Source organism: Microcaecilia unicolor, chromosome 13 (assembly GCF_901765095.1).
Source record: "Microcaecilia unicolor chromosome 13, aMicUni1.1, whole genome shotgun sequence".
Classification (NCBI taxonomy): domain Eukaryota; kingdom Metazoa; phylum Chordata; class Amphibia; order Gymnophiona; family Siphonopidae; genus Microcaecilia; species Microcaecilia unicolor.
In genome coordinates, this window is record NC_044043.1 from 79,683,304 (window position 1) to 79,959,175 (window position 275,872).

General features: G+C 42.7%; 1 protein-coding gene across 1 annotated transcript; it reads left to right on the forward strand.

Moving 5' to 3' along the window:
- The first annotated feature begins 22,739 nt into the window (after positions 1 to 22,739).
- LOC115482407 (adherens junction-associated protein 1-like) lies at positions 22,740 to 220,655 on the forward strand. Its single transcript, XM_030222154.1, has 5 exons — positions 22,740 to 22,798; positions 123,909 to 124,714; positions 181,755 to 181,842; positions 218,033 to 218,275; positions 220,586 to 220,655. Exons 1-5 carry the CDS (start codon positions 22,770 to 22,772, stop codon positions 220,653 to 220,655), a joined length of 1,236 nt encoding a protein of 411 aa, XP_030078014.1. The 5' UTR covers positions 22,740 to 22,769.
- The last annotated feature ends 55,217 nt before the right edge of the window (positions 220,656 to 275,872 follow it).

Genomic DNA, 275,872 nt, shown 5'->3' on the forward strand with positions numbered 1-275,872 from the left:
GGGCAGACTAGACTTTATCTGCCGTCATGTTTCTATTTTTCTTTGTTTCTATGTTTCTCTGTCCAGAATCTTTATTTCTACACAATTGAATGACAATGTTTGTAAGTTGAGGCATGCAGGCAAAAAAAAAAATCACTTTGGGTTGGATTCTATAAATTGTGCTGGAAAAGATTGGCACTAAGCATGACTCTATAAAAGATGTGCATCCTTTATAGAATCACACCTAGTGCCGATTCTCATGCCCAAGTTTTAAGCATCAGAATGAAACCAGGTGCAAATACTGGTGCCCTAGCTGGTTGCATTTGGGGACAGTATTTTATAAGTGTGTGTTCAACTTTTTGGAATGCTTCTGACATGCCCATGGTCACACCCTCTTTTGAGATCCACACTACGGGAGCTAAGTACACTGCCTTACAGAATAACATGTAGCCAAATGCACGTGCAAATCTTAGTGGGTGCCAATTAACATCAGTTATTGGTTGATAACACCAATACGTCAATGACAATACGTCGTAGAAAGGTGACACCTCAGTAGTGGGTGGTTGTTATGGCCGCCTTTCGCTGACTTGCATCTATAACAAACAAATCTTATCCTAAAAAAATTATCCCCATGGTTTAAAGAAGATCTTCTCCAAATGAAACGTAAATGTAGGAAACAAGAAAGGATTTGGCCAAAAATAAATCCACTGAACAATGGATTAATTGGAAAAAGCTCCTAAAAATATACAAAACATGATTACTAAAGCAAAATCCTATTATTACTCCAAGCTCATAGGTGATATAAAAGTCAATCCTAGGAAACTTTACTCCTTAGTAATTAGTTTATTGAACACTCAGCCTGTAACAACTAGAAATGAACCCACTCCAACTGCCGACCACTTGGCAACATATTTTGAACAGAAAATAACTAAAATCAGACAAGAACTAAACAACTCTTTTACATCAGTTGACTACTTCCTCAATTTACAAGATCAATTACCATCTTGTTCTCAAGCAGATATATTTTGGTCTGCTTTTCACTTAATTACTATTGATCAGGTCAATCATACCCTACACAAATATGCAAAATCATAATGTCTACTTGACTCTTGGCCCAGTTACTTACTCAAATCAGCTCCTAATCTATTCATCCATTATTTACACTCAAATATTACTCAGATGCTATCTCAGGGTCTATTCCCCTTTCATAATGGCAATATTATTCGACTCCCATACCTATGGATACCCGAAATAGTCAGTCTCCAATTATAGGCCAGTGGCTTCAATTCCTTTACTGGTAAAAATTATGGAAGGACTTGTCATGCAATGGAATACCTCCTCCTCCATTCCATCTTGCACAGCTCAGAATCTGTTTTCAGTCCCTACTGAAACGTTCTTACTACCCTCTTAGCCAACTTTAGATTAGAACTAAGTATTGGCAACAAAATATTAATGCTTCAGTTTGATATGTCTAGTGCCTTTTTGACACTGTTGACCATAATAATATTCTTCTAAATATCCTCAACTATTATGGGATCTGTGGAGCTGTCCTGAATTGTTTTTCTGGCTTTCTAAGATCTAGGTCATATCAAGTCAATCAGGTGTAATTTCTTAAAAATGGTCTCCTGATTGTGGGGTACCTCAAGGTTCTCTGCTCCCTCTCCCTTTCAATATCATGATGATCCCCCTAGGGAATCTACTAGAAATAAATGGTCTTTTGTCATTGATATATGCCAATGATATCACCATTTATTTCCCATACACTAAAGAATTTTATGAAATAACGAACACGATCAAATTAGGCTTCAAATTAATGGAATCTTGGGCATCTAATTTTAAATTAAAACTCAATACTGAAAAAACTAAGTTTTTAATAGTAGATAACCCTTACCACCCTATAAATCTTTAAAATTTTACAATACAGACTATCACTTATCCCCTTGATTTCTCAATGAAATTGAGATTGATCAATTCCTTGCCCTTGAAAGGCAAGTTTCTAAGGTGGTCTCAAGTGTCTTTAATTCACTTTGGAAACTAAAGAGCTTGAGGCCTTTTTTCACTAAATTAGTCTTTCGTACTTTGGTTCAGTCCCCAGGACTAACTAAATTTGACTCCTGTAACTCTACTTATGCAGGACTTAAAGGCATTTTTCTCAAAAAAATTACAAACTGCTCAAAATACCTCTGCCCGCCCCGTATGTAGATCACCTCGCTTCACCAAAGAAACTTCTCTTCTATATAACACTGGTTACCAATAAAAGAATATCTTTCAAGTTCTGTGTTTTGTTTCACCAAATTCTATATGGTTCTGCTCCATCATATATGAACAATCTCAACAAATTACCCCCATGTAATGCTGTATCCAGAGAATATATCATTCTGCATTTCCCTAATTGCAAGAATGTAATTTATAAAACAATTCATAATGACAATTTATCAATCAAAGTAATCAAATTTGGAATTTTTACCAAGATCAATTAAATACACCAGTCTTTTAGAAACCTACTGAAAACTCATTTTTTTTCAATTCAGCCTTTCAGATAACAAAGAATTCTATTTGAATAGAATTCATTTATGCAATTAATTCCACTTCTTTTTCCTCCCTAATCCTTTCTAGCCCTAATCAATTGTACCTGTATCCTTTTACCTTCGCTTATTTATTGACGTCATTATGGTTTAATCTTCTTCTTTATCCATCTACTCTTATGAAAACTTGCATCTGGGTTAATTAACCACATATGTTAACTCTGATTTAGTAAGCCAATGTTATAGTATTATATGTTGAACTTTTCACTATATGTTTATAAATTCTTACAATGTATCTTTCATTTAGTTGTTTGCTATGTAAGCCACATTGAAGCTGAGTTACTCGGGCTAATGTGAGGTAAAAATATCATAATAAATAAATAATTGATGATTAAGAACTTATTAGGCAATTAATTTTTTTGCACGTTTCAGGAGCACGCACAGATTTGGGCACTTAAATATGGGCGCCATATATAAAATCCATGGGTTTGTTTTGTAACCTCTTTTTCTATTTCCATATCATTTCATTCCATTTTTTTTCATTAGTATATATAATCTGGTGCTCAGAATTACATAAGTATTGCCATACTGGGAAAGACCAAAGGCCCATTGAGCTCAGCATCCTGTTTCCAACAGTGGCCAATCCAGGTCACAAATACCAGACAAGATCCCAAAAATGTACAAAACATTTTATACTGCTTATCCCAGAAATAGTGGATTTTCCCCAAGTCCATTTAATAACGGTCTATGGACTTTTCCTTTAGGAAGCAGTCCAAACCTTTTTTAAACTCCGCTAAGCTAACTGCCTTTACCACATTCTCTGACAACGAATTCCAGAGTTTAATTCCAAATTTGGGGATCTATAAATAGACAGGAGAGAAAAAGGGGAAAACCAAATGGGTCAATATTCAGCCAGCAGCAGTGACGGGATGGATAAGGGTGCACAGGGAAGATGGATGGTGGACGTTTAGAGAGAAGAAATGTCAAATGGACTGGAGACCCTGTAAAGAGTACTCTCTCCCCCCTTCCATTGCTTGTCTTGTATATTTCACTATGTTTTGTTTGCCTTTCTGCACTGATGATGTATAAATAATACAAACATTCATTTAAGGGCCCTTTTACTAAAGGGAGTTAAGCCCTTATGTGGCATTAGCACCTGTTTTTGTGGGCTAAGCACATACTAACACCCCTGTTACAAAGTCGCACTATTGGCTGCTGTGTGGTAATGCGAACACAGCTCATTCATTTTGAATGGGCTGTGTCAGCACTGCTGCATGGCAGTGCTTGCGCAGCTTTGAAAAAAAAAGGGGGGGTAACTTTTAATAATATTTTTGTAGAGGCGCATGTCATCAGCGGGCAGTGGACGTTCCTGTGCTATCCAGCTAGCACATTCAGATGAGCACATACTAACAGGTTTATGCAGAGTTCAAAGAAAAGGTACCCAACAATATTTATCTGTGGCATGAAAATACTGATATCTGTACCCTCAGAGAACCCCTAGTTATGTAGAAAATGAGCACCTAAAAGCCAAATATTAAAAAGCTTTTATCTGTATAACGACCATCACGATGGGGGTAGTTTTATGTGTCTATATATAGGTGCTCAGAGGGAGCCTGACAGGCACATATTCTATAAAAGATACTATACACGTACCTTTATTTATAGAATACTAGCCGTGCTATAGGCGAGTTAGCATTTTTAGCGCATGCTAATGCTAGAAACACCCACATATTCCTATGGATGTCTTTAGCATCAGCATGCATGAATTTTTAGCATGCATTAGAAATGCTAGCACATCTTAATAAACAGGGCCCTCAGCACCAAAATTTGGGCACCAGAAAAATCAGTGCACAATGTTATTCTTTAAAAAGCACTCCGGGTTTATTTGGATTTTGCTCACACTGGATATTTCTCTGTCCCAGGAGGACTCACGATCTAAGTTTGTACCTGAGGCAATGGAGGGTTAAGTGATTTGCCCAAGATCACAAAAATAGCAGCAGCAGGATTTGAACCAGCCACCTCTGGATTGCAAGACCGGTGCTCTAACCACTAAGCCACTCTGTAGGTTGACTACTCTTTATAGAATAGCACATACCACTGATTCCCGCATCCAAATTTGGGAGCCAGGACTTATGCCTGCTGAAACCAGGTGTAATTCCTGGTGCCCATCCACAGTATGCTATAACACTGCACATAGAATTCCAGAACGCCCCTGATCCACCCATGCCTCGCCCATGGCCATGCCCTCAAGAAGATGCGCATGGCAGAAATTGAACGTGCAACTTCTAGAACAGCAACTGAGGGCAGTTGCATGCACAACCTCCAGTTGACACCAATTACCATAACACCAATTTAAGCCAATATTTAGCTGTTAAGTCCATATAAAAGCTAATTATTAAATTAAGTAGTGCACACAACTGACATTATTTTATAAATCCGGTGCCCAACTTTGCATGCTAAGCATAAAGTTGGGTGCCCAATTTTATAGAATCAGGAGGTAAATGACTTTGCTCTCGTAACAGACAAATGACCAAATGAAAACAATCAAAATAAATGTTTCTGGAAACAACATAAACCGAACATTTTCTGACTGCCCATCCTTAGGACATAAGTACATAAGTAATGCCACACTGGGAAAAGACCAAGGGTCCATCGAGCCCAGCATCCTATCCATGACTACTAGTACTACTACTACTATTTAGCATTTTTATAGCGCTACAAGGCGTACGCAGTGCTGCACAAACATAGAAGACAGTCCCTGCTCAAAGAGCTTACAATCTAATAGACAAAAAATAAAGTAAGCAAATCAAATCAATTAATGTGTACAGGAAGGAGGGTAGTAGGGTAGGTGGACAGCGGCCAATCCAGGCCAAGGGCACTTGGCGAGCTTCCCAAACACAAACATTCTAAGCATTTTATTCCTGGAATTGTGGATTTTTCCCCAGTCCATTTAGTAGTGGTTTATCGACTTGTCCTTTAGGAAACCGTCTAACCCCTTTTTAAACTCTGCCAAGCTAACCGCCTTCACCACGTTCTCCGGCAACGAATTCCAGAGTTTAATTACACGTTGGGTGAAGAAAAATTTTCTCCGATTTGTTTTAAATTTACTACACTGTAGTTTCATCGCATGACCCTTAGTCCTAGTATTTTTGGAAAGCGTGAACAGACACTTCACATCCACCTGTTCCACTCCACTCATTATTTTATATACCTCTATCGTGTCTCCCCTCAGCCATCTCTTCTCCAAGCTGAAAAGCCCTAGCCTCTTTAGTCTTTCTTCATAGGGAAGTCGTCCCATCCCCGCTATCATTTTAGTCGCCCTTCGCTGCACCATCTCACCATCTCAGTAGAGTACTTTGGAACTATTAAGGCAGTGCCAGGGTCATCCAGAAATGTTGTGTGGGCATAGCAGGGCGTTATCTGGGTAACACCAAGATACAGCTGAGGTACCCAGATGGCTATCTGGTTAATTAAGAACAGAAAGAAAGTATTGCCAAAGTTAACTGGCTAGCTATCTACATGGCGAGACAAAAAAAAAAAAAGTAACCCCCTAGAGTTCTTAGCCATTTTCTCAGCAACTGCTTTGAATTTCAATGAGAAATTTTATGTGCTTATTTAGTCATCATACTAAGATATTACTGTTAAACAACATTTAATTATCTTAAACTATGTTGATGTTACTGACATTTTAGTATTACTACCTAGTGATTTTTGTGCATTAAAAATGTTCAAGATAAAACACAATACAATAACGTCATTCAAACAATACAATTAAGAATGTGTCAGAATTTCATAGTCACTGTGAATGCTCAAAGTGTCCACCCCCAGCTTTAACTCAGCCTTGTTGATCAGTCCCTGTGGCAGGCTTGTTCTAAATCATCTGCAGTGCTTCCTTCAGCTCAGTGATTGTTTGAGGCTTTGGGTGGAGGTTGTAAAAGGCCTCCAGCATTGCTCCCTAAACAAAAGTCTACATCACTGGGCATCAATAACAGTACTACTACTACTTATCACTTCTATAGCGCTAACAAGGCATACACAGCGCTGTACACCATACATGAAAAGACAGTCCCTGCTCAAAGAGCTCACAATCTAAAAATGGAATGTTGCTAGTGGAATAGCAACATTCCATGTAGAATCTCAAATAGTAGCAACAGAATCTCCAATAGTAGCAACATTCCATGTAGAATCTCAAATAGTAGCAACAGAATCTCCAATAGTAGCAACATTCCATATAGATTCTCAAGTAATAGCAACATTCCAGAATCTCAAATAGTAGCAACATTCCATGTTCCACTGCACTAACCACTAGGCTACTCCTCCACTAGCAACATTCCATTTAGAAGCCTGCCCTTGCAGATCAGCAATGCGGCCGTGCAGGCTTCTGTTTCTGTGAGTCTGACGTCCTGCACGTACATGCAGGATGTCAGAGTCACAGAAACAGAAGCCTGCGCAGCCGCGTTGCTGATCTGCAAGGGCAGGCTTCTAAATTACTACTACTACTACTTATCACTTCTATAGCGCTACAAGGCATACGCATTGCTGTACACCATACATGAAAAGACAGTCCCTGCTCAAAGAGCTCACAATCTAAACAGGACAGACAGACAGAACAACTAAGAGATAAGGGAATTAAAGAGGTGGGGATAAAAGGGGTACAGGGCAAGTGAGTAGTGGTTAGGAGTCAAATGCAGCGTTAAAGAGGTGGGCTTTTAGCCTGGGTTTGAAAACGGCCAAAGACGGGGCAAGACGTACAGGCTCAGGAAGTCTATTCCAGGCGTGAGGTGCAGTGAGATAAAAGGAACGGAGTCTAGAATTAGCAGTAGAGGAGAAGGGGGCAGACAAGAGAGATTTAGCCACAGAACAGCGTACCCGAGGGGGGGCAAAGGGAGAGACAAGAGTGGAGAGGTACTGGGGAACGGTAGAGTGAATGCACCTATAGGTCAGTAAGATAAGTTTGAATTAAATGTGAAAACGGATAGGGAGCCAATGAAGTGACTTGAGGAGAGGGCTAATGTGAGCATAGCGATTTTGGCGGAAAATGAGTCGCACAGCAGAGTTTTGGACTGATTGAAGAGGCGAGAGATGGCTAAGTGGGAGGCCGGTGAGAAGCAGGTTGCAATAATCCAGGCGAGAGGTGATAAGAGTGTGGACGAGGGTTCTGGTAGAGTGCTCAGAGAGGAAGGGACGGATTTTGCTGATGTTATAGAGAAAGAAACAACAGGTTTTGGCAATCTGCTGAATGTGGTACAGTAAGCTGGTACGGTTTTGCTGTGCAAACATTTTGAACACATGATAATCACTGGGTGGTCACACTAAAAAGTCTGTAACTTTTCCATGTTTAAAGATAATCTCATTCCACTCAGCACATAAATTTAGGGGCCCTTTTACTACGCTGTGTAAGCATCTACATGCGCCCAACATGTGCCAAAATGGAGTTACCGCCTGGCTACCGTGCGGCTCTTACGGTAATTTCATTTTCGATGCGCGTCCGATACGTGCATCTGAAAAAAGATTTTTATTTTCGGACACGCGTATTGGCTGTGTGCGCCAAGAGGCATTTGACATGCGTAGGTCATTACCACCCGGTTACCACATGAATCTTTACCACTAGGTCAACGGCTCAGACCCAAAATGGACATGCGCCAATTTTGATTTTGCCGCACGTCCATTTTCAGCAAAAATGTTAAAAAAGGCATTTTTTCGCAGGCGCGCTGAAAAATGGATCTGTGCGCGTACAAAACACGCGCCTACACTAATGCAGGCCATTTTTCAGTGCACCTTAGTAAAAGGACCCCTTAGATAGTAACAACAAGTAAAGTTGTAAAATTTCATGTTGAAATTCCAAGCAATTGCTGAGAAAACAGCAAAAAAACTCTAGGGGGGGGGGGGGGGTTACCTTTTTTTTTTTTTTTGCTTCACCCTGTAGATGCTGCTACTGGATATCATCAATGCTGTGTAGCTCTTCAGAGCTGATATTCAGGTATGGCCTGGAGCAGAATATCTGGGTATAGAAAAGCCTGGGGCAGCTGGCATTTAAAAAAAAAAATTGCTGAGAGTCATGGGCTGAATATTGCTCCTAATTTATAAACAACAAAGAACAGAAGCCCTGCTTATTTTCCAGAACTTTCAGTAGTAGAGTTCTAGCAACATAGCACACTTAAGTGCAAATGTCACTACGGCCTATAAGAATGATAAGTTCCTACTTGCTCATTTTCAAATAAATATCACAGAATACTGTACAACATTGTTCAGGGCCGTGCCAAGGGTCTGTGACGCCCCCCTGCAAGGGATCGGGTGCCCCCCCCCGCAGAAAAGCGGTTGGAGCACGCCCCCCCCCCGTGAAGATGATTGCTGTCCTGTCTCCCCTGCCCTCCCGCTCCCATGTCCCAACTGCCTGTCCTCTTCTCCCCCCAACAAAATCTCTTTTAAATTTACCTCCGTCCGGCTGGCAAGGCAGTGAACGGCGCAGCGTCAGTGAAAGAGGCGGCTCCCGACGTCTCTACTAGTCTTCTCTTCGCTCAATGTCCCGCCTTCTTCTGACGTCATTGCCAGCCGGATGGAGGTAAATTTAAAAGAGATTTTGTTGGGGGGAGAAGAGGGCGGGCAGTTGGGACATGGGAGTGGGAGGGCGAGGCAAGCATGGCGCGGCTGGGCGCCCCCCAGAGGACGGCGCCCCACTGCCACGCTTACCTCGCTTACCGCGTTGGCACGGCCCTGACATTGTTCATAAACTCAGTTACCTTCTGTATATTTAAACATGGAGCCAGTTACTTTACTATTTTATTTTTTATTTTTTTCTCTGTGCTAAATACTTCCTTGCAGCAATTCTAAGTCAATTACGATGCTTGACATTTCCAAATTAATTACCGCACACCTCTGACACTGGCTAAGAATTAAAGTTCCAATTCCACAGCATTTTATTTAGTGTGTGAATAGGTTACGCAGGTACCCTTGGTGAGATGAAGAGGAAATGCAGCCCCTGGAGCTGTTACCGGTGAGAATGGAAGACACAAGAGGGATTAGAATTGAGAAATTCATGCGTAAAAGTGCAGGCCTGCCACGAAGACAAATAGGCATGACCTGGACCTTCTCCTGAGTGCAAGGAGCCAGGATGCAAATGTTTCTTCAGCTTCAGAAGCAGATGGCATGGGTTCACTTCAAAGGGCAGCGGGATAAATGCATTGAACTCGACCATCTCTACCCTAGAGGACAGCAGGACTGGTTAAGGCAGTGCATTTCATCGCAGTCCTTGGGGTAAGAGGCTCCAGTCTAGTTAAACCCCGCTGAGATGGCCGGGCACTGATATTCAGTGGCACATAACCAGATAGTGCACACTGAATATCGCCTCTAACTGGCCATTCCCTAACCAGGTAGGTTAGGGGTGTTCTGACTTGGAAACTGGGCAGAGCAGGTTAACAGCAATATTTGGTCTGCCAACCAGCTAAACAGGCACCAAAATAACCAAGCACTGGCCTGAATATTGGCTGGTGTCCGGTTAACTTCCAGCCACCTGCGCCTGTCTCAGGGGTCAACAACCAATGTTAAGAAAAAAAACAGGTATTTTAAAAAGCCTTTATACACGATCATGAATACACAGTTTTGCAGGACTGACTGACCACCATCCCTCTGTGAAATCTCACCCTTCCAGGAAGCAGGCATTTCAGAGAGATTCTAGCTCTGAGCAAGTGTTCTTTGCATAATTAACATTTCACTATTAGTTATTGCCAAAGACAAACTGGCTTTCTGTTGTACTGCATAGCTAGAAAGCTCTGTAATTTCTTATCTACTTTAACAACAGGAATCTATTTTAGCTCAGTAAATTGCTGAGGACAAACAACTTGTCCTCTGACATGCCATAGAGCGAGAGAGCCCTGGGATTCCACATCTACCTTAAGGACGAAAATGGTCTTTGGCCCAGTAAACCAAAGATCCTCATATATTCCAGTAATCTTGTGAAGCATTAACTGTTGCCTTCCCCAACCTCCAAGAGGAGACAAAATAAGCAAAATAGTTCTCTAACTATACCCCCATCACTACTACTACTACTTATCATTTCTATAGCGCTACAAGGCATATGCAGCGCTGTACACCATACACAAAAAGACAGTCCCTGCTCAAAGAGCTTACAATCTAGATAAGACAGGTAAACAGACAGAACAATAAGGGTAAGGGAATAAAGAGGTGAGGATAAAGGACAGGGCAAGTGAGAAGTTTGGACGGGGCTAGACGTATCACTACTTGTACACCATCTTGTTACCCCCATCATTAATCAGACCACTACTTGCAAACTTCAACCTAGTGAATGCCAGACCAGCCAATAAAAAAATTTCCTATGATTCTTAATATCATCAGTGAATACTACCTAGACATTCTGGGAATAACTGGGACCTGGCTGGACAAAAGCAGAGGAGTTCCACTGACTGAACTATACCCAACAGGGTTCACCAACATTCAGATTCAACCAAACTGGTGAAATGGGGTGGAGGGATAACTGTCCTTATGCAAGAGACAATCAAAGAGTCACCATCCCTCACCTGTCTGAGTCAGAATACATCTTGATTCATGTAGGAAATAAGGAACCTATATGGCTGCTTGTGATCTATAAAGCACCTAACAACACGTCATCTATGCAAGAATGTCTGGATCAAGTGATAGAGGTAACTCTAATCTTCCTTAGATCAGTGTTCATAGGAGACTTGAACCTACATATTGAATCTCCAGACTCCACCACTGCTGCTTCCCTTAATACAATGACAGCTCTAGGATTCATGCCAGTGATCAAATCTCCAATGCATGAAAAAAGCAAAATGATAGATTTGGTGTTCTGGAAAGGGGTCAACATCTTTGAACACAAAAAATATAGGGACAGGCTTATGAACCTCAACGTGTATATGCTGGAAGAGAGGAGGGAGAGAGGAGATATGATAGAGATGTTTAAACATCTCAAGGGCAATAATGTACAGAAAGTGAGCCTTTTTCAACTGAAGGAAAGCCCTGGAATGAGGAGTCATATGATGAAGTTAAGAGGGAATAGGCTTAGGAGTAATCTAAGAAAGTATTATTTCACAGAAAGGGTTGTGGAAGCATGGAATGGTCTCCCAGTAGAGGTTATAGAGTCGAGGACTGTGTCAGAAATTAAAAAGACATGGGAAAAGCATGTGGGCTCACTTAGGAAAAGGAAGAGTTAAGGGTTGCAGAGGATGGGCAGACTGGATGGGCCATTTGACCTTTATCTGCCATCATGTTTCTCTATTTCTACAAGGCTGCTGTTGTCAAGATAACACCCCTATCATGAACAGATCATTTTTCTAATAAAAATTTCTATAAACAACAACCAAAAACAAGAGTTTGATAGAACATTTGAGATATGAGATATCTGATTGCTGAGAGTTTCCTGGAGGCGTTGCCTGCCTCTGTGTGAATGAAAAGATGGCTATGGTGTCAGAACAGATTGACATCTGAAATGCACATTTTGCAATGACCTTAGAAAAAAATGGCCCACACAAAAGAAAGTCCTATGCTGTAAGCACAAACGCTCCCCTTTTTTCTCCCCAGAACTGCGAGTCCTTAAGCACCATAGATGTAAAGTGGAAAGAAAATGGCTTAAATCTCACCTAGACTACCAGTAATAGACAAAGACAAGATCTACTGCAGGTAACACATGGTAATAAAATACAAGGGCTTAACTGTAACTAAAAACAATATTTCTCTCAATGCAATGAATAGGCTGCAAATTCAACCAAATAGCTATTCAAAATAGTAAATGTTTGCTGCAACTCCCGCAACAGAAGCAGCCTTCCCAGTCACAACTAACCAGTAAAGACCTCCATCAGGACCTAGAAGCAGTTCCCACCAGCTAACGTGGAGAACAATTCCCTAGGCACAGCCATCAGGGGTGTGGAAATGGGAGGGTGATGGGCAGAACGGGGCGTGATGTTATAGAATAATGGGGATATGCATTTAATGTAGATGTGTACGTTTGCACTACATTTCAGTTGGTGCAAATGCCTGTTCCTAAAGTTAGTTATGATTCCTGGGTGCCTAAGTGCAGCTTATAGAATAGTGTTTTTTTTTTGTGTGCCATATATAGAATCTAACCCTCAGTCCATCTTTGGACAAGCATGCCATGCATCTTGTAACTAAATCCAGTTCCACATGCCTTATTCCACCGTTTGTTTTCATATTTTGCTCATACCTTTTGCACTTGTACCTCAAGGTGAGTTACATTCAGGTACACTGGGTATTTCCCTGTTCCTGGAGGGCTTACAATCTAACTTTGCAAATAAGGCAATGGAGGGTTAGGTGACTTGCCCAAGATCAGAAGGGACAGCAGTGGGATTTCAACCTGGCATCTCTGGTTGTCAAGGCTGGTACTCTAACCACTAGGCTACTCCTCCACTCCCTGTGATTTATCTTCAACTTAGCCATCAGTTTGTTTATCGCTGTGCTTTTATCTTACCCATCTTGTGTCAATATAGTGGAAGAGTGGCCTAGTGGTTAGGGTGGTGGACTCTGGTCCTGGGGAACTGAGTTCAATTCCCACTTCAGGCACAGCTCCTTGTGGCTCTGGGCAAGTCACTTAACGCTCCATTGCCCCAGGTACAAATAAGTACCTATATATAATATGTAAGCTGCATTGAGCCTGCTATGAGTGGGAAAGTGCGGGGTACAAATGTAACAACAACATGGAATGTTGCTACTATTGGAGATTCTACATGGAATGTTAATGTTGCTATTCCACTAGCAACATTCCATGTAGAAGCCTGCCCTTGCAGCCGTGCAGGCTTCTGTTTCTGTGAGTCTGACGTCCTGCACGTACGTGCAGGACGTCAGACTCACAGAAACAGAAGCCTGCACGGCTGCATTGCTGATCTGCAAGGGCAGGCTTCTACATGGAATGTTGCTAGTGGAGGAGTAGCCTAGTGGTTAGTGCAGTGGACTTTGATCCTGAGGAACTGAGTTCAATTCCCACTGCAGCTCCTTGTGACTCTGGGCAAGTCACTTAACCCTCCATTGCCCCAGGTACAAATAAGTACCTGTATACAATATGTAAGCTGCATTGAGCCTGCCATGAGTGGGAAAGTGCGGGGTACAAATGTAACTAAAATAAAATATCTCAACTGCAGTTTGCTGCTTGTTAAGATGTTTTATAGCAGTTGTATTGCTATTTGAATGTTTTAATGTGTGCCACTTAAGATATTTCATTTGTATCATGCTGGCGTGATGAGTATCATATCCATATTACATGAATGCTGTTCCATGCTGCCTATTATGGTATATCATTTGTATTATGCTTATATATATCATATTTCTGTTAAATGAATGTTCTACTGTGGTATTTTAGTATGTATATTTCTGATACTGTACCATGACATTGCTATTACTTGATTGCATTTGGTGATTTTACTTTTGTTACACTGTTAATACGATTAAGTTGTTCATGTCAAGCTATGCCTGATGTTACATTGCCTTGCATGAATCTCTTTATAAATATCCTATATAATAAAACGCACCTCCAACATTCTGAAGCTGACTGCATGGCTGAGGCATTCCTGCTCTCTGTATCCATCTCCTGAATTGACATCACGTACTTCCGGGTTCGTCACAAGCAGAAGTGAGCAACCACACGAGGTTTCTCGGCTTCAGAATGTTGGAGGTGCATTCTATTAAATAGGATTGGTCAGTTCCTTGAAGCACAGCCAGAGCTCAGCGTCCTGCACAGTAACACTCAGACACCAGAGAGAGAGGGGGGGGGGGGGTGGCTGACACCAGAGAGAGGGAGGGAGGGGGGCCTGACACCAGAGAGGGGGGGGAGGTATCTCTGTCACACACACACTCTCTCACACACACTCTCTCTCACAGTCAATGTCTTTCTCACTCTCACACACTGTCTCTCAGACACTCTATGTCTCACACTGTATCACATTCACTCTCTATGTGTCACAGAGTCACTCACACACTCTCTTGGTCTCATACACTCAGTCTCACAGAGAGTCTGTGTCTCACACACACTCTCTCTCGCACACACTGCATCTGTGTGAAACACTGTCTCTCTCACACTGTCTCACATATGCATTTGCACGCACTCTCATTCTCACAGACACACTCGCGCCCAGACTCACTCTCTCTCTCACACACACACTCGCACATTCACTCTCTCTCTCTCACACACAGTCACTCTCACATACACTCTCTCAAACATACACACTCCGAGGAGAACCTTGCTAGCGCCCGTTTCATTTGTGTCAGAAACGGGCCTTTTTTTTACTAGTGATTAATAAATCCTAATAAATAAAATATTTCAAAACCATTGATTTACCACGAGTATTTTTTGTGTGCTACCTGGTGAATATGACTGCTTGCCATATGTACTTTTAGAAATACTGCAGTGTACCCAAGGGGGAATTGTCTTCTTTTAAATGGTCTTTTTGAAATTGTGCTGTAAAAGTTGCACCATTATGCGAATGCTGAGCATCACAAAAGGAAGGTCGTTTTGCAGAGATCTTAGCATCCCGCTTTGGCCCCCTAGGGGCTCCTAATAACAGAATGACTGCAGCCAACGTTAGCTATCTTGCTCAGTTAATTATAAATGTTTAGATATTAATTGTAGTGGAATTAATGTTCTACTCATTTAGCAACTCTGAGATTCAAGCTGCTGAGATGCTACTTACATTCCCTTGCAATAGTAAGCACTAAAAAGTACATTATTTGTTCTACGTGAGATAACTAATCTTGTGAAAGATAAGGAATGCATACCTTAACTCATGTATTACAGGTTCAGTGTTATATATCCTTTTCTGCGTACTATTAAAATAATTTTTACATAAGGATATTGGGGGGGAGAAGAGATTCTATATATGGCACCTAAAACATCGGTTCAGAAATTAGTGCCGACTAAGTATATTCTATAAGCAGGGCCTAGATTTAGAAACAGAGAAACATGATGGCAGATAAAGGCCATATGACCCATCCAGTCTGCCCATCCTCTATAACCCCTAATTCTTCCTGTACCTAAGCGATCCCACATGGTTATTCCATGTCTTTTTAAATTCTGACACAGTCCTCGACTCCACAGCCTCCACCGGGAGGCTATTCCATTCATAAGTACATAAGTATTGCCATATTGGGAAAGACCAAAGATCCATCGAGTCCAGCATCCTCTTTCCAACAGTGGCCAATCCAGGTCACAAATACCCGGCAAGATCCCAAAAATGTACAAAACATTTTATACTGCTTATCCCAGAAATAGTGGATTTTCCCCAAGTCCATTCAATAATGGTCTATGGACTTTTCCTTTAGGAAGCAGTCCAAACCTTTTTTAAACTCTGCTAAGCTAACCGCCTTTACCACATTCTCTGGCAACGAATTCCAGAGTTTAATTACACGTTGAGTGAAGAAAACTTTTCTCTGATTCGTTTTAAATTTACTATATTGTAGCTTCATCGCATGCCCCCTAGTCCTAGTATTTTTGGAAAGCCTGAACAGATGCTTCACATCTACCCGTTCAGCTCCACTCTTTAGAAATCTCCGGAAGGCTGTCAGATCGTGTATTGTTTTTACAGCTTTTGGTAATGCATTCCATAGTTGCGTGCAGATGTAGGAAAAGCTAGAAGCATAGATTGATTTGTATTTAAGTCCTCTACACACCATAAGTTTATAATCCGCTCACACCTATCAAAGGTTTGGAATGGATTACATTAACAAGAAAACCAGTCCAATCAAACTGGGAGCTTACAAATCCAAGAAAGATATAATCATTAGTTACAACAAAAATAAACTTGTCACAACTTACCACTAACATGTACTTTCCTAGTTGGCACAGTGGAGGGGCATAATCGAATGGGGGCGGCCATCTCTAATGACGGCCCCGTAAAGCAGCGTACCTGACCGAATTATCGAAACAAGATGGATGGCCATCTTTCATTTCGATAATATGGTCGGGGCCGGCCAAATCTCAATATTTGGGCCGCCCTTAGAGATGGCCGACATTGGTTTTCGCCGATAATGGAAACTAATGGAGGCCATCTCAAAACCGGCCAAATCCAATCCATTTGGTTGTGGGAGGAGCCAGCATTTGTAGTGCACTGGTCCCCCTCACATGCCAGGATACCAACCGGGCACCCTAGGGGGCACTGAAGTGGACTTCACAAATTGCTCCCGGGTGCATAACTCCCTTACCTTGTGTGCTGAGCCCCCCCCCCCCAAAACCCCAAAACCCATTCCCCACAACTGTACACCACTACCTTAGGAGAAGGCCGGCCATCTCCCGAATTGTGTCAGAAGATGGCCGCCCTTCTCCTTCGAAAATAAGCAGGATAGTCACCTACATTTATTTGTGTATTATGCACATAAATGTTAAGAACACTAACATGTATGTACATATTTGCATATATGCACAAATGCAAATATTCTACAGTACTATTCTGAAAATACCACTTAAGTTACATGGAGGTCAATTCAGTATAGGTTGCCGAAAAATAAGCCACAATATGTGGATAAAATGCTGGGTGCTAAATTCTATTCTGTAACAGCATATGGACACTGAGATGCTGATATAAAATAGAGTGTAAGTCGGCATTTAGACAGGGGCACTTTCATCTGGTCAATGGTAGGCATAAATGTTGACGTGTAAATGTTGCACCTTGAATACTGTGTGCAATTCTACTTGCCGCATCTCAAAAAAGATATTGTGGAATTAGAAAAGGTACAGAGAAGGATGACGAAAATGATAAAGGGGATGGGATGGCTTGGGCTCTACAGCTTGGAAAAAAGACAGCTGAGGAGAGGTATGATAGAGGTATATACAGCGGCGTAGCAAGGGCGGGGTGGTGGGGGCGGTCCGCCCCGGGTGCACGCCGCTGGAGGGGTGCAGAGAGCAGCTGCACGCCTGTCAGCTCTGCTGTTTTCCTGCTCCCTCTGCCCTGGAACAGGTTACTTCCTGTTCCGGGGCAGAGGGAGCAGGGAGCCGGCGGAGCCGGCAGAGCCGACAGCCACATGGCTGCTCCCAGCAGCCAAGAATGCACCCGGGGGGGGGGGGGGGGGGTCGTGCTGCACCCGGGGGGGGGGGGGGGTGCGCATCGATGATCCGCCCCGGGTGGCAGCCGACCTAGGATCGTCACTGGGTATATAAAATAATGAGTGGAGTGAAACAGGTAGATGTTAATCGCTTGTTTACTCTTTCCAAAAATACTATGATTAGGGGGCACGCAATGAAGCTACAAAGTAGTAAATTTAAAATAAATCGGAGAAAATATTTCTTCACTCAACGTGTAATTAAACTGTGGAATTCATGGCAGATAATGTAGTAAAATCAGTTAGCTTAGCAGAGTTTAAAAAAAGGTTTGGATAGCTTCCTAAAAGAAAAGTCCATAAGCTATTATTAAAATGGACTTGGGGAAAATCCACTGTTTATTTCTTGGATAAGCAGCATAAAATGTATTGTACTGTTTTGGGATCTTGCCAGGTACCTGTAACCTGGATTGGCCACTGTTGGAAACAGGATGCTGGGCTTGATGGACCTTTGGTCTGTCCCAGTATGGCAACACTTATGTACTTGGGATTCTGAATGGAATCTTGCTACTCTTTGAGGTTCTAAATGGAATGTTGCTACACTTTGAAATTCTGCATGGAATCTTGTTATTCTTTAGAATTCTAGAATCTTGCTACTCTTTGGGGTTCTAGTGGAATGTTGCTACTATTTGGGTTTCTGCCAGGTACTTATGACCTGGATTGGCCACTGTTGGAAACAGGATGCTGGGCTTGATGGACCTTTGGTCTGTCCCAGTATGGCAATACTTATGTACTTATTGTAAGTGTGGATCCCGCCCATGCCCTGCCCAGATCCTGCCCAGATGTACACCCCTTTGCAGATATACAGTATCCCCCAGATTCTATGTATGGCCTGCAAATTACGAGGTCCATTTACTGAGGCACACTAACAGATTTAGCACATGTTAAATGATAATAAGCCTATAGGATTATAATGTGTGTCTTATTCAGTGCAGACTAATCGTTAACGCACCTTTGTAAAAGGACCACTAAATGTACAACATGCCCTTAAACACCAATAATTGAGTGCTAGCAACAAATTATTGAAGTTAATTGGCAGCATCTCTGGGAAAATGTGACTAAAGTCTCGGATCTAAAATGTTGAAAATGGCTAATTTTTCATATCATGGGTCCATAAGAAATCCGAAAAAAGTTATGTTTGAACTTCTGTAACTTGTTTATTTTTTTCACATAAAATGATGGGGTTTGGACTGTTGTCTGCACTTGAAAAAAGAAAGATGACAACTGCCAGCTGAATATTGATGCATAAGAGTTTACATCAGACATGGACGTTGTTTAAAAATATCATCTTGGAAGTCTAGACTAGATATATTCCTAACCCCCCAAAAAGGTGGAAAGAACACCAATAAGTGAGGTGAAAGAAGCTATTACAAACACATTCCAAAAAAATGGAAAATTGATCTATATGGATAAAATAAAGACAAGCTTTATTAGTGACAAGTTAGATTAAAACAAAAACTCATAATAAAATCATTCCAGATTCATTCGACCCGAGAAGCATATGAGTTAGTCAACTGCACCAGTAGATGATCAAAGGGCAAAAGGGGCACTCAAGGAGAGCAAGCTATAGTGAGGATTAGTCTTTATTGTGGAAGATGTGAGGGAACTACCCAAACTGGAAATGGTATTTAATGGTGACAGTTCAGAGGAACTCAAATCTCAGTGAATCTGGAAGATATAATAGGGAAACCTGACAAACTAAAGAGTAGCAAATCCCCTGGACATGATGGTATACACCCCAGAGTACTGAAATAACTCAAGAGAAATTTCACACCTACTATTAATAATTTGTAACCTACCATTAGAATAATCTATGGTACCAGAAGATTGGAGGGTGGTAAATGTAGTGCCAAATTTTACAAAAGTTCCAAGGGTGATCTAGGAAACTACAAGCTGGTGACTCTGACCCTGAACAATCAGTATTGTCTGTAATGTGGTATATAAGTTTTTTTTTAGTAATGATAAAGGCAATGGGGACATATGACAATAGCCAGGTTTAAAAAAGGTTAGCCACGTTCCTGGACGTAAAGTCCATAAAATTTATTTATTTATTTATTTGTTACATTTGTATCCCATATTTCCCCACCTTTTTGCAGGCTCAATGTGGCTTACATATAACCGTTAACGGCGTTAGTTGATTCCGGTCTGAACAAATACATAGTATGAATGAATACAAAGTGATATTGTGGTAGAATGAGGTACATGTAAGGTAGGTACAGTTGGGGGGAACTTAGAGAGGGAAAGGGGGAAGAAGAGTCAGGTAATGTCCGTCACGGTCTTTGGTTGCATTGTGTCACAGGTGACCAGGTATTTTTATGTTGGGACGGAGGGGTATGCTCTTCTGAAAAGGTCTGTCTTTACTGCTTGCTGAAAATTTAGGTGGGGTTAAAACATAAGGTAGATTTGGGGAAATCCGCTGGGGGTAGCCAGCATGAACTGTAGGTACTTTTTCAGAGTATTGCAGGTATTTGTGACCTGGATGGGCCACGTTTGCAAACAGGATATTGCCCTCGATAGACCTGTGGCCCTGTATGGCAGTTCCGATGTTCTTTTGACAAGTGCAGCTCGTCTTCAAGCTTAAGAAAAGAGCAAGGTAACCTGTTTAAACAAACGCTTTGCTTTCAATACGTCTTTCTATAATCTCAGTATTTTATAATTTCTTTCCAATATTCATCCATCTGCATGATGTATGATGTTGACAGATCTTCCATTCCGGGACGACACTCATTGGAAGTCAGTATACTCATCTACCCTCATGATTTGTCTCAATAGACCTGCTTGGGCATTTCCTCCACTAAAACTAAAGTAGAGGAGTGTGGTAGCCATGTTAGTCCATTCTTAAGGTTATCAATAGAAATCAAACAAAATAAAACATGGAAAAGAAAATAAGATGATACCTTTTTTTTTATTGGACATAACTTAATACATTTCTTGATTAGCTTTCGAAGGTTGCCCTTCTTCGTCAGATCGGAAATAAGCAAATGACGAAGAAGGGCAACCTTCGAAAGCTAATCAAGAAATGTATTAAGTTATGTCCAATAAAAAAGGTATCATCTTATTTTCTTTTCCATGTTTTATTTTGTTTGATTTCTATTGATAACTCCACTAAAACTGAAATTAGCTTGTCAAAGCTAGAACAGGTTACACAACAGAATCACCCTTTTAAGTATAAAAGTGCCAGAGGGTGAACACCAAAAAAACTGGAAGGTTTGTCTAACTCATTAACAGAACAGGACCACAGCATGAAAAGCTTCCAGATTGCCGATTCACTAAGAAAGATCCGCAACTTTTTTTTTCTTCTCTTAGGAAAGTACAAACCCGTTAGTTTAGGTCTGAAGCACAAATTCTCCCAATCTGAAACCACCTGCATTAATGCATTCCCCAGGTACTAGATTGCGAACCCATTACGACCAGTACCTGAAAAATTGTAAACCGCTTAGATGCCAGCATGAGGGAGACGAGGGACTTACACTATTAGTTCCTGACAAAAAACGATTTCAAGAATATTCACTACGAACAGTCAGATACCTTTGCAAATATTTGGTCCCAGAACAGTTCACGTACCGGATCTTGCCCCCCCCCCCCCCACCCACCCCTTGAACACCAGAGCCCTCGTTAGATGATTTCACATTTCCAAAATGAGGTTGAATGATACATTTCTAAAAACGTATCAATTAAAAAAAAAAATCAGGTACCCTAAACTCTTCGAGTCTCACTCAGGCACTTTCTCTTTCCCTGCCCCCTACTCCAGGGAGGACTTTTCCTAGCAGGTTTGTTATATTTACAGATTTTTTTGGGGGGGGGGGAGGGGGGGTGTTTTCACCGAGGGGCAGGTTAGGACTTTGGGTTCATTAAAATTCTCCCTCGTTACTGTGGAAACCCATCACATGCATGATGCCTCACCCCCCCTCCCCCGCTATTCGGGGGCTTCCAATCAGCCAGGAATTGTTTAAACGGGGTACCGACCAGCGATTGACAGCCTGGGTTTTAAAACACCGCCGGACGCAGTGCAAATGACAGCAAACCTATGATTTTACCCCACTGGCTCGCGTCTCTGTGATTTTTTTTTTTTTTAAATCAATGAAAAGGTTAATATCACGTTCGTGCAATTATTTGGTTTCCTGTGACGTCGATCTGGGCTGGACCGGTGGGGGGGGGGGGGGGGGGTTCGGCGGTGGAGGGTGGGGGTGCACAGACAGTGAGCTCAGATAGGCTGATTGCTTTTAAGAGCTAACGGTATTGTGTTAGCTTCGTTGCTGCAACCCACTGATTTTCCATCACCACATTTATACCCTGCCCCCCCCCCCTTCGTGTTTGCTTCCTATCACTCCCTTAGTAACTATTGAATCCAGCAGTGACCCTTCCATTTCTCTGCCAATGTAACTTCGCAATTTTTTTTTTTTGCAACACCAATTTCTCAGGAGGACTAGAAAACTTCCGATCGATTCCTGGGCTCGTATTTCACTTGCTGATACCAGATCTACCTACTTCTCTTGCTGTGCTGCTTTTGACTTGTCGGGCAAACAACCCATCTGCTCTTTTTATTTTTCTCTCTCTCTGTCTGTCTCTCTCTATATATCATTTTCTATTGCAGAACAGAAGGACCAAATCGACAGCACTTGAAAAACCTAGACTCCCAGATCTTGCACAAAGAGAGAGACCTGAATCCAGGAACCAGCATAGTGCACGATGCTTCTATGCTATCTGCTTTTCCCCCTACGACTGGCTTCCAGTCCCTAGTCTGGGCTGAAGGAAACTCGGTTATCTCCTGGTCCACCCACCCCCTCGTTTTTTTTTTTTTTTTTGCAAGACTAAGGCATTATACATCTGAAGCTAAAGCCTCTTATCTCGTTCTCTCTGAGGCGAAATATTTCTGTTCCTGGTTTTTTTTTTCATGCATTAATTGATCTGATTGGTGCCATTAAAGAATATTTTAAATGTTAATGTAATAATAACCCCCCCCCCCCCCCCCCGAAAAAACCTATGCAGACATGTCTTCGCTTTTGGGAGCTTATGTGAGTTCCTTACTTCCAAACAGCTGAAATGAACAAAGTCTAGCATGGAATATTTTCATTTGTGAACTGCATTTTTTTTTCTTTTTTTACATTTTTATTGTATACTGTTTTGCTTTGGGGACGGGGCAGTGCAGAAGGATGGGCGCATGAAGACCTGATCCTAATTTTTCGAAACGTTACAATGTGGATAAAACAGCTTTTAGGAATCAGGTAAGAACCCCTATGGATACCTTTTCTAAAGACATTTAGCAACTGCAGCGCCTTCGGGAGTTTTATGTAAGGAAATTCCATTTTCAGCAAGACTGTGTCGTTAACTAAAGTGAGATACGCCGGGTCTGTACGACCTAGAGAATTCGAGTTCATTATTCAGACGCAAGAATTTCTATTATGCATTAAACTGTCACGTTTCGCTTTCAAACCTAGAAACAGGTGGCGATGTGATTCGTCTTTTTGCATTTGGCTTTTTAAAGGAGCCAGTCTGCTCAGAATGAGGTTATTAAGGAAGAACAAGACTTATAGGCTCCGTTAATTATACCACCTATATTTTCATGCAGAAAAAGATGTACGTATGCGCCATATGGAAAGTAAATCGCACATTTTCAGTTTACTGCTTTAATACAATCCAATTAAGACATTTTTTTGAAATAGGGATCTGTTTCAGACAATAACGGAATCACTCGCCTGGTAACAGAGAAATACAGATCATATATTATTTACTTATTTGTCGATCTATGCTGCTAGGTACATTTAATATCTTTCCTTCATTTTAAAAGAAAGTAGTGAAAAATTAAACATTTTGGTTTGCTTGCAAAGTTTGAAAATGGTTGTAGGAAAATCCTACAGATGAAAAGTAGGACGCTTTATTTTACGAATCTGCAGAACATGTGTGAGCATGATGCATGTGTACCAGTATGGCTGTGCATGGCAATATGAACACACGTGCAAGACTGGTATAGAATGTGAGAAGTTAAACGTGCATATGTGACAGAATTTGTTTTTATTTGATGACTGAAAACATTTAGGTGTTTAGGAGCCATAGGAACAGGAGAGAGTGAAAGCAAAAGTGTTTTTCTTTCATTTGTCCACTAGGGTGCGTTAGATTCCAGCTTTGGGAAAACCCCAGCGTGGAAGCAAGAAAGTCCCTAACGAGCTAACACGGCTCCTAATAAAATATTTTATAAATCTTAACTCCCTTCAAAAGAGATGTGATTTTTAAAATTCCGCATCTTAGAGAAACAGCTAGAGCTACTTAATAAAGTAATCAGTTACAAACGCTCAGACGTTCCAGTACAAAATAACTTTTGAACAGCATTTCAAAGTAAGGAATTGGGGAAAGGGTGCTTAGAGTAAAATACCCAAGTTAAGTTACTCTATCATGTTTAGTGAATTTGCAGTTCATTCCCTGCCTGATAAAGTGCAGTTTGTGATGCTGTTCTCTGCAAAGCATTAAGGAGCCTAGGAATCAGCTACTGCAGCTCATGTGACTCTGGGCAAAGCCACTTAACCCTCCGTTGCCCCAAATACAAATAAGTACCTGTCTATAATATGTAAACCACTTTGATTGTAACCACAGAAAGGCATGTCAAATCCCATCTCCTTTCCTATTAATCCACAGTAGCACAACTTTTTAACCAAGTTTAATATATTTGAATAGGTGTTAAAATTCCTTTTCTACCATGGAAGGACTACACATTAATCTCTCTTTTTTTTTTTTTTGTCCTACATCAGCATTGATTCTATGAATAAAAGTGACTTACTGCAGGATATCTACTTTTTTAAAATGGGTTTGAAAATCAGATATTTTTCAAGCTTGATGAAAGGGAATTGATACACTTACTGCCTTTCTATGGTTTTTGCAAATACATTCAAGGCAGTTTACATGGAGGTACTTATTTGTACCTGGGGCAATGGAGGGTTAAGTGACTTGCCCCAAATCATGAGGAGCTGTAGTGGGAATTGAACCCAGTTCTCCAGGGTCAAGATCTACTGCACTAACCACTGGGCTACTCCTCCACTAGCAACAGTCCATCTAGAATTTCAAATAGGGAAATGGAAATGGGACTTGATATACTGCCTTTCTGTGATTTTTGCAACTACATTCAAAGCAGTTTACATAGTATATACAGGTACTTATTTGTATCTGGGGCAATGGAGGGGGAGGGTTAAGTGATTTGCCCAAGGTCACAAGCAGCTGCAGGGAGGATCAAATCTAGTTCCCCAGAATCGAAGGCTACTGCACTAGCCACTAGGCTACTCCTCTACTGCCAACTACATCCATATTCACATGACAGGGCTGATCCAATCCTGGGTTTACCCGGTTGCATGCAGAGATTTGTAGTCTTGCTTTTCTTAGAACTACAAATGCCTGAATGCAATTGGGTAAACCCAGGACCGGGTTAACTTTGTCATGAAAATTTGGAACCAGTTGTCAACCTTCAGCACAGACTCTTGGGAACGTGGCTTCTGACTACTAGATTGCTCCACCTACATTTCCAGGCAGAATGCTTCATTCAGGATGACCATTGTTACTTTTGACTGTTGGATTCCATAACCTCCAACTTAGGAGCCATCATACAAGCAAGGGAGGCTGCTTACCCACACAGAAATGTGCTGCTGCAGTTGTTTCAAACCTAGGCATTGCCTGTGGTTATTGTTATATTATCCATGGGGAGGGCTTTGGTGCAAAGCTAAAAGAGCAAATTCTCTTATGCTATGTCTAACTTAGGAGTAGCCTAGTGTTTAGTGCAGTGGACTTTGATCCTGGGGAACTGAGTTTGATTCCCATAGCAGCTTCTTGTGACTCTGGGCAAGTCATTTAACCCTCCATTGCCCCAGGTACAAAATAAGTACCTGAATATACGTAAACCGCTTTGAATGTAGTTGCAAAAACCTCAAAAAGGAGGTCAGCAACGCGGCTGTGCAGGATTCTGTTTCTGTGAGTCTGACGTCCTACGACGTCCGCGTTGCTGATCTGCAAGGGCAGGCTTCTACATGGAATGTTGCTAGTGGAGGAATAGCCTAGTGGTTAGTGCAGTGGACTTTGATCCTGGGGAACTGAGTTCAATTCCCACTGCAGCTCCTTGTGACTCTGGGCAAGTCATTTAACCCTCCATTGCCCCAGGTACAAAATAAGTACCTGAATATATGTAAATCGCTTTGAATGTAGTTGCAAAAACCTCAGAAAGGCAGTATATCAAGTCCCATTTCGCTTTCCCCCTGTCCCTTATGACATCACAATATCAGAAGTGAGCCAAGTATCGGGCAATCAAGCCATTGTGACATCACTGATGAGGTTGGTTCTTATTGGTGGAATGAGTGGAGGAGTAGCCTAGTGGTTAGTGCAGTGGACTTTGATCCTGGGAAACTGAGTTCAACTCCCACTGCAGCTCCTTGTGACTCTGGGCAAGTCATTTAACCCTCCATTGCCCCAGGTACAAAATAAGTACCTGAATATATGTAAACCACTTTGAATGTAGTTGCAAAAAACCTCAGAAAGGCAGTATATCAAGTCCCATTTCCCTCCCCTTTATTTTTAAATGAAAACGTTTGTTTGTTTATTTATGTATTCTAAGAATGCACTTTATAAATTGTTTTAGTTCTGCTGTGCTGTCCCTCTGTCCCTTGTGCAGCAGCTGCTGCATAAGCCATGCCACCATTTTGAAATACTGTACACGTACTGTATGAAGGTCGATTCAAAATTATCCAAAATGTCAGATTCTCCTTGCCTGCAACTTTGGATTTTTACAGGAAACAAGGAGGGTTTCATTTTTAATTAGGAGTTTGACATTTCAACCAGGCAACCACATTTGTTATGCATATACGGAAGGTTGCATCACCTAAAATCTTAGTACAGACAACAGAAAGGAACCTCTAGTTATTTCTACAACTCTCATAGAATCATATGGCACTATGCAAGGTATCTGTATATTTAAACTTGGCTTTCAGAATCTGTGTGTTAGAATACAGATATCACCAATAAATGCATTTCACGTCTTCCTCTTTTATAGGATTTAATCAAAACAGCTTAATTAAAGAAAAATGAATAAAGCACATAAAAAAAATGAAAACCAAAAACTTTTCATAACAATTTACAAGACACATACAATATTAAAAACATACAAAGGACATAAAAGAGATTCTGACAATAGACTAGGTGTGGGTCCTGGGCCAACAATCCCCTTACAGAACCAACCATTCAAGCATATTGAGACTGTGCACAGACTGTAAAACAACAATTCTCCCAATCCCTACTTTAATCCCAGCTCCCACCCAGCTCCCAGCTTCCCTCCCCTGTTAATTGATTATCCCTGAACCTCCTTATACAACGCCTCTCCTAGTCATTCTGATGAAAACAAAATCTTCCCACTTTATTCCTAACTTGGACATAATTTTGTTCTCCCCTCACATCTGTATGAAGAAGGAGAATAAACTACATCAAGTGGATATTGGTATGCAAAGTACTTAATGACAAACATAAGTCCTGTTCAATTACACGTCTATATCTATTTTATCTTGTAAGTTTGACTTTTCTGGGAAAATTCAGCCAGTGGCACATTAAATGCAAGATGAATGCATGATTGTTCAGATGTTACATGTATCACCAGCTTTCTAAAGATATATCTGAAGATGGTTCATTGAAACCTTAATTGCACAGAATGCATTGAGGTACATAGTTGGCAGGAAACTATTTAGATCTGCAAACTACTTTTTATTAGTCAAACTAATAATGATTAAGACAGATCACTTCCATGAATACAGTTGTAAGGGTTTTTGCTGGTACTGATTGGACTAAATTCAGCTAAAACTCATATGGTATCTCTAACCGAAACTTATTAGCCACAATAATAGCATAAAGCTTAACTGTGCCTTTTTACAACCATTCAAAACTAGTAATTTCATAGCTGGAAATATAGATCTTCTGGTGTTATATAATAACGTTACTTTGTAGACACTGGAAAGTCTTCTCACGTATGTATTTTGCTGTAGCTGCCATACTGTATTGCTTGCCAATTTAAACTGTTTATACAAGTGAAGAGGTATTTGGATAGCTCCTGGCTTTTTTATTTTTGGACTGAAAAATATGGAAAGCATAACGAACTGACCCTTTGTGTTTCTGGAAGGCGCTGGTGGCAGTGGAAAAATTCTGGCACTCTGTTTCTTTCTCAACAGGTGTGTGAGAAGCGGAAACAGGCATTCAAACTGGTTATGACTGAAATGAAAATTATGCTATTTACTAAACTCTGTGTTGACTGTTAATCCCCAACAATTTACACACGTGATAACTTGTAATGCCTCTTTGGGGAGGGGAGGAGGCAGGGGGTTGTTGGTGGTGGGTAGGTGTGTGTGTTGGGGAGGGGGCTGCAAGCATGCATAGCAAGAGAAAATAAATGGTGATATTAAATACCTTTGACATCCAAATGCTTCACAGGATAAATTTTACTCATGTACATTGCACTTCCCATTGATTTCACGGCCCAGGAACCAAGGGAGGGAAGGGAACATTCATATTTCTTCAGAGTTAAATACAAAATCTCTAACAATATTTAGTCATTTCTTTCCCTTTTCTTTTAACTATGATACCAGATCTAGGGAACAAGTTACATTCACAGCACATCACATGTCACATGTAGGGAAACGTGGAGGGGCATAATCGAACGGGGCGCCCAAGTTTTCCTGAGGGCGTCCTCGCAGGATATCCCTGCGAAGGGGCGGGGAAACCCGTATTTTCAAAACAAGATGGGTGTCCATCTTTTGTTTCGATAATACGGTCGGGGATGCCCAAATCTCAACATTTAGGTCGACCTTCGAGATGGTCGTCCTTAGAGATGGTCATCCCCGGTTTTCGCCAATAACGGAAACCAAGGACGCCTATCTCAGAAACGACCAAATCAAAGCCATTTAGTGATGGGAGGAGCCAACATTCATAGTGCACTGGTCCCCATGACATGCCAGGACACCAACCGGGCACCCTAGGGGGCACTGCTGTGGACTTCATAAATTGCTCCCAGGAACATAGCTCCCTTACCTTGTGTGCTGAGCCCCCAACCCCCCCAAAACCCACTTCCCACAACTGTACACCACTACCGTAGCCCTTAGAGATGAAGGGGGGCACCTAGATGTGGGTACAGTGGGTTTCTGGTGGGTTTTGGAGGGCTCGCTGTTTCCTCCACAAGTGTAACAGGTAGGGGGGTGGGCCTGGGTCCGCCTGCCTGAAGTGCACTGCAGTACCCACTAAAACTGCTCCAGGGACCTGCATACTGCTGTCAGGGAGCTGGGCATGATATTTGAGCCTGGCATAGAGGCTGGAAAAAAATATATTTTTTAGGGTGGATGGGTGTTAGTGACCACTCGGGGAGTAAGGGGAGGTCATCACCGATTCCCTTTGGTGGTCATCTGGACATTTAGGGCACATTTTTGTGGCTTTCTCATAAAAAAAAAGGACCAAGTAAAGTCGGCCAAGTGTTCCTCAGAGACGCCCTTCTGTTTTCCATTATCGCCCATGTGTTAAGCATGCCCCAGTCCCGCCTTTGCTATGCTTCCGACATGCCCCCGTGAACTTTGGTCATCCCCGCGATGGAAAGCAGTTGAGGATGCCCAAAATCAGCTTTCGATTATACCAACTTGGGCGACCCTGTGAGAAGGACACCCATCTTCCAATTTGTGTCGAAAGATAGGCGCCCTTCTCTTTTAAAAATAAGCCTGTTAGACGTCCAGGTTCCATTATAGAATGCCAGCATAACTCAGTACTGGCATACCTAACATTTAGTCACCCACAATTACACCAGCCATAGACTTGGCAAAAATGCAGGCTAAATGCAGCATGGGCATGTATAACATCAAGTATTCTGTAAGTTAAGGGCTAGATTCTCTATATGGTGCCTAAACAATCGGCACCAAAAAAAATACCTGCTTAAATGGTATTCTGTAAGCCACGTTGAATGTTCAGCATAGGTTATAGAATAATAATTTAATCAGAGAGATCCCACATAACTTTAGTCATGGCCATTTCCACCTCAAAACCACATTCTCGATTCTTCCTGAAATGCCCATCATCCTCCCATTTCCACGCCTCCTTTTTGGGACCACCTAACTTTATGCATGTTAGTCCCAATTAAGTCTGACTAGTGCCAATAATTGCCTTTTCAAAACCAATTATTGGCACTAATTGGCTTATTATTCAATTAAATTGTGCACACAAATCCGGAGCACACTTAAGTTTGCACGTGTAATTTTTGGTGACCTTTATAGAATCAGGGGGTAAGCGTGAAACTGGGAGCACTGCCCATGCTCCGCCCATATGTACACCTCTTTGCAAATATGTGGTATGTAAAATTATGTGAATATTTACAGAATAGTGTTTAGGCTCCTTGCTGTCACTTATGCACGTAAGTTCTAGTTTCCTAGTATTTTTGCACTCAAGAGGCACACAAATAAAGGTGTCTAGGTTATAGAATTGTCCTTAAAGTTTATTCTGCTTCACACTTGCGAAGGGGGCTAAAACAATGAACAGACAAGAGGAAGCTCACATTGAAACCCAAAAGGGATGAGGATGAATGGAGAGGCAGATGAGAAAATGGGGCCAATGCCAAAATCCATGATAGTAGAGTTACGCATCAATGGCTGAGTGCATGGCTTCTATTGCAAACATGAACGAGAAAGTAAACCGCAGCAATGCAGTAAGCTAATGGAAATTTCAAATGTATAGAATTTGTGTGCTCATTGGGGAAGCTTGTCAGAGGGGCTGTGGGCATGACCGATGAAAAAGAAAGCATGGGTACATGTCTGCAGATGACCCAGAATGTTGTTCTTGCACGTAAAAGTTTTGTGAGGTTAATATATATATGCACAAAATAACATTCCAGTTCGTACGAAGATGAGGTCTCGCACTTTCATTTTTGTTAGGGTTTGCGCACAGAGCTGTTATCTCCCATTCTGTCTCTTGAAGTTGCAGGAACTTGTTCTGTTGGTAGAAAAAAAGACAAAACTGACATGTAAAATCCCCAAACTGGAATTAAATCCTCTCAACTAACCCTTCTGTGCTGCCCTGAGCCTGGTGATAAATATCTCACGTTATGCACAAGTTAAGAACCACTGTTTACTTCTCTGCACTCCATAGGGATATCTAATAGCCTCATTACAGTTCATTTTAATATAGTGTGTGCTCAGCTGTACTGTGTGAGTTAACTTCTCTGCCGACCCCCTTTCTGCATTGTGTGCTAGAGACTGGCATGTGGACAGAAATTTACCATCCCCACCCATAACTGCTAAGATCCATTCCCACCCATCCTCTCAATTAATCTTCTCCATCCCCACCTATACCTACAGGAGTTGACTATTATTTACTTGCTCACAGCCCTCTGTTTCCTCCCAACCCCAAAAGCCTCCTGTGGATTTTTGGATGGCATTCACTATTCAACCAGTGAGTGTTCCAAGCCTCAATCTGGTGTACCATCTGCCTTTCTCAATGCACTCCAAGCCTCATTCTGGAGTCACCAGAGATTTTGACTATGCAGGAATCCCATGTTAACGTCTTCCATACCTGTGGGAATCCCTTGTGTACTGCGGGATTCCTGCAATCCCTATTCTTGTGTAGCTATTGTGCACTCAGTAATGCGAGCATACAACTCACAATAACCATGTGCTTTTACTCAAAGCATTTGCATCGGCTCCATTGCGCTTTAGGAAGTGCCAAGGGCGTGAAGAATGAAGGGATTAGGGGCAAAAACTCTGATGTGTTGTTGCTTTTCAAACCAATCGTAGAGGTGTATTTATCGACATGGGCTACTGCTAAGACGTGTTATTTTTATCACTAACTTATTCTATTTAAGCACAGGTCCCATTTTATGTAATGAGACCTGGTTACTAATAACCCGGGTCAACAGCAACACAATAGGTCAACTCACGTAGCTCACATTGACAACTTCTTTCCTTAAAGAAATAGATTTCAGCATCCTTGAAGCATAAATATTTACTGCCATACTGGGTCAGATCAAAGGTTCATCAAGCCCAGCACTCTGTTTCCATTAGTGGCCAATCCAGGTCACAAGTACCTGGCAGGATCCCCTGCTTTTTTTGCCTAGGGTTAAGCAATGACTTCTCCCCCCCAGTATATCTGGTTAATAATGGTTTATGAAATTTTCCTCCAGGAAGTTGTCCAAGTATGCAACCTTCTTTTACCACATCCTCCAGCAACATATTCCAGAGATTAATGATACATTGAGTGAAAAAATATTCTCTCCTATCAGTTTTAAATAAACTACTTAGTTTGCTATGTTTATTAAATGTTAGCACACGCTAAAATATTAGTATGTGCTTGCTGCCATTGCACCCATGTTGTTCCTGTGGGTACATAGCAGTTAGCACATGCCACCTGCTGTTTAGCAAAACTCATATTTAGTAAACATGGCCCTAATAGTTGTTTACATTCATATTAGATATCTTACTGGTTTGAATTATATTGTTTACTGTTGAATTATTTTTAGTATCCTTTTATCATGCATTCATATTCAATTTAATTGAACTTATAGATTTAGTAACCATTAGTATCTTTATATGAACTGCTGAGATTTTGGAACCTTTTGGGGGGGGGGGGGGGGTTGTTTCCTATGTGTCCTATTTGTCTTGTCCTACCCTTATCCCTTATTTGTCCTGTCTGACTGGCCTGGTTTAGATTGTAAGCTCTTATGGGCAGGGACTGTCTTTTCTTCATTTTCAATTGTGAAGCGCTGTGTACAACTGGTAGCGCTGTAGAAATGATTTGATGTAGTAGTATCTCAATTGCCCAAGGAAGTTTAGAGTCATTTTTAAAATAAAAGCAATTACATATATACTTGGGAAAATTTTTAAATCATATTCAGTCATACATAATTGAGCAAATTACTCACAACATCCTCAACTAACACCATCCATACTAATTTTTTTTATCCAAACCACACATGATCTCTATACACAAATTACCTACCAACAAAAACTATGGAGGGAAGTTATCAATATGGACTACCATTAAGATGGTTTATTTTACCACTAACTTGTTATTTTAGCACAAGTCCAATTTTATGCAATGAGACCTAGTTACTCAACGCTTCTTAACAGTAGTCCATGTTGATAACTCCCCCCTTAATTAAAGAAAAAATAGAAATGTCTCTAAAAATTAGTCACTGCTATATGTAATAAATGTGAGCAATTAAGCCATTGTGACATCAGTGATGAGGTTGGCTCGTAGGCATTGGTGGAATGAGGCATTATGACATTACAACATCAGCTCTGGTTACCAGAGACAAACTCTTCACACTAAGGGGGGGGGGGGGGGGAGTTATCAATGTGGGCTACTGTTAAGATGGCTTATTGTACCTCAAACTCATGCTATTTTAGCATCGGTTCCATTTATGCAATGAGACCTAGTTACTAATAACTGAGGTTTACTGTAAAATAATGCATCTTAACAGTAGCCCACATTGATAACTCACCCCCCCCCCACACTTAATTAAAGAGAAAAGAAATGTCTCTAGAAATTAAAATCACTGCTATATGTAATAAAAGTGAGCCAAGTATAGGGCAATCAAGCCATTGTGACATCACTGTTGAGGTTGACTCTTAGGCAGTGGTGGAATGAGGCATTATGACATCACAGTATCAGCTCTGGTTAAAGCACTGCTATATGTAATAAAAGTGAGCCAAGTATAGAGCAATCAAGCCATTGTGACATCACTGATGGTTGGCTCTTAGGCACTGGTGGAATGAGGCATTATGACATCACAATATCAGCTCTGGTTACCACAGAGACTGAAACTCTTCACACTAAGTGGAGAAGTTATCAATATGGGCTACTGTTAAGATGAGTTATTTTACCTCAAACTCATGCTATTTTGGTAGAGATGCCATTTTATGCTATATCTAGTTACTAATAACCCTAGTTAATAGTAAAATAACATGACTTAATGGTAGCCCATGTTGACAAATTCCCCCTAAAAAATAACATTAAAATCCTAACAGTATTCTTCGTAGCTTTCATTACTATCACAGGTCATGAAGGCTAACCCAAACTAACCAAGAATTCCTAAGCAACCCATTGTCAGTTTCATATTGCCATTTTATAAACATTAGATCAAGAACCTTGGACTGTGCAGATTCATGTGGAGGGTAATTCTTTTACAGGGCACCTATGAAGTATGGATTATGGTAAACCCTTTCTTTAAAGATTATTAGTGCAAATGAAATTGTGCTTACATTTCAGGCACAAGCACCTACACCAGCCCTATAGCTGGTATAAATGTTCATGCTTGGATGTGTGCTAGAACATGTGTAAATTGTAGTAGGCTATAACTTATAATTTATAACATTTTTAACTCACACTATCCACAGTTCTAGTTGGGCTACAGGGTTACATACATAATTTAATCCAAAACAAATAAAACAACATAACCAATTTGTAATTATAAAAATTATAAACATAAAAGCTTTCTCCTATTAATGATATAAATATTAAACATTAAAAGCTTGAGTAAGTAAAGATGTTTTTAATTACTTCCTAGTGCCACTTTATTCTATTCAAGTGGACCAGACAATACCTTGTTTATGTCTCCACAAGATATTACTAAGACGAAGATAATTGTAAACTTTTTAGTATTTTTAGACCATAACTATCATAAAGTAACCATATGATAACTTGTGTATTACAGTGTGCCCCACTCCACACTGTTCAAACCCCGCCTATTCTCAAACTGCACTGCTGCCAGTAGGGGGCAGAACTTCAATATTGTGTTTTCATTTGCTAGGGACAGTTGGTTCCCTGAAGTCTTGCAGAGCTTGCCTGTAAATCACTATTGAAAACGTGATCAGCACCCCCCACTGGCAGGACTGCAGGTGGAAGACTCCCACTCACCTTAGGGAGAACAGTGCCACCCATGTCCATGCCCACCAGCAAAGTATGTACCCTGAAATCATGGTGCACACTTTTCCACTAGTCAGTATATATCATAGTAACATTAGTAACATAGTAGATGATGACAGAGAAAGACCTGTATGGTCCATCCAGTCTGCCCAACATTTGGCAGGCATAGGTCATTACTGCTTGAGTCTTTACCGCTAGGTCAATGGCTGGTGGCAAGGTTTCATACCCAAAATGGACCTCAACAATTTTTATTTTGCCGCACGTCCACTTTCGGCAAAAATTTTAAAAAGGCCTTTTTTACAGGCGCGCTAAAAATGGATCAGCGCATATCCAAAACCCATACCTATACTACCGCAAGCCATTTCTCAGCACGCCTTTGTAAAAGGACCCCTTAATGCACATTAAAGTGTTTTAAGGCCATAATGCTGCTTGATGAATTCCCCCCTTAATGTGAACACATTGCTGCAGTATAAGAGTCTCTTCTGAAAGAGAATGGCCAACTGTTCAAGTCAAGCCACTGTATGGTGAAAGAAAATATATCACTCGATAGCATCATAACAGGGCCAGATGACTCACCCTACCTGTGCAGTTGTTCCCACCTATACTCCTCTGGATAAGGATAAATCCTGTTGCTTTACCACCTGCAGAATATTGCTTCTTATCGAAATCTGTTTTGTCATCTTTTGTCGTTGATATTTTGCTCTGTTGGATAGATGAGCATGCATATCACCATCCTTCTACCAACATTAGGTTCCTCTTTGTCTCCATTTTTTCACCAAGTCTCTCAACCCTGTTTGTACCACTGCCTTCTTATTATTGCTCTCAAACCACGTTTTCCAGATATCCATGATGAATACATATAAATACATACATAGATAGATTTGTATATATCGAGTCTCTAATATAGACAAATATATTTCATTCATATTCATTGTGGATTTCCTAAAAGCCTTACTGGTTATGGGATAAACAACAGATTTGGGAGTCTCTATTCTGTACACATTCCTAGCATGTTTAAATTCTATACTTTTCAATCCCAATCATATGGTCTTGGGCAAACCAAACCTTGGCAAAAACAAAATAGTTTGAATATATTTGTGTTCTCTGATCAGTGATTTGCAGACTATGCTTGAGTTGTCTATTTAAATTGTCATCTTTCTGAAGCAGTCAGACTAGTGCATGACCTCTGCTTTCTTTTTCATGAGGATCTGGCTTCATTCAACTGCATATTTGCATTAGATTTTCCTAGTATTTCAAGTTTTTACTATATGAGACTTCTTTGAACAGATCTTATATTCTTACCAGGTAAATTGGAGAGTATTACGAGGGGTGGACAACTGTATGTACAGAGGCCCTGTTTTTCGTGAATAATACTTCCTTTTAGCTACCAAATATCATTTCTGAGTTTGGATACTAGTCTAGCCAAGAACTTTATGGTATAATTTGTCATGCTAGCAATCCAAAAATTGGCAAAAATAATAAACAGAAAACAAGAGCAGGAATCAAATAAGCATAAACTTCTTTTTTTGAAGTTTACAATTTGTCATGCTACCATATACAAGTAGGTTCTCAATATAAGGTGATAGACCACAGTCACAAAAAGAAAGTGTCAAAAAAGAAGGAACAGGAAACATTTTTTGAAAATATCATTAGATCATTGATCATTGCAAAGAAAAGCAAAACTACTAGATGTTGGTAAATTTCAGGATTTAATAAAGACTTGGACATATTAATGCGAATAAATGTGCTCAGCTAGATTGCTAAGACGAATGCGTAACATAGAAATATGGGTGAGTGGTAGCAAGGGAAGCTTCCCAGGAGTCTTTGGCGTTCTCTGAGGTTTAACAATAACCCCTGGCCTGTTTAAAGAGACTGAAAGCTGAAGAGTGTGTCTCTCAAGACAGCACTTTCGTCTGAAGCACAGTAGCAGGCTTGGCATAAACTACATCATTGCCATTGACGGAACTGCACTGTGCTGAACTGCACGTTGAGGAATGTTGATTAAATTTGGACTACTGGGAGGTTTAAACTCAATTTTCTTTCTCTGAACCTAACTATGGGTGACTTATGTACCTTTAGCATTCAACTTTAATTTCAATTTCAATAGAATTCTGTCTTAAATGAGATCAGAGTGCCTCCTTTCTCTATCAATCTTTTTCTCTCAGTTACATAATTTCCTCATTTGTACTGTTAGAAGATTATTTCAAGTATTATCTCCATGCAACGAGATTCTTAATAGACTATGGTAACTTTTCTTTGGAACATAACAACCAAAAAACAGTGGAAATCTTATGACGATTGTGAATAAATAACAGAGGGGAGAGGACCTCAGACCAGTGACACTTTTTTAATCAATTAAGATTATAATCATGTGGTCACAGATGTATAATCACTGGTCCTCTACCAACCTCCTCCCTCGATATTGGTTAGTACGCTTTTGATATTTTAATATTTGTTAATGCTGAATTTCTCAAACATATTCGGTAACCATTGAACACCACAGCTACTTAGCTTAGCTTATTACTGTTCCAACCAAGGGCTCTCCAACGGTCCCGTTTCGCCACATAGGGCTTCGTCAGGGGAAGAGCACCCTGCAATGTTGTACTGTGGTGAAAATCCAGCAAGCCAATACAGCCGCTGCCAAAATGTGCGGAACCATAGTAGAGAAATTCAAAAATATATAGTATACAAGCTTCCTGTACAACAAAAAATCTTTTCTTCAGGGCTAGGGTTATAGTTAGGGCTGCGACTGCTGACGTCGGAAGAAGGGAACTTGAATAGACTCAAAAGCTCATATCCTATGACATTTTTGGATTACTTTTATAATAGACTCTTGACTATTCCATGCTTCAACGACCCTTGGTGCTTTTTTGTTTCTTCTTTATGGATTATTTTCATATACAGCCATAAAATAAATATATATACGCTATCTTTAAAAATGTACTGCTTTCTCAGCAGTTTGTACAGTACCAGAAAATTGCTGCCTTTTGAAGTTTATATGGGATGCAGGATCACTTTCTTCTTTCATACAGTAGGGACTTACATGTATAAGAACACCTGAAACGAGTGGTTTTGAAAAGTGGGCGATCTGATAGCTATTATTCCTAATTAGGCTATTGTACCACTGCAACTATATATAAATGAGTTCATAAGTCTTACAGTAAGAAAATAGCGTTCTCACATTTAATTCAGAAATAGAATCTAAGTCTGTGCCTTTCGGAAACAGGTCAGAAAATAAGATCCATTTAGCCAGGCCAATCAAGAAGTAACAGCCATGCATGCAACAATTAATCCATATAAGAAGATTTCTCTATTGAGATTCTTTTCCAGATCACACTGATTTTCACCAGGCAAATTCCAGTAGCTCTGCCTTTAAGGGTATAATTTTTTTTTAAATTTTTGTTGATATACAGGCAAATTTCATGGTGGAGTTTGGACAGCGCTCAGGTGGAATCACAAAATACACCTGTTCATTATAGAAATGTGCATATGAAACTGCGTTATGCCAGGTGCGTAGCTGTGGGTAGGCCCGATAGGGCTTGGGCCTGTTTACTTTTGGCTCAGGCCTACCACAGGAGTGGCACACACTTTGTGTAGCTGGCAGGGATCCCCAAGCCCAACAAGTTGAAGACATCCAGAGTTTGGCATAGCTCCCATTAGACTTCCTGTAAACCCTCCTTGGTATGCATATCTTTCTCATTCATATTCGCTGTGGATATCCTGAAAAACCCAACTTGCTGGATCTGCCCCGAGAAATGGGTTAAGAAGCACAGCCTTAGATGAACTCGGCAGTCAGCGGCAGTGCGCCTGAGCCACCGACACTGACACCCTTGCACATGCTCAGTTCTCGAGCATGCTCAGTTCAGATGCAAGAAGAGATAAATCTCACAAGTTTGCTATTGTTTTCAATAGCGTCTGTGAATGTTTGAGGTCACACAATATGGAGCTGCACGGGGGAGACGGCTTCAACATTTTGATGTCATGCCATCTGCTGTCATAAAACCTCCTTGATATCAGTGATGCTACAATAGCTTCCAGATCTGCCCTGACTCTGCCCTCAGACCTCCCCAGCACTAAACAAAAATTGTTGTGACAGACAGAGAAGATATTCAGCAGCAGTTTCTGGTTAAGGGCCACTGAATATTTCCCTAGGGCCAGTCAATGTGATTTTATCAGGCAAGAGCCTCTTCTGCCCGGTTAATATCTTTAAATACTGGACCCTGATTTAAATTAGAGGGCACTTGCAGTGGCGTAGGAAGAGGGGGCAGTGGGGTGGTCCACCCCGGGTGCACGCCGCTGAGGGGGTGTCGGCTCCGCTGGTTCACTGCTTTCTCTGCCCCGGGGCAGAGAGAGCAGGGAACCAGCGGAGCTGATGCAGCTCCCAGCGACATGCAATCGGGGCGGAGCGGCCCTCCCGCCCACCCTCTTTGGAAAGAATGCACTCCGGGGGGGGGGGGGGGTGCGCCGTGCTGCACCCAGGTGTCAGCCGCCCTCACTACGGCACTGGGCACTTGTAACACTGTGCACACTGTTGTAAAGTCCATGGCTACCTTTTACCTGCAAATGTTTACTTTCATTTTGAAAACTGCCTGAGGGGAAAACCTCCCAAAGACAGCGCCACCTTCTTTTCCTATGGGTGGCTTTGTGCAACTGAAAGAATTCACGTACTTTTGAAAATACAGAGCTATGTACTTTGTGTCAATATTCAAAGCGATTTAAGGGGCCAGGAGAAGCTCCTTAAACTTAACTGGTTAGTACCGCTGAATATCACCACAGACTGGTAAACTGAAAGCCAGCTATTTTGTGGGTGGTCCATGGGCGGAGTCTACACTTATGTGGTTTTGTGCCAATATTCAGCACTTAGGGGGTCTTTTACTAAGGCGCGCTGGTGTTTTTAGTGCTTGCTAAAAGTAGGTTCACCCTAAATGCTAAAGATGCCCATAGAAATACCTTCACACATATATGCCATATATAGTGATATATGGAGGGTCATAATCGAAAGGGACGTCCTCACAAAACATCCCCATCCAGGGGCGGGGAAACCCGTATTTTCGAAACAAGATGGGTGTCCATCTTTTATTTCGATAATATGGTCAAGGACGCCGAAATCCTGAAATTTGGTCATCCTTAGAGATGGTCGTCCCTAGACTTGGTCGTTTCTGATTTCCAGCGATAATGGAAACCAAGGACGTCCATCTCAGAAACGACCAAATACAAGCCATTTGGTCGTAGGAGGAGCCAGCATTTCTAGTGCACTGGTCCCCCTGACATGCCAGGATACCAACCGGGCACCCTAGGGGGCACTGCAGTGGACTTCATAAATTCCTCCCAGGTACATAGCTCCCTTACCTTGTGTGCTGAGCCCCCCAAAAAACCTAAAACCACTACCCACAACTGTACACCACTACAATAGCCCTTACGGGTGAAGGGGGGCACCTTGATGTGGGTACAGTGGGTTTGTGGTGGGTTTTGGAGGGCTCACTGTTTCCTCCACAAACGTAATTGGTAGGGGGGATGGGCCTGAGTCCACCTGCCTGAAGTGCACTGCACCCACCAAAACTGCTCCAGGGACCTGCATACTGCTGTGATGGACCTGAGCATGACATCTGAGGCTGGCATAGAGGCTGGCAATCAATATTTTGAAAGATGTTTTTTGAGGGTGGGAGGGGGTTAGTGACCACTGGAGGAGTAAGGGGAGGTGATCCCCAATTCTCTCCAGTGGTCATCTGGTCATTTCGGACACCTTTTTGTGTCTTGGTTGTAAGAAAAACACACACACACATTCAAAATAAAGGGTTCTTTGAAGTAACTGTGAGCACACTAATTGTTAAAGGAGGAAATGCCTTGAGAAGCTCCTACCCTTTTAAGGTTGTCTTCAAGGAACAGGACTTCCTCATGATCAGCAAAAACCTCCATGTAGCGTCGTGCTTACTACACTGGTGATAGTCTCAATAAGGGGCTTAGTATAATAAACTTAGCTTATTCTAATGGACTTCACTTCAGTCGGTTGATCTCTGTGTGATCTCTAAATCTTGACCGTGATCAACGATGGCCAGTATTTCGAACCTCTGCTTCTGCTTCAGGATCACGGGTCATAAAGATCTGCAACTGGAGGAGAGACACAGAAATTAACTTTATCATACCGGCTCAGCTTACTGTTTACTTGCTCGCTTTTGTGTGCTTAAATCCATTCAACAAAGCCGACGGCAGCATCAGAGACACCCGCCCCAGAAAATGGCGACTCTTTTAAGGACTTGCTGACGTCACAATGATATCTTGTGGCTTGGCTGTATATAATGGATTTTTTTTTTTGTATGTGAAGGGTGGAAGCTGGAGTTGTGGAGGTAAAACTGTGCATACTGGGGTCAATTCTGTGATATAGGTGCTATCATTTACTTGCTCTTTTCACACTTATATTTTAAACACTTATGTGCATAAGGGCAAGTATATGCAGCGCCTGTGTTAGAGAAGTGGAGGGGTAGCCCAATGGTTAGTGTAGTAGCTTCAGAACCACAGAAACCAGGTTCAAGTCCACTGTAGCTCCTTGTCCCCACTGCAAAAAATTTAAGACTGAGAAAGTACCTGTGCATAATCAGAGAAATTCTATAAATTGTGTTAAAACTGTGCCTAAATTTTGGCATGTGAGAAATTTAATTGTGTAACAAGCCTATTAGCACCAATAATTAGGTGCTAACAATCAATTTTTGACATTCATTGGCAACAATTTGGATTAACTTAGACACAATGTACACTCTTCATTCTCGCCCTGCCCCATAGCTATTTTGAAATTAAGAATTTGGACACACAAAACATTCTTAGTGGTAAAACAATGGCTGCAGCTCTATTATAGCACATTAACAAAGAAATATAAATTATTAGTATAACACTGCGAAATACAACAAAAGCAAATGTAAAACCAACCAATCAAAAACCCCTTTCCCAAGTCCAACTAGATAGTATCGAACTAATTGTGAAAGTTCTCACCACCCTAGGGCCCATGGTGTCACTGAGCCCAAACCCCTCCAATCACTTGAGGCAGTGACACACTCAAGTGTACCAAATATCATTTCTTGCCAAAATACCACCCCCACAGTGACTCCATATCACCCTCCATTCCCACCACAAGTGATGATTGCTTAATGCTTGTCTCCGCTCCCCCCCAAAAAGCTGCAACCCCATTGCTACTACAACAATCCTGTAAGGTACTAAAGAAAATAACTAGCCCAATATCTGATAAATGCATCCTTCAGGTCTGTAAAGACCAGGACAATCAGCCGTTAAGAGTTTATGGGAAATCACCAAACCCCTCAACATTAAGATAAACTTAGTAATCTCAGCGTTAACTCTCCTTCACAAGCGTTCAATCACTTTAGGAGACCTGGTACCCTTCCAGATCAAAGGAGAAATCACTTGTGACCAAAGTAACCGAGCATGAGAGACATAACAGGCTGCAACAATAAGAGCTTTTTTTCATAAGTCTAATTAGTTCCACTGCTTTTACTTGACATAGATCTTTACCCCCCCCCCCCTCCCACCCATATGAATGATGATGATTTGAGATGATGATAAATGTTTTACTTGGAGCAGGGTTAACAGGAACTGATCCCACAGCATACCATGGATGCCCATCCATCAAATATAAATCCCTAACACTGACAGCCCCAGGTTCACACCCCAGTGAGACTCAGCAGCCCTCTTCTGAGTCCAAAATATGACGGAGTATCCGATCATCCAGACACATACCTCAGGAGGTAAAGCTGCCAAAGGAGAAACTAAGAAAATACAAGAGAAAATAATATTAATCAGACATTCCCAGGAACAGGATGCATATAACACAAATTTCGGCTAGATTTCTATCGACCCAAATCTTTAGGAACCCAGGTGATGTACCTCTAGCAGCAACCATAGACGCGACACCGATCCTAAAAGAATGGGTTCCAAAAGCCAAAGGGTCCAATCCCACAAAAGTTAGACATTTAAAAAAAATTGCAGCCAATTGAAAACAGGTAAGGGGAGAACCATCCTAATGAATGAGCAAGTAAACAACCCAGAGGGACGTTGGTGGTTAAATGCATGCACACAACCCACTGGGCAAGTCCTGTGACCCTAAAGTGCACCAACCGAATGCAACAACCCCCACCCACTTATCAGTTTTGAGCGGCCAATGCAATACAGCAACTTGGGTGGATACAGATACACATTGGCCTATAAAAGGCCCGATTCACCTAAAGCCTTTTTAATAGGCGTCACCAACTCCCCTACCTGTCAAGCTTCAATAAAGGCCAACAAGAATGCCAACAGTACCTTGAAGGATGACACACAAATTGAGGATAATGCTCCAAATAATAAACACACCATCAAGTAAAATAGGGTGGCAAGACTTGGGAAGCTCCACCCGCCTGATGAGCAAATCCTTTACGTAAATATCTAATTACAGTGACTAAATGGGGTCAGCAAAGTCCTGCAACTTAGATAAAAAGGCCACACTGGCCAATGACAAGGTCACTGATGCCAGACACGAACCTAAATGCTTAGCATACACTGTAAAATTCATTACCTCTCATTCATCTACCGGCAATTGGCCCAATAAATTGCACTATAACAGGAAACTTTGGAAATGCCACCAGCCCATTCTTAAGCAGCCTCTGGAAAAATCTTCCTATCATCCACAAGGAAGGTGGCATCACTGTCCACTCATTGTCTGCATTGGGCGCCAATACATGGAAATGGGACCAGTGCATAAAGGAAAGAGCATCAGCAATTTCATTAATATGACCTGCTACAAGAGTGATATTTAAAGACAAGCAACACAGAACCACTAATCTCAATAGTTCCATTAAAAGAAGGCAGAATGCTTATTCAGTGACTGAACCACAGCCATGTTTTCAGAATGAAGAACCACTTGCTTATCCCACAAAGCATTGCCCCACAAAACCAGCGACATCCAAGAAAATAACTAGCACAATATCTGATAAATGCATCCTTCAGGTCTGTAATGACCAGGACAATCAGCTGTTAAGAGTTTATAGGAAATCACCAAACCCCTCAACATTAAGATAAACGTAGTAATCTCAGCGCCGTTAACTCTTCTACACAAGCGCTCAATCACTTTAGGAGACCTGGAGGGGCATAATGGAACGGCGCCGGCCTCCCAAAGCACCTGTAAATGAATCTAAAACCCAACTGGATACCAGAAGAGCCTGCTAGACATGGATGTCATTAACAGACTGCAAAAATAAACCCCAAAGGCGGAGATCCAGCTTAAAGACCGTAAGACGAGAGTTGTAATGTGGTTTTGCCAAGCCCCAGGATAAGAGGGCCAAACGTTGGGAAAACACCCAGTCCTGTAGAATTACCCAGGATGCAAAATTGAAATGACAGATCAACAATTGAATCTGCCGTAATGTGTGAGCTTCTTGAGCTGGCAAGCCTCTGTAATTGCACCCCGCAGCACCTCAGCCTTAATAATTTAGTACACAGGTCTTCAGACGTCTTTTCAGTCAATGGACTGCACAAAGTGCTGGCCATACCATGAAAATCTGCAGGAAGCTGATCACACTGAGACGAGTTCACCCAAACCCGAAACAAAAAAATCATCCAAATAGTGTACGCTCATGTCTGATCCTGAAACCTGCAGCACCACTCAACGTACAAAGGTTAAAAAAGGCTTCAAAAGTACAAACAGGCTACAGAACAACCCATAGGCATGCAGTGATCGAAATGAAACTGCCCCTCAAAAATGAAAACCCAACAAATGAAAAGAGCTTTGATGAACCAGTAATAAACGGGATGCAGACTCAATATCTGCCTTAGCCATCAAGGCCCAGAGAATGCATATGGCAGCAAACAGAACTCCTTATCAATAAACGAATTAACACTTCTGCCAAGCGGGAATGACAGATTATGAATTGAATGAAATTTCACAGCCTCTTTTTTTAAGGAACAACACCCAAAGGGGATACAACAAAATTCACAAAAGGAGGTGCCGAAAAGGGACCCACTACATGCCCCAACTGCAGCTCTTTTGCCAATTTTTCCTCAACTACAGCCTTATGCATTTGCACTGAAGAATTATTTATACAAGAATGAGAAAGTAAAGGACCAGAAAAGGAGATCACAAAACCCCCAGAAAATCCATCCCATAACAATTGGGCAGACTCTCTATTAGGATAATACTGAAGCCAGAATTGAAAAATAGTCAACTTAACAGGGACAGGAGACCTGACTAAACAGGGCTCTAGTAGCTCATGAAGCTGGTTGGATGAACTGGTTGACATACCTCCCTTGGGGCAATGGGATCCTGGATGGGGACCCACCACAGCTGTATTGAAAACAGCAGGTGGGACAGTCACAATGTTGTAAGCTCCTTCGAGCAGGGACTGTCCTTCTTTGTTAAACTGTACAGCGCTGCGTAACCCTAGTAGCGCTCTAGAAATGTTAAGTAGTAGTAGTAAGTTAAATTCAAAGGAATTACTAGACTTGGCTCCCAACATGTACCACATAGCACCCTCCCTCTCCCAAAACACCCAATTGCTGGCAATCCAGATCGCTTAGATCCATAGGCACTGAGATAAAAATTATTTTATCTGTGAAATGGCTTTGAAAATTGCTGTCCCCATAATTTGAGTTGAATACTGTATAATGCATTTAATTTGATTTTATGTGCATGAGGATTATTGGTCAAAACTAGTGGGACACTAGTGAAGTGCACTTATCAAACATTTTTGGATGTTTGGCTTTTTTTATTTTCCTTTTTCAGGCATTTAGTTAGTACACTGAAAGGGGCATTTTTGATATGACGTGTAAGTCCAACTTTGGCCGATTTGCTAAAAATGTCCAAACTTCAAGTGGGGAATATAGCCATTATCAAAAGAGAAAAACCTCTCTTTCTTTAACAAAAAAAAAAATGGTTATTTACTAGATGTTTTTGTGCACTGTGTGTTTATCTTTTTGGTCCATTTTCGAAAAAAAAAAAAAAAAAGTCCAAGTGAAAAATGCACAAAATCAAGCTATTGGGATGTAGGAGGAGCTAGCATTTTTAGTAGACTAGCCACACAGACATCCCAGGAGAGCAGTGGGGTACCCTAGGGGGCACTGCAAGTGGGTTTCAAATAAATGCTCCCAGGTACACATCTCACCTTTGCTCCCTTATCTTGTCTGCTGAGCCCTCCAAAACCCACTACTCCCAACTGTACACCCAACTGTACACCACTACCCTTAATGGGTGAAAGGGGCACCTATATGTGGGTACAGTGGGCTTCTGGTGAGTTTTGGAGGGCTCACGGTTTCCACCACATGTGGTACAAGTAGGGGGAGGTATGGGCCTGGGTCCACCAGTCTGCAGTGGACTTCACCCACCACTAGACTACTCCAGGGACCTGCATACTGGGACCTCAGTATAACATCTGAGGCTGGGATAGAGGCTGGTATGTAGTGATCACATTTTATGGGGGTGGGGAGTGGGAGGGAGTCATTGACCACTGGGGGAGTAAGGGGAGGTCATCCTTGATTCCCTCCAGTGATCATGTGATCACTTTTAAACCCATCCTGATGACTGTTTATTCCTTTTACTATATCTCCCAATCTCCCTTATGCACTTCCCTCTATTTTTCCTTATCATCCTTCCTACTCCTTACCCTTCCCTATCTCTTTTCCTTTGTTATCCCATCTTCGCTTGCATCTATATTCAACTCACATTTTCTCTAACCTCACAACTACTACGTTTATCACAATTTGTAATATTTTCCTCTAGACTTTGTAATTGTATTTACTACGTAAGCCGCATTGAGCCTGCAATATGTGGGAAAGCGCGGGATACAAACGTAATAATAATAATAATAATAATAATTTAGAGCACATTTTTGTGCCTTATTCATTCTAAAAACAGATCTAGCTCAAAACGTCTTAAAATGTCCAAGTCTTAGAAACACTCAAATCCCACCCTTAACACGCCCCCCCAACATGCCCCCTTGAGATTCGGATGCACTGCAGACGAACAGCATAGAGAAACATCTGAAAAAATAGGTTTCAAAAATACCAATTTGGACATTTTTGTGAGAAAAACATCCACATGCTGCTTTTATGCCACATTTCAGACATTTTTCTCTTTCAAAAATGAGCCCCTGAGTATTTAAGATTACTGTAAGCCCTATTAACTAAGTGGGAAGTGACAACTTTGAGCTCTGTCAAGGAAGAAAGTTCTAATCATTAAAAATTTTTTAATGCATTTGGGAGGTACAGATTCTTGCAATCTCCATATTCTCTTAGCAATATGCATGGAGACTAATTGATTTCAGTGGGACTTGATCTTTGACTGATGGATATTATTACATTGATACCGCAAGCCCATGGAAGGGTTTGTCTGTCTTCTCCCAGAAAAGTTTCAACTGCAGTAAATATAATGCTAATTCATTCTAGGGACTCATGGTAAATTACCTTGAAAGACCAACCCTTAGCTCTTTTTCATGCTAAGCAGTAGTGTGCTGGAGCAGGCTCTCACAGGCTCTCGAGAGCCGTTTGTTAAGTTTTTAAGAATTTTGGGAGCCGGTTCTCCATGGCTACTTTAACAAATGGATCCCAAAATGTGGGCTTGGGCCCCTCCTGAATTCTCTTTTACTTTGCTGGCGAGAGAGAGCCCCCTCTTAACAATTTACCAGCACACTTCTGATGCTAAGTGACAATCCTGGACAATTCAAGCTCAAGGCCTTTTACTAAAGGGAGGGAAACATTTGCAGCTATTGCATTTTAGTTATAAAATAACACACAGTAAAAGAAATCCCACTCACTCTTTCCCCTTGCAGCTGCCACATCTCTTGCTGCAGCTCATGATAATTGCGCGGTACTGCGAGCTGCTGTGAGAATTTGCAGCATTGAATTTCTGGGTATAACTAGGGTTACCATACGTCCAGTTTTACCCGGACATGTCCTCTTTTTGAGGACACTGCAGGGCATCTGGGTGAGTTTTGCCAGCCTGCTCGTTTGTCCGGGTTTGAGAACGAATGGGCAGGCTGGTGGGCAGACGGGCAAGTGGGCCTCATGGTTTCCTATCCTCCCCTCTACCTTATCATGTCCTGGTGGTCTAGTGGCCTCTTCAGGGCAGGAAAGAGCCCCCCCTCTTTCCTGCCAGCTGCGGCTGCTGACCTGTCTTGCTCCCAGCACCGCTTCAAAATGGCTGCCGAGACTGCTTGAACTCTTGGCAGCCATTTGGAAGCGGCGCCGGAAGCAAGACAGGTCAGCAGCTGCACCAAAGAGGCCATTAGACCACCAGGGTATGAAAATAAGGTACAGAAGGGGGGGTAGTGAATGGAGTCATGTGGGTGGAGGGAGGCTGGAAAATTGGGGAGGGGATATACATGGGGAGAGAGAGAGAGAGAGGGAATCTGGCTTTCTTGGGGGGGGGTCAAAGTGACAGGGGGTGGGGTGGGGGTGTGACAGGGGACGGGACATGTGTGACAGGGCGGGGCAGGGTAATATTTTGTATCCTCTTTTTTCCTAGGGCAAATATGGTAACCCTAGGTATAACGCCAGCATCAGTCAGCAAAACACTGATTGCCACCGGCTGAATATCGGGCCCTATCTTGCTAACCAGATTTAAACAAATGAATCCCAAAACACTAAACTCCCACTTCTTAAGCCTCAGACTTGTTATTGCTGTTGTATAGCATTATATGTCACCTTGATTGACTAAAAAAGTGACATTAAAATGTTCTAAATAAATTACATAAATATTGTGAATCCCAAAAGCTGAATCAGTTGATCTGTAATTAAGATATATGCATGTTACAGGCATAAGAGCCTTTTAGATCAAAGCAGTCGGTCTCTATTGAAAGGCTTTGTAAGGAAGGGAAAAATTCTTGAAGAAAGCAGATTAGGAGCAGCTGCTTTCTAGGCCTTTGTTTACTGTATAGAATTATTTTAATTCTGTTTCGAAGGAATTTATATTTCCTGCCACAGGATACAAGTTAATGTCTGCCTCAAAGCCATTACAATTCAAGAAATGTAAGTGCATTGCTTGCAGAGATCCCAAAGATAAGGCCTTAGAAAATTTTGTCTTTGGTGATGCCTGAACTTCATACAGGGTTGAAGCAGTAATTCCTTTTCCATAGTCACAAATCTACATGCTGCCAAAGTGTGTTGACAAGCGGTTGTGATATCCTCAATTAGCTTTCATTTGTACCATGTAGAAATGCTTTTAGGCTCTTTGAAAACCTGATTGTAGATTACCAATCTTCTGTGTTTTACTGGTCTTTATGGCAGACATTTTCTTGGAACCAACCTTCTGTTTGTTGATCCCTCCAACCTCTCTGTTTTTTTTTTTCAGTTCTTAAATTAAATTGGGTTTTGAAAAGTATGTAGAATAAAACTACAAATATCCTGAAAGAACATTTTTGGTTAACATTTATATATATATATATATATATATATCTGAGGAGCTATAAAGGAAACAATAAGAAATCAAGGGGTCCCTTTACCAAGCTGTGGGAAAGAAGGCCCTGCGCTGGCGGCGGGGGCTGTTTTTCCCGCTCGCCAGGGCCCTTTTTACCGCAGCAGGTACAAAAAACCCCCGCACACATGGCCATGCGGTAAGATTACTCTTACCGCATGGCCATGTGATCAGGATCTCTTACCACCACCCTTTGAGGTGGCGATAAGGACTCCCGCGCTAACCCGACGGTAACCGGTCAGCGCGAGGCGATGCCCGGTTACTGCTGGGTTACCACCACGCAAAGGTAAAAAATATTATTTAGGTTCTCGGGGCCTTTTCCTCCTAAGTCACTAACACGAGTACTTGCTTGAATAAATATTTGTTTGAGAACCTAAATAATATTTTTACCTTTATCTGATTGATCTAGGTACGTCAACCCTATTCTCATTGTTTAGTGTTACCAGCACGCAAGCCATTTCTGGGGGTTTTCTTTTTCCTCCGGAAATGGCGGGCGCTAGGGGCGGGACTACCACTGGGGGAGTAAGGGGAGGTCATCCTTGATTCCCTCCAGTGATCATATGGTCATTTAGGGCACATTTTTGTGCCTTATTCATTCTAAAAGCTCAAAACGTCTTAGTCCTAGACGGTGGTAGTCCCGAAGAGTGAGCAGTAAGCCCATGTTGGGCTTACTGCTGCTCTGCAAAAGGGCCGCCTAGTCAGTGACAAGTAGGGAGATGAATGCAGTCTGAAAACATTATTTCACCGGTAAGTGTTGACAGCAGTGAGGTCTCCCCTAGGTGTGAGCCATTTAGTAGTTTTCCAGCCCTAGGTCTCAGGGGGTGGGGTCCTAGTTTCTCCCCAACACCCCTCAATTGGAAAAAAAATAGCAACTATTATGACCTCTTTTATTAAACGTACTTGCTGAAACCAGGACAACTGCTACCAAAGCTAATATTTGTTAATATCCCAATGCAAAACTATTTAAGAATATTTTTTGAAAGAGTACCCTCAGAATTCTCCATAATCTTTGGCAATTAGTAATGACTTTCCCCGGTGGTATAGCACTTCATTCATAAGGCTACTCTTCTTTTAACGCCATATTATGTTCTATTAGTGTCATTTAGTGATAATGCATTTACAAAACCTTCACCAGCTATAATCAATAACCATTTCTTTAAAATAGCATAGTCATTCATAGAAACTGGACTTATATTTGTTATCCAGTGTCCTCACTATCTCTGTGCTCAAAACTGTCAAACAGCAGAAGTCAAGATCGGGAGGCGGGGCTGGTGGATGGGAGGCGAGGATAGAGCTGGGCAGACTTATACGGTCTGTGCCAGAGCCAGTGGTTGGGAGGCGGGGCTGGTGGTTGGGAGGCGGGGATAGTGCTGGGCAGACTTGTACGGTCTGTGCCAGAGCCAGTGGTTGGGAGGAGGGGCTGGTGGTTGGGAGGCGGGGATAGTGCTGGGCAGACTTATACGGTCTGTGCCCTGAAGAGCACAGGTACAAATCAAAGTAGGGTATACACAGGAAGTAGCACATATGAGTTATCTTGTTGGGCAGACTGGATGGACCGTGCAGGTCTTTTTCTGCCATCATCTACTATGTTACTATGTAAGTAGGTAACTGACTGCCTTCCCCTGGTGCTATACCGCCAGGCAACAGTCATTACTAATTGCCAACGATTGTGGAGAATTCTGAGGGTAGTCTTTCAAAAAACATTTTCAAAAAATATATTCTTAAATAGTTTTGTATTGGGATAACTCATCTATATGTTACAACTTTGCCTTACCCTTCACTACCAATTATAATGTTCTAGTACATAGTGAGGGGCATAATCGAACGGAAACGTCTATCTCCATGGGCGTTTATCTCCGAGAACGGGTCCATGAAGGGGCGGACCGAACCGTATTTTCGCAAAAAATAGATGTCCATGTTTTATTCGACAATTTGTGAGCTGGGCGTTTTTGTTTTTCAGCGATAATGGAAACCGAAAGCGCCCAGCTCAAAAACGAATAACGCCAAGGCATTTGTTCGTGGGAGGGGCCAGGATTCGTAGTGCACTGGTCCCCCTCACATGCCAGGACACCAACCGGGCACCCTAGGGGGCACTTTTACAAAAACAAAAAAAAAGGTAAAAGAGCTCCCAGGTGCATAGCACCCTTCCCTTGGGTGTTGAGCCCCCCAAATCCCCCTCAAAACCCACTGCCCACAAGTCTACACCATTACTATAGCCCTAAGGGGTGAAGGGGGGCACCTACATATGGGTACAGTGGGTTTGGGGGGGTTGGACGACTAAGCATTAAGCAGCACAATTGTAACAGGTAGGGGGGTTTGGGGCTGGGTCCACCTGCCTGAAGTCCACTGCACCCCCTAACAACTGCTCCAGGGACCTGCATACTGCTGCCAGGGAGGTGGGTATGGCATTTGAGGGTGAAAATAAAAAGTTGTGAAACATCATTTTTTGTGGTGGGAGGGGGTTAGTGACCACTGGGGGAGTCAGGGGAGGTCATCCCCGATTCCCTCTGGGGGTAATCTAGTCATTTAGGGCACTTTTTGGGGCCTTATTCGTGGAAAAAACAGGGTCCAGGAAAAGTGCCCTAAATTCTAGCTACAAACGCATACTTTTTTTCCATTATCAGCGAAAGGCGTCCATCTCTCCTCGGCCGATAACCACGCCCCAGTTCCACCTTCGCCACGCCTTCGACACGCCCCCGTCAACTTTGTACGCTTCCGCGATGGAGTGCAGTTGAAAACGTCCAAAATCGGCTTTCCATTATACCGATTTATTCGTTTTTGTGAGATAAACGTCTATCTCCCGATTTGGGTCGAAATCTAGGCGTTTTTCTCTTTCAATTATAAGGTGGATTGTGTTGTCATTGCAAGTAGTATACCATGTCGTAGCTTCAGTCTGTAAAATGTTTGTTCTCTTCCTTTGCTTATCAGGTTGTTTCTCTTTATGGAACTCCTTTCCGTTTGAAATGAGGACAAATAGAAATGATCTAGATTTCAGAAGGATGCTTAAGACTTTCCTGTTTCGTAAATATATTGTACTCGACGGAAAATGAGTTTTAGAGGATCATTATGTTAACCATAGGAGCCGACTCTGTGGGTGCTGTGGGTGCTTGAGCACCCCCAATATTGAAAAAAGTCCTTGTATGTGTCCAAGGTAGGGTTATTTCCACTGGGCTTAGCACCCCCAATAATTCTAAAAAGTTGGCTCCTATGATGTTAACTATATAATGTTTTATTTGTAAGTTCATTTGAACAAATGGCTCAATTATCAATGGCTATGTAACCTGCCATGAACTATATCAGTATCTGTGGGCTATAAGCTCTGTATAATGTAAAGGTAAAGAAATACAGCAGAATGTGTATCAATTCCTGCATTATATTTCTGATCTTGCCACATTGCCTATGACCGCTTTTCTAACGATTATAAGTAAATGCGACATTCGGTTAAAGGGCCATTAAACAGTAACTTTTTTTGTTGCTGCCTTGTAAGCAGAAAAGACATGGGGGAGCTCTGTAGAGAGTTAAGTTATTACAGATCATAGGGGGAATGAAGAGAATCATTTAATGTGTAATGAGCATCAGCAAGAAAGCAACAATCAAAGCAATGAACATTAGCAACAGATCTGGGGAGATTAACACGGAGCAACTGCACTGCAGGTTTCCAGCTTCTGTACTCTGCACTCTGTAGGAAACAGACAGGCTGCAGCTTCTGGGGAGCTCTGCGGGTGCCTGGATGAAATGTCACCGCTCTCCGTGAAGCTCCATGAATTACTCAAACCTCTAGGCTGTATCATCCAGAAAGGAGCAGGTTTCCACCAGGGAGAAGGACCATGTATTCCAAAGACATGATCAAATTTCACGTGTTCCCACAAATACAGGGGAGGTATGAATTACTGTAAGCCGGCAGATTTTAACCTGACCTTCGAGGACCACCCAGTCAGCCTAGTTTTCAGGAGAGCCACAAGGAATTTGCATAAAAGTGGCTTGGCAAGAGGCAGACTATGCAAGTATGTGTCATATGCATACATGGAGGCTCTGCTGTAAACCAGATTGGCTGGATAGCCCTTAAGGACCAGGATGAACCACACTGCAGTAGACCACTACATCACTAAGGGGCCCCTTTACGAAGCAGCGGTAAACTCAATGTGGGCTTACCGCATGCTATTCCGGGACTACTACCGTCCCAACATGGCTGCCGGCGGTAGCTCTGGGTTGGCGGTAGTTCTGGGTCAACAATGTGCATTTCCATGGAAAAACTTTAAAAAAAACAGAAATGGTAATCGGGCATCACCACGTGCTGCCAGGTTACCACTGGGTTACCGTGAGAGCCCTTACCGCCACCTCAGTTGGTGGTATTATATGCTGCCTGCTGCATGGCCATGCGGTAAGAGTTATCTTACTGCATGACCATTTGGGGGGGGGGAGGGGGCTTTTTACACACTACGGTAAAAGGGGCTCTGGTGCATGGGAAAAATGGCCCCTGCTGCTACTGGCTACAGACTGGTTAAAGGACCCGTAAAGTAGTGAGAGTTGGGCACCATTTATAGAATAGTGTTTGGTGCCGGAATCTACGCCCAATTTTGGGCACGAGGATTTACACCAAGTAAAACCTGGTGGAAATTCTCATGCATAAGCTACACATGGATTTCCCTTATTCTATAAAACTAAGTGTAAATTCCAGGAACATCCCCAATCTGCCCACGAACCTCCTATGGCTGCGCTCCCTTTATGGATCCATGCATAAATCCCGGCGTCTAAAGATGCATGTGTAAATTTCAATTAAAGCCAATAATTGATCATTAGTGGCTTGCTCAATTACATTGTGTGTGCAGATGGGGAATGTGCACATATTTGCGTGTGCAATTTTGAGCGCCATATATTGAATTAGGGTGAAAATCCCCATCTCCAAAATGAATAGGCTACAACCATTTATGTGCCTTCTTGCCACCAATAGGCAGCTCCTTATAGGACTAATTATGATCTTGGCAGGGAGAGACTGAGATTAAGGTGCTCATTTTCAAAGCACATGGACTTACAGCTCATTTTCAAAAGAGAAAAACATCCAAAAAGTGGCATAAATCTGCATTCGGACATTTTTCTCACAAAAGCTTCCAAATTGGTATTTTCAAAATACATTTGTAGACATTTTTTTCCTATGAAGTCCATCAGAAATGTGTTCAAGTCACAAGGGGGCATGCCAAGGGCATGTTAAGGGTGGGATCTGTGTGTTCCTAACACTTGGATTTTTCTGCAATAATGGAACAAAACAAAAACATCCAGGGCTTTAAGTTGGATGTTTTGGTCTAGACCTGTTTTAGTAACACACAAAAAAGTACCCTAAATTACCAGATGACCACTGCAGGACTAAAGGAATAACAACCCCTTACACCTTCAGTGGTCACTGACCCCCTCCCACCCCACAAAGATATAAATGAAACAGTACATACATATGACAGCTTCAGATATTATGGCCAGTCCTATTAGAACAGCAAACAGGTTTCTGGAATAGCCTAGTGGTGGGTGCAGGCAGTGATGATCCTAGGTCGATCCTGGGGCAGATGGCCGATGCGCACCCCCCCCCCCCCCCCCGGGTGCAGCACAACACCTCCCCTGGCGCAATGACCCCCCCCCCCAGCGCATCAAACCCCCTCCCTCCGGGTGCATTCTTGGCTGCTAGGAGCAGCTGTGCGGCTCTCAGCTCCACTGGCTCCCTGCTCCCTCTGCCTCGGAACAGGAAGTAACCAGAGGGAGCAGGGAAAAAGCGGAGCCGACAGGCATGTGGCTGCTCTCTGTACCCCTCTAGCCGCGTGCACCCGGGGTGGACCGCCCCCACCGCCCCGCTCTTGCTACGCCGCTGGGTGCAGGACACTATAGAGAAGGTCCCAACCCATAATCCACTCTAATTATTACACTTGTGGTGGAAAGTGTCAGCCCCCAAAACTAATGGACCCACATATAGGTGACACCTGCAGCCTTAATGGTTATTGTAGTGTTGTATAGTTGGGTACAGTATGCTTTTTATAGGTTTTGTGTATCACCACACAATATAAAGGGGTAATGGTGAGATGTGTACCTAGGACCTTTTAAGTGAAGTCCACTGCAGTGCTCCCCAGGGTCCCCCACTGCTCTGCTGGGATGCTTGTGTGGCCAGTCTATTAGGAAAGCTGGCTCCTCTTATGTCCCAATGGCTTGATTTTGTGCATTTTTTGCTTGGACATTTTTTTTTAATGGTCCAAAAAGATAGACGTACTAAGCACAACAACATCTAGGAAATGGTCATTTTCAAAGAGTAAAGATAGACATTTTTCTGGTTTGAAAATGGTCAAAATGTCCAAAGTCAGATTTAGACGTCATATCAAAAATGCCCGTCAATGTAACTTTGTGTAAGACTAAGTGTTTTGAAAATACGCCTCTATGTAACTTTGTAAGTCTATGTGCTTTGAAAATGAGCCTCTACGTATACTAATGTTTAATCATGAAAGAGTAGAACCAGTGCAGAGTGCCAGAACTCTGGCCACTTTGTTGGGCAGACTGGATGGGCCAGGCAATTTTGATGTCTCTGTTTGTTTTTTTTAATGTGCTTTTAAACTGTAAAATAATTTTACAGCTGTTGGACAAAATTTCCTCACTTCGAAGATGTGAGAAAGGAAAAGATGAACTAATAATCCCAGATATAACTCTTTCTATGAAACAAGATATTGCCAAATATTACAACATGTGTTAATGTTAAGTGGGATCATGTCTAGGAAAAATTTCACAGAATGTCGGATCTATCTATCTATCTATATGGAATGCTAAGGCCATTTTTCCCTCAGACAGAAAATGGCCGATTTTCCATTTTTGGAATTAATGTCCATGTGCTAATATTCAGACCAAACTAGACAAAATCTTCAGCAAACTTCCTTGTAAATAACTGAGCTGAGAATCTAATGGCCTTGTTGGAATATTCGGCATAAGAAACAGGTTGTGGCACAAGAATAAGATTAGAAAGTGCATAGTTCCCTGACGAAGCCTGATGCAAGAGTGAAACAGAGAGCCCCGTTGGGCAGAGAGCCAAGCTAAGTGCCTTCAAACATTTAAACTATTTTTGGATAATAAGTGAAGCTAAGTGCACTGAAATGTTTAAATCATTTCTTGAATAAGTATTGAAGAAGGAAGATGAAAATATGCACTGAAAATTAATCAAAAGTCACAAATATTTTTTAAAAAATGGAGGTTTTTGACCAATGATAATACTGGAGTCTAGGAAGAACCGGTACTCAGAAATTTTGTCTGCTGCCGGGCGAGGACTTTTGAGGTCTTTTCCTCCATTAAATAATTAAATAAATTAAATTTTAATAAGCCTCACGGTGAGAAATATTGTAAGAATATTAGATTCTCAGGTCAGTACTTAGTCATGTGCTAATGTTGCCATTAGCACATGACCGTTAACAAAAATTATTGTATGAGCACTTACCACCACCCATTTTGTAGGCAGTAAAGACTCACACACTAATCCTACGCTAATCAGTTAGCACACAGTAATGTAGATGCGTTGATTAGCGCAAGAATGCTCACTCTTATCCCCCTGATATGCCCATCCACGGAAAATCTAAAAAAAAAGTTTTGCATGCAGATTGGGATCTTACTGCAGGATGCCTGAGCGCATCTCATGGTAAGTACTTTTAAGCTGCTGTAAGCGTGTGCTATTGCTTACTGCAACTTAATAGTTCCTCACTTGGAAGAAAATATCAAAGTTAGATGCCATAAATTTCATTAGTGAAGAGTCCTCCTTAGTTACTTTTAGATCTTAAAAGTTGGTCAAACTAATGAACGTCTTAATTTTGCATCCTTAATTTTACACAAGTACTTAAGTATTGCCATACTGGGAAAGACCAAAGTTCCATCGAGCCCAGCATCCTGTTTCCAATAGTGGCCAATCCAGCTCACAGATACCCGGCAAGATCCCCAAAATGTACAAAACATTTTATACTGCTTATCCCAGAAATAGTGGATTTTCCCCAAGTCCATTTAATAACGGTCTATGGACTTTTCCTTTAGGAAGCCGCCCAAACCTTTTTTAAACTCTGCTAAGCTAACCGCCTGTACCACATTCTCTGGCAACGAATTCCAGAGTTTAATTACACGTTGAGTGAAGAAAACTTTTCTCCGATTTGTTTTAAATTTACTACATTGTAGCTTCATTGCATGCCCCCTAGTCTTAGTATTTTTGGAAAGCGTGAATAGACGCTTCACATCTACCCGTTCAACTCCACTCATTATTTTATAGACCTCTGTCATATCTCCCCTCAGCTGCCTTTTCTCCAAGCTGAAGAGCCCTAGCCGCTTTAGCCTTTCCTCATAGTGGTCATCCCATCCCCTTTATCATTTTTGTCGCCCTTCTCTGCACCTTTAGTGAAAACAGTGACAATTTGGTTCATTTCCAGTGCCGTATGTTTTAATAGCTCAGTGCGTAGCAGCAATCAAAACACAAATAGAATGTTAGGAATGAATAGGAATGGAGAATATTGTGGGAAGTGGAGGAGTAGCTTAATGGTTACTGCAGTATTCTGAGAACCTGGAGAGCTGGGTTTGATTCCCACTGCAGTTCCTTGTGGCTCTAGGCAAGTCACTTTGGGGCCCTTTTCCTATGAAGAAAGGTTAAACAAGTTAAGGTTCTTTAGCTTGGACGTGAGAAGGCTAAGAGGAGAGGAACATGCACAGGAAAGCTTTTTGGTTTGATTCATTTTTGGATCCAGCACCATTTTGGTTCATTTTTAGAATATGAATTATTTGGCTCATTCATTTACATTTGTGCCACGAGTCAAGTAATTCTGCACTCTGACAATGGTTTCCCATCCATTTTTAATCAAACTTACTTAATACTTGCTGGTATGTGTCAAAGAGGCAATAACAAGACATCAAGAATGCCAAGAGGAACTCATGGCACCAAAACAGGGGCAAATGAAATTCACAGTGGCGTGAAGACTCAAAATCATTATGAGAGGTGCAAAGCGGCCTTAATAATAGCAGGAAGACCTCAAGACATCAAGAGATGGGTAAAGTGGCACCAACCCTGGCAGGAATATCCCAAAGCACAGGGAGAGAAGTAAAACAGCACCAGCCTTTGGCATAAAGATACTATCCTTTCAGCATTGGGCCAAGAAACACCAAATATGGTTCAGTTAGAGTTGCAGTTTCATGGGAAAATAAGCCCATTACAAGAATACATGAAGGAGTATCCAACTGTCTCCATAGACAGATTTGCCTGGGAAAATGTTGTGGCAAGATCCTACTTTCTGTCATACAGCCACGGAGATCACATGACGTGACAAAGTGATCCTACTTTGAAAGGATATTTGGAATGCAGCATCAATGTTCATCATTCTGTACTGTCACAAAGACAATGATATTGACCAGCGTGAAACACAGGACTCTGTCATGTGAAACTAATAAATAAAATGGTGAAGACCCCATGAAGACCCCAAAGTACAAGGAAAGAGTTAAAACAGCACCAAGGAACAATTCTACCTACATCTATTTGGGGCATTTAAAACAGGCCCTCTATGATTGTGTCCATTGCCTATCTTCAGAATACTCAAACAAACCAGTCTATTGTACTTATATGGAAATACAACACTCTTACAGTAATTCAGAATATTTTGCAGTATGTGTGTACCCTCTGGCATACATAATAAGGATGCTGAAACTGTGACACTTTACAGATAAAGATCTGCACGGTCCATCCAGTCTACCCAACAAGATATGCTTGATCCTGATCTTTTCCCGCCACTCCCAGGGCACATACCATAGAAGTCTTCCTAGTACTGGCCTTGATCTCCAACCATTGAAGTTGTCATGAAAGCCCCACTCCAGCTCATCCAAATCTGTCCAGCCATGATCAGGGCACAGACCATAGGAGTCTGCCCAGCACTGGGTTTGCTTCTCAATTACTGGTGGTGACATCTAATTACCACATTCTTTTCCCACTGTAGCTCTTTATGACTCTGGGCAACTTAACCCTCCACTGCCCCAGGCACACAATAATATGTAAACTTCTTTGATTGTAACCACAGAAAGGCAGTATATCAAACCCCATCCCCTTTCCCTTATACTCAACAAATCAGTCCAGGGGAAAAGTCTGTAAAAAATTATTAGCCATATTTTTGGAAAGCCGTGTTTGAGCAATAAGGAACGGACCTACTCCTTGGGATCTTGCCTGGTACTTGTGATCTGCATTGGACAAAGTCAGAGACAGGATATTGGGCCTAGTAGCCTTTGGGTCTGATACTGTGATGATCCTAGGTCAGCTGCCACCCAGGGCGGATCCCCCCCCCCCCCGCGCACCAACCCCCCCCCCTCCCCGGGTGCATTTTTAGCTGCTGGGAGCAGCCACGTGGCTCTCGGCTCTGCTGGCTCCCTGCTCCCTCTGCCCCGGAACAGGAAGTAACCTGTTCCGGGGCAGAGGGAGCAGGGAACCAGCAGAGCCGACAGGCGTGCAGCTGCTCTCTGCACCCCCCAGCAGCGTGCACGCAGGGCGGACCGCACCCACCGTCCCGCCCTTGGTATGCCACTGGTCTGATATAATATGGCATATCATATGTCCTTCTGCTCCTTTTCATTTAATAACATGCAACGACATGGGCTCTGTCACTGACAATTTGCAAAATAATGCTTCCTCTTTGCAATTAGTTCATGCTCTTTGTGAAAAGGGTACAGTCGTAGCAACATTGCCCCCAAAATGAAAATGAAGACCTGCACTGGAAAATATGTGTGCCCATGGGTGGAGAATGGGTATGCTTGCCCTAATCGGGTAACTTAGGCTCTTTACTGCATGCCACTCGAATAGCGTGGGAGCCCTTAGCTCTTCCTAAATAGGTGATGGTGAAGGCTCCCGCCGCAATGGTCAAGCATTAATGGGGAAATTAGCGCGTGGCCATTACAAAAAAAAATGTCACGGCAGCCATTTTACTGCAGTGCTAAAATTGGCCACAGCACATTGAAAGCCCATGTACTGACACCAGCGCCAGTCACTTTTTAGCAGGGTTCGGTAAAAGGACTCCAAAATGAATAATGCACATGTGAAATAAAACAACATTTTTTGGGCTGCCCATACCTAATTATGGGGTCCTTTACTAAGTCAGGTAAGGGTCTCCGCGTGCCCAACATGCGCCAATTCTGAGTTACCGCCCAGCTACCGCGTATGCTGGGAGGCAATTTCATTTTTGGCGCGCGTCCCCTATGCGCGCCAGAAAATAATGTTTATATTCTGGCACATGGCACTACCGGGCGGTAAAAGGTATTTGACGTACATAGACCCTTACCGTTAAGACAATGGGTGGCGTAAGGTCTCAGACTCGCAACCTAGGAGTCATCTTTGATTCCTCCCTCGCAGCCTAGGAGTCATCTTTGATTCCTCCCTCTCCTTCTCTGCTCATATCCAGCAGGCAGCCAAAACCTGTCACTTCTTTCTCTTTAACATCAACAAAATTCGCCCTTTCCTCTCAGAGCACACCACACACTCCTTCATCCACACTCTTATTACCTCTCACCTAGATTACTGCAACCTGCTCCTCACTGGCCTCCCACTTAGCCATCTATCCCCCCTTCAATCTGTTCAGAATTCCGCGGCACGTCTTATTTTCCGCCAGAGCCGATATGCTCACATCAGCCCTCTCCTGAAGTCACTTCACTGGCATCCGATCCGTTACCGCATATAATTCAAGCTTCTCCTACTAACCTACAAATGCTCTCACTCTGCTGCCCCTCCTTACCTCTCCACCCTCATCTCCCCCTACATTCCTACCCGGATCCTCCGCTCACTGGACAAATCCCTCCTTTCTGCTCCCTTCTCCACCTCTGCTAACTCCAGACTCCGCCCTTTCTGCCTCGCTTCACCCTTTGCCTGGAATAGACTTCCTGAACTGATACGACAGGCCCCATCCCTACCCATCTTCAAATCCTTGCTCAAAGCCCATCTTTTCGACTCTGCTTTTGGCACTTAACCTTACCATTACTCCTCTATTCAATACCGCTACCAATCTGTCTGTATTATGCATTTGCATACTTTAATTGTCTTTAGCTGTTTAGATCTATTAGTCTGTCCCTATGAACTATTGCGTAATCAGATGTACTATGCTGTCCTAATTTGATTGTCTCTGTTGTTATGTCCTTTAGATTTTAAGCTTTTTTGAGCAGGGACTGTCTCTCTCTTCATGTTTGGCTGTACAGCGCTGCGTAATTCTGGTAGCGCTTTAGAAATGTTGAGTAGTAGTAGTAGTAGACTCAAAATGGACACGTACCAATTTTCATTTTGCTGCACATCCATTTCTGGTCAAAATTTTTAAAAAAGGCATTTTTACAGGTGTGCCGTAAAATGATTCTGCGCGTGCCCAAAACCCATGCCTACACTACCGCAGGCCATTTTTCGGCGCAGCTTAGTAAAAGGACCCCTGTAATTAAATGCTGAGCTGGACCAACATTATCAACCTGTAAGTGAATAGATCCTTTTGAGTCTTACTCAATAAGGATTTCTTCCATATCCAGTAGAGGAGTGTGGTAGCCGTGTTAGTCCACTCTTAAGGTTATCAATAGAAATCAAACAAAATAAAACATGGAAAAGAAAATAAGATGATACCTTTTTTATTGGACATAACTTAATACATTTCTTGATTAGCTTTCGAAGGTTGCCCTTCTTCGTCAGATCGGAAATAAGCAAATGTGCTAGCTCACAGTGTATATAAGTGAAAACATTCAAGCATTACTATGACAGTCTGACAGGGTGGGAGGATGGGAGGATGGGGGTGGGTCGGAGGTATGCATGGGGACATCAAAGCATATCATTGATATTCTAACAGGATGGGTATGGATAGGTGAGGGGTGGGGTCTCTGTTGATCACCCCACCCCTCACCTATCCACACCCATCATGTTAGAATATCAATGATATGCTTTGATGTCCCCATGCATACCTCCGACCCACCCCCATCCTCCCACCCTGTCAGACTGTCATAGTAATGCTTGAATGTTTTCACTTATATACACTGTCAGCTAGCACATTTGCTTATTTCCGATCTGACGAAGAAGGGGGACCTTGGAAAGCTAATCAAGAAATGTATTAAGTTATGTCCAATAAAAAAGGTATCATCTTATTTTCTTTTCCATGTTTTATTTTGTTTGATTTCTATAGATTCTACATGGAATGTTGCTATTCCACTAGCAACATTCCATATAGAAGTCGGCCCTTGCGGATCACCAATGTGGCCGCGCAGGCTTCTGCTTCTGTGAGTCTGACGTCCTGCACGTACGTGCAGGACGTCAGACTCACAGAAACAGAAGCCTGCGCAGCCTTCTACATGGAATGTTGCTAGTGGAATAGCAACATTCCATGTAGAATCTCCAATAGTAGCAACATTCCATGTAGAATCTCCAATGGTATCTATTTTACTGTCATAGTAATGCTTGAATGTTTTCACTTATATACACTGTCAGCTAGCACATTTGCTTATTTCCGATCTGAGGAAGAAGGGCAACCTTCGAAAGCTAATCAAGAAATGTATTAAGTTATGTCCAATATAAAAGGTATCATCTTATTTTCTTTTCCATGTTTTATTTTGTTTGATTCCTTATGCAGAGAATGGGAAAAAATTACTTTTTGAATGAGACCTTTTTATGTTCCTGTGACTGTAGGATCTAGCTGAACAAAAGACACTCTTTATAATCTAGTCTTCCAGGTCGACCAATTCAGATTTTACAGTTATTAATGCTTCATTTCATAATGATAAAATAATTAAACATTCTGCATAAAGAGTTTTAAAAGACTTTTTTTTTTTTGTGTTCAAGAGCAAAATGTACAAGAGCCCTAAATGGTGGTAATTGTTAGTGAGATGAACAACAGCATTTTGATTTGCATTATAATTAGTTATTAAATATAGATGACCTTTAATTTCCCAGTACGCTCTGGAGTTTTGCATTCTATGGCTGGATGTCTACATGTTGCTATAACTGCTGAAGCTGATGCCAATACACTATTTTCTTTTTTCCAAAATGAAAAATTACTGCTATTAAAAAGCATGAAAAAGAAACATTGAGGCAAAAGGTGCTCCACTGTACAGCCGGGGAGAGACTAGGACACAGAAAGGATAGTTCAATGTAGGGGAAATGTGGAAGGTCACAATTCAGATGAAGGCATGTCCAGAAAAGCACAATTTGGAAGTAAGGTGCTCCTTTAAAAAAAAAAAAAAATCAAGTGAATTTATTTAGATTTTGCTCACACCTTTTTCAGTAGTGGCTCAAGGTGAGTTACATTCAGGTACTCTGGATATTTCTCTGTCCCTGGAGGGCTCACGATCTAAGTTTGTACCTAAGGTAATGGAGGGTTAAGTGACTTGCCTGAGATCACAAGGAGCAGTAGTGGGATTTGAACTGGCCACCTCTGGATTGCAAGACTGGTGCGCTAACCACTAGGCCGCTCCTCCACTCAACATTCCATCTAGAATCTCAAATAGTAGCAACATTCCAGAATCTCAAAAAGTGGCAACATTCCATTTAGCATCTTCAATAGTAGCAACATTCCATATATTTATTTGGATTTTGCTCACACCTTTTTCAATAGTAGCTCAAGGTGAGTTACATTCAGGTACTCTGGATATTTCTCTGTCCCAGGAGGGCTCACAATCTAAGTTTGTACCTGAGGCAATGGACAAAATGAAGATTCCCACATGTCCATTTTGAGTCTGAGATCTTACCGTCAGCCATTGACCTAGCGTAAAGTCTCACACGGTAACTGGGCGATAATGACCTAGGCACGCCAAATTATTTTTTGGACACGGGTACGTGACATGCGGCAAAAATGCAAATTACCGCAAGAGCCATGCAGTAGCTGTGCGGTAGCTCCATTTCGGCATGTGTTTGGCACATGTAGACGATTACGCGGTTTAGTAAAAGGGCCCCTTAATTACTGAAATTTGTTTTAGAAAGGTAAAACCAGGGCTTTTTTTGAGGGGGTACTTGGGGGTACTGAGTACCGGCACCTTTTCCATTGTCTGCTAAAATTGGCCCAAGGACCCCAAGTTTTAATGAAAGAGCTCAGGGTCTACACACTAATTCTGCCTTGTCATAGATTCTGTGACTGGTTGCAGGGGGCCTGGCTACTGTGGGGTGGATCCCTCAGTGATCACCCCACCCCTGAAGGGTGGCCTAGCATTTGAGTACCAACACCTTTTTTGCTAGAAAGAACACACTGGGTAAAACGAAGGACTTGCTTTTACCTGGGTCCTGGAGTGGAAGGATACATGGAACATGTTAAATGTAGAACGGCGGAACAATTCCATCAGAGCAATTACATTTGCAGGTAATCAAAGCACTTACAAACGTGTTCCAGTTATCAGTTATTTTAATGGATTTAATAGAGCACAGCAGGGAAGGAGCATGCCAGTCCTTGACCTTGGCCAACAGGATTGGGTTCCAGGGTAGGCAAATTCTACAAATAAAAACAGATTCTTAAATCATATGCTACATATGGAAGTATACCCCATGCATATTCATGAGGGGGCCACCCATGAAAACCCATCCTGCTAACAATATTCATAATCTGGAGTCCCGAGTCTGTCTGAATGTGGGACACATTAGTAATAATCAAAATAATACAAATGTTATTTTTAAATTATCATCCCTCATGATACTCTCTTTTTTTTTTTTTTTTTAAATCTAGGGGTCCTTTTACCAAGCTGCAGTAAAAGGACCCTGTGGTGGCGTCAGCATGCCTGTTTGCCATGCACTGAGGCCCCCTTTTACCACAGCGGGTAAAAAGATTTTTAAAAAATAGAAATGACCGTTTGGTAAGGTAAGTGCTTGCCGCACGACCATTTCCTAGGGGATTCCTTACCACCTCCTATTTAGGAGGCAGTAAGGGCTCGTGTGCTAAACCAGTGCTAACTGGGCAACCATGGTGCTGCCCGATTACTGCTGGGTAAACCCCTGGCACTGAAAAAATACAATTATTTTGTGAGCGCCAGAAATGGCATGCAGCACACACCGGTGTTAGGGTCAACTTGCCCCATGCCCAGGGCCGGCCCAAGGCAAGATGCCACCTGAGGCGGAGCTTACATGATGCCAGCCCCTGGGCTGAGATGCCACTCCCCCCCCCGGTTGTTTTACCTCGTCATGGTGACTTTCCAAACCCGGCAGTGGCAGCGATTCCCATACGCTGCCTTGCTGCAGCCGGCACCCGCCTCTTCCCTTTACTGTGGCTGCCTGAGCGAAACAGAAAGTTACTTCAGGCGGCGTCAGTAAAGAGGTGGCAGCAGGGCAGCATATGGGAATCGCTGCTGCTGCTGTCGCCGGGTTTGGAAAGTCACCATGATGAGGTAAAACGCTGCAAAGCCCCCCCCCCTCTGAGATGCCACTCCTGAGGAGTGCCGCCTGAGGCTCCTGCTTCAGGTGGCCTAATGGTCTGGCCGCCCCTGCCCATGCCATTGCCTCGGTAGCTAAACCACAGCTTTGTAAAAAGGCCCCTTAGTTCACAGATGTTAGGTAGTACCTCAAAGATATTTCTCTGCCCCAGAGAGCTTACAGTTTAGGGAGCTCTTTTATTAAAGTGTGTAAGAGTGGAGGAGTGGCCTGGTGGTTAGGGTGCTGGACTCTGGTCCTGGGGAACTGAGGAACTGAGTTCCATTCCCACTTCAGGCACAGGCAGCTCCTTGTGACTCTGGGCAAGCCACTTAACCCTCCATTGCCCCATGTAAGCTGCATTGAGCCTGCCATGAGTGGGAAAGCGCAGGGTACAACTGTAACAAAAATAAAATAGATACTATTGGAGATTCTACATGGAATGTTGCTATTCCACTAGCAACATTCCATGTAGAAGGCTGCGCAGGCTTCTGTTTCTGTGAGTCTGACGTCCTGCACGTATGTGCAGGATGTCAGACTCACAGAAGCAGAAGCCTGCATGGCCACATTGGTGATCTGCAAGGGCCGACTTCTACATGGAATGTTGCTAGTGGAATAGCAACATTCCATGTAGAATCTCAAATAGTAGCAACAGTGGAGGAGTGGCCTAGTGGTTAGGGTGGTGGACTTTGGTCCTGAGGAACTGAGTTCAATTCCCACTTCAGGCACAGGCAGCTCCTTGTGACTCTGGGCAAGTCACTTAACCCTCCATTGCCCCAGATACAAATAAGTACCTGTATATGTAAGCTGCATTGAGCCTGCCATGAGTGGGAAAGTGTGGGGTACAAATGTAACTAAAATAAAATAAGTCCTAACCTAGGCTTAGTGCACTGTGAAAGGCTTACTGCAGGGTGTATTAAAGTGTCCTATAGTATTTTCCCAGTTTGCATGGGCTAATCTTGCACTATATATTTGTTTACCTTATTTATTTATTTATTGCATTTGTATCCCACATTTTCCCACCTATTTGCGGGCTCAGTGTGGCTTACAATAAGACTTGAATAATAGAAATACATTTGTTACGACTAGGTTATGGATTACATTGAACAGAGTTGTGCGAGACATTCGAATATCATTGGGAGTATAACAATGGGACATCAACATAGAAACATTAGAAGGAGACAATGGGAAAAAAGGGCATTATTAGACACCTAGACATATAGTGTACATAGTTCCGTGGATAAATGTATGATTGACTGGATAAAGGGATGATGGATCAGATGTGGATGTGTATTGCATTGGTGAACAGTGAGTGTGGTCTCTATGTGTTTTCGCTCTTTCCGTAAGTTTGTTCAAACAGGTGTGTCTTCAGTAGTTTACGGAAGGAGGCTTGTTCGTTAATCATTCTTAGGTTGCGCGGTAATGTATTCCAAGACTTCGTGCTCTTGAAGGAAAAAGTTGACGCGTGTATCGTCTTGTACTTCAAGCCCTTGCAAGTTGGGTAGTGAAGGTTGAGGTGAGTTCGGGATGATCTTTTGGCGTTTCTAGGTGGTAGGTCTATTAAATCAGACATGTACGCTGGGGCTTCACCGTAAATGATCTTATGGACTAGTGTGCAAGTTTTAAAAGTAACGCGGTCCTTGAGTGGAAGCCAATGTAGTTTCTCTCGTAGTGGTTTTGCCCTTTCATATTTAGGTTTTCCGAAGATGAGCCTGGCTGCTGTGTTCTGGGCTGTTTGAAGTTTCCTCAGTTGTTGGGAGGGGGTGTATATTGGGTGAGGAATGAACGTGGAAGCATGGATAATGCAGGGTGAACACGAGAGCCCTTAGGTCTAGATTCTATATAGAGTGCCCCAAAAAATCAGTGCCGAAAAAAACGCTATTCTGTAAGTCATGCTTAAAGTTAGGTGTGATTTATAGAATAAAGCTTATTCTCGGGAATTACGCCTAACTTTAGGTGCGTCCATTTACACTAACTGAAGCGTGCTGCTATATTATGCATGTAACCCCATTATTTATTTATTTATTATTTATTTATTTAAGCATTTATATCCCACACTTTCCCGCTCATGGGCAGGCTCAATGTGGCTTACATTAGTTCAAAAAGGCTAACAGCAGTATAAAAGGACACTTCAATCTAGTAATAAACAGACACAGGAAGGGCGAGGTAGTTGGTGGGGAGAGACAGAGGGAGAGAAGTGAGAGAGGAGGTAAGGAATGCAGTATGGTCGCACAACATAATGGGTCAGAAAACATTAAGGCAGTGCTGAGCTGCAGGGTAAGCTGTCCTGAATAAAGCGGTCTTCAGGGAGATTCTGAAAGCCTGGTGTTCAGAGGTAGCTTTTACTGAGTTGGGCAAACCATTCCACAAACGTGCACTGATGTAGGGAAAGGTAGATGCGTGGCTGGTTTTATACTTGAGGCCATTGCACGAGGGGTAGTGGAGACGTAGATAGGATCGGGAAGATTTGCTCAAGTTCCTTGGTGGCAAGATGATAAGATTATCCATATAAGCTGGAGCTTCGCCGTGAAGGATTTTGTGCACCAGGGCACAAATTTTGAATGTTATACGTTCCTTGACAGGTAGCCAGTTCAGTTTTTCTCGCAGTGGCCTGGAGCTGACGAACTTCGATTTACCGTAGATCAATCTTGCAGCGGTATTTTGGGCAGTCTGTAATTTTTTTAAGAAGCAGTTCCATGCACCCTGCATAGATACCATTGCAGTAATCAAGATGACTCAAAACAAGAGACCACACTAAATTGCAAAAACACTTCTCTAGGGAAGAAAGTTTTTATACGCTTCAGTTTCCAAAGAGAGAAGAATGCTTTTTTTCACGGCTGCATTAGTGTGATCAACTAGAGTTAGATTTCTGTCAAGTATTACTCCTAGAATTTTCAGAGACGTAGAGATTGGCAGGTCAAGCCCAGGTGCAGTTAAGGTGGTAGAATTGTACTTGTTGTAAGGTGATGTGAGTAGAAGGCAATGAGTTTTCTCTGTGTTGAGCTTCAATTTAAAGGAAATGCAGTATGGTCGCACAACATAATGGGTCAGAAAACATTAAGGCAGTGCCGAGTGTGTTAATTTTAGGAATACCCCTGTTCCGCATATGACCCTGCCATTTCCGCACCCCCTTTTCCAAATCACACATAAATTTTGGGCACGGATCCCGTGCTTAAATTTATGCACGTAAAGTTCAATTAAATTTAATTAGTGCCAATAATTGCTTGTTAAAAAGCCAATTATTGACGCTAATTAGCTTGCTATTTGCCTGCGTAATTTTTGGCGGCTTGTACAGGATTAGGGGGTTAACACCTCCTAAATAGGAGATAATAAGTGCTCCTGTGTTAAATTATTTTCATGGCCTGCAAATAGAACACGCCTTATTTTCTTCTGCGGTATAAAATGAGTTTAGCACACTGGAATCTTCCACATTGGGATGTGTTAAGTCCATTTTTTAAAATCATGGCTTAGCTAAAGGGCCCATAAGGTTGTACTTCAGGCAATAGAGGGTTAAGTGCATTACCTAAGATTACAAGAAGGGTCAGTGGGATTTGAATCCTGGGTTCCCTGACTCTCAGCGATGCTGTTAACCACTAAGAATACACTTATGGCTTGTTGTAAGCAGCTAAGGAGGGGATTAGTCTGGCTCTTCATGTAAGAGTTTAGTTGGATTTGAGAAACAGAGTGAGTTCCCTTAAATGTGCAGTTGCCCCTTCCACTCTTTGTTGTGGCCATCATTGATTTCAAGTCCTGAGAGAAGAGTTAAATCAGGAGAGACAGGTGCAGGTTTTAGTATTAATAGCCAAACTCGAACAAAATCCCTCTGTCTGGAATGGACAAACACGCAGTGTTATTCAGATAGTTTCATAAAGTGTCCTAGTGTTCATATCCCCAAATCCCCTTCCACAGTGTAAAATGCTGCGTCCTGCAAAGGTCTATGCTGCAGAATTACCAAAAAAATGGGGGGGAAATGAGGTTGCCTGTTGTACTTTTTAAGGAATTGCAACTTACAAGGAAACAGATACTGTGTCCTTCACTAGAGGGCGCGATCTGGAAAGGTGGGAAGCACACCAGACAGAAATGATGAATTTGGTTCACCAGCATATAGCGAAGAGATAAAATAATGAATCCTAAATGGCAAAACTGACATATATCATCTTTTTCACAATTAAAAGTGTACACCGTATTTTACACCTGCAAAAAAAAAAATCCTGCATGAAATTACATCTGAAACATGGATTTCGATGTTAGATTGATTTGTACAGTATGCCTCGGGTGTATCCGCTTTACTACCCCTCTCCTCAAGACCCTTCACTGGCTCCCTATCCGTTTTCGCATCCTGTTCAAACTTCTTCTACTAACCTATAAATGTACTCACTCTGCTGCTCCCCAGTATCTCTCCACACTCGTCCTTCCCTACACCCCTTCCCGTGCACTCCGCTCCATGGATAAATCCTTCTTATCTGTTCCCTTCTCCACTACTGCCAACTCCAGACTTCGCGCCTTCTGTCTGGCTGCACCCTACGCCTGGAATAAACTTCCTGAGCCCCTACGTCTTGCCCCATCCTTTGCCACCTTTAAATCTAGACTGAAAGCCCACCTCTTTAACATTGCTTTTCACTCGTAACCACTTGTAACCACTCGCCTCCACCTACTCTCCTCTCTTCCTTCCCGTTCACATTAATTGATTTGATTTGCTTACTTTTGTTACTTTTTGTCTATTAGATTGTAAGCTCTTTGAGCAGGGACTGTCTTTCTTCTATGTTTGCGCAGCGCTGCGTATGCCTTGTAGCGCTATAGAAATGCTAAATAGTAGTAGTAGTAGTAGTAGTAGTATCCGCTTTAGCCTTTCCTCATAGGGAAGTCATCCCGTCCCCTTTATTATTTTTGTTGCCCTTCTCTGTACCTTTTCTAATTCCACTATATCTTATTTGAGATGCGGTGACCAAAATTGAACACAATATTTGAGGTGCGGTCGCACCAAGGAGCGATACAAAGGCATTATAACGTCCTCACTTTTGTTTTCCATTCCTTTCCTAATAATACCTAACATTCTATTTGCTTTATTAGCCGCCGCTGCACACTGAGCAGAAGGTTTCAACGTATCATCAACGATGACGCCTAGATCCCTTTCCTGGTCGGTGACTCCTAACGTGGAACCTTGCATGTCGTAGCTATAATTCGGGTTCCTCTTTCCCACATGCATCACTTTGCACTTGCTCTCTCCAGTGCACTGGGAATAGTCACAGGAATAGGTGAGGTTTCCCAGGTCCCACTAGCTAAATTGCTCCAGAGCCTCTCTGTGTATACTCATATGTACTTACTCGAAATATAGCCGTGGCATAGAAAGACTTAGCGTTAACGAGAGCAATGTCTAGTCAAAGCTAAGATAAGTGCGAGTTTTGACTTTGAACTGACATTTTAGTCAGCCGATAAATAACAGGGAGGAGGAGGGATTTTTAAGCCTGTGATGACAGTTAGAGCTCCTATGAATTGATAGTCTCAGGAGTCTGTTGAGGCTTTTTCCTCCTTTATAATAGCATATCGAAGTTTATAGCTTAGGAAAATTTAGAGATATACTCATATGTAGACAGCACCATGAGCACGTCAGGACCTGTGAGATAAAACTACTGTAAGGACTCAATGTAACTTAATCGATGTTTCAATCGACAGGGGCTGGGTATTGTCAACTAATTCATTCAACGATTGCCCAGCACCTTCAGCTCACATAACAATGTAGTATCTTCCCTTATATGTTTTCCAATCCACGCATACACACATCCAATCGTTTTAGATTTAAATAGATGTACTTTAGCTAACTTAGCTAAAGGACTTCAGTAGCACGATGAGTGCAACAGCGGCGATTCATTTATCAAGAGACCCGATTGCTCTCAACTCTTGACACGTCATTGGCTCCTCATGGGTCCACTCATAATTTCCTTCAATAATATTTATTCATTCGTACATAAAGTATTACTCCTTTAAGAATCACTACATTAATTGGAACCTAGCTTTTTAGTAGTTATTTGTTATTGTTTAACGGGACCAGTGGTAAACAAGACTGACATGCGGACCTTGCGGCATGTTAGCTGCGTCAGGGTCAGGTCCATGTCAGGGATGCCAACCTCAAATCTTTACTTGGATGTGTGTATGCGTGGATTGGAAAAGATATAAGGGAAGATACTACATTGTTATGTGAGCGGAAGGCGCTGGGCAGTCGTTGAATGAATTAGAGGACCTGTGAGATGACATGTCCCATTCATGATCTCGTGAGATCGTGGCCTGCAAGGTTTCAGTGTGCCAGCGTACATTAGGGGAGGAAAGTGGAGGGGTGAACCGTGAAATGGCAGGCTCTCACAGCAAATGGATGCCCTCATGGATGAGTGATATGTGGCAGCATGTGGAGGAAGGGAGATGAGGACAGGCCTAGTGTCATCCCCTCAAGTTAACCTTGTACCCCCCTCAAAAAAAGAGCTCTGGTTATGACATGAGCATGCTTTTCTAAATCTAAGCTCAAGGTAAGTTACAGTCAAGCACAGTGGGCATTTCCTTGCCCCGAATGACTTGTAAACTAAAAGACATATCCATAAGAAGAACCACCATCAAAGGTCATTCTGAGGCTCATTTTCAAAGCACTTAGGCTTACAATATGGAACTTTGTAAGCCTCTCTATATTCCAAAGTGGAGAAAAAGGACCTCAGTGATTTAATGTAGTGTATATATGGGCTCCCCCTCAAATCAAGATATCCCTTACATCACATCACTGGCCCTAAGAAAAACTCCACAGATTCTAAACGCCAATAGCCTGAGTGGAGATGGGGACTATTTTTATTACCATGTCACTCTCTACTCCAGAGACAGAAACCAGTCCCAAAGTGCCATTGCTCCTTCTTGCTAACCTTTTCCCTCCCCTGCTCCATTTACCATTTTTTTTCAGGAGTGAGAAGTTTTAGAGTTTCCTTTTCTATGTCAAATATATACTGAAATCCTTCCTTTTAGGATGTGCAATTCAGTTCGTTAGTGGGTTTTAAAAAATTGATGAGTGATAAATCAATTGAATGTCCATTATTGGGGTAGAATTCTGCATAGGTTACCCAAAGTTAGGTGACATATGATCCATGCTAAATGCAAATTCCATAAAGGCTGTTCCATGACCTATATAGAATACTAGCTAAGCATGCATTTTGCACCTAACTTTGATTCATGGTTTGAACAGTGGTGTATCGCACTCAAATAAACATAAAGTTTTGGCACAAGCATTTATACCTTGAAAAGGCTGGTGTAAATGCTTGCACCCAACTAATGGCTGTTGGGGGGGGGGGGGGGGGGAGTAAATGACAGCATTTTATAACTGTGTGCAACCAATTGCTTGGCATGCCCCTGACCTGCCCTTCCCCTCCCATGGCCACACTCAGGGGCGGACTGACCCTTTGGGCAACTAGGTAGTATGCAAGGGCCCAGAGGCTCTTCCCTCCCCTGCCACTGCCTCCCCCTGAGCCTCAGTAGGCCCTCCCCGGTCCCACTTTGAAAAGCCATGTGATCTGGTGGCCTCTGCAGGGGCAGAAAAGAACAACACTCTTTCCTGTCCGCCGCCGCTTTCTGTACGGCATCTCCATGTTTTAAAAATGGCTGCCGAGATTCCCTGCAGCAGTTTTGTAAGACTTTCCAGATCCGCAAGACTACCATGGAAAGTCTCGGGACCCATTTTGAAAACACAGTGGTGTGGCTGGTGCTGGGCAGAATAGTAGTAGTGGGCAGGAAAGAGTGGGGGTTCTTTTAAGTCCCCAAAGAAGCTATTTTACCATCAAGGTCCTTCTAAGTAAGACCTGGAAGGGCCCACTGAAGCTTGGAGGACTGTAGTTTCCAGGAAGGGGTGGCAGCTGCAGTATTAGGGGGCTTTAGTGTGTAGGAAGGGGCAGCAGTGGCAGCGACAGCGTGGCTGTGGGTGGGGCACAGCAGGGGGGTCCAGGTCACTGTCAGTCTGCCTCTGTCCACACCCCCTTTGGAATTGCACAATATAGAAATGAATCATGCATGTTATAGAATAGGCAGAGGGCAGATTTATATGTAACTCGTAATAGAGGCCGGGCAAAACTGCTGTTTTCAGTTTCAGCTGAAAATGAGCATGTGTTTTTTGAGGGAAGCTGATAATTTGTGCTTTGGCACTGAAACTGTCTGAAAGCTTTCAGCCCAAACTGAAGCTGCTGCCAAAACTCATCACCCGGTTTGGGCTGAAGCCGAAACCAAAAACTCAAGTTTGGTTGTGTGAATGTGAATCAGTGAGGGCTGCTGGGGATTGTCGGAACTTGCCGTTTGCATCCCTCTGCTAAAGCCACAGTACCCAAGCCAGAATATGACTTAAATAATGTAAGACCATATTTTACCTTGTGACAAAGCTAGCAATCGAGGCTCCACACAGAAGCAGCTAATCCCCAAACTACGGTTCCCAGAAGCCCTTGCAAGCAGGAGAGAGGAGGGTAGCCCCAAAAGGGTGGAACGGGTTTCCAACCCCAGCAGGGGGAGCAGTGGCTCAGTGCTAGGGGAGCCATTTACTCCCTTCCCCACTAGAGGGAGAAGGGGAGGTAAAGCTCAGTCCCTTAGTTGCATCGCCGGTATATAATTCCCTCCAGCTGTGAGAGGGGGAGAGATTTCTGGGTGGCTCCCAGCCACCAGGAGGGAGAGGAAACTGAGTGAGAGAGAAGCTGCCATGGAGTAGGTGGAGGACGGGAAGGGACTGCCACTGGAGCTTCCCTGAGGAGGGAAGAGTAAGCTGTCATGGAGTGGGAGAACGTAAATGTAGCCCCGTCCAGCACATGAAGGCAGTGTGAGAGGCCACAGGGGTGTGGTGCTGTGAGGTAGGAGAAAAGCTGCCAGCCCTGTTTGGTACAGGGTCCTCCTGGGTGCTGTGAAGAGGACAGGGCCATTAAGGTAGTGGTTTCCTTTGAAGAGACTATTTGTGAAAGGGTTGAATTATTGGCATGTAAAGAACAGCAGGGTGAACTTTGACTGAGCCCTTCTGAGGGAGAGGGGAAGGTAGTGCAAAGGAAGTGGGCCTGAACTGTTAAGGAACTGAATGTTGGCTGGAATTGTGAACCTGGCCTGAACCCTGTTTGTGAACTGGATTTCAATTTTGAGAGTGGAACTGAATTGAGAATAAAGCGCTTTAGTCCTAAGTCTGTATGGCAGTCTGGTTCTTTGCTGGAAACCTGTGAGCCTAACCGGGCTGCCGGCCCCAACCCAGAGCGGAGGAAGTGGACCCCTTTACAACCTACAAACAAAATAGCCTCCACACACATAAACCAAAGACAAAGAAAACTGAAATTAAAATCAGAGCTTCTACAGAGACTAAGGCCTCGTTCCAAAGCAAATGTAGGTGTTAGAGGTCATTAGTTGCCAAACTAGTGCCCACATTTGTACTGCGGGATGATTGGAAGCCTTTAGCACGGGGAACAGCGGCCAGAGGATAGCGCAAGCAGCATGCAAATCATATTTTAATAAGATAATTATCAATTCGCCCCGATGCTGAAAGAAAAGTACCCTGAACAAGGGAACTCTTACCACCAGGAACCTTAAACCAGGTCATAAGAACATAAGAGTAGCAATACTGGATCAGACTAATGGTCCATCTAGCCCAGTACTATTCTGTTTCCAACAGTGGCCAGAAACCCAAATCATGGCAACATTCCATGGAAGTGATTGATTCTTGAAAAAAAAGGGAGTGGGGGTGATAATTCTTGGTTTTTATAGTCAAGAAACATGGACGGGGTCTATTCTAATATAAACCTGATGCAAATTTATTCTAAATACTAATTCAATATGATACAATACAATATCTTATATTATGCGAAATACCTGTCAGGTTTTAATTTTTTTATTTTTGCAGAATATGAAAGAATATAACTAGTTAAATAACAAGAATGTTACAGTCAAAGTACAGTCACAATCATAATAAGACATTCAGCAAAATTAAAAATTAGACATTGTTTAACCCAAATCAGATCTTCAAAGAGTTTCCAAAGATATATATATATGATGGAAAAGGCATATAATTAGATTGAAATTTATGCTGGCCTCTAATAAATCTTAGGATGAGAAATCCCTACTGATAGCTTCATGATTGAGGACATGAAAAGAGACGCAGAAAATTGCGCATTGGGATACTAGAATCAGCAAATACGACAACAGAGGACAACACGCTCCCTGCTGTAGCACCATAGACCCCATTCGATCTCAGGATTCACTTTAGTTCTTTGGAAATGTGATTGTGTGAGAGCCTTTGGGTTACATGTCATTTTTTTTCTGGTTGTACCCTAGGGCAGAATCTAGATACAAACACTTTGCAGACTTTCCTTAATAAAAGCCACTTGTGAAATCGATTTTTTTGAAGCTTTAGCTGCAAAAGTGCTCAGTCAGTGCTACTAAACTGTAATGCTTCTAAACGCTACTAACCATAAGGTCAAGGGATATCTATTTGTTTTCTTGCTCTGATGGGGGTTCTTTTAAGAAAGACCTGAGATTTTTTATGGTTTGCTTATTTAAATGCAAATTCAGGCAGCCCTACAGATAACTGAAGAAAGGCTTAGTGTGCAGAACGGCTGGGCCGAATTGAATTAAAAAGATTTGATTAAATTAACCAATGGGGAATGGCTATTTTCACTGTTTACCATTTTTTCTTCAGCTAGAATTTTTTTCTTATTTACTTAACTTGCTGCTTAATCACGTACCGTTTGGGGAAAATAAACATTTCCTCCATTTCTGGATCCAAAACAAAAAAGCACCAAGAGCCTTCAAGACCAGAACATGTCCTTTAATTGATAGAAGTGGAAATAGTGTTGTACATCAGTGACCTGACACGAACCGTGTTTCGGCACACAGTGCCTGCATCAGGGGTCATAAGTCAGTGCCTTCAAAAATGAGAATACTGAAAGGTAACTTTAAAACCATACAAGAACGTAAGACCTTTGAAGTCAGAATGATTGAATATTTTAACACCCAACAGAAAGGACTTAACAAGGATCTGGGGTTCCTAACCCATTATAAACCATAAAGCTGTATGTCTTTGTTGATCACCCTCCCCTCACCCATCCACACCCATCCTGTTAGAATATCAATGATATGCTTTGATGTCCCCATGCATACCTCCGACCCACCCCCATCCTCCCACCCTGTCAGACTGTCATAGTAATGCTTGAATGTTTTCAATTATATACACTGTCAGCTAGCACATTTGCTTATTTCCGATCTGACGAAGAAGGGCAGCCTTCGAAAGCTAATCAAGAAATGTATTAAGTTATGTCCAATAAAAAAGGTATCATCTTATTTTCTTTTCCATGTTTTATTTTGTTTGATTTCTATTGATAACCTTAAGAGTGGACTAACACGGCTACCACACTCCTCTATTCAAAAATGAGGAAAGGCTAGCCCACCACTGGAGCTGCAGTGGTAATAGTTGACCTTCAAAGCAGTCAAAACGCTGGCGTTCCAGTGTCTGTGAAACAGACTTTGTATCCCTTTCTGCTTGGTCTTGCTCCATTTCTTGATAACACCAAATCAGATCAGTATGCAAATTTACTGTCATGCAGTACCACAAGATTGGGATTGCCTGGAACTTTTCTGGTTTGAAGGCTGTGAGTGCCAATCGCTGGATTATAAAGCAAAGCAAACTTCCTGCTCTATCTCTGCAATTCCTTTGGGTCTGATATTCTAAAAGGTTAAACCATAATGAGCAGGCTGGGAGGGGATATTCAGTGACACTTAACCATCACATCACTGTCTGGGCAGTGCCAGGCTGAATCCCAGATTTAGTAAATTAGGTGATATTCAGTTCACTAAAGACCGGATTCTATATAAGGCAAGGTGAGCAGTGCAGGTTAAACCAAATATAAAACAATTCATACCACTGGATTCTCCTATCAATGTACCAAGAGATAGAATTCGGAGCCGGCGAAACATCAAGGGGGCGTGTCGGTAGGGTAGTGAAGGCGGGATGGGGGCGGGACTGGGGCGTGCTCACGAGATGGCCGACTTCGCCTGATAATGGAAAAAAAAAGCCAGGCTTGACGAGCATTTTGCCGGCTGTACTTGGTCCCTTTTTTTCACGACCAAGCTTCAAAAAGGTGCCACAACTGACCAAAAGACCACCAGAGGGAATCGGGGATGACCTCCCCTTACTCCCCCAGTGGTCACCAACCCCCTCCCACCAAAAAAAAAAACAAATTAAAAACATTTTTTGCCAGCCTGTATGCCAGCCTCAAATGTCATACCCAGCTCCATGAAAGCAGTATGCAGGTCCCTGGAGCAGTTTTCAGTGGATGCAGTGCACTTCAGACAGGTGGACCCAGGCCCATCCCCCCTACCTGTTACACTTGTGGTGGTAAATGGGAGCCCTCCAAAACCTACCCAAAACCTACCCAAAACCCACTGTACCCACATGTAGCTGCCCCCCTTTACCCATAAGGGCTATGGTAATGGTGTAGAGTAGTGGGTTTGGGGGGGGGGATTTGGGGGGCTCAGCACCCAAGTTAAGGGAGCTATGCACCTGGGAGTTATTTTAATGTTTTTAAAAAATTTTTTAAAGTGCTCGCTAGGGTGCTCGGTTGGTGTCCTGGCATGTGAGGGGGACCAGAGCACTACAAATGCTGGCTCCTCCCATGACCAAATGCCTTGGATTTCGCCGGGTTTGAGATCGCCGGCATTATTTTCCATTATGGCCAAAAAATCCAATGCCGGCCATCTCAAACCCGGCGAAATCTGACATTTGGCCGGGTCTAACCGTATTAGCAAAGGAAAAGATGGCCGGCCATCATTTTCGAAAATACGGTTGGCTCCGCCCACTTGCAGCACAGGCCCCAAAGATGGCCGGCCAGCTATTTCGCTGGCGCAGTTCGATTATGCCCCTCAATGGGACCCATTTACTAAGCCATGGCAAAATCTGGGCTTAATGTATGCTAACGCAGGACTTTCCCATGCACAAAGTCCAGATTTACTGCAGCAGTATATTGAGGATATCTTTTTTTTTTTTTTGCACTAATTTCTTCCATTAGCACACGGGACTTGAATAATAATAATGTGGGAGTACTTACCGCCTCCTATTTAAGAGGTGTTAAACGTTCCCGCATTAATGTTATTGCATTAAGGCCAAGTTAATCAGTGCATACGAATCAGAATACAGCAGCTAGATAACACTTCCATGCACTTTCCCTACCCTTGGCACGACCCCTTTAAAAAAATTAAAAATAAATAAATAGTGTGTAATTAGTATCACTAAGAGGCAAACTAGTGCAAACGCCCAGATTCTATGTAGCACGCTTAGAGGTATGTGCTGAAATTGTCGTGGATTCTATAACAATGCATGCGACTTAAGCTTAACAAGCTAATGAGTTCTAACAGCACTTAACAAGCAATAATGAACATTAATTGGCACTGATTAGAATTTAGGTGCACAACTCACTAAACGCAATCTGTATTGATGTGCATCGAACTTCTAACGTGTGCAGGCAAAAAGGTGCATGGTTATAGGCGAGGAAATGTGCATTTCACGAGCGTTCTGAAATTTACACACCTAGTTATAGAATATAACTCCACTGCTAACTCCAGACTCCGTTCCTTTTATCTTGCTGCTCCATATGCCTGGAATAGACTTCCTGAGCCGGTCAAGCTCCATCTCTGGCCGTCTTCAAATCTAAGCTAAAAGCCCACCTTTTTGATGCTGCTTTTAACTCCTAACCCTTATTTTATCACCCTCACTTTAATATTCCCTTATCTCTTATTTGTCCTGTTTCTCTGTCCTAATTAGATTGTAAGCTCTGTCGAGCAGGGACTGTCTCTTCATGTTCAAGTGTACAGCGCTGCGTACGTCTAGTAGCGCTTTAGAAATGATAAGTAGTAGTAGTAAACCTATCTCATGCATAGTTATTGTGGATATCCTAAAGTCCTCTTCTCTAGCACGGCCGCGTTGCTGATCTGCAAGGGCAGGCTTCTGTTTCTGTGAGTCTGACATCCTGCACGTACGTGCAGGACGTCAGACTCACAGAAACAGAAGCCCTTGCGAGCCCACCTTTTTGATGTTGCTTTTAACTCCTAACCCTTATTCACTTGTTCAGAACCCTTATTTTATCACCCTCACTTTAATATTCCCTTATCTCTTATTTGTCCTGTTTGTCTGTCCTAATTAGATTGTAAGCTCTGTCGAGCAGGGACTGTCTCTTCATGTTCAAGTGTACAGCGCTGCGCAAGTCTAGCAGCGCTTTAGAAATGATAAGTAGTAACATGGCTCGGTGTGCCTAAATCTACATGCCAGAATGTACACCACGTTTCCATTGGTGTAAACGGATGCACGTAGATTTAGGTGCTGAAATATCAAGTAAGCGTATTCTATAATTGGCGCCTAAATCTAAGCCCCGATTATAGAATACGCTTAGAGGCTCATTTTCAAAGCACTTAGCCTCCCAAAGTTCCATAGAAACCTATGGAACTTAGCCTCCCAAAGTGCTTTGAAAATATGCCTCTTAGTCTGCACTGATTTCAGTGCCGATTTTTTAGGCGCCATATATATATAGAATGTCCCCCAAAATGCTTTAATGCATTTTATGGTAGGCCTTTTTTCCACGGTTTAGAGAGAGAGCCCCAATAATAATTATTTTCCAGTATAGTTGTTGCTGGCATTAAGCTACTCAACATTCATAGAATTTCTTATCTCAGTCTTTGGAAATAAAAGATACCTGCATTTCTTAAAACATGAGAAAACAACCTTTATACCTTTATGCCATATCAGTACAGTACCTAATGCGATCATGAATTACCAGTAGACGAACAATTGTATTTATATCATTTTTATTCTTCCAACCCAACGGAAGATTGGAAATAAATTTTAGATAAGGGGTTGAAACAATGTCTATCTGTTTGTCTGCCAGGGGACAAAGTAACTAAGAAAATTCAATGAAATGAGAACAAAATATTGAGATAAAACAGTGAAAAATAAATAAAGTCCCCCCCCCCCCCCCCCAAATGGCTAAATGCATTTTTATGAGAGAAACAGTTCCAGCAGCTGCGGCATACAGACATTGATACACTGTAACACAGCGGTTAGGGAATTGTACCTTTTAGACAGTTTTCCCCTCTCGTTCCTCCTCATTCACCGAGAAGTAAAACAGATACACAAACACCTGGGGTCCTGTTTATTAAGCCGCACTGTAGGCGTGTTAAATTGGTTAGCGCACCTACAGCGTGGCTTAGTAAACAGGGCCCCTAGAGTCATAGGACCCCTTTTGCCAAGCTGCAGCAAAACGGGGTCTGCGCTGGCATCGGCGCAGGTTTTTGACACCCACCGAGGCCCCCTTTTACCGCAGCGGTTAAAAGGTAGGTCTTTCTTTTCGGCAGGAAATAACCGTTCGTCAAGTAAAGCACTTGCTGCGTGGCCATTTCAGGGGGTTAGCCCTTATTTATTTATTTATTTATGTATCAATGTATTTATACCCCACATTATCCCCACAAACATGCAGGCTCAATGTGGCTTACAAAACCAGAGAGAGAGAGAGAGAGAGAGAGAGAGATCTCTGGGTGATATCAGATACAAATTAGAATTAAAGAGCAAAAGTGCAAGAAAGAAAAGACTCTTTACATAGAACGTTTCAAAACAATGGGTCCAACCAGAATCCACGTTTGCATGCTTGCAGCCAGTGGAGTGGCTTTAAGGGCTCCCGTGCTAACCCAGCGGTAACCGGGCAGTGATGACCACCAGGTACACCCCTGCAGTGCAAAAATAAATATATTTTTGTATCGCCAGATATGATTGAGCATTGGGGGTGGGAAGTACCGCCAGGCTGCTGTGGTAGCTTGGCGGTACTTCCTTTTTAGCGAGCCCACATTGGGCTTACCACTGCTTTGTAAAAGGGGCCCATAAACACACAAAAATGGCCATGCATGCTTAGTCACAGAATGACACGCATATACAGACCCACAGGTGCATATAGGGGTTAGAAATAATTCCAGTAGGCATGAATTCCTTACTACCACCCTTCCTTCTGTTGCCACACACCTGGCACTGTTAGGCTGGTTTAGGGGCTTTTTTACCAAGCTGCAGCCAAAAGTGGCCTTAGTATGCTCTTGCATGGGTTTTGTCCTGTGTGCTAAGGCCATTTTTCTAAATATCAAACACTATCACAGATACTCTACAATCAATACAGATAATCTCAATGTGTATAAAGCAGAGTTGTTTGTCTATGAGGGAAAAAGTCTCAACCGCTACAGCTATATTGTATACACCTAAGTGTTCATTTTATAGCCTGTAGAAAAAGTCATCATAGACTTGAAAAAACCCTCAATTTTTTACTTATATAGAATTTTTATTTGCTTTGTTTTATCAAAAAAGTAAAATCATCACTTATCTTGCCAAATGTTTCTTTTGAAAAGGCGCTTAGTCCAATTAAATAATGAAAATGCAATGGTTCCTACGGTCCCGTTTCGAGTGTCTTCGTCAGGGAACCTCCTTGCACCTAAAAATATTGCGCCAAAATAATTAAGTCAAAAAGCAGAAAAAATTCAAATTCAAACAGTGTAAACTAATATTATAGTAATAATGCCTCACAGACAAATCATGTCATCGTACCTTTGTTCAAAATCTTTGTTCAACATCTGAATTAGTTTTTCTCTAAGGAAGATCGTGTCTTCTGTGAAGAAATTTGTTGGCGTCCTCACCTGACTCGGATGGGCAATTAAAAGAGAGTTTTACCCAATCGAGCGTTAGAGCGTCATATGCTGCACTGCTGACTCAGTCCAATCACGGACTGACGCGTCACAGCTCAACCGAATGTCCAATTCATGGAAGACTGGCTTTAGTTTTTCTTCAGAGTCAGTGACCTCCTTGTTGGGTGACAATACGTTCTTTGGATCCTCACCATTAGGAGTAGGGACCGGAGATTGGGATGCCCTACTTTCTAAATTCAAGACCGCCATCAAACTTGAATTAAACAGTACTGCATTAATTGAGTATTGCAAAAATGAGCGTATTCCACGGGGTTTAAGGGTACAAAAAGCGCCACAAGCATTCAAGTCAGATATAAACTTTGTCAATAAATGGAATATGATTCTAAACAAATGCTCCTTGGACTTGATGGTGTTAATTATTGAAAAAAGTAAAGAAGTTCTAGAAGTTGAAAAAATCGCTTTGGATGCGGACCTCAAAAAACTTAAAGAAAATAGTCAGACAGTTGACTTTGATCATCAACATGATAAATTAAAAGAAAGTTTAAAAACATTTAGGGAGAACATAAGAGCTCAGAAAATCAAGAAATTTGAAAGGGATGCAAAAGATTATTCCAACAACAATGTATATATATGGATGCGCAAAGATGTCCACACAATCAATAGAAGGGATGATATACAAGCTGAATCTTTAGATAACATCTTAAGTGACAGTTCATCTTCAGGAAATGAATATGGTGATTTTTTAGGAGGGCGCCAATACAGAGGGAGAGGAAGAAGCGCCCGAAGAAGAAGGGGTGGAAGCGAAATGTCTTGCCCACATACCAGATCTCAGAGACAATTCCATCAAGCTCCACAGTGGTGACAAATTTATCTAAACGCACTTTATCTGAGTCAGAACTGAGTTTATTACAAAAAGGGTTATCGTTTGTACCCATGAGAAAATTTGACATGTTCCAATTCAGAATAGATTTAGAAAGGTTTCTTCGACAGCTACAATTGAGGATACATTTTGGGAATTCTGAAAAATATTCTGACAATTCCAGAATACAGACAAAATCCTCCTGGACTCCCCCTGGACCTCTAGATCCAATTGTGAAAATATTTAAAGATGTCCAGATATGGTCTGGTATTGAATATTGGAGCCTAATTCAGCCAATAACGATCAACATTAAAAAAAAAAAAGTTTGACCGCTGCCGGCTAAATATTGGGTGGTATGGTTATAACACATGAAGGGCAAGGACGATGAGCGACAGCTCTAAGTTATATGATGGTCCCCTTTAAAACCATTTTGTGGATTGAATGTATCTATTTGAAAAGTTTTATGAGGTTTAAAATGATAATCATTCATGTAAATAGTAATTTTAAGGTAGAGTATGTGGCGTGATTGTTCATAGTAACATAGTAACATAGTAGATGACGGCAGAAAAAGACCTGCACGGTCCATCCAGTCTGCCCAACAAGACAACTCATGTGTGCTACATTTGTGTATACCCTACTTTGATTTGTACCTGTGCTCTTCAGGGCACAGACCGTATAAGTCTGCCCAGTACTAGCCCCGCCTCCCAACCACCGGCTCTGGCATAGACCGTATAAGTCTGCCCAGCACTATCCCCGCCTCCCACCACCGGCTCTGGCACAGACCGTATAAGTCTGCCCAGCGCTATCCCTGCCTCCCAACCTCCAGTCCTGCCTCCCACCACTGGCTCTGGCACAGACCGTATAAGTCTGCCCCGCACTATCCCCGCCTCCCAACCTCCAGCCCCGCCTCCCACTACCGGCTCTACTATCCAATCTCGGTTAAGCTCCTGAGGATCCTTTCCTTCTGAACAGGATTCCTTTATGTTTATCCCACGCATGTTTGAATTCCGTTACCGTTTTCCTCTCCACCACCTCCCGCGGGAGGGCATTCCAAGCATCCACCACTCTCTCCGTGAAGAAATACTTCCTGACATTTTTCTTAAGTCTGCCCCCCTTCAATCTCATTTCATGTCCTCTCGTTCTACCGCCTTCGTATCTCCGGAAAAGGTTCGTTTGCGGATTAATACCTTTCAAATATTTGAACGTCTGTATCATATCACCCCTGTTTCTCCTTTCCTCCAGGGTATACATGTTCAGGTCAGCAAGTCTCTCCTCATACGTCTTGTTACGCAAATCCCATACCATTCTTGTAGCTTTTCTTTGCACCGCTTCGATTCTTTTTACATCCTTAGCAAGATACGGCCTCCAAAACTGAACACAATACTCTAGATGGGGCCTCACCAACGACTTATACAGAGGCATCAACACCCCCTTTCTTCTGCTGGTCACACCTCTCTCTATACAGCCCAACAACCTTCTAGATACAGCCACCGCCGTATCTAGAAGGTTGTTGGGCTGTATAGAGAGAGGTGTGACCAGCAGAAGAAAGGGGGTGTTGATGCCTCTGTATAAGTCGTGCTCACAGTTTGGATATGTTCATCCTGATTTGTTCTATTCGAGAGGTCCATTTTAATGAATTAAACAGAAATCCCTCTAATACTGAAGCATTGATTATCTTACCCAAAAAAAAATCAGAGGCTGCAGCCTCAGTGGCCTTGAGCGTCACAACAGAATACAGACAAGATACATAGCTGATATTAGAGATACACGATAACATTTTACAGATGTCTGAAATCGGGCACCTGGTACTCATCACTCACCCAAGCAAGCCCACTTTGCCAATACCATGAGAGACTGTTAATTATTTTGAAAAAGAATGGTTTTATTAAGGCTGCAGCAATGAAACGCACAATACAAACTTCGGTTAAAACTTTCTATCCTTATAGCAAGCTATTCCAACTTAACTGGACTCCCCCTGGCTACACAGCACTTTCTTCATGTTTTTCGTTGATGGGGGTACCTAGCTAGTCTCCCCCTTTCCTTTGCCTCAATGGTAATCCCTTCTGGGGCTGCCATCCAAGCATGCCCCGGGTATCACTCGTACTGATGTAATGCTATCTCTTGTCCCATCCCATAAAAGGATGGGCCTCCAAAGAACTGCCAATAACTGACCACGTCAATGCCTTCCAACAGTTTACGTTGGGAGACATCGCCCACTAGTGGTCATTCCAAGTCATGCAAATGATGGCAGTTGGTAATAACTTTCTTTTACTGATTGTCAAATGTTTAATAGGACCATGTAACTATTGACTGTCAAGGTGCTGTGTACCCGGCCCAGACAGAAAACCACCGTTGCTCATAACAGCACTTTATAATGAAACACAGATAGTTCCAGTTTTAGCTGATGTGGATTTACAAGTGCTATCTCAAGGCTCAGTTAGCTCTGTTAAATTATGAAGAGCGACACATATTTTCTTTTTTGTGATAACACTTAAGTTGGGATTGAATCTTTAAATGTGAAGACAGAGCAAAACCATTTTCCTACAGGTAATAAAATGCAGTAGAATGTATTGATCTTAGAAAATTAGCATACATAAATTATAATTATTATAGTTATAAGTATGGATATTCAGTCCACGGTGCTCAGCGTTTAATTAAACACCAGCTGCTGCTATGGGTTTTTTATACCGAGAAATTTTGCACCAGTATCCAGGTACTGGTTGATACTGAATATGTTGGACAATTTGGCCACTGCTACTGATCTGTATACCAGTAATATTCAGACTGGTAACCAGTTAAGTTAGGATACCCTTTTCACTCTCCTAACTTAGAAACAGAGAAAAATGTAGACAGATAAAGACCATATGGCCTATCCAGTCCGCCCATCCACACCATTTACTCTCCCTATCACTCCATAAGAGATCCTATGTACTTGTCCCCAGCTCTCTTGAATTCAGATACTGTTTTCATCTCTATTGTTAGCATGTGCTAATTTTTAGCACACACTAAAACGTTAGCGTGCCTACAGCGCAGCTTAGTAAACAGGGCACAGAATGGGAAAAATGCCTTAGTAAATTAGATCCATAGACCCTGTATATTTCACTGGGCTGTGTTTGCCAGTTTGGATACTTTGAGGCAATTTGCGGTGTTCTGACTACATATTGGGCTAGATTCTATATACCGCGCCTCGATTTCTACATGGAAATCAAAACATGTTCCATAAGGTACGCTTTATTTTAGGCATATGTTATAGAACAAATCAAGTGTTGCTCTGTGTGACTAAATTTAGTCGCAGTCAATTATGCCAACTAAAACCTGGTGTAAATACCGACGCATAAATTATTTATTTATTTGTTACATTTGTATCCCACATTTTCCCACCTATTTACAGACTCAATGTGGCTTACATAGTACCGTAAAGGCATAGGGTTGGATGGGAGGAGGGATCATGCACTTTCTGCTTATATGGGTCCCAGTCAATATTCAGCCGGTACCTGCACAAGTATCTTATGTGGGTCTGTCTGAATCCAGTAAGAAACCAATATTCTGAATCCAGTAAGAAACAAGGAGGAGTGGCCTAGTGGTTAGGGTGGTGGACTCTGGTCCTGGGGAACTGAGTTCAATTCCCACTTCAGGCACAGGCAGCTCCTTGTGACTCTGGGCAAGTCACTTAACCCTCCATTGCCCCATGTAAGCCGCATTGAGCCTGCCATGAGTGGGAAAGCGCAGGGTACAAATGTAACAAAAATAAAATAGATACTATTGGAGATTCTACATGGAATGTTGCTATTCCACTAGCAACATTCCATGTAGAAAGCTGTGCAGGCTTCTGTTTCTGTGAGTCTGACGTCCTGCGTGGCCACATTGGTGATCTGCAAGGGCCGACTTCTACATGGAATGTTGCTAGTGGAATAGCAACATTCCATGTAGAATCTCAAATAGTAGCAACAGTGGAGGAGTGGCCTAGTGGTTAGGGTGGTGGACTTTGGTCCTGGGGAACTGAGTTCAATTCCCACTTCAGGCACAGGCAGCTCCTTGTGACTCTGGGCAAGACACTTAACCCTCCATTCCCCCAGTGCAGGGTACAAATGTAACAACAACAACAACAAAAAAAAACAAATACAAGGTGATGTGGTTGAATAAGGTTTGTGTAATTCAGGCACAATGGGGGTCAAAGAGAGGAAAGGTTATGTAGTGTCCATTACGAGCTTTGTTTTTGCTGTGTTGCAGAGTGTAGGCATTTATGTTGGGTCGGTAGGGTATGCCTTTTTGAACAGGGTGGTTTTTAGTGATTTCCTGAAGTTTAGGTGGTTGTAGGTTGTTTTTACAGCTTTTGGCAGTGCGTTCCATAGTTGTGTGCTTATGTAGGAGAAGTTGGATGCGTAGGTTGCTTTGTATTTGAGTCCTTTGCAGTTTGGGTAGTGGAGGTTTAGATATGTTCATGATGATCTGGTTATATAGGCACGGAGTAGGGGTATTCTATAATACCACACAGAGATTTTAGAAATGCCCATGACCCGATCATTCCACTCCTATAACCACACTCACTTTTCAACTATGCAACTTAGAATTTACACACATCACATCACAGAATACATTTAATTAGTTGTGCATGTAAATCTTAATTAATGCCAATTAGTGCTGGAACTTTGGAAGGCTAAGTGCTTTGAAAATATGCGTAAAAGTCTACCAAGTCAGATGCACTCAACAAGTCAAACTGAGGAGCAAGGTTTTTGTTCCCCTTCACTAAGCCATGATCGAACAGTATCAAATAATGTACCCATTACAGTTTCAGTACTGAAGTTAGATCGAAACCCTGATTGAGAAAAGTGAAGGATATTACAAAATCAGATTTCCAATGCTTGAATAAACAAATGTGTTTTCAGCTGTTTCTTAAACAAAGATAATTCTGTAATATTGGTCAAATAGTTAGGCAAATTTCTCCATAACACTGGGCCTCAAATTCAGAATGAACCTCTGAGCTACTTAGCAAAACAATTTTTTTTCATTCAATATACAGGGCATAGGGAGGCCGATAGAACTTGAGTACATATGAAGACTTAGAAAACAACTTAGAAAATCAACTCGGCAATGCACAGGAAGTCAATGAATGGATTACATAAGTGCATAAGTATTGCCATACTGGGAAAGACCAAAGGTCCATCAAGCCCAGCATACTGTTTCCAATAGTGGCCAATCCAGGTCACAAATACCCGGCAAGATCCCAAAAATATACAAAACATTTTATACTGCATATCCCAGAAATAGTGGATTTTCCCCAAGTCCATTTAATAACGGTTTATGGACTTTTCCTTTAGGAAGCCGTCCAAACCTTTTTAAAACTTCGCTAAGCTAACTGCCTTTACCACATTCTCTGGCAACGAATTCCAGAGTTTAATTACACATTGAGTGAAGAAAAATTGTCTCCGATTCGTTTTAAATTTACTACATTGTAACTTCATCGCATGCCCTCTAGTCCTAGTATTTTTGGAAAACGTGAACAGACGCTTCACATCTACCCGTTCAACTCCACTCATTATTTTATAGACCTCTATCATATCTCCCCTCAGCTGCCTTTTCTCCAAGCTGAAGAGCCCTAGCCGCATTAGCCTTTCCTCATAGGGAAGTCGTCCCATCCCCTTTATCATTTTTGTCGCCCTTCTCCGCACCTTTTCAGCACTGGAATAGCATGCTCAAAATGATTCATTTCAGCTATTATACAGGCTGCTGCATTTTGCACTACTTGTAATGCATCTAGCCTTGATTGGGAAAGGCTTGCATACAACGCATTACAGTAGTCCAATTGCGATAATACTATACTTGAGTACTATAGCTCCCATACTGTTTGATAATATCCAGTTAATGCATGTTAGGCATTGCTTACAAGTAAAATATACATTACCAACATACCCCCATACTTTTGGAAATTCATTATTACGCTGCACAAATTAGCCCAGAATATAAAGATACAAATATAAGTGTATAAATTGCCTGAGGTAATTTTCTAAGCAGAAAGATAAGCTGCCTTTTGTTCTGAAAATTCGATAAAGCCTACACAAGTACTGAATAAACTAGTCTGAATTTAATTCCATAGCAACCACTATTTGTAACAACAAAAGCACTTTCATTTTGCTTATGATAGAAAAATTAGGTATTAGAACTTATTTGGAGCTATGTTTGATGACGCAGATAATTTTCAAGTGTATATAAATGAACAGGTAAACTATAGGAGCCTCAGACTCTGCCTAGACTATGGTCAACAGGATCACAAGGAGATTCAGATATTTGCTGTAATTGGACACTATGGGCTAGATTCTATATATGGCGCCTAAAAATTCCACGTGAAAAAAATGCGCCTAGGCATATTCTGTATAGTACGCCTAAATTTTATAGAATAGGCATAAATATTCACGCGGTATGTAGAATTACACCAAGCGTCTCTCCATGTGACCAAATCTAGTCACACAGACAAAAAAGCAGCACTGGGCCTTCAAGAAAGAGATAATAGCCGTCCTTTTATTGTGAAAAAGACCCGACACGGGCTTATACATTGTGAAGATACACCTTGACCCCCTGAGGCAGGCGCTTGTGCGCCGAAACACGGCCCGTGTCGGGTCTTTTTCGCAATAAAAGGACGGCTATTATCTCTTTCTTGAAGGCCCAGTGGTGCTTTTTTTGTCTGTGCTGTATATTTGTATGCTGTATTACCCTCTCTTTTGTTACTGCAAATCTAGTCACAGCCATTTACGCCATATTTTAATTGGCGTAAATCCCAACACCTACATTAGGCACAGAGCAGGTGTATTCTCCTACAACACGCATTGATTTTAGAAACGCTCACACCCTGCCCATGGCCATACCCCATTTTCAACCACGTGACTTAGAATTTACGCACACCACATTACAGAAAACGCTTAGTGAGTTAGCTTGTTAAAAAGCTCATTATTGGCACAAATTGGCTCATTTTTCTATTAAATTGCGTGCAAATTGGAAACATGCCTAAATGTGTGCATGCAATTTTTGGTGACTTTTATAGAATCAGGGTGATAGTTTTCCTGGAACAGTTTTCAAAGTGGAAGTATTTGTGTCTTTCATTTTCAAAATTCAGTAAGCTTGCAGAATGAACATCACATGCCTTTATTTTATTCCTAAGCACTTGTTTATAGGGCACTCCCTTCTTGCCTCTGAAAGGAAGCTGAACAGAAGAAACTGAAAAAAGCCAAGCCTTTCTAACAAAGGAAAAACACTTTAAGAGTTCAGTTTTTTCTCTTTTATAATAATGCTAAAATTTATTAGAGTAAATAAATGGTTACAATAAAAATGCTTTTATCCCAGTATTACAGAAAATTGGATTCTTATTTATATCAGTAGAAGGAAAATAAAATCAATCGCGCTCTCTCTCTCTCTCTCTGTTTTCCCATCGGAAGCTGTCAGATTCTGACCTAGTACAAAAAGGTACCCAGTCTGAAGACTGGAGCTTCATTTGTCCAATCACTTAATGCCTTATATTTTCTCTCTTACCTGGCATTCTTCAACTCTGACCTCTAAGGTCACCTTCACATAATTCTGTTTCTTTGGTATTTTTCTCAAATATTCATTATTTGCCCGTTGATACCTCTTTACCTATTACCCATTGTGGTCCTTCACTAAAAATCTCCCTGTGTTAAGTTAAAAGCCTGTTTGACACAAACAGACACTTTTTAAAGTTTATAGCCCATTACTAGGGTTAAGCAAGCCTGTCTATAGTCTGTGAGAAAACCAAGACACAAGCAAGTGAATTGCCCTACTAAATAACCAGGGCTTTTTTTTGAGGGGGTACTTGAGGGTACTGAGTACCGGCACCTTTTCCACTAAAAGGACTAACACGGCCACCACACCTCTCCACTGTCTGCTAAAATTGACCCATGGACCCCAAGTTTTAATGAAAGAGTTCAGACTCTACACACCAATTCTGCCTTGTCATAGATTCTGTGACTGGTTGCAGAGGGCCTGGCTATTGTGGGATGGGTCCATCAGTGATCACCTCACCCCTGAAGGGTGGCCTTAGCATTTGAGTACCAGCACCTTTTTTGCTAGTAAAAACACACTGTAAATAACAAAAGGAATGTTATACAAAGCTGACTGATCTGAAAAACCAAACAGCTCTAAACACACTGTTATAAAATCCCCCTCCTCCTAATTGCCCTGGAGATCAAACAGTTTAGTTTATTAATTTGATACACTGCCTTACATGTACCATATCCATGTGGAGACTGATATTGAGAGTACTCCAACTTGTTACAAATTCAGCTTTTTATTATCAATTCATGTACGATCAACAACCCTACTCAGTTTTCCGGTTCAACACTCATTCAGCCAGCCAGTCACACACGCAAACAATCTTCAAATGCACAAATCACCATGCTTAGACTGTAATCTCGTAGGATGCGAGAATATGTTCCTCCAGACGAAGGAGTCCCGAAATGCGGTCTCACATTGAGGAACCGGAAATGTAAACTCAAGCGTTGCAGTGGGGGTTTAAATGAGTTTTCCAGAGCTCCACCTTCAGCCTCATTGATCTGCCGGTCACAATAATGTGTTTAAGATAGACTGGATCTACAATTGCGGAAAGCAATACGGATGAAAAATTCATTGCAGAAGTGTAGAAGTTGAGTCATATGACGAGACTGCTATGCCGAAGGAAGGAATGAAAAAACAATGAAATAATTGCGGCGAAAGTGGACTTTGTATAGCGCCGCCGAAAAAGTGAAAAGGCTTATTAGATAATATCAATGTATAGGCATTGTTCATTGAATTTGGAAGGTGCATTGATTTGTACATTTGAAGATTGTTTGCGTATATGACTGGCTGGCTGAATGAGTGTGAACCGGAAAACTGAGTAGGGTTGTTGATATAGGTATGTACATGTATTGATAATAAAAACTGAATTTGTAACAAGTTGGAGTACACAGTGAACTAACTAGTCGAGGTTTTTGTGGGAAAAAGAACCCTGTGGTAGCGGCCCTTTATACCACAGCAGGTAAGAACCTTTAAAAAAATGGCCGTGCGGTAAAAGTACTCTCACCACATGGCCATACAGGGGGGAGCGCTTACTGTCACCCATTGAGAGGGCGGTAGGGACTTCTGCGGTAACCCGGAAGTAACCAGGCAGTGCATGGCGATGTCCAATTATCACCGGGTTAGCGCTGTGCTATTAAATAAAAATATATTTCCCAGTGTGCTGGAAATGGCATGTACTCGAGCCAGAAGTACCGCCGGCGGCCGCGTTGGGCCAGTAGTACTTCTAGGATAGCATGCGGTAAGCCCATTTGTAAAAGGGCCCCTAAGTGCTGAATCTCACTTATCCGGTTATGGTTTCACCCGCTCCATAAATCCAGAAATTCAATGCTGGTGATCGGACATGGCTCAGCATTGAATTTCTGGGCATGACCTGTGGCAGTCAGCAAACCCTGAGTGCCACCGGCTGAATATCAACCCCCATGGTTTATAATAGAACCAGTTATAGGCAACCAATCGCTAACAGCAAAGGGGAGAACGGAAAAGTGTAGATAAAGTGGTGTTGATTTCCTGCAGTTCCCATTGCTCAGTCACCCATAGAAAGGCTTAGCTTGTTTTCTGGAACATATCATCTGACATAGACTACAGTTATCCAGTTAGGTCAGAGCTCTCTCTAACACTCTGAGTTAAGAACCTTCAAATTCATGTGCAAACCTAAAAGGCCAAGTTTCAGGCCAGGAATGGGCTGCATAAAATGGCTTTGCGCAACCAGCAACTAAGAAACCGGGAACTCATATGTCGTCATATAAAGGTTACTGTTTATCAACTCCAAGTTCAAGCTGAAAGACCCCTACAGAATGGTAAAATTGTTCAATTACATTGTAAATTGACAGCAGATGCTGAATGAAAGCCTGTGGCTGCAAGGTCCAGAATACAATAAATATATTTTTCAGATTCATCTTTCTCACTGTGGGAGACAAAGGGATGGTGCAGGACTAGGTCAGTAGATCCTTACCTATCAAAAGAGTGAATCCTATTAACCAAGGAACTTTACTCTTTGAAGGGGTGGCACCATAGCTGCTTCGTGAGCCGAATAGCACAAAGAGAACTTTGAAAGTTTTCTGTCAAACTGTATCCCTAAATGTAAAGGTAAGATAAGACGGGAGATAGGCATGATAGAAACTGTTTCAAAAAACAGGCAATTTCTTCTCCATCGTTTTCAGTACTAGTGGAAAATAGCTGTAACACAATTTCAGGGGCATTTTCAAAAGAGAAGGGCGCCCATCTTCCAACACAAATCGTGAGATGGGTGTCCTTCTCTCAGGGTCGCCCAAATCGGCATAATTGAAAGCCGATATTGGGCACCCTCAACTGCAGTCCGTCGCAGGGATGACCAAAGTTCACGGGGGCGTGTCAGAGACGTAGCGAAAGCGGGTCTGGGGCGTGCTTAAGAGATGGGCGTCCTTGGCCGAAAATGGAAAAAAGAAGGGCATCCCTGATGAGCATTTGGTCGACTTTCCTTGGTCCATTTTTTTCACAACCAAGCCTCAAAAAGGTGCCCAAACCGACCAGATGACAGGGATGACCTCCCCTTACTCCCCCAGTGGTCACCAACCCCCTCCTACCCTAAACAAAAAAAATATATATATTTTTGCCAGCTTCTATGCCAGCCTCAAATGTCATACCCAGCTCCATGACAGCAGTATTCAGGTCCATGGAGCAGTTTTAGTGGGTGCAGTGCACTTCAGGCAGGCGGGCCCAGGCCCATCCCCCCCCCACCTGTTACACTTGTGCTGGTAAATGTAAGCCCTTCAAAACCCACCCGAAACCCACTGTACACACATGTAGGTGCCCCCCTTTATCCCTTAGGGCTATTTTAGTGGTGTACAGTTCTGGGGAGTGGGTTTTGGGGGGGTTTGGAGGGCTCAGCACCAAAGGTAAGGGAGCTATGCATCTGGGAGCAATTTGTGAAGTCCACTGCAGTGCCCCCTAGGGTGCCTATTGGTGTCCTGGCATGTGAAGGGGACCAGTGCACTACAAATGCTGGCTCCTCCCAAGACCAAATGCCTTGGATTTGGTCGTTTTTGAGATGGGCGTCCTCGGTTCCATTATTGCCGAAAAACGGAGACGACCATCTCTAAGGTCGACCATCTCAACATTTAGGTCGACCATCTCTAAGGTTGACCTAAATGTTGAGATTTGGGCATCCCTGACTGTATTATCGAAACAAAAGATGGACGCCTATCTTGTTCGATAATACAGGTTCCCCCGCCCCTTCGCCGGGACGTCATTAGAGATGGTCGTCCCCGTTCGATTATGCCCCTCCACATAGCCTAAGGGGTCCTTTTACTAAGGTGTGCTGAAAATGGCCTGCGATAGTGTAGGCACGGGTTTTGGGCACACAGAGAATCATTTTTCAGCGCACCTGTAAAACAGGTCTTTTAAAATTTTTGCCGAAAATGGACGTGCAGCAAAAAGAAAATTGCTGCACGTTCATTTTGGGTCTGAGACCTTACCGCCAGCCGTTGACCTAGCTGTAAATTCTCACACGGTAACCAGGCAGTAATGACCTACGTGTGCCAATTGCCACTTGGCGCGTGTCTGATATGCGCAGCAGAAAATAAAAATGATTTTTCTGCCATGAGTATCGGACGCACGGCAAAAATGAAATTACCGCAAGAGCCAAACAGTATCTTTGCGGTAACTCCATTTTGGTGCAGCTTAGTAAAAAGGTCCCTAAGGATGGACTGTCATTTGCATATCATGTCATTGTACGTCATTAGAAACTGAAAATGAGCAGAAAAAAATCACAAAAATGTATGTTTTTCATTTGCTGATAATAGTGTGCACTCTTTCAAAAGAGGGCAAATTATTTGGAAAAAGGACACAGTCTTTCTGCCACAGTGCACACACTCTTTTCCTCATACTGCACCACTGTGCATGTGTAAACCATTATGCATATGCGAATTCTGTGCATGCACATGCTTTTGGGAAAGAAGTGTACGCTATTTCAGAAAGAGTTTAGGAGCATAAATTTAGGAGCATAAGTTTTAGGAGTGTAAAAATAGGAGCATAACCTTTATAAGAATAAGATCCTCAGCGTGTTTGAGACAGTGAGGGGCATAATCGAATGGGGTCAGCCATCTATAAGGGCGGCCATCTCTAATGACGGCCCCGTTAAGCGGCATACCTGACTGTATTATCAAAACAAGATGGCCGGCCATCTTTCGTTTCGATAATACAGTCGGGGCTGGCCAAATCTCAACATTTGGTCCGCCCTTAGAGATCGCCGGCGTACATTTTTTTAGTGGCCGCCACTAATGACAACATTGGTGCATGTATCATATACCATAGCTAGCTCTGCAGTTTAAATTCTTCAACTAATATGATTTTTTTTGGTTAATGGACCATTCAGAGGTGATCTTCCACTGAGATAACTATCTCATATTGAGGACGTAGGCATAACACCTTATATCATCATCAGTTCGTGAGCAATTTTATTTTAATATATAAACAGTTTTGAATAATTTTAACTACTTTCATTCTATTTTTCCACTTTTCTTGTTTCAATAATAAATAATTGTCATCTCTCACAGTTATAATTCCATTACTTTCATGAAAAGTGAAGTACTTAGCTTCAAATTTTCTTCCTAAGGGAATATGTGCTTAGCCCATGGCCGTTAATACAAAAAATACAAATAAGCCATTTTTTACAGCTGCAGTAAAAATGGCCTTAGCGTGTGGGAAAAATCCATGAAAGGATTCACTTTTCCGCTTTTTCCCTCGGCCTAATAAAAGGACCCCTTAATACAAAAAAAGGCTCTTTGTGGTTGGTCTGGATGACTATTATTACTTTAGTTTGGCTGAATGGATTTTTAAAAATCTTTTCTTTTAAATTGATGGTGTTCTTTTCTGGCTTTTATTTATTTATTTTTTGTAAACTGCTTAGATCATATTTTAGCTCATTTAATTAAACCATAAACTATAACTGCAACGTTTTTTTCAGTCTCATCTTTATTAGTACTCAGTCAGCAGAGAGAGAGAGCACTGCTGTATCTTAACAACCAACATCCATATCAAAGACAAGTACTGTATAATGAGGATGATGACAATGACGATGACAAAAATAATCATTGGCAATTTCTACTGGTTTCCTATTTAGTCCTTCAAATAAGTCATACAAGAGTGCTTTGTTACTGAATTGCAGAAAGCCTGCACTGACTCTCTTTACAGGATTTAACTTATAACTATTATATATTTTAGTCTTTATATTAAGGTTTGCTCTGCGGGAGGTTCAAGACTAATCCAGTGTTGGATAATACGTAGGCTTGACTCATCCTAGCAAATTATTTACAACCAATTCCTATCAATATGTTAGATACTAAATCCAAAAGTTTGAATTTTATCATTCATGTGTGTGAAAATGGTAAGGGAAAGCTAGTTACAACTACCTATAATGATTCTACTCTTGGAATGAGAACTTGCTGGTAGAAAAACGTGATTTTTCTTCTGGATAATCATAGTGTCCGAAATAGTTACGACCAAGGATGGAGATGAAGAACCAAGAACCATGACTAAGGATGAGAGAATTTGAAAATGTTCTGGAAGGGAATGAAAGAGAGAGAGATGTGAAGCAGAGCCGACCCAAGGGTATCTGATGCCTTAGGCAAATCTTCAGCTGTGCCCCCCCCCCCCCCCCCCCCAATGAAAACATGGTGCAAAGGCCCGCACCTAAATTTAAGTTTGGAACTCCCTTATTCTATATATGTGTGTGTAACTCGATTCCATGCCCATAGTCCGACCCAAAATGCCCATGACCCTCCCATTTCTGCCCCTCCTTTTCCAGGACATGCATAAAATTTAGGTGCAGATCACGTGCCTAAATTTACGCACATATGTTAATTGATTTCAATTAGCGCCAATAATTCTTTGTTAATTTTGCATGCAATTTTTGGTAACTTTTATAGAATTGGGGGAATTAAGGGTAAATCTATAACTCACTATTATTTCGGATTGCATGAATTATAAGGCTCATATATTCGCCAACAATAAGGCTGTCCACTCATTCCGCTCTACTAAGATCAGCGCCATTTTTTGATCTTTGTGGTAAAAGGGGCTTGCGCTAGTGTCAGTTTGTGTTTTTGACGCATGCTGAGGCCTCTTATTACCGCAGTTTGAGGTATCTTTCACCCACGGTGTCTAACAACGCAACAAATTCAATATAAAGTATTAATTAAAGTTCATCCAACTATTCAGATGCTCCTTTTTCATTTCAACATGTCTTAAAAGTATATCGCCCTAAGAGGTCCCTTAGATCTAATAACGCCATACGACTGCCATTGGATCCAGTAATTCAGATGTGTTATGCAGATTCTAGAATGGATGCCTTTACTGTGGCTGGAACACAATTATGGAATTGCACTTGCAGGACATTTGCATTTATGTAGCAATGTGGCTCACTTTAAGAAGCTAATGAAGATGCAATTTTGAGACTTTGGGAATGTGAACTTTTCTAGTGTAAATTCATCTCTCTGCCTAAGGGTTTGGATGAAGAACCATTGGCTGCGTGCCGGGTTAGCGCGGGAGCCCCTACCACCATCTCAATGGATAGCGGTAAGAGCTCCCTATCAAAATGGCCATGCGGTAAGTGGTTCATTTCTTTTTGTCAAAAATAGACAGCCTTTTACCTGCTGTGGTAAAAGGAGGCCTAAGCACACCTCAAAAACATGCAGTGACACTAGCGCAGGCCCTTGTACCGTAGCTTGGTAAAAGGGCCCCTGTGTATGTTAGTAACATAGTAACATAGTAGATGACGGCAGAAAAAGACCTGCGCGGTCCATCCAATCTGCCCAACAAGATAAACTCACATGTGCTACTTTTTGTGTATACCTTACCTTGTTTTGTACCTGTCCTTTTCCGGGCACAGACCGTATAAGTCTGCCCAGCACTATCCCCGCCTCCCAACCACCAGCCCCGCCTCCCACCACCGGTTCTGGCACAGACCGTATAAGTCTGCCCAGCACTATCTCCGCCTCCCAACCACCAGCCCCGCCTCCCACCATCGGCTCTGGCACAGACCGTATAAGTCTGCCCAGCACCATCTCCATCTCCCGCCACCGGCTTTGCCACCCAATCTCGTCTAAGCTCCTTAGGATCCATTCCTTCTGAGCAGAATTCCTTTATGTTTATCCCACACATGTTTGAATTCCGTTACCGTTTTCATTTCCACCACCTCCCGCGGGAGGGCATTCCAAACAACCACTACTCTCTTCGTGAAAAAATACTTCCTGACATTTTTCTTGAGTCTGCCCCCCTTCAATCTCATTTCATGTCCTCTCGTTCTACTGCCTCCGCATCTCCGGAAAAGGTTCGTTTGCAGATTAATACCTTTCAAATATTTGAACGTCTGTATCATATCACCCCTGTTTCTCCTTTCCTCCAGAGTGTACAAGTTCAGGTCCGCAAGTCTCTCCTCATACGTCTTGTAATGCAAATCCCATACCATTCTCGTAGCTTTTCTTTGCACCGCTTCAATTCTTTTTACATCCTTAACAAGATACGGCCTCCAGAATTGAACACAATACTCCAGGTGGGGCCTCACCAACGACTTATACAGGGGCATCAACACCCCCTTTCTTCTGCTGGTCACACCTCTCTCTATACAGCCTAACAACCTTCTAGCTAGGGCCACCGCCTTGTCACACTGTTTCATCGCCTTCAAATCCTCAGATACTATCACCCCAAGATCCCTCTCCCCATCCGTACCTATCAGACTCTCCCCGCCTAACACATACGTCTCCCGTGGATTTCTACTCCCTAAATGCATCACTTTGCATTTCTTCGCATTGAATTTTAATTGCCAAACCTTAGACCATTCTTCTAGCTTCCGTAGGTCCTTTTTCATGTTTTCCACTCCCTCCGGGGTGTCCACTCTGTTACAGATCTTAGTATCATCCGCAAATAGGCCAACTTTACCTTCTAACTCTTCGGCAATGTCACTCACAAATATATTGAACAGAATTGGCCCCAGCACCGATCCTTGAGGCACTCCACTACTTACCTTTCGCTCCTCCGAGCGAATTCCATTCACCACCACCCTCTGGCGTCTGTCCGTCAACCAGTTCCTAATCCAGTTCACTACTTCGGGTCCTATCTTCAGCCCATCCAGTTTATTTAAGAGCCTCCTGTGGGGAACCGTGTCAAAAGCTTTGCTGAAATCTAAGTAGATTACGTCCATAGCTCATCCCTGATTCAATTCTCCTGTCACCCAATCAAAGAATTCAATGAGGTTCATTTGGCACGATTTCCCTTTGATAAATCCATGTTGTCTCGGATCTTGCAACTTATTGGCTTCCAGGAAATTCACTATCCTTTCCTTCAGCATCGCTTCCATTACTTTTCCAATAACCGAAGTGAGGCTTACCGGCCTGTAGTTTCCTGCTTCTTCCCTATCACCACTTTTGTGAAGAGGGACCACATCCGCCGATCTCCATTTTATATAGAATGTAGAGATCAAAATTGGGGTTGAGGCTTGTTAAATTCCTATGGTATTTTATAAGAGACTGCTGATTTTCAGTCTCTTCTAAAATGTCTGATGGAATGTATATACATTTGCTGGCATGCACTGTGGAGGCAGCCATTTTGGGAATAAAATGAACAGTGCAAACTCAGCAGCTTCCAAGTTAGAGTGTTGGTTCTTCTATGTGGATTGGATTGGATTGCATTGCATTTATTGATTTGATATGCCACAATATACTTTTGTGTCTAGGTGGTTTGCAATAAAAAAAATGTAAACATTCAAATTGTAGCTAAAATACTTTTTCAAATACAATACACTATTGACCACTCAAAGTGGAATAACTGAATAATAACTTCAAAAATTGCTTACTTTTCTTAACATCTATAAATCAACCATAATATTGTTGAAACAATAAAGTCTTTACAAGTTTGTAAAAGACATAATAGGAAGACAAATCAGAAAAACAATGCAACCAAAAATTCCATGAAGAGGGTCCGACTTAGGAAAAAACGTGCTTCCGTGCGTCCAAACCAGGTAATTGAAGAAGTGACAATTTTACAGCTGTCATTTGCAACTGCCCCATTTTACAGACCTACATGTGTAAGTGGTGCCAATTAAGTCTTGGGTTGCAATTTTAATTCTGTTTCGTTTTGGAGGCAGAAATAAACAATGAAGGAGAAAAGAGAATGTCCAAAAGGCAAAAGAAAGCACCAGGAACCTTCAAAATCGGGACAAAATTGCTTTAATCAAACAACTCGAGAAACAATCTTCAAAGAATGACCTGACACAGACCGTGTTTCCGCACTCAGCGTCTGCGACAGGGGTCCTTTCTGATGTTCACATGGTGCAGGCAGCAGCTGGAGAAGCAAGGGGGTGGATGCTTGCAGGAATCAGTGAATCCGGCTGTCACCGATTCCTGCAAGCATCCACCTCCTTGCTTCTCCAGTTGTGTGATTAAAGCAATTTTGTCCCAATTTTGAATGGACCTGGTGCTTTCTTTTGCTATTTGGACTTTGTTTTGCACTTTGTATCCTCTGCTGTGCTGAAGAAAAGAGAATGAACGCTTTTTAAAAATCTGTGCGTGGTTCTAAGCTGCTGTAAAACCCCACGGGGATAGTTTTCCCATAGATGTGAATTACCTTTATGGAAAGGAGAACAAACATGTAGACTTTTGCCCACCCAAGCCATGACCCCATCATGCACCCATCACCCATCCTTGTGTGGATCTCCACGTGTAAGTCGCATCTGTCTAGCAGATGGCAACAGACCACAGTAGCATATTTCTACAATCACCATTTCCATGTGTAAGAGATCTACACGTGCAAATGTTGAGATGTATTTAAAATAGATGCCAAAGCATGACAAAAAATAATCCAAACAAAAACATACAAAAAAAAATAATCATCCATCTTCAAGACTTGACGTCAGCTCAGGTAGAACTAAAAGTGATCCCTGCTCAAGGAACCTTTCAGCCTGAGGGTTGAGCTCCCAAGGAGTGGTTTAAGTTTCATGTTCAAGGTCATACCACTGCTGAAATCTGGGCACAGGTCTTCACTTTTAGCAGCTTTGTAGCTTGCGCTTTAGGTTTAAATAGGAAAGTCAGAAGAATAACAAGCACAGCAGGATGAAAAGTGTGCATTTTTCTATTCCAATATCAGTGCCCTTTGTTATTATGTTGTGGTAATTGCTTTTTCTCGTAAGCTACCACAAAGGTCATCAAAGATCATATCCTGTATTCCGTCAAGGACAAAACAAGTCACAACTCCAGCAAAAAGTTCTGTCTCTGCCATTTATTAATTCTGGTTTAGAAAAACACATTTGTCATGGCCCTTCTACCATCTTTTGCATTCCATAGATAGGCTACTGTCACCTAAGAAAAAGAAACTTTAGCTTATTGAATAGAGATTTGGGATATGGGGCTAGATTCTCTATACGGTGCCGAAAAAAGTGCTATTCTATGAGCCACACTTAAAGTTAGCCACGGTTTATAGAATAGCTATTATGCCCAGAAATTACTTTAGGTGTGGCTTATTTGCACGAATTGAAATGTGGTTAGGGTGGTTAGGGTGGTGGACTTTGGTCCTGGGGAACTGAGGAACTGAGTTCAATTCCCACTTCAGGCACAGGCAGCTCCTTGTGACTCTGGGCAAGCCACTTAACCCTCCATTGCCCCATGTAAGCTGCATTGAGCCTGCCATGAGTGGGAAAGCGCAGGGTACAAATGTAACAAAACTAAAATAGATACTATTGGAGATTCTACATGGAATGTTGCTACTATTGGAGATTCTACATGGAATGTTGCTATTCCACTAGCAACATTCCATGTAGAAGCCTGCGCGGCCACATTGGTGATCTGCAAGGGCCGACTTCTACATGTAGAATCTCAAATAGTAGCAACAGTGAAGGAGTGGTCTAGTGGTTAGGGTGGTGGACTTTGGTCCTGAGGAAGTGAGATTGATTCCCACTTCAGGCACCGGCAGCTCCTTGTGACTCTGGGCAAGTCACTTAACCCTCCATTGCCCCATGTACAAATAAGTACCTGTATACAATATGTAAGCCGCATTGAGCCTGCCATAAGTGGGAAAGTGTGGGGTACAAATGTAACAAAAATAAATACATTAGACACATATCCCTGTGATTCTATATCATTGCATGCACATTTTAAGAGCACCCCTTTTATGCCCATGACCCACCCATTTCTACACCCTCCTTTTCAGATTACACGTAAAAGATTTTTTTTTTAATTTAAAGAAGTCTTTATTAAACAATTAGAGACAATACAAAAACCAAGAAGATATCAGTTACAACAAATTATGCAAACAATAATAAACATCAGTAAAATTTCAATAATTCACCCTAAAGTACTTGTTATAGCACAAACCAGTAACTTCCATAATTTATAACAAGTTATATGAAATACCTCAACCCTCCCTAAAAATTAAAAAAAAAAATAGCTTTCCTCTCTCTCACTGACTCATGGAATTTAACCTTCCTTCCTTCTGAGCCCCGCCCTTCTGACTCAGGACCTGCTTTAGAAGCTTAGCGCCACCTGCTTTCAGTCAGCTGAACTGCGCACTCCTATTGCCACCTGCTGTAAGGTGGTTAACCTGCACCTTCAGTGAGGGAGTGCTCCTATAGAAACCTGCTGCTATACCACTCCCTCCCTCACAGGCACACATAAAGTACTGTTCTACAAGTAGCAGTACATAACAATGTTCCCTCTAATTATTCATTTATTTAACACATTTATACCCCACATTTTCCCACTAGTCACAGGCTCAATGTGGCTTACACAATACCATAGGGCAGACTACAGTTCAGTAAAGTACAGTTAAACAATGTAAAGTAAGGTAGTGATCGTATAGGTATCGTTTAAAAAAACAATGATAATAACAGATAATAAAAGATCAATGCTGTGCTGAAGTCCTCTAGCTATATTCCTACCATTGGGGGGGGGGGGGGGGTGCTGTTTCAATTTCACATTTTTAATAGTTAGGGACAGGTATGCCTTGCAAGACTCCAGAGGACCTGCTTGACCCTAGTGATTGAAAACACAGTACTGAAGCACCAAGGTATGGAAAACAGGTGTGAGTATGTTATAATGCCATTGTATTGCTCCATGGTGCAACTGCACCTTACATTCAATTCTGGTCGCCGCATCTCAAGAAAGATATAGTAGAATTGGAAAAGGTGCCGCGAAGGGCGACTAAAATGATAACGGGGATGGGACGACTTCCCTATGAAGAAAGACTAAGGAGGCTAGGGCTTTTCAATTTGGAGAAGAGACGGCTGAGGGGAGACATGATAGAGGTATATAAAATAATGAGTGGAGTGGAACAGGTGGATGTGAAGCGTCTGTTCACGCTTTCCAAAAATACTAGGACTAGGGGGCAAGCGATGAAACTACAGTGTAGTAAATTTAAAACAAATCGGAGAAAATGTTTCTTCATCCAACGCGTAATTAAACTCTGGAATTCGTTGCCGGAGATCGTGGTGAAGGCGGTTAGCTTGGCAGAGTTTAAAAAGGGGTTAGACGGTTTCCTAAAGAACAAGTCCATAAACCGCTACTAAATGGACTTGGGAAAAATCCACAATTCCAGGAATAACATGTATAGAATGTTTGTACGTTTGGGAAGCTCGCCAGGTGCCCTTGGCCTGGATTGGCCGCTGTCGTGGACAGGATGCTGGGCTCGATGGACCCTTGGTCTTTTCCCAGTGTGGCATTACTTATGTACTTATGCATAGCTCACTGGCAGCACTGCAGTTGGAGAACTCCCACTCAGCTTAGAGGGAACATTTGTGGCAGCCCAGCCCCTACGAACATCCTCTTACATTTACATCTTCTGCCAGTTATGCACACCCTCATAACACTGTTCCTTCTGAGTGGGAGTCCTCCACCTATAGTCCTGCCAGTAGAGGGTGCTGTTTCACTATCACATTTTCAATAGTGAGGGACAGGCAAGCTCTGCAGTGCTCCATGGAACCTGCCTGTCTCTAGCCATTGAGCACACAATATTGAAACACCACCCCCTACTGGCAGCAATGCAGTTGGATGACTCCTGCTCAGCTTAGAGACAGCAGTGCCTTACAGAATAGTGCTTAGATGTTTTACTGTCACTTAAGTGCATATGTGCAGTGGCGTACCAAGGGGGGGTGGGTGCGATCCGCCCCGGGTGCATGCCGCTGGGGGGGGGGTGCTGCACGTCTGTCGGCAACGCTCGTTCCCTGCTCCCTCTGCCCCGGAACAGGTTACTTCCTTTCACCGGGGGGTGGGGGGGGGGCGCGCTGCACCCGGGGGGGGGGGGGTCCTTTCGCCGGGGGGGGGGAGGTGTTGCGCTGCACCCGGGGGGGGGGCACATCGGTGATCCGCCCCGGGTGTCAGCCACCCTAGGAACGCCACTGCATAAGTGTACCCTTTCCTTCGGAAGTGACAGTGTTCTGTACATTTATGCATTTAAGTGGGGTGTAAATCTGTGTGCCCTGTTATAGATTTGCCCTTAAAGCAAATAAGAACTGAAGGACACTTTTTTTTTTTTTGCCATAACCAGAAAGCTATTTTTCTTTTCTGTTAGATGTTTTAATTTGCTGGCACAGTGGAGTTAAAATGATGATCTGTTAATTTTTCCAGACGCTGTAGATTATGGAGGCAGCAAAAACGCCGACCCAAAATGCAAAGCTTTTCTTTCCTGTACTGCCCTTTGCTTTATTCCAGCTATGCTAGGACAATACAATGCTGGCAGTGTTGTAGCATCTTTCACCCGAGGACATTGATAACGATGGGAGTTAGTCTTCAGATTTTCTTATAAACAGACCCTGAAGCAGAGATGCTTTTCAAAATGGATAACAATACAGATGGATTCATAAAGTACTTTTCCTTCCAAGTAAGAACCCAACATTATTCAGAAACACATTACTTCAGAAACGTTCATGCTAGCAGGCCCCCCATCCCCCCAACAGAAGAGCTGCAGCCTCCTTGAGCAAGAGACTCAACCCCAAACCCCCCTGCAAGAAACCTGACTCCAACCATGAGCCTGAACCCCCCCCCCCCCACAGGGACCCTAACCCCAGACCCCCTCACCCCCTGTCAGAAAAACTCCTTTATATTGTAGTGACGCCCCACTCAGCACATCCCAGGATATACTGAGCAAGGCAGGGTGCTGCCATTTTGAAGACGGTGCTACTCCCTCCTCCATTGTGTAAAAGTACAGGGTGGGTTCCAATGCCTCTAGACCACCAGGTGTGGGGGGGGGGGGGGGTTCTACACCACCAGGGTTTGGGCTGGAGGTCCTCCCAGACTTCCTGTCCTTTCTTCTTTCAGGGGTCAAGGGGGTTGGGGCTCATTTGGGGGGGTCAGGTCTCTCACAGGAGTGGATTTTGGGTTTCTTGTGGGGGTTTGGGGGGCACTAGACCACCAGGGCCTCTGTCGGGGGGGGGGGGGGTAGGATACATCTCCAGAATGCATTGGTGTTTGACGGGTCCGTTTTTTTTTTTGACAGACTGGACCTGTCAAGCAACTTTTGCGGGATGATTGTGCCTTGGGTGCATGCCCAGACACAGTCCTCCCATAGAAGTATCCCTATCATCAGAGCTAATAGCGTGCCTACATTTTCATGCTATTAGTTCTGATCATAGGGGCGTTATTGCCCAATGCTGTTCTGGCGCTAATTTTAGAGCACTGTTTGGAACAGCGCAAGGCTTCTGCTGCCAGTGCTTTAGAATAGCACATAGACAGATCCTCATGTAAGTCCTAATTAATGACAATTAACTCCACAATTTGATTGTTAGCACTTATTTGACTAGTTGCTGCACGCACTTGGGATCTGTGCCCAAATTTTGGTCACCTACATGGAATCTGGGGGGGGGGGGGGGGGTGTCTATATACACCGCAGCATTTCAAAAGTAAAATTAAATGTTGCTACTTGAGATCAAAAGGGTCCCTGAATAATATCTTAATTGTGTTATATATTAAAAAAAATACAAAGAAACATCATATTACATAAATTACAAAATACAAATATATCTTTTTAGCCATCAATATTTTAGTCTGTTAACACAAGATTTATTCAAGTTAATACAAGGCATAGGAAAAACGTTTGACAACCACTTTCTTCTGTTTGTAATTTTGTCCATAATAATTCCACACACAGAGAAACAGAGCGGGGTTCACACTCTCCACAGCAAACGGACACAACAAAAATGGGGTGGAGAGGGCCCAATGTCAAGAGATCAGTCACCACACGCAAGGGTAAGATGCTCCCAGGTTTGGAAGGACATGTTGGGACCCCCTTAGATGAACCAAAGTTCCACACACAGAGAAACAGAGCTGGGTTCACACTCTCCACAGCAAACGGACAGAACAAAAATGGGGTGGAGAGGGCCCAATGTCAAGAGATCAGTCACCACACGCAAGGGTAAGATGCTCCCAGGTTTGGAAGGACATGTTGGGACCCCCTTAGATGAACCAAAGTTCCACACACAGAGAAACAGAGCGGGGTTCACACTCTCCACAGCAAACGGACACAACAAAAATGGGGTGGAGAGGGCCCAATGTCAAGAGATCAGTCACCACACGCAAGGGTAAGATGCACCCCATTTTGGTTGTGTCTGTTTGCTGTGGAGAGTGTGAACCCCGCTGTGTTCCTCTGTGTGTGGAACTTTGGTTCATCTACGGGGGTCCCAACATGTCCTTCCAAACCTGGGAACATCTTACCCTTGCGTGTGGTGACTGATCTCTTGACATTGGGCCCTCTCCACCCCATTTTTGTAGTGTAATTTTGTCCATCCCATGCTAGGGTTGATGGCCTCTTATTGAGGGCAATGAGGTCACCACATCACAATGATGTTGTACTCAACATTGGCAACTGGTCAACCGATCCTTAGATGAGATAGAAAGAATTTGCTAAGTAGTAAAATCATGGTGCTTCTTATACCAAATGTCACTGAAGCAACTCTGAAATTTTCTGATGTTCTGTCAGGTAATTGTGACCTGGATTGGCCTCTGTTGGAAGCAGGATATTGGGCTAGATGGCATTGGTGTGACCTAGTATAGCTATTTTTATGTGAGGGAAATTGGGCATTTTCTAAAATATGCAATATAAATATATATATATATAAAAAAACCCACTCTGGTCATTATGGCAACTGAAAGTGAAACTTTTTGTGGTCTAGATATTACTTGCATGCACCATGTGAAGCTCTGTAGAAATAAATGATAGTTATATTTTAAGGTATTTTATAACTTTTTATATATCAAAGTGAGATTGTAGGCCTTGGAATCGTGAGAATTGGGAGTAGAAAATGGATTTATTAATTGTTTTTTTCCCATTTTATACTGTATATTGGATCTTTTTTTCTTTGCAAACAGGAAAGAGAAAGCCAGAAATGCTTCATTCAGCTGAAAAAGGAACCTGTGTAATCTCAAAAGTTCATATATATCATCTTCTTTAGATAATTCTTATGGAGGTATCATAATTCAAAAAGAATCCAATTAACCATTGTAAAAAAAAATAGATGCTTTATACTACACAAATTAGTTTGCCCTTTTTCTTTCACCACTCCTACTGCTTAGCTTTATTGTAATGAAAAGAAATTACGTGCTTTCAATTAGTAAAAGAAAACAAAAACAAAACCTTTGAATATCACTTCATGAAGGGCAACACCTTAGACAAGGGGCCCTTTTATTAAGCTACAGTAGGGTTAACACTTGGGTGGTGTGAGCCAAATTGACCCTACTGCAGGGGTAGCGTGGGCACCCTGAGGTAGTTTTGAAGTTGGTACATGCTGTTTCCTACAGTAGAAAATAATTTTCTATTTTCTTCCTGCAGGAGGCGTTCCTGGAGGTAATCGGCAGCATAGCCATATTGCAGCACGCTGCCTGATTACCACAGGAGTGAACTTTCGCCGGCTCCGCGACGGAAGGCAGTTGAAGCCGGCCAAAATCGTCTTTCGATTATACCGATTTGGCCGGCCTTAGGAGAAGACCGGCCATCTCCTGATTTGTGTCGGAAGATGGCCGCCCTTCTCCTTCGAAAATAAGCAGGATAGTAACATAGTAGACGACGGCAGAGAAAGACCTGGACGGTCCATCCAGTCTGCCCAACAAGATAAGCTCATAAACTCATAGAAATTATTTTCTGCCACGCATTTTGGATGCGCATCAAAAATAGAATTACCACCCGGGGCACGTTGTAGCCGGGCAGTAGTTCTAACTTGACATGGGGTCTACGCACGTAGGTGTCTAGGCATCTTAGTAAAAGGGCCTGTTAGTAATAAGCCCTTGGTTTGGTATGAAGTTGAACTATATGCCTTTCTTCCCCAGACCGTAACCAGTGAAGAAGTAAATAGCAGAACAGGTAGCAGGGCTATCTATGATGCCCTTTTACTAAGACGCACTAAGAACGAGCTCAACACGTCTTCATCAGATGGGAACCTAATTATTTAATATTCCAGAAATACCTTAAAGCCTCTCTAAGCAGTTTCTCATGGATGATCATGATTAATTTAAACCTCTAATTCTACAATTATTCAATTTCTCAGTTCCATTCTAATTGCTATTACACATGCATGACTATAAATTGTTACCTTTTTGCATCTAGCATTCATTTCCATATTATATATTGTAATTACTCAATCCTCATTTAGGGATCCTTTTACAAAGGCGCACTAGCATTTTCAGCGCGCGCTAACGATTACTGCGTGCTAAACGCTAGAGACGCCCATAGGAGTATATGGGCATCTCTAGAGTTTAGCACGTGCTTATTTTATTTTATTTTTTTAGTTTTAAACATTTTTATTGAGAATGCACAATAATTACATACTCATATAACTCAGTACCAACATCCAAAATATAACCATCAATGCCAAGTACAATTGGACAACCATTCCCAACTTTTGTAGTACTATCCTTCATCTACCAAAAAGATCCAACCCCCTCCTCCCCCTCCCCTATACTCCCTTATCCTAAGCACGTGCTTATTTTTAACGCATGCTAAAAACATTAGCCACGCCTTTGTAAACGGACCCCTTATTTTGTCATTACTACTTAATTTATACTATCCCGTATCACTTTTTGTACTGCTAATCACAATAAGTTGTTAGCCACATTGAACCTGATCTATTGGGAAAATAAAATAAAATAAATAAATAAAGGGATTTTTCTGTGTGTTAAGCCCAGTTCTAGAAAAACCCTGAAATGGGGCTTTTTTAGGGGTCCTTATACTAAGGTGCGCTGAAAAATGGCTTGCGGTAGTGTAGACGTGTGTTTTGGGCGTGCACAGAATCATTTTTTAGGACACTTGTAAAAAAAAGTACCTTTTTAAAATTTTTTGACGAAAATGGACGTGTGGCAAAATGAAAATTGCACTTTACCGCCAGCCCACTTTACCGCCAGGTCCACTTTACCGCCAGCCATTGACCTAACAGTAAAGTCTCACGCAGTAACTGGGTGGTAATGACCTACGAGCGTCAAATGCCACTTGATGCGCACAAGAAAATAAGAAATATTTTTCAGACGCGAGTAGTGGATGTGCGCCAAAATTACCGCAAGGGCTTACATGGCTTAGTAAAAGGGCCCCCCCCCCTTTTTTTTTTGCAGGTTCTGCACTAATTTTTCTATTAGCAAAAAATTTAATGTGGGAGCACCTACCACCTCTGATTTAGGAGTGCTAAGTACTTCCACATTAACTCAGCATTCTTCAGTTAGTATGTACAATGTGAACACGTTAGCAGGTTAAGCCTTCCATGTCCATTCTCTACCCATGACACGCTGTCCATAAAACAGTGCCGCTCATACTGGTATAAAGAAGTTGAGATTATCTTTTCTCAACATTTTTAAGGTCTTGTTAGTAAATTCCAATATTCGGACAAGACTTTTCCTAGAGAACCAACAGCACTTTGCCATACAAGGACTCCTGAGGCAGGCCTGAGTGGCCGAAACCCGACTCGTGTCGAGTCCAGTTTTTAAGAATAAACTCTTGCTGTGAACTTTTTCTGAGGCCAGTAGAAGTTTTGTTTGGCATCATCCATCGTGTCGCCGTCGCTGTGTTCTACTCTTGGTTTTTCCATTGCGGAGGTCTGCTTTCTTCTGTGCTTACCCTAATCCCCAAATCTACCACCACCCAGTGGCGTTTCTAGCATCGACGACACCCGGGGCGGATCGCCGGTGCGCCCCCCCCCCCCGGTGAAATGACACCCCCCCCCGGGTGCACACCGCTAGGGGGGGTGCCGCGGCGCGTGCCTGTCGGCTGCGAGTTCAAATCACTACGCTAAATTCTCTCGTTCGCTGCAGCTCCCTCCCTCTGCCCCGGAACAGGAATGTTCCGGGGCAGAGGGAGGGAGCTGCAGCAAACGAGAGAATTTAGTGTAGCGATTCGAACTCGCAGCTGACAGGCGCGTGCCGCGGCACCCCCCAGCGGCGTGCACCAGGGGCGGACCGCCCCCCCTTGGTACGCCACTGCCACCACCTCAGTAAAAAATAAAAACAAACAAACAACAACAAAACCATGGGTGCCATTCCTACAGTTCCTTTCATTGACTCTTTCATTCTCTAAACATTTATATGTCTAGAACAAAAGGTATCCATCTTTGAATAAGGTCACATCCCCTAGTTTTAAAACTCGCCTTACTCATTTTTCACACTGTAGCAGCATTTAACAATTACAAAAAATATCAAGGTGATACGTTTATAGGTAAGTTCAGTACATCAATTCATCATAGCTGGAGTGACCAAAGAGGAGACCTTTTCAAAGGCATTAATATTACTGCAGAAATTCATTCAACATCAGAATAAAGAAAGACTGTGGTTCTAACATCTTTTCACACATGCTGATGTGTCAAGGATCTTATTGCACCAAGGATATCAATAATATTTGTGTATTATGCTAAAACCCTCAGCAAAGAACACAATCAGAACAACAACAAAAAAATTGGCAGACAATTCAATAAGATAATCCTCTAAAGCTATTGTTGCTTATGAAACACTACCTTTAACATGATATCTTTCCCAAACACGTGCTGTTTATGCCATTGTACAATTACTGAACAGTATGCTACTCCAGCTTAGTGATTTTATCCTTGCTGACATTTTCATTTATGTTTCATTACATAAAGCATTTTTAAGTTTGGTAAATATTTACAGCATATGCATGCTGTTATTCCAGCTGCAATCTAGGTCAGCAGTTCTCTGTTGACAAGGAACACGCAATGCATTTGTAGCAAATTTATGAAGAAAAAAAGTCCTAAAAAATGTCTGGTGTAGGTGACTTGATTGTGTAATCATTCTTGCACAGTGTAATAAGGGGAGTTTCCTATTTTACCGGTGCACGAGAAATTATTAGCACATTTATAGAACATGTTGTCAGCATAATCAAGATCTTATGAAGGTCAGCCATTTTGAAGTTTGCTACACTTCATTGTTTTTGCTGTTTCCTATCCTACTGTACTAAAGTTACTTTTTTTTTTCAATTTTATTAATATACTGTGGGGTGGAGGAGTGGCTTAATGGTTAGTACAGCAGGTTGTGGAACCAAATTTGATTCCTCCTGCAGTTCCATGTGACTCTGGGCAAGTCTCTTAACCCTCCATTGCCCCAGGTACAATATATAGTACTAGATTGTGAGCCCATTAAGGACAGTACCAGTACCTGAAAAAGAAAATTGTAAACTGCTTAGATTTTGGTAGTATATAAATACTGAAAATAAATAAATATAACAAATTAACCACAGCAGAATAGAGAACATTTGACCTAAATGGGTACAGAATGTAGGCGATGACAATAGAAGACATACTCTGATACAGAGATCGTATTATGAATTAAATCAATGAGCTACTGAGAGGTTTAGGCAGATCATAAGTGGATAAACTGGTCAAAGCATCTAGTTGGTCCACAGTTGATGCCTCATATTTGTATAGAAGACAAACATTGTTCTGCCAAAAAATGTTGAGTCTTTCCAGGTCTATATGATAGACTGTTGCTATCAAAATACTTAATATATGTTGTTCTCTCTCATGTAGTTTATCTGAGTAGAGAATAGATCTTAAGGAGTTGAGAATAGGTGAAGGTTGGAGAATATTGTATTTTGGTCCATACTTTCATCCAGAAGGATGTACTTGTTCCCACAGTAGTATAAAACATGATCTAATGTACTATGCTAATATGGTGCTCAATGTTGGTGCCTTGTTATAGAATTACTGCCTAACTGTAATGTACAAATGTACAGTCCAAATCTATCCCCCCTCCTCCATAACCAATCTATTTCCTGTCCCATAACAGGATATGCAGTTAACACATGAATTAATATATCCTAAGGGCAATTCTACAAGTGGACACCTCCATTTGATTACCCTGATGCCATGCTGTTATTGGATTTACATTGATTCATATGGAAATAATTGCCTCGATGTTCGTCTGTTTCGGTTTTCATTGATTGTTTTCGGACGGATTATCAACAAAAACCGTGGTATCACTGTATTTCATATTAGTACACTCAGTTTTATGCTAATGTGTGGTATTTTGTGCATGCTCAAATGAAAGAAAACTGAGCAAACTGAAAATGCACATCCTTACCCATTTCTGAATATCCGAGAAGCTTCAAATCGAACCTAGTCTGAGCATGTGCTGGGAAAAAACATCACTGAATGATAACAGTACCTTATCAAAAAAAAAGTGAAATCTCTTGCAAACTAATTAAAGTGGTGAAATGTGTTCAGAAACTCGCCTCCAGCTGTCACGCTTGGAACTTCTTTAGACAAGCGAGAGGGGGAAAAAGTGTCACTTTCGCAACGCTGGCAATAAAACCTCCTTTCATTTCCAAACTTCAGAAATGAAAATTGGTTGTAGGCTTTGCGACCAGGAAAAACAACAACATTCGCAGTATCAATCAGGATGAAATCATGCAGTAGTTATTTTGTGAATTTCTAACAGTGGGAGGATGTCAGAGATTTTTAGCAAAGTGTCACCTTGAGAAAAAAAAATAATCTTTCCTGGCAATTAAGAAGCAAACAGCTGGGGGCTTAGCATTTAGGTAGAAAAATCCAATCATTTGAACTAGACACACACACATAAAAAAAAGAAGTAAAAACACAGAGCAATGAAGGAATCACAATGGAGCATCAGTCTATCAGAGTAAGGCAACCAATTTTGCAAATAAATCAGGATGCTTTGACATCAGCACTCTAATAAGGAGAATGAACATTACCCAATTCTCTGCGTCTCTGACCCCTCACAGCTTGGTGTCTTGCTGGTTAAGGAAAAAAGACCGTGAAGGAAGAGATGTTTTTCAGAAGGATTCTTTTGAAAGCATATTTTTTATTAGAAGCGTTTCTGATTTGGGGTTTTAACTGTCTAATGGGGGAAGTTACCGAAGCAGGCTCCCATTAAGATTTGTTATTTTATTGTTAACCCCAGTTGTTAATAACTACAGAGTATATCTACTCAAGGGGGTTAAACCCTAATGCACATTTAGCACGGGTGAAAATGCTTACCAGAAAGTGCATTTAAACATTCTGCGGTAAATAATTTGGAGTGGAGGAGTGGCCTAGTGGGTAGAACACCAGGCTTGCAATCCAGAGGTGGCCACTTCAAATCCTGCTGCTGCTCCTTGTGATCTTGGGCAAGTCACTTAACCCTCCATTGCCTCAGGTACGAACTTAGACTGTGAGCCCTTCTGGGACAGAGAACTATCCAGAGTACCTGAATGTAACTCACCTTGAGCCACTACTGAAAAAGGTGTGAGCAAAATCTAAATAAATAAAATACTATAAGCACATAGTATGTATGTTTTTGTATTAATTTTCTGGAGGGATGTGTCAGGAGCAGACAATGAGCATGGATGGGTTATCCAGTTAGAGCATTCTGATTATCATACGCTAATTGTTTTGCATATCCATAATGCGGGGCTCTTAGCGCCTCCTAAATTGGAGGTGATAAGTGCTCTCTGTCAATTATTTTCAAGTTACACACACTAATCCTAACATTTTTTATTTTTTTATTTTATTTGTTGCATTTGTATCCCACATTTTCCCACCTATTTGCAGGCTCAATGTGGCTTACATGGTACCGTGTCGACTTTTGCCGATTCCAGTATGAACAAATACAAGGTGATATTGTGGTAGAATAAGGTTTATATGTGATGCACCGATTATAAAATACACTTCTCTAGAATAATTTTCCTATGAGGAAACGCTAAAGTGGCTTGAGCTCTTCAGCTTGGAGAAGGGACAGCTGAGGGGAGATATGATAGAGGTCTATAAAATAATGAGTGGTATGGAACGAATAGACGTGAATCGCTAGTTTATGCTTTCCAAAAATACTAGGACTAGGAGGCACACAATGAAGCTGCAAAGTAGTAAAAAATGAACTGGAGAACATATTGCTTTACTCAACAAGTAATAACATTTTGGAATTTGTTGCCAGAAAATGTAGTAAAAGCAGTTAGCTTAGCGGGGTTTAAAATTTTCTTGGATAGCTTCCTAAAAGGAAAGTCCACAAGCTAATATTAAAATGACTTGGGGAAAATCCACTGCTTATTTCTAGGATACAACAAAAATTGAACAAAACTTGATATGTGATAATGTGTATCTAATTGGCTATAGAGGTTATCTCATATCTTTCTTGACGACTATGTGCATTGACAAATCATGTCGCTCACATGTCTGTGTATAGTTATAATCACAGAATACCTCCAGCCAACCAGTAGTAACACGTTGTGTTTGAATATTTAATTTAAATATGGGCTTACCACAACACTGGAGTTGCCAATGAGGGTTCCATTAGTCTAAGACGCTAGTTGTTGAGCTTCAGTCACAGAAGACAACAGACAAAGTTTGGATCCCTGTAGCTAAGCTAAGTTACTTTTGTGCATTATTTGCTTTCATATGTGCAATAATGTTTATTTTTTGAATCAGTAGTACGATTTAAATTAAATATTCAAACACAACGTGTTACTACTGGTTGGCTGGAGGTATTCTGTGATTATAACTATACACAGACATGTGAGCGACATGATTTGTCAATGCACATAGTCGTCAAGAAAGATATGAGATAACCTCTATAGCCAATTAGATACACATTATCACATATCAAGTTTTGTTCAATTTTTGTTGTGTATATTTACAAGGTTTATCCAGGGAACAAAACAGAGCCATTTATTTTTGTATTTCTAGGATAGGCAGTATAAAATGTACTGTTTTGGGATCTTGCCAGGTACTTGTAACCTGGATTTGCAACTGTTCAAAACAGGATGCTGAGCTTGAAGGACCTTCAGTCTGTCCTAGTATGGCGATAGTTATGTATTTAGTAGTCACTGACTGATTTCAGTGTTGGTTTTTTATGCGCCATATATAGAATTTCACTGTTAGCGTCTGCTGAGCTTTATTAAAAGTGCTCCTATGTTGCTTCCCAGGCCATCTAGGTATCAGAAAGTTGCTTGTTTTATGTAGTACTCCACTAAAGGGATTATATATGGCCTCCCCCTTAATCCTGCGGTGTTTTATTTGCCCTCCCCCCCCAAAGTGAAATTGGCAAGGGATACATCCTTTCTAAATTGCCACTCCCCATGTTATCTTAGTCCATTGGTGCTTAGCGTCACTCCATATGAAAACCATAATAAGTGCAAAAAATAAAAAACTCCTGTATTTTCTTATGTGGTAAATATTGGGAACCACTTTTCTGCTCCCTCTCGGTTCTCTGATTCCTGCTGGTATGACAATACAGTAATCCACAAAGCAGGTTGATTGGGTTGATATGATCTGATTGAAGAACTGCTGCAGGGCTGCCGAGAGACTGGGCCACCCCCGGGGCCCCGCCCCTGCCCCTGAGGTCGTTGCCACACCCCCCCCAGGCCATCGTGCTGCAGTCACTACCTGTCCCCCTCCGTCCGCCACCGGGCCAGGCCCCCTGCATTGAAATCATCACAGCACCTCGCTCTGTGACTGAAAGCGCAGCAGCAGCAGATCAGATTCACCTCCCTTCGGGCCTTCCCTCCCTGTGTCCCGCCCTCACGGAAGTTACATCAGAATGGGCAGGACACAGGGAGGGAAGGCCCAAAGGGAGGCAAATCCGATTTGCCACTGCTGCGCTTTCAGTCACGGAGGTGACAGGTGAGGCGCTGTGATTATTTCAATGTGGGGGGCCCAGCCCGGTGGCGGACGGTTGACAGAGCCGAGGGCGGGTGAGATCTTGGACTGAGGCGCCGGGACCCCCTTGGAGGCCCGGGCCTGGGGAAGTTTGTTCCCCCTGCCCCCCCCCCCCCTCTTGGCGGCCCTGGACTGCTGAGAAAATCCAAATAAATAAAATGCCCGGGCTGTAATCCCAAAAAGAAAGCCTTTTCTGTGCCATATTTACCAAATGTAGAAGACTGAGAACAGAACGATTCATCTCCATGCAGGAAGACTGCCAAGGAGTTGAAAGGCCCTGTGTTGATTCCTTTTATGATGTGACCTCTGTGACGGGTGAGTTGATTGTCAGGAAATTGATAAACAAAACTCACAGAAGCCCCGATTTCTTGTAAGTTCAGGTAGCCAAATTTGATGCCATGACTTTTCTCTATGCTGACATCAGCTCTGCTGCAGATCCTCTACACAGGCAGCAGGACAGTATGCCAGAGCCGGTGGTGGGAGGCGGGGACAGTGCTGGGCAGACTTACACGATCTGTGCCAGAGCCGGTGGTGGGAGGAGGCCCATCTCTTCTCCCTTGCTTTTGGTGCCTAACCACCTTCCCATTCCTGATACCTACACTGACTACATAGTTTTTACCTTTAGATTGTAAGCTCTCTTGAGCAGGGACTGTCCTTCCCCATGTTTAAACTTGTACAGCGCTGCGTAACCCTGGCAGCGCTATAGAAATGCTAAGTAGTAGTAGTAGTAGTAGTAGTAGTAGTGGTGGTGGTTGGGAGGCAGCAGGGATAGTGCTGGGCAGACTTACACGGTCTGTGCCCTGGAAAGGACAGGTACAAATCAAGGTAAGGTATACACAAAAAGTAGTTTATCTTGTTGGGCAGACTGGATGGACCGTGCAGGTCTTTTTCTGCCGTCATTTACTATGTTACTATGTTATATAAGCAGGTTTCTCTAGAGAATAACCGGGGAGTGGTATAGGGGAAAGGAGTAGATGGAGTGGGTTAAGTGTAGGGATAGAGGTGGGCAAAGATTGAAACGAGGCTGATCAAGTATTTCACAGCCAGGAGCAGGGTCAGGTCTAACAAGCAGCATAAATCCCAGCTGCATTCTTGTGTTGAGATAAGCCAGCCCCCTCTAGCTATTAATTCTGTATTGTGAATACATATTCTCACACTCATTGGCTTTCTCAACTATCCTCAGGCATGTTTTTTTCTTTTTGCAAACTGTCAGGTTTGACAGATTCAAGTACTCTATTTCATCTTCTTGATCCGTACTGTCCTTCAACTGTTGGAGAAACAACCCTTTCAAACCTATCCCAATGAGGGATCCATGACTGGGAGATGTTATAAAAAAGAAAAACAAAAAAAAAATACAATATGTTGTCTTTGTTGTTTCAATCTAGTTTTCTGTGTGTGTTTTCCAGAGTGCTTTTAAATTCACTCTGACAGTCACGCGTCCATCTGTCTTGGCCTTTAAAATGGAAATTACAAAGAGAAATTAAGGCCTTTCTGAAACATAATTATAAAACCAGATGACAAACACACAGGGACGCTGGAGTTGTTTTCCTGGAGGCTACCAAACTATTACAAAGGGCCCTGTTTACTATGCAGTGCTAAGGTCGCATTAGCATTTTTAGCACACACTCCAGCTTATTTTTGAAAGAGAAAGACGCCCATATTTCGACCCAAATCGGGAGATGGGCGCCTTTCTCTCATGGGCGCCCAAATCGGTATAATCGAAAGCCGATTTTGGGCCCCTCCAATTGCAGTCTGTCGCGGGAAAGAACAAAGTTGACGGGGGCGTGTCGGAGGCGTGGTGAAGGCGGGACTGGGGCTTGCTTATCGGCCAAGGAGATTGCGGTAATTTCATTTTTGGTGCGTGTCCAAAAAACTATTTTTATTTTTGGACGCACGCCAAGTGTCATTTGACGCGCGTAGATCATTACTGTTCGGTTACCGCGGCAATTTTCATTTTGCCACACGTCCATTTTCGGCAAAAATTTTAAAAAGGCATTTTTTTTTGCGGGTGCGCTGAAAAATGATTCTGCGTGCGCCCAAAACATGCACCTACAATACCGTAGGCCATTTTTCAGCGAACCTTAGAAAAAGGACCCCTCAGTGTATAGACAGTTAAAGTTACAATTGAGAAAAAAAGAAAGAAAGAAAGAATACAGGCATTATTTACTGGAAATTCCTTGGTGTTGACAACCAATTAATTTTATCCACAAGGCAGCACTAGGCAATAGTGTATGTGCGTGTGTGTGTCGTACTGGAGGTTGCTTCATCAGCCTTTTTAGGAAGCCTTATTCTGTCTGTATCTCTGACTGTAGCCTTGTTGATCTGAACAATATTAACTGTAATAAATGTGTTTCCTGAAGCCTATTTGTCTTGGTTGTCTGTCTTGCACATATTGTAGGCTGCATTGATAAAGGACTGTCTCTTCTGCATAGAATGATATAGAAATAATGAGCAGTGCTATTTGATGTACTATAATGCCATCTGTCACAAGAAAATGACCATTAGACTGTGCCATTCTGCAATAATGATATGTTGATTTCCTCAGCATTAATTTTGTCAGCGGTACCTTCTTTTACAAACAAAAATTGTACAAAACACTTTTGAACGTGAAACATTTATAATGCTATTACACTAACAAAAGCATTGATAGACGTCTTTAGTAGTGCCATCCTGTGGTACTTGGAACATACAGAGTAATGTAAAAGATGACATCCCTTAAAGAAATCTTGTGCTTCCACTGTAGGAGCTCTTTTACTAAGGCAAGTAGGCGCCTACGCGCATCCAACGCACCTCAAATTGGAACTGCCGTCCGGCTACCACGTGCCCCGGGTGGTAATTCCATTTTTTTGATGCGTGTCCAAAACACGCAGTAGAAAATGTTGTCTATTTTCTACCGCGTGGCGCTTACCCGGTGGTAATTGTCAGTTTATGCGCACTGATGCTTACCGTCCAGTTAGCGTGTGAGACCTTACCGCCAAGTCATTGGGTGGCGGTAAGGTCTCGGGCCAAAAACGGACGCGCACTGGTTTAAATTTTGTCACGCGTCCATTTTCAGCCACTAAAAAAAAGCCTTTTCCCCAGGCGCGCTGAGAAATGGACCTGCATGCATCCAAAACACGCGTCTAGACCAGCGCAGGACATTTTTCGGCACGCCTTAGCAAAATGGCCCCTTAGATAGGAGATTGTCCCTCACGGAAGCATATCAGCTCACTGTGACAGGCTGGGGAGATGGCAGTGGATGGAGGAGGGGAGAAACATGGAACATCATGGTAAAGACCATGTGACATCTCCAGTTTGCCCACTCACACCACCTGCTCCGTTCTGCAATAGCTCCAACCGAATACAATGCGTCGTGCTTTCAAGAAAATTGGGGTAACCTGCATCAAAGAACCATGGTTAAAGACCAAGTTCGATGAACTTGGGAAAAGCCTGAGGAGTAGCAGTTACTACCCTAACAGGTAGTTGGACATAGGGGAAGGGGAGGATGGGTGTAACATTCCATATAGGAATCCATAGGGTCATCTACTCGAAGTGAACAAATCACTATTGAATGGACTGGATGGGCCATTTTGGTCTTCGTCTTCTGTGATTTATTATGTTACTATATTGGAATGAGACTTGCAAGTTTTAGTGACTGGGAAGGGATTATCAAATAATTTTAGTGGCTCGGGGGATTACAACAAAGCTCGTTAAAGATTACATTTTGATCTGGTAAGAAATTAAATCAGAGTTGATGATAACAAGGACTGCTAAATAGGTCCTTTCAGCAAAGGTGGAGAAGGCCAGCATTATTAGCATATTGGGGCATGTTTGGGGCAGATATGAAAAACTGTGTTAGGTAAAGGTTCGACTGTTCATATAAAAGAAATCGGAGTAGAGCAGGAGACATCTGGATGGATATGAAAATTTATAAGCTCTACTCAAAATGGAAGAATCTCAACTAGGCAGACAGGATTGGCAATTTGACCATTACTAGCCATCACTTATTATATAGTAAGGATATGCAATACAGAAATCCTGATGAAGGTATATATATGTATGACTTGCTGAAATAATTTGCCTTATTTACATCCTTATTAAGGATCCATTAATGCAGAATACAATGCTTCACCATTCCTATGGAATTCTAGCTCCTACCCACTTCAAGACAACTTTGCTTTCCTAACTTGTAATCTTAAAGAAAAAAAGATATTTCAATGCTTCTAAGCAGCTCTATTTAGCAACCCTGTGTATTCATGTATGAGTTTGCACAATGTGGTCTATGAGACAAGGAAGTTACCATGGTAACTACTTATAATTGGTGAATTGCATGCTAGTGAGAAAGAGGACAAAGTAATGAATTTGGTTTCTCAATCTGTTCTCCATATTTGGGATGACAAATGTTAGCCTTTATAAGCTGGTTATTACAATTTTCTGTTAGCCAATGTCTGATAATTAAAGGTGACTTATCAAGCTGATGGTCACCAGAGAAGTCATTTGATCAAAGCTGCTTCACATTCAGCAGCAGTCAACCTGCAATATATATATATTTGTCGCCAACACACCCCCCTTCCTGGCCAACCCCCCCCCCCTCCCTGGCCAATCCCTTCGTTGTTCTGCCATTGCTCCGCCCCCAACGTCATGACGTTTGACGTGAGGGCGGGGCCCGGAGCGATTTCCCACCCACCCCCCGTCTCCTTGCCTCCCTCTCTGCCAACCCGTTCGTTGTTCTGCCATTGCTCCGCCCTCGAGGGCGGAGCCCGGAGCGGTTTTGGTGGCTTCACCACCACGAACCTTTGAACCTTTTTGAAGGAAGTCAGGGCTTGGCTTCACTGACGTCAGTGTCCTCAGAACGTTGAGGGTGAGTTTTATTATAGTAGATATATATGTGTGTGTGTGTGTGTGTGTGTAAAGTTCACTATATGATGCTCAAATCTTATTATGCCAATGTTACAAAATGGGAATAGAAAATAGGAAATATTCTTATTTATGATCCTCTGGATCTTTTCAACTGGAATGCACAGGATCCAGATTTTACCCATTTCCCTGTCATCTCCACTGTCTCATTTCTTCATGTTTTCATGAACAATACAAGGCCTGCAACACATTCTCCAAACCACGTCCCTCATCTACATGTGTTTACCAAGGTGCAGCCCCCAAAGCTAAACACAGCACTTTAGGTCAAATCTTACTAGCAACTCCAACAAGCACAGAATGGACTCCACTTTGCTGCTGGTGGAGAGTAGACAAGGATAGGACTTGAACCCAGGAAAGCAGGAGACATGCACAGAGGATCTCCGAGGGATGGGAAGAGGTTGAAGAGCTGAACAGTTGGTTTGATTTGGTTTAGCAGACTAGAAAGGTGACAGCAGATGTCTCCTTTCCTACCCAATTGTTTCTAATTCTAATTAAGTGGTTAATAACTATCTATGGCAGAAAAAATGAATTGGGAAGGACACAGTACCGTTGGGAGGCCAGTAAAGAAAACTCCCTGTGAAGCTCTGCTGGGTAAGTGTGTCCCTCATATTGGCACACATACGTGTCAATGTGACCATGTATGGCAAGCAGGCATATGTAACCTGTTGGAGATTTGTGGATCTTTTTCTCTACCCACCTCCCGATGGTGCTGCATCCTTTAGGTGAGCCAATTCAAATTTTTTTTGTCTCAGCTATGGGGCCACAAAAATAGGCTGCTGGGGCTGTATGCGAGAGATGGGTCATGTGTTGAAGACCACTGTTCTGGAGCATACTTGAATGCATCCTCGCTCAAATGTATTTAAACACCTTATCAGTTCGTTAGAATTGTGGTGATTTTCTTGATACCCTTTGGGGCCCTTCTACTAAGCCGTGGTAAGAACTGCAGTTATCACGGCTTTGCACAGGTTTTTACAGCACAGTATAATTTTAATGTAGCAACTTTGGGGGTGTTTCAAGCATTTCAAGTGGAGGAGTAACCTAGTGGTTAGTGCAGTGGACTTTGATCCTGGGGAACTGAGTTAGATTCCCACTGCAGCTCCTTAAGACTCTGGGCAAGTCACTTAACCCTCCATTGCCCCTGGTACAAAATAAGTACCTGAATATATGTAAACCGCTTTGAATGTAGTTGCAAAAACCTCAGAAAGGCGGTATATCAAGTCCCATTTCCCTTTGCCTAGTTGAGATTCTAAATTCTATATGGAATGTTGCTGTTGCTACTATTTGAAATTTCTACAAGAAGGGTGGAGGAGTGGCCTAGTGGTTAGGGTGGTGGACTTTGGTCCTGGGGAACTGAGGAACTGAGTTCGATTCCCACTTCAGGCACAGGCAGCTCCTTGTGACTCTGGGCAAGTCACTTAACCCTCCATTGCCCCATGTAAGCCGCATTGAGCCTGCCATGAGTGGGAAAGCGCGGGGTACAAATGTAATAAAAAATAAAATAAATACATGGAATGTTGCTACTCCACTAGCAACATTCCATGTAGAAGCCTTCCCTTGCAGATCAGCAACGCGGCTGAGCAGGCTTCTGTTTCTGTGAGTCTGACGTCCTGCAGTGACCCTAAAGAAATGTATAGACCCATTCCAATACATCACACTTGCTTCTGTGTGTTTGGCCATGTTCAGGTTCATGTGTTTAAAACTGAGAGCCATAGCTGTGCCTCGACTGACAGTTATCATCGGCAAACCATGAGATATTCAACCACCAGTACCCATTGGTTGATGTACGCTGAGGACAAAAAACACATACAAATCAGGCACATGCTAAAGGGTGGCAAAATCAGGCACACGCTAAAGGGTGGCAAAATGTAGGTGGGTGGCTACTTTCTCAACGGTTATACCATCGCTAATGGCGAGCGCACTGCCTTTGAATATAACGGGTGCTTTTACCACAGCTGTACGACCTGCTATGATTCTAAAAACCAGATCCGTTGACAGTCACCACCTTTGGGTTTCTCAACTACAAAACACAGTGGAAGGCAGATTACCTAAAAGAGAAAAGGGTTTAAGGTATTTGGGAATATGAGTGGACAGTTTGGTTAAAATGGATAGGTTATGTGCGGCCTTTCAGAGCAGAACTGCACTACCTGAACCTTTCGTTCCGTGATGCCCTTCTTGGAGGCAGAACAAACGCCGTGTGTCTGTACTATCAGGTTAAACAGGGTGAGAAAATACACTATTATGATTTTACCAGCCTTTACCCTTTTTGTCAATAAAACTAAAGAATATCTGATCGGTCACCCCCAAAGCATCTATGAAAAATTTGACCTCCTCTCTGATTATTTCAGACTTGTGAAAGTCAAGGTGTTCCCACTGCATGGACTCTTTTTTTCCCTGTACTTCCCATTAGGCTGCATGGTAAAAATATGTTTCCATTGTGTCGCATATGTGCCGTAACGGGTCAGCGGGAGAAATGTGCCCACAACATTTGTAGAATAAAGCCAAAGAAAACTGATAACATGTGCTTATGGTGATATTTTACAGAAGTGGTCAAAAATTGATGCCAGCTCCATGGGTGTTCTGGTTGCTTGATCAGCTCTCTCTGATCTGCTGCCATTTTACTTCTTCAACCTCCAAGGCCTGGAGCAACTGAAAGGAGAGGGAAAGCTACAGACATGATGTTGGAGGCAGATCAGCCAGTTATCCGATACCAGGATGATTCAAGCACCCAAAGCATTCACAGAGCTGCCACCTGTATGGCCAGATATTGGCTACATGAACAATTTGGCCTATCACCTTTTATTTTAGGAATCACAGAATGTGACCACATTTGATGTTTATAATTTTTTAAACAATCATGCTATATTTTCGTGGACGTTAAATGAAATTATGTTTAATGTTTTTAATTTACAGGAAATGTGTATGGATTTCCTACACCAAATGAATTTAAATTGTCAAGTTAAAAGCATGGTCAACACTAAAGTAAAAAATTTTAAAACTCTGTATTTCTTTTCCCCCAGTTCGCTCTCTGTCTGCAGGGCAGGCCATCCATTAGGAAGTCATGCGTGGATACTAATAGCCATGTTTCAAGTAGCCATGGATTTTACAACTTGTGACTCTGTATCTCAAGGACAAGGGTTCAAACACTTGCAAAGACCTTTACAACGACACAGATCTTCCAGCAGTCCCTTGTGGAGCTTTAGAAATGGACAGCAGTTGAGAATTGCAAACCCTTTCTGGAACCTGGCTCTTCATTCTGAAAAGCATTATCACAGGAACAAAGAAGTGCGTCATTTAAAAAGGCACCACAAAGCCAGAGACCAGCTAGGAGGCTTTCTTTACAAAAATATGCTGTCAAAGCATTATTCCACTGCCAAATCAATGCCTTCCGTCTTACAGGGGACAACAAGTAGGGGTGGGATGACTTATTTCAAAAGACAAAAAAGGCAGCTCCTGAGGAGCGCCTGGGATGATGTCAAATACCACAAATCCATTTTGGATCGGCAGAGTCAACCAACAACTATATCGGAATTTATCATCTGGGGTCCCACAGGGGAAGAAGAGTTAGTTGAATCCAGTACCTCTCCTGGGAATCATGAAATCACCAAAACCTCCACCCTTAAAGCCAGAGCAACAACGGTGGCCACCACCACCACCAGCACCACTACCATCATTGCCACAACACTACAGGCAAAAGGATTCACAACATCACAGATTCCAGGGATTAATACAAACAAAGCCAGCCGCGGTAGGATTAGCACAACGGAACCATACATGGGCCAAAACAACAATGGAAAAGCTGCCAGACCACCAGGAGACACTTCAGGTATTGTCTGTTTCTTAATATTATTATTATTACTAGCCGTTGAGCCCGTAAAAACGGGCTGGTATTGGGGTTTTCCTCCCCGCGAGGTCGCCACCGCTACCGTCCCCCACCCCCACCCCCGGAGTTGCCGCCATCCCTCCACCTGGCCTGGGCCTTCTCTCCGCTACTAAACTTACACATTCATTCGCTGGAACGCAGCACGCACATCAGCTGAGCTGCCGTCGGACCTTCCTTCTCTGCCTGTGTCCCGCCCTCCTGTGACGTAACGTCAGCGAGGGCGGGACACAGGCAGGGAAAGAAGGCCGACGGCAGCTCAGCTGATGTGCATGCTGCGTTCCGGCGAATGGATGTGTTAGTAGCGGAGAGAGGGCCCGGGCCGGGTGGGGGGGAGGAACGGTAGCGGCGATCTCAGGCGGGCGGGGGGAGCGGTATCAACCTCGGCGGCGCAGTTTTCCTCTCTGTCCCGCCCTTGTCATCACGTATTGACGCGGGGGCGGGACAGAGAGGGAAGTCTGTACTGCGCATTTGCGAGTGAGTCGGTCACTCGCCATTTATATGTTTGATTATTATTATTATTGCTGTAGAGAGGCCTACATGCAGAAAGGGGGTCCATAAATAAGTTGTAAGTGATATTTCTTTACTAGATTAATGCAATGCTTTTGTGATTAGGTTTTGGGTGCCATGTTTTCTTTATTAGGATGAAACCACGTGGTGACTGAACACACAAATCCCACAAAAGGAACAACAAGGAAACAAAGAGCGGGAAACGGAAGAAGGTTCAAACAAACAGAACTTAAAACTATAAACCAATGCTTTAATTCATATGACACATAAAAAAAAGTCCTTTGTTGCTGTTACATAAAAGACTTGGCACCGTGTTTCGCCCCAAAGAGCCTGCCTCAGGAGTCTACAAAAAAAAGATATCAGTAAACCATATGAATAATTAAAGAAAAATATAAAAATGATCAAACTGATTGAAATTGTACATAAATATATATCTGTATATGCATATATAAATACATAAAAGTCTAAACAAAAACCCAATACAATGCAAAATATAAAGGACGATGCCAAAAGCATCAGTCTTTCAAAAAATAATAATTTTTATGTTTAGTTGTATAATTTCATATGTTAACCATGCCATCATGGACTATCATACATAAAATATATGTGTATATTAGGAAGCACAGTTAGGAGATCCGTCAGCTAGCACATAAGTAAAGAGTACAAAAGCAAGGAAATTCAGCCACTCGACATATAGGGCCAGATTCTATATAAGGCACTGTTATGGAACACACTTAGATTTCGGCACAGAATGCTAGGCGCGACATATAGAATCCAGGGGATAATGCATTTGCACAATTTAGGCTGGTAAAAAAGCAGACCTGAGTTATGCATATGAGCAACAACATGGTTGTTTCATATTTACACATTCAGTGGCACCATTTTAATGACTGGTACCATTGAATATACACCAAGTCACACATACAACGCTCCCCCCCCCCAGAAGAGAATGGGAGACGAGCCTTAGGAGATGAAGCCCTTACACTGTTTTCTTGATCAAAGTCAAATGGATAAGTTATCCATATAGCAGGGAATTCTATAGATTGATGCCTCCAATTAGGTGCCCAGATGCCGTGCACTGGGCACCGATTCTATAATGACATCTGCGTACCAAGATGCTGTTATAGAATACTAATGTAAGTTCTCATGGGTGCCTCAGTTTAGTCATGACCATTAATGCCATGTCAATGGAAGTTGTAAATGGGTGTGTCTACATGCACCAAGTGATGCACTTGACTGATAATATTCTATTAATTACATATGTCACTTGGAGAAACACCCATGACCCACCAATACTCAGCCTACGTATACAACCCCTTGCTGTTATTCACTATAGCACTTAGATGCTGCTTTAAAGAATAGCACCTAGTATACATTTATATATAACTACCAATTATTGATGTGCGACAGTGGCAGGAACATCAAGGCCCCAAATTATAGAATTACCTCCATAAAATCTAATTTTAGATAGGATATGGTGAGGGGATTAAGACGTGTCAGGATGTGGAAAATTCCCATTGTAATTTGAAAAGACTGTGCCAAATGCAGAACCTCTTGTAAAATATATGGACTGTATATCTATGTCCTTCCATGTCCCTCGGGGGTATTGATTTTAAAAAGCATCATATACGGAAACATTGTGCATGGGTAAAGCTACTGACAACATCCATCCCCCTCATCCCTTGACGTCCCCTTGGCATCATCCTTTTCCCATTGCCCCACACCCAGCATCAAGTCTCACTCCCTGACCCCCTCCTTAACATCCATCTCTCACTCCTCAACCTCCCCTAAAATCCATCTCCCACCCCTGATTCCCTCCTCTACATCCATTGCCTACTCCTGATGGCCTCATGATAGACCTTCCAGCCCCAATCCCCTCAATAGATTAATAGATTTATTTATTTATTTAATTAATTTAATTTATTTATTTAGAAAAATGTGATATTCCACCCTTCGGTAAACCATCAAGGCAGTGTAGAATATTAAATCAGCAGATAAAACAATATATAAAACCAAACATACAAATAAATGACTAACTTGCAAAGTCCATAGAAATTGCATTTCCCATGAAGATCATGAAAAAAACCATGAAGAATTCTAGTGGTTAGGACAGCAGACTGAGATGCATGGAAGCTAGGGTTAAAATCCAATTTTTTCCCACTCCTTGTGTGACCTTAAGAAAGTAAACTCACTGTCCATTGCCTCAGCTTCATTGGAAGGTCTTTGGGGCAGGAAGCAATCTACTGCAGTTCAATGTCACTAGCAATGAGCTTGGGTTTGGTAAGGCAAGTACATAAATCTGAAATTTCATATTCATATTTCAACTTGATTTCATATACTATAAATAAATTAACTTTAGGTGCCCTATTATAGAATCAGAGAGTACACTAGAGAGCGACCAAAAACTGCTTTTTTGGGTTTCAGCCAAAACTGAATCTGAAAATGAAATTTGTTGCTCAGTTTTGGCCAAACCAAACCTGAAAATTGAAATCAACTGCTATGGCCCCTAATCAGTGCTATGGCCCCTCCCTACCTCTGCCCTTGAACAGGAGTAGCATCCCTCTCAGAACCACTCCCTACCAGTACCACCCTCCCACCCAAATGTAGGCTCCCCTGGGCCACCTTACACAAGTGTGGCAGCCATTTTGAGATTGGAGCTGGTATGAGCAGGAGCTCCTGCCCCATCTTCACCACTAGACCACAAGCGAGAGAGGAGGGGGTGTCCATGAGTAGGACTACTCATTCAGCGGGGTCCAGGAGAGCCTACTTTAGTTTGAGGGTGATGGGAGCTACTTTTGTTTTTGGGGGGGAGAGAGTAGAGGCTACTTCTATTTGGAGGAGAGGGCTTGGAGGCTGTTTCTGTTTGAAAGAGGGAGCAAAGGAGCTATGAGACACAGCACTTTTCAATTTCAACCGAAAGGACACTGTCATTTTCAGCTGAAACCAAGGCCAAAACAAAGAAAATATGTATTTCAAGCCAGTTTCCGCACTGAAACTGAAACCAAAATTTGGTAAGTCTCTAGGGTATACATGTTGACATACCTTTTCTATCCTTTAATAAGATATGCTAGATTTGGGGGGGGGGGGCATATTACACTTTCCTATTTGATGTCTGAAATAACCTGTTTTAATTGTTGCTATACAAATTAGCCTTCAGCTATTTCTTTCCTGCACGCTGAGATAACAGACCTAAAGACACCATCTCAGCTCTCAAAGTACATTTCAGAAGTAACTCTGAACTGATGGTGTTCTTTGGCATGCTAATGCAAGCTCTTTCTTAAGTTTTGCTCTGAAGTTTGACCTCTTCATGAATGAGACTGATTTCAGTACATTTTTTTTCAGTGCATCAAACAGTTCCTTACAATCTGCACAATTTTTTTTTCTTTGTACGCTGTTGTGGTTACTTTTAACGGCTACATTATTAATCTTGTGGTATGCCTGTATTTTGTATGATTAGTTTAATTGATATACTTGGATTAGTTTTACTAATATTCTGTGCTCTGGTTTTACAACCTGTAGGTTCTTCACCACTTGACAAAACACAGGAAAGAGACCCACTTTTATTTATTTAAAGCCCACACAATCTACTATTCTAAGTGGAGAACAACTTTAAGAACATAAGCGGTGCCCTACTGGGACAGACCAAAGGTCCTGCTCAGCGTTATTTATTTGCTATATATATTTGTATCCCACATTTTCCCACCTTTTTGCAGTGTGCTGCTGCAGCTAAGAAAGCAAATAGAATGTTAGGTATTATTAGGAAAGGAATGGAAAACAAAAATGAGGACGTTATAATGCCTTTGTATCGCTCCATGGTGCGACCGCACCTCGAATATTGTGTTTAATTCTGGTTGCTGCATCTCAAAAAATATATAGCGGAATTAGAAAAGGTGTAGAGAAGGGTGACAAAAATGATAAAGGAGATGGGACGACTTCCCTATGAGGAAAGGCTAAAGTGACTAGGGCTCTTCAGCTTGGAGAAAAGGCGGCTGAGGGGAGATACGACAGAGGTCTATAAAATAATGAGTGGCGTGGGACGGGTAGATGTGAAGCATCTGTTTACGCTTTCCAAAAATACTAGGACTAGGGGTCATGCGATGAAGCTACAAAGTAGTAAATTTAAAATGAATCGGAGAAACTTTTTCTTCACTCAACGTGTAATTAAACTCTGGAATTTGTTGCCAGAGAATGTGGTAAAGGTGGTTAGCTTAGCAGAGTTTTAAAAAGGTATGGAAGGCTTCCTAAAGGAAAAGTCCATAGGCCATTATTAAATTGAATTTGGGGAAAATCCACTATTTCTGGGATAAGCAGTATAAAGTGTTTTGTACTTTTTTGGGATCTTGCCAGGTATTTATGGCCTGCATTGGCCACTGTTAGAAACAGGATGCTGGGCTTGATGGACCTTTGGTCTGTCCCAGTGTGGCAATACTTATGTACTTATGTCCATCAAGCTCAGTATCTTGTTTCCAACAGTGGTCAGTCCAGGTCACAAGAACCTGGTAAGATCCCAAAAGAGTAAAACAGATTTTATGCTGCTTATCCCAGGAATAAGCAGTGGATTCCCCCAAGTCCATCTTAATAATGGCTTCCGTGCTTTCCTTCTAGGAACCTTGCCAGAACTTTTTTTAAACTCTGCTAGGCTAAGTGCTTTTAACACATTCTTTGGCAAAGAATTTCAGAATGGGTAGCATTGAGTAGGTGAGCCCACTTACACCAAGTCAATAGCATACATCAATGCGGCAATTTAGCATGAAATGGCAAAATATTGTAAATCACACTAATGCACTTAAGTGCACAGTGATTTACAATATTTTGCCATTTTTGTTTTTACGTGTGAATATCAGGTGCAGGTTAAAATACAAAAAAAGGTATCATGGAAGATACGATATTAATAGCACTTGGGTGGTTTTTTGCAATTTATACAAAAAATAATAAAAAGACCCTTTAAAGAGTAACCCGATGAAAGAAGTGCTATACCACCAGCTAGCAGCACTATTGTCTGCTTAAAAGAGTGGGTAATATCTGAGGGTACTCTATAAAAATATATGATATTCATCAATGGCTAGCTGCACTATTATAGGCACGTGTATTGGACATGCGCAGATCCATTTTTCAGCGCGTCTGCAGAAAAGACCTTTTTTTTTGGGCCAAAAATGGACACGCAGCAAAATAAAAATTGGTGTGCATCCATTTGGGGCCTGAGACCTTACCACCACCCATTGACTTAGCGGTAGGGTCTCACACATTAACCAGACAGTAATCGTCAGCGTGCGTATACTGTCGATTACTGCCTGGTTGGTGCCACATGATAGAAAATCAAAAATATATATATATTTTTACATTTGTACCCCACGCTTTCCCACTCATGGCAGGCTCAATGCAGCTTACATGGGGCAATGGAGGGTTAAGTGACTTCCCCTGAGTCACAAGGAGCTGCCTGTGCCTGAAGTGGGAATCGAACTCAGTTCCTCAGGACCAAAGTCCACCACCCTAACCACTAGGCCACTCCTCCACTGTGCATATTGGATGCACGTAAAAATTCAATTACCGCCCCGGGGCACATGGTAGCCGGATGGTAGTTCCAAATTGACACATGTTGGACGCGTGTAGGTGCCTATGCGCTTTAGTTACAGGGCTCCTAATAGAGGTAAAACATTTTTTTTTACCCTGTGCATAGCTTCGATAATTGTTCTCCTAAAGGCAGCAGCCTTCAAATACAGCCCAGCGATACCTATAGTCCTCTGTAGGTTGTCAGTATGCTGAATCTCCCACCCCCTAACCCTGTGCTCACCAAAAACGACCGCAACCAGATTTGTGAAAACATCCGTGAATTTTATCCACTCAGCATTGGAACAAATTAAGGACTGCTGAGCTATTGCTGGATACAAAGTGTATAGACAACCAAATATACGGTTATTTTTCTGGGTGGTTACTCTAGTTTCATTCAGTGCAATTGATGAATGAGCGCCTCTGTTTATTCTAAATTATAGCAGCCAATGAGTAATTACTGCAAATCCCTCAAATAGGTACTATCCTTGCCATAAAAGTATATATATATTGTTCCATAACAATAAAAATGACCATTTGGCTTCTTTGCTAGGTTGTTTTGCCAGCAAAGCTGCTCTTTCCTCTACTTTATCATAGTCACTGAACATCATTCACATGAAAGAGATTTTTTTCCAAAGGTTATTATACACATAGAGAGGTTTTGTGTGCAACAAAAGACCAAATTGACCATTGAATTGGTCGATTTGATCATCTGAAGTACAAAAGTCCTGCTTCCCTGCACAGTGACTGAAATTGTTTAAATTAAATAGGTCCTTAAGGTCTTATTTAGCTCTAATTCCCCAGGGATTTACAGAGTTTTTCAGTCCTCATGTAATGTACACGTTCCACGATGGCTTCACAATTGAAGATTTATGTATTTGAATTTGTTTATTAACCCTAGAACGCATGACGTTAAAAATATACATATTAACGTCATGGGGGCCTTTTAGGCCCCCATGCACATAATGTAGAAAAACACACTTAAATAACTTTCACAAGTTTATTTCAAAATTGCTCAATAAAATATGAATAGTGGACAACATTTTAATTATAATTTTTCACAGAAAACACCAAAAAATCTTTTTTTTTCCCAAATTTCACGCAAAGACATGAAAACACACAAAAATGCATAGAAATCTATAGCAAACTAGCTGCAGCTACATTTTTATTCTAACTTTCTTTTCTATTATATTAGTCTTCCAAACAATTCTGACATGTTATTTTTTCAGAAGAGTGTTCTTTGCAAACAGTTTCCTTACAAGTGGAACAATATCGCTCAGTTTTCCTCTCTATGTTTCTTGGACACATGAAACAACGCTTTCGTTTTCTTTCTCCTGGCTCTGGAGTAATCTGAAACTGTACGCCACACCGTTTCATTGCTTCTTTAGTTTTCTTTGGCAAGCATTTCAAGTCGCTTCGCTCTATCATGTGAGGTATTACAAGTTCATGACAAAGGTCCTTCAAGAATAAGCGTCTCCTGTCCTTCCTCTGTGCATGAAATTCAGGATGAGTTTCTGTATAAATAATGAATGAATTTAGGGCTGCTACATCAAGCATATTTGAAAATAGTACTACAGGCCATCGTTTTGTTTGCCTCTTACACGAATATTTTCCCACCATCTCATCCATTTTATCTACATCTCCTTTTGTTGCATTGTAATGCAGGATGATTTCTGGTTTCAATTTTTGGTTATTGCTGTCAACACTGCAATCGTGATGCATGGTACTGAGTAAAATTACAGATTTCTCCTTCTTTGCCTTGTAAGATACCAAAGTCGCTTTGTTATTGAATCCAAAGACACTCTCATAAAGTGCTCGCTGACGATTGTGTTTGAGTGCTGCTGGAATTTCTCGTCTGTTTTGCTTTATAGTACCAACAAGTGTAATAGCTTTTGCAAGCAGAAAATTGCCTAGTTCAACATTGGTGAAATAATTGTCCATGGTGATGTTTCTACCTGAATTGAATATTGGAACAGCAAGAGTTTTGACTATTTCAGACCCCAGATCCTTCTGTACTGGTGCACCAACCTCTTTGCCACAGTAGATTACGCCATTTATGCCATAATAATTTGCAGAATCACACATCCAGAAGATTTTTATACCGTACTTGGCTGGCTTGCTGGGCATGTATTGTATGAATTTGCAGCGTCCTCTGAACGGTACAAGTTGCTCATCTACAGTAACATTAGTACTAGGATTGTAAAGTTTTATGCAATTTTTGATAAATATGTTCCAGATATAACTGATAGGGGCTAATTTGTCTGTTTCAAACCTCGCTGCACGAGTTCGCTTATCATCAAAGCGAATGATCCTTCTAATTTCCTCATATCTGCCCACTGACATTGTCGCCTTATAGTGTGGATCAGAAAGTGGGTCCAGAAATAATTCTCGTATTGGGACATCATACGATTTTTGACTCCCTGCCAGCAGGAAAAGTCCAATATATGCATAAAGTTCCTCTTTTGAGATATTTTTCCAGGACTTATTTTTTGCTGAAGCGATACGTCTTCCTTCTAGGTTTGAACATAATAGGACCTCTTCTGCAATATTGTCAGAAAAATAAGTACAGAATACATCTTTAGGGGTAAAGTAACTGGGACTTCCCACAGCTCCTTGAGCCTGTCTCACAATATTGTGTATTGGAGTACGTCCGACTAATGTAGGATTACTGTCCCAAAAAACATTCGTTTTGGATGTTCTACTTATCACTTCTTGAGGATCCACTAGATTCACTTCTTCATCATCAGAAGAATCACTGGATGAGGATGTTTGATTAGCTGGTGGCAGATATTCTTCATCAGACAAAGATAGTTCACTTTCATCATCGCTTTGAAACATAATCGCTTCAATCTCTTGGTCAGTCAGACACTTGGAGGAAGACTGTGCCATTGCTGACTAGATGTTAGAAAATGAAACAGATTTCCTCTCAACAGCTTATCTTATCACAGGTCCTTCAACAATTAGCTCACAGTGTATACTGTCCTCAGTGTTCAGAGGACCTGAGGTGATGTCATGGCCTTATCACTCCCTCCAAAAATCACATGACATCCTCACATGTTATTATCCACACCCTGGCCCCTCCACCAGCATTACTGAGTACAAATAAAGTAACTTGAGACACAAACACTTCTGAGAACATGATAAAAACAGCGGGGGCCTAAAAGGCCCCCAATTCGTACAGATGTAGTTTTCACCAAACAAGCATTGTTACACCATAATGCCTATGAAAAAAAATTATATGAACAACTGGATATTATCAACAATGACATACTTGAGTAATACCTTGAGTTTCAAAATTCTAACTAAAGTAATTTTGCAGATAATAGCAAAAATGTAAGCATGGGGGCCTAAAAGGCCCCCAATATGTGTTCTAGGGTTAACTTTTAAATTTTAACAAGAGTACACTTGTTTTGAAATACAGCCATAGTTACTTTCATATAGTCATAATACAATTTTTTAAAGCAAAGAATAATCTAAATATCAATACCATAATCTAACCATTAATAACAAAATAATTCTACTGCCTTAGACCCCATTATCAAAAGAAGGGGGGGCGATGTGAGTTAGATAAGATGATAAAATACAATTATCAAAGCTAACCAAGCGGCGTAATTCTCCCATATTTATTATTGATGTTATTTCAGTTGTTTCAAGTCCAGAAATGGCTTTAGATGATCAGGTGAATAAAAAGTTTATTTAACCTGTCCCAGTTTAACAATACATTTACAGGGGTAAGCTAGAAAAAAATGTACCGCCTATTTCAAAAGTTCTTGATTTCAGTGCCGAAAAGGCTTTCCTTCTTTGCTGGGTCTATTTTGTCACATCGGGAAAAATCTGCACTTTAACTCCACCAAAACAGGTTTTCAAGTTTTTAAAGTAAAGTTTCATAATATTATTCAAATCCTGTTCAAATATTAGAGATACAATCAAAGTAGACCGAATTGTTGTTTCGTCCAAAGATTGTTCAAGTATGGCCGAAATGTTGTTTAAATCCAAGTTTGTATTCCCCACTTCTTGCATTTTCCCTTCTTCTCCTTTAGGATTAGGAATACAATATAATTTGTTTACAGGGGGAATTGCTTCGTAAATTTAACCTTCTGTTGTGGTTCTCAATCTGTTCAATTCTCCTACGAGTGTCTGTATTGTCTTTAACCACAGTTTGTTTAAATTCATGCAAATCATCTACATTTCTTTTTAGAGTCAATAATTTCCCAGCTATTTCTTCTTTTACCGAGTCTACTTTTAAATTTAGTTCTTGAAGTTTAGTGTTAAAGACGCTGACTTTGCCCGATGTATGTTGAAGAGTTGAGTCGATTTTATTCAATTTCATCCAAATCATCTCTAGGCTTATCTCCTTTACTTTCTCTGAGGCTCCTACCTGAGTCCTCGGCATCTTCTGCAGCGATGCCAGACCCTCGCTAGGAGTCACACCCGAAACACTTCCGGTAGGGTGTTGCTTTCCTTCTAGGACTTCTGCTGACGCCGGGCAAGGAGGTTTCAACATTGGTGGAGAGAGGGATACTTCATCTCCCAGCAGGGCCTCTGCTTCCCCGGACAGCCCCGCTATGGGATCCACTTCCCCTGTACTTTGGGAGACAGGCGCGAAGAAACGATCGAGACCTGGTTGGTTCGGTGTAGAAGTCGAGGTAGGCGGGGGCACTACTCTTATCAACCCCTTTCTCTTTGAATGCGGCATTATATTTCGAGGAAATAGTTATTTTCCAAGTCGGGTGACAAGAGCGTCTCTCAGCGCATCTTGTTACGCCGCCATCTTGTTCGCCCTGCCACAATTGAAGATTTAAGTTTTCTTTTCTTTCTTTTTTTTCACTTTCATTTTATGCTCTGGAGCAGCAGGTTGCAAACAGTTAAAGCTAGTGCCATCTTAAGCCCTGTAAATAAAATATTCTATTTGACAGGTAGTAATCCCAAGGGGATGGTCACTTAACTAGAAACGATGGCATGGCAAACGGTTAAATAAAAAGAGCCTAGCATTCTGCAGGACTTATCCCTTCAAAGTTAATCTGTAACTTTAGAACAGCCGTTCACAGTAACCAGAGATACCTTGCTAAATCGAAGCAACACACCTAGAAACCCAAATTGTTCCTTCTTGTTAATCAGATACATGTTGCTTGGTACATGAACTGTTATAGCTGCTGCTTACGGTTTCACCTTTCGCTCTGTGGAAGATGCCACATTTGTCTTCATGAAAGCACGCAACAGTCATGCCACGGTGTTGGGATGAACTGCTACTTCGTTCAGGTCACCACAGCGCTTCATTCCTACCTTCTTTCTCCTAGGGGCCCTCTATGTTTATTCCACAGGCTTTTCAAAAATTCAATTGCCACTTTTGTCTCCATGAACTCTTCCAGAAGGATCTTCATGGTGTACACAGCCATTTCTCTGGGAAAAACATTTCCTGACATTTAAAAAATCTTCCCTCTTGGAGTTTCACAGTATTACCTCCAATTCTGCAATTTCTCTTCTGTTGAAAAAAAAACGTTTGCCTCTTGTGCACTTTTATGGGTATTTAAATGTTCCTAGCATACCCTCCCACCTGCTTCTCCTCTGGGGCTTACGTATTTAAATCTTTCAGTATGATCACATATGGCTTTGGTACAGATTCCACACCATTTTGGTTTTCTTTCTCTGAACCCCTTTCTGGCTTATCTCTGTCGTTTTTGAGATACCGCCTCCAGGCATGAACACAGCATTCGAGGTGAGGTTTCACCGGTGACTGTGTAAAGATTGCCACCACTTCTTTCTCCTGGTTATGCTGCTTCCTATATGTCCCAGCATCTCTCTGGCTCCAGCCACTGTGTCATTAGGGTGTTTTGCTACCTTGAGATTATCAGACATTGAGGGGGTCTTTTACTCCTGCAAGTATTTTAGAAAAACCTCTGTGCTGGCAAAGTCTTTTCTAAAATACTGCTTCATCCTGACCTGGACATCTCACTTCCAAGGTGTTTTGCTACCTTGAGATGATCAGACATTGAGGTTTTTTTTTACTAAGGCACGCTAGCGTTTTTAGCACCCGCTAATTGGTAGAGACACCCATAGGAATACATTGGCATCTCTAGCATTTAGTATATGCTTATTTTTAGCACGCACTAAAAACGCTAGCGTGCCTTAGTAAAAAAAACCCCTCAATGTCTGATAATCTCAAGGTAGCAAAACACTTTGAAATCTCACATGCTCGTCCCAACTTCTCCTTTATCACCCCACCTGCTTACCTATCCCTATCCTTTCTCTCATACCTCTTTTATCCCATTTACCCCTTGTTCATTTGTCCTACCACATACCTCCTTTGTTGATTCTGATACTACAGATTGTATTCTCTTGTTACTATGTAAGCCGCATTGAGCCTGCGATGATCGGGAAAGCGCGGGGTACAAATGTAATAAATAAATAATCTCAAGGTAGCAAAACACCTTGGAAGTGAGATGTCCAGGTCAGGAAGCACTCAATTCCAGCAGTATTTTAGAAAAGACTTTGCCAGCCCAGAGGCTTTTCTAAAATACCTGCGGGAGGTCAGGTGTAAATGGCCGCACGTGTAGCAGAAGTAGCCATTTTTAGGCTGATATTCAGCCCACGGCAGCCACTCACTGCCGTGAGCTGGATATTCAGTGCCAGTACCTGGACAGGGGCTGATACTGAACATCTGGATCTATTTCAGCTGGCGGCAGCTAACTTTTAAAGAAATGCTTTCTATTGCTGGCTAAATATCGCCTCCAATACTTGCGTATTGTAGAATACAGTGGATTGGCTTTCATAATACTAATTGCATTTATTTTGTTTTTGTGATGATGCTCGATGGGGTGGTTATCAGTGCTGGTTGATGGTGTTTGGGGTTGGGAACGTATCTTGTGATACTTACAGCTCAGGATAGTGGCATTGCCAGGCCTTGGACTGTTAATCAGACAGAAACATAGTATGGCTTTGTTCTCTGAAATACAGTGGTGCATAGAACTGTAGGTATAAGGAGCCAGGGGCAGAGCCATGGGTGGGCCAAGGTGGGTAGCCATGGACCCACTATTTTGGAGTTAGGTCCACTTAACTCAGTGGCTGTATTATAGGCCGATAATAGGAGAACTAGAGGCAGTATCAACATCTGCTCTGCCTATTGCTCACCCATGTTAACCTTTGACCCCACTCATAAATCAGTCCTGGCTATGCCACAGTCCAGAGCTAATGATCTACTGCAGATCTACATAGTAACTTAGTAAGTGAGGGCAGAAAAAGACCTGTACGGTCCATCCAGTCTGTCCAACAAGATAAACTCATATGTGCTACTTTATATGTATACCCAGTGGTGTGCTGGAGCCGGCTCGCACAGAACAGGAGCCGGAGGCAACTTTGGAGACTATGGTAAGGTGCCCCAATCCCGCACCCCAGCCCTACTCCCAACTATGACTTTCAGGTTCAGCTGTCCCTCTATTGCTGAGACTGGCTGTGTGCTGCCTTCCTTCTTCAGCCATGTCTTGTCTGTCCCCTTTTACACACTGGAATGCCTCAGTCTCAAGTCTCTCCCCTTCCACGCCCTCCCCCCCCCCCTGTGTTTTGCCTGGTGCCCACCAAATTGCCTTCACTTTCCAGGCATGTCTCTGTCCCCTCCGCACCCCTCTCTCTCCCATGTTGTTACCCCACCTTCTTCTGCTTTCCCTCCCTGTTGATGCCACCAGAGGAAAGGTAGGGGAAAATTGATTTCTTTTTTTCTATAGACAATTCCTTTGTAAACCTCAAAGAATAGGCTATATTTTTAATTTAACAGTCAATTTTCCTCTACTTTTCCCCTGGGCATCCAACTTATTCCCAGGAAGCAGCATGGGGATGCGGGAGACTTTTTGACCAGTCTTGGTTTGGAATTTACTTCCCAAAGCAATGTGGGATATGCAGTCCTGATTCTACCTGTTGAAAAATCCAGTGCTGCAGGTCCCATAATACATGAGTAAATAAGTTTGTCTGAAATGGCTTGACATGTGAAACTGGGTAACTAAGATCTGCTTCCCCGTGAACTAGTTAAGTTGCAATTTTTTTTTACTAAAAATCTGGGAGATGGGGGGGGGGGGGGGGTTGTTGATCCTTGGTCTATGTTTTCTATTTGTGATTTATAAACAACAGTAGTTACATATTATTCCTTTTCATACTAAAACAATGTAAATATAACTGTTTGAGGCTTGTGTGGATGGGGAAAGAGCTCACGGGGACGGGGCTCTTTTTTGGCCCTGATAGTCTGGAAGTGATTTTTTTTCCTTTTATATATGACCTGCCATGCTCATAAGATTTCTATATTTTGACATCTGGGGTATTTCAGTAAATTCTGTTTTAGTGCTGCCATTATATTCACAGGCTTGAAATATTCTTGGTGCTAGCTTCTGTTCCTTATGGCAGAATGGTGTTTGAGTGGCCTGGATGTTAGATTGGAGCCAGGGCTCTGCTCTGTAGTTTTGACCATTCTGACTTGTTGCTGGGCATGAGTGGATGGAGGGGAGGGCAGGGGGGAGAGGAGGGTTGCTGGACATGGATGGAGGGGAGGGAAGAGTGAGGAAGGAGATGAGATGAGGGAAACGGAAGAGAGGAGAAAAACTGCACATGGATGAAGAAAATAGGCAGAAGCTGAACCCACTGGACAGTCAAGTCTGCGTAGGACCCAGCTTTTACTTACGGATGTAGGGCAAGAAATGAAGAACAAAGGCGAAAAGTAAAGAAATAAATGGAAAGGAAGCCCTGGAAACGGAGTTAAGAGGACAGATAGCAGCAGAATCAGAAACTGGGCCAGCATGATCAGAAAAACAAAGTCACCAGACAACAAAGGTAGAAAAAAATCATTTTATTTACATTATAGTGTTTGGAATATGTCCACTTTGAGAATCAGGTGCTCAACATTAAAAGTTTATATTTATTTACTTATTTATGGCATTTTATCCCACATTAAACATGAATTAGATTGGAACCTGGGATCATTTAATTTTGTTTTTCCTGGCGTAATGCATTGCCCCCACCCCCCAGGCTCTCTCCCCGGCTATAGCCAGATCTGCAATTTGGGGGGCGCAGAGGTGGACCGGGGAGAGAGCCTGTTGTTAAATATTTACCAGCACACCACTGTGTATACCTGACCTTGATTTGTATCTGCCATTTTCAGGGCACAGACCGTAGAAGTCTGCCCAGCACTAGCCCCACCTCCCAACCACTAGCCCTGCCTCCCAACCAACAGTGCTGCCACCCAATCTCTGCTAAGCTTCTGAACAGGATTCCTTTATGTTTATCCCACGCTTTTTTGAATTCTGTTATTGTTTTCATCTCCACCACCTCCCTCGGGAGGGCATTCCAAGTATCCACCACTCTCTCCGTAAAAAAATACTTCCAGACATTTTTCTTGAGTCTGCCCCCCTTCAACCTCATTTCATGTCCTTTAGTTCTACTGCCTTCCCATCTCCAGAAAAGGTTCATTTACGAATTATATCACCCCTGTTTCTCCTTTCCTCCAGGGTATACATGTTCAGGTCAATGAGTCTCTCCTCATATGATCTGTTTTCAATAGCTTGCAAAGGATGAAGAAACAAATTGTAAAACTTAAACTAAGAAGTCCACATTGCTGATTATTCTCACTTGGCCACTTTTTGCTGTTAAGCAAGGGGGGAAAACACAGGAAAAGCTGACAATATGTTTGAGCCATTAGTAGCAAAATTCAATGTTCTCAAGGAATGGTTAGTATTCTGTTGCTGAACAGCGAAAGGTGATTATAGTTGATGTCCATTTCAGCAGCATCTGTGGTTGTGCATCTGAATCCATGATTTTTTTTTTCATCTTCAATCAGGCTTAATGTGAAAAGAGGAATTAGAAGTGCCCCTTCGTGAGTATCTAATCATTTGTTATGTGCATGGTTAGAATATCAACTATACCCCTTTGAGACTGATGATGCTTTGAATTTAAAAATTCACTTTTAGTTACATTATTATCACTTTATAATAAGCCATTATAAACAGTGAAATAATTAACGATACTGTGAATGTCCCAGAGACTAAGGATATGCAGCCTCTAATATTTTAGCGTCATTTTGCTTTCTAAAAAACTGTCATCAATTTATTCATTTATTTCATTATTCTATAAATTCTATTTTACACATAAACCACAGGGTTCTATATATGGTGCTCAAAATTGTACATGCACGTTTGGGCATGCGCTTAATTTAGGTGCGCAATTTGAGTAATGAGCCAATTAGTACCAATAATTGGGTGCTAACAATCAATGATCGATGCTAACGGGAAACTATTTGGGTTTACATGTGCATCTTGCTAAGCACTATTCAATAAAGATGCAGAAAGAAAACTGAAAAGGGGCGTGGTCATGGGAGGAGCATGGGCGTGTCAGGGGTTTTCACTAAGGATGAGCGCACTATTATAGAATTTGGGGCATCTGTGCCTTATTGACTCATGAGGATTTACACCAGGTTTCAGTTGGTGTAAATCCTTGCACCCAAAATTGGATGCCGATCCTGACACTATGCACTATTATGTAAATGGTGCCCAACTCAGAGCGCTGTTCATAGAATAGCACTCAGTGATCACTTTTTTTGGGCTGCCATTTACAGAATCCAGGCCAAATGGGGATAATTTTATAAAGTTTTATTTTCTACAGGTAAACCTTATTTCATCTATGGCCAGTGGCGTAGGAAGGGGGGGCGGTCCGCCCCGGGTGCACGCCGCTGGGGGGGGGGTGTCGGCTCTGCTGGTTCCCTGCTCCCGCTGCCCCGGAAAACAGGTTACTTCCTGTTCCGGGGCACAGAGAGCAAGGTACCAGCAGAGCCGACGCAGCTCCCAGCGACGTGCACTCGGGGCGGATCGGCGTTCCCGCCCGCCCCCCGCTTTCGTATGGCAGTAAGAATGTGCTCTGGGGGGGTGCATACCGAGGGGTGTGCACCATGCTGCACCTGGGGGGGTGCGCAGCGGCGACCCAACCTGGGTGTCAGCCACCCTCGCTACGGCACTGCCTATGGCAAAGGGCTCTTAAAAGCTTATCCCATTGTATAAGGGGTCCTCTTAGTAAGCAGTGGCAAAAAAATTGCCTGTGGTAGTGCGAGTACTTGTTTTTGGCAAGCGCAGGCCAGTTTTACCTCATCGGGGAAAAAGGGCTTTTTTTCAATGGGCCAGGAAAAGGGCCTGCGGTAAAACTGAAACCAGCGCGTGCCTATTTATGGCCTGAGCCTGTAACGCCCACCCATTGATCTAGCAGAAAGGGCTCACATGCTACACACATGGTGACCGGTCGGCATACACCAACTGCCGATTAACGCTGGAAATGCTGCGCACAGTAGGAAATTTTTTTTTTAAATAATTTGTCCCAGCGCTATGTGCACACGCCAAATCCAAAATTACCGCTAGGGGGGGGGGGGGAGTGCGCTAGTGTGGCGGTAGTCTCATTTTGGCTTGCTCTGCATGCATGTAGTGCCTACCATGCCTTTGTAAAAGGGCCCCTTAGTGCATAAAAATACATATAGTGAGCGAATGGCACATTCTTTTACGCAACTCATTATAGTTTGGGTGGAATGTGGTCAGGGTAATGACGTACATGTATATCTGCACTGCATTTAGAGGGCTTTTTATTGAACTTTTTATTGAGTGGAGGAGTGGCCTAGTGGTTAGAGTGGTGGACCTTGATCCTGGGGAACTGGGTTCAATTCCCACTGCAGGCACAGGCAGCTTCTTGTGACTCCGAGCAAGTCACTTAACCCTCCATTGCCCCAGGTACAAATAAGTACCTGTATATACTATGTAAACCCCACAGAAAGGCAGCATATCAAGTCCCAGTTCCCTTTCCCTATTTCAGATTCTACATGGAATGTTGCTACTATTGGAGATTCTACGTGGAATGTTAATGTTGCTATTCTCTAGCAACATTCCACGTAGAAGCCTGCCCTTGCAGCCGCGCAGGCTTCTGTTTCTGTGAGTCTAACGTCCTGCACGTACGTGCAGGACGTCAGACTCACAGAAACAGAAGCCTGCTCGGCTGCAAGGGCAGGCTTCTACATGGACTGTTGCTAGTGGAAGAGTGGCCTAGTGGTTAGAGTGGTGGACTTTGGTCCTGGGGAACTGGGTTCGATTCCCACTGCAGGCACAGGCAGCTCCTTGTGACTCCGGGCAAGTCACTTAACCCTCCATTGCCCCAGGTACAAATAAGTATACCTGTATATAATACGTAAGCCGCATTGAGCCTGCCATGAGTGGGAAAGTGCGGGGTAAAAAAAAAAAAAACTTTAGTGTGCACTAACAGATTTAGCTTCCATTAAATTCTAAGGGGTCCTTTTCTTGCCACGCAGCAACCCAGAATTACTGACGGCCCAACAGAGGTGCCGGTGGTAGTTCCACCCCCAACGTGGAATTATTTTCTACCACGGGAAACGACACATGGCAAAAAGAAAACTATTGCCCAGTGGTAGTGCTGTTTTGCTTTGTGATACCCATGTGGTAGCCCTACTGCCTTTTAGTGAAAGGACACCTTAGTTATAATTAAAGCACTTTTCAAATTGATAACATCAATGTGGAATTCTTAATGCAAACACTCCATGTAGGACATAATTAGCACATTGAGGGACCCTTGTATAGAGTGGCGGTAGTTCCGCCCCTAGCGCACACCATTTCTCGTCGAAAAAGAACCCCCCCCCCCAGAAATGGCTTGTGCAGCGATAACCCGGCGGTAATTGGGTATCACTGCGTGCTGTCCAGTTACCGCTGAGTTATTATGGGAGTCCTTATCACCATCTCAATGGGTGGCAGTAATGACTTCCTGACACATGGCCATGCGGTAAGAGTTCTCTTACCGCATGGCCATGTGTGCTGGGGGCTTTTTTTACCCACTGTGATAAAAAGGGCACTAGTGTGCAGGAAAAATGGTCCCTGCCACTAGCGCAGGGCCCTTTTTCTCGCAACTTGGTAAACAAATAAGTACCTGTATATAATATGTAAGCCGCATTGAACCTGCTATGAGTGGGAAAGCGCGGGGTACAAATGTAACAAAAAAATAAAAAGGACCCCTTGAGAATTAGTCATGAAAGTGAAGGTGTGATTTCTTGTACCAAGTAGAGCACTGCTGAGCCCGGTACTCGGACCAGGTTCCGATTGGCGGCTGGACAACCCCGGGTTTCACCTGCGCTGACCGCCGTTTCCCAGAGGTTGAGCCCCTGTGTTCCTAAATCTGTGTGCCAGCATTTATGCCATGCTTCCCTTGGTATAAATGGACATGCGTAGTTTTAAGCGCTATGGTATCAACTAAGCATATTCTATATACTGCACCTATATATAGGTGCCACTTGCAGAATACATTCTGCACAGAGCTTTCAGGTGTCATATCTAGAATATGGCCCTTTATGCATATTTTTTAGAAATCAAACAAAATAAAACATGGAAAAGAAAATAAGATGATACCTTTTTTATTGGACATAACTTAATACATTTCTTGATTAGCTTCGAAGGTTGCCCTTCTTTGTCAGATCGGAAATCTGGGCAACCTTCGAAAGCTAACCAAGAAATGTATTAAGTTATGTCCAATAAAAAAGGTATCATCTTATTTTCTTTTCCATGTTTTATTTTGTTTGATTTCTATTGATTACCTTTAAAAGTGGACTAACACGGCTACCACACCTCTCTACTGCATATTTTTATAAATGCTTTGAGGTTTTTATAGACATATGTTGATGTTGGGAGTTGAGGAACTTACGTACCAGTCAATGGTGCACCTTGTCTGATTTTTAGTTTTTTTTTTTTTACTCCTAGCCATGAATGAGCAACTTGAAAAGTGCTTTGATTATAATTAAATGCAAGAAAGAAAGAAAAAAAAAAGTGTTTCTTTAATCAATTATTTTTTAGAACGTTACTGTTATCACTGAGTAGACCTTTGGTTAAGTTGGATTTTGTACGTTGATCGGTCTACTAAAAGATCTCTACAATTTTGGTAGTAAACACAAGATTTAACCACATACTAAGCCCAGACTTACCACTGCATCATTTTCTCATTTGCTGTTTGCAGGTGCTGTGCTAATGTTGCCATTAGTGCATGGTACCTGCAGAAAGTTTATGTTGGAACACTTACCACCTCCTATTTAGGTGGGGTCTGTGGTAGCGTTGGCAAGTATTTTTGATGCATGTTCAGGCCCCCTTTTTCCCACAGCAGATAAAGGCTGCTTTTTTTAAGGGAATGGCATGCACTAATTACAGGAATTGGTGAATGGCCATTTCCAGGGGGAGCCCTTAGTATATCTATATAAGTAACGGTAAGAGCTCCTGCACTAACCTGGTGGTAACTAGGCAGCACTCAGCACTGCCTGATTACCACCAGGTAAGCTCCGGCATTTGAAAAATACAAAATATTTTTGTAGCACTGGAAATGGCACACACTGGGGATGGGAGCTACCACTTGGATCCTGTGGTAGCCTGGCAGTAGTCCCAATGTGATGCATGGTAAAGGAGCAGTAGGTCTACCACTGCTTTGTACAAGGGCCCCTAAGTGCTCTTGCATGTTAATCCTGTGTTAGCTAGTTAGCACATGCTAAGAGCATGCTAGCTGGTTAACTCTTCCAGGCCTATGCTCTACCCATGACACACCTCCTGTTAAAAATATATGTTTTTTTAAATCGGTAATGTGTAGTTTAGCACACACAGATAGATGAAATACCATAAAATGGTTTAATGCATTTCTGCAATAGCCTGTTTGCATGCACCAGCCACTCATTAAGGGCTTAATAATCTTTTGTAAAAAGGGTTCCTATATGATAAATAAGGGGTTATACTTACTCTGTTGGGTGGTGGAGCCCACTCTTTTTGGTTTGCAGCTGTTGCACATTGGAGTGGAGGTGGAGAGAGTGGGAAACATTTTGACGTCTCTTCATGACAATTTTCTTTATCAGAACTCGTGGGTTTTAAGAACCACTGGCTTTCTAAAAAATCATCACTTTGGATCACTGTTAGAGCCAAGAAAAACAATACATCCTGAACAGAGGAAGCCAGTAACTGAATGACTAATTGATATCTGGCAGATAAAAGTTGATAAGTGTGGAAATGAGCTTTTCCATAACCACAGACACTAATTACAATCCTCTTGTGACAGGACAGAGCATCACCCTTCCATATGTACCCATATAGCTGCCTATAGTTTCTTTCCAAAAACATATTCCAAGTTATTTGCCCTCTATTATATTACTATCATGTATTCCATTGCCATGCAATCCAACATCCTTCTTTAACACCAAATGTCTATTCTCTTCTCATTTTCATTATCCATGATGCATTGTAAGCCACATTGCGCCTGCAAAGAGGTGGGAAAATGTGGAATACAAATGCAATAAATATAATATATAATATAACATTTTAGTTCCCAGGAAAAAAAAATTCCAAAGTGATTTAGTAGTTACTAACAAAATTTCTACTATGGCAAAGGTGTTGGTTAAGGTGCTAGATCGGCACTTTTAACTAACTTCTAATCTCAAAGTAGAACTCCTGTAAACCATCATTGACTTAATTCATTCAAGATCTTTTTGAACATTTGAAAAGTTCTGTTATGAATTTGAGGGGACCATAGCACAGCATCTCTGACAGAGGAGCTGACCATGGTGCTGAACAGCTTGGCCGGAGAAAAAATGATTGGAGAAAGGATAGGGAATGCTGGATATGGGTAAGAAGAGGAAATACAAAATATGCTTTAATAAAAATATTGATTAAATGATTGTGACTATTCACATCTGAGGATAAGTGGCCCAAGCACAGGTTCATAATTATATTTCTTGAGGGCCACAAAGTGAGAAGACCACGAACAATCTTCATGCAGCATCACAAAGGACTGAAAAAAGTAGTTTTCAGGGTCAGCTTAATTTTTTGAGCTCACTAAGGACTAGTATAATTTTTCTGACAGTCTATATCTATGGGGAAACATGTTGAAACAGGCCCTAAACAGTATTTATATATAAAATAAGAAAAAGAAAATATTACAATGGGAACAATGTGCTCTGTCTTTGATGTTTCTGATAGCTGCTTTGACATAGACACTGATGCTACATTACCTGAACTATATCCCCAAAATTCTATAAATGGTGACTAAAATTGTGTGCTCAAATTTTGTTGCCACCCAATTTGGATGCACAATTTAATTGAATAATGAACCAATTAGCATTGACAATTGGGTGCTAATAATCAGTTATCCCCTCAACAAAAAAGTAGACACAATGTTCACTTGAACTTATTGTAAGGGGGAAAAGTCTCATATTGTCACTGGGACATGAGTGTGTAACTTTTTTGTCGAGTGTATTACTTTGACGGTAGTAGACAATTGGTGAGCCTGTGATGTTTTAAATAATCGATTATCAACACCAATTGGCATTAATTGAAATTTACATGTGCATTTTTAGTCACAGGGATCAATGTGTGAATTTTACGCGTGGCTCCAAAAATGAGGCATGGTCACAGTAGGGTCAGGGACATTCCTACAAATTATGCATGTTGTTATAAAAAGAAGGGGGATCCACGCCAAATTTAGATGCGAGAATTTACACCAGGGTTTACCTGGTGTGAATCCTCATGTCTAAAGTTAAGCACTGATCCTAGCACTAACCCCAATTGTGTGTACAACTTAATTGATTAACAAGCCAATCAGTGCTAATAATTGGTATTTAACAACCAATTAGTGGCACTAATTGGCTTTAATTAGAACTTATAAACACAACTTTCTAGGTGTATTCTATAACATGGTGCGCATAAATTCTAATGTGCACAGTTGAAAAGGGGGCATGACCAAGGGTGTGGAATGGGCGGGTTGTGGGTAGGCCAAAAATATGGGCACTGTTTGCTAAGGTGCACTAGCATTTTTAGCCTGCACTAAAATTAGTGCACACTAAACACTAGAGACACACATAGGAATACATGGATGCCTTTAGCATTTAGTGTGTGCTAATGTTTAGTGCATGCTAAAAACCCTAGTGTGCCCTTAGCGCTGCTTAGTAAAATGGGCCCTATGTGCACAATTATAGACTGCATCCAACCTATGCCTAACTTAGGTGCAGGTATTTAGACTTGGTTTTAGGTGGCCTAAAAGGGTTCACCTAAATTTTAGGCGCAAAAATGGCACTTGAGCATATTCTATAAAGTACGCCTAACCTTAGGTATATTTTATACAATCACACTGACCACATGGTTTTACGGCACCAATCTTTAAGGCACTACATATAGATTTTCCTCCCGAAGTGTATTCTATAAATGGCACCTAACTTTCAGTTCCATTTATAGAATAGCGCGTATTTTGGGCGCTGATTTTTCAGTGCTATTTATAGAATTTGGTCCTATATGTGTGATTGGTGGTATAGCAAGCCTTTTAAAATAAATAAATTAAATAAGTGAAATAGCCACTTCCAAAATTGGTCTGTGGTACTCTGATCAATCTATATTATAACAAAGTTTAAACAGTAGTAGACTAATCGCAGGCCATAAAGGGGTCAATATTCAGAGGTTTAATCCCACTTAAACCACGATGAGCTGGCCATCCACTGATATTCAGTGACACTAAGGGGGAAAGTTATCAATTCAGGCTATTGTTAAGTCAGGTTAATTTAAAAGGATCCAATTTTATGGAATGAGTCTCTGTGCTAAAACACAGGTCTTGTAGTAAAATAACCCATCCTAACAGTAACACACATTGATAATTTCCCTTCTAAACTGGGTAGGGCTGCTGAATATTGGCTCTGACTGGCCTGGTGCAATCCTAAATAATGTAACTCTTTGAAAATATCTGAGGACCACTTCAATCCCAACAGTTGTTGTATATTCCCCCCCCCCCCCCCCAAAAAAAAAAATAATTCCTCAGAAGCCATCCTTGTAGATTACTTTTCTCTGTCCCAATTGAAATTCCCTCTGGAGCAGATGTGAATAGGCTTCCAGGCACTATCAAAAAAGTCCCTTATATAACATTTCTTTCAACTAGTACAACAATGCTGAAGAAGCACCGCTCACAGGACGTGATCTTCAGCGTAATGATGTCATCTACACTGGCGATCTGACTCACTACTGCGAGTTAGAAAAATTACCCCACACCAGTGCCAGGGAGGTCCAGGGGTGGAATCAGAGCAGATCCTGAAGTTATGCAGGCGCCAGCAGTATTTAGTACTGGTGCCCACATACCTAAGTGGAGGAGTGGCCTAGCGGTTAGAGCACCGGTCTTGCAATCCAGAGGTGGCCGGTTCAAATCCCACTGCTGCTCCTTGTGATCTTGGCTAAAAGTCACTTAACCCTCCATTGCCTTAGGTACAAACTTAGATTGTGAGCCCTCCTGGGATAGAGAAATATCCAGAGTACCTGAATGTAACTCACCTTGAGCTACTACTGAAAAAGGTGTGAGCAAAATCTAAATAAATATTGAAGATTCTACATGGAATGTTGCTATTATTGGAGATTCAAGATGGAATGTTGCTACTCTTTGAGATTCTACATGGAATGCTGCTACTAGTGGAGGAGTGGTTAAAGCATCGGTCTTGCAATCCAGAGGTGGCCGGTTCAAATCCCACTGTTGCTCCTTGTGATCTTGGCTAAAATATTGTCTGACACATGCATACGTTCTAGGTCCACCAAAAACTTGGATATTCAGTTCCAGTGTCCAAACATAGGGCCCCTTTTTACCAAGCTATGGCAAAAGGGGGCCTACGCTGGCATCAGTGCATGTTTTTGATGTGCGCTGAGGCCCCCTTTTACCGCAGTGAGTAAATGGTAGCTCTTTCTTTTTTTAAAGAAATGGCCATGCGGCAAGTGAAGCACGTTCTGCACAGCCATTTTGGGGGAAGCCCTTACTGCTTACCCATTGAGATGGCAGTATGGACTCCCATGTTAACCTGGCGGTAACTGGACAGTACGTGGCACTGCCCGATTGCCACTTGCACACACCAGTGCTACAAAAATAAATATATCTTTGTAGCACCGGATATGACGGTGAGCTGGTGATGGGAACTGCAGTAGCCCAGCGGTAGTTCCTTTTTAGCAAGCGGTAAGCCTGCCATTGCGTTTTAAAAGGGGCCCATAGCCTGGTATTCAGTATTTTGGTCTAATTGAACCCATGGCTGTCAGTGACTTTAAAACCACTGACCGCTATGAACTGGGGGGGGGGGGAGGGGAAAGAGGAATTCTTAACACAAAAGGCTTATTCATTCATAAGTAAGTAAAATATAACAAACAAAAATTCTGCTAAACAGGCCAATTAGAGAAAAATAGAATGGAGATTCAAAATGTTTTACAGGGTTAAAAAAAAAAAGAAAAAAGAAAAACAAGTAGTCATATGAATAAAATCAGAAGAGAAATGCGTTCAGACAAGATTCAGATTAAATCATATTTAAAAAAATATATAACACTTTCACTTTAAATGAATTCATTGATATAATCTTCTAATGAAATTTCCTTTACATTTCCTTTGCCAAGAAAAGCTCAGAAGGGAATCAGCCAGGCATTTGAAACAGAAAAAAAAGCGTGTGGGTATTATGCTAACATCAATGCCCCAGCAGGCAGCACGAATAAGCTGAATGCATGTGTTCCTGTTTTTGTTATAGATGTTAGGGGGGAAGGGGATTATTCAGAGAAGGACTGGGAGTTGCCTATTTTAAATGAAAAAAAAATGTTAAGACGACCGATGATCTTTTACCGATATATATTTCCCCGGTTTATTGCTGCATGAATCATTAATGGTTGATCACGAGACAAATATAATTATTAATAAATTCATGCGTCAAAATTTCATAAATTATTTGCAGGAAATTTTCAGAGGTTGAACTAGGTAGAAACTCTGTGTAACTAGCACTTATTAAAAATGAAATTCCACTGAATAAATAACATTGCGGTCCTCATAGGAGTACAACATATATTTTATTTCTTTCAGGTTTTTTTTTCTGTTTCAGTATTCTGTCTTTATTAATTTGCAGCTTGAAAAAAGTGGTCCTTAGCGCATGCCATCAGTGTGTGTTTTTCACTCGCATCGAGGCCCCCTTTTACCGCAGCTGGTAAAAGGGAAGTCTCATTTTCCTACAGGACATGGCTGTGCGGCAAGTAAAGCATTTGCCGCGTGACCGTTTTGGGGGGGGGGGCCCTTACCGCCACCCATTGAGCTGACAGTAAGGGCTCCTGTGCTAACCTGGCGGTAACCGGGCAGCACATGGCACTGCCCAATTACCGCCGCGTACAGTCTGGTGCTACAAAAATAAGTACATTTTCATAGCACTGGAAATGATGGCCCGCTTGGGGTGGGAAGTACCATGTTGGCCTTATCACCACTTAGTAAAAGGAGCCATAAATCCGTTAGCGCGCCTTAGTAAAGGGACCCCATAATGAGGTAAAATACTTAAAAATAAATATAACTTACAATATTCTAAAATATATTCATTGAAATAGTTTTCCAGCTTTTCCAGTGCTTAATTGGGGGCCTTCTTAACCTATCATGGTTGCCTTCTGCTTGTGGTCTTATATGTATCCTCCACTTTGACACCTCTTTTCACATTGTTGGTCTTTGCAGTCTCACACTGTTGCCAAATAGTTAAACTTCAAGAAACTGGCATCTTAAGTGCTGTTCAGCTTGAGATCAGATTAATAGAATCCAGAGAGTAGAGCCATCGCTAAAGGCCTTACTTATTCATTGTACCCTTAATTGGACAGCTTCAGTGAAAAATGTGATAAGCTGCTATTACTACCACTAATATTTATCATCTCTAAAGTGCTACTAGACATATACAGCAAGAGGTAGGCACTTGAAGACCAATTCTATAAAGAGTGTTCAGTTAAACAGAGGCATGCCTAAATGGCTGCATCAACAAGTATGAATGTATTTTATAAAAAGCTCAGGAAGGTGCATCCTTTACAAAATAGATGCATATATAGGAGCTGACTCCGTGGGTGCTGGGGTGCTTGAGCACCCCCAATATTGAGAAAATTCCTTCTATGTGTCCGGGGAAGAGTTATTTCCATTGGGATTAGCACCCCCGATAATTTTGAAAAGTTGGCTCCTATGTTGTAGCTAATGTAGACGTTCTTATATGGTAGGGCCTCCAGTGATCGGTATGTGCTGTCACATGTGTGTGCATTCGTGTATGCGATGCATGCATTGATATTATGGGAGTGGTGACATTCACAAAATCATTACAATAATTTGGCTACTGTATTTTGGGCCCACTGACATCCTCTTTTTGGCCGTGCTATTTCTGGGATGGGAACACAAATTGTTTCCTGTGCCTGGATAGAGGAGAGGCCATGTCAAAATGAGGAGGGCCTGAGAGAGGCTGAGGAGATGAATCAATAGACAAGCATCATTCCCCAGAGAGGTACTGTAAGTAGTAACAGAAGGGTGGCACTGGGAGGAAAGGACTAGGTAAAATATTTAATTTAATTCAGCACTTGATATATTGCAAGTGATCCCTGAGGCGACTATCACGTGATTTGCAATTTCTGTTACAGGTACCTTGCAATGTCCCTAATAGACTCACAATCTAGGTTATATATTGTACTTGGGACAATGGAGGGCTACGTGACTTGCCCAGGGACACACAAAGCTGCAGAGGTAACTGAACCTGGTTCCCCAGGATTTCAACCTACTGACAACCATCAGGTAGCAGCAGGAATCAAACCTGGTTCCCCAGGTCAGCAACCCACTACACTAACCATTAGGTCACTCCTCCAGATGTGCCTGAAACTTAAGCTATGCAAAACAATGAAAGATGCACCAGATACTTATCACCAGCACTGGCTCACAGCATGATAGGATTGGGGCAGGGAAAGGGGTAGAGAGAGGATGTCACATGTAGGCAGGGCACATATGACCCAACAACACATTTTAAAACAGAGACTAGTAAAGTTTTTGGAATCCAATGGATTCCCAAAGCAACATGGTTTCACTAGAGGCAGGTCTTGTCAGACAAATCTGATTAATTTATTTGACTGCGTGATCAGAGAGTTAGATTAAGGGAGAGCACTAGATGTGTATTTAGATTTTAGCAAAGACTTTGACATGGTCCGCATACACGACTAATAAATAAATGGAATGTCCTTGGTATGGGCCTAAAGTGACTGACTGAGTTAGAAAGCGGTCAGTTGAAGGCGACAGAGGGTAGTGATAAATGGAACGTATTCTGAGGAAAAGGATGTGTGCTGCAAGGTTTGGTTCTTGGTTTGGTTCTTTTTAACATTTTTGTAAGAAATACTGCTGAAGGGCTGTATGATAAGGTTTGCCTCTTTGTGGATGATACCAAAATCTGCAATCAGAGAAAATGTTATTTAATACAAATCAGAGAAAATGTTTCTTCACTCAACGTATAATTAAACTCTGGTATTCGTTGCCAGAGAATGTGGTAAAGGTGGTTAGCTTAGCAGGGTTTAAAAAAGGTGAAAGGGGGCACCTAGATGTGGGTACAGTGGGTTTCTGGTGGTTTTTGGAGGGCTCACTGTTTTCTTCACAAACATAACAGGTGGGGGGGGGGGTGAGGCTGGGTCCGCCTGTCTGAAGTGCACTGCACCCACTAAAACTGCTTCAGGGACCTGCTCACGAACCTGAGTATGACATCTGAGGCTGACACGACATATTTTGAAAGATGTTTTTTGAGGGAGGGAGGGGATTAGTGACCACTGGGGAGTAAGGGGAGGTCATCCCCAATTCTCTCTGGTGGTCATCTGGTCATTTCGGGAACCTTTTTGTGCCTTAGTCATAAGAAAAACAGGTCTGGGTGAAAATGTCCAAGTGTTCGTCAGGGACGTCCTTGTTTTTTTCGATTATGGGTCAAGGGACATCCAAGTGTTAGGCACGCCCAAGTCCCACCTTCGCTACGCCTCCGACAAGCCCCCTTGAACTTTGGCCATCCTTGCGACGGAGTGCAGTCGGGGACGTCCTAAATCGGGTTTCGATTATACCGATTTGGACGTCCCTGGGAGAAGGGCGTCCATCATCCGATTTATGTCGAAAGATAGACATCCTTCTGTTTTGAAAATGAGCCCAACGGTCTATCTGCTTACATTTTTCTCTATTTCTATGTTACCTGCAAACCATAGGCTGTCACTGCATAGATGTGATGCACTCTGATAGCACATGTAGCACTAAGTGAGGGGGGAGAGCAAAGGCCCAGGAGACAACTCTCAGATGACTGCCATCTGCTTGGTCCACTAGCCCATACCGTGCCCACACATTCTTCCAAACTTACAATTAATAGAAAACACAACACTCACATAGTGCCATACAGAAATGACCGAGGAGGGTGCTAAGTAGGAGTGGGGAAAAATGTCAGCAACTTGCATGACAAACATGCAGTCAGTGGCATGGGCTAGGGGTAAGCCTGGATGGGCACAGGCCTGCCCATTCTTTTTTCAGGCCCACCCCAGTGACAGCACCTCACTCCCCTCTCTTCCTCTACTCTGCCAGCCCAGTATCTGCACCTCCCTGGTGTGTACCTCAAGTGGCGTTTCTGGCTCTACAGGCTTTTCCTCCACTGCATCTCACCAGTGAGTAAACAAAACGTGATATCAGTGAGAGTGGAACATGGCGAAGGGGAAGCCTGCAGGGCTGCACAGGCAGCAAAATGAGTTGCTACGGTTGCCGGGGACGCCGCTGAAGTACACTGGGTAGGAACGGGGAGAGGGGATTTAGAGAGAAGGGCAGCTATCAGTGGATGGAAATCTATCTCATGCATTTTCATTGTGGACATCTTGAAAACCCGACTGGGTTGTGGCACTCAAAGATCATGGAAGCCTACCCCTGCCTTGGACTGTAAGCCCTCTGGAGACAGGAGAAATACCTACTGCAGCTGAATGGAACTTATCTTGAGCTACAACTGAGAAAGCTGTTACTTAAATAAAAAAAAAATCCCTTCCCTATTAATATTGTTTTATTTTGCTTAGAAATGTAAAGGGAATTGTGAATTGGACATGTGTTAAAAACCTTCTAGAATTACAGACCGGCGAGCCTGACGTCAATGACAGGCAAATGGTAGAGACTATTATAAAGAACAAAATTGCAGAGCATATACATAAGCATGGATTAATGAGACAAAGCCAACATGGATTTAGTCAAGGGAAACCTTTCCTCATCAATCAAATACGTTTCTTTGAAGGGGTGAATAAACACATGGAAAGGGCGAGCTGGTTGATATTGTGTATCTGGATTTTCAAAAGGCACTTGACAAAGTATCTCATGAAAGAGTCCTGAGGAAATTAGAAAGTCATGGGATAGAAGGTAATGTCCTATTGCGGATTAAAAACTGGTTAAAATAAAACAGAGAGTAAGGTTAAAAGGTCAGTATTCTCAATGGAGAAGGGTAGATAGTGGTGTTCCACAGGGGTCTGTGCTGGGACAGCTGCCTTTTAACTTATTTATAAATGATCTAGAAATGCGAATAACTAGTGAGATAATTAAATTAGCTGATGACACAAGGTTATTAAAAGTTGTTAAATCTCAAAAGGATTCTGAAAAATTGCAAGAAGACCTTATGAGACTGGGAGACTGGGCATTCAAATAGCAGATGATGTTTAATGTGAGCAAGTGCAAAGTGATGCGTATGGGAAACAGAAACCCAAACCATAGTTACATGATGCAAGGTTCCACATTAGGAGCCACTGCCCAGGAAAAGGATCTAGGTGTCATTGTTGAAGATACATTGAAACCCTCTGCTCAGTTTGTGCAGTGGCAACTAAGAAAGCAAATAGAATGTTAGGCATTATTAGGAAAGGAATGGAAAACAAAAAATGAGAATATTATAATGCCTTTGTATTGCTCCATGGTGAGACCACTGCTCAAATAAAGATATAGCAGAATTAAAAAAGGTATAGTCAAGGGCAACAAAAATTATAAAGGGGATGGGATGATTTCCCTGTGAGCAAAGGTTAAAGCAGCTAGGGCTTTTCAGCTTGGAAGAGAAATGGTTGAGGGAAGATGTGACAGAGATCTATAAAATACTGAGTGGAGTGTAATGGGTAGATGTGAATCACTTGTTTACTCTTTCCAAAAAATAATACGACTAAGGGGCGTGTAATGAAACTATAAACTAGTAAACTTAAAACAAATCGGACAAAATATTTCTTTAGTCAGTGTGTAATCTCAGGAATTCTTTGCCAGAGAATGTGGGAAAAGCAGTTGGCTTAGCAGGGTTTAAAAAAGGCTTGGATAATTTCCTAAACGAAAAGTCCATAAGCCATTAGCCGAGCTTAGCCGAGATTGGGTGGCAGAGCCAGCCGGTGGTGGAAGGTGAGGATAGTGCTGGGCAGACTTATACGGTCTGTGCCAGAGCCGGTGGTGGGAGGCGGGGCTGGTGGTTGGGAGGCGGGGATAGTGCTGGGCAGACTTATACGGTCTGTGCCAGAGCCGGTGGTGGGAGGCGGGGCTGGTGGTTGGGAGGCGGGGATAGTGCTGGGCAGACTTATATGGTCTGTGCCAGAGCCGGTGGTGGGAGGCGGGGCTGGTGGTTGGGAGGCGGGGATAGTGCTGGGCAGACTTATACGGTCTGTGCCAGAGCTGGGAGGCAGGGATAGTGCGGGGCAGACTTATATGGTCTGTGCCAGAGCCGGTGGTGGGAAGCGGGACTGGTGGTTGGGAGGCGGGGATAGTGCTGGGCAGACTTATACGGTCTGTGCCAGAGCCGGTGGTTGGGAGGCGGGGCTGGTGGTTGGGAGGCGGGGATAGTGCTGGGCAGACTTATACGGTCTGTGCCAGAGCCGGTGGTTGGGAGGCGGGGCTGGTGGTTGGGAGGCGGGGATAGTGCTGGGCAGACTTATACGGTCTGTGCCAGAGCTGGGAGACAGGGATAGTGCGGGGCAGACTTATATGGTCTGTGCCAGAGCTGGTGGTGGGAAGCGGGACTGGTGGTTGGGAGGTGAGGATAGTGCTGGGCAGACTTATACGCTCTGTGCCAGAGCCGGTGGTTGGGAGGCGGGGCTGGTGGTTGGGAGGCAGGGATAGTGCTGGGCAGACTTATACGGTCTGTGCCAGAGCCAGTGGTTGGGAGGCGGGGCTGGTGGTTGGGAGGCGGGGATAGTGCTGGGCAGACTTATACGGTCTGTGTCCTGAGGAGCACAGGTACAAATCAAAGTAGGGTATACACAAAAAGTAGCACATATGAGTTTGTCTTGTTGGGCAGACTGGATGGACCGTGCAGGTCTTTTTCTGCCGTCATTTACTATGTTACTATGTTACTATTATGGACTTGGGAAAACCCACTACTTATTTCTAGGATAAACAGCATAAAATCTGTTTTACTCTTCTGTGATCTTTCCAGGTACTTGTGTCCTAGATTGGCCACTGTTGGAAACAAGTTATGAAGCCTGATGAACCTTCGATCTCTCCCAGTATGGCAACACTTATGTTTTTATGTTTTTAGAATACCATTAAAGTTACTGCTGTGCTGAGGTTTAAAAAAAAAAACAAACCAGGAATTCCTAAGTGAAGCACAATATTTTAAATTATAAATGAACTTGAATTGCTTTTAGTGCTGCAAGTTAAATAAAAGGTTGCTTCCCACTATATTAAACATATAATCAAAATCCAGTTACATAAGGCCCTTGAATGGTCTTCTAAAACTGCAGGCACAATTTCTTTCCGGTAATGCAATTCAACTTTAAATGAAGTCCAGAAATAAGGTTCTGATTGTTCTCTATCCAATGGGAAATTGCTATAAAAACGGCAAATTTATAACTAGGAGTATGAGGTTAGGTACCTCTTTGCGTGCATATGTGCTATGCCTGTAAGTGCTCTAATCGCTGTTCTAGGAGGGCTGCCGTGTGAAAATGCAAGGGAGGTGAACCTAAGAATAGCTATACTGGGTCAGACCAATGGTCCACCTAGCCCAGTATCCTATTTCCAATCCAGGTCAGAAGTACCTGGCAGCAGTGGTGATCCTAGGTCGGCTTCCACCCTGGGCAGATCGCCGCTGCGCACCCCCCCCCCCCCCCAGGTGCAGAGGCATTCGTCCCCCCAGGATGCAGCACGACACCCCCCCCCCCCCGGCGCAATAAGCCCCCCCCTCCCCGGCGTATTAAGCCCCCCCCCCTCAGGTGCATTCTTGGCTGCTGGAGGGTGCAGAGAGCAGCCGCGCGCCTGTTGCCTCCACTGCCTCCCTGCTCCCTCTGCCCTGGAACAGGAAGTAACCTGTTCCGGGGCAGAGGAAGCAGGGAACCAGCGGAGCCGAAAGGCACGCGGATGCTCTCTGCACCCTCCAGCAGCATGCACCTGGGGCGGACCGCCCCCACCGCCCCACTCTTCCTACGCCACTGCCTGGCAGAAACCCAAATATAGCAAGATTCCAGAATCCCAACGAGAACCTCAAAGAGTAGCAAAGTTCTAGAATCCCAAATAATAGCAACATTCCATGCTACCAATCCCGGGGCAAGCAGTGGCTTCCCCATGCATGTCTCAATAGCAGACTGTGGACTTTTCCTCCAGGAAATTGTCCAAACCTTTTTTAAACCCAGCTGTGCTAACCGCTGTTACTACATCTACCAGCAAAGTGTTCCAGAGCATAACTATTCATACAGTGAAAAAATATTATTTATTTTAAAAGTATTTCCATGTGACTTCTTTGACTGTCCCCTAGTTTTTGTACTTTTTGAAAGCGTAAAAAAATCAATTCACTTTCTACTCATTCTACACCACTCAGGATTTTGTAGACATCAATCATATCCCCCCTCAGCCATCTCTTTTCCAAGCTGAAGAGCCCTAACCTCTTTAGCCTTTCCTCATATGAGAGGAGGTCCATCTCTTTTCTAATTTTGGTTGCTCTTCTTTGAACCTTTTCTAATTCTGCTATATCTTTTTTGAGATACGACGACCAGAACTGAACGTAATACTCAAGGTGAGGTCGCACCATGGAGCGATATGGAGGCATTATTATCGATCTTGTTTACCATCCCTTTCCTAATTTATTTATTGCATTTCTATCCCACATTTTTCCCACCTATTTGCAGGCTCAATGTGGCTTACATAATACCGTGATGGCGATCGCCAGTTCCGATATGAGAAATACAGAGTGGTATTGCGTTAAAGTTCAAGAGTGACAGAGTAACTTAGGTAGTCAAGGAAGAAGAGTTAAGTTTTGTATAGTCCGCTATTACCTCATAGTTCTAAGTGGATTACAATTAGAAGAGGACTGGACATGACCAGGAAGTACAACATTCCCTAATTAAAATTAAAATTCATTGTGCAATACAAATTTCTGTTAAAGAAATGTTTTCATATTCTTCATAAAATTTTTATAATTAGGGGAAGTTGCTAAAATACTCAAGATCCTCTTCCCTAGTCTAGCTGCTTGAAATGCTAATGAACTATCCACCAGTCTCAATCTTTTCTTACCTTTTACAGATGGAAAAAGAAAAAAAATTAAAAATCTTTTTCATACAGACATTGGTGGAATTGTAAAATTGAAAATGATCACATAAATACTTTGGTGTAAGTCCATATGTAGATTAATACATGCATCCAGCTTTTCATACTTGAGTTCACAAATGTGGAATGCTCTACCATTGGACCTGAAAATAATTCACAACCTAACTAACTTCCGTAAGGCACTGAAGACACATCTCTTTAATATGACATACCATAATGACTTATAATTGAAACTGTAATTCACCATCATTTACTTAACAGCCACATTGAGCCTGCAATTATGTGGGAAATGTGGGATACAAATGCAATAAATAAATAAACAAATAAATATAACACTTTGTAAAGGAAACATGAAAACTTGGACAACGGAGTGGGGGAGTGGCCTAGTGGTTAGGGTGGTGGACTTTGGTCCTGAAGAACTGAGTTCAATTCCTAACACAGGTAGCTCCTTGTGATTCTGGGCAAATCACTTAACCCTTCATTGAGCCTGTCATGAGTGGGAAAGCATGGGGTACAAATGTAACAAAAAAATAAAAAAAAGCAAGACTAATAATTCCTAGCATCCTGTTTTTGGCCGCCACCATGTTCTTAGATGGTACATGTGGCACTTAGGGGTCCTTTTTACTAACCTGCAGCAAAAGAGGCCTGTGCTGGCATCAGCGTGTGTTTTAGATGTGCTCTGAGGTCTCCTTTTACTGCAGCAGGTAAAAGGCTTTTTTTTAAAGAAATGGCTGTGTGGCAAGTGAAGCACTCAGCGAATAGTTAAACTCTGTAACATTTTGCTCTAGTAACAGCGGTTAGTGTACCTGGTTTTAAAAAAACGTTTGGACTAGTTCCTGGAGGAAAAGTGCATAGTCTGCTATTGAGACAGACATGGGGAAGCCACTGCTTGCTCTGAGAATCGTAGCACGGAATGTTGCTACTATTTGGGTTTCTGCCGGGTGCTTTTGACCTGGATTGGCCTCTGTTGGAAGCAGGATACTGGGCTAAATGCACCGTTGGTCTGACCCAGTATGGCTATTCTTATGTTCACCTCCCTTGCATTTGCGCACTGCAGCAATTACGTACGCCCTCCTAGAATAACGCTTAGAGCACTTACAGGCATAGCTCATATGTATGCAAAGAGGTACCTAACTTCATAGTCCCAGTTATAAAATTACCCTTTTGGATAGAGATCAGAACCTTATGTTCTTATGACTACCACTGGCTAAATATTACCACCTATATTTTTAGGATAGCTCTGATGATTAATACAGAAGCCCTGCTTCCTCGATAACGTGCTTCGTGTACTTCCTACATCTGAACACTAGATAGTACTCTTTAACAATGGCTGAGACCCCAGCTGCCCTTCTCACCCCCCCAAGGATCAGCTCTTGTCTCCTCTGTAGCACACCAAGCATCAGCTAATCTGAGGAACTTGGATCTTCTACATGGCTACCACTCTTGAGACAATTATTAAAATTGATTGAGAAATAATTGGTTTCTTGTTTTCAGTCAGGCTGTGTGTCGATTCACAACTGGTGACATGATTATTAAGCAGACACAACGGCAACTTCACTTGGACTATTGTGGAGAGAACTCTGGAGATATTAGTTATAATTCAGTGTGCTAAGCTAAGTTCATTAGGTATTCTTGCAAATCACTTTGTAGGAAGGAGTGGGAAGACAAATTTATTGCAGATTATCTGTGTCCTTTCTTATTGTCAGCATAGATTAATTAAATGGTCGAGTTTGTGTTGAAGTAACACAATGATATATAACGTGTGAAAAACAAAAAAGAAGTAAAGCATCAAGGAATACTCTAGACTAGATCTCTTTTCTATTATAACTAGAAAAAAAAAGCTATGTGGTTACTGGCATTGAATATTGGCCAGGATCTGTATAACTATTTCAAAGTAGGCTGCAATCCTGGGATCCCCCTCCCAGCCCCTGGAAAATCTCCCCCTTCCTTTTCCTCTCCCCTAGCCTGCTGCCATTCAGAACTCCCAATCCCCCCCAACCCCTCCATGATTCTAGGCAAATTCCCCCAGACCTACCTTCCATCCATGGTGGTCTAATGGTGGCAGGAGTTAAGCCCACTCACTCCTGCCCCTTGTGGCTCCACCCAGAAAATGGCTGCCGTGACCTCTCACTGCAGTCTCGCGGTACTACATAAGTATCGCAAAGCTGCCATGAGTGGTTGCAGCTACCATTTGGTGAAGGCAGTCGCTAGGGGCAGGAGACAGTGGGCTCCACTCCTGCCCCCATTGTCCCACTGGACCACCAAGGATGTCAGGTAGACCCAGAGGGGGAGGCCTATCCTGAGTGGTAGGTGAGGGTGGGGTGGGAGGGGTGAAGAAAACGATCTATAAACTGACCGACTTCCGCAAACTACTGAAAACCTATCTGTTTGAGAAAATCTATGGCAAGAATCAAAACACATGAAGTCCATACAAACCAATAGATACGCACCAAAACACTCCATCCTGAAGTCTCTTCTCCCGTATCCTCACCACCCTTAAAACCCTACCCAAAAATAAGAATGTTAAACCTTGATGTTACCTCGATATTATTTGTCCCCCTCTCGACTCACCATTGTTATCTTCTGATGTTCTATTCCCAATGATATCCTGTATTTACTCTGTTTCTATAACTCATCACAATGTAATCCATAATCGTACTGTAACCAATTGTACTTCCATCATTCTCAAAGTATTGTAAGCCACACTGAGCCCGCAAATAGGTGGGAAAATGTGGGATACAAATGCGAATAAATAAATAAAATGAATAATGGCTGGGATCTGCTTAAGCTCTGGCATCTCATTTAGATCCAGATATTCAGTGCCAATGCCCAGACATGGCACAACATTGAATATCTGTGCCTCATTCTGTCTGGTGCTGTCGTGTTTAAATATCATAATATCCCAAACACTTCCAAATATCTTAACTTCTATAGACTTATATATCTACCACAGTCAAAATACATCAATAAATTTTACCAAAAGCTTTGATTAGTTTTCCAACGGGGATCATCAGAATCATTAACAGCATACACCATTTGGGAACAACGTCCCAATGTACTCATGGTGCTGCACACGTCTTCATTGATCTACCCGTATGTTATCTATTCTTTTGTAGCTTTTTTTTTTTTTTTCGTTTTTTTTGGATAGTGCAATCCTTCATAAACATCTTTCAATAACTTTCAACTAACTTCAACCTTTAGAATTTGAGATGCATATATAATAACACTTAGCTTTAAGCAGCGATTTTCACTCGAATCAAACCTCTGCCTGCCTAAGTGTTGTTCCCAAATGGTGTATGCTGTTAATGATTCTGATGATCCCCGTTGGAAAACTAATCAAAGCTTTTGGTAAAATTTATTGATGTATTTTGACTGTGGTAGATATATAAGTCTATAGAAGTTAAGATATTTGGAAGTGTTTGGGATATTATAATAATTATATATTGAGGTAGCCCCCACACTTGAACTGTAAGGTCTCTTTAACTAGTGTGATTAAATAGCCAGAATGCTATAAGTGGAGGTTTTTTGGCCTATAATGGAAAAGAGCTCTAGCCTAAAGTGCTGTTGGTATTATAAGACTTGTTAGCATTTTTAACTGAGGTCTTTTTTCCTCCAGTTAAACCCCACTGAACTGACCATCTGCCAATATTAAGGGGTAATTAAGCAGGTAATGTCGCAGAATATTGCCTGTAACTGTCTCAGCACTATCTAGTTAGTATCAGGGTGGTCCAGAGGTGGGGTCAGGGCGGAGCTCATAGGTCACCAGACAGTGATGATATTCAGCCGCTACCCGGTTGGTTAATCAGGTAAAGTTAGGATAGCAAGTTCGGCTTCCTAACTTTAGCCAGTGTACTAACCAGATAGCGGTCTGAATATCAGGTTGGCATATGCGGCCAATCCTCATCCACAAAACCACCTCCCCCAAGAACTTTCCCCCCTCCTGTGCTCCCCCAACACCGCATTTTCCCTTCCAACCCCTACCTTCTACGAAAGAAGCTCTTGGGGAGGATTGGCCTCACATGTCAACCTGATATTCAGCCTGCTACCCGATTAGCAAACCGGGTAGCGAGTTGAATATCGCATGTACTTGTCTGCATTCTGGGCATGACCAGATCCCGCACGGAGCCTGGAAATTTAGTACCACTTGGGTACAGTGGATTATCATGGCTTAATTCAGCCTGCGGCGATCAGCATGTAAAAAAAAAAAACACTGACCACCACCAGCAGAATATTGAATTTTATAGGTTTTATGGGTTGATGTGCAGAAATCCTACAACCCCAATATAGAAGCTGTTGTGTTTTTGATTTTCTTGGATTCTGGAGCTTTATCTCTTTTTTTTTTTTGGTAATTTGTCACAGATAAGTGGAGACAGTTTGGTCTTTATTTTTGTTACATTTGTACCCTGCGCTTTCCCACTCATGGCAGGTTCAATGCGGCTTACATGGGGCAATGGAGGGTTAAGTGATTTACCCAGAGTCACAAGGAGCTGCCTGTGCCTGAAGTGGGAATCAAACTCAGTTCCCCCAGGACCAAAGTCCACCACCCTAACCACTAGGCCACTCCTCCACTGTTGCTACTATTTGAGATTCTACATGGAATGTTGCTATTCCACTAGCAACATTCCATGTAGAAGTCGGCCCTTGCAGATCACCAATGTGGCCGTGCAGGCTTCTGCTTCTGTGAGTCTGACATCCTGCACGTATGTTCAGGACGTCAGACTCACAGAAACAGAAGCCTGCGCAGCCTTCTACATGGAATGTTGCTAGTGGAATAGCAACATTCCATGTAGAATCTCCAATAGTAGCAACATTCCATGTAGAATCTCCAATAGTATCTATTTTATTTTTGTTACATTTGTACCCCGTGCTTTCCCACTCATGGCGGGCTCAATGCAGCTTACATGGGGCAATGGAGGGTTAAGTGACTTGCCCAGAGTCACAAGGAGCTGCAGTTCCCCAGGACCAGAGTCCACCATCCTAACCACTAGGCCACTCCTCCATTCTGCTTTCATTTACTATGGCAGTTATTTTAGAAGGGCTAGTCGCATTTGAGAGTTGCATAAACTGGCACTGGAAAGTATATCTTGCATTCCCTCAAAGCTGAATGGGAGTCCTCCAACTGCATTGTTGCCATTAGGGGGTGGAAGCCTCAATATTATGTTTTCAATGGCTGAGGACAGGAAGGTTCCTTGGAGTCTGCAGAGCTTGCCTGTCCCTCTCTATTGAAAATGTGATAGTTGAAATAGCACCCCCCACTGGCAGGACAATAGGTGGAAGACTCTTGCTTAGCTTAGAAGGAACAGTGAATTGCATAATGTCTATGCTCACATTTTACAAAGCTGGAATATACATGTCAAGAACACAAGTGCATGGATGTGGTCTGGGCATGTTTTTGGTGGGACTGGGACATGCCTAGAAGATACATGTGTATTCCTCAAATCAGAAGGGGAATAATGTCAATGTCCACCTCTTACCCAGTGGCATAGCTAAGGGTGGGCTCAGGTGGGCCCAGACCCACCCATTTTGGGCTCAAGCCCACCCAAGTAGCAGCACATTTATGATGTGGCTGGCAGGGATCCCCAAGCTCCACCAGCCGAAAATTCCCAACAACTGTCCCTCCTGCATACCTTGTAAATAGCAGACCTTCGTCTGCAGTGAGCAGCGACTGATACATACTGCTCGCACCAGCGCCACAGCCTTCCCTCTGATGTATTCTTGCCTATGTATTCTTGCACAGACCTTATAAGTCTGCCCTCTACTATCCTCACCTCCCAACCACCAACCTCTCTTCCCCCACCTGCTCCGCCACCCAATTTCGGCTAAGCTTCTTAGGAAGGGATCCTCAGAAGCTTAGCCGAAATTGGGTGGCGGAGCAGGTGGGGGAAGAGAGGTTGGTGGTTGGGAGGTGAGGATAGTAGACTTATACGGTCTGTGCCAGAGCCAGTGATGGGAGGCGGGACTGGTGGTGGGGAGGCGGGAAATACTGCTGGGCAGACTTGTACGGTCTGTGCCCTGAAAAAGGCAGGTACAAATCAAGGTAAGGTATACACATATGAGTTTATCTTGTTGGGCAGACTGGATGGACCATGCAGGTATTTTTCTGCCGTCATCTACTATGTATGTTACTATGTGGAAACAGGGAGTTGCATCAGAGGGAAGACTAATGGGGCCAACATGAGCTGTGTGTATTAGTTGCTGCTCACTGCTGGTGAAAAGCTGCTATTTAAAAGGTATGCAGGGGAGGGGGGATGTTTGAGAAACTCTATGACATTCAGGTGAGAGAGGGAGAGACCAAATCACTTGTGGGACAAGGCGGAGTTCTTCTGCCCACCCATCTTAGGCTCAGGCCCACCCAGCTACGCCCCTGCTCTTACCACGCATGTTTAGGTTTTGGCAAACTGTTCTGAATGAGCAGCATTCCACAGGAGGGATAAGGAGGCGTCGCCCCTTTAATCCACCAGCGGTTATTGCCCCTCCAAAAGGCAAACTAGCAAAGGGATTCCAGTTTCTATGACAGCTATTCTATAGCGTAACTATGTACGTACCAGCACAAACAAGCTTATATGCTGGTTTTCAATCTGTTGAAATGTCCAACGTTTATTTTCCTAAATTTGATGTTTATGCTGCACATAAACTTCCATTTCTTCTGTATTTTAGAACAGGTTCTACATCAGCAGATTCTGTTCTGAAATACGAGTAAAGCTTGAGTCGTACTGCCCTGGATGTCACAATTCCGACTTCTACAGCCTTTCTAAATAGGGGCTGCACAGATTAAATACTTTTGTTCCTATCCTACTAATAGAGGGGGGAAAAACCTGTTGAAAATGTGTCCCCTGTGCTTTCTCCTCCCCCTTCTCCATCTAGATCCTTCTGATGCTTCACACCCAGAGAATCAATGTTAAAACCCAGCTTTACAGCTTATTTTTCACTATAGAGAGTTTAATGGCTTTCATTGCCTGACTGCAATCTGCACTTAGACAGCAGTAATGGAACAGATATTTGGATACCTTTACACTGACCTCTATTTCTCCAATAAAGATGCCTCTGGGACATTCTGATTATAGGTATTAAACAGAAAACTTGCAGCCCTGCTGAGCTCCTTCCAGCTCCCTCTGCTTCTCATTGAAATGAGAACAATGCCTCTCCCATCTTCTTCTCTTCAGCAGCTGAAAAATGCCTGTCCAGTGAAGGAGTAGCTTTATTTATTAGAGCAGCAGGCTCTGAACCAGAGAAACCAGCATTCAAATCTACTGATGCTCCCTTTGACCTTGTATAATAGATCCCCTCCGATGTCTACTGATGCTTTTTGAAGCAATATCCAAGGACTGCAATTGTGAAGGGGGCGGCCATATTCCTTAATGGGGATGTGTGTTAATTAGTGTTCGTTTGATTGGTGGGTGCCTTAAAAATGATTTAAACCAGCTAGAAATGGCCACTGACTAGGTAAATCGCTTGTTCAGGGCTATCCATTAATTTTCAGCAGCACTGAAAATTAGCAGTTGGCGCATGAGCGAAAGCCAGATATTTTGAGGGAGTTATGGAGACAGAGTCGGCTCTTGGCTGGTTAAGTGTTGATATTAAGCACTTAACCAAGCAAGGTAACCACATAAATTGGATTGCATAAAACACAGTCCTATCTTTTTGCGACAACCCATGGCTGCTTAAGTTCTGAATATCGACTTAATTGGCCATGGGTTAGCCGGCTCCACATAAGCCAGATAATCAATGCAGTGGCATACCTAGCTTGCTTGCCACCTGGGGCAGGTCGTCGCTGCGCCCCCCCCCCCAAGGGGCATCACCCCCCACCCCTCTGAGGCACATCACACCATCACCCCAGATGCGCATCACAGCCCCCCAAAGAGCATCACCCCAACCACCCTTCCTCCTAGCAAAGGGGTGCATGGAGCAGTTGCATGGCTATCGGCTCTGCCGACAGACATGTGACTGCTCCATACACCCCTTGCTGCCTGCAGCCAGTGGACTGCCCCACCCTTGATACACTACTGATTCAATGCCGAAGCCCTGACATGGCCTGGGATTAATATCCAGGACTAAGACGTGGTCAGCAAAATGCTCAATGCTGTCAGCTGAATATTTATCCCTGCTCCAAGAATTCCTTTAAGTCTGGCTCCAGGTCCACAGGGTGTGGAAACTGTCGAAACTCCATTTGTTCAGGGGTGGTTTGAGGCTCAAACATATTGCACACCCTGTTCCCTCGTGGCTCTAGAGAGTAAGTTATATCTCTCTTGGATAATTGCTGTCACTCCTCCTCCTCTCAGCTGATAGGTGAGCTTGCTGAGGCACCGTGACATGAGGGATAGCCTTGGCCCTGTTATAGTTTATAGTTTACTAGAATTTACTATACCGCTCAACCTAACTTGCAGATCTGAGCAGTTTACAAAACTAAGGGTACATAAGTAGGAAGAAAGGAACTACAATATAAATAGGAAAGTATGCAAGAAGGAGGCACAAGCTCTAGAGCAGCAAGTAGGACAGGTTATAGAAGGCAAAAGGGAAAAGGAGAGGATGGAAGGAGGGGAAAGGAAGAAAAGCTGTGATTCTGAATTTGATTCCTCCTGTAGCGAATCAGGGAGCATTAAAGGCTTGATTAAAGATCCAGGTTTTTATTGCAGTCTTGAAATTTTTGAAGGACGATTTCGCATGAATGGTTAGCGGAAGAGAATTCCAATAAAAAGGAGCATCAAAGAAAAAGGCACGATGTCTATTAAATTCTAACTAGGCAGCTCTTGGGCTTGGGAGAACAAGAAGATGATCATTAATCGACTGCAGAAGACGAGGCCAGGGTATATGGAATGGTCAGTGATGCTAAGTAATCTGGAAGACCTAATCTGTGGTCTTTGAATGCCAGTGTGAGCAACTTGAAGATGATCCATTTCTCAATAGGGAGTCAATGAAATTTCTGGAATGAGGGAGATACATGATCGATCTTTTGTGCTTGAGTTATTAATCTTATAGTGGTGTTTTTTTTTAAAAACATAGATTTAAGTCTTTTTAGGTTTGTGTGTGAGCGACCATGGTAGAAACCAAGGTCAATTATGTTGCAATAGTCAAGTATGGTTTCTAGCAGTGAAAGGACAAGGGAGTGAAAAGTCTCTTGATCAAAGTACCGCCGGACTGACAACAATTGTCGGAGGATCAGAAAACTAGCAATGGCTAAGTGGGAGATTTGCTGAGTGAAAGTGAGATGAGAGTCGAGAACGATTTCCAGATACTGGAAAGAGTTAACTGGCTGAATGGAGGTACCACTGAGAGTTAGAGGGGTGGAGGGACCAGCATGCAACTGTTTTCTGTGCATTAAGGTCAAGTTGGTGTGCAGAGAGCCTGGAAGAAGGAATAAATGTTCCAGGCTTTCCCCTCCCTCTGTTCTTAAAAGTATTGCTCTCCAGAACCTAGTAGCCCTTTTTAAAACTGCTTAGGGTCCTCTTTTTTTCTTTTAAATACTGTAGGCTTAGGTTCTAATTAGAGTGGCCTGTTCCATGCCACAGTACAAATGGGCAGCTTGGATGACGAGTGGTTTTTAGCCAAGCAAAAAGGGGTGGGAATGATCAATGTGATAGTCCAGGATTTTATTTATTTATTTATTTATTTGCATTTGTATCCCACATTTTCCCTCCTGTTTGCGGGCTCAGTGTGGCTTACAATACATTGTAAATGGTGGAAGTACAATTGGTTGCAGTACGATTATGGGTTACATTATGAAGAGTTATATAAGAGAGTAAATTCAAGATATCATTTGGGAAAAGAACAGCGGAATATAACAGTGGTGAGTTGAGAGGGGGACAAAACAGTATCGAGGGAACATGGAGGTCTAACAATAAAAAAATAAATAAAATAAAATAAAAAAAGGATAAAAACACAAGTCCTTTATTCAGCATGTACAATAGCGCTTGCTTGAAAGAAACATCACAAAATTGGAGTCCACATTCGAGCAAATATTTTCTGCATTTTTGTGATGTGTTGCTTTCAAGCAAGCGCTATTGTACATGCTGAATAAAGGACTTTTATCCTGGACTATCACATCAGTCATTCCCACCCCTTTTTGCTTGCCTTGTTCCCTCTTGAGAGGGTTTGGTTTCCCTGTTAAGAGTGGTTTTTATTCACTTGCATTTTAGCTGATGAGGAAATTTAGGAACTTAATTAAAAGCAATTATAGTCAGCTCAGCATCCTGAACTTTTGACCACAGGAGTCCATGCTGATACACAGCCTGTATTTGTCTTTGAAAAGAAGAAAAGAAGGGGGAAAAAAGAATTCCATTGTTGAATGCAAATTTTCAAGTTCTCAATATGAGAAAAGGCAGCTGAGGGGAGATATGATAGAGGTCTATAAAATACTAGGACTAGGGGGCATGCGATGAAGCAACAATGTAGTAAATTTAAAACGAATCGGAGAAAATGTTTCTTCACTTAACGTGTAATTAAACTCTGGAATTAGTTGGCAGAGAATGTGGTAAAGGCGGTTAGCTTAGCGGAGTTTAAAAAAGGCTTGGGCGGCTTCCTGAAGGAAAAGTCCATAGACCGTTGTTAAAGAACTTGGGGAAAATCCACTATTTCTGGGATAAGCAGTATAAAACATTTTGTGCTTTTGGGGATCTTGCCAGGTATTTGTGATCTGGATTGGCCACTTGTTGGAAACAGGATGCTGGGCTCAATGGACCTTTGGTCTTTCCCAATATGGCAATACTTATGTAATATGATCGATCTTTCATATACTGGTGATTTATAGTGTAACAGCAATCTATTCAAAAGGCCAGTTTTTCCAAGTCGCTAAGGTGTTCTCATAGAAGTGTTCCATTGTACTTCCCCCTATAGATAAGAGAGGAAAAATACGTAGCCAGTGGCCAACAACTTATGAAGTAAGCAATTGTGGTTTTAACATAGAATGTCAACTACCTAATCCACCCATGTGTTTTTAATAATCGGCAAAAGAGAAGTGTGTAACATTCTCACGAGAGTGTCATCTGCAAGCAATGGATTATTCATGCAAAGTTCGAAATCATCTGCATGTCATTCTCACTTTAAGAAGATGACAAGAGCAGCACTTGTTAAACATAAAGCATGTATAATGCTTCTAAATGCACACAGAGCTGTAGCCGCCCTCTACTGCTAGCCAGTAGCAACCTCTATATGCAGGTTATGCATCCAAAATAGTCCCTTGTTTCATTTTTCATTTTGTTTTCTGTACATTTTTGCTAACTTCCCTATCATCTTCAAACAGCACACAGATATAGATTAAAACTTGGCTTATTTTAGATTACCTTCTTTTCTGTAATGGTTTTAGAGGGGAAAAAACACCTGCTCATGATTTTGGATAAAGAGTCATTAAAATATTTTTTTGTTTGTTTTTTTTAATAGGCTAGCCAGTTACGGAATACACACCCATGGTTAATTAATTAATTTATTAATTTGTTACATGTGTATCCCACATTTTCCCACCGATTTGCAGGCTCAATGTGGCTTACCTAGTACCGTAAAGGCGTTCGCCAATTCCGGTATGAACAAATACAGTAATGTTGTGGTAGAATAAGGTTCGTGTGTACAGACACATTAGGGAATCGTAGAGAGGAAGAGTTATTATATGTCCATTACGAGCTTTGGTTTCGTTGTGTTGCAGGGTCCAGGCGTTTAAGTTGGGTCGGTAGGGTATGCCTTTTTGAACAGGTTAGTTTTTAATGATTTCCGGAAGTTTAGGGGATCATAAATTGTTTTCATGGCTTTTGGTAATGTGTTCCATAGTTGTGTGCTTATGTAGGAACAGCTGGATGCATAGGTTGATTTGTATTTGAGTCCTTTGCAGCTTGGGTAGTGGAGATTTAAGTATGTTCGTGTTGATCCTGTTGTGTTTCTGGTTGGAAGGTCTAAGAGGTCTGCCACGTATCCCGGGGCTTCGCCGTAGATAATTTTATGAACCAGGGTGCATATTTTGAAAGCAATACGTTCTTTGATTGAGAGCCAGTGCAGTTTTTATCGGAGGGGTTTGACGCTTTCGAATCGCGTTTTTCCAAATATAAGCCTGGCTGCCATGTTTTGAGCGGTCTGAAGTTTCTTTATAATTTGTTCTTTGCATCTCGCATAAATTCCGTTGCAGTAGTCTACATGGCTTAGTACCATTGATTGTATCAAGTTGCGAAATGTTTCCCCCGAGAAGAATGGTTTCACGTGTTTGAGTTTCCACATTGAGTGGAACATTTTCTTGGTTGTAGATTTCACTTGGTTCTCTAGTGTGAGGTTACGGTCGATTGTAACGCCGAGATTTTCAGGCTGTCTGAGATAGGGAGGGTATAGTCTGGGGTGTTTATGTTTGTGGGTTTGTTCGTATTGTATTGGGATGTGTTTTTTTTCTGTGTTGAGTTTTAGTGGAAATGCGTTTGCCCATGAGTCCATGATATTATTGTGATGCTTTATGGTTAATTTTCATACAGAATATACTTGGGTAGTTTTCTGTTTCAGAATTAGCTAGCACAAAGAGCAGAATTCAGCAAATGGCATCCAAAGTTAGGTACCGGAAACATCCACATTATTTGCAAAATACCAGTTTAGCATGGATATCACACTTAACTTTGGATGCAGCAATTAATCCTGCTGAAACCTGCTAGTCAATATTCAAAATGATTTAATCAGCCAGAAATAGCCGCTGACCAGTTAAATTGCATGCTCAAGGCTATCCACTAATTTTCAGCAGCTCTTAAGCAGTTATCTCCACTGAAAATTAGCATTAATGCCAGATTCTATATATTATGCCTAAATTCTAATGCACGGAGTCAAAAAGGGGCATGGTTATGGGTGGGGAAACGGGCACGTATGTTTTGTGGGTGTTCCAAAACATACGCGCACTATTATAGAATAGTGGAGTGGAGGAGTGGCCTAGTGGTTAGGGTGGTGGACTTTGGTCCTGGGGAACTGAGGAACTGAGTTCAATTCCCACTTCAGGCACAGGCAGCTCCTTGTGACTCTGAGCAAGTCACTTAACCCTCCATTGCCCCATGTAAGCCGCATTCAGCCTGCCATGAGTGGGAAAGCGCAGGGTACAAATGTAACAAAAATAAAATAGATACTATTGGAGATTCTACATGGAATGTTGCTACTATTGGAGATTCTACATGCAATGTTGCTATTCCACTAGCAACATTCCATGTAGAAGGCTGCGCAGGCTTCTGTTTCTGTGAGTCTGACGTCCTGCACGTGCAGGACGTCAGACTCACAGAAGCAGAAGCCTGCGCGGCCACATTGGTGATCTGCAAGGGCCGACTTCTACATGGAATGTTGCTAGTGGAATAGCAACATTCCATGTAGAATCTCAAATAGTAGCAACAGTGGAGGAGTGGCCTAGTGGTTAGGGTGGTGGACTTTGGTCCTGAGGAACTGAGTTCAATTCCCACTACAGGCAGCTCCTCGTGACTCTGGGCAAGTCACTTAACCCTCCACTTCCCCATGTAAGCCGCATTGAGCCTGCCATGAGTGGGAAAGTGCGAGGTACAAATGTAACAAAAAACCAAAAATATGCCCTTCTGCGCCTAAATCTACGTACTGGTATTCACATGTCCCTTGGCGTAAATGGAATCACATCGTTTTAGACATTGGGGTATCAACTAAGCGTATTCTGTATACTGTGCCTATATCTAGGTGCCGCTTATAGAATACGCTTTGGAGGAAATTTATTCTCCGTGGATTTTTCAGGCACCATATATAGAATCTAGCTCTTAGCAGTTAAGTGAAAGCCGAGGGGCATTCTGGGGATCCAAACTGGCCCTTGGTGGGATCCAAAAATTCAGGGGTCCTTTTACCAAGCTGCGGGATAAAGGGCCCTGCGCTAGTTGGAGGCTGTTTTCTCTGCACGCCAGGGCCCTTTTTTTTTACCACAGCGGATAAAAAGCCCCCAGACAAACATGGCCATGTGATAAAAGGTGGCAGTAAGGGCTCCCGTGCTAACCCGGCGGTAACCGGGCAGCGCACGGCACTGCCCGATTACTGCCAGGTACACATTGGTGCTGCAAAAATAAAAATATTTTTGCAGCACTGGAAATGGTGTGCACTGTGGGTGGGAACTACTGCGGTAGCCCGGCAGTAATTCCGTTTTAACAAGCGGTAAGCCCGCGTTGGGCTTACCGCTGCTAAGTAAAAGGACCCCTTACTTTTCCAAGCAGCAAGACTAGATAAAGCTGTTTTGAATTTTATGCTTTGTGCTTTAGATTTAGGCACATGATTAAGACATACCCATTTAGGAAATTTGTGTGAAATTCTATAGATTAACAATTATCTGGCATTTATTAACCTGTCATTTTAAAGGGCATTTTATTTTTTGTTCTGCGTTCTACAGGAGTTTTTATTAATTACTTTGGTGGTCTTCACTGACCTACGGCGCTTTATAGAAGTACTAGACTTTGAGCCCGTAAAAACGGGCTATTATAGGAAGGGGGGGTTGAAAGGCCCGCCCCCACCGCCGAGTTCGCTGCTGCCCCTCCCCCTCTGAGTTCGCGCCCCCACCACCGAGCCGTCACCACCCACCTTCCACCCGGCCGGGCCCTCGCTCCGCTATTGAAACAGCGAGGGTCCGGGAACGCAGCACTGAGCTCTGCTGAGCTGCCGACGTCGGCCTTCGTTCTTCTTCTCTGCCTGTCCCGCCCTCGTGCGACATAACGTCGTCTAGGGCGGGACAGAGGCAGAGAAGAAGAAGGAAGGGCGATGACGGCAGCTCAGCAGAGCTCAGTGCTGCGTTCCCGGACCCTCGCTGTTTCAATAGTGGAGCGAGGGCCCGACCGGGTAGAAGGTGGGTGGCGGCGGCGACTCGGGTGGGGGGAGCGTTAGACGGCGGTGTCCCTCCCTCAGCAATGCGCAGTACAGACCCTCTGTGTTCCGCCCCCCGTCATCACATATTGACGTGGGGGGGGGGCAGAGAAGGTCTCTACTGCGCATTTGCGAGTGAGTACGGTCACTCGCCGTTTATATGTTTGATTTTATATCGTTCTGGTGGTGAGCTGAACCCCCCACTTGTGTATCTTGATATTAAGCCGACCCCTGAGGTAGGCGTTGTTTATGCTGTAACATGGCCCATGTCGGGTCTTATCTCAATAAAGGGCTCCTGTTGTCTCAGTCTTGAAGGGCCAGTTGTGCTTTTTTCTTTGTATGCTTTCTCTGTATACTGTATTACCCTCTCTAGCCACAGTATTCAGCCAGAGATCACAGACTGCAGCTCCCTCTTGAACCTGATACTGAACCTGATACCCTGAATGTAACCACCAGCTGCTGCTATTTATTTATTTATTCGGATTTTGCTCACATCCTTTTCAGTAGTAGCTCAAGGTGAGTTACATTCAGGTACTCTGGATATTTCTCTGTCCCAGGAGGGCTCACAATCTAAGTTTGTACCTGAGGCAATGGAGGGTTAAGTGGGTTGCCCAAGATCACAAGGAGCAGCAGTGGGATTTGAACCAGCCACCTCTGGATTGCAAGACTGGTGCTCTAACCACTAGGCCACTCCTCCACTAGCAACATTCCATGTAGAATCTCAAATAGTAGCAACGGAATCTCAAATAGTAGCAACATTCCATGTTCCACTGCACTAACCACTAGGCTACTCCTCCACTAGCAACATTCCATGTAGAAGCCTGCCCTTGCAGATCAGCAACGCGGACGCGCAGGCTTCTGTTTCTGTGAGTCTGACGTCCTGCACGTACGTGCAGGACATCAGACTCACAGAAACCGAAGCCTGCGCGGGTTGCTGACCTGCAAGGGCAGGCTTCTACATGGAATGCTGCTAGTGGAATAGCAACATTAACATTCTATGTAGAATCTCAAATATTTAATATTTTAGATTTTGCTCACACCTTTTTCAGTAGTAGCTCAAGGTGAGTTACATTCAGGTACACTGGGTATTTCTCTGTCCCAGGAGGACTCACAATCTAAATTTGTACCTGAGGCAATTGAGGGTTAAGTGACTTGTCCAAGATTACAAGGAGCAGCAGTGGGATTTCAACCGGCCACCTCTGGATTGCAAGACCGGTGCTCTAACCACTAGGCCACTCCGCCACTCCACCATTGTATGATGATTGGAGCTACTGCATCCCTACTGGGGAAGCCAACACTTCCTCCACAACTCCTTCAGCCCCTGCTAGGCATGGGAATTAATTCCCAGATCTCTAACATGAAATGAATCATTAGTTTTATTATCCCTCGTCTTACGAGTTCCTATGCTACCAGATGGAATGAGATAACATTTCCTGTTTTATATCCCTTTCCTCATCGTTTACTGTTAAGATATTGTAACAAAGCACGTGGTGCAGTACTTGAGAGCAAAAAAGTCTAAATTCAACTTGCATTATGAAGAAAAGTGATTCTCCAAGAAATAAACAATGAATGTAACTGGCTGATAAAACCCATGGGCTCAACTGCAACTTCCACTTTTCGTTCCTAATGTGATTCTGCAGACTCTAGAGTTTGCTGACCCTGTGTCTTTCCTCCTCCCTCCCCACAAGGAATACTCTATGCAATCTCTTCTTAAATGACAAACATTGTATTTAAGAGCAACCAATTTGATAATAGCAGCTCATGGCTTTTACATCTTATAAAAATATGTACGTGACCCCGGTGTGTATATAAGTTTACAGAATACTAACACTTTCATGGGTAAGTGTACAGTTATGTGGATAAGTGCTAGCAGGATGCCTAAACATTATTTTACTACTTAACATTTCTAGAGCGCTACTAGGGTTACGCAGCGCTGTACAATTTAACAAAGAGAGACAGTCCCTGCTCAAAGAGCTTACAATCTAATAGACAAGTGAACGGTCGGTCCGATCGGGGCAGTCAAATTGGGGCAGTCTGGATTCACTGAACGGTAAGGGTTAGGTGCCGAACGCAGCATTGAAGAGGTGGGCTTTAAGCAAAGACTTGAAGACGGGCAGGGAGGGGGCTTGGCGTAAGGGTTCAGGAAGGTTGTTCCAAGCATAGGGTGAGGCGAGGCAGAATGAGCGGAGCCTGGAGTTGGCGGTGGTGGAGAAGGGTACTGAGAGGAGGGATTTATCCTGTGAACGGAGGTTACGGGCGGGAACGTAAGGGGAGATGAGGGTAGAAAGATAGTGAGGGGCAGCAGACTGAGTGCATTTGTAGGTAAGAAGGAGAAGCTTGAATTGAATGCGGTATCTGATCGGAAGCCAGTGAAATGACCTGAGGAGAGGGGTGATATGAGTATATCGGTTCTGGCGGAATATGAGACGTGCAGCAGAGTTCTGAACAGATTGAAGGGGGGATAGATGGCTAAGTGGGAGGCCGGTGAGGAGTATATAAGGACGTACACAAATGGCATGGGGGGCGTTCTATCAATGATGTTGAGATTTTGGCACCAGAAAAAAATCGACATGGAGTTCTGTTCTATAAACAGCACTCTGGGTTGAGCATCATTTGTAGAATAACACTTAGAAGGAACTTGTAGAATAGCGCTTGGAAGGAACCCATTTCTGTGCCAAACATTGGATGCCAGTATTTTTGCCAGCTGAAACTCGGTGTAAATGCCAGCACCCATCTTTGACTCGCCCTCTTACTTTTCTAAGTTTATACAACATTTATGTATATTTTTCAACTTTTAGCCTCAGCGGTGCCCATTACCAAAATTTTTTTCAATGCAATGAAGTTAGCATCGGCTTTATTCCTAATATTTATTGATTTTCATTTAAATTTAAATTTTTTTTGAAGAACTTATCTTTTCAATAGTCAGACTGGGGGGTCTAAACTTTTTTGTCATTACCACACTGCAATTGCAAAACCTCAGCACTGCTTGTTAATTGAGGGGTCCTTTTACCAAGCTGTGGGAAAAAGGACCCTGCGTTAGCTGTTTTTCCCACGCACCAGGGTCCTTTTTACCGCAGCAAATAAAAAGCCCCCAGACACACATGGTCATGCGTTAAGGGAACTCTGACCATGTGGCCATACAGTGGGGAGCCCTTACCGTCACCCACCGATGCCTGATTACCGCTGGGTTACCGCCACACAAGCCATTTATGGGGGTTTTCTTTTCCCCTGGAAACGATGCACGCTCGGGGTGGGACTACCACCAGCAGCCGTGTTGGGCTTGCGGTAGTCCCGGAAGAACAAGCGGTAAGCCCACGTTGGGCTTACTGCCACTCCGTAAAAGGGCTCCTGAGGCCTTTCATATTTTTAATCGATGGACTCCATTTACAATCGTTTTACTTCAGATGATTGGGCTTTCAATGAATAAATGAAATGAAATATCTGCAAGTCCAGGCTGGAACTTTTTGCCTGCCTTGCTCTCCAAGCAAAGAGCTTTGTCCAGAAAACAGCCGAGAGATGATTGCCCTTTCATTCCAATTAAAATTTTGCTGTGTTTAGAATAAGATCAGCGAGGCTTAGAAGCAATTTAACATGACTGGTAAGGTCTTGTTCGTGTGCAATATACACTATTGAATTTTGAGAGTAAAGGTGGATTATTAGTTTATTATGATCATTCAGGACATGACCATAGAGCTTGCAAAGGCACGTTATCAAGCTTGAAGCTCTGCAAATTGAATCACAAATAAGACAAGTCCAGTTAAGGCAAGTTCTACTGCAGATACAGTGACCCAGCCAAGGATCTTTTTGATACTTAGAGGAGAGTGCTACTACTACTTATCATTTCTATAGCGCTACTAGATGTATGCAGTGCTGTACACTTGAACATAAAGAGACAGTCCTTGTTCGACAGAACTTACAATCGAATTAGGACAGACAAACAGGACAAATAAGGGATAAGGACAAAGAGCAACAAGATTCCGGAATCCCAAAGAGTAGCAAGATTCTGGAATCCCCAAAACTGCTACTACTACTACTTATCATTTCCATAGCACTACTAGACATACGCAGCATAGCACACTTGAACATGAAGAGACAGTCCCTGCTTGACAGAGTTTACAATCTAATTAGGACAGATGAACAGGACAAATAAGAGATAAGGGAATTACTAAGGTGGGAATGATAAAATATGGGTACTGAACAAGTGAGAATTAAAGGCGACATCAAAAAGGTGGGCGTTTAGCCTACATTTGAAGACTGCCAGAGATGGAGCTTGATGTACCGGCTCACGAAGTCTATTCCAGGCATATGGTACAGCAACATAAAAGGAACGGAGACTGGAGAGTGGTGGAGGAGAAGGATGCAGATAAGAGAGATTTACCCAGTGAACGGAGTTCCTGAGGGAGGCGTGTAGGGAGAGATAAGAGTGGAGAGGTACCGAGGAGCTGCAGAGTGAATGCACTTGTAAGTCAATAAGAGGCGTTTGAACTGTATGTGAAAACAGATAGGGAGCCAATGAAGTGACTTGAGGAGAGGGCTAATATCAGCATTGCGACATAGGAGAGCTTTTCAAATAAAAAAAAAATGTTTATAAATAAACATCAAACAAGCAAACATAATCAAAAAATGCAGATATAGATGTACCCTTTACCTGACAGAAAACCTTCCATTCTCTTTAGCAGATGAATGCTGTCTTGACCTTTGAAATCTCTCCCATCTAGATCCATGATTCCAGTGCATTTATATTCTGTGGCTGATGCCTTCAGTCTGAATTCTTCTTGCTGGTCTGTTCTTTATTCTGTCTAACCTGAGTGGGGAAAAATCCTACTGTGCAATCTATTATTACCAAGAAACCTTTGTCAGTAAATATATTAGTGAATAAGACCTGTCAGTGATGACCTTCCTACTCTCCCATTTAACTGTCATGGTTTAAGATTTTGAAGTATTTGACTTATTCAGCCGATAGGCTATATTTTGTCCAAGTTGTCTGTGTAGTTTTCCAAGAAGATACCATTTTCCATGAGCTCTTTTTGTACTTTTTCACAATGGAAAGCAGCTTTTTATGCCTACCAGAGGTACCGTTAAACCACAGCAGCACAGATGAACCTATGGGGGTGAAAAATAATCCAATAATTTGCTATAGCAAAATCTGAAGCTTTGTTCCAAAAAGCCATTGTTGCTGCTTTCCTAGGGATCATGTTGATTGTTGTCTCAATATCCCTTTGGTACAACATTAATTAATGATAATTTAATAATGCGTAAATATGACCACCCCATCTCCAGGATCCCCCTCAGAACAGTTCGAGGGGTAAAGTACTTGCTTAACAAGCAATAATGAGCACTAATTGGCAAAATTTCGAATTTACGCGCATACATTGCTAAGCGTATTCTGTAATGTACTGTGCCTAAATTCTAACGCACGCAGGCAAAAAGGGGCATGCCTAGGGGCATGGAAATGGGCATTTTGTGGGTGTTCCAAAATCTATGCACGTTGTTATAAACTATGGGCCACTGCGCATAAATCTATACAAAGGGATTTACACCAGCTTTCCGTTGGCATAAGTGGACACACATATATTCAGTTGCATGAACTATGCCTAAGTGTATTCTAAATACCGTGTGTGCATTTATGCATGGTATTTATTTTATGCTTAAGCATAATTACCTAGCATGCATTACAGTATTACTATACTGGGAAAGACCAAAGGTCCATCGAGCCCAGCATCCTGTTTCCAACAGTGGCCAATCCAGGTCACAAATACCTGGCAAGGTCCCAAAAAAGTACAAAACATTTTATACTGCTTATCCCAGAAATAGTGGATTTTTCCCCAAGTCCATTTAATAACAGTCTATGGACTTTTCCTTTAGGAAGCCGTCCAACTAAGCTAACCGCGTTTACCACATTCTCTGGCAACGAATTCCAGAGTTTAATTGCACGTTGAGTGAAGAAAAATGTTCTCCGATTCGTTTTAAATTTACTACATTATAGCTTCATCGCATGCCCCCTAGTCCTAGTATTTTTGGAAAGCGTGAACAGACGCTTCACATCTACCCGTTCAACTCCACTCATTATTTTATAGACCTCTATCATATCTCCCCTCAGCCGCCTTTTCTCCAAGCTGAAGAGCCCTAGCCGCTTTAGCCTTTCCTCATAAGCAAGTCGTCCCATCCTCTTTATCATTTTTGTTGCCTAATTTAGGCATGAGGATTTATACCAGGGTTCAGTTGGCGTAAATGGTCATGCCTAAAACCGGTCATGGTCCCTGGTGCTAACCACTATTCTATTCCTGGTCCTAATCACTATTCTATTGAGTGCCATTTATAGAATAGCACAAAGCACTATTTTTTGGTACTATTTAGAGGATTTACCCCATGTGTATAAATAAATAAAGAGAGAGATAGAGATAGAGAGAGATTAGAAATTGAAGACTTGGAGATAAATGATTGGTTGACCTTCCTGTTGACTTTGTACAATTACAGGCTATCAGAGTATTGCTTATTACTTAGGCAGATGTTTGGAAACAGATTTTTCTTCTCGTTGAACATCTGTTTTTGTCCAAAACTATAGCTCATGCCTCACCTCTTACTTGATCCAGCAAAACCTTTATTATAAACTCCAATCAGTGAGGGATATAGCAAAATTGTTTGGACGTGCTTCTTAAAACTTCTGGTTCTATTCTCGGGACTCAAGGTAGAAAACCTTCAGGGTCTTCATGCAGGCAAATTTCCTTAGAAAATTATCTTTTTTTTTCCTCATCATACAAGCATTGTTTGTCAACTCAATAAATATTTCTCCCATCAGGAAGATACTTGGTGAGGTGTAGCATCTGTTTGTTAGAGAATGTCTCTGGGTAGCAGCCAGCAAAAGCAATTCATTATAACTACAGCCCCCATGAACGATCACAAAACATACTGAGCTTCAGAAATGAGTGTTTGATATTTCAAAACATAATTAAAAATGATGCATCAAACTATCAACGGGAAAAATATTTTTCACTGGCACTCTGGCTCATCACCGGCATAGTGCAACATCAGAGATACGATTATTAGTTGGAATGACTGACACGGGAAAACAACATTACAGAAGTGATATGTAATGGTTATTTAGGGAGACAGGGACTATTGTCGGGCTCTTATGGCATAGCAGCTGAGTCCGATCCATGGTTTAGTGTGAACATTATTAACCACAACTGAACAGATAAAAAGCCCTAACTGGATTAAAAAAAAAAAATCAGAGCAATAATTGACAATCGTTTGACCTGCCAAAAGGAAAGATTCAAAGTTTCAGGTGAAAAATTACAGCTATGAGAGGTTTTAAATTATTTTTGTTGAATTCATTCAAACTTCGTTGTTCCTGGAAGACTTTTTGAAACTCTGCTTGGACTAAAGGTTTTCTAATGATGTGGGGCAAGAGAAAACAAACCAATCTCCAACCCTGCTTCCAAACTCTCTAGTGACTGGTACTGTGTTGGGCAAAATATTGGTTGGGCAATGGCTTCAGTTGCTCACCCTACACCACTGCCTATGATGAGAGGGATAATTAAGTTTTCGTGTCTATTTAACCCCTTGTACACCAAATGAGAACACAAAAAGTGTTTCTGATCTCATGTTCAGCAACAGAAGTGAAACGACCAGCTCATCTCAGATAGACCTGTTCATAGGTCTTGCTGTTAAATCAGTTGCAACCATCTAGCTCCTTAGGTCTAAGCTAAATGTCTAGTAGTGATCTGGCCATTAAGCCATGTTTTTTTCTTTTCTCTTTTCTCTCTTTTGACAGGTCTGGCAGTACATCAGATTATAACCATCACAGTGTCCCTAATCATGGTCATTGCAGCTCTGATTACAACCCTTGTCTTAAAAAACTGGTAAGGAATTTTGAGGATGATGGGCTAAAGTTTCTAAGTTAAGCTGCATGACATAACAAGTCGGGTATGTCAAATCAGACATATAAGTGCATGTAAACTATTAATAAGAAAATGATTCTTTCCTTCTGTTTTGAAAATTACATCAGGGAATTTGTAATTTACCTATTTATACCTTTTAAAACTGTACTAGGCTTGGCCATGTTAGACCAGGGTAACACAGCAGGCAAAAGACGAATCACCACAGGAGATATAAATCCAACAGTCTTTATTGTTATGCTTGAAAGAAGGACCCGACACGGGCCGTGTTTCGACGCGCACAAGCGTCTGCTTCAGGAGTCAAACAATAAACTCCCGATTGAAGCACAGGTTTGGCGAATTTGGCTCCTACAGTCATTGTAAGAAGTTTGTCCGTTTGCTTTGACCGCCACAGCATTTGGGTAAGGTCTACAGCTTTAAACCATAGCAGGACTGTGGTCCTGTGCTTCAATCGGGAGTTTATTGTTTGACCCCTGAAGCAGACGCTTGTGCGCGGCGAAACACGGCCCGAGTCGGGTCCTTCTTTTAAGCATAACAATAAAGACTGTTGGATTTATATCTCCTGTGGTGATTCGTCTTTGGTCAGCCTCTACTTCTGCCTGCTGTGTTTTGTTGTCGTAGAGGATTTTTCCTGTCTTGTGCTTTAGACCAAGGTAACAGAAATGAAAGAGGCAGGTAGCATTGGGTTAGTCTAAAAGGTGCCATTTGCCTCTGATACACCTGGGACTAGATTCTATATATGGTGCCTAAAATATTGGTGCCGAAAGAAACCGCACAACACTATTCTATAACCTTGCCTAAAGTTAGGCCCGGTTTATAGAATACACGTAGTGCCCATCCCTGCGATTTAGTCGTGGCCATTTACACCAACCAAAACCTGGTGTAAAAAAGCACATGACTAATTTAGACACAGATCGGGCATATTCTCTGGTTCTATTCTATAACACTGTGCATACGTTTTGCAACGCTCATGAACTGCTCATGCCCCTCCCATGGCCATGCCCTCTTTTCAGCTCCACGCGGTCTGATTTATGCGCATCACTTTATAGAATGTGCTTAGCGAGTTATGTGTGTAAATCTCTAATTAGTCCAAATTAGTGCCGATAATTGCTTGATAAAACATCCAATTATCGGTGCCAATTGGCTTGTTAACCAATTAAATTCCACGCACAAATTGGTTACGTGTGATGATTTGCGCACGGAACTTTAGTCACCGCTTCTAGAATCTGGGGGCAGATGTTTGATACACACAAATTTTCCATGGTAATTTATGCATGTACAGATACTTTTATTATGTATGTCTATAAATGCTAACCCTCCACTGCTTCACCCTAGGGGGTGCCTCTACCCTATCTAGATAAACATGCACATAGCAATATTTATGGCAACATTGTAATTTTATGTTGTGTGGAGTATGTCGATAATTGTTTTTTAACTTCATGATATTCCCCGGGATTCTATATATCACGCCTTAATTTCTGTGTGGAAATCGAAGCATCTTCTATAAACAACGCACGTAACTTAATTGGTTAACTAGCTAATCAGCACTGTTAATTGGATGTTAACCAGCAATTATCAGCACTAATTAGCATTCATTAAGATTTATGTGCACAACTCGCTAAGCAGACTGTTTACTAAGCCACGCTAGTGGCTACCGAGTGCTAATTCCGACATGGCCCGTTCACTTTGAATGGGCCACGTTGGCATTGCCGCACGGTAGCCACTAGGATGGCTTAGTAAACAGGGGGGCTGGTGTATTCTATAATGTGGTGCACTTAAATTGGTTCTGTGTGGAAATCGAAGCGTCTTCTATAAACAATGCACGTAATTTAATTGGTTAACTAGCTAATCAGCACTGTTAATTGGATGTTAACCAGCAATTATCAGCACTAATTAGCATTCATTAAGATTTATGTGCACAACTCGCTAAGCAGACTGTTTACTAAGCCACGCTAGTGGCCACCGAGTGCTAATTCCGACATGGCCTGTTCACTTTGAATGGGCCACGTTGGCATTGCCGCACGGTAGCCACCAGGATGGCTTAGTAAACAGGGGGGCTGGTGTATTCTATAATGTGGTGCACTTAAATTCTAAATTGCACAGTTGAAAAGGGGGTGTGGCCACAGGCGGGGCGTGGGCATTTCTAAAATCTGTGCACATTGTTATAGCATGCATTTGCTCTGTGCCTAATTTGGGCATTGGGATTTACACCAAGTAAAATATGGCATAAATGGCCGCGACTATATTTGTCATGTGGAGAGGCACGCGGCGTATTCTATGTACCATGTGGATATTTAAGCCTATTCTATAAAATGTGGGCGTACTTTACAGCATACGTCTAGGCGTGGGATTTTCAGGTGCCATATATAGAATCTAGCCCATTGTGTATGTATTGTTGTAAGCTGCTTAGAATTGTAAAATAATGCAGAACATACATTTTTTAAAATTAAATAAATAAATACAAAATAAGTACAAAGCGCATGCGCATACGTTTCTCCAAGCATTAGCAGTAAATTTGAGAGACTGAGATCATAGTCCAAATACCTTGGTTTAGGAATGAGGTTCGTTACTGTTATGGTATGCACAAAGCTAACCCATTTAGAGATATTGACCCAAACAATCAGTCATTAAGGGGTCCTTTTACAAAGGCTATGTATATGCTCTTTCTTTGTTTTAATGTTTAACTAGTAAAAAAGGCCCGTTTCTGACAGAAATGAAACGGGCGCTAGCAAGGTTTTCCTCGGAGTGTGTATGTTTGAGAGAGTTTGTGTGAGAGTGACTATGTGAGAGAGACAGATTGAATGTTTGTGGCTGCAAGTGTGTCTGTTAGAGAGTGTTTGTGTGTGAGATTGACAGTGTGTTTTGAGTGGATATGTGAGCCACAGCGAGAGTGTATGAGAGTGTTTGAGAGTGACTGTGTGACACATAGTGAATGTGATCCAGTGTGAGACATAGCGTGTGTTGTAGACAGTGTTTGAGAGTGAGAGAGACACAGAATGAGAGAACCCCCTCCGTCTGCCTGTGCCACTGTGTTGTCGCAGGATCCCTCATCTCTCTGTCTGGTCAGTGTTCCCCTCCTCCTCCTCTTATGTCTCCCTGCTGCCCTCCTGTCAGGGCTGTGGATCCCCCGTCCCCCTTCGTCTGTGCTGTGAGGACCCCCTCCCCCGCCTCCATCTGTGGTCTCTGGACCTCTTCCGGCCCTCATCCTCCCCCTCCTTGTGTCTGAAGTTTTGCTTAAGAGACTTTTGGGGAGGTGGGGGGGGGGGGGGGCGCTGTGGACAGTACTGGGCAGCCACTGTAGTTTATGCAGTGCCAATGATGTTCAGCACTGACCACCCACATTGGTCACTGGGTTAAATTAGGACAGCTCAAAATTGCATAACTCTGATTCTCTTCAAAATCCCCTGATCCCCTCCTGCCACCCCCAAAAGCTCCTGCCCTTCCTATGCTTTCCCTCCAGCCAGCCAGACCCAACACCTCATCCCTCCATGGGCTGCCATATAGTTCTGTTTTGGGGGGGGGGAGATCCTGCTTAGCGCCTCCTCCACGTGATGCACCCCCCCCCCGCCGCCATCCCACCCACCGCGATGCAGCCGGCCGCCGGCCTCCCACCCATCATCGCCATCGCACCCACCATCGCGTAGTTTTGCTGGCGGGGGACCCAAAATCCCGCCAGCAGAAGTCCTGTGTTGTCTCAGTCTGACTGACTCCAACGATCTTCAGCATTGGTAGCCTGTGCAGGGCGGGGTTGTGTGCGTCTGACGTCCTGCACTTGCAGGACGTCAGACGCACAGCACTCCTGCCTGCAGAGGCTTGCAACGCCGAAGATCACGCAGTAGTCAGCAGATAGGACTTGTGCTGGCAGGGTTTCGTGTCCCCCGCCGGCAAAGCAACGCGACGGTGGGTGGCTTGTGGGGGGGGGGGGGTTGCACCTCCTGCATTCTGCAGCTTTGGGGGTGGGGCAGCGCGGAGGGGCCATGTTGTTGCGCCGGGGGGGCATCATTTTTGCTGCATGAGTGTCATTGCTCCGCCCCCTGCATCATCACGTTTGACGCGTGGGCGGGGCAGACACTTATGGAGCAAAAAAGTGGTCTCAGCCGCCTCACTTTCGAACGTTGAGAAAGTGAGGCTTCAATGGAACGTTGGAGGTGTGTTTTATATAGAGAGATATTTGTTCCCTTATGCTTTGAACTTGTTTGATTACTAATACCAGCATGCATATGTTCGCAGTATCCATCCACCCCTGAAGCAGCTTTTTTGGCGAAACATGGCCATGTTGGGTGAACTGGTTTAAAACCGGGAGCCAGAAATGGTAATAAAGGCTGGTTTTCTTCATATGGTCTTCTTTTCTTTCTTCCATATTGGATCTTGTGGACCATTTGCCTTGTTGCGTTCTCAGCCCATATTTTGGTGCCATTTATTGGATCTGGCTTCAAGTGACTTACCCAAGATCACAGTGGGATCCTTTGTTCTCAGTCCAGTGCTCCAACCACTAGTTTATTCCTCCAATTATGTGTCTTTGTCTGCCATTTTGCAGACTGACACTTACAATGCCAATTTCCTCAATTCTTATTTATTTTCAAATTGGATGGGGAAATAAGTATCGTGGAATAAGAGGGACAACTTCCTAAATCCCTCCTGATATGGGCTGGCCTAAACATGCAAAGAAATAGCTGTAAACCCTGATATTGATATACTGGAACATACACATTCATTTCCATTTTGAAATGGGGAATACATGTATAGATATTAGTTCTGCCCTAGCTCTGCCTATGCCCCACTTAAACCACACCTTCTTGCAATCTGCATGTACTGCAGATAAACACATGTAAATGCTGGCTGTCTAAAATAAGGTTTAACGCATTTATTTATTTATTTATTTTATCTATTTATTTATTATATTTATATCCCATATTTTCCCACCTATTTGTAGGCTCAATATGGCTTACATAGTACCGGAGAAGCGTTACAGACTCCGGTGTAAACAAATACAAAGTGAGGTGGTGGTAAGATAAAGTCCATGTGGCACAGCCACACTAGGGAATCGTACAACGGAAGAGTTGAGTTATGTCCATTACGTACTTTAGTTTTGTTGTGTTGCAGAGATCAGGCATTTATGTTGGATCGGTAGGGTATGCCTTTTTAAACAGGTTAGTTTTGAGTGTTTTCCGGAAGTTTAGGTGGTCGTTCGTAGTTTTCAAGGCTTTTGGTAATGCGTTCCACAGTTGTGTGCTTATGTAGGAAAAACTGGACGCGTAAGTTGATTTGTATTTGAGTCCTTTGCAGCTTGTGTAGTGCAGATTTAGGTACGTTCGTGTTGATTCTCAATCCCATTGTCAACCTTTGTGATCTGTGATGTTATTCTGGTGTTTTTCTCTTTCACTACTATGTCCAGTGTCCTTACAGCCAGCTTTTTATCATGTGGTCATAGTGTAGTTCCTGTATTCTGGAATCTTCTACCTAATAGTGTCTTGATTAATGGTGAGGTCTTTGTCAGGTCCAGAAACTAACAGGGCTCTGTTTTTGTTAGGATGATTTGATGTTTTGTTTTCTGCTCCTTTGTCAGCATTAAGATCATTTATTTATTTTAAATAATTATTAACCACGGTACCTTACACTTTTGGCAGTGTACAGAAGATGTGCCAAGAATGGCAGAGAATTCCAAAGTTTCTCTGAGGGGCCCTTTTACTAAGCCGCGTAGGCGCCTATGCACGCCCAACGTACGCTAAATGAGAGTTGCCGCCCGGTTACCGCGTGGCCCTTGCGGTAATTTCAATTTTGGCGCATGTCCGCTCTACGCGTCTGAAAAGTATTTTTTTACTTTCTGACGCGCGTAGACCATTACCGCCCAGCCATTGCGTGAGACCTTACCGTTAGGTCAATTTTTTGCAGTAAGGCCTCGGACCCAAAATGAACGCACGGCAATTTTCATTTTCCAAAAGTGTCCATTTTCGGCAAAAAGTGGCGTTTTTTTGTAGAAACGCTAAAAATAATTCCGCGACCGCCCAAAACACGCATCTACACTACCGCAGGCCATTATTCAGTGCACCTTGGTAAAAGGACCCCTGAACGACTTAAGTTGAATGTTTTTTTTTTTTTTTAATTTTATTTTTTACAATTTACAATAATTACAAGACTAAATCTTGCTTGGCAAAGATGCATTAACAAAGGAAAAGAAAAATTAACAAAAAAAGTAATTCCATAATTCTCATCTTACATTGAAATAATAAAATGAAAGGATAACATATTACTTAAGAAAATAGGTTTACAATATAAGATGACATTTTAAATCACATTAAGTCATTCATCTATAGTCCACAATATAGGAGGCAAACCACAATGTTCAGGAAATTATAAAGAATAAATTGCAAATTCTTTCTATAAGGAACTAAGGAATGAGAGGGAGTTCTAGGAGTACCTATTTAATCACGGAGTTGATGTAATTATTTGTCTTAACTGTACAGAAGGTAACAGGGCAATTTTTGCACCCAAGAAAGAGTCAAATTGAATAGGGTCAAAGAATATATATTTAACCGAATTCAATTTAACTACACATTTACATGGGAAGTTTAACCAACAAAGAGCGCCCAACTGTTGTATTTTTGGGCGTAGTTTAAGGAATTCTTTACGCCGTTTTTGGGTCGCCAAGTCGAATGTTTTTTACAGGTGGAAAAGTCTATATTAAACGGTCTTCATTATGACCATATTTGGAAGTGCCAATTCATTGAGCTAAATTAGAAAGACTCTCTGGAGAATAGCCGATCGACATTTTATGAATCAAACAGCAGACCTTAAAAACAATTCTAGTTTAGCAGTGAACAGTGCTGTTGAAACAACACAGGCGTCACATGATGAACCTTTGGTTAACCAAACATCAGCTTAGCTGCAGTATTTTGGATTAATTGCAGCTTTAACATTGATTTTGACTAAGGGCATCTTTTATCAAGCCGCGTTAGTGGTTCCGACATAGCAATGCCAAAGAAGCCCATTCAAAGTCAATGGGATTTATCACCATAACTGCACGGGGAGCTACTACTGCAGCCAGGGGCATAGCCAGACCTCACCGGGAGGGGGGGGGGGCAGAGCCCAAGGTGGGGGGGGGGGGGCACTGTTTAGCTGCCTCCCCCCCCGCCCCCCCAGAAGCCGCCGCCGCCACATTGGACCCCCCCTGCCGACAACCCATTGAACCCCCCTCCCGCCACCAACCCTCCACCGCCGTCGCCACCCGCTCCGCCGCCGCATCAGATACCTTGTTTGCTGGCGGGGGTCCCCGAACCCCACCAGCCGAAGAGAGTCTTCTTCAGCGCCGGAGTAGCGCCTTCGTTCGACGAAGTTCCTGGTGTGATCAGCTGTTTCTGACGCCTTACGTCCTGCACGGGGCTACATGCACGGTGCAGGACGTAAAGCATCAGAAACAGCTTGATCACACCAGGAACTTCGTTGAACGAAGGCGCTACTCTGGCGCTGAAGAAGACTCTTCAGCTGGTGGGGTTCTGGGACCCCCGCCAGCAAACAAGGTACCTGATGTGGCGGCGGGGCGGGCGGTGACGGCGTGGGAGGGTTGGTGGCAGGAGGGGGGTTCAAGGGGATTGTCGGCAGGGCCCCACGGAACTACGTCACTGACTGCAGCATGATAAAAGAGGCCCTAAGGGGTCCTTTTACTAAGCTGCAGTAAAATGTGGCCTGTGGCGATGTAGGTGCATGTTTTGGGTGCGGACAGTTTTTACCGTGTCTGCAAGAAGGGGCTTTTTTTTTAAAAATGGCACGGGAAAAGGGCATGCGATAAATCTGAAACCAGCACGCGCCTAAAACTGGCCTGAGCCCCTAACAACATCCATTCATTTAGCGGTAAGGGCTCATGCGCTACACATGCGGTGACAGTCGGCATGCGCCAACTGCCGATTACCACCAGAAACGCCAGACATGGGAGGAAATAAATAAATAAATCATCCAGGAGTTATGGGTGCTCGGCAGATCTGAAATTACCGCCAGGGGGCACAGTAGCCTGGAGGTAGTCTCATTTTTGTGCATGCTGCACGCACGTGGAGCCTAACACGCCTTTGTAAAAGGCCCCTAAGTATCTAAATACAGGGGCCCTTTCACTAAGCTGAGTTACCACCCGGTTACCATGTGGCCCGGGCTGTAATTTCATTTTTTGACGCGCGTTCGATACACGTGTCAGCAAATACTTTAATTTTCTGTCAAGCAGACAGTAATTGGCATTTGAACGCGCGTTGACCATCACTGCGTGTGAGGCCATACCGCTAAGTCAATGGCTGGCAGTAAGGTCTCAGACCCAAAATGGAGGTGCACCAATTTTCATTTTGCCGCACGTCCACTTTCAGCCCCCCCCCCAAAGTATTTTTAACAGGTGCGCTGAAAAATGATTCCGCACGTGGCCAAAACATGCGCCTACACTACCGCAGGCCATTTTTCAGCGCACTTTAGTAAAAGGAACCCGCAAAGAGTTGCAGTAGTCCAAGTGAGAAAAGATTAGGAATTGAACCAAACTTCTAAAATGGTCAGTGTAAAAATAGGATGAAACTAAACGTAACTGCCTAAGCTTAAAAAATCTTCTTGAGGCTGTGTGCTTAAAGAAGAGTCCAGAATTATCCCCAGTATTCTAGGGCCCCTTTTACTAAGCTGTGTAGGCACCTATGCACGCTGAACGTGCGCCAAATTGGAGTTACTGCCCGGTTACCACGTGGCCCTTGTGGTAATTTCAATTTTGGCACGCGTCTGCTACACGCGTCTGAAAAATAATTTTTATTTTCTGGCACGCGTGACGGACTCGCGCCAAGTGGCATTTGACGCGCATAGGTCATTACCGCCTAGATTCTTTACCGCTAGGTCTATGGCTGGCGGTAAAGTCTCAGACCCAAAATGGACGCGCAGCAATTTTGATTTTGCCGCACGTCCATTTCTGGCAAAAAAAAAAGAGGCCTTTTTTACAGGCACGCTAAAAAATGGATCGGCACGCAACCAGAACCCACGCCTACACTTCCGCAAGCCATTTTTCAGCGTGCCTTTGTAAAAGGACCCCCTAGAAGACCTGTCGACCCTTTAATTAGAGACCAGCGTCAAAAGACAAAACAAAATCAGAAATCAAGTCAGATTTTAAGCCAAACCATAACAATTTGATTTGATTTGCATTCAGCTCTGCGCAGTCCTTAATTAATTTGAGCAAATAAATTATTAAATACAAAATAGATGCACATAAGGATGCAGGTGATTGATTTTGGAAAATCTGGTCTCACACATTGCATTAACCTGCATGACTGCAATTTAGGTTACCAACAAGGATCTAAACTTCATGAAACTATCCAGCGTATTAAAGCTACTCATGCTATTACAACAGATAATTTTTATTACAGCAATAATTTTGCATTTTTCATTAAGGGTGCTTCACCATGAAAACCTGTTTCAGCTAACTAATTAAACTATGTATAATTTGAGCTGGAACAAGAGAGCAAATATTAATTTGGTGCTTTATCATGGATACACTTGGTTTAGTGACATTGCTTACCCACAAAATCTTGGAGTTCAATCCTTGTGTATGATAGCAGCCTATTGTTGTAATTTGAAGCACAAACACCTGTGTTCATGTGTTTGTCAAGGTCCTCTGGAATTGAATGAAAGTCTATTTCACAGGGGAATGCGAAAGAGCAGTAAAGTCAAGTGGATGCCTCTGCAAAACAGATATGGTCCTGTTTACTAAGCAAGAGGATGTATTTAATGTGAATTTTAATTTGCATTGATAGCGCTATATTAACAGTTCATGCAATGTGTGAACTCTTAGAGCATAAAACAACCCAGATTCTATATCGTGCGCCTAGAGATCTGAGCTGAAATCTAGGCATATTCTATAACAACAAGTGTAACTTAATTGGCTTAACAAGCTAATCAGCGTTGATAACAGATTTAACAAGCAGTAATGAGCACTAATTGGCAATAATTAGAATTTACGCACACAACACAAAGTGTATTTTATAACACAGTGCGCCTAACTTCCCTAACATGCACAGGTAAAAAGGAGCATGGTTATGGGCGGGGAAATGGATGTTATATTAGAATTCCAAAATTTACATGCGTAGTTACAGAATATGGCCCCGTGCGCCTAAATCTATATGGCGAGATTTATGTTTTCATTGGTGTAAATGGAGACACATAGTTTTAGGCTCTAGGAACTCAACTAAGCGTATTCTATATACCGCTCCTAAATCTAGGCACCGCTTATGGAATATTTATTTATTTATAGCATTTATATCCCACATTTCCCCACCACGGGCAGGCCCAATGTGGCTTACATCAGTCTGAAAAGGCATACATCAATCCGGCACAAACAATCAAGTACATGGAAGTAGGAGAGATCAGTGAGTAATTACAGAGAAGGGGAAGGGGTAACAGAGTTGATGATGTCGTTAAGATAGTTACAGTTCAGTAGTTATGGATGCATTGGTAGGACTTTTGCGTAAGCTATTCCAAATAAGGTGGTCTTGAGGGTTTTTCTCAAGGTCAGATGATCGGGAGTAGTTTTTACAGATTTAGGTAATCCATTCCATAAATGAGCACCAACATAGGGGAAGGTGGATGCGTAAGTGCCTTTATACTTGAGGCCAGAACAGGTAGGGTAATGGAGAGTTAAGTACGAACAAGATGATCTGTCAGAGTTCCTAGGTGGTAAGTTGATAAGGTTATCCATGTAAGCTGGAGCTTCACCGTAGAGGATTTTATGCACCAGGGTGCAAATTTTAAAAGTTATCCGGTCTTTGACGGGCAGCCAGTGTAGTTTCTCACTTAGTTGCCTTGAACTTTCGAACCTCGATTTTCCATAGATCAGCCTTGCAGCTGTATTCAAGGCAGTTTGTAATTTGTTTTGAAGCATTTCTTTGCACCTACAATAATCAAGGTGGCTTAATACTAGTGTTATTATTAATATTATTATTATTAGCATTTGTATAGCGCTACCAGACGCACGCAGCGCTGAACACCTGACACAGAGAGACAGTCCCTGCTCAATAGAGCTTACAATCTAAAATAATACAAACAGACAAGACAATTAAGGGCGAGGGAAGTACTGGGTGAGAAGGAACAAGGGGGGAGGCAAATGAGTAGTGGCTAGGAGCCAAAAGCAGCGGTGAAAAGGTGGGTTTTCAGCATAGATTTGAAAACAGGTAGAGATGGAGCTAGACGTACAGGCTCAGGAAGTTTATTCCAGGCATAAGGTGCCACGAGAGAAAAGGAACGAAGCCTCGAGTTAGCAGTGGAGGAGAAGGGGGACGACAAGAGAGATTTGTCCAGCCAGCGGAGGTCACGGGGAGGAATATAGGGAGAGATGAGAGTGGAGAGGTAATTGGGTGCTGCAGAATGGATGCATTTAAAGGTCAAGTGTTAAGGGAATATGCTTAAGGGAAATGTTTTCTGCGTGGATTTTTTAGGCGCCATATATAGAATCTGTCCCTAAAAGGGGAATTCAGTAAATGGTGCCAATATGATCTGTACCAAGCTAGTATTCTGCCAAGGGTGCTCTGCGTGGAAAGTCCTTTTACAGAATTTTACCTTAGCGTGCACTTTGGTGCTAAATTGGGCATAAGCATTTACACCCGTCAAAAGCTAGTGAAAATGCTGGTGCCCAATTAGTGGCAGTTAGGTGCAGAAATTCAAGTATTCTATAACATTGCCGCTACATTCTTGGAATGTCCATGACCTGTCCGTGCCACTCCCATGGCCAAAGTGCTCATGAAAATTAGGCATGCGTGGTATAGAATAGGGTGCAGGGTAGATGCGGGTATAACTCCTAATAACTACCAATTCACACTAATAACTGATTGTTACCACTTAATTAGGTAATTAATTTAGGTGCAGATCTGAGATGCCCAACTTTGCGCAGCCAACTTTGGGAGCCGTTTACTGAATTCTCTTCTGTGGGTATAAATATATAACTGTGTGCTTATATTTAAGCACCAATTCTATAAAGGAAATTAAACTCTGGAATTTGTTGCCAGAAAATGTAGTAAAAGCAGTTAGCTTAGCAGGGTTTAAAATCTTAGGTAAAATCTGTCAATAGAAATCAAAACAAAATAAAACATGGAAAAGAAAATAAGATGATACCTTTTTTTATTGGACATAACTTAATACATTTCTTGATTAGCTTTCGAAGGCTGCCCTTCTTCGTCAGGGGGCAGGGGAAAGGATGGGAAGGGTGTCAGGCCTGAATGCAAGACTGTCATTGAGATGTTTCAGTTATATATACTATCAGCTACCACATTTGCTTATTTCCGATCTGACGAAGAAGGGCAGCCTTCGAAAGCTAATCAAGAAATGTATTAAGTTATGTCCAATAAAAAAGGTATCATCTTATTTTCTTTTCCATGTTTTATTTTGTTTGATTTCTATTGATAACCTTTAAGAGTGGACTAACATGGCTACCACACCTCTCTGCGTAAAATCTGTCCAATTCACTCCATAATTAGGTTAATATTCAGTGGATTTTTAAAAACACATCACTTAGGGCCTCTTTTCTCAAGCCGCACTAGCAGTTCCTGGTGCAGCAATGCTGACAAAAGTCCGAACACTTCGGCATTGCCGTGCGGCAACCGCTATTGCGGCTCGATAAAAAAGACCCTACACCAGATAATGCTGCTAAAGATGTCCAGCTAACGCTCAAGCTGAAACCAGTTATTTTGTAGGTGTTCCCAGGGCAGAGTCAGCCAATATTCAGCACTTAGGGGCCCTTTTACTAAGATACGATGAAAAATGGCCTGCGCTGGTGTAGGCGTGTGTTTTGGACGCATGCACTGGGGCACTTAAAAGGGGGTACCCAATTACAGAATTGCCGCCTTAGGGCTAGATTCCATATATGGCTCCCCCAAAATTGGCACTAAAATAGTGCAATTCTATGGGCTGCGCTTAACTTTAAGCAAAGTTTATAGAATAGCGCTTATGACTGGGAATTGCGCCTAACTTTAGATGCGGTCATTGGCACCAGCTGAAACAAGGTGCAGACGAACACACCTATATTAGACGCACAGCCCTGTTATTCTAGAACAACATGTATTAATGTTAGAAACGCCCCGTTATGCCTATGACCCTACCATTTCCGTGCCCTGTTTTCAGATCGCGTGTGGATTTTAGGTGCTGATCCTGTGCCTAAATTTACGCACCTAAATGCCAATGAAATTTAATTAATACCAATAATTGCTTGTTAAAGAGCCAATTATTGGTTCTAATTTGCTCGTCATTCAATTGCGCACAATATCTGGCGACTTTTATAGAATTAGGGGGCTAATTGCTCAAATTAGCAGACAGTAGCTGTTATCAGTCAAGCATGGCAACTGCTCTAGCAGTGGCATTACAGTGTGCTTAAATTTGCAGGTTAACTGCATGCATTAGAGGGCAAAACTAGGTGGGCATGTGTAGAGAGTGGGCGTAGACCACAAGTTGCAGTTAGCGCACTGCACTTATTGTGCAGTGTCACTTGTGAAGTCCCCAAACCAGGGGCATAGCCAGACTTCGGCGGAAGGGGGTCCAGAGCCGCCGACCCCCTGCCACTTTTGAACCCCCCCCCGGCGCTGGCGCCCCTCCCCCGTCCCTTTCGACCCCCCAACCCGCCACCACCATGTACCTTTGCTGGCAGGGGTCCCCAACCCCTGCCAGCTGAAGTCAACTTCAGCACCAGTCTCCGAGTCCGGCGCGTTCGCTGATCTGGATTCTGTTTCTGTGAGTCCTGACGTCCTGCACGTTCCTAAAGAAACAGAACCCAGATCAGCCGGAGACCCCCACCAGCAAAGGTACCTGACGGCGATGGGGGGGGGGGGGGATCAAATGTGGTGGGGGAGGGTCAGCGGCGGGGGGGTGAAAGCAGGGGGGCCAGCTCTAAATCTGCGGGAGCCCATGCCCCCGTAGCTCCACCTAGCTACGCCCCTGCCCCAAACGCTGACCACACATCCTTTGCATTTACTGTGCATTATTTTATGCTGTTAGGGGGTCTTTTGCTAAAGCTTAGCTCGAGTTATCTGCAGCACGGCCCGTTTTATTCCTATGGGCCCTGCTATAGATAACTCAAACTAAGATTTAGTAAAAGACCCCCTTAGGGCACAGAGGCCCATTTACTAAGGCGTGCCGATAAAAATAGCCTGTGCTGGTATAGGCATATGTTTTGGACGCACGCAGGTCCATTTTTCAGCGCGCCTGCAAAAAAGACCTTTTTTTGTGGCCGAAAATGGACATGCGTCAAAAATTAAAACCAGCGTGTGTCCATTTTCGGCTTGAGACCTTACTTCCACCCACTGGCTTAGCGGTAAGGTCTCACACGTTAACCCGGGGGGGGGGGGGTAATCGTCAGCGCTCGCACACTGACGATTACCGCTGGGTAAGCGCCACGTGGTAGAAGATTTCGACCATGTGTTTTGGATGCGCGTCAAAAACGGAATTACCGCCCGGGGCACGTTGTAGCCAGGTGGTAGTTCCAATTTGACACACGTTGTATGCGCATAGGTGCCTACATGCCTTAGTAAGAGGGCCCCAGTATGTGCAAAAATTTTAGGGCCCCTACTAAACTGTGGTAAAAGGCCTTAGCACATCCTTCCAGGGGTCATTCCTGCACACTAAGGCCATTTTTACCCATTTGCGTGTGACGATGGACACGTGAGCCCTAGCAACAACTATTTTCTAGACGGTAAAGACTCACGCACTAACCACATCTTAGTGTGGGGCAATGTAATTACGCTAAACAATTAGCACAGAGCATACCCACTCTCTGCCCCCAGACCTGTCCACAGTGCTAAAAATAAATTAGATTTTTTTTTTAGCGTGTGGGTAGCGCACGCTAGTGGCGTAGCTAGTATGGGGCCACCGGGGCCTGGGCCCCCGTAGATTTGCCCCTGGACCCCCATGCCGACAACCCTCTGAACCCCCCCCTCCCATCGCCAACCCGCCGTCGCCTACGTTTGCTGGCGGGGGACCCCAACCCCCGCCAGCTGAGGTCCTCTTCTTCCCAATCCCGCGCAAGGCTTTGTTCTAGTCTGACATCCTGCACGTTGTACCGTACGTGCAGGACGTCAGACTCACAGAAACAGAATGAAGCCTGGCTGATCTGCAAGGCTTCGTTCTGTTTCTGTGAGTCTGACGTCTGCAAGACGTCTGACTAGAACAAAGCCTTGCGCGGGACTGGGAAGAAGAGGACCACGGCTGGCGGGGGTTGGGGTCCCCCGCCAGCAAAGGTAGGCGATGGCGGGTTGGCGATGGTGGGCTGGCAGCGGGAGGGGGGTCGAGAGGGTCGTCGACAGGGGGGGTCTGGCAATGGCGGGGCGTTCAAAGTTGTTGGCAGGGGGGTTCGGCAATGGTAGGGGGGGTCAAAGTAGGTGGCAGGGGGGTTCAGCAATGGCGGGGGCGGCGGCGGCGCCAGGGGGGCTAAAATGTCCCCCCTCACCTCGGGCTCTGGACCCCCCTCCTGCCGAAGTCTGGCTACGCCCCTGGCGCATGCCGATCCCAAAATTACCACAGAATGCCTGAGCATGTCCTGCATTGAGACGTTTTTAGCTGCGGTAAGTACTTACCACGGCTTAGTAATAGGACCCCTAAATGTACTTTAGTAAACCTGCCACTTTACTTGTTACATCCTAAGGGACCCTTTTACCAAACAGCGGTAAAAGGTGCTCCACAGTGGCGTCAGCACATGGGATTGTTGCGCAGCGAGGCTAACTTTTACCGCTTCTGGTAAAAGTGACTTTTTTTCACAGGAGGCAATAAATGGCAGTGCGGTAATGAAAAGATCGCCGCACATCCGTTTACTGTAGGAGCCCTTACCGCCTCCTATTGAGGAGGCGGTGAGAACTCCGGCGGTAACCCAGCAAAAAAATTGGGCAGTGCGCGGTGCTGCCCAGTTACCACCGGGCACACCCTCCAGTGCTAGAAAATGAAAGTGTATTTTCTAGCACCGGAAATGGCACGCTGGAAAGCCAGAACTACCGCAGGGCTCCTGGGTGAGCCTGGAGGTAGGGCCAAATCATTGCACACCAGAAATGGCACAATCCCTACCGCCCTTGGGTAAAAGGGACCCTAAACCTGTAATTTTGTGCCTTTTTGTTTTGTTCCTCTTCATAACTTTCAAGTTCATGCTGCTGAGAAAGATGTGATAGGGACATTCATATCCAAAAAATTTTCCATTCATTTTTAGATTTTTTTATCCATATTTTTTTCCAGTTTTCAGAGGTTTTTCAGTTTTTTACACATTTGTTTTAATAACTCTTTTGTATGCATATCAAGATTTTTTAATGTGTGCTAATTAATTGTATTTATGTTCATTTATAGGCTTAGGGATGTAAAATTGATTTTGTATGCACTAAGTGGTCTTTTTTACTAAGCTGCAGTAAGCACTAACCAGGGGCATAGGTAGACCTCGATGGTGGGGGGAGGGGCAGAGCCCAAAGTGGGGGGCACATTTTGGCCTGCCTCCCTGCCGCCACCGCATGATGGTACCTTGGCTGGCGGGGGTCCCCACGCTGGTCTCGCATTGCCTGCCTGATCTGTTCTCAGTCACCCCGTGCATGCTCATTTTAATGAAACTGGGCAGTGTCACTAAATCAAGCGTGCACGGCGCGACTGAGAAGAGCATGGTAGGCGATGCGGCGAGACCAACGTGGGACAAACGCTTCAGCTGGCGGGGGGTTGGGGTCCCTACCAACCAAACCAGGAGCCCCAGAGCCAATTTGAGGGGGCCCAGGCCCCCATATGGCCACGCCACTGGCACTAACATGTGCTTCCTGCACACCAACATACACTACTGCGGGGCAGACTCTGGCACCCTGTGGTAGTTCAGGCACCTGGACATGCTCCCCTGGTGCTAAATATTACAAAGAATGTTTGGGGGCAGAGAGTCAGCATGTCCAGCGCTAATCGGTTAGCGCAGAAACATTGCCACGCACCAACAAATTAACACATAGTTAGCCTGTGAGCCCTTTCCACCTCCTAAAGAGGTGGTGCTAAGGGCTCACAGACTAATTTGGAAATTAGCATCTGCAAACAAAAAAAGCAACACTGGGCCTTTAAAACTGAGACAACAGAAGTATTTTATTGATAAATGACCCGACACGGGCCATGTTTCGGCGTTAAACAACACCTGCCTTAGGGGTCAGGGTTTGAATGTAAATAGAATAAAATGTGTATGTATCCAATACCGCCGAATGTGAACGGAAAAAAAATCTTAAAGCCAAGCGTGTCTCAGAGAAATGACAGCTGCAATATAGGGAGAAACTCCTGTATTTAGCCTTGTATTTTGCAAAAGCAAATTCTAAAATCGGCAAAGCAGCCTAAAATGGAACATAAATAATAGTAAAAAAAAAAGGCGCTGAAACACGGCCCGTGTCGGGTCATTTATCAATAAAATACTCCTGTTGTCTCAGTCTTGAAGGCCCAGTGTTGCTTTTTTTTGATTGTGTAATTTCTATGTATGCTGGTTACTCTCTCTGTTTGGCTTGAAATTAACAGCTGGCCATTAATGGGAAAAAAATGGAAATGTGTCCATTTAAGTGCAGCTTAGTAAAAGGGCCCCTAATACTGTTAACGCGCCACAATGAAATGAATGCATGCTCTCAAAAGCGCATTCCTTTAATTCGGATGCAGCCTTCCGCAGTACTTATTTTTTTGCTGAGCTATGGCCAGTTTTTTAAGAGAAACATGTAATGAAACCCATGAACCGGCTTATTAAAAAAAAAATCTTCCAAGCCTTTACTTTTGAGACTTATCGTCACTCTTTTCCAAATGTAATAACGGAGCAGCAGGTGCAACTCTAAACCAAAAAAAAATAGAGAGGTTAACCTGCATGTTCACCACCTTGCTGGGAAGACTAAATGGACCATTCTGGTTCATATCTGCCAGCATTTACTATGAGGTCCTGTTTTTAAGGTGTGCTAATGGAATTTAGGGGACACTAATTAATTAGTGTGCATTGGGTACTATGCAACCCATAGAAATACAATGGGCTGTGCAGCGTTTAGCACATACTAATGATTAGCATGCACGAAGAGGCCCTTGTACCGAACAGTGGTAGAAGGGGCTCTGTAGTGGCGTCAGCACACAAGTTTGCCGCACGTTGAGGCCTCCTTCTACTTCCCCCTGGCAAAAGTGTTGTTTTTTTTTCTTTTAAACAAGGAAATGGCCTTATGGTAAGTTAAAATAACAAAATCATGTCCCAAACAGTACTATCTTCAGCAGAAAATTATTTACTTTTTTATATTGGGATTATCAGACTTCTATGCATCTCGCAACCATCTGAACAATAATGTTCTTTCGTTCTTTCTTTGCAAACGAAATGGCGCGGTGCAGATCCTCATAGAATCCCACTTTAATTTTTATTCAAAACTGGAGGCTCACGTTATAGCTTTCATATCGTTCCTGCATCAACAAAATGGCCGCCATGTCGGCGGAGGTTCCTGATAACTTTATGCTGCTGCCATTAAAGATAAGTCACAACTTTTAAGGATGTTTAAGAATTTTTGATAAAATCCAGTTTTGAATAAAAATTAAAGTGGGATTCTATGAGGATCTGCACCGCGCCATTTCGTTTGCAAAGAAAGAACGAAAGAACATTATTGTTCAGATGGTTGCGAGATGCATAGAAGTCTGATAATCCCAATATAAAAAAGTAAATAATTTTCTGCTGAAGATAGTACTGTTTGGGACATGATTTTGTTATTTTGACATATAGTCCCCACAGATTTCTGTTAGGTGATTTAAATTTAGAGTATCTTATGGTAAGTTAAGCACTTGCTGTGCAGCCGTTTCCTGGGGGATCCCTTACTGTAGGGGCTCTAGCGGTAACCCAGTGATAACCAGGCAGTGTATGGCAGCGACGTAGCTACGTGGGGCCACTGGACCCTCTCAACCCTCCCTCCTGCCGCCAACCCGCCGTCGCCTACCTTTGCTGGCGGGGGACCCCAACCCCCGCCAGCCGAGGTCCTCTTCTTCTGAAGCCTTGCGCCAGAAGGTCAGACTCAAACAGAACGAAGGAAGAAGAGGACCTCGGCTGGCGGGGGTTGGGGTCCCCCGCCAGCAAAGGTAGGCGACGGCGGGGGAGGGTTGGCGGCGGGAGGGGGGGTCGAGAGGGTCGTAGGCAGGGGGGGTCGGCAATGGCGGGGGGGGGGCTAAAATGTGCCTCCTCACCTCTGGCTCTGGACCCCCCTGCCGCCGAAGTCTGGCTACGCCCCTGGTGTGTGGCAAAATACAAAAGTATTTTCTAGCGCCTTAATCGCCATGCGCCAGAACTACCGCTGGGCTCCTGAGCAAACCCAGCAGTAGGGCCGATTTGGCACATGGAGATGCAGTGGTACAGCGACCACCGTTTTCTACGAGAGCCCCTAAATCTATTAACACACCTTAGTAAAAAGACCCCTGTGTTACTATGGCCATTATTTTAGAAACGTATCCACATGCAAATAGGGGCATTTACATGGGCATAATCAGCAGCCCATTTTGAGGGGTTCCGGGGTGGACTGGGGGGGGGACACCCATTCCTATCTTTTCTCTCTCTCTCTTACCCCATTAAAAATGTTACCTTTGTTGGCAGGGACGCTCAATACCCAACTTCTGAACAGCTCCGCAGCCTGAACCCCACCCGGTGCGAAGAAGTCAGTTGATGCGCATAAACTGAGCATGCGTGAAGAGTGCCAGCATTGGTGGCTGGAAAGCATGACGTCAACTTCCTCACACAGGGGGAGGTTTGGGCCGTGGCGCTCTTCAGCTGCCAGGGCTTGAGCATCCCCGCAAGCCATTCAGGGTACTGCAATTTTTTCATGGGGGGGGGGGGGGAGAGACTCAAAATGGAAGGCCCAGGCCCCAAAGGACACCCCCCTCCCCATGGTTATACCAATGTCAGAAAGCCTCTCTTTACATGTGGAGATCCAAACCATGAAGAAATTTCAAGGGGGTGTGGTTTAGGCATTGCTTGGGAGAAACTAAAATCTACACATGTATTCCCTGGCTTACAAAGGGAATTTATGTTTGTGAAGAAACATTTCCACATTGGGATTTACGCCAGTTCCGAGGCGCACGCTTAGGCGTTTAAAAGGTGTTTGTTTGTGCCAGAGTTTTACATGAGCGAATAAGGGAGTGATTGTGCTTAATCCCATTCAGTTTATTTCCATCCCCAAAATGAAATCAAATTAAAACTTAATTAGTTGCACCTACATGTGTAGGTTTATAAATTGAGGCATCTACATGTGTAAGTGGTGCAACGTACATGTGGAAGTTGCTGAATTGCTGCCTCCACGTGTAACTGCCCACACCTCCATGTGGAAGCTGCCAGGTTCATGTCCTTCATTTTTCCAGCATGTATGTTTCTAAAATGGCTCCCACTATACATCCCAGCAAATAAACATGCATTCCTGCCAGTATTTTAGAAAAAGGTTCTGTATTCGCAGAGTCATTTCTAAAATACGCACCTCAACTGAGTACGTTTTGACTTGGACATCTCAATTCTGATCTCTACATTCTATATATATAATGGGGCTCAAAAGTATATTAACTATCATCATTTCTATTGGCACCCTCTTCTTCTTCTTCTTCTTAGTTCCTTTCATGCATCTTTGCACATCGGGCAACAAGCTTTCTCCATCTGTCTTGGTCGGCCACGATGGCTTCCATCTTCTCCCAGGTAGTGCCTCCATTGCATAGATTCCTCTTGAGTGTGCTTCTCCAGGTCAGTTTCAGTCTTCTTCTCGATCTGCCGGCTGGTCTTCATTTTAGTACCACTTTGGGTTGGCTCCTCAACATTGTCATATTTTAAATTCATAAATTCATCTAGTAAAGTGAAAGGAGTATCTGGTACTAAACATGTAGGCTTCAAGAGATAGAAGATACAAAACACTTACCCTTGTTCATTAATGCGATGATAGATTTTCCAGTATAATTTAATTTGTAGTCTAATTAATTGAGGAATATCCTAAATATAATTTGAAGGCTTTTAAGGCAATTATGTCAAAATTGTGAATCAATTTTCAGTGCTGTGATTTAGATATTAGAAGTATAACATCTGAACTGTCAAGAAAAAAAAATGGATAATTTATTTCTTTGTTCTATTGTGACTTTTGCAAACACAGATTTTTGAAAAGGAATTTATCTACATTTCATTACACTTTGATGGCAAAACAGTTAAAGTCTTTGGTTAAGGATTCAACTTTTTTTTTTCCAAAAGTTGATTTATGGCAAAAGACATTAATGCACAATTATAGAGGGGGATTTTAGAAAGGATGTACACATCAGAATTGAGACATTCAAGTCGGGACATAGCTCCGCTAGTATTGTAGAACAAGATCTGTCGATGTAGAGCTTGTTCTAAAACACTTGCAGGAATGGATATGTATATGCCATTATGTGCGATGGGAGCATCCATTATACAAGCAGCAATGTCTAAACTATCAATAGGGTCAACATGGTAACATATATATGTTAGTAATTTAGAACATTACATGTGTATGTCAGCCATTTTAGTAACATAGGTGTCTTTGTTTTCTGACACTATCAGAGTACCCAATTTCTTTTGCCAGTATCTCTTTCAGAGTGGGACAAAAACACTGGGGGATTAAGGGTGTGACCTCTGACCTAGATTTCCACGGGAGCAGTTATAAATCCCAACGTTCATGTCAGCAATCATAAATGTGCATCCCCCTTCTGACATGGGGAATGCATGTATATCCTTTTGCCCTATCCTAGTCCTACCCATATCATGGCCAGACCACTCTTCCTAGCCACATGTACATATGCAATACATACATCTAAATGCCAGTTTCTATATACCAAAAATGCTGATAGGGCTTCTAAACTGACCTCCTATAATGACAGTGGAATTAATCATTAAGACCATTTTGCCATTCCTCAATTCCACACAAAATGTTTCAAGACACGATTTACACAGCAGGCCAATACCATTTACATGTGTGTGATTGTATCTTAAGAAGTCAGCTGACTTTCCATGGCCAAGGACCAATGACTGAAAAAATGGTGAGAATCCGTTTCAGTCCCCAAGTAACTATGGGCAATCTTGACTACTTAATGTTCTGCAGATTGCTGGCGTGGGAACCCAAAACCTTCTGCAGGTTGGCTAACAAATATCAAGACTGTAAACAAACATACCCCTAGCTTGCTGGACCCTAACTCTCCATGCAATTAATGAAACAATGACAATATTGCAGCATTGATTTGGAGAACGTTGGCTGCAGCATTATTAAGCTGACATTTTCTTCTATCCTGTGTGCACAAGCCTATGCATTCGTTAACTCATACTTGTTCCCAGGCTTACCTCCTGGCTAGCAGAGCCTGTTGTACTGACATTGTGAAGGCATTGGCTCATCAAGTGGCCTTCTTTTATTCAAGCAAGTCCATAGCCCTCCAGGTCACTACCTTCCTTCTAGGGTGTAGGAAAAGAGAGAGTGGTTATAAGTTCAAGAACTCAGTGGAGCACATATGCTTTGTATTGAGTAATCACAGAGAGTTGTAGTAAACATTATTTCACCTCAACCCCAGTCCTCACAAGCTTGGACACTACTGGCCTAAGGGAGGTGCTGAACCCAGAAGCTAGGACAACAAGGGAGGGGCACACAGGACGGTGCAACTAGGTACTTGAGATTGGCATTACCATCCAGATGAGGCCCAGCTTGGAGGGGAATCTAGTTTACCAGGGGTACCCTTCTACATGTGGTACACCTTTGTATTTAATCAGTATCAATATGATCAGATTGAGCACGTTTGAGAAAGTTATTTTCAGTCAATGCATAAGACGGCTTTGGAATTTGTTACCATGGGATGTGGTCAAGCCCAGTAGTATAGTTGGGTTTTAAAAAAAGGTTTTGATAAATTTCTGGAGGACAGGTTTATCAATAATTATGAATCATCTGGGAGATGAACTGTATAATAGGGATAGGCTGTCTTTCCATATCCAATGTCATTTCATGTCATTACAAAATAAAAAACAAACAGAAAAAACACATTTCATACTTTGTCATTCATCGATAATAGCACACTCTATGTTGAAAGAAGGTTGCAGTCTTTCCCAGTGCATGCATGAACTAATGCATATGTGCAAACAAGTGCAGATGTAACTCCTTGTGCACTCATGCATATCCTCTCAGGGAAAGAGTGCACCTTTTCTGAAATAGTGCACCCTCTTTCCATATAGGGCCAAATTGAGGTCTACAAGACCAGCGCCAAAAAAATGCACTTAGCTCAATTCTGTAATTGGTATGCGTCCTTTATAGAATTGTGCTTAGCACACAACTGTGCCTAAATGTAAGTGTCTGGAATTAGGCCTGCATTTAGGTGTGATTCTATATGTATATGTGCAAATTTTGGGACCACCTCCAGAACACCCCCAGAATGCCCCTAACTTTGCCCCCCCCCCATATAGTTACGCATGATTGAAGTTAGGTGTACATCAGATCTGCAAGTAAAATCATAGGCGCATATCTGATGTGCACCTAACTCCCAATTAAGACCAATTAGTGCTGATAATTGGCAACTAACAAAAAGACAAAATGGCCACATGAAAATGAATAAAACAATAATTCCTGGAAATGACACGGGGAAACAACACAAAACAAAAATTTTCTAGTTGCCCAGCTCTATTAAGTAACTGAGAATGGACCTGTCAATTAGGATCTGGTGGATACTTCTTCCAAGGAAACTGGACTGGACTCTGTAAGAGACAGAATGCTGGGTTTAATGGACCTTATTTCTTATGTTCTTATTTAGATCATGGTATTTATGGTTTCTAAGATGTAATCCATTGAATTTAGGATATACAGTGCAAGGGTCTGGGACAAAAGAAATACATGCAGTTAACCGGAGCGTGCACTTAACCGCTGTGACCCAAAGAAGTTTGACATCTGATAAACATATGTACAGTACTATTTATTATATGTACAGTATACAGTCTCCGTTAAAACGTTATACAGTCTCCGTTAACTGACGTTAGGCTTACTTGAAGTAATCAGTCATAGTCCTCTGTACACTCTTGTGTCTGTGAGTTCCATAGACTACGTCTGCCAGACGGTAAAAACTGTCATAGCACTGACATCCATTGGCCTCCAGATAGGCCCACACGGTGTTGAGACTCTCGAGTGCTCTTGAAAAAGTGACAGGAGTTTGTTGAATTTCGTCAGCATGTGCCTCGCTGCTCATTTCATCCTCTGTTTCATCATCAGCAGTTGCCTGCATGTAGGCGCATATCTGGACATCAGTGCTGTCATCAGATGTTTGTAGATCGTAATCAACAGCTACGTAGTAATGAAACTCCTCTTCAGTAACACCGGCTGGGATGTCAATAGCTTGTTCATCTGATGCGTTTGCAACAGCTGCATCTGTTTCGTCCCTCTCTACATCCCTAACAAAGCTTGCCCGCTTGTAGCAGTTCACAATGGTTGCCTGTGTAACATGATTCCAGGCTTCTTTCTACATATGTAGGGAATCCAACAGTGATAGATTACGAGCCAATTCAACAGCATGTTTATCCTTGCCAGTCTGGTCATCCATAACGCTCATCAGACGACGTAACACAAAAGCCCGATAATGTTGTTTGAAATTGGCTATTATGCCCTGATCCATAGGCTGGATCAGAGAGGTAGCGTTTGGTGGCAGGAAGACCACCTTGACGTTAGACAGCCTGACATCATCACTATGTGCAGCACAATTATCACAAAGCAACAAAATCTGACGCTTTTGTGCCCGCATTCTACTGTCTAACTTCTTTAGCCACTGCTTCTAAATTTCCCCAATCAATCCATATGTAATCCCTAACACATATATTTTGTATCCCGTATTATATCATTCCAAGTAGTGATATCTTATACATGTTAATCCAACATTTAATTTATTATTTTTTACATGTTTTAATATATTTATCTTTTCGGGGGTCTTCAGATATCAAATTCATTTCCACCATATAGAGGATTTTTCCCCCAAATTTCTTAATGGTGTGTTTCAATTCTTCATTGACCAACCCGATTTTTATGATTTTATTCTTATAAATATTATCTTATACTATCTAGTACTTAATATTACTTAGCTTCAGTTTCAGTTAATAGACAATGAAGCAGCAAATTTTCTTTCCATTCAAACCTCCGCCGACTTGGCCAGGTTTCGTTTGTACTTCGTCAGGGAAGAGGTTTGCTACGATAAAAAAATCATTAAAAATGTTCATTATTATTCTTCTAAACTTGCACATATCACCACAATCTTATTTAACTCAATCCTAATTATCATAATTTCTTTACCATTGTATATTCACTTCCGTGTCCCAAAGAAAATGGCTGCAGCGTTCACTAACGCTACTACAGTTTAAATAGACCTCAGCTGATTCTACCACCTCGGCTCTGATAGGTTCTTTTACATCTATTGCCCACCAATCAGAGACCACCAATCCAACTCGGAATTCAATCCATGTGGCTGCAAAGAATGCAATTGAAAAATCATTTTCTGTTCTTTATAGTTCAAAAGAAATCCAGTGTCTTTTGAACTATAAAGAACAGAAAATGATTTTTCAATTGCATTCTTTGCAGCCACATGGATTGAATTCCGAGTTGGATTGGTGGTCTCTGATTGGTGGGCAATAGATGTAAAAGAACCTATCAGAGCCGAGGTGGTAGAATCAGCTGAGGTCTATTTAAACTGTAGTAGCGTTAGTGAACGCTGCAGCCATTTTCTTTGGGACACGGAAGTGAATATACAATGGTAAAGAAATTATGATAATTAGGATTGAGTTAAATAAGATTGTGGTGATATGTGCAAGTTTAGAAGAATAATAATGAACATTTTTAATGATTTTTTTATCGTAGCAAACCTCTTCCCTGACGAAGTACAAACGAAACCTGGCCAAGTCAGCGGAGGTTTGAATGGAAAGAAAATTTGCTGCTTCATTGTCTATTAACTGAAACTGAAGCTAAGTAATATTAAGTACTAGATAGTATAAGATAATATTTATAAGAATAAAATCATAAAAATCGGGTTGGTCAATGAAGAATTGAAACACACCATTAAGAAATTTGGGGGAAAAATCCTCTATATGGTGGAAATGAATTTGATATCTGAAGACCCCCGAAAAGATAAATATATTAAAACATGTAAAAAATAATAAATTAAATGTTGGATTAACATGTATAAGATATCACTACTTGGAATGATATAATACGGGATACAAAATATATGTGTTAGGGATTACATATGGATTGATTGAGAGGATTCCCCACACTATTAATTGGGTCTAAATTTCCCCAGTCATCCATAAATTTGCGTTAGCCTTGTATGACACAGTAAGTCGCTTAACATTCTTGAAGCAACAGAGCTGTTTGCTCTTTCCAATGACGAGTGGTTCCAACTTCTCACTCCCATTCATATTGCAGCAAAGGAGGATCGTCAGTCGGTCCTTTGACGTTTTACTTCCTGTAGTTTCGGCTTGTTTGAATGCAAGTATTCCATCTGGAATCGCTCACAAGTAGACACCGTTTTCGTCAGCATTGAAAATGTCACGAGGTGCAAACTCGTTCAAGATGGTAGGAAGAAACAACCCAATTTTCAGCACCAAAGTCATCAGCGTCTTGTTTTTCACCATGCTGTTTCTTGAATTATATGTTGTTCCTCTCCTTCCATCTTTCCAACCATCCAACAGTGGCTTTGAATTCAGTTAGTCCAAGACTTTCAGCTAATGCATTAGCTTTCTCCATAAGCAGTGGACCACTGACAGGAAACTGTCTGCTCCTGACTTGAGAAAACCACCGAAGAAGAGCATCTTCTACCTTCACAGCTTTTCCCGTCCGTTTTCATTTCCGGTGTGGATTTGTATTGTTTTGCCAGTCTTCCAGAAGCTGGTCTTTCTGCTTCAAGATAAGTGAAATTTGACTGGGATTGACACCATATTCTTTAGCAATAGATGCTTGACTTTGTTTTCTAATTTTCTAAGTACTTCTATTCGTTCAGCCAGTGTTAAAGTCTTACAGTTGCACGACGACTCCAGTGTACACTCGAACAACATTCTTTCACTTCTTCTGCCTGTTGCAGTTAACCAACAAGATTTCAAATTTACCGCCCCTTTGTCAAGCGCCAATCGGCTTCCATATTCCACACGTGCGCTTATGCGGAGGCTTTCCTGCAGAGGAGAGGTCTTAAACCATGCATATAAGCAAATCTTGCACTTATCAGTGGTGCACTAAACTGAAGTTTGTCCCCATAGAAATTGATGGCGCCAAAAACGGGACCGAAATACAGCGTGCAGTTAAACAGAGCATGCGCTTATCCGATGTGCAGTTAAATGGAGTGCACTGTATACTTATATACCCTTGTGGGATGTTAGAATATTGTACAAGATAAGCAGAAGTTCAGCAAACACTGATGACTCAATAACAGCAGCACCAATCATCACTTTTTTTTAAATGCCAGCTGCAGAGATTAAAAACACACACACACACACACACACACACACACACACACACAACACGCACACACACACAACTGGATATTCAACATCTCTATTTGGTTGGAACTTATCTGGATAGTGGCAGTTTTCAGTCTCCTATCTGGATAACTTATCCCGATAATTTAGTACAGGTTTTATCTGTCTTAAGTTGTCCAGATAACAGACAGAATATTGCTCTGCTATGCTGCATCTCCTGCCCTGTCTGGATAGTGCAGCGTATTACTATGTAAAAACAAGAATGCAGTTTGGTGTGTGCATACTGCAAGTCATGATATAGGCATTAAGTGATGGTAAAACCCAAGCCAAAAGCTGGGGTTATTTTGCCATGCTCAAATTCAAATGAGAATTGCTTGGACCTATACGGCAATATATAAGATCCAGCTAACTTGACAGTGTAATCTCCTTTTAAAAGACTTATTACCAGAGCACCATTTAGTATTCATTATTCACTTTTTATTTCTTCACTTTTTATAAAGTTAGTTTTTAAAGTTAATTTTTAAAAACATAATTTTCTGGGGAAAAGGACCTCCAGAAACCATAAGAACATAAGAGTAGCCATACTGGATCAGACCAATGGTCCATCTAGCCCAGTATCCTGTTTCCATCAGAGGCCAAGCCAGGTCACAAGTACCTGGCAGAAACCCAAACTGTGGCAACATTCCATGCTACAAATCCCAGGTTAAGCATGTCTGTCTAAATAGCAGATATTAAAATTTTTCCTGCAGAACAATAATTTCTTCAGTATCTGCCAGCATATCATGGAAAAAAATGGCTCTGCATACATTAGAATTATGAGTAGTGAAGGTGAGATGGGAGTCCACAATCACACCCAAATAATGGAAGGACTCTACAGACTGAATAGTTGCCCTGAACAAATTTAAAGCAGATGTTTGGATGTGTGATACCTCCCATGAACCAAGAAGCAACCATCATGTCCTTATTCAATTTGAGTTTATGACAAACCAACCAGTCTGAGACAGAATCTAAACAATCCTGAAGAGGACTGATATCAAGAGCAAAAGGGTTGGTCAGGAAGAGTAAAAGAATATGATTTGTATAGATATGACAAGAGATACCAAAAGATTGAATAATGGAAGCAAGAGGACCGAGGAAGAGATTGAACAGAAGGGGTGACAATTTTGATTCCTGAGGAACTCCACAGTGTAAGGAACACAAGGACAAGGTAGAAGCGGCAGTTATGACTGTATAAGAATGATCAGAAAGAAAAGAAGTGAACATTTCCAGAAAAACCAAGGGAGGAAAGGTGTGAGAGAAGCAGTGAATGATTAACTAAATCAAACACTGTAATGAGGTCCATGGAGACTGCAAGAATGACTCAATGTTTATCTAGATGGGAATAGATCTCACTGAGAAGGACTGCCAAAACTGTTTCTGTACTAAAATGAGTCCAGAATCCAGATTGCCCTGGGGTGAAGAGCAAGACATTTTTCTACAAAATAGGAAGCTTGGATGAAGACAGTCTTCTCTGACACCTTTAACAGAAAGCAGAGGTTTGAGACTGGATGGTAATTAGCTGGGGTGTGCAGGTCTAAAGATGGTTTCTTCAAAAGAGGATGTATCAGGACTGTTTTCCAGATGAATGGAACTTGACTAGATGATATAGTATTTATTACAGAATGTGGGACAAAAGACCTAATCAGGACACTTCAACCATGAAGATGGTCATGGTTCAAGTGAATGGAAAGTGGTCCTCATGGAATTCAAAGTTTTGGTAAGAGAAAATAAAGTTTGTGGCTGGAAAGCAGACTAAGAAGGGATTCCAATGGATGGTGAGGCTGATGGAAGTGTGGGAGCAGGATTAGGTATGGGAGGAGAAGCTGGAGCTGATTGAAGTAGTGAGAGTAGATAACTTAGGAGTTTAGAAATTTTAGAAGAGAAATAAAGAGTGTCTCAGCAGATGGCCCTGTAGGAGGGGAAGAGACATAGCTTGGAGAAGTCAGGTTCTAGAAAACTGAATAAAGTTCCCTAGAGGAATTTGAGGCATTTAAAAAAAATTGGTTAGAAAAATAGAGACCTTCAGCTTTCCTACAATAGTAATTATGATCTTTCAGTTCAGCTTTATAGCAAGCAAGATTTAAAGGAGTTTTGGAATTTCTCCAGCATCTTTCTGCTTGCCACAGTTGCTGTTTCAGAAGTTGGAGACCACTATGGAACTAAGGGTTTCTTTTTCATTGAGCCAAGGAAGACAGGGTGAGTTTTAAAGGGGCAACTTGATCTAGAGCCCTAAAAAGACTAGAACACAGGCATATTGCTTGCTCCTCTAAACCTGGGGAATTGTAGTCAGGAGGGAAATAAAAAATAGAGGGAGATAACTTGGATCAATCTGAGCCAAAAACGTAGACATCACAGGGGAAAACAGAGGTGAGAGAGTGAGCCATGGGTTTAATAGCCATAGAAAAACATATTAAGAAATGATCAGACCAGGGGATATGAAGGGAGGATAAATTTGAGAGGGGAAAATGAAAATTTGTGGGGGACAATACAAGGTAAATCGTGTGGCCACATTGATGGTAGGGAAGGTCACCCATTGTAGAAGGTCAGGACCAGAGAGATGGGATAGGAAGTTCTTAGCCCAAGTTTGTTCAGGGGTACAAACATGAACATTGAAATCACCAAGCATCAGAGAATTAGGGTAACATATGATGGCCTCAGTTAAAGCTTAGGAGCAAGAGTCCCTCTGAAACTGGGTCATTGATGGGGGACAGTAATAAATGAGAAGGGTGAGGGGAGAGAGAGCATCAATTCTGACGACCAAGACATCAGCATAATTCCGCAACCTGAAGGGCAGAGAAGTAGAAGATAGTGAGACCGCCACTGACCTTACAGAGTCTGGAAAGGGAGACAACATTGAACCCTGGATGAAGACATTCATAGAGGTGGCTCTCATCATTTTTAATCCAAGTTTCAGTGCAACACAAGATGTCTAAGTGAGAAGAAACAAAAAGATTCCTTATTAGGGATGCTTTCAAACATAACAATCTACAATTAAGTAGCCCAACAGAGAGATGTAAATCAGGGGCACAACCCTCATGTGTATAGGGTACTGGGGAAATATAACGTACCTGAGGTAAGGGATGAGGATTAAAAAGTGAATCATGCCAATTGCTGACAGGGATAGGAAAAATCTGGATCGATGAGAACGACTCTGTAGATGCAGACTGACCTCCAGTCAGGAGACGGGAAATGAGTAACAGTAAACAAAGGGTTGTACTGAGAGTGGGTGTCATAGCAATAATGGAGAACTACTGAAATACCTTGAAATGGAAAATTTATTGGCACGTGCTGTCATCCAACTGAACACCACGGAAACTGCAGCTGAAATAGCATTGCATAATATTGTACAATGGCTAGCTGTTATAACAGGTTGCCTAGATAGGACCTCCAAGTAGGCATCTATTTCTGGCAATTTTATAAAGACAACATAGGCACCTGTAGGAGGACGCCTGTGTTGTCTTCATAAAAAAGCCTCGCAGCCTCACAAACCCTGCAACAAGTATAGGTAGATGCATTTGGGTAGGTTAAACAGCTGCTTTGGAGCTGATATAAATTTGCATGCACTACATAAAAAACAAAGATTTATAGGAGGGATCAAATTTGTTCATTCACATGGACTATATTCTTATCCCCCAACTTGTGAGTATATCCCAATATACATATCCAGTCTTGATAATTCAAAAAATGCATAAATGGGAGGAAAACCAGCAATGGAGTTCTTGCTGTCATCATGAGCTGAAAACACCTCCCATAATGCAAACATCTTTAATTAAATGTTTATTAAACTTATTAATATACTTAACTTAAGTGCTGTGATGCCTTCTGCAACTGTTCCATGGCTGACGGTGGCCAGCATTTCGATTTGCTACATCAGGATCCATGGAGCAAATGCGGAACTCCAAACTCATGGTGTTCATATTTGGATATGCTCACAAGTTGGGGGATACAATTGCGTGCCTCAAGTATGTGCAAAACATGTACTGTATTTTATAAGATACATGAGTACATCATGACTCCACCCAGGTTCCATCCGTTCCCTTCCCTCGAACACACCTACAGTTTGCATAAAAGTAGGTGCAAATATTCTCTGCATCTACTTTATTCACCCATAACTGTTGGGGAAATTTAATGAAAGCCCTCTTGTGTGGGTAAAACAGTTTACCCATGGAAAAAAGAATTATAGAATTAGCCAAAGGTGATTCTGTAACAGGATGCCTAGGATAACATAGTCCTAAATATGGTGATAATATTTCAGTAGAGGGGGTATATTAGAACATCATATACATATAACCCAGCTCATATAAATATCAATAAATTCCATTTTAATCAAAGATATTTAAAGATATCTATTCGCAAATATAGGATCCTTCAGAATTCCCCCAGCATCACCACACAGGCTTATTAACGTGAGCCAGGCACTTTTATGGTGAGCTAGTATTCCTCATTTGATCCATAAATTTAATCAAAAAACTTTTTTCTTTTTTCTTTTTTCTTTTTACTTTTCTTTCTATTCTCTCTCTTATATAGCTTAAAACATAGGCACTTAGCTTATATCTGTGGTATCACTCAAGAACTTTCTTTGTATGAAAGACTTTAAAGAAGTAAATTATTCATTTGTTCATCTCGGAGATCCTCATACCGACATGAATTCACGTTTCGCACATAAGTGCTGTATCAAGGCATATCTCCTAAAAATATAAAATCCATTATCAACCAGCGTGTCCTATTTCTTTATAAATACTTTTTATATAGATAATCTCCAAATACCTCTGATTTTCACGGAGAAAATTCCCCATTCTTTCATCATTCTTATTTTCTCAAAGATGGCCGCGGCGTTCATGTTACTTAAATAGGGGAGTTCCCTGTTACTTACATCAATATTTTATAAACCAATCCCAGAGCCCATCCATCGAAACTCCTCCTCCTCTATTTAGACTACTGACATCCATTCTATCTCGCGATTTAAACCATTTGGCTGTACCGAATTTAAAGAAAAAATCCAAGACTGTTCTTTATAATTTAACAAATTTTCCATATTACCACCCTCCCACCCTACTTTAATATGGTCAATTATTCTCCATCGTATATCGGTAATTTTATGATCAAGCTCCATCCAATGTTGTACAAGAGGAGCTTCCTCCTTTTTAGTGAGAATCCTAGATTTATGTTCATTTAATCGTATTTTCACCGGGCGCTTACTTCTCCCCACATATATCTTATTACATGGACACATTATTATATAAACTACCATCATTGTGGAACAATTTGTAACTGAACGAGATCTTAATATTTGTTTGGTTTGAGGATCCATCCATTCTGATCCAAGAATCGTTTGATCACACCATTGGCATTTTCCACAACTATTATGTTGTGCACATCTTACTTCCTCTTGAATCCTACTTTTTTTCTTTGAAAGCAGTTCTCCTATATTTTTAGATCTAGAGAAAGTAACCAAAGGTTCTTCACAGAAAACACCCTCCAGCTGTAAAACGTGCCAGTTCTTTTTAATAGATTGTGCCAAAAATCTTGACAAAGAAGAAAAAGGAAGAACGCATACCAATCTCTCATCCTTATTAGCTTCAACCACTTGTTCTTGTAATAATAAACTTCTTTGTGCATAACGTGCACGGAGATAGGCTCTCCTTATTGTTCTTTCCGGGTAGCCTCGTGATCTAAAGCGTTCTTTTAATATCTCCGCCTGTTTTTTAAAATCCACCAATGAGGAACATAATCTTCTTAATCTCAAAAATTGTCCAATAGGTAAATTATTTTTCAAATAATGCGGATGAAAACTTGTAAAATGAAGATAATTATTACGATCCGTTTGTTTTCGAAAAATAGATGTACAAATTTTACCCGCCTTCTTTTCAATATGGATATCCAAAAAGTTAATACCTATTGGACAATTTTTGAGATTAAGAAGATTATGTTCCTCATTGGTGGATTTTAAAAAACAGGCGGAGATATTAAAAGAACGCTTTAGATCACGAGGCTACCCGGAAAGAACAATAAGGAGAGCCTATCTCCGTGCACGTTATGCACAAAGAAGTTTATTATTACAAGAACAAGTGGTTGAAGCTAATAAGGATGAGAGATTGGTATGCGTTCTTCCTTTTTCTTCTTTGTCAAGATTTTTGGCACAATCTATTAAAAAGAACTGGCACGTTTTACAGCTGGAGGGTGTTTTCTGTGAAGAACCTTTGGTTACTTTCTCTAGATCTAAAAATATAGGAGAACTGCTTTCAAAGAAAAAAAGTAGGATTCAAGAGGAAGTAAGATGTGCACAACATAATAGTTGTGGAAAATGCCAATGGTGTGATCAAACGATTCTTGGATCAGAATGGATGGATCCTCAAACCAAACAAATATTAAGATCTCGTTCAGTTACAAATTGTTCCACAATGATGGTAGTTTATATAATAATGTGTCCATGTAATAAGATATATGTGGGGAGAAGTAAGCGCCCGGTGAAAATACGATTAAATGAACATAAATCTAGGATTCTCACTAAAAAGGAGGAAGCTCCTCTTGTACAACATTGGATGGAGCTTGATCATAAAATTACCGATATACGATGGAGAATAATTGACCATATTAAAGTAGGGTGGGAGGGTGGTAATATGGAAAATTTGTTAAATTATAAAGAACAGTCTTGGATTTTTTCTTTAAATTCGGTACAGCCAAATGGTTTAAATCGCGAGATAGAATGGATGTCAGTAGTCTAAATAGAGGAGGAGGAGTTTCGATGGATGGGCTCTGGGATTGGTTTATAAAATATTGATGTAAGTAACAGGGAACTCCCCTATTTAAGTAACATGAACGCCGCGGCCATCTTTGAGAAAATAAGAATGATGAAAGAATGGGGAATTTTCTCCGTGAAAATCAGAGGTATTTGGAGATTATCTATATAAAAAGTATTTATAAAGAAATAGGACACGCTGGTTGATAATGGATTTTATATTTTTAGGAGATATGCCTTGATACAGCACTTATGTGCGAAACGTGAATTCATGTCGGTATGAGGATCTCCGAGATGAACAAATGAATAATTTACTTCTTTAAAGTCTTTCATACAAAGAAAGTTCTTGAGTGATACCACGGATATAAGCTAAGTGCCTATGTTTTAAGCTATATAAGAGAGAGAATAGAAAGAAAAGTAAAAAGAAAAAAGAAAAAAGAAAAAAGTTTTTTGATTAAATTTATGGATCAAATGAGGAATACTAGCTCACCATAAAAGTGCCTGGCTCACGTTAATAAGCCTGTGTGGTGATGCTGGGGGAATTCTGAAGGATCCTATATTTGCGAATAGATATCTTTAAATATCTTTGATTAAAATGGAATTTATTGATATTTATATGAGCTGGGTTATATGTATATGATAGGATAACATAGTAACATAACATAGTAGATGACGGCAGAAAAAGACCTGCACGGTCCATCCAGTCTGCCCAACAAGATAACTCATATGTGCTACTTTTTGTGTATACCCTACTTTGATTTGTACCTGTGCTCTTCAGGGCACAGACCGTATAAGTCTGCCCAGCACTATCCCCGCCTCCCAACCACCAGCCCCACCTCCCAACCACCGGCTCTGGCACAGACCGTATAAGTCTGCCCAGCACGTAAACAGGTGCTTATTCCAAGGTGCCTAACTTTCTTTATACAATATTAGCACAAGTGGCAGAAAGCACGCTTATGTTTATGGTGCAAAAAAGCAATTGCAACAATTTTTCAGGAGGGCTTTACTAATCCGTTGCATAAACAACCTCCAATGTAGCTCAAATATACCATAGACCTCAGCGGTGCCACTCACTGGATATTGATTTTAGACCAATGAAAATGATGCACCCACCTCCTCATCGGTCCTTAGTATAAAGGTTTTCTTAATGTTTTCAAAAATACTCTTCTCAGGATGAATTCATTATCAGTCAATCGGGGGATTATTTAATCTGACATAGACTATGTTTAGCCCTGGAGCTGTTTCGAGGAACACCCCCTAATTTAAACGGTGTCGGCATTTCTCAGCCCCTTGCACATACAGCTCATCCTGAGATGAGTATTCCAGCTATGTCAACTTTATTATGCTTGAATTGTTTGGAAATGTGAATAAACCGGAATAGAGTTGAAAAACGTTTTTGAAAAAAACCCTTTATACTATGAACCAATGAGGAGGTAGGTGCATAATTCTCACTGGTCTAAAATCAATATCCAGTGCGTGGCACCTCTGAAATCTATGGTATTTTCGAACTACATTGGAGGTAGTTTATGCAATATATTTGTGGTCAAACACGTCTACCAGCTTCACACTTTGACGTTAGCTAGAAGGTATGTAAATGATAGGATTGTATAGTTTGTGCTTATGTGCATCCTCCATCTATGCTCCGCCCAAACTTCACACCTATGCAAAGCACACTCCAAAACATGCCTCCACATCAACCAGCAAAGTAAATGCTCAAAAACATGGTGTTTACTTTTCCGCTAGTCAGTATTCTATAAGAGGTCATTAACTTATGTTCCTGTTGCTTAAACTAGGTATCTCCTTAAAGAATTGTCCCATAACACATGCAGGGCCTTGTCAACAAGATTTTTTCCCATAGACACATAATTATAGGAGAAAAGACCTCAGAGAATGAAGCACTATTTCTTTGAAACATTTCAGATATTTTTCCATTTCTTTCTTAGTTGTGCACAAAGTGGGAACACCAGACGAAACAGCCATCAGCGCAAAATTAACCAGCAGGAAGAAAGCTGCCAGAACTTGACCGATTTCACCACCGCCCGCGTGCCAAGTAACATGGACATATTCACAGCCTACAACGAAACACTGCAGTGCTCTCATGAATGTGTAAGAACACCAGTGCCAGTCTACACTGACGAGTCGTTGTCTCAGCCTGGCGTCTACAAGACCACATTCAATGGAAACAGGTAAGAACGTGCTCTTCGTCCATAATACCTGTAGCAGCTGTTGTGCATTGAAGTCTGAGTTACGTTTTGTTGCTGCTGTTGTTTTTGTTGTTGCAATTTGCGATTGTTCCTGGAGAAAACATGCCATGTGTTTGACTTCTGTGGGCTGTTATGATACCCTCTCACATTATCTTGTCTTGTGCCAAAACTAACGTTAAAGATGTGTGAACTAGAGACTTCAGAATTTCTAGTGAAGGAAACGTCTGTCTCATCGTGGAAGGAGGCCCTTTGGTCTTTATGTATGTTATTTCTTTCAGTTGTACGTAACGTTTTGGATCACATTGTTGGATATATATTAAGTTAGCAGCTGCCCAAAGGTCAATTGGCTTGTTCTTGTGCCCTGCCACTCTTAAAAGTGCCTGGCATCATGATCAATTTTATGTCTTAGAAAAGCTGGAATTTGATTATTTTGGAACCAAAATAAGAAGTTATCAGTACTTCATACACTAAAATAATTATGTACAAGCTTGGAAGCCAATATCTTGACAACATCAAATTATCTCGAAAATATTGCTTGCTTGTAGCAAAACAATAGATGTGGTATCAGTTAGGTTTCAGACACTGACTTGATGGTGTCCTGTGTTGTCTATACACAGCACAGTATGAAAGTTTATATCATTATTCTAGTATCCAGTGACGATAGGAGACAGGTATTCCCTTCACCAACCTTATTATATTATCCGAGGAATGACTGGGCATAAATGCTCCATGTTGCTAGTGCTGAACATTGTAAAAGTTAACATTACATTAAGAGCTGAATAGATATAGAATGAGGATCTTGGAAGCAATGTAAGTGACCTAGCTGAAAAACAGTGCATGAAAAGACTACTTTATTGCTATCCTTTTTAACTACAAAGGGTAACTGAGTACTCAGTAATGATTGATACGGAGACTTACCAGTAACTAACCAAAGAATCCATAAGTAATTTAATGAAATAGCCAAGAGATTAGCTCTTTATTATATATTACAATATAAGCAAATATTAATACATTTCAGATGTTGTTTGCAAATTATTTTTGTAGCAGCTATTATAGCCTGGGTTTCTTACATAATTGGTAGACACAAATTGGCAAGGATTTTCAAACCATTTCATTAAGTGTATGTATACGTTAGTTCTGATGTGAACCTCAGCCAACCAACGCTGGGGTACAATTGGGCTGTTCTAGTTTCTTCTGTTTCTCCCTGTCTTGTCTGTGCATTGTGCTACTCATCCCTGTCTTGTCTGCACTGCCATCAGTACTCCGCATTGACATAATGAGCATTGGTTGGAAAGGGGTTCATTGCTTTCATCTCAAGGTAATGCTTTGTTGGAATTCATTGACCTCCCAACAAATGAACCTGAATGCATTAAAACAAAACTTCAGTTTCACTGCAAAGGTACACAGTTCCAGCCTTGAAGGGTAGGGTACAGCAGTTCCCTGTTGAATCGTCTTCTAAGCATATGGATACACCCTAAGGACTCAATTCTATTTACGACACCTTAAAAATCGGCGCTGAAAATATATATGCCGTGAGTGTATTCTGTAAGCCACACCTGGAATTAGGCGTGGTTTATAGAATACGCTTAGCCAGATTATAGACTATGCTGGTGGCCATTCCTGTGCCTAAATTTAGGTGTGTCCATTTAAGCCAAAGGAAAAACTTGGTGTAAATACCAGTGGCTAAGTTAGTCACAGAGTAGGTATATTCTATAACTGTGCGCATAGAGTTTTGGAATGCCCACGGTCCTTCCATGGCCATGTCCCCTTTTTGGCAGCACACATTAGAATTTACGTGTGCCATGTTACAGAATATGCCTAGCAAGTTGTGCATGTAAATTCTAATTAATGCCAATTAGTATCAATAATTGCTTGTAATGTGGCAATTATCGGTGCTGATAGACTTGTTAAAAGTAATTAAATTGTGCATGCAAATCCAGAATATGACCGGATTTCCACGCGCAATTTCGATGGTCAATATTGAGGGTACTCAAGCACCCACAGAGCTGGCATGCCTAAAATATAAAACCAAATAGTAGTATAGACTATATAGCATAATCTCTCTAAATTAACTTGAATACTGAATACTCTTTATCAAATTTTTATTTTTTTTTGTTTTCTGGGGAAACAACCAACATGGAGGAACAAAAAGAGGTCAAAACCCCAATTGAAAGCATTATTTTAGAGATTTTTTTTCCTCTAAAGAGCTGATTTTTGCAGCAGGCCTGACAAGGCTTGCTTGTTGTGTGTTACCTACCAGCACGCGCAAGCCCATGTTTCTGCTCGCTGCAGACCCTCTTCTGATCGGCATCTAATTCCTGTGGCCTTTGTGTCTGAGAAATGGTTTGAAATCTCCTGCTGACTGGCCGAAGTCTGTTTTACTTCCTGAGGGCAGGGCAGACGCCATGTTTCTATTTCCCGGTACGTACTACTCTTCCGTAATGTTTTCCAGCCACACCCCACATAGTTATATGAATGGTTTCTTTGTAGAAAATGGATTCTGCCATTATATTGCAGTGGAACCCTCTTCTGTTGAGTTCTGCATTCACTCAAGTCCCATTTCCAAATGGAGGAGGAACTCCGAAACCAGATTAAAACAAACTTGGCTACACAGAATACTGTATTTGAAATGGGCACATTGCTTGTATCATAAATAAACTTTAATCTTCTATTGTTATGATATACATGCATTAAGGCAATTTTGCATCTTAAAAATCAAGAAGGAGCTATCTAAATGCACGTATAGATATGTTTCTCACTGGTCTGGACATCACATAAGTTTTAGGTATACATTGCAGCAGCTGATAAGGTGCACAATTATGGGGAAAAGGTTCACTTTAACAGGGTATTTGCCAAGCTTATTCTGCAGCTTAGTGTACTCAAATCTTATTTTACTGTTGGATTGTGTTGATTTTGTAATTTTCTATGTTCTGCCAGATAGTACCATTGTTTTAGAGGCCAATAGTTAACCGGGTTGCCTGCCATGGACAGCAGTGAACCTGGAAATTCAATGCCGGGGCCATATCCGGTGACTGGCATTGAATTTTTTTTGGGGGGGGGTTGGCCACTATGCACATAGCTGGTTATTCTGATATCTGACTGGCTAAGTTATAGTGGCCAAAGATAGACCTGCTATTTATGCTTCTAAACTTAGCCAACTAGTCAATGAATATTGGAGCCAACCGGCTATGTTGTGCAACATAGCCAGTGATCAGACTAGCCACTAAGCACTAATATTCAGATAGATATTTTATTTATTTTGATTTTGCTCACACCTTTTTCAGTAGTAGCTCAAGGTGAGTTACGTTCAGGTACACTGGATATTTCTCTGTCCCAGGAGGGCTCACAATCTAAGTTTGTACCTGAGGCAATGGAGGGTTAAGTGACTTGCCCAAGATCACAAGGTGCAGCAGTGGGATTTGAACCAGCCACCTCCGGATTGCAAGACCGGTGCTCTAACCACTAGGCCACTCCTGCACTCCACCTATCTCATGCTGAATATTAGCATTTAGCCGGTTTAAGGCTATTTAACTGTCCAGGAGCCGGTTAAATAGCCTTAATGTATAACAGTCTATTTTCATCTGAAATAAATTTAATACAACTGTCCTGTACTGCTAAGGCATTCAGATGGTCTGTAATCTTGTATTAACTCTATGCATCTATGCAATACATTGGAGAGTAACATGGCTGTATAGAAAACCTTTCTTGGTTTTATATGCTACTACTACTACTACTACTACTATTTAGCATTTCTATAGCGCTACAAGGCATACGCAGCGCTGCACAAACATAGACAGTCCCTGCTCAAAGAGCTTACAATCTAATAGACAAAAAATAAATAAAGTAAGCAAATCAAATCAATTAATGTGAACGGGAAGGAAGAGAGGAGGGTAGGTGGAGGCGAGTGGTTACAAGTGCTTACGAGTCAAAAGCAATGTTAAAGAGGTGGGCATTCAATGCTTTTAATAACCCATCTAAGGGCTCTTCTAGTAAAGAGTGTTAAGAATGGAGGAACTGCTTCAGTAAATGATGCCCAAATTTAGGTGCCAGAAAGATTCATGCTAAACTAGCTTTCTATAAAGGGCACTCCATACCAAGCACCCCTTATAGAGTAGAGCTTTGTGCCGATTCCCACACACAACTTTGGGCATGAGGACCTTATGCCTGCTGAAACCCACAAATTCTTTAACACTGTGTCTAAATTTTTGGAATGCCCCTGACCCTCCCATGGTCCTCCCAGGGCCACACCCCCTTTTAGATGGTGCGAGAGATTTGAGCGCACAGCTTTATAGAATAGCATGTAGGCAGATGCATGTCAAAGTCCAAATTAGTGCCAATTAACACCAATAATTAATTAATGGCTCATGAACTAATTAATTTATATATGCATCTGTCCCTGCACACCCAAATTATTTATTTTTTTGTTCCATTTGTACCCTGCGCTTTCCCACTCATGGCAGGTTCAGTGCGGCTTACACATTGTATACAGGTACTTATTTGTACCTGGGGCAATGGAGGGTTAAGTGACTTGCCCAGAGTCACAAGGAGCTGCCTGTGCCTGAAGTGGGAATCAAACTCATTTCCTCAGCTCCCCAGGACCAAAGTCCACCACCCTAACCACTAGGCCATATATATAGGGTGACCTATATAGATTCCAGGGGTCAATATGTGAATTAGCAAATGTTAATCACTTCTGCACAAGCCTAACACGGTGGTTTACCTATTAGCGTGCATTACATTCTGCAGGAAATGTGCTGGGGACAGGAAATAGGAGGGACATGGATGGAGAATTTGTGTGGGTAGCATGGAAAATAGAGAGTTGCAGGGGGAAAGAAATTTCACCCATCCCTGCCCATCCCCAATAGAATCTAACCCATACCCACCTGTACCCACAAAGATCCATTCCATCACCACCTATCCCCACAATTAATCTCCTCCATCCCCACCCACGCCCGCTCGTAGCCCTCTGTTTCCGCCCAACCCCAACAACTTCCTGTAGTTTTTTGGATGGTATTCACTATTCAACCAATAAGTGTCCCAAGCCTCAGTCTGGTGTTCCAGCTGCCTCTCTGGGCATTCCAAGCCTCATTCCAGCACTCCAACTGCATCTCTCTGTACGTTTCAAGCTTCATTCTGCAGTTACAGGAGATTTTGACTACACTCCTGCGGGAATCTCATGGCAACTTCATTCATCCCCCTGGGGATCCCGTGGCAACTTCTTCCATACCAGCAGGAATCTTGCGTGTTCCATGGGATTCCCGCAATCCCCATTCCTGTGCAGCTCTCTAGTGGAAAACATACCATGCACTGTCAAATGTGCTGTTAGTGCAGGATAACAGCATCTCCTCAAGATTAAGTGTCCACACTAATTATGAAGAATGTTAATGTGAAGTAATGAACATTTTAGCAGGGTAATTGCAGAGGATGGGCTGGGCATGTAATTAACAATTATGAAAAGGTTGGAAAAGATGAGTTTTCAAAGCTGTCCTAAAAAGAAGAGAAGAACACTCTAAAACTTGTCACAAATATATTAAGAGGCCCTTTTATTAACTCGTGCTAAGATTTGCTGATAATATGGCTTAACACAGGATTTGCCCACGTGCAAATCTAATGCAGCATTTTTCAACATTTTCATTTCAACTTTATTTTGCAGGTTAATGTTGTCATCAGCGCACGGTACCTTGTCTAGAGCTAACACATTACACTTTCTGCCTCTTATTTAAAAGGTGCTAAGTGCACCCATATTACCACTGCGTTAGCGCTGTGTTAGCCAGTTAGTGTATGTAAAGTGTAACGCATTAACTGGCTAATGCATCTAAGCCCACTCTCTGCCCATACCGCATCCCCTCCCAAAAATGGTTTTGAAACTTCGCTAGCACACATTAGCGCTTGGAAACAGGACAAATATCACAACATGCTGATTCTACAATGCTAACCGTGTATTAAGGGCTTAGGGGCCCTTTCACCAAGACGCGTAGGCACCTACGCGCGTACAACGCATGTCAAATTAGAGCTACCCCGTAACCCGGGCGGTAAATCTATTTTCTACAGGCATCCAAAAAGCGCAGCAGAAAATAATTTGTTTCCTACCAATGTGACGCTAACCGGGTGGTAATCGGTGATTACCGCCCAGTTAATGTGTGAGACCTTACCGCTAAGTCAATGGGTGGCGGTAAGGTCTCAGGGCCAAAATGGACGTGCGCTGATTTTTATCTTGCCGAGTGTCCATTTTCGGCAATAAAAGGCCTTTTACGCAGGCATGCTGAAAAATGGACCTGGGTGCGTCCAATACATGCGTCTACACCAGTACAGGCCGTTTTTCAGCACACCATAGTAAAAGGACCCCTTAATGCCCTTTAGTTAAAAGGGCCCCTAAATTAGCCCAATAAAAAGATATGACCTACAACTTGGCAGTTTTCCATTATTTCCACGTATCCAAGTGGATTAATACAGCAATCACCATTCTATGCTCGGATTTGTCATAAAATCTATGAACAACATGTCTTAATTTCAAACATGGTTATAGCTACTGACAATCGGTAGTGTCTAGATCTACTGACTGCCCAATAGATCATTTTAGTACAACGTATTGGTGTTTTTAATTCACTTTCTTATAGATTACCTCCCTTCAACTCAATATTTTGTTAGGGAGGTAAACCGACTTGCTCAAAAGTCATACTGAATGAGTGGAAGTTGACAGAAACTGGGCAGTCGGCACCTTAGCACTCTCCTTTCATGCCAAACCTTACACAACATATATCCACATTTGACAAGCTATCCGAGAAAAGAGTGGGAATTTATTATGGCCGCAGCATTCTACATCTTATATATGTAAATACATTCACAGTAGCGAGCAATTTCATTCATGTATACATCTTACAGTAATACTCAATCAGATATATTTTCTGCTCTGCCTGGGGCATATACCATCGACATGCCTAGGTGCTAACATCTAAGCTTTGCTCAGGGGATTGCCATAAATGTATCTTCCCCTTTGCAATCATTGACTCTCTTTCTTGAAACCTTCAGCCTCCCTATTCCATCCAAGTCTGAAGTAGGCACCATTGATCATCTTACTCTGGCACTGCCCCCCCCCCCCCCCTTCTACAAGAGGGAAACTGCCCTTAGCCTTAGATGTCATCCATTTGTACATTTGAGCCAGAACTACCACCGGCGGATGCATTGGGCCGGCGGTAGTTCCAAGTTAGCATGTGGTAAGCCCGCATTGGGCTTACTGATGCTTTATAAAAGGGCCCCTCAGATCACTTGTGTGTGCATATACCTATGAATTTATTTATTTGTTACATTTGTACCCCATATTTTCCCACCTATTTGCACGCTCAATGTGGATCACATAGTGCCGTAAAGGCATTCGCCATATCCGGTAGAGAACAAATACAAGGTTATATTGTGGTCGGATAAGGTTGGTGTGTTTCACACACTGTGAAGGTCCAAGGGAGGGAAGGTTGTATATTGTCCAGTACGATCTTTGGTTTTGCTGTGTTGCCGGGTGTGGGGATTTACGTTGGATCGGTAGGGTAAGTCTTCTTGAACAGGTTGGTTTTTAATGATTTCCTGAAGTTTAGGTGGTCATTGATTGTTTTCACAGCTTTTGGGACTGCGTTCCATAGTTATGCGCTTATATAGGAGAAGCTGGATGCATAGGTTGTTTTGTATTTGAGTCCTTTGCAATTTGGGTAATGGAGGTTTAAGTATGTTCGTGATGATCCGGTACTGTTTCTGGGTGGTAGGTCTATGAGGTCTATCACGTATCCTGGGACAACGCCGTAGATGATTTTGTGGACAAGGGCGTAGATTTTGAAGATGATCCGTTCTTTGATTGGGAGCCACTGCACCTTTTCTCGGAGAGGTTTGGCATTTTCGAATTGTGTTTTACCAAATATCAGCCTAGCTGCTGTGTTTTATTAATATGCATGCAATTATTTGCACTCTTTAAAAAGATTTAGCAAACATAAAAGGGGGGGGGGGAAGAGGTTCAGTAAATGGCGCCCAAAGTTAGATTCTGGGATGATCCACACTACGCTAGGATTTCGCAAAGGGTGCTCTGTGGAGAGTGGTCTTTAAAGAATACTAGCTTAGCTCCCATCTGTTGCCTAACTTTGGGTATGAGCCATACACCTGCCAAAAGCTGGTATAAATGCTGGCGGCCAACTAATGACATTATTCTATAATATCATGCCTAAATCTTGGGGATGCCGTGACCCACCCATGCCCCTCCCATGGTCATGCCCCCTTTGGAGTTATATGCAATGAATCATAGAATAGGGTGCAGAGCAGATCTGCACGTCACTGCTAATTATTGCCAATTAAGTGCTTGCTAACTCCAATAATTGATTGTTAGCAACTAATTAGCTAATTGGTTTGCGTGCAGATTTGTGATCAGCACCCAAATTTGCACACCTAACTTTGGGTGACCTATACAGAATCCAGCAGAAAATGTGCATTTAAAACCAATTTGAAAAAACACATAAAAATTGGGAAAATTTTGAAAGTAAAAAAAGTAAACCAAAAATTTTTTAAGCCATGCACATCCCGTTTGACAACTTGGTCTTCTTTTTTCCCAGCCAGCTGTGTGAGTCTATTTATATCCTTTCTTGGTTAGAACATGTGACTTTGCATCCAGTCCTGTAGCACTGCTGTTTTTCAGTAACTTATCCCAATATGTGACCTTGACTGTCATTGAACTGCACTATAGAGGAACTTCAACACTGATATTAGCCCAATGCCCTTCCCTTGTATTAAAGAAGGTGGTATCTATAATTGGAGGAAAAGCAATTAAGATTAACTCAGTGACATTTTACTGTAGGGCAGGAATAGAAATTTTAACCATACATTCAAGTAAATTAACTGTTTAGTCTAAAAGTCCTATATGAATGAATCATATTCTTTCCAAATTAAATTTCTGACCTCCCTTTACTAAAACTTACTCAGAATAGACTGGGTAGCATTATAATTAGTTACGGAAAAGAGATAGGCCATTAGAATATCATTATGCAAAACAAGTAATACATATACGTAAATATATTTAAACATATATAGATAGATATGAAATGGTCTTTTAAAGGGTAATTCTAGGACAGGGTATCTCTTAATGGCATTGGTTAATGGCAACTACTTTTCTGTATCTATTTATTTATTTATTGGGATTTGTTAATCGCCTTTATGAAGAGATTCACCCAGTGGCGTACCTAGCATACTTGACACCCGGGGCCGACCTCTTTTTAACACCCCCCTCTCTCTGTGCCTTTCCATTCAGCTGCGCGTGTGCATCTGCCCTTTCTCTCCCTTCCATGCAGCATATAACCCCTCTCTCTGCCCTGTTCCATCCAGCGTCTGCCCCTGTCCCTATTCATCCTTGTCTGCCCCCTCTCTGCCCCTTTCCATTCAGCTGTGCTTGTGCATCTGCCCTTTCTCTCTCTTCTATCCAGTGTATGCCCCTTCTCTCTGCCCCTTTCCATCCAGTGTCTGACCCTCTCCCTGCCCCTATCCCTTTTCATCCAGCATCTGCCCCTTTCCATCTAGAGTCTGCCCCCTCTCTGTCCCTTTCCATCTAGCCCTTTCCCGATCTTCTTTAAAAATGTATTTCCCTTCTCAAAGGGGCTCGGACGCAGCATCCATTCTTACAAGCTGCCTGTGGCTGCCCCGAAGCTTTCCCTCTCTGCTGTGATCCACCCCCCCCCCCCCCCCGATGCAATTTCCTGTTTTTGCCTTGGGAGATCATGGCAGAGAGGGAAAACTTTGGGGACAGCCGGAGGCAACTTGCGAGGATGGCTGCCATGCCGGGGCCCCTCTGAGAAGGGAAATAAAAATGTTAAAGTAGACCAGGGGGATAAGGGGCATCCTCCTTAATTTCTGGCCTGGGCACCACCATGTTTAAAACTGGCCCTGCATACGCGTCTTGGGATCATGTCCAAATTTGGGCACCCAAATCTGGGCATCATATATAGAATCTGATGGAGAGTGTGTACTGTTTACACCCAAACAACTTAATATGGCTTTTTCAAAACTGGAGAGATCACTGAATTACATGACCACTTTGGAAAATTCCCATACACCAAAAACTAACAATTTGTCCTACAAATTTTAGAGCATGTTGTTATGAATTAGCGCTTAGCATGCTGCGTCGTGACACCTAATTTCTGGTACTCATTATAGAATTGCCACCAAAATGGATACGATGTTATAACATCCGCTGGCCCTAACCCTCAGTTAAATCCCGGAACTCAATGATATCATCAAGGTGTCCATCTAGATCTTCATGATTGGTGAGCAGGCAGTGAGAATAATTAAGCTCTGGAACTCTTTTCTGGAGAATGTGGTAACAGTGGTTAGCATAGCTGGGTTTAAAAAAAGGTTTGGACACGTTCCTGGAGAAAAAAGTCCGTAGTCTGCTATTGAGACAAACATGGGGAAGCTACTGCTTACCCTGGGATTTGTAGCATGGAATGCTGCCACGATTTGGGTTGCATAGGAGCCAACTTTTCAAAATTATTGGGGGTGCTAAGCCCAATGGAAATAACCCCTCCCTGGACACATACAAGGAATTTTCTCAATATTGGGGGTGCTCAAGCACCCACAGCACCCACAGAGTTGACTCCAATGCTGCCAGGTACTTGTGACCTAGCTTGGCCGCTCTTGGAAACAGGATACTGGGCTAGATAGACCATTGGTCTGACCCAGTATGGCTACTCTTATGTTCTTATGTGAGAATTGTGAATACTGAGAAAGGCTCCATATCAGACATGAACTTCAAAAAATGACCAGCCCAGCCCACTCAACTTGGGCTAGCAATGACAAGCTGTATGTATGTATTATTTTCTGGACAAATTCCTCTTGCTCATCCCGCACACAGTCTGCATATACACTCCCTGACCAGCTTTATAAATAAATGCATTGAAAGCTAGAAATGTGCCTTCCTTGTAAGTGTTCTAGCTGAAAAATGAATCATCAGTGTGAATGAGTTGTTTATGCAGGGACAAAAATGCGTTACAAACAGTGTCTAAGAACAAAGGATAATGGGACACATTGTACTTTTGATGTGCGGCTTCCTTTGCAATTCAAGTGAAAAACTTTTAAAGAAGTGCTCACTGTAGCTCTAGCAATTGATGGCGTTACTAGGGAAGTGCAATTAGTTAGTGCACCTAAAACAAAATTAGGGTCTGATATTTAACATGGTTTAAGAAGACAGGAGAGGCTCATTTCGGCTCAACCCATGCCGAGTGGGCCAGCCATTGATATTCTGCAGCATGAAAATGAGCAGTGGCCCTAAATATCAGCTCTGACCACCTCAGCAAATCCAAGCAGTGCCAGGGTGATCTGGGGACAGATTCATGATGGTCTCACTGGTCTTCCGCTCAGCCATCTCTCTCCTCTCATATCTGTCCAAAATTCTACAGCACGACTTGTTTTCCGCCAGAATTGTTATACCCACACTAGCCCGCTCCTCAAGTCATTTCACTGGCTCCCTGTCCGCTTCCGCATTCAGTTTAAACTTCTCGTACTGACCTTTAAATGCATCCACTCTGCAGCCCCCCCCCCCCCCCCATTACCTCTCCACTCTCATCTCTCCCTACATTCCTCCCCGTGAACCCCGCTCACTGGACAAATCTCACTTCTCATCCCCCTTCTCCTCCACTGCTAACTCCAGGCTTCGCTCCTTTTCTCTCGTGGCACCTTATGCCTGAAATAGACTTCCTGGACCTATATGTCTAGCTCCATCTCTACCTGTTTTCAAATCTATGCTGAAAACCCACCTTTTCACTGCTGCTTTTTAGCTCCCATTACTTCCCTCACCCGTAACTGTCTTGTCTGTCTGTATTATTTAGACTGTAAGCTCTTTGAGCAGGGACAGTCTCTTTGTATCAGGTGTTCAGCGCTGCGTGCGTCTGGTAGCCCTATACAAATGCTAATAATAATAATAATGATGGATCTGGAAGGTATGCGGGCAATGGCTTAAATTGAATGCCAGTGCCTGTGTAGCTAACTAAGGGGTTCTTTTACTAAGGCATGTAGGCGTCTACGCACGTCCAATGTGCTTCAAATTGGAACTACCGCCCGGCTACTGTGTCCCCCGGGTGGTAATTCCATTTTTGACGTGCATACAAAAACACGCAGTAGACATTTTCTACCACATGGCGCTAACCGGGTGGTAAGAGCCTGTGTACGCACACGGATGCTTACCACCTGGTTAGCGCGTGAGACCTTACCGCCAAGTCAATGGGCGCACACTGGTCTTAATTTTGCCGCACGTCCATTTTTGGCTAAGGCCTTTTTTCCAGATGACCTGAAAAAATGGACCTGCGTGCATCCAAATCTAAAAAAGAAGGACAGAAAGAAGAGAGGGGAAAAGAGGAACAAGAGGACAGAGGAGGGAGGGGTGAAGATGGAACCACAATGTATGATAGAAAAGAGGGGCAAGTAGGGAATAGCAAAAGAACTAAGAGAGTAAGACTAAGCTTGGTCAGTAGGCCGAAGCCTGGGGTATCCTACGAAAGCAAGAAAGTATCGTCAAAGAGGAATGTTGTGAAGTTGGATTTGAATTTCAACAGAGAGGTCTACGATCTGAAGTGGAGAAGGGAGAGTGTTCTAGAGTGTAAGGCCGACAACTGAGAAAATGGAATCACTCCTAGTGTCATGTCTAATCTGCCCAAAAGAATATACAACTAAAAGATTTTGTTGGGATGAGCGAATAGTACATGAGAGGAAATAAGGAGTCAAAAAAAGAAGGTAAGCCTACTTTTGACAATTAGAAGGAGAATCTTGTAAGTAATTCTTTGTGCACTTTTAAGAAGACGGATGACATGATCAAATTTCTTAGAGCATGTCAGTTTGATGGAGGTGTTTTGGATCAGTTGAAGGTGGTGCAAGTCTTTTTGCCTTACACCTTTATAGAGGGAGTTACAGTAATCCAGTTGAGCAAGTACAAGGAAGTGAACCAGTATTTGGAGAGCAGAAGGGTGGAGAAGAGACCGGATCGATCTGATCAGGTGTAGTTTAAAGAAGCAGCGTTTAATCAATGAGGAGATTTGTGGCTGAAAGGTAAGGGCATGGTCAAGTACAAATCCTAGTAATCTTAGAGAGGGAACACATGGGACTTGGTCACTACAGAGTAGAAGAATATAGAATGTTAGAAATTATTAGGAAAAAGAATAGAAAACAAAAATGAGAATGTCATAATGCCTTTGTATCACTCCATGGTGTGACTGCGTCTCAAATACTGTGTGCAATTCTGGTTACTGCATCTCAAAAAAGATACAGCGGAATTAGAAAAGGTACAGAGAAGGGTGACGAAAATGATAAAGGGGATGGAACAACTTCCCTATGAGGAAAGGCTAAAGCAGATAGGGTTCTTCAGTTTGGACAAGAGACGGCTGAGGGGAGATATGATAGAGGTTTATTAGATACTGACTGGAGTTGAACAGGTAGACGGGAATCGCTTATTTACTCTTTCCAAAAATACTAGGATTAAGGGGCACATAATGAAGATACTAAGTAGTAAGTTTAAAATAAACCAGAAAAAATATGTCTTCACTCAACGTGTAAATCAACTCTGGATATGTTGCCAGAAAGTGTGGTAAAAGCAGTTAACTTAGCAGGGTTTTAAAACGGTTTGGATAATTTCCTAAAAGAAAAGTCCAGTAGCCACTATTAAGATGGACTTGGGAAAATCCACTCCTTTTTTCTAAGATAAGCAGCATAAAATCTGGTTTACTGTTTTGGGATCTTGCCAGGTACTTGTGATCTGGATTGGCCACTGTTGGAAACAGGATACTGGGCTTGATGGACCTTTGATCTGTCTCAGTATGGCAATGCTTATGTTCTTATGTGTAAAGGCCCAAAAGTATCTTTCTCTAGCCCGTTTTACAAAGACGCATAAGTGCATGTGTTCCTTTATTAATTGCTGAGTGAGAGGGAGAGGGATAAAACAGCAGAAATCACATCTAGACTGAGATTGTGGACATTTACGCCATTATCCTGCTTATGATGTGTCACGTTGATATTGGAAGCTTCTCCTGTGAAATGGATGGCTCCATAGAGGATGATTATAAGCTTCTATATAAAAGATAAGTGTGCACACGCAGCGTATAAAAAGACTGAGACTGCTTATAATTGCATTAGTGTCATATGGACATTAAATGACTTTTGATGTTTTTGCATATTGATATAAAGAGGAGTTTTTTTACTGATAATGTGCTTTTTGTAAGGCTCTTCGGCAATTTATTTAGGCCATTAAAGTACATAAGTACATAAGTACATAAGTAGTGCCATACTGGGAAAGACCAAAGGTCCATCTAGCCCAGCATCCTGTCACCGACAGTGGCCAATCCAGGTCAAGGGCACCTGGCACGCTCCCCAAACGTAAAAACATTCCAGACAAGTTATACCTAAAAATGAGGAATTTTTCCAGTCCATTTAATAGCGGTCTATGGACTTGTCCTTTAGGAATCTATCTAACCCCTTTTTAAACTCCGTCAAGCTAACCGCCCGTACCACGTTCTCCGGCAATGAATTCCAGAGTCTAATTACACGTTGGGTGAAGAAAAATTTTCTCCGATTCGTTTTAAATTTACCACACTGTAGCTTCAACTCATGCCCTCTAGTCCTAGTATTTTGGATAGCGTGAACAGTCGCTTCACATCCACCCGATCCATTCCACTCATTATTTTATACACTTCTATCATATCTCCCCTCAGCCGTCTCTTCTCCAAGCTGAAAAGCCCTAGCCTTCTCAGCCTCTCTTCATAGGAAAGTCGTCCCATCCCCACTATCATTTTCGTCGCCCTTCGCTGTACCTTTTCCAATTCTACTATATCTTTTTTGAGATACGGAGACCAGTACTGAACACAATACTCCAGGTGCGGTCGCACCATGGAGCGATACAACGGCATTATAACATCCGCACACCTGGACTCCATACCCTTCTTAATAACACCCAACATTCTATTCGCTTTCCTAGCCGCAGCAGCACACTGAGCAGAAGGTTTCAGCGTATCATCGACGACGACACCCAGATCCCTTTCTTGATCCGTAACTCCTAACGCGGAACCTTGCAAGACGTAGCTATAATTCGGGTTCCTCTTACCCACATGCATCACTTTGCACTTGTCAACATTGAACTTCATCTGCCACTTGCACGCCCATTCTCCCAGTCTCGCAAGGTCCTCCTGTAATCGTTCACATTCCTCCTGCGACTTGACGACCCTGAATAATTTTGTGTCATCGGCGAATTTAATTACCTCACTAGTTATTCCCATCTCTAGGTCATTTATAAATACATTAAAAAGCAACGGACCCAGCACAGACCCCTGCGGGACCCCACTAACTACCCTCCTCCACTGAGAATACTGGCCACGCAATCCTACTCTCTGCTTCCTATCTTTCAACCAGTTCTTAATCCATAATAATACCCTACCTCCAATTCCATGACTCTGCAATTTCTTCAGGAGTCTTTCGTGCGGCACTTTGTCAAACGCCTTCTGAAAATCCAGATATACAATATCAACCGGCTCCCATTGTCCACATGTTTGCTTACCCCCTCAAAAAAATGCATTAGATTGGTGAGGCAAGACTTCCCTTCACTAAATCCGTGCTGACTTTGTCTCATCAGTCCATGTTTTTGTATATGCTCTGCAATTTTATTCTTAATAATAGCCTCCACCATCTTGCCCGGCACCGACGTCAGACTCACCGGTCTATAATTTCCCGGATCTCCTCTGGAACCTTTCTTAAAAATCGGAGTAACATTGGCTACCCTCCAGTCTTCCGGTATTACACTCGATTTTAGGGACAGATTGCATATTTCTAACAGTAGCTCCGCAAGTTCATTTTTAGTTCTATTAATACTCTGGGATGAATACCATCAGGTCCCGGTGATTTACTACTCTTCAGCTTGCTGAACTGACCCATTACATCCTCCAAGGTTACAGAGAATTTGTTTAGTTTCTCCGACTCCCCCGCTTCAAATATTCTTTCCGGCACCGGTGTCCCCCCCAAATCCTCCTCGGTGAAGACCGAAGCAAAGAATTCATTTAATTTCTCCGCTACGGCTTTGTCCTCCTTGATCGCCCCTTTAACACCATTTTCGTCCAGCGGCCCAACCGACTCTTTGGCCGGTTTCCTGCTTTTAATGTATCTAAAAAAGTTTTTACTATGTATTTTTGCTTCCAACGCTAATTTCTTCTCAAAGTCCTTTTTTGCCCTCCTTATCTCCGCTTTGCATTTGACTTGGCATTCCACTGAAGTATTTCTCTCCTCATTTATAACTTCATAAAAAGTGATTGGTAGAGGGATCTTGTGTTTAACTCACATATATTCTTTCAGTTTTTATATTTGAGTGGGTTTTGTTGCCATAATTTTGTTGGCATTTCTTCTAATCAATAATTACCAACAGGGGTATAGCTACGTGGGGCCACGGGTGGCATTGGCCCCTCCCACCGCCAACCCTCCCCCGCCGCCGCCACCGTCGGGTACCTTTGCTGGCAGGGGTCCCCAACCCCCGCCAGCCGAAGTCCTCTTCTCCGGCGCGGCCGCGTTGCTGATCTGCAAGGGCAGGCTTCTGTTTCTGTGAGTCTGACGTAATATTGTATCAAGCACTCCCTTTTCCTTTTTTGGGGATATATATGGGCATCTCTAACATTTTAGTGCACGCTTATTTTTAGCGCACACTAAAAACGCTAGCTCACTTTTGTAAAAAGGGCCCTAAGTGCACGTTACGGCTTAACAGCCTTGAGTATAAGGGCCCTTCGGGTTGTTAACATATCTTAAGTAAATTAAAAATTAATTTAACGTGTGTTAACCTGAAAACTAATATGCATCAACTCAATTTGCCTGTAAGAAAATGTTGTAATATATTACATTTTAACAACCTGAGATGCCCTTTGAACAAGCTGTAATAAGCATTCATGTGTGCTTCCCACAGCTTAAAATGGCGTACCATGGGGCCCACTGAAGCGTCTCATAGTATTTGTGACATGCGCATGCGCTACTGGTGCGCTAAAATAATATTTTGTTTCCCCCACAGGGGACATGTCTGGAGGTAGAGAGTGGGTGTGTCTATGCTAATCAGCGCAGCCACATTGTCACGTGCTAACTGAACAGGACGCGTTTAGCGTGTGTGCTCTAACCACCTGCAAAATGAGTGGTGGTAAGGGCCCACAGAGTAATGGCAACATTAGTGCATGAACTAAAATAATACAAGGGAGCAAGTTTCCACGCTTGAGAATTTCTCTTAGTATAAATACAGGAAACAAGTCGTTAAGTAAGCCAAAGAAAAAAGTTTTTCAGGAGGAAAAAGCCTCAAGAAGCATTTTTTCCACTAACAAGGTGGATAAAGGGCTAGGACTTCTTCATCATAGGCAAAAAACCTCCTGGTATAAATAGCTTGCCTTCTAGTCATAATATTCATGAGGAACTTCAATTATAGTTTACTTCTTCTATATACTACTACTACTATTTAACATTTCTAGAGCGCTACAAAGTGTACGCAGCGCTGTACAAACACAGAGAAAGACAGTCCCTGCTCAAAGAGCTTACAATCTAATAGACAAAAAGTAAAGCATTTAAATTTAAAATATTTAAGCAGTCAAGCACAAGAGAACAGTCACAGAAGGACAGAAGATGTTGAAGGGTGGTCAGTGTGATTAGGTGTAACTCTGGTTGGAGTAGTGGGAGAAGGTGATAGAAGAATAGAAATGGGTGAGGTAAAGTAATGAGTGGGTTGATAGGGAGGTTATATAAGACATGTCACTCTAGGGGTGGGTGGGTAGAGGGGTAGGGTGGGTGGGATTAAGTCTAAAGCAGGAGAAGGTATTCTCTGCAGCCTATCTGTGAGATGGAAAATGCTCTCTGAAGCTGCTGCTATAGCAGGGTTGCCAGGTAGAAATTTTTTTTCCAGCCCAATCCGGGCCAGAAACCAGCCCAAAACCCGCCCAAACACAAACCCCGCCCCTGACACCCCCACCCCCGCGTCACCGGCCCCGCCCCCGCCGTCACCGGCCCCGCCTCCCACGTCATCGGGCCCGCCTCCCCGTCATCAGCCCCGCCTCCCACGTCATCGGGCCCGCCTCCCCGTCATCAGCCCCGCCTCCCCGTCATCGGCCCCGCCTCCCACGTCATCGGCCCCGCCTCTCACGTCATCGGCCCCGCCTCCCACGTCATCGGCCCCGCCCAAAACGTCACTAACCCCGCCCAAAAACGTCACTAACCCCGCCCCCCGCGGCCGAAAAAAATCAAAAAGCCGCCCAAAAAAGCCGCCCGGAAGCCTTAAAAACCGCCCAAAAAACCGCAACCCGCCGCGGGCAAAAATTTCCCGCGGCGGGGCGCGGAAAACCGCCCAATTGGGCGGTAAAACCGCCCACCTGGCAACACTATAAGTTGTTAGTTTTCTCTCCCTGAAAGAGATCCAAGCCACACCCACGAAGTTCAAACTGTCAGAGGGTGAGGGGAGGAAATGGCAGTGCTTGATGAAAAAGAGAGCTCAGTTTGATAGGAGATATACTATAGGATGTCATTCTGAGGCCAGGCTAAGTCTAAAGCAGGAGAAGGTATTCTCTGCAGCCTATCTGTGAGATGGAAAATGCTCTCTGAAGCTGCTGCTATAAGTTGTTAGTTTTCTCTCCCTGAAAGAGATCCAAGCCACTTAACTCAAGGACGTGACTTTCTTCGAAGTTCATCCGTGTTATGACCGTGGTCAACGTTAGGTCTCCGTTTCGCCACTACTGCATCAGAACCACTGGTCAATTGTTGTTCCGTTCAGTATGCCTTCCTGCTTCTGTCGGTGGAGCAATAATTGACCAGTAATACAGTAGTGGCGAAACGGAGGCCTAACGTTGACCACGGTCAGAAACACGGATGAACTTCGAAGAAAGTCACGTCCTTGAGTTAAGTACCTCTCCTGAAAATTAATATAAAGGGTGATATAGAAGAACATAACTATAATTGAAGTTCCTCATGATTATTATGACTAGAAGGCAAGCTATTTATACCAGGAGGTTTTTTGCCTATGATGAAGAAGTCCTAGCCCTGTATCCGCCTTGTTAGTGGAAAAGATGCTTCTTGAGGCTTTTTCCTCCTGAAAAACTTTTTTCTTTGGCTTACTTAACGACTTGTTTCCTGTATTTATACTAACACTAGTAAAAAAGCCCCGTTTCTGATGCAAATGAAACGGGGGCTAGCAAGGTTTTCTTCAGAGTGTGCATGTGGGAGTGTGTGTCCCTGCCCTCTGCCCTCTCTCCCTCCCCCCTTGGAGTCCAGTGGTTCAGTGTTAAGTTTCCTGCTGTTCTGTGTTACAGAGAGAGTGAGGGCATCTCTCTCCCCTCCCCCTCTGAGTCCTTCACTGTTACAGAGAGAGGGATTTCGTGCTGTGCTGTTTTCCTTCACTCATGGGGAAACCGGATATCTCTAGCGCTTCACACTTCCGGCTGGAGGCTTCAGAACGTTGGTCTTGCCTTTTATATATATAGATTAGTGCATGGCCATTAACTCAGAAAACAGAAAATCGGCCATTTTCTGGCCACAGCATAAAGTGGCTTTAATACATGGGAAAGACTTGTGTAAAGGTGCACTATGGACATTTTTTTCCCACAGTTTTGTAAAAGATCCTCCAAAATGTATGAAATGGAACAGAAAAATGGTCCAAAATCAGGGGAAAGGCCACACATCTCAGAATGACCCCCAAATGTTTGCATTTCTTTAGAGGACAGAAACCACCTTCCCTTTCTTTTCTTTATGTACACAGTGATGGAGGGCTATTTCTATTATAAGGGCAACGTTTTTGTATTCACCTGAACTCAAGCAGGCTTCACCAGAGGTATCCACTGTAATATAAATCAGCTGTTCAAATAGAAAATGTTATGGTCTGATTTTTTTTAATTAAGCTTGATGAATAATAAATCACAGCCCCTCCCCCCCACCCAATATTCAGCAGAATGTGACCGTCTAGTATTGGCACCTGGCATGTTAAATGCCAGAAAACTGAGTATCCATCGATATTCAGTGGTACATGGTTGGTCGGTGTACTGTGAATATTGCTGGGCAGCGGCTAGCCAGTTATATCGGACGATATAACCGGCTATTCGGCGATTTTAAAAATGTGACCAGTCAAGTTTGGCAGCCATATTTGCCCGCATGCAACCCTAGAATATCTTTGGCCGGTCTGAATTTAACCGGCCAGCGCTGAACATCAGCTTGGCCAGTTAAATTGTGACTGGCCAAAGTAAAACCAGATTTTCAATGTCAGTCCCCACAAACTTGGCATTGAATATTGGGTCTCAGCGCAGACTGCAGGAGTTAGCAGGTCTAACTTCCGCGGTCTGAAAATCAGCCTCAGTGCCTTTTGAGGGCAATTTTATAACAGGGAGGGTAAGAAGCTGCCTACTTAGGCTATATCCCTTGATTCTATAACTGGGCATCTGCACTTATATGATACTAGCATTTCATTGTATAAGGGTACACTTACCCATGAAAATGCCAGTAGGGCACCTGAGTACTATTCTGTAAGGGTGTAGATGAATGGCATAACATGTCAATGCAAGAAGAGGGGCTTTTATAAAGGTGGAGCATGGGAGGGGCATGGGCGAGGCCCTCATGCTCAGAAGTTATGGGCCGGATTCTTTAAATGGAGCTCAAAACTGGGCACCAGGAAAGACTGGCACAAAGCGTGATTCTATCGAGGGCATGCGCCATTCATAGAATTAGTATCAATTCCTGAGCTCTATCTTTGGGCCCCAGATGCCTGTTGAAACCTGGCATAAACGCTGATGCCCAAGTAGGGTGCGGAGACCTGTAACAATGTGTCCAACTTTTCAGAATGTCCTGACACACTCGTGCCCCTCCCATGGCCATGCTCCATTTCGAGATGGCTTTAGGATTTGGTTGCTCGGTGTTATAGAATAGTGCATGGCCAGATGCATGTGCAAATCCCAATTGGTGCCAATTAGCATCAATAATTGGTTGGCGTCCAATTATTGCTCATTAGCCAATTAAGCTGCGCATGCATCTCAGGATCATGCCCAAATTTAGGTGCCATGTATAGAATCTGGAGGTATGCTCTCCCTTGCTGCATTTAGCCGTCTGCAGTTATGCCAGGTGTATGGCTGGAATAACTGCAGATATGTAAATGTTAGACACGCTAATCCCAGGTCACACCAGTGGTGTTCCTTGGTTGGCTGCCACCCGGGCGGATTGCTGCTGCGCAACCCCCTACCCCCGGGTGCAGTGTTGTCCCCCAACGGATGCAGCATGACAACTCAGGTGCAGTGTTGTCCCCCCCGATGCATCACCTCCAGGCCTCCCAGGTACATTGTTCTTATCTCCTGGGGTGCTGGGAGCAGCCGCATGGCCGTTGGCTCTGCCAGTTCCCTGCTCCCTCTGCCCCGGAATAGGAAGTAACATCAGAGGGAGCAGGGAGCAGGTGGAGCCGACAACCATGTGGCTGCTCCCTGCACCCCTCCTGCAGCGTGCACCCGGAGTGGACCGCCCCCACCACCCCACCCTCGGTACACTGCTGGGTCACACTAATAATCTCTAAAGGAATCTGGATACCCAAATTCTGATTTTGAATAGGCTCTCAATGTGCAGCACTGGGGCATTTAAATGGCAGTGCCCAGTTATAGAACGGCCTCCTAGGTGTCGTTATAAAACACTAGCATAAGTGGCAGAAATCAGACCTACCTTGCAGGCAATGTTTCCTCTAAGGAGTGGCCTGGTGTATGCAAAACAATTTTAAAATCCAACAATTGTTGAGCTCCAGTATTAGCAAAGCATTTCTGTATATAGCACAAAAAAACATTTTTGTGAGCAACCATGTAAAATCTGTGAGTGACGCTCCTAACATGTCGCTCATGCACTCCGCTTGGAGGGAACACTGCTTACAGGTACAGACACTTACACTCTTAAGCAGGTGTACATGTCCGCACTTAGATTATTCACGAATGCATGCAGTTTACTGTATTTTATCATACGTGAGAACTCCACCCACATTCCACCCCTGTACACGCTTACTGGCAAAAGGCATACTTTCATGCCAGTCTGTATTTTCTACAAGGCTAATTATGCATGTAAATCAGCTTTTTTATATGCAAAAATACTTAATAAAATCACCATCTTAAACATTGCATGAGAGTGTTTTCTCCAAACATAAGGACACTTTTACAGAGTGGCAGTAAGCTCAATGCGGGCTTACCACTTGCTGTTCCTGGGCTACCGCCTTCCCAACATGGCCGCCAGTGGTAGTCCCACTCCGAGCGTGCGCCACTTCTGGGGGAAAAGAACACCTCCAGAAATAGCTTGCGCGGCGATAACCCGGCAGTAATCGGGCATTGCCGCATGCTGCTCAGTTACCACCGAATTAGCACAGGACCCCTTATCGCCACCTCAATGGGTGGTGGTAAGGGCTCCCCGCTGCATGGCCATGTGATGAGTTATCTCACCGTGTGGCCATTTTTTTGGGGGGGGGGGGGAGGCTTTTACTGGTTGCGGAAAAAGGGTCCTGGAGCACAGGACCCTTTTTCCTACAGCTTAGTAAAAGGACCCCATAACAGGGGCATAGCCAGACCTCAGCAGGAAGGGGGTCCAGAGCCCAAGGTGTGGGGGGGGGGGGCACATTTTAGTCCACCTGCCCCAGCCGATGACGCCCCTGCCGACAACCCTCCCCCACCACTTTCGGACCCCCCGCCACCATGTACCTTTGCTGGTGGGGGTACTCAATCCCCGCCAGCCTTAGTCTTCTTCAGCACTGGTCTCCGGTGCGTTCACTGATCTATGCTATGAGTCCTGACTGACGTCCTGCATGCACGTCCTGCACATTGACATGCAGGACATCAGTCAGGACACCAGGATGTGCATACAGGTCGTCAGTCAGGACTCACAGCACAGATCAGCGAATGCGCCAGAGACTGGCGCTGAAGAAGACTAAGGCTGGCGGGGGTTGGAGACCCCCACCAGCAAAGGTTCCTGGCGGCAGCGGCGGGAGAGGGGGCGAAAGCGGCGGGGGGACTAAAGTAGAGGGGGTCAGGGTTAAATCTGCAGGGGCCCATGCCCCCATGGCCCCACCTAGCTATGCCCCTGTCCCATAATGAGCTTTTTGAACCAATATGATTTGTCACAATTCCAACAGTGTTTCTGCCTTGGTAAATCTTTCTGTCTTGCTTTGGAAATTAATACTGCCGGCCACTGCCACTGTTTAGCCCTCAAATTTTCATGATCGCTTCTGCTCTTGGACATCATTAGTCAGGCCTGAGATTTCTGATGCATTAGTAGCTTGTGCCACTGACTGAACTTTTAGAAAAACTCCCGACACTATCTTAAACTGAAAAAAACCCAAACGTTTGTTTTCATATTGGAAAGGGGATTTGCTAAAGTACTTTTAACGTACCAGAATTTTTAGCATGTTAACTTACAATAATTGAAACCATGTGACATGTTTCTCTTTATTTTTTGACAGGATTCCATTAGTGAACCTTTAGAGACTGCAGGCATCAACTATTTTTGTTTACCAGTGGGACTCAAAGAGCAGAATTGTTGGACAATATATTTTTCTAAAGCAAAACATGCCTAGAGATAATGTACTGTTTTGGTTTGTTTGTTTTTTTCAAAGAGTATGTTTTTTGGAGCAAAAGAATGATTATAAAACAAAATGTCCAGAAGATAAAAGATGAAGACCTTCTAACAGAAAGACTGATGACCTGACTTTTTTTTGGGACTCGGACTGCACTTCTGACCCTGTGCCAACAATACCGTTACGTGCCATGTACTGTTCTGATAGACTTCTGATGAAGATGAAGTTGGGTGAAATATATATTGAAATGATACAAAATAGAGGAGTGGGGGGTGGATGGGGTGATTCCTTCTGATGGAGGTAGTATTTCTGGTTTATATATATATAGATATATATATACACACACTCAAAGAAGGATACATACTTTTTGTACTGTAAGAATTTTTAAGAATCTTAAATATTCATTTTTAAAGACTGATGAGTTATGAATCAGATTTGTTTCAAATACTTAATATGAATAAACTATTTTATATTACGTAATTGAATTCTAATTTACATATCTATGTGTGTATATATATGTTAGAATTCAATTTTTCCACCAGTGGACAAGTATGTTTCTAAGCCGTCATTACACTGTAAGCATTTGCGGATATTCCTTTGGTGTAGATTTCTTAAAGTGACAGCTCTTTTGTTTAGTCCAGGGCTAATTTAAACCTTTTATGTCACTGACCTTTAGCCACCTAGGTGGTATTTATTTGCCAGAAAAGGTTTATTGAATCTACCAGATGAGCAAAAGGTTTGGATTAGTTCCTCTGTGTTTTCTCATAACAGCGATTCATTTAATCCTTGGAGCCAAAATCCTAGGAAAGTAAGCAATTTTTAGAAGAGGATGCAGTGGTGAAGGCACAGGCCCAATGCAGACGTACTAGGAGAAAAATTACGTTTCGGAGGTCCTCTTTGAACAAAAGATGAATTCCAAATAAAATGACGTATGACATCATGGGAGGTGGAAGAACTAGAGATGGGCTGTCCTTTGTAATGACATAGGACATGTCAACAATATGTCCTATGTCCATTGCATGTTGCTGCCAAATGAAAACAAGCAGAAAAAAACAACAACACATTTTGTGTTGTTTGCCATAACAGTATGTGATCTTTGGGAAACAATGCACACTATCTCCCGAATTCTATAAAAATTGTGCATGTAAATTTGGACATGTGCCCAATTTTCTCAAGCAATTTAATTGAATAATGCGCTCATTAGCTTAACAAGCAATTATTGGCACTAATTAGATTTGATATATACTCATGTAAATTTAGGCGTGGGATCCGTGCCTCAATTTTACACTCAAGTTCAAAAGAGATGCGGAAATGGGAGGGTCATGGGCAGAAGGGGGGTTATTAGGGATATGCACCTAATTTGGGAGCAAAGATTTATACACATTTCAATTGGTGCAAATGGCCATACCCTACATTTAGGCACGATTCCCAGGCATAAGTGCTATTCTATAAACTGTGCCTAACACAATTTATGGAATAGTGTTTATTTCAGCATCAATTTTTTTTTGGAGGTCATATATAGAATTCACCTTTTTGTGGAAATAGGGTGCACTTTTTCTTGATAGTGGAACCACCACGAACTATTGCAGATGCACAAGCTAGCATGCATGACCTAGTAGAAAAGAGTGTATCCTTTTCCTCATAGAGCAGGGGTAATCAAACTTTCTAGGGGTCAAAGGGACAATCAGGTTTTCAGGATATTCCTAATGAATATGCATGAAGAGATTTGCATATTTGACAATTCCATTATATGCAACTATCTCATGCATATTCATTAATTTACTTCACTGTAATCACTATTATTTTTATTCCAAATTTTATTAAATCACAACATCAATTCAATTCTAATTACTTGGTATAATATATTTTTTCCTTACTCTCAATCATACCCACACTCATTCACATGCTATGTGCATTGACCATACATTTTCTTGAACCTCTTTTCAAATACTGATACCTATACAATGTGTAAAACTCTACAATTTATAGACCCCTCTGAGTCTCCCTGTCATAGAGCGCACTATTTCCAAAAGGCACACACTGTTATCAGCAACTGACAAAATGATATTTGGCCAAATGAAAACAAATACAATGAAAAATTTCCCCAGACAACACAAAAGAATAATTTTCTGGCTACCCATTTTTAGGAAGAACTCCTGGTAGAAGGGAAAAAAAATCAGTTTACTGACTATACACTCAAAACTCTGGGGTAAGTTTCCAAATCTATTATTGGGCGATAGGGGCATGATGAAGGGAGAATGTGATTCAGAAAAGTATAGATGACTCTAGAGTTATGCGGTCAAGATGTGGGACACGTGGGTGAGACAAAAAGACAGCTGAGCAGACCGAAAAGGGTGCATGAAAGATTCCAACCTTCAGTTCAAGAATAGCACTTGATGGTAATGGCCAACAATTAGGGAATGTGCAGTTCTTAGTATGGATTCAGTTTATTAGTGCTAAATCAATTTACTACACACTAACCTCCAAATTAAGTGGCATAAGGGCCCTGTTTACAAAGCACGCTAGCATTTTTAGTGCACAAATACCGTGTATACACCCATAGGAATACCTATGGGCATTTACATGGTTAACGCACGCTAATTTTTAGCGTGGTAAAAAAGCTAGCATGCCTTTGTGAACAGGGCCCTTAGTGGTTCTTTTACTAAACCATGGTAAAAGTGGCCTGTGGTAGTGTGGGGCGCATGTTTTGGGGCACGCACAGGGCCATTTGTTTACTGTGGCTGGGGAAAAGGTTTTACTTTAATGGGTCAGTAAATGTCTGTACGCTAAAATTAAAAGTAGTGTGCGGCTATTTCTGCCTGAGCCCTTACCGCCACCCATTGACCTAGCAGTAGGGCTCACGTGTACGAATGTGGCCACGCTGCCGATTACCGCCGGAACGCCCCCCCCCCCCCCCCCCGCGTGGTAGAAAATAGAAAATGATTTCTACTGCGGGGGGAACAGCATGTGCCATCTTCACAACTACTGCAGGCTGCCCGCACTCTCCCTGTGGTGGTGATGATTTGGCGTGCTTTGCCTGCTCGTTAGCCCTACTGCTGCTTAGTAAAAGGTTGCCCTTATTGAATTATTGCATATTAAAAAGTTTTAATACCCATTTAAAAAATTGTTATTAAATGAATGTGTGAAACCGAGTCTGGTAATCAGGAAAAAAGCCTGAACAAACCAACCATTTCTGCTCTTTGCACACCCAAAAGATAATGGTGCTGAACAGAGCACTTCCCATTCCAAAGGAGCTGGAAGCTATAATCTATATAGCGTTCATATTAGAGGGATCTCACTGGTTGGATAACCTGATTGCCAGACATTGGTCAAAAGGTAGGAAACCATTTCCTACTAAGAACAGCTGATGTGAACATAGGCGGAGAAATGAGCAGGCCACACAGACCAGGGTCCCACCTTTATTTTGCTCAACACAGTATCAGAAACCAGACAGCCTACAAGTAGGGCTGGTGATTGGCTATTTGGCCCCCTCCAACCAAAAAAGGATGTTTCACTGCCCTGGATGGGGTAGTTCATTGAGATGAGGTTTCAGGCCAGTGTGGTAGGCTTTCTTAAACCTATGACAGACCTCTTTATCAAGTGGTTTTGAAATACCACAATGTGATGGTGACCAAGAAATTTCCACAATAAACTTACGGAGAGGGGAAGAGTTCAATAGATTACAGGCAACGTTTACTACAGGGTATGTAACTCAGAGGCCCTTTTACTAAAGCGCAGCTTTCGCTAATGGACATTAGCATGCGCTAAGTATCACATGGTCCACAGGTATAAAGTTGGGCACACGGGGGGAGGGGAGAATTCTATAAATGGCACTCAAAAATAGATGCCGGGAAAAATCCACACTGAATGCTATTCTATAAAAGCATCCCAGGCCGAGTGCCCTGCATAGAATAGCGCATAGCTCGGATTCTCGAGCCCAACTTTGGACACCAGGAGTTGACTTATCCCTGTTGAAACCTGGAGTAAATCCTGGCGCTCAAGATGGATCCGCAACCCGGTATTCTTTAACACTGCATCAAAAGATCTGGAACACCCCTGACCTGCCCATGCCCCTCCCATGGCCACAACCCTTTTTGGTTTGCGTGTGAGACACTTTGAGCGTGCAGCAGTTTAGAATAGTATATAGGCAGATGTGTGTTTAAATCCAAATTAGTATCAATTAAGTGTCAATTACTGTAACTCTAATAAACGCCAAAAAGTGATTGATAACTCCCAGGGGTCCTTTTACTAAGCCACGGTAAAAAGTGACCTGCAGTAATGTGAGCACGTGCTTTTGGCACACGCTGGGCCATTTTTTACCGAGGTTTGGAAAAAAAGGCATTTTTTTAATGGGGCAATAAATGGCCGGTTTATAAAATTGCTGTCCGCAATTATAATTTCATAATAGTACACCGAAAATAGTAGCAAAAATAAAGCACCTGTTTTTTGCCAGTTTTATAAAGCCAATAACTTAATAACAAATCCCCCAAACCCTCCAGTATACAATAAACACAAACCAGTGGAATCAAAGTAAATCACCAATAAAGAAATCCAAAACTAGTACAGTGCTTGTTGCAAAGGAAAGGTTGGCTAAGGGTCTGGGGGGGGCCCTCTTACTAAGCCGCGTAAGCGTCTGCGTATGCCCAACACATGCCAAAGTGGAGTTACTGCACGGCTACCGCGTGGCCCTTGCGGTAATTTCATTTTTGGTGTGCATCCGCTATGCACGCCTGAAAAATATTTTTTATTTTCTGTGGCATTTGGCACACGTAGGTCATTACCGCCCGGTTACCACGCGAGACTTTACCGCTAGGTCAATGGCTGGTGGTAAAGTCTCAGACCCAAAATGGACGTGCGGCAATTTTCATTTTGCTGCACGTCCATTTTTGGCCAAAATTTTAAAAAGGCATTTTTTTGCAGGTGCGCTGAAAAATGATTCTGCACGCGCCCAAAACACGCGTCTACATTACCGCAGGCCATTTTTCAGCACACCTTAGTAAAAGGACCCCTGAGTTTGCAGTGTGAGGACCCGATGAATGAAAAAACTTATCCACCATCTTAAGCAACCAGACTTTTGGTTAGCTACATTTCTGAGGGTTTTTATCAATTTAAAAGATAGCACTGTGTATTAGTTTTGGATTTCTTTATGGGTGATTTAATTTGATTCCCCTGGTTTGTGTGGGTTGTATCTTATCAAGCCAACAACAGCCATCCACATTACACTAGAATACTGTCACATGACATAATATAAATAACTCTCATCTGCCCTATATATTAAATTATTAAAGGCTCCTTTTACAAAGGTGCGTTAGCATTTTTAGCGTGTGCTAACTATGTAGATGCCCGTAGGAATATTATGCGCTTCTACATGGTTAGCGGGTGCTACTTTTTAGCACACGCTAAAAACGCTAGCGCACTTTTGTAAAAGACTCCTTTATTGTGGACCCTCTTACTATAGAACATATATCCTTATCAGTGACCTGTCTTTTTAATATTATTCTGTAGGTTTCCTTTTCTCTCTCTCTCTTATTCATATACATTAATGCAACAGATTTGTCAAATAAACATGTACAGAACTTACCCAAGTCCCAAAGGATACTCCAAAAAATTACTTCCACGTTACTCTAATCAACTTTCATATTGCTCAGAGCATTCAGCTCTGCTTTACGGATAATCTCTCCTTTCATAAAACACGTGGTCCATATTTCACTTGTGTTTAATGTACTGCCGCATCAAGAGCAATTGAAATATGGACCTACTTGTTATGGCCGTCGTTTTAGAAGGTTTATTCACATTTTGGATATGTTTAAAACAGCGTTTAGATTGTATACATGTCTAAATTTCGATTTTACAAGGCCAGGATATACATGTTCAAATCAGGAAGAAATGCATACTACAAGAGGGCATGGCCTAGGCACATTTTAGGTAGTGTTAGGGCAGGGGAAAAAAATACACATGCATTCCCCATTTATGTTCACCAAGCTCAACATTGAGATTTAAATGAGCTCCCAGCGAAGTGCTCCACTGGAGGGATTGGGTGTGGTCACCTCCTTATTCCTCCAGTTGCTCCCTCCCCAAGCAATACTGGCAAAGGATATATGGATCTGTGACAGCTTTGGAAAACATAGACATGTATATTTATAAAATTGCAAATAAATACATGCATGTGCCGACAAATACACATTTCTGTTGTCATGTTGACCCCATCGATAATTTAGATGATTGTAATTGGCATATCATGTCCATTCCTGAATGTATTAGGCTGGCTGACTTCTACTGGCTAAATTTGACCAGGATATTCAATGCTGGACCATGTCCAAGTAGCAGCATTGAATATCTGGGTTTTTTGGTGATCTCCGAAGTTATGTGGGTGCCAGTCATTATTCAGTAGGCAAAATAAGACTGTTTTTTGTGTGTGTGGCCTTGCTAGGTATGTGGGCACTGGCAGTGAATATTGCCAATACCCACATAACTTTCAGGTCTAACTCATCTCCACCTCTAGACTGCCCCAGCACTGCCCAAATTGTGACAGGGGAGTCAGATCTGATATTGAGCGGCACTGTCCAGTGTCACAGAATATTGGCGACCAACCATGCTCAGTGTGGTTTAAGTGAACAGAGCCTCTCCTGCCCACTTAAGCCACATGCTCAGACCCTAGAACATTTTAGGGGGGAATTGACTCCAAGCTTACCTCAGATATCTCTTGAGCCATTACATAAGGCTCCCAGAACCAACCCCAATAGCACACCAGTGCTCATGCTCTGAAAAGATATAAATGGTTTGTGTGTGTGACCTTTATGAATGTACATGCACGTTTTATAAAATATCACTATACCAAGGTCCAAAAACCACTGTTACCTCAACATAATAATTAGTGGACCATCATAAAATCAGTCAAGTCATACTCTTGATCATTAAATATGTGTAATTATTGGTTTCAGTTATCTAGTATTTCTGTTTCTTTGAGAAACTCGTTTTATATACAAGGTTTTAAAAAAAGTGATAAGAGTTGGATGAAAGACTCAGAGCAGCCTGTCCATTACGGGGCTAGACATCTGCCTTGGGTGACACATTTAGAAGGGGGTACCACCCCTTCCAAAACAGAAAGTTCAGAGTTTGTCAGAGGCAGCAGGCTTATGCAGATGCTCAAGGCCTGTGTTGACAGCAATGAATCTTCTACAGATACTGACTGCCACATTGTCACCCCAGAAGAAGGGATATAAGTCTCTGAACATCTCAAAGGGGAGGGGGTGAAGGGATGGAGCGAGGGTTGGAGGGAAAGAAGACAAGAGATGCTGGAGACTATGGTGGGGAGGGGGAGGGAAAGAGAGAGATGTTGAATACCACAGTGGGTGGAGAGAAGAAGAGAGATGATGGATACCATAGGAAGAGAGATGGGTAGTGATGCTGGTTTGTGGCATGTTAAGGAAAGAAATGGTAGATGCTGGAAATGGGGGAGGAGGATCTTGAGCCACCACTTGATGGACTGGGTGGGGGGGGGGGAGAGAAACATCTAAAGTTTCACCTAGGGTATCAAATACTGTTGGGCCATCCTTGTTAAGACTTTACTGGTTATATCATGGTCCACTAGTTAACACACTGATATAAAGGTGGGTTTGGGACTTTGGTATGGTGATGTTTTGATTATTTATATCCAAAATAAGTTTTGATCAGAAAGATTGATTTTTGATACAGGGCCGGCCTAGGGTTTCTGGCGCCCTCCTGCAGCCTATTAGTCGGCGCCCCTACCCATCCAGGGGTGGGATCACTATGGCTCCGCCCCTACAGTAGTCACACCCCTTTTACTAGCCATGGCATCATTGAAAACATTACACCTGTCTTCCCTTCCCTTCCCTCCATCTATGTCCAACAATTCTCTCCCTGCCCTCCCCTCCATTCACCCATGTCCAGCAACCCCTGTCCTCCATCCATCTGTCCATATCCAGCAATTCTCCTCTCCCGGCTGCCCCTCTCCATCCATCCATCCATATCCAACAATTCTCCTCTTTCTCCCCTGCCCTCCCCTCCATGTCCAGCAATTTCTCATCTCTCCCTGGGTCCTGACCTCCCATCCATGTCCATCCTTGTCCATCGATGCTCCTCTCTCTCCCCTTCCATCCATCCATCCATCCATATCCAGCAATTCTCCTCCCTCCCCTCCATGTCCAGCAATTTCTCCTGTCTCCCTGGGCCCTGTCCTCCCATCCATGTCCATCGATCAATGCTCCTCTCTCCCCTGCCCTCCCACTCCCATGTCCACCTGCCCGCCCTCTTCTCTGGTTTAAATCTTGTGTTTAAATTCACCTCCGACGTCGCAGGATTGCTGTCAGGGTCCTGGAGCTGAGGTAAGCAGCGAGGGTCAACATGGCGCGGCGGCGCCCTCCAGAGGTCGGCGCCCTCCTGCCATGCTTACCTCGCTTACTGGGCTGGACCGGCCCTGTTTTGATATTTTATAAATATGCAAGCAATCCATCACTTCTCCATCCAAACTACATCCGTGGGAATACCTAAGCACTGATTGCATAAAAACAGGCACAATTTTTTCTGTGCCCGCACAATTTTATAAAAGATATTTTGTGCAAATGAAACAGGCTTTACATGTGGAAAACCCATATATGATTACCCCCAAAATGTGCTTGTAAGGCTATTTGATGTTGGCGGAACCAATAAAGATCTTCTCAATATATAAGGACACCATCGAGAGAAGCTGCATCAGTTTGAGAAGTGATGAATGCACTGTATTAGGATTTCCTGATCTATAGGGGCGTAGCCAGACAACAGATTTTGGGTGGGCCTAGGCAAGAAGTGGGTGGGCACCAAAATGTTCTCCCCTCCCCCCACCCAAAAGATATCTCAGCTGGCAGGAAAATGCTTCTTTCCACCTTGGCAGTCTGCAGCAGGCATGAGCTGAAAACTGAACATGCGCAGGTGCAGGTGCCAGTATCATGGACAGTAGCGTTTTCATTACCATCGGGGGGGGGGGGGGGAAGTCTTCAGCTGGTAGAGCTTGGGATCTCCACCAGCTACCGCTAAACATGTGCTACTGTCGGGTGGGCCTGAGACCTAAGTGGATGGGCCCTGGCCCACCCAGGCCCACCTGTGGCTACGCCACTGATCTATAGGAAACGCTGCTGAGTCAATTCGACACGAAAGAATCATATAAAAGGAAAGGGATAAAGGATGGAAGAAAAACAAAAAAAGAAAACAGAGTATAGGGGCTCATTTACGAAAGGGTGTTAACATGCTGTAACACAAGAGTTTGTTACTTCAAAAAACATTTGGCTTGGACTTCCAATAAGTAATTAACTTTATCACATTAAGTAAGTCAGCCGTCGTGTGATTAACTGCAGTCTGCACTTTCAGTGAGAGGGGAAAAGTCTCATAATGTCACTATGCTTTCGTCCTGCCTTATTGCTCATCACCTGGACATCTTAAATCATTCGTGACTCTGTGTAATCACTGACAAAACCCCCAATCACCTGCGTTTTTTAAATATCAAAGTGCAGTGGTACGAATTGTGCACATCGCACAGTTAGCTTTTTTTTGTGTTTTTACTTGCAATGTCATTTGCATTGTTAATACATTTACCAAGTTACTAGTGCAATCATGCTGTTTAAAGCGTTCTTCTCTAAAGGACCATCAATCACTTATCTGCATAATCTGAACCTTCTCCGGACCCCGACAGGTTCCTGTTTCGCCAAGGCTTCGTCGAGGGATCTGGATTTGCTGCAGATTTGTGTCCTTCTCACTCCTGATACGGGTCGCCTCACAGAGTCACGAATGCTTTAAGATGTCCAGATGATGAGCAATAATACAGGACGTAAGCATAGTGACATTATGAGACCTTTCACCTCTCACTGAATGTGCAGTCTGCAGTTAATCGCACAACGGCTGACTTACTTATTGTGATAAAGTAACACAAGAGTTTAGCACATGGCATGCTCAAAACTAACACAGCAGCAAGAAGAGTTGTTTCCAGTGTTTACACATTCTAGTCATGCGTTAAAGTTCCTGGAAATGTGTGGGACCAGCGTGGTGTTACTGTAGAGGCGCTTAGCACCTTCTATTTAGGAGGTGTTGAGTGCCTCCTCATTAACAGCAGTTTTGGGGGGAATTCTCTAAACGGCACGCAATAATGGACACCAGAAATTTTGGCACTTAGCGCTGGTTTCCACGGCAAACTTTGGGTACCACACTTATGCCTACTGAAACCTAGTGTAAATCCTAGTGCCCAAATTGGGCACAGAGACCCATTATTCCATAACACTGGGCACTACTCTTTCGAACACTCCTAACCTACCCATGCTCCTCCCTTGGCCAAGCTCCCTTTTGGGTTGCACACTATGGGATCCTTTTACAAAGGCACGCTAGCATTTTTAGTGCGTGCTAATGATTAGCACGCACTAAATGCTAGAGACATCCATAGGAAATATAAGCATCTCTAGCATTTAATGTAAACATATTTAACATACACGCTAAAAACGCTAGTGTGCCTTTGTAAAAAGACCCTATGAAATTTAGGTGCCCACTGTTATAGAATAGCACGCAGCCAGATGCACACACAAATTCTAATTGGTGCTGATGAACGTCAGTAATTGAATGTTAGCATCAAATTATTGATGGTTGACAGCTCATTAGCCAATCGCATGTGCATCTCAGAAGCGCACCCAAATCTGGGCACCCTATATAGAATTCAGGGGTGAATGTGCAATAATGCTAAAGTGTTATATGCAGGGAGCGCTCCATGCCCATTCTCCACCCCTGCTCCACCGTAACACCTCCTAAACAAAGACTCTATTAATGTTTGACTTACCACACTTCATTGGAGTTTTACAGCAAAGGCAAGATAATGCATCCTTGTGTTAGCTGTTACAGCATGTTAAACTTTACGTTAACAGATATCACAGCTTAGTAAAAAGGACCCCATAATTAGGTAATTAAATATTCAGTCCAGTGATGGATCGTTATCTATCTTGTTGGACAACAGGTTTTACACAAAGAATAGTTGACTTATTTTGAAGTGGGCTTTAAGTTGCTTAAAAGGCCATTCAATAACAGATATGATGTTGGCATATCCCTTGCCTGTAGAGTGAATCAAGACATACTGATGACACCATGAGCCAGATTCTATATAAGGCGTTCAAATTTGCTTGTGCAATTTAATCGGTTAATGAGTCAATTAGCACCAATAATTGGGCACTAACAACCAATTATTGGCATTAATTGACAAAAATTTGGATTTGCATGCGCATCTTGTAAAGTGATTTTCTATAAAGATGTGCACCCAAATCCTATAGCAGTCCTTTTACAAAGGTGCGCTAGTGTTTTTAGTGTGCGCTAAAATAAGCATGTGCTAAATGTTAGAAATACCCATATATTTCTAAGATCTCATTATACTCAACTTCAATCTCACATCAATAATATCTTCATACGGTCTAGTTTAACCAGATAGTTTTTTTTTAGGATCATCAGACCCGTGTGACCATCTCTATAATGGCTAATTGAGCCAAGCATGTTTAAGAGGAGGTACCACAATCCTCATCGATACCCTTTTTTTGTTTATAATATTTTTAAAGACTTTTTTTTCGCTTTCATTAGAAGTCATTCGACTTTATATCTAGATGGTATAGTACTTAGCTTTAAAGCTTCAGTTAGCATACGTAGCGGAGACTTGGGTTCACCAACATAGATCCATGTTTCGCATATCGCTGTTTCAAGGTAGTCTTTGAAAACCCGCTTTAAGAAAATAGACTACCTTGAAACAGTGATATGCGAAACATGGATCTATGTCGGTGAACCCGAGTCTCCGCTACGTATGCTAACTGAAGCTTTAAAAGCTAAGTACTATACCATCTAGATATAAAGTCGAATGACTTCTAATGAAAGTGATAAAAAGTCTTTAAAAATATTATAAACAAAAAAAAAGGGATCGATGAGGATTGTGGGGCCTCCTCTTAAACATGCTTGGCTCAATTAGCCATTATAGAGGTGGTCACACGGGTCTGTTGATCCTAAAAACAGCTATCTGGTTAAACTAGACCGTATTAAGATATTATTGATGCGAGATTGAAGTTGAGTATAATGAGATTATAGACTTTTTACTCCCTTCACTAATATAAATTTATATATGCCTAATAAATACGTTGCATATTTCTAAGGGCATCTCTAGTGTTTAGCGCACGCTAATTGGCATGCACTAAAAACACTAGCGCGTCTATGTAAAAGACCCCATAGCATGCAACTGAAAAGTGGGTGTGGCTATGGGAGGGGCATGGGCAGGTCAGGGGCCTTCACTAGAGATGTGTGCAGTATTATGGAATTTGATGGATCTGCACCTACCTTATGCGCCAGGACTTATATCAGCTTTTAGTTGGGCGTAGGTCCCAGAGGTACCTGCTATTCTATAAACGGCGGTTAACTTGGAACACCATTAATAGTGCTGAGCGTGGTTTTTGCTTGGTGCCCAAATCTGGGCACAATTTATAGAAACCCCCCCCCCCCCCCATTATGTGTGATTCTAGGGCAGTGGTATGGGATACTTTATTAAATAAGAGAACTCAGATCCATTTGGGTCTAAGATATATTGTCCAGTGAAATAGGTATGTTGAGCAGCTTATTTAAATGAGGAATATATATATATATTTTAATTATTAGAGGTACTGTCACTTTAAGTGAGCTCTACATGTTCCAGAAGCTGCTTTTGAAATTAAACAGAGAAGTTTTTTTAACACCTGACCTGACTAACAAATCACTCAGAAAAGGGGACTGTACTTTAAATGTATTTTATATAACCCTGACTTCTGTCTGTGCATTTATGGTGTTGTATTTAGAAACAAGAGCACTTTTAAAAACTCGATTCCATCTGTGGGGAAAATGTAGGAGAAAGTTCCATTTTGTTCCATCATGTTGCATTTAACCCTTTCCAGCCTCTGCTAATTGTTCATAATTATTCTGTGTCACATCTTGTAAAGCAATCATATATCAGATGAATCAGTGTTTCATGGTTCTCAGAAAATGTACATTATTTTCCTCGACACTTCCCCAATTATATTGCATGATCTTTTAAGACTTTTATTTAGGTCATTTTCTTTTCCAACAGTGGGTATTTTTAATGGTAATACGGGTTAATGCAGACATGACAAGTTACTTTGATGATGGCAGCAAGGCTTCAAATTAACCTCTCGTTAAAGTGGTGCAGCAAAAGCCGTGTAAATGCTCTCTCTCTCTCTCTCTCTCTCTCTCTCTCTCGCTTTTCTCCCTTTTCTCTCTCTCTGTCTGGTCTGTCTGTCTGTCTTTTTCTGCTGAGGGGAGAGAACCAAGGAGCCATGATATATAATATTGGCAAATAATTCAGTTCTGAAACCAAGTTACTCACATTTTGGCAAATAAATTCTATGGAAAAATTCCTGCATATTGCAGCAGCTCTGACCAAAAAAAAATTGTCTCTTATCTTTCATAGTTCAGATTCCTTTATTGAAATATTGATGGATATTTGCAGATATTTGTGTATTGCATTTGTTTTTTTCTGTCTCTACTCAAGCCATTTTATTTTGTTAAAAAAAAAACGAATTCAATTCAGTTGATTTTAATACATGTCTATGCGGGCCATGATATGGATTTATCTGCTTATGGCTATGGATAAAATTTACCAAATGAAAAAGAAAAAAAAACTCCCTGATAAATCTGCCCAAATTCCAATTTGGGTTTGAACATTCATTTTTCCCTAAATTTGCCAATGATGAGAATTCTATGCCATTGGAAAATTAACCTCATTTATCATGTTTTTCTCTAAGGTTATAAAAAAAAGAGAGGAAAGTCTTTTCATAAGTCAAGCCCATTTAATGCCTTTTTAAAAAGATGAGTGGTGAGAATTATTAATTGTAAAAACAAACAAATAAAAACCCTATGAATTTATAATAGATGTGTTCTATATTCTTATTTTTTTTAAAGGTTAACCTTATTGTTGAACAACAATGCTCCATTTGCGCACTGGAATAATCCAACATTTTCCCCAGAATAAAAGCACACAGCAACTTATATAGAGAGCAAAGAAACATTTGAGGGGGGGGGGACAGAGGGGGAGGGAACAATTTCCAGGAGTCCACTTAACTGCAAAATCCACAGGTAGATTTGGATCAGAAAAACAGGTAGAACATTTCTTGTTTTTATGTTTTTAACAGGTACATCTCTCCAAGTCAAGAACATAGCCGGTGACAGAGCTGGTGGTTGGGAGGGGGGATAGTGCTGGGCAGACTTATACAGTCTGTGCCAGAGCCGGTGGTTGGGAGGCGGGGCTGGTGGTTGGGAGGCGGGGATAGTGCTGGGCAGACATACGGTCTGTGCCAGAGTCGGTGGTGGGAGGCGGGACTGGTGGTTGGGAGGCGGGGATAGTGCTGGGCAGGCTTATACGGTCTGTGCCAGAGCCGGTGGTGGGAGGCAGGGATAGTGCTGGACAGACTTATACAGTCTGTGCCAGAGCCGGTGGTGGGAGGCGGGGCTGGTGGTTGGGAGGCGGGGATAGTGCTGGGCAGACTTATACAGTCTGTGCCAGAGCCGGTGGTTGGGAGGCGGGGCTGGTGGTTGGGAGGCGGGGATAGTGCTGGGCAGACATACGGTCTGTGCCAGAGTCGGTGGTGGGAGGCGGGACTGGTGGTTGGGAGGCGGGGATAGTGCTGGGCAGGCTTATACGGTCTGTGCCAGAGCCGGTGGTGGGAGGCAGGGATAGTGCTGGACAGACTTATACAGTCTGTGCCAGAGCCGGTGGTGGGAGGCGGGGCTGGTGGTTGGGAGGCGGGGATAGTGCTGGGCAGACTTATACAGTCTGTGCCAGAGCGGTGGGTGGGAGGCGGGGCTGGTGGTTGGGAGGCGGGGATAGTGCTGGGCAGACTTATACAGTCTGTGCCAGAGCTGGTGGTTGGGAGGCAGGGCTGGTGGTTGGGAGGCGGGGATAGTGCTGGCAGACTTATACAGTCTGTGCCAGAGCCGGTGGTTGGGAGGCGGGGATAGTGCTGGGCAGACTTATACGGTCTGTGCCCTGAAGAGCACAGGTACAAATCAAAGTAGGGTATGCACAAAAAGTAGCACATATGAGTTGTCTGTTGGGCAGACTGGATGGACTGTGCAGGTCTTTTCTGCCGTCATCTACTATGTTACTATTACATGGTCATTGATAGTAAATAAAATAGAAAATGAGATTGTGTCTGAAAGGAAAAAAAAAAGCACATATCAAATCTAAATCAGGAAAGGGATTCTATCCCTAATCAAATTTTTCATTATATTTTTTCTGTTCAGATGTTAAATTTTCCATCTTGTAAATCCTTAAAACTTTATCGAGCGATTCTGTGATACATAGTGGGAAAGAACATCTCCTTGACGATAAAATCTAGCAGCTAACAATAGTCTACTTATCAAATGTCTATATATAGAAGGGAAGTATTTCAAATATCAACACCAGTAACATAAGCCTCAAATTAAATGGTACAGGGATCCCTGTAATAGTTATAAGAAAGACCAAATTTGCTTCCGTCAAAGAAAACCATATGCAGCTTTTTCTTCAACATTTATACAGACTGGTAATGGGCTTTGTTGTTCTTTTATCTCTGGATGGAGAAAAAGTGGGGGGAGCATATAGATAGATTTGAAAATGCCATTCCTCCAGATTCTATAAATTGCACCCAAATTTGTGCATGATCCAGAAATGCATGCACAAATTAGTTAACAAGTTGTTAACAATCAATCTTACTGTACACCGCCTTGAGTGAATGCCTTTAAAAAGGTGGTAAATAAATCCTAATAAATAATATTGACATTAATTGGAATTAATTTGGATTTGCATGCGGATCTAGCTGCGTACGATTCTATAACAAATCCTCTCATGCAAAACCCAAAAGGGCTATGAGAAAGGCATGGGTGATCAGGGGTGTTGGGGGTGTTGGGGGATGTGCGCCCAAGTTGCATACTGGGATTTACAACAAGTTTCAGCTGGCATCAAGGGCGTAGCCAGACCTCGGCGGGGCCAGAGCCCGAGGTAGGGGCACTGTTTAGCCGCCTCCCCCCACTGCTGACCCCCCTGCTACTTTGGACCCCCCCGCCGCCGCAACCGCAAACCCCCACCCGCCCCCTGCCCCGCCACCGCATCAGGTACCTTGTTGTTGGCAGGGGTCCCCAATCCCGCCAGCCAAAGAGTCTTCTTTAGCGCCGGTTGACTCCAGCGCCTTCGTTGTGGGATCATCTTTTTTTCTGACGCCTTACGTCCTGCACGGGGCTACATGCACGGTGCAGGACGTAAGGTGTCAGAAACAAAATGATCCCACAATGAAGGTGCCGGAGTCGACCGGTGCTAAAGAAAACTCTTCGGCTGGTGGGGTTTGGGGACCCCTGCCAGCAAACAAGGTACCTGATGTGGTGGCAGGCGGGGGGGGCGGCAGGGGGTGCAGGCGGTGACGGCGGGGGGGGGGGGGGGTCAAATGTAGAGGGAGCTAGGGCGTAATCTGTGGGGGCCCATGCCCCCGTGGCCCCACATAGCTACGCCCCTGGCTGGCATTAGGCCTCACAACCAAACCCCTGTTTACAAAGCCTCGCTAGCGGCTGCCGGTGCGCTAATGCCAACACAGCCCACTCACTTCAAATTGAGTTGTGTCGGCATTTTCCACGTGCATTGTAAACAGGGAAGAAAGATGGGTGTGGAAATCCCATCTAGGCATTTTTTATAAAGGGTACTCCTTGGTATAAGCACCTTTTCTGTGTAGCCCTAGAAGTCAGAAAAAAAACTAGAGGTGTGTAGACAAAAAAATGTTTTATTTACTTCACTGTACTGTTTGCAGGCTTTTAATTTTATATCGTTTTCTTTAACAAATTTGTGTTTCAGGCAATTTTGTTAATTAAGAAGTAGCTCTAGCTTGTAGTAAATTACCTCAATTCCACAATCACAACCTCCACCACTGATGAAGACCCACATGTCCTCCAAGACTATCACCCCACCGTATCTCCTCTTTTATTGATCACCAACAATGTTTTCAGACTCACATTTTATTTTTGCAGTCAGATTTGTTCAGTGAGATCCCTTCCAGATATTGCTGATTTACAGACAATTTTTCACACTTTTGTGACTTCTCAATGCGCATAAAAATCCTTTATGAAACCCACCACCGACTTCCCCATCCCTCATATCTTTTACCTGCCCTGTCAACCATTTTCCCACCACCAGGGCCAACTCTAGGCTAATTGACACCTGTATGAAAACTAATATTGGAATCCCTCTCCCTCCCTCCTGCTTTAGCAGCAGGCTCCAACACAAAGCTCCCACCTGTGGTAAAGGCAAGGACTCCAACACATACCCATCTAACTCCCTTTCCCAAGATTTTTATTTTATTGTACTTATGTTTTATAATTGCCGTGAGCCAATGTGAGTAAAAATGGCCTTAGCATGCAAGAATGACCTGCATAAGGACATGCTAAGCCCACTTTTAATCGCCGTTTGTTATAAGGTCCCCATAGACAGATACGAGAGAATAATAGAAAATAAAGGGACTAATTTAAAGAAAGTTACATATGAAGTCCGAAACGTGCATGGGGTGGGGGGGGGGGGTGGAGCAGGATGGCTAACTGTGAAAATCACATGAGAGACATCTCTGATATTCTTTGTCTCTTCTGTGAATATGCCTTCAAAACGAAAGGGGAAGGTGAGGGTCTTTCCCCCAAGGACCCTCTACACCAGTTCACACAGCAGAAGCTCGACTTGTTCGTATTTCTTAAACAGGATGCATTGGAAGAGGGAGGAGTTTCTGCTTTGTGTGAGATACAGGGAGTCTCTGCTATCTGGAGAACCATCTTTCCCCTTCAGACCAGATTCCCCCGGTGCTTCAGCAGATGTGGACTATGGCGGGGACGGTGGAAGTGCCGCAAGGTGAAGCGGCTCTTTCGATCGCTGTGGTGGGGGGTCACCGTAGGTTTTGATTTGGCCTGCAGGAGATACCTGGAAGATATAGAAGGGACCCCCCCGGAATTGGAGAAACCAGAACAATGCAGTCGTCTTTGGAAGCAGCTCTGACTGTAGCCAGGTAAGGAGCCCCCTGTTTTCTTGTCTTCCGAGGCCTTTACGTTAGAGATGATGGGTGAAGCTTTGGTCCAACTGGAATTTTCCATTCAGAAATGTTCTCTGAAACTATCTACTTTGGTTCAATCTGTTTCTACTTTGACTCTATTGCACCAAGGTAGTGTGAAGGAGTTTCAGGAACAAGTTAGCACGATGAAGACAGAGACTGGGAAAATTAAAAAAAAGTTCAAGTTGCCATAATTAAAGATAAAGAATTGCTGCATAGAAGAATGGAGAATTTGGAGAATCAAGTGAGACATCTTCATGTATGTTCATTGAAGTTTTTCTAGGATGAGTGCAGTTTCTCCATTGGAAACTTTTAAGAGATATCTTCTGGAGGTGTTAGAATACCCTTCGGAAGCTTTACCACCAGTAGACAAAATATATATTTTTGCCTAGAAAGAAGAAGGGGCCAGCAACTGCTGTAGCATTTCTCCTTTTCCTGAGGAGAGGTTTTATATGTCCAGTCGTTATACCCCTAAGCTCATTTACTAGCATAGCTTAGTAAAAGGTCCCCCTAAGTGTATGTAAATGATGCCACCCCAAGCCTTGTTCCTTTTCTGGATGGATAAGCTTGCAGTGATTATACATCCAAATTTATGTGTTAAAGTGCCTCACATGTGCTTTTGAGTATCAACCTCCAGATGTTTAGCTGATCTAACCCTTCCAAAGTCCTTTCTGCAACTTCATATGACAGTGATCCTGAGGACTGTTAACAACAAAAAAATGTTTATAGCTGATATTGGGGGTCCCTTTTACTAAGCTACGTAAGCGTCTACGCACACCCAATGCGCTCCAAAATGTAGTTACCGCATGGTTCATGTGATAATTTCATTTTTGGCGTGCGTCCGTCATGCACGCCCAAAATATTTTTGTATTTTCTTGCGTGCGTCAATTACGCGTGTCAACTGGCATTTGGCGCAAGTAAGTCATTACCGCCTGGTTAACGCATGAGACTTTACCGCTACGCTGGCGTTAAGGTTTCAGACCCAAAATGAACGCCAGGCAATTCTTCATTTTGCCACACATCCATTTTCGGCAACATTTTTAAAAAGGCCTTTTTGGCAGGTGCGCTAAAAAATGATTCTGCGTGCGCCCAAAACACACATCTGTACTACCGCAGGCCATTTTTCAGCACACCTAAGTAAAGGGACCCCATCGTTCTTTGATTTTCTGCCTCTTATTTTATTTTAATGTTTCAAAAAGTAGTGAAATTACAGGCTAAAGTAGTGATTGCTCCACTAAGATGAATATTTAATTTGATTATCTCAATTTGAGTAGGTGGTGTGAAATTTACAGACTAAAATTATAAAATACCTCTGCTAAATTTAAGCTCTGGAAGATCAGCTGCTATTTTTTTAAATTATGTTTTTCGTTCATTTTGGTTCATATATTAAGTAGATTTTTTTTTTTTTTTTTGCATTTAATGCATCAAATAAGATTTTAATTAAATAATATTGACTATACTCAGCTTCAAAGCTTTCAAAAAAAACAAAACAAATAGGATGAGAGCATGTATTAAAACTTGGCTGTTTGCTATTCCATGTAATTTTGCTAATGGTTAAGAACAACCGAAAGATCAACCTGGCACCATATCAAGACAGAGGAGCTGTGTTTTAACAGAAGGCATATCATGCAGCCCATATATTGAAGAATTTAGAGCTGAACACTTTGTCTTGAAAAACACAGCCAAATTATATCAAACAATAATAAATTGTTATCTCTACAAGTGTTTTGCTTATTAATTTTATTTTTGGCCCGGTTCCCATGGACTTCCAGCTTGCATTAGCTATGAAATGAGGCAGGTTGATGATAGCGGGGTACCATCAAGCAAAGCCACAGGGATCTAGACAGTCAGATGCTTAGGAGCCGACTCTGTGGGTGCTTGAGCGCCCCAATATTGAGAAAATTCCTTGTATGTGTCCAGGGAGAGGTTATTTCCACTGGGCTTAGCACCCTTAGCACCAGATGTTCAGGTAACAGCCTCAATAGTTTTGGCAGCTGGATTATTACAAAACTTACTAGAGGCACAATGAGATAGGAGATGGAAGCTGGGTGATGAATTACGTAAAAGACATTATGGGCTTGATTCTATATATGGTGCCTAAACATTGACGCTGAAAAAAATACGCCTAGGCTTATTCTATAAACTACACCTAAAGTTAGGAACAGTTTACAGAATATGCCTAGTACTCATCCAAGCAACTAAATTTAGTCGTGAGCATTTACGCCAAGTAGAACTTGGTATAAATGCCTATACCCAAGTAAGGTGCAGAGCAGGTGCATTCTATAACAATGCATGCAGTTTTAGAAACACCCATGGCCACACCCCTTTTCAAATACGCACCTTAGAATTTATGTGCATTACTTTACAGAATTTGTGTAAATTCTAATTAATGCCAATTAGTGTCGATAACTGCTTGATAAGTGGAACTTATCAGCACTGTCTGGCTTGTTAAGATAATTAAGATGTACATTCTAAACAGAATACGATCTGATTTACGCGTGCAACTCAAGTCGCACTATATAGAATCAGGGGGTATATGCTCATCTATCCAGGATAATGGAGATGAGAACCAACAAAAACTGAATTGAAGAGTAGAATCCTCCAATCTGGCACCTAAATATAGAGTGATCCTAGTTTATAGAATGGTAGTGTTTATGTTCGTGATTGGTGTCAATAATTGAAGGGCTTATTTTCAAAACTCACTCTGCCTGATATTCAGTGCTATTTAACCAGCCAAGAATGGGTCCTGGCTGGTTAAATAGTGCTTAACCAGCTATTCACGAATATTCAGCAGGAGACAACCAGTTATCTCCTTAGCAGACAACCGGTTATATCGCACAATATAGCTGGCTATCTGCTAATATTCAGTGCATTGCCAGGTTTGGGGCCCTTTTACTAAGCCACTTAGGCGCGTACATGCACCCAACGCACGTCAATATGGCGTTACCGCCCAGCTAACATAGTAACATAACATAGTAACATAGTAAATGACGGCAGATAAAGACCTGTACGGTCCATCCAGTCTGCCCAACAAGATAAACTCATTTTACATGGTATGTGATACTTTATATGTATACCCGAGTTCGATTTGTCCTTGCCTTTTTCAGGGCACAGACTGCAGAAGTCTGCCCAGCACTGTTCTTGTACTACATTCTGAAGCTAACGTCGAAGCCCCTTAAAATTTACACTCTAGCCCATCCCTATCTATTCAGTCACAATCAGGGCATAGACCATATAAGTCTGCTCAGCTCCCGTTTTGTTTCCCCAATTACCGGCTACTGTGTGGCCTAGGCGGTAATTTTCATTTTCCAGTGCACAGAGGAAATCGGGCAGTAATCGTCATCCTGTGAGGGATAAAGGGAGCTCACTGATACTTTAAAAGGTAGGCTTTAAAGTATCAGTGAGCTTGCCAGAGAATGTGGTAAAGACGGTTAGCTTAGCGGAGTTTAAAAAGGTTTGGATGGCTTCCTAAAGGAAAAGTCCATACACCGTTATTAAATGGACTTGGGGAAAATCCACTATTTCTGGGATAAGCAGTATAAAATGTTTTGTACATTTTGGGGATCTTGCCGGGTATCTGTGACCTGGATTGGCCACTGTTGGAAACAGGATGCTGGGCTCGATGGACCTTTGGTCTTTCCCAGTATGGCAATACTTATGTACTTGGAATTCTGAATGGAATCTTGCTAGTCTTTGGGGTTCTACATGGAATGTTGCTACACTTTGAAATTCTGCATGGGATCTTGTTGTTCTTTAGAATTCTAGAATCTTGCTACTCTTTGGGGTTCTACATGGAATGTTGCTATTGTTTGGGTTTCTGCCAGGTATTTGTGACCTGGATTGGCCACTGTTGGAAACAGGATGCTGGGCTCGATGGACCTTTGGTCTTTCCCAGTATGGCAATACTTATGTACTTGGAATTCTGAATGGAATCTTGCTAGTCTTTGGGGTTCTACATGGAATGTTGCTACACTTTGAAATTCTGCATGGGATCTTGTTGTTCTTTAGAATTCTAGAATCTTGCTACTCTTTGGGGTTCTACATGGAATGTTGCTATTGTTTGGGTTTCTGCCAGGTATTTGTGACCTGGATTGGCCACTGTTGGAAACAGGATGCTGGGCTCGATGGACCTTTAGTCTTTCCCAGTATGGCAATACTTATGTACTTATGCAACTTTGCAAAACAAATTCACAGTTTACAGTCCTAAGGGCAGAGCATCACTTAAAAATTACACTGTGTGCAGGTTTTCCTTTCGTGAACAGCTCTCTTAGCACAGCCCTAACTTCCGAAATAACAATTCTGCTATTTTATCTTGGTATGTTTGACAGCTCATAGATAACGCGGTGGTTGTTGTGTTATAACGCACATCTCAGGGACAGCTCTCCTGCGAAGTCTATTCTCAGAGGAGCATTCATTATATGGGCCACAACTCTGGGTGGGGCTACATGCATAAATGAGGCATATATGTTGATGTTTCTTTTGAAAAATGGAGCAGTGTGAAGGCTTTTATGGGGAAGCATCTAGTAATAATGTATCTGCCCTTCAGGAAAAATTTGAAGACATATCTCTTCAAGCAAGTTTTTTTTTGTTTTGTTACATTTGTACCCCGCGCTTTCCCACTCATGGCAGGCTCAATGCGGCTTACATGGGGCAATGGAGGGTTAAGTGACTTGCCCAGAGTCACAAGGAGATGCTTGTGCCTGAAGTGGGGATCGAACTCAGTTCCTCAGGACCAAAGTCCACCACCCTAAAAACTAGGCCACTCCTCCACTGTTGCTACTATTTGAGATTCTACATGGAATGTTGCTATTCCACTAGCAACATTCCATGTAGAAGTCGGCCCTTGCAGATCACCAATGTGGTCGCGCAGGCTTCTGCTTCTGTGAGTCTGACATCCTGCACGTACGTGCAGGATGTCAGACTCACAGAAACAGAAGCCTGCGCAGCCTTCTACATGGAATGTTGCTAGTGGAATAGCAACATTCCATGTAGAATCTCCAATAGTAGCAACATTCCATGTAGAACCTCCAATAGTATCTATTTTATTTTTGTTACATTTGTACCCCGCGCTTTCCCACTCATGGCAGGCTCAATGCAGTTTACATGGGGCAATGGAGGGTTAAGTGACTTTGCCCAGAGTCACAAGGAGCTGCCTGTGCCTGAAGTGGGAATCAAACTCAGTTCCTCAGTTCCCCAGGACCAAAGTCCACCACCCTAACCACTAGGCCACTCCTCCATAATGACCCAATTTAAGCTTATCAGCCCACACAAACAACCTTGCTCTGACACTGTTAATGACCTTGATTCAGATTATACCTTGGACCTCGTCTCCCTATCTCCTCACTCATCCCTAGTCTTTTCTTCTCCATTTCTCCTGTACCATATCCCTCTCTATCCCTAGTCCTTTTGCTTATCCTAACTCTGTTTATTTCCCATATCCAATTCATTTATTTAATACCTTACTACTATTATGTTTATTCAGCTTGTATTATTTCTCCTTATAAGACTTTGTTATTCTAGTTGCAATGTAAGCCGCATTGAACCTGCTATGTGTGGGAAAGCGCGGGGTACAAATGTAATAAATAAATAAATAATAATAATAATAAAAATAAATAAATAAATATACTAATGGTCACTGCTGTTCTTTGTGACCTTGGGCAAGTCATTTAACCCTCTATTGTTTCAGGTACAAACTGGCTTGGTTATGACCCCAAATGTGGATTTTGCAACTCCATTTGGGACTTCAACTCACGGTTTGGCTAGTACATTATTCTGGATAGCCGCTATCTGCTGGATTCTATATATCGCGCCTAGCGTTCAGTGCCTGAATCTAAGTGTATTCCAATCAATGTTGTTAACAGCACTTAACAAACAATAATGAGCACTAATTGGCAATAATTAGAATTTAGACGCATAACTCGCTAAGCGTATGCTGTAATGAACTGCACCTAAATTCTAAAGTGTATAGTTCAAAAGAGGTGTGGCTACAGTTTGGGGAAATTGGCATTTTGTGGGCATTCCCAAATTTAGGCGCCTTATTATAGAATATGACCCAGTCTGTGTAATTCTACTCACAGGGATTTACAGCACATTTTTGTTGGAGTAAATGGATACGCATAATTTTAGTCGCTGGGACATCAACTACGTGTATTCTATATACCATGCCTAAATCTTATAGAATACGCTTGGATAGTGGCAAAAACGGCCTACGCCGCAGGGCTCCTTTTACCGCAGCTTGGTAAAAGGGCCCAAAAGCGTCTTTACATTGTAGATCCCATATTTAAAGATTTCTTCAGGTGACAATGGAAGTTACCCAGACAAGTCTTGGGAGCTAATATTAAGCCTGCAGTGATCAGCTGTTTTTAAGTCGCTGATATCCACAGTTAAAGTTAAGCCTCGATATTCAATGCCAGGACACATCCGGAAACTAGTATTGAATTTCCAGAGTCAGCCGCCTACCCAGAAGTTCTGCAGATGCCGGCTGATAGACCAGCACTCACATAGCTTGTCCATAGGGGGCCGGCACTTAATATGGTTGATGCCCACATTACAGCTGGATCCTCCCCAACTTTGCTCCCAGAATGTCCTCGGCACTAACCGGGCAGGGCCACGGTGGTAAGAGCTGATATTTTGTGGCACTGCCCGTGCCATTGAATATCAGCAGCCAGGACAACAAGAATGGTTTAAGTGGGCAAGAGCCCACGTACACCATACTCGGTGTTCATGCCCTTGGAGTCAGTGGTGTACCAAGGGGGGCGGTCCACCCCGGGTGCCCGCCGCTGGGGGGTGCCGCGGCATGCGCCTGTCGGCTGCGAGTTGGAATTGTTACGCTAAATTCTCTCGTTCGCTGCAGCTCCCTCCCTCTGCCCCGGACCAGGAAGTAACCTGTTCCGGGGCAGAGGGAGGGAGCTGCAGCGAACGAGAGAATTTAGCATAGCGATTCCAACTCGCAGCCGACAGGCGTGCGCCGCGGCACCCCCCCTAGCGGTGTGCACCGGGGGGTGTCATTTCGCCAGGGTGGGGGCGCATCGGCGATCCCCCCGGGTGTCGTCGAGGCTAGGAACGCCACTGCTTGGAGTTTAACTATTTTCCTCCTCTCTCACTGATCAGAAAAATTCTGTTCATTATCAAAAAAAAGTGAATTCTATTTAGCTGGACTGCACCAATTATTAGTAGGTTCCAAGTCTGATTTATTGAAACCTTCTGGTGCAAATTGGGTACAACTATCCAAGGCTTTGATTGTACCACAAGGTTAATGTTTTAACCATAATCAAACTTTTTGTTTTTTTTAGTATCTCTCTATTATTAATAATTTCAATCCTGTTTTTTCATCTTTCATTTCTGCTTGTGAGAAATGCATGTATGCAGTTGTTCTTTGCATTCTCTCCTTCTGCACAGAATGTGAGTGAAAATGCCATTCAACCACACTCTTCAATCCAGTATTATTTCTTTTTCGATGACAGAAGTATTCCAAAACGCGAGAAGCCTAATCTGTCACCCAGCAGAAGCAGCGTTCTCAGGATCCTCTTGACTGACACACAGAGGCAGAGACATGAAATATTTCAAATAAATTGCCACTGAATTGCCCAAGAGCCGTAACGGAAACAAGACGCCGTGGCAACTTGCCAGGAAGAATGTCTAGGCAACACATTTGCTGCCCACTATTAGGGAATAAGCAACCGTTATGCGGGACAGGTCAGTTTTTGGACTTGTAGCTCTGATTTCCTTAAGATAATGCAACTTGTTGTTTACTGTATTTCAAAACAGGAATAGCAAATGGCATAGGAAACACAGGTTTGAAGAGTAGAAAGAATCCTCTCTGAAGTTAGTTGAAGACCTCATTAATTATTACTGTTCCTTCTTGATGAGCAATACGTAGGTGCTTTCTGTATGTTGGTCACCGGCCAGTTTTCCTCAAGAAAGGCCAGCGACTGGTTGGACATTGAAACTGGCCAAGTAAAGGACTGGTTTTATAGCCCCTGCTCCAGGTCCTGCACAATTATCTCCTTCTCTGCCTCTTGCCTCTCAGAACATTTCTTATTAAAACAGGAACCAGTTCCAGATCCAACCCCAACAATGGCAGCAATAACGCAAGCAAGATGTAAAGACACTGGATTAGGGGTGGAATCAGAGCGGGCTCACCTATGATCGGGTCTTGTCCCTTCCCAGCTTCCATATGGAAGGAGGATTTGGGATTAGGGAAAAAACAATCTGACTCTGTCTCTGCTGGCCCTTGGATTGAACACTCTTTTAGCAAGAAAGGGTTTATGGGGTGGGGGCAGGGCAGGTGGCCATTGTTTACATTTTACAATTGGAAACTCGAGGCAGTACAATGAGCTAACATAATTTTCAAATTAATAAGTACATGAATATGTTATGGAACTGAGGGGGGAATGTTATGAGGTGGTGATGTGGAGGGGCATAATCGAACGGTGCTGGCCTTCCATTTGGCTGGCGCTGCAAAGAGCAGTCCCGAACCGTATTATTGAAAAAGATGGCCGGCCATCTTTCGTTTCGATAATACGGTTGGGGCCAGCCAAATGTCAGAGATGGCCGGGTTTGAGATGGCCGGCATCGGTTTTCGCCGATAATGGAAACTAATGCCGGCGATCTCAAACCCGGCCAAATCCAAGGCATTTGGTCATGGGAGGAGCCAGAATTTGTAGTGCACTGGTCCCCCTGACATGCCAAGACACCAACCGGGCACCCTAGGGGCACTGCATTGGACTTCAAAAATAGCTCCCAGGTGCATAGCTCCCTTACCTTGGGTGCTGAGCCCCCCTAATCCCTCCCAAAACCCACTCCCCACAACTGTACACCACTACCATAGCCCTTAGGGATGAAGGGGGGGGGCACCTACATGTGGGTACAGTGGGTTTTGGGTGGTTTTGGAGGGCTTAACATTTACCACCACAAGTGTTACAGGTAGGGGGAATGGGCCTGGGTCCACCTGCCTGAAGTGCACTGCACCCACTAAATACTGCTGTCAGGGAACTGGGTATGACATTTGAGGCTGGGAAAAAATATAAATATATTTTTTTTGGGTGGTAGAGGGTCGGTGACCACTGGGGGAGTAAGGGGAGGTCATCCCCGATTCCCTCCGGTGGTCATTTGGTCAGTTGGGGCATCTTTTTGAAGCTTGGTCCTGAATAAAAAGGGACCAAGTGAAGCCAGCCAAATGCTCGTCAGGGCCGGCTTTCTTTTTTCCATTATCGGGTGAAGCCGGCCATCTTGTGAGCATGCCCCCGTCCCGCCTTCGCTGCCCTACCGACACGCCCCCTTGAAGTTTGGCCGGCTCCGCGATGGAAAGCAGTTGGCGCCGGCCAAAATCAGCTTTCGATTATACTGATTTGGCCGGGTTCAGGAGATCGCCGGCCATCTCCCGATTTGTGCCGGAAGATGGCCGGCGATCTCCTTCGAAAATAAGCTGGATAGTCAATATAAGTCATTTGTATATTATTTATGTAATTATAGTTCAGTTTTCATAAGAATTTATTAAGCTAGTAATGTGAGCTTGTCTCCTATAACCCAGGAGACCCTACTCTAATGTATGTCAGGTAGCTGATATTTTAGCAGCAGGGATGCCTGGTTAAATTCCCAGTACTATTACCTAAATCAATAGACTATTACTTTTTCTGACCTCAGTAGTAGGCAGGCAGAATTCTCTTTGACCATCTGACTTTCTTTGATCATCTAGATATTCTAACCTAGAGAGGGAGAAACCAGGATAAGCCACAAGGGACATATGATACCTAAACAGGGAGTTGTGTTGGAGGAAACTCCCCTGATATAAAACCTTGACTCAATGTTGAAACACTGTCCTACATCCCAAAACCTTCCTGGCCTCTGATACTAGTCACAAGGAGAAAGTCTTCATGGCTAAGCCTTAGCATTATAGCCCGACATTATAAAGACTAGTACTATGCCATCCAAGCAAATACACTAATAGTCAAAGGCACATGCCACCTCATCCCTCCCAATGACAGGGAATGGTAAACTGGGAGTAATATTTGTGCCCCTCCATTTGTATTCCCCGTGCAACCACACCACTCACACAGCCCTTGGTATGGCGCTGATTTGACAGAATAGTAAGTCAAATGCAAAGTGCTGATAAGAAAGGCAAAGAGAAACTTTGAAAAGATGATTGCTTCGGAGGCAAAAACACATAAAACCCTTTTAAGGTACATTTGAAGCAAGAAGCCAGTAAAAGAATCAGTTGGAGCATTAGATGATCAAGGGGTAAAAGAGGCACTCAGGGAAGACAAGGCCAAAGTGAAGAGACTAAATAAATTCTTTGCTTTGGTTTTCACAGAGGAAAATTTGGGGGAGACACCAGTGCCAGAAATGGAATTTAATGGTGACAAGTCAGAGGAAAATGAAACAATTCTCTGTAAACTTGGAAGATGTAATGGGGCAATTTGAGAAACTAAAGAGTAGCAAATCACCTGGACCGGATGAGCATAACTTATAAAGACTTGTATAAGGCCATTAACATGTCTTTTCTTCTGTTGGTTATGCCTCTCTCTACACAACCTAAGTTACAAGCACCCTTGCCATATTTAGGTACCCGCAGTAGTGTCATGTCTATGGCTGGTATAAATGTGGGCACAGGGCACCTAAACTTTAGGCACTAGTATTCTTTAATCTACTCAATGTTTGCTTGTGAATTCAAATTCTATTAAACCAATCGCAAACCAAAATGTTACACACAGGTTTTTTGTTGAGAGGTAAGTGACTTCAGATACCCGGTGCTAATTCACTCCACATTGAAAAGCACCACTCCGCTCTGCCGCTGGTTTTCAAGATTACCAGTGCGGTTACAGGCGGGCATCCTCATAAGTTCAAAAATCCTCTCTTTGATGCTAATTCACATACACTTTTTCTGTTATACTTTATATGCAGGAATTAGCACTTATCTTTTCTGGGCGTTTTCTAGTAGGTTCGCTCTACAGCGAGCTCCTGTTTCGCTTTCTTTCTTTCTTATTTATTTATTTGTTACATTTGTATCCCACATTTTCCCACCTATTTGCAGGCTCAATGTGGCTTACATAGTACCGTAAAGGTGATCGTCAAGTCCGGTATGGAAACAAATACAATTTGATGTTAGGTCGGGTAGGTTGGTATATTCAGGTACATAGAGATCGAGGGTAGGAAGGAATATATGGTGTCCAGTACAGTCTAAGGTTTTGCTGTGTTGCAGAGTTGATGCATCTAATTTATGTCGGTGGGGAATGCTTCATTAGGAGCCGAACCCCCGATATTTTTGCCTTGCAAACAGAAAAATGTTTTTTGTGCTGTGTGAAACAACCAATGTCCTCACTTACTGATTTTATCTTTAGGTCTACTGCCTTTACCTTTCGCAGTGTCTGCTACATTTTATTGTCTCCGCTGCTTTACTAAACTGAAAATGGCACCTGTCGGCTGTTTATATAGCGTGGGACGCCTTCGGTTTTATCCAATCAACTGATACTAGCTGGGCACAAAATCTATGTGCCCAGATGCCGTTATAGAATAGAATCTCACCACAAGGAGTCAGAGTGCCTAAATGGAAGCACCCAATTATAGAATTGCCAACCTTGCTCTAAATGTGTATAGCAGTTGGTGGTGGGAAGGATATACAAAAAGGAGAAATATTTGAAAGGTATTAATCCGCAAACTAACCTTTTCCAGAGATGGGAAGGCGGTAGAACTAGAGGACATGAAATGAGGTTGAAGGGGGGTAGAAGAAAAATGTCAGGAAATTTTTTCACGGAGAGAGTGGTGGATACTTGGAATGCCCTCCCGAGGGAAGTGGTGGAGATGAAAATGGTAATGGAATTCAAATACGTGGGATAAACATAAAGGAATCCTGTTCAGAAGGAATGGATCCTCAGAAGTTTAGTGGAGATTGGGTGGCAGAGCCGGTGGGGGGGGGGGGGGAGGCTGGTGGTTGGGAGGCGAGGCTAGTGCTGGGCAGACTTCTATGCCCTGAAAATGGCAGATACTAATCAAGGTCAGGTATACATAAAAGGTAGCACATATGAGTTTATCTTGTTGGGCAGACTGGATGGACCATGCAGGTCTTTCTCTGTTGTCATCTACTATGTTACTATGTCTGAATAGTGTCAAGGAAGGCTCATGACACCTATTCCCAGCCTGGCTCTGTGTGAGCTAGAAGAAACAGAAGGAGAGACCTGTTGGATCAAGGTCAGGGAAGGAGGGGAGGAGAGACAAAGTAAGAGGGAGAGGTTGGGGTAGAAAGGCTGTAGAGGGTAAAGGGAGTTAAGATCTGCTGTAATAAGCTGTCATTTTATTTTTATTTTTTTTGCTGTTACATTTTGCTGTTTAATGTTATAGATGTATTTCTTTTAAAAATAACCAACACATTTCAAAATTAAAAAAGAAAATAAAAGTAATGAAGTGTTTGGTGATATATGATATTGCTTTGACTTAGTTGAAGGTCACCGTGACCAGTCAGACTCCCATTTGGCTTCACTCCCATTAGTCAATAAAAATCCTGCATAAAATGTTGGCTTCTTGTGCGCATTCAATTTGTCGTTTACAATTCTGTGAACTGTAATAGCATTACCTGGTAATATCAAACTAGCAATAACACCAATTATCCTATTGCAACATCAACAGAATTACCTAATACAGACAATTCACTGCATGTCAACTGAACCCATAGCCGTAATTTCTGAGCGATGAGAAATTTTACCCATGATCCCTTGGGTATAGTTTGTATTCAACAGAAAACAAAACTGCATTATTATAGTACAATTCTGAATACACATGAACTGTAATATTTTCTCTAGATTTCTGTTATACCAATGTTGTTTTACCATTAATATTCCATTATGCTTTATGCACTAGTAAATGCAATTTTCATTAAGTGCATTACCATGCTAGCATTTTGCATTAAGCAGGTGGATAAAGAGACATTTCTTATTGAAAACTGAAATGGGGAATATCAACTACTGCACCAAAGGTTCTTATGCACGTAGGTGTTCTTTTCTAATTCAGGTAAGTCACTCTTATCAGCGCCTTTCTTCTCCGTCACCAGCTCCAGACGCCATTCCTTTCATCTTGCTGTGCTGTATGCCTGGAACAGACTTTTTGAGCCAGTGCATCATGTCTCATCTCTGGCCCTCTTCAAATCCAGGCAAAAGCTCCCTTTTATGAGTCTGTTTTTTTTAAGTCTTAACCTCTCATTCACCTGTTTAATATCCAGGTCGTTTTAATCACTCCCATAATAAATGTAACTCCCTAATCCCTCTTCTTCCCTCCCTTTCACTCTCCCATTATAAACAGTACGCTAACCCCATTACACACCCATCTTCCATTCCCTACCTCTACCATCCTCCTTCCTTGCTCATCTCACCTATCCACATCTTACGATCACTTTTCAACTTACTATATTATGTCTTGTAACCAGGTCACCCTTCCAGGTGGGAGCCGGGGTCAACCCTGCTTAGCTTCCACTGGCTTCCGTCCACTTTCCTAGCCAGCCACCACTCTCTCTCTCTCTCTCCACCTTGCCAGCTGCTGAGAAACTCAGTCCCACTCCGACAGTAAGAGCAATCCAAGTTCTTTATTGTTACAGATGTCAGCCTTATTGAAACACCTCCAACCATCAGCAAACTTCAATTCATTTACAATTACAGGCTTTTGTTTTAAACCCTCCCCAAACCTCCAGCCGCACTATCTTCACAGCAGATAGTTTTGGAGGTTTAGCTGGAACCACCTCCTCTCTCACCTCCTACAGTTTAAGTTCCAAAATGCATGCCTTTCTGTCTTGAATCCCTTCCCACCTTCCACAGCACTACCTCTTGGGAACAGACAATATGGTAGCCAGTTGTGCTTTCCAGTTGCTTCCCCAATGCTTTGCTCCCAGCTTCCCCCAACTCCACAACCGGGGCAATGCTGAGGCCACAAAAGCTCTCACCCTGTCTGCATGGGTTAGACCAAACCACCCACCTCCATACATTCCCCTTACCTTCTTCTTACCTCTTCTTTATTCCACTCCATCTCCTCCTCCCCAAGCTCCACCAGCTGTTCCCCATCTACAGGATCAGACCTCATCTCCCAATCAGTCATTCTCCCTCCCCCTCCTGGGAGTTCAGCTGACCCTGCACTGGCTTCTGGGGAGTGTAGTTTTTCTCCTGCATTACAGCTTTCCCTGGCAGTTTGATCCCTAGAGGGCGCACTGCTCTCCTAGCTGGGCTGAATGACCGGGGATGATGCCGGCTGAAAGAACCACTATCCCCTTTCCCTCGCACCCGCCCTCCGGAGTGCTCACAATCTACATGCATTGTATATTACTTTGTTTAATCTGCATTACTAAGTAAACGACCTCCTCTTTACTTACTGTATTACAGCTGCATCCATTTTATGCTACTAAGTTTAACCTGTAGGATTTGTAAGCCGCATTGAACCTGCTAATGAGTGGGAAAGAGCGGGGTATAAATGTTACAAATAAATAAAATGATTTATCCTGTGTGTCTGTCTTGAATAAATTATAAGTTCTTTCAAACAGGGACTGGCTCTTACGCGTTTGTGTACAGCGCTCTGTGGGAACCTTTCACAAAGCGGCGGTACGCTCAACGCGGGCTTACTGCACGCTATCTGGGAACTACCACCGGCCCAATGTGGCTGTCGGTGGTAGTTCCGACTCGAGTGCCTGCCATTTCGGAGCGCAGGGAATATTTTTTAATAGCGCGGTGTTAACCCGCCAGTAATCAGGCATTGCCGTGTACTGCCCAATTAAGGCATGAGCCCTTACTGCCACCTCAGTGGGTGGCGGTAAATGCTCCCTGCTGCATGGTGACATGGTAAGAGTTATCTTACCGCATGGCCATTTTTTTTGGGGGGGAGCATTTTACCCACTGCAGTAAAAAGGGCCCTGGCGTGCGGGAAAAAATGGCCCCTGCCACTACTGCAGGGCCTTTTTCCCCACAGCTAGTGGAAGGACCCCTCTATGTCTACGCAGGGGTTCTCAACCAAGTTCGTGGGACACACCTAGCCAATCAAGTTTTCAGGATACCCATAATGAATATGAATGAGATAGATATACATATGGAGGTAGTATATGCAAATTTATCTCATGCATAGTCATTGTGGCTATCCTAAAACCCTGCCCGTCTAGGTGCGCCCTGAGCAGGGGCGTAGCTAGTGGGGCCACAGGGGCCTGGGCCACCACAGATTTAGTCCTGGCCCCTGGTTTTGCTGGTGAGGGTCCCTGACCCCTGTCAGTTGAAGCCTTCTTCAGCGCCGGCCTCCGGCGCGCCACGTTCACTGCTGATCTGTGCTTTCTTGAGTCCTGACATCCTGCACATTCCTTTAAGTGAAACTCTTCGGCTGGCGGGGATTGGGGACCCCCGTCAGCAAACAAGGTACTTGATGCAGCGGCGGGGCAGGGGGCAGGCGGCGGCGGTCAAATGTAGAGGGGCCCAGGACGTAATCTGTGGGGGCCCATGCCCCCGTGGCTCCATGTAGCTACGCCCCTGGTCCACACAGTGAAAAATCACACCTACCTTTCATTCACACAGGCAGGTACGAAATTCCATGATAATAATCTGAGTGCCCCTCACCGATCATGCTACCCCAAAACATTTAAATGAACAGAAGTATTCGTCCAGGTCTGATTTTCAGCTCAAAATACCAGTGCTGCAGGAGACATTATACATTTCTCAAGAAGATAGCCATTGGTATTATTGGTACCTTTGTTTCCAGCAAGGCATTGAAATGATTGAAAAGTTATATTAACTATGGCTTTCACTGTGTGATGCATGATACCTATGAGCCTACAAATCAAGGTCCCATTATCGATGTACGCTATAGACAAAGCACCCGGTTACCTACAAAATGGGATAAATTAACATGCAGCAAGATGAAACAAATAAGAATTTTAGTACTGCATGAATC

Bases quoted from the DNA above. Each gene is read 5' to 3' on its own strand.
- LOC115482407 (XM_030222154.1), top strand. From the start codon at position 22,770: ATGTGGATAAAACAGCTTTTAGGAATCAG. The intron at 124,715-181,754 runs GTATTGTCTGTT...CTCTTTTGACAG, and splicing joins ACCACCAGGAGACACTTCAG to GTCTGGCAGTACATCAGATT. The intron at 218,276-220,585 runs GTAAGAACGTGC...TGCTCGCTGCAG, and splicing joins ACCACATTCAATGGAAACAG to ACCCTCTTCTGATCGGCATC.